General features: G+C 42.7%; 9 protein-coding genes across 28 annotated transcripts in view; 3 read left to right on the plus strand and 6 right to left on the minus strand.

Moving 5' to 3' along the window:
* The window catches only part of LOC149304051 (claudin-15-like), an 11,496-nt gene extending 11,193 nt beyond the window's left edge, over positions 1-303 (minus strand). The window contains exon 1 of the mRNA XM_089481192.1: positions 80-303. Within this exon, the coding sequence (XP_089337318.1) occupies positions 80-299 (220 nt within the window). The 5' untranslated portion in view covers positions 300-303. The remainder of the gene's footprint in view (positions 1-79) is intronic.
* A 31,695-nt stretch (positions 304-31,998) lies between these two features.
* Positions 31,999-52,021, minus strand: LOC149304052 (mitochondrial fission 1 protein-like). Its single transcript, XM_089479779.1, has 5 exons — positions 51,917-52,021; positions 41,178-41,310; positions 37,520-37,596; positions 34,781-34,886; positions 31,999-33,156 (listed from the first exon to the last, which is right to left on the minus strand). The coding sequence occupies exons 1-5, from the start codon at positions 51,959-51,961 to the stop codon at positions 33,059-33,061; spliced, it is 459 nt and encodes a 152-aa protein (XP_089335905.1). The 5' UTR covers positions 51,962-52,021; the 3' UTR covers positions 31,999-33,058.
* A 6,084-nt stretch (positions 52,022-58,105) lies between these two features.
* LOC149304053 (extracellular calcium-sensing receptor-like) lies at positions 58,106-68,283 on the plus strand. Its single transcript, XM_089480155.1, has 5 exons — positions 58,106-58,480; positions 60,107-60,916; positions 62,243-62,464; positions 63,660-63,783; positions 67,319-68,283. Exons 1-5 carry the CDS (start codon positions 58,223-58,225, stop codon positions 68,239-68,241), a joined length of 2,337 nt encoding a protein of 778 aa, XP_089336281.1. The 5' UTR covers positions 58,106-58,222; the 3' UTR covers positions 68,242-68,283.
* Positions 68,284-68,589: 306 nt separating this feature from the next.
* LOC149304054 (C-type lectin domain family 4 member D-like) lies at positions 68,590-92,975 on the minus strand. Of its 8 annotated transcripts, none has more exons than XM_089480150.1 (9): positions 92,956-92,975; positions 88,678-88,993; positions 78,369-78,427; positions 77,676-77,741; positions 76,540-76,602; positions 75,145-75,251; positions 73,723-73,842; positions 70,997-71,114; positions 68,590-68,853 (listed from the first exon to the last, which is right to left on the minus strand). In XM_089480150.1, exons 4-9 carry the CDS (start codon positions 77,737-77,739, stop codon positions 68,783-68,785), a joined length of 543 nt encoding a protein of 180 aa, XP_089336276.1. In that variant the 5' UTR covers positions 77,740-77,741; positions 78,369-78,427; positions 88,678-88,993; positions 92,956-92,975; the 3' UTR covers positions 68,590-68,782. The 8 variants fall into 8 exon arrangements, with proteins under 8 accessions (XP_089336276.1, XP_089336279.1, XP_089336280.1 ...); XM_089480153.1 differs by lacking the exon at positions 92,956-92,975 and adding an exon at positions 90,706-90,864 and having other exon boundaries at positions 88,678-88,791; XM_089480154.1 differs by lacking the exon at positions 92,956-92,975 and having other exon boundaries at positions 88,856-89,318.
* On the plus strand, positions 90,590-100,261 carry LOC149304055 (alpha-2,8-sialyltransferase 8F-like). Of its 6 annotated transcripts, none has more exons than XM_089480143.1 (7): positions 90,590-90,615; positions 93,186-93,387; positions 94,445-94,585; positions 95,663-95,804; positions 97,019-97,131; positions 98,132-98,218; positions 99,216-100,261. In XM_089480143.1, exons 2-7 carry the CDS (start codon positions 93,317-93,319, stop codon positions 99,676-99,678), a joined length of 1,017 nt encoding a protein of 338 aa, XP_089336269.1. In that variant the 5' UTR covers positions 90,590-90,615; positions 93,186-93,316; the 3' UTR covers positions 99,679-100,261. The 6 variants fall into 6 exon arrangements, with proteins under 6 accessions (XP_089336269.1, XP_089336268.1, XP_089336266.1 ...); XM_089480142.1 differs by lacking the exon at positions 90,590-90,615 and adding an exon at positions 90,658-90,750; XM_089480140.1 differs by lacking the exon at positions 90,590-90,615 and adding an exon at positions 91,630-91,976.
* A 6,171-nt stretch (positions 100,262-106,432) lies between these two features.
* LOC149304056 (alpha-2,8-sialyltransferase 8F-like) lies at positions 106,433-115,938 on the minus strand. The gene is made up of 7 exons (XM_089479669.1): positions 115,823-115,938; positions 113,450-113,527; positions 112,303-112,455; positions 111,395-111,539; positions 111,048-111,160; positions 109,206-109,292; positions 106,433-107,839 (listed from the first exon to the last, which is right to left on the minus strand). The coding sequence occupies exons 1-7, from the start codon at positions 115,936-115,938 to the stop codon at positions 107,380-107,382; spliced, it is 1,152 nt and encodes a 383-aa protein (XP_089335795.1). The 3' UTR covers positions 106,433-107,379.
* A 7,593-nt stretch (positions 115,939-123,531) lies between these two features.
* On the minus strand, positions 123,532-130,802 carry ZNHIT1 (zinc finger HIT-type containing 1). Of its 4 annotated transcripts, none has more exons than XM_089481296.1 (5): positions 130,665-130,802; positions 128,509-128,679; positions 126,354-126,433; positions 125,246-125,415; positions 123,532-123,775 (listed from the first exon to the last, which is right to left on the minus strand). In XM_089481296.1, the coding sequence occupies exons 1-5, from the start codon at positions 130,714-130,716 to the stop codon at positions 123,754-123,756; spliced, it is 495 nt and encodes a 164-aa protein (XP_089337422.1). In that variant the 5' UTR covers positions 130,717-130,802; the 3' UTR covers positions 123,532-123,753. The 4 variants fall into 4 exon arrangements, with proteins under 4 accessions (XP_089337422.1, XP_089337421.1, XP_089337424.1 ...); XM_089481295.1 differs by having other exon boundaries at positions 125,246-125,418; XM_089481298.1 differs by lacking the exon at positions 130,665-130,802 and adding an exon at positions 129,686-129,847.
* Positions 130,803-130,884: 82 nt separating this feature from the next.
* LOC149304058 (multifunctional procollagen lysine hydroxylase and glycosyltransferase LH3-like) lies at positions 130,885-159,649 on the plus strand. Of its 2 annotated transcripts, XM_089481292.1 has the most exons (19): positions 130,885-131,245; positions 143,798-143,889; positions 144,287-144,423; positions 144,799-144,962; positions 145,550-145,662; positions 146,052-146,115; positions 147,103-147,200; positions 147,957-148,058; positions 148,204-148,335; positions 149,421-149,542; positions 150,342-150,446; positions 150,576-150,701; positions 151,676-151,817; positions 152,173-152,286; positions 153,044-153,109; positions 153,196-153,300; positions 154,571-154,717; positions 155,753-155,878; positions 157,709-159,649. In XM_089481292.1, exons 1-19 carry the CDS (start codon positions 131,143-131,145, stop codon positions 157,862-157,864), a joined length of 2,214 nt encoding a protein of 737 aa, XP_089337418.1. In that variant the 5' UTR covers positions 130,885-131,142; the 3' UTR covers positions 157,865-159,649. The 2 variants fall into 2 exon arrangements, with proteins under 2 accessions (XP_089337418.1, XP_089337419.1); XM_089481293.1 differs by lacking the exons at positions 145,550-145,662; positions 146,052-146,115.
* A 1,314-nt stretch (positions 159,650-160,963) lies between these two features.
* LOC149304059 (rho guanine nucleotide exchange factor 19-like) lies at positions 160,964-218,155 on the minus strand. Of its 4 annotated transcripts, XM_089480263.1 has the most exons (17): positions 213,577-213,650; positions 205,575-205,918; positions 181,638-182,119; positions 177,823-178,701; positions 177,047-177,107; positions 176,537-176,592; positions 175,796-176,028; positions 174,400-174,560; positions 173,770-173,922; positions 171,569-171,698; positions 171,183-171,257; positions 169,902-169,994; positions 168,503-168,657; positions 167,088-167,252; positions 165,406-165,491; positions 164,273-164,377; positions 160,964-163,151 (listed from the first exon to the last, which is right to left on the minus strand). In XM_089480263.1, exons 3-17 carry the CDS (start codon positions 182,059-182,061, stop codon positions 162,964-162,966), a joined length of 2,964 nt encoding a protein of 987 aa, XP_089336389.1. In that variant the 5' UTR covers positions 182,062-182,119; positions 205,575-205,918; positions 213,577-213,650; the 3' UTR covers positions 160,964-162,963. The 4 variants fall into 4 exon arrangements, with proteins under 4 accessions (XP_089336389.1, XP_089336392.1, XP_089336391.1 ...); XM_089480266.1 differs by lacking the exons at positions 205,575-205,918; positions 213,577-213,650 and adding an exon at positions 218,125-218,155; XM_089480265.1 differs by lacking the exons at positions 205,575-205,918; positions 213,577-213,650 and adding an exon at positions 196,792-196,889.
* Positions 218,156-235,757: the final 17,602 nt, after the last annotated feature.

Raw genomic sequence — 235,757 nt, forward strand, 5'->3', positions numbered from 1 at the left:
TGGGGGCTGTGGGGCAACTGGGTCTCATCCATCATCATCATCATCATCATCATCCTCATCCCCTGGGTTGCCAACTTACCAGGCAGCTCGAGCAAGGACTGGAACTCCCAGCAGTTGTAGACCCCAGTGGAGTCGGTGGCGCAGCTCTGCCAGAGGTTCTCGAAGAGGGTGGAGGTGGTGATGACGTTCCCGGAGACTGTGGAGACCCTCCAGTAGCTGTTGAAGAGGGTGATGGCCAGCATCCCCCAGCCCAGGGTGGCCAGGAAGAAGCCCGACGCCTCCAGCAGCGAAGAAGACATGATGATCAGGAGCAGGAGGAGGATGCACCAGGACCAGGAGCAGAGAGGAGAGTGCCAGCCGGCCTTGGCCCTGGCACAGGTAAAGGGCCCGCCGGGCTGCCAACCCTCCCACCCCTCCGCCCCCCGAGTGACGTGAAGGAGGCAAAGTCCACCTCCTCTAAGGGCAGGCAGAGAGGCAGGAGGAGAGCCTTAGAGGTCATCTAGTCCGGAGGGATGAAGAGGGCAAGGGCTTTGCAGGTGGACAGGGAGGACAGGGGGCAAGATAAGGAAGGAGGGAGCTGGGGCTGTCCCCTTTCTCTCTCTCTCTCTCTCTCTCTCTCATTTTAAGAGGATGCATAGATACAGAAGGGGAGCCCTAAAGGTCATTTGGTCCAGAGGGATGGAGTGGGTAGGGGAAGGGGCATGGAGAGGACAGGGGGAAGGATGGGTTTATAGATGCCCCCTGTGTCTACTTTCTCTCCTTCTCCCTTTCTCTCCTCTTAAGAGGATGAATAGATATAAAAGGGACCCCTAAAGGTAATCTAGTCCAGAGGGATGAAGGGAGCAGGTGGATGGAGAGGACAAAGGATGCATAGATGTAAAAGGGATCCCTAAAGATCATCTAGTCTGGAGGGATGAGGGGGGAATGGGCATGAGGAGGACAGGGGAAAGACAGGGAGGGAGGGGTGTATGGATGCCTCCTGTGCCTACTTTTTCTTTCTCTCTCCTTTTAAGAGGGTGAATAGATGCAGAAGGGATACCCAAAGGTCATCTAGTCTGGAGGGATGAAGGGGGCAAGATAGCGAAGGAGGGGTGTATGAATACCTCTCTCTCTCCTTTTAAGAAGATGCATAGATGTAGAAGGGATCCCTAAAAGTCATCTAGTCTGGAGAGATGAAGGGGGCAGGGGCATGAGGAGAAGGGAAGGCTAGGGAAAGAGGGGTGTATGGATACCCTCTGTGCCTACTTTCTTTCTCTCTCTCCTTTTAAGAAGGCGAATAGAGGCAGAAGGGACCCCTAAAGACCATCTAGTCCGGAAGGATGGCCACAACAACCTATAGGTCCCAGGATTCCATAGGATGGAGCCATGACAGTTAAACCAGTGCTTTAATAGTGGTGTCAATGTGGCTTATTTCTGCAGTGCAGATTCAGCCTGTGATGTTCTGAGTTGAAACGCCTGGCTGGTTGTTGGGTCTAGCAGCTTCCCAGGCAGGATTGGTTACAGGCTTGTGGTTCCTAGGCAAGCGCAGGTTAAGATTTGCTTTTTAGTTACACACATACACAAATATAACTGGACATGTATATGCATATATGCACACACACACCCCCTGCATTATTCAGTGTCCTTGTGTTCTGTGTGCCTTCAAGTTATTTCTGACTTATGGCGATTCTAAGGTGAACCTATCATGGGGTTTTCTCAGCAAGATTTGTTCAGAGGAGGTTTGCCATGGCCTTCCCCTGAGGCTGAGAGCGTGTGACTTGCCCAAGGACAGCCAATGGGCTTCATGGCCAAGCTGGGAATTGAACCCTGGTCTCCAGAGTCGTAGTCCAACATTCAAACTATTATGCCATGTTAGCTCTTGTCTATGTCTTTAGCATCATAATACAATACAACCACTGCCTGGGTTTTACATTTTCTTGATTACACCGATTGAAAATGTTGGGATCTAAGGGGTATGTATCAATAAACGAATAAATAACTTTGCTCCCTGAGGCAGCACCTTACTTCATGCTAGAGCCAGTCCTGCTCTTTATCATCTTTCTCTTCAAAACTCTCTCTCTCTTCCTCTTCAATTCATGCTATCTTTCCTTCATGTTTTCCTCACTTTCCAGCAGCTGGTATGCCTTCCATATTCATGAGACACCAACTTGGCTCCAGGTTCTAGTCTGAACTTTAAAGGAATGCTCCAAGGTGCTGAGACCAATTCTCCCTCACTCTCTCTTTCACAAGCAAAAATGTATAAAACAACCTCAGCACCTTGGACAGCTCCTTTAAAATGCCAACTAAAACCCGGAGGAGGATTCACTGCCCTACTGACATGGAAGCCACCAATACTCCCCTTCTCTTTCTCCTCTGAGAAAAGGCACGTGCGATTAAAAAGTTCCTTCTCTTCCTTCATCTGAGGAATTTCTGGCAAGACTAGGCCAAATGTCTGGAGTGCATAACCCCACTTCAGAGGCTGTTAATATTCTACCGGATGCAGTTTCACATTTTGAAGTGCTATGCGGCTATATTTAGCAGCCCAGTGGTGGATAGTTTACAGTCCTTCTTGTGTGACGTGCAGGAGATGATGCAGAGAGTCTTCTTCTGCCATTTCGGTTGTGCAAGGTTTTCCGAAACTAGAGGCCATTGAAAAGGGCTCCACGGATTGTACCTTTCAACTTGAAGTCTTGCAACACGATCCTAAGAATGCTGACTTGGGCTGCATTGACACTGTAGAAAGAATGCAGTTGGACACCACTTTAACTGCCATGACACCATCCAACAGAATCCTGGGATTTGTGGTTTTGTGAGATGCTGGCCCTCTTTGGCAGAGAAGGCTAAAGACCTTGTCAAACTACAGATCTCAGAATTCAAAGATATAGGCATGTTAATCTGTAGAATGAGTATTCAGAGAGATCTTGTGGCACCTTTGAGACTAACTGAAAGAGAGAAGTTGGCAGCATGAGCTTTCATAGACTTCCTCAGAGGCATTTATTTGGTGGAGTGGAAAGCCAGGGACAGACCTATATATGCCATTACAAATCCCAGGATTCCAAATTATGGTGCTACAGCATTTAAAATGATGAAAAACTGCATTCTTTCTACAGTGCAGATGCCTCCTTGGAATCAGTGGTTGAGAAGAGGCAGCACTGTGATTTTTTATTAGCACGGATTCTATAAATCCAGAAATCCTCCCTTTTTTCCAAAACTCCTGAAGAAGATGGCTCCTCAATACCAAACAGTTCTGAGTTAAAGTGCATGGTTGCTGGTTGCTCTACTTTCCTAGTCAGGATTGCAAATCTGTGTTTCCAGTAGTGTGTACACAGGTCTGTGATTGTTTTGTCCACCTACTGCAGATGACATCCCAACATAAATAAGACTGCAGGTGATGCGTTGCTTAATGTAGTAGGTCCTACCAGTCACTGTGCTCCTAAAAATAACAGTTGTGCTCAAGGTTGTTGTGGGCTATATATATGGTCTTTTACCTCTTGCATTTTTCCTCCTGCATATTTGTGCATTTTGAGTAATCCCAAAATGCACAAAATGCTACCTCTTTCAGGAGTAGAAAACTGGCACTTAGATATGCTGAGGTTGCCCACCGTTGTTTTAGGCCAAAAACCACACATGCTCTTTGAATTTTAACATATCGATATTGTGACACTGTTGCCTTCCATCAGTCAGTGGTGATTTTACAAGATTGATGTTATATGGAGCAGTCCCTGGTGACAGCATTACTATATGAAAGCCACTGCGTGACTTCCTTGGGGAAGTCACACTCTCTCAGCCTCAGAGGATGGCAATGCCAACCCCCCTCTAAAGAAACTTTCCAAGAAAACCCCATGACGGGGTTGCCTTAGGTTTGCTGTAAGTTGGAACCAACTTGAAGACACACAACAACATTAAGCAGGATACATTCAACCACACTGAGTATGCCAATTCAAATAAAAAAAAAAAACCCAAGTCCAAGAAATGGGAACAAAGTATATACACATACTTTTCCAGGTAACCCCCCCACACACACACACACACTGAGATTCCTCCCCTTTGCTCTGAGGACTGGAGAAGTAGGCCAGGGTTTCTCAGCCAAGAAGCCTCCTAGTGAGAGGTCGCTAGAGCTTCTGTGAGAGAGACCATGACTGGGAAAAACCATATAAAGTTTTTTTAAAAGCTGGTTGTTGTTGTGGTGTGCCTTCAAGTTGTTTCCAACTTATAGTGACCCAGCATGGTTTAGTGGTTTGAGCATTGGACTAGGACACTCGGAGACCAGGGTTCAAATCCTGCCTTGGCCATGGAAACCTACTGGGTGACCTTGGGCAAGTCACTCTCTCTCAGCCTCATAGGATGGCAATGGCAAACCCCCTCTGAAGAATCGTGCCAAGAAAACCCCATGATAGGTGAATGCCTTAGAGTTGCCATAAGTCAGAAGCCATCTGAAGGCACACAGCAACAACAACAGTCACACCTATCATGAGGTTCTCTTGGCAAGTTGCTTCAGAGGAGGTTAGCCAATGACTGAGGCTGAGAGAATGTGACTTGACCAAGGTGGGCTTTGTGGCCAAGCAGGGTATCAAACCCTGGTCTCCAGAGTCATAATCCAACACTCAAACCACTACTCCACACTGGCTCTTATTTTTAAACTGTACATATAATTATTATTATACCCTGAGATCTGAACATTATTTCAAGGATTCATCCAGGCTGAGAAAGGCTGGTCTAGGCCCTGATTTCTGGAAACCTTAGGGAAGAGAGACAGCTGGTAAGCTTGATCTGCATAGGTAGCTCTCAACTGGAGGATGGGTTGGCATTCCTTTCAGGTTCTTTGCCAGACTGGCACAGACACTAAGCAAACACCTCCTTTCCTCTTCCTGCTTGAGTCAGGATGGCCAATTTTGTTTTTCCTGCTGGGAGGAGCAAAGGGGTCCCCCCCCCCCCAATGCCTGGCACTTCCCCAGATTTCTGCTTTCTGGAGTAGGGCACTGGAAGGTTGGAGGGTGCATTGCACAATGCCAAAGGCATTAGCAATGTTTATTTAAGGGAAGAGGAAGAAAGGCACACTGTTTGATGGAGGAGGACCTGGGAAGGAAGATGCCTTCAAACAATAAGAGAGCTGTTCAAGGATTGTGTGTGGGGTCAGAGAGTGTGTGTGTGTGCATGCGTGCCATCATTGTGTCAGTCCTTGGGATGCCAAGTGTGTTTCAGGGATTCGAAAATGTCCTCTCTGGAAGCAATTGGTTACCATGAGAGGTCCAAGATGCCCCAAAAGTAACAACAGCAGATAGTGAGAGGTGGGGTTTTCATCAGATCTTAAATGAAGTATCCATGGTGCTGGACCTATTTTGCAGATAGGGCCCAACATCATTGATACGTTGATAACTCATTTATTGTTGTTGTTGTGTGCTTTCAAATTGTTTCCAAGTTATGGCAACCCTAAGGCAACCCTATTTTAGGAGTTTATCACAATGGGAAAATCCCTTGCAAAAATGGGACTTAAAAGCTGGGGAAAACCTGAAAAAGCTGGTTGATTTTTATGCACATTGTTGTTAGTGGTGTTAACCCGAACAGAAAGTAAAAAGGAGCAGCTTTTGTCTACTTTCCATCTACTTTCTATTTAGGTTAACACCATTTTAACAACAACATTGTGTGAAAATCAACCTGCTTTTACAGCGTTTTTTCCAATTTAAATCCCCATTTGTGCATGAGATTTCCCCTGTGTGATAAACTCCACAGGGTTTTCTTGGCAAGTTTCTTCAGAGGGGTTTGCCATTGCCATCCTCTGAAGCTGAGAGAATGTGACTTGCCCAAAGTCACCCAGTAGATTTCTATGGCCGAGCCAGGATTTGAACCCTGGTCTCCCAGTGTCCTAGACCAATGCTCAAACCTTTACACCACACTGGCTGTTCCCACTAAAGCCCAGAAGGGATCCACTGATGCAGTGATATGGAAACTAGCCACTTGTTGTGTGTCTTCAAGTCGTTTCTGTCTTATGATGAGCCTATCATGGGGTTCTCTTGGTGAGATTTGTTCAGAGAGGGTTTGCCTTTGCTTTCCTCCAATGCTGAGAGAATATGACTTGCCCAAAGTGACCCAAAGGGTTTCCATTGCTGAGCATGGATTCAAACCCTGGTCCCTAGAGCTGTAGTCCAACACTTAAACCACTACACCACACTGGCTCTCAAGACATTCACTACCACTGGAAATTGTCTAGTTAACATTGTAGAGTAAGGTCAATATTCTATATCAGCGGCTTGACTTAACTATGGCTGCATCCACACTGCAGAAATAATCCACTTTGATAACATTTTAACTGCCACAGCTCAGTGCTATGGAATTCTGGGAACAGAGCACTTTGACAGAGAAGGTTAAATGTCTCCCAGAACTACAATTTCCAGGATTCCATAGTACTGAGCCATGGCAGTTAAAGTGCAGTCAACCTGCATTATTTGTGTAGTGAGGATGCAGCCTAAGTTATCTTGTAGCCACATGGCAACAACACATATATTATCAAATCAGCCATAAATAATCTCTCTCTCTCTCAATTCATCTGTAATATCTATTATTAGTTAGTTGTTCCCATTAAGTGGCTTTTACATTTAAATTCTCAACTTCAGTTCCCTCAGCAGCTTCATGCAAAAAATTAAAGATGGCATGTCCCTTGTGATGTGTGTCTTTGTGTGTCTGTTGACCTATGATGATGCCATTTATGTCACAGAGTTTTCTTAAGTAAGGAATGCTCAGGGGTGGTTTTGCCAGTTCCTTCCTCTGAAATCTAGCCTAAAGCACCTGGAAGCGTTGGTGGACTCCCATCCAAGTACCAAACAGGGCAGACCCTGCTTTGTTTCCAAGATCAGATGGGATCTGGTGCTTTTCGGATATTTGAGCCCTGTCAAAGCAGAAGCTTGAAACCACAAGGATGTGGTCTTCTTCTGTGGCATCCATTGCTCCCGGCATGATACAAATGGGTTGTATCATTTCCTGCTCAACATTGTTGGCTCCAGCCTGTGATCTGACCTAAGGAAAAGCCTTCAGCTCCCCTGCAGGATTAAATTTAAGATGAATAAAACCTTGAAAGGCATCATATTTCTAAAGCAGGGGAGGGGGGTGAAACAGGATGCTTTCTCCTCTGAGCATCAGTGCCAAATTTGCAGGAGGTGGCTTGGCTTTTGTTTTTCTTGTGAGAATAGTTGCTGCTGTTTATTTAAGTTATTTTTCTTCTGCACTTATGTAACTAGTAGCTAAGGGCCTGACTCTGGAGGATGTGAGCAGTGTGGAATTGTCCTCATCCTTTGAAACACAGAAAAAGAGAGAGAGAGCGGGAGATAAGAAATGAAGATTATTACAGTGGCCCTCCACATTTTCTGGGGTTAGAGGTGAAGGACCCCCGTCATTGTGGAAACACCACAAATAGAAAAACACTATTGTTTTTTACCTAATACAACACCTCCCTAGGAATCTCTAGGTTCTCCAGTACAAATCTGTGGTCAACATCTTCCAGAGGTTGATCACAGAATCATGCTGGAGGACCTACAAATGCCCAGAGAAGTGTTTTCCCTAGGGACTTCTAGGTTCTCCAGTGTAACTCAATGGTCAACATCTACCAGATGTTGACCAAAGAATCAACAGGTTTTGTCCTGGGCCCAGTGCTATTCAACATCTTTATCAGTTATTTGGATGATGGAACAGAGAGCATGCTATTCAAATTTGCAGATGACTTCAAATTAGGAATGGTATCCAATACCCCAGAGGACAGGATCAGAATTCAAAATGACCGTAACAGAGTAGGTAGCTTGGTCAAAACTAACAAAATGAATTTTGACAGGGAGAAATGCAAGGTACTACACTTAAACAGAAAAATGAAATGCACAGATATAGGATGGGGGACACCTCACTTGACAACAGTACATGAGAAAGGGATCTAGAAGTCCTAGTAGACCATAAGTTGAAAATGAATCAATAGTGTGATGCGGCAGCCAAAAAAAGCCAATGAGATTCTAGGCTGCATCAATAAAAGTATAGATCAAAGGAAGTAATAGTGCCACTCGATTCTGCTTTGGTCAGGCCCCACCTGGAATACTGTGTTGAGTTATGGACACCACAATTCAAGAAGGACATGGACAAGATGGAACATGTCCAGAGGGTGACCAAAATGATGAAAAGTCTGGAAACCATGCCCTATGAGGAGTAGCTTGGTATGTTTAGCCTGGGGAAGAGAAAGTTAAAGGGTGAGACTAGGAACCAGAGCAATGGATGCAAACTACAGGAAAAGAGATTCCACCTCAACATTATGAAGAACTTCCTGATGGTAAGAGCTGTTCGACAGTGGAAGACACTCCCTCAGAGATTGACGGAGTCTCCTTCTTTGGAGGTTTTTAAACAGAGGCTGAATGGCCATCTGTTGGGAGTGTTTTGATGGTGTATTCCTGCATGGCAGAATGAGATTGGACTTTATGGTCCTTGTGGACTCTTCCAACTTCTATAATTTCAATGTAATAGTTCCGTTATTCTATCCAAGAAAAAAAAGAGCAATAACAAAAGATCTAGTGACACCTTGAAGACTACTCAGTTTGATTTGGCATAAGCTTTTGTCAGCTTAGGCCAAATGTGCCAAATACGTTTTTACCATCTTATGCCAAATATGCCAAATATGCTTTTGTCAGCTCATGCCAAATAAACTGAGAATAAAGGCTCTTTACATGTGCGAATAGGGTTTTTAATCCTAAATTGCCCATTCCATCCCCCTCACTACTGTTAGTCAGGCGCAGCTGGTGGCTACCATGCCACTGGGGTGATGAATTCCTTCCGAGTTTAGTCTAAACTTTAAAGTCCCACTATTCGGACAATTGACATCTGTAGCTTTTCATTGCCCCCCTTCTACCAAAGCCTTTGTCTCAATGTCTGCCAACTGTCAACACTCGATGCATTTACTAAGTGTGCTGCAGTCCACAAAAGCTTATGCCAAAGAAAACATGTCAGTTTTTAATGCACCACTGGATGTGTTTGTTGTTTCTCCACCTCAAGAAGCTGGTCAGGGGCCTCCTGTCCAACACCAAATACCAAAAAAATAAAATAAAAATAAACCCCACCCTTGGCCACGCTGGGGTCATGCCAGCTCCCCTGGACCTTGTTATCCTGCCACTGTGATTGAACTGCAACACCTCCAAGGATACACACAGGGATGGGTTCCTTTGTTTATCTTTATCCTGCCATGGCAGCAGCACTATCGAGATCAGGTCCACACCCTGGTAAGGATTTTTTCCAGGTGTTCACCAGCAACAGATCTGCTTAACAAATGGGGACTGCCAATGAATGACCATAGAATGGCCGGCCAGCCAAGTAAGTACTTCTGGACCTGGATGGCGATTTTGGGCCGAGAGGGCAAGGACTGCACAGCTGCACCATACCACCCAACTGTCCTGATTTCACAAGGACAGTCCCAGTTAATTCTCTGGTGTCCCATTTTTCCAGCTGCTTTTAAAATGTCCCTGTTTCTCTCCCTTGCTCTCACCTTCCCTCATTATCTTCCGCTTACTTCAGGGAACTACAGGTAAAGAGGTCCCACCTAAACATTAGGAAGAGTTTCCTGACAGTAAGAATTGTTTGACAGTGGAATACACTGCTTTGGAGTTCAAAGATATAGCCATGTCATTCTGTAGAATCAGTATGTAGAGAGATCATCTAGCACCTTTGAGACTAACTGAAAGAAAGAAATTGGCAGCGTGAGCTTCAGTCTACTTCCTCAGATGCTTTTAAAAGGCTGAGTAGCTATCTAATGGGGGACATGGCAGTGTTGGACTAGAAGGTCCTTATGGTTTCTTTCAACTTTGTTGTTGTTGTTTTGAACTTTCAAGTCATTTCCAACTTATGGCAACCCTAAGATGAACCTATCATGGGGTTTTCTTGGCAAGGTTCTTCATAGGGGATTTGCCACTGCCATCATCTGAGGCTGAGAAAGTGTGGCTCACCCAAGGTCATGCAGTGGGTTTCCATGGCCAAGCTGGGATTTGAATCCTGCTGTCCAGTGTCATAGTCCAACACTCAAACCACTACCCCATACTGGCTCTCAGTTTTTATTATTTTCATAATCATTATTCATAATCATTTTCTTTGAAATTCCCCAGTTTTACCATGTAAATCAAAAACCATTGACAAATATTGATACTACTGAAAAAGACAAAAACGCATGCAACATTGGTCTAATCTGCACTGCATAAATAATGCAGACTGGCACTGCTTTGCCATCACTCTATGCTATTCTGGGATTTGTAGTTTTGTGGGATATTTAACATTCTCTGCCAGAGAGCTCTGTTGCTACAACAAACTACCAATCCAATAATCCCATAGCATTGAACCATGGCAGTTAAAATGGTGCAAACTGCATTATTTCTACAGTACAGATGCAGTTAGTTCAGTAAGCTAAGCAGCGTGTGTAGAATACTGACCTTAATCTATAATGGTAACTAAACAATTTCCAGGAATATTGGATGGTTTAAGTGTCGGACTACAACTCTGGAGACCAGCCTCTCCCAGGATGCCAGGCCTCTGTGATACATGCCATATTCTTGCCTTTCTTATTAGCCCTTGTTGTTGTTATTGCTGTTAACCTCCCTCGAGTGAGTCTTGACTCATGGTGACCCTGTGGATAAGATATTTCCAAGACTCCCTATTCTCCACTATTCTTCTAAGTTCTTGCAGATTCATACCCGTGACCTCCTTAACTGAGTCCATCATCTAGAATGTGTTCTTCCCTTCTTTCTACTTCCATCCACCTTCCCTAACATTATTGTTTTTTCCAATGCGTCGTGCCTTCTCATTATGTGGCCACAATGACAGCCTCAGTTTAATCATCTTTGCCTCCAGGGAAATTTCAGGCTTGATCCATTCTAGGATCCATTTATTTGTTCTTTTTGCTGTCCATAAATCCTCAACACTCTTCTCCAGCACCACATTTCAAATGAATTTATTCTCTTTTTGTCCATTTTCTTAACTGTTCAGCTCTTGCTTCCCTACATGGTAATGGGGAATACAATTGCTTGTACGATTCTAACTTTCTTGCTTAGTGGTATATCTTTGCTTTTTAGCAGCTTTTCTAGTTCTTTCATAGCTGCCCTCTTAATTTTTAGTCGTCTTCTGATTTCTTGACTGCAGTCCCCATTCTGATCAATGTTTGATCCAAGGTATAGGAACTAGTTTACTATTTCTATCAACCCTGCTTGGCAAAAATGTAGTGGAAACTCGATAGGCGAGAAGGAGTGTCTGCGTCACCCAAGGTCTATGTGAGTTAATATTTAGTTGCTTTCACCGAGGACGATTCAAAGATCTTAGCCAGTCGGTCATTTCAAGATGAATCTCGCACACTTGTCAAGCAATGGGCCATGGACACATAAGAGTGATAGAAAATTCATGATGACTCACCATGGAAAATTGCTGGGGGAGGTTCGGTCAACATGGACAGCTTGGGCGCTATTGGCATTGTTACATTCAATCTACAGTATAACTAAAGTGTATGAAAATTCAAAAGCCCAATGAATGGTTACTGGAATGTGAGTTAGGATTTTTTTCCCCCTCTTCTCATTCTCTTCTACAGTCAGCCCTCTGTATCCACAGATTCTTTATCCATGGATTCAACCATCCACAGCTTGAAAATATTCAAATGTATATATAGAAATTCCAAAAAGCAAACTTTGATTTTCCATTTTTATGTAACGGACACCATTTTATTATGCAATTGTATTTAATGGGATAAGCAGTCCAATAACATCTGGGAGGCTGTATGATTTCTATTCTGAGTTATGCAAAGGATGAAACTTGTTGCTTGACCACAACTCCCAGTTTCCTTCACCATTGCCTATACTGGGCTAGCACTGTTGGGACTTATAATCCAAAAGCATCTAGTCTTTGGTATCAGTGAGTTAATGAGTCTGTTCTGAGGTTTAATATGAAATTTAAAGGAGTTCTCCAAGGTGCTGAAGCCTCGTTGTTGTCTGCCTTTAAGTTGTTTCCAACTAAGGCCACCATATTTTTTCCTGGGGCTGAGATTGTGTGACTCGCCCAAGGTCACCCAGTAGTTTTCTGTGGCTGAGTGGGGAATAGGATCTTGGTCTCGAGGGCCATAGTCCAACATTTAAACTATGCCACACTGGCTCTGAAGCCTACTCCCTCCAAAAAAGTGGTTTTTGTGGGCAGTGCTTGAGGAATGTCAAGCTGCCCTCCTTTCTCTGTTTTGTTTGCTCTTTTGTCCCTATAGAAGAGTGATGGGATATTTCCACTTGGCAGCTTATTAATTAACTCTCGCACATAAACATGATACAATAAAGCCTCTATCTGAGGAGACAGGTTTCCCATCCACGGCAGGCCATTTACGAGCTTGTTTCCTTCCTTGTGTCTCGGCTACCGGCAAACACTGAAGTCAGGTTTTTTCCACTAGTGAAAATAGCAAATCTCATCCTCAGTTTCCTCCACAGCCATTCTCTCAGGGCCCATTTTACACGCGACCAGCCCCTCTGTCCCCTTTGTTCATATGGACACCAGCGCTCCTGCCCTGGACCTCTCCCTTCCTGTTTCTCTTCCAAGCCTAGCTTTGCATTACCTTTTAATATTCATCTGATTTTTCTGTTTTTGTTGGCCTTGGTTTCCTAGCTCTCATGTTTTATATGCTCTTCCTAATCTGGGAGGACCACCTTCCTTTTCTCTCTGCAGGTTGTATACCTTCAAGTCATTTCTGACTTACGGCGACCCATCCTGGGGCTTTCTTGTTCAGAGGAAGTTTGCCATTGCCTTCCCATGAGGCTGAGAGAATGTGACTTGCCCAAGGTCACCCAGTGAGTTTCATAGCCAAGCTGGAAATCAAACCCTGGTCTCCAGAGTCATAGTTCAAAATGGAAGCAGACACACTCTGGAGTGATATTAAGTGCCTCTTCCCTGTAGGTCTAGGGACTGAAATTGGGAACTTCTCCCATTATTTCAGAGAGCCAAACAAAAAAGAGGCCAGGAGTCATTAAGCACTCACCAGTTGTTGTTGTTGTTGTTGTTGTTGTTGTTGTTGTTGTGTGCCTTCAAGTCATTTCCACCTTATGGCAACCCTAAGGCAGCCCAATCATGGGAGTTTTCTGCAAGATTTGTTCAGAGGAGGTTTGGCATTGCCCTCCTTTGAGATTGAGAGCATGTGACTTGTCCAAGAAGATCAAGAGCTCTCTGATGCAATGCCAGAGGGCTATCTTTATTCACATCCCACTGTGCTGCCCACTGCTGTCACCATACATTGCCCACTCTGAGGTCAGAACAAGGTGGCATCACCAGGATTGGCATGACCCAGTTGCAGTAACTCATGGCGTCATCTTCCCCATTGACCTCTTCCCATCCCACACCATACAGAATCCTTAGCTGCTCTGACAGCCTTTGTGGCTGAAGAGTGGTGTATAAATACAATAAATAAATAAATAGTAATGGTTTTTTTGTATTAATGTTACTCATTAATCGTAATTCCTGTATATTACTGAATGTAACAGTAATTATTGTAAGATAAACAACTAGCAAAATTAAAATTATACCTTTAAATTACAATATTATATGCTCAGCCTAAATGCATTTATGTATATGAAGTAAAAAATTGGCCAATTGTGATGTTTCTAATATATATATATATATATATATATATATGGAGACCTCTTCTTTTCTACTAAGCCTCATCCCACTCACACCATCTCTTCAGCAGTTTAAAGGTACACAGCCGAATGACGAATGCCACAGCCCATTTCTGCCCCAAGGCAGATGTTTGAGGAGCAGTGGTGTTACCACTCAAGGCGTCACCCAGTGTAGTGTGAACTCCCCGCACTTCCTCAGTGACACCACTAACAAGATGCCAAGCCATGTTATTGCTGCTGTGCACTTCATTGTGACTTCAGAATGAGTGATGCACTGCCGCTGCAGCTGTGCCAGAAAATGCAGTGAACAGCTGTCTGGTGCCTTAACAGGGGCCTTGTTATGGGAGAACACCAGGGCAACTTCAGGTCCAAAATACTTTAGGCTGCCCCCGGGGTATTCTGACCCATGCAGATAGTTCTCAGCTGATTTTCAATCCTACAAACTGAGTTCAAAGTGCAAAAGTATTTACACTCAATTAATTTAGCAAGGAAGAGAAGAGAGGTTGGAATTTTGCCCTTCCCAGTAGATTCAGGCAAAAGCAAATGGCTGCAGCCTCTCTGAGCTCATTTGTTTTTTCTCATTAACAACCTTGGCCGTCTTGACCACACTCTGATGATACTTGGCCACACATGTCCCAATTTTCATCTGTGAAATGTTGGAAGGTATGACAAACAGTTTAAATTTTATTGGTAGTTCCAAACTAAAGTTGACGCATTGAAACATTTGTTGAATGATGAGCTGCGTAGTTATGTAAATCCCATTGATTTGATGGGTTATCTGCTGCTGGGACTACCAACCAAACTCAGGCTAAGCACTGGATCAATAATGGCGATGGGTTACTTAAGAAACACTGTAAGAAGTAACAAGAACAAATTACTTTCCAAGCTTTGCTACAACTTTGCTAGTTGCCTTAACTCTTTGAAGTAACTATGGCTGCTGTTGTTCCAACTGATGTAGTAACTGCCTCTGTCCTAGCTATTGTTGTTGTATCTCTGTTGTTGGAAGGCATGGCCCATCAGCCTGCCAGGAATTAAGTTCTCCACAGCAGCTGTTTGGGAAAGCCCATGACGGAAGGACAACAATACCAGCTATGTGGCTGACCGCCACTGACCCCCCTACCCTGGCATTACCTGACAAGGGGTCCATTGTTATCGGCTGAACCCGCTCAGCTAGAACTGTCAACGAGGACACACACAAGACACTGCATCCTGGGAGAAGCAAAAGGCCAGATGATATGGGTGAAGTGGAGAACTCTGTCACATCATACCATTGGGAAGGTGGGGGAGTCAAAAGCAACCTTTTGCTAGCAGGCAGGGTGGGGATCATGGGTAAAAACCGGTCCCCTCCCCACCACTGAGAGCCCAGATCCAGACCTGAACATGTCAGTTGCAAGTATTGTCTCAGGCTCCATCTGTACTGAAGAAATAATGCAGTCTGACACTGCTTTAACTGCCATGGCTCCATCCTACAGAATCCTGGGATTTGTAGTTTGTTATGGCACCAGAGCTCCCTGACAAAGAAGGCTTAATATCTCACCAAACTACAAATCCCAGAATTCCACAGCATTGAGTCATGGTAGTTAAAGCAGTGTCAAGCTGCATTATTTCTGTAGTGTAGATGCAGTCTCAGTAGAGTAGCCCTCTGACAGCATCCTTCAACCAGCTTGGAAGTAAAGTGTGACTGCTGGAGTGTCATTCCCATCAGCCTTTGTCACCGGCTGGACTGATGGAGGTTGCAGCCAAAAAATATCTGGAGAGCTACATCTTCCCCACTACTCCTCTTTGGCCAGACACATCTCTTGGATGCTGTTGGAGTGGCCCCATTCTTAAACTCGTCTAGAGTCAGGCTTAGAGTTGACTCACTGGAATTGATTTCATTGATGAAACTCCATTGATTGCAGTGGGGTCTACTCTACACAGGGCTAAGTCTGGATCCAATTTTTTATGCCATGGGCGCAAAGTGTTGCCTGGTATTTCTGGACTGCAATTCCCAGCATGTTTCACCATTGGTAATGCTAGCCAGGGATTTTGGTAGTTGTCATCCAACAAACATCTGGAGAGTTGCATGACTGCCACTTTACGAGGCTGTTGCATGGTGTTTGTAATATAAGATTGGAGGAGAAGCATGAGGTTATCTTGCCCTGACAACAAAGGTATTTTGTCAGGCGATAGATACAGGGGCTCCCTAAAATATGAGGTAATTGCTCTTCAAATTAAGAATTCTGTCCCCCATTATAAATTCCCTTCAGTCCCCAAATTTCTAGCATTGCAGACTGTGAAACACTGAAAGCTATTGACATCGAGAACTCTTACCTTTATTGTGTTAGTAAGTAACTTTGCTCAATTTAAGTTTCTAAGTGACTGCAATGCTAGAAATTTCAGGACTGAAGGAAAGTTTCATGGGGGTAAAATTGTTATTTGGGAATATAAAGTTGCTTTTGGGAGGACAAAACTCTCAAAAGGCCACCTCTCCATAGCTACCCCCCTGAATGTTATCATTAGCTTCTAGTCACCCACGTTCAGAATAAATCTTCACAGGGACTAGAAATTTGGGAGTATCTTTTAAAAATGTAGGAATTCAGAGGTAGCCATAATGGCCATACAGCAAAGTAAAATAACATCTAAAATCCACAAAACAGTAATACTTTTAATCAGTCAGCCAAAATGCACAAAATACATGGTATGTTTTACCAAAACAATACCTAAAATTTTCCTAATGCATTGAGGCTTCTTATCTTATAGCATGGAGGCCTCTCTTAAGAAATTCAATGTTCTCTACCTAACAAAAAGGGCTGTGACCTCACAAAGGATGGAGATACTGTATGTGGGATCACAGAAGAAGTACCTTTTTTGCATGGCTAATGGAATTAAATTTTTATCACCTGGACTTTGGAAGGCTTTGTTCCCAAGGCCACATGGCCAGGAAGAGGAAGGTGCAGCTTACATAGATATCCCTCCAATGAGCAACACACCAACATCTTGAGAAAATGCAAGCCTTTGACTAACATTGTCATTTTACATATATATATTCCTGTATGATTTTTTGACTGAGCTTTGAAAGCATGCATCGTGTATTTTGTGCATTTTGATTGGCCAATTAAAGGTATCTCTGTTTTGTGGATTTGGGCTGTTGCTGTACTTTTAAAGGGTGCATATGAAAATGCTGAGGATATCAAGTTCTGCTTCAAGTCCAAGGGTTAAGAAGTACGCCTGGGATGAGATCCACCCAGTAGGAGGTGACTGAGTTTGTGCCCACTGTGCTACTCTGTAAGACCATTTATGAGACACAGAGGATTCCTGAACTCCCACTCCTGGCAGCTGGGACAGATTGGCCAGCCGTATCAGGTGAAAAGATTGTACTCCTGGCAGGAGGCTGCTGCTCCCACGTAGCTTGGAATTGGGAGTTGCTGGTGCTGCCTATCTCCCAGCATGGGGCAGGTTGTGGGGCGTTCCAGCCATCAATCAAGCCTGAGGCAAGAGTGCATGGCACATTCCTGAACAGATGCTCTAAGCCAAAGGCCTGGATGCCCAGGCTTGGGGCATAGTCGAAAGTCAGGTGATGGAACAATCTTCGGGAAAGTTAATCAGGGTCAGTGCCCAGCTGGGAATATTACATGGCTGCCTTCCGATAAGCTCACATTGGATAGCATCTGTGTACTCGCCAACATTTCACAGATCAAAATGAGGAGACAAGGCCTAACAACCTCAGTGTGTGGTCAAGATGGCAAAAAGTTATTAATGGGGAAGAACGTATAAGTTAAGAGAGACTGCAGCAGCTTGCTTCTCCTTGAGTCTACTGGAAACAGTAAGATTCTGCCCTCTGCTCCCTGTCACTTGAACACAAATTATTTTTCAAATTTATTAGTGTTCAAATATCTTTAAATGTGAAAACTCAAGCTAGGAGAACCTACAGCAGTCTGCTTTTGCTTGAGCCTACTGAGAAGGGCAAGCTTCCTCTCCTCTCTTCTCCTCCCTGTTGACTTGAATCCAAATATTCTTCCCATTCATTTTTCTTGTTAACCACCCTCGAGGCAATCTCGACCCATGGTGACCCTGTAGATGAAACATACTCAAGACTCTCTGTCCTCCACTGCTCTGCATAGTTCCTGTAAACTCATACCTGTGGCCTCTTCAATAGAGTCCATCCCTCTAGCATGTGGCCTTCCTCTCTTTCTACTTCCCTCCACCTTTCCTAGCATTATTTAGTCCAATGAACCATGCCTTCTCATGATGTATCCAAAGTACGATAGTCTACGTTTTGTCATCTTGGCTTCCATGGAGAATTCTGGTTTGATCTGCTCCATTTGTTTGTCTTTTTGGCTGTCCACAGTGTCCTCACCAATCTCCTCCAGCACCACATCTCAAATAAATTGATTTTCTTCCTATCTTCTTTCTTAACTGTCCAGCTCTCACATCAGCACATGGAAGCAGGGAATACAATGGCTTGTATGATTCTAACTTTTGTGCTCAGTTGTATATCTGCATTTGCTGCCCTCCCCATTCTTAGTCTTCTTCCAATTTCCTGGCTGCAGTCCCTGTTCATATCCATGTTTGATCCCAACTATTAGCATTCAAATATTTCTAAATGTGAAGACTCAAGATCGGAAGGGCTGCATCAGTTTACTTTTGCCTGAGCCTCCTAGGAAGGACAAGATTTTAACACACACATGTGCACTTCTTGCTCAGTTAACTGGGTACAAATGACTTTTGCATATGAATTCCATTCGCAGCAACTGAAATAAACCAGGAACAAAAAGGAAGAGCAGGAGGAAATTACATTCCCCATTCTTTATCAGTCAAACATCCTTAAACATGAAGACTCTCAAAAGCACAATGTGTACTTGGAAGTATCCTGCTCATGTTCAGTGTAGCTTTACTCCCAAGCAGGTATGTAAAGGATAGATTGCTGGAAGCCAATTTTTATTCCTGGGAGGGCTCAAGGACAACGAGTGCCTTTTAGTGCTTGATTGTTTAGCTTTTAATGCTTGATTGTTCATTTGTATACTTCTGATTTATAATGTCTGAGGAGGCTTAACTGCAGAGGAGACTTGGTGGTCCAGATCACTTGTACGGTGGCAGATCAGCCCTTCTAGCTTAGTCCTGTGGGGTGGTTCTGAAGTCCCTTTCACCACCTGGGGTCCATTGCAATGGCCCATTGTTTGCTTCTGGCCTCACTTTGAAACCGATGATGCATCTACACTGTAGAAATAATAGTTTGACAATAATTCAAATGCTGTAGCTCCATCCTATGTACTCCCAATATTTGCAGTTTTACAAAGTTTTTAGCCTTCTTTACCAAAGCTAAAGCTGGTGCCTCTGTTGTTGTTGTTGTTGTTGTTAACTGCCCTCAAGTTGATCTTGACCCATGGTGACCCAGTGGATGAGGCATCTCCAAGACTCCCTGTCCTCCACTGCTCTGCTTAGGTCCTCTAAACTCATACCCATGTTCTCCTTAATACAGTCCATCCATCTAGCATGTGCCTCACAAAACTACAAATCCTAAGATTCTGTAGAATGGAGCCATGGCAGTTAAAGTGGTGTCAAAATGCCTTATTTCTACAGTATAGAATGCATACCTAAATTCCACTTTGGTTGGTCAAAGCAACTAGATTTCTATGTATGGTTCTGAAAGCTGGACAGTAAAGAAAGCCGATAGGAAGAAAATCAATTCATTTCAAATGTGGTGCTGAAGAAGAGTTCTCAGGAAACCATGGGCTGCAAAAAGAGATGAATAAATGGGTACTAGAACACATCGAGCCTGAACTCTCATTAGAAACAAAGCTGACTATATCGAGGCAGTTGTACTGGGATCATATCTTGACATGATTCCTTGGAAAAGATTATAATGTTGACCAGAGTGGAATATAATGGACACATTGGTACAGTGGTACCTCGGGATACGAATTACCCAGGTTACGAAATTTTCAGGATACGAAAAAAAATAATTTAAAAAAACTGTTTCGGGTTAAGAAAGTTTTTTCGGGTTACGAAAAAACTTTTGGTGCTTTTCGGCGCGATTTCGCACCAAAAAGCGGCTTTTCCCCATTAGCGCCTATGGGGATTCGGCTTGCGAAAGCCTTTCGGGTTACGAAATTGACAGCGGAACGAATTAATTTCGTAACCCGAGGCACCACTGTATAATATTCTTGACCTCATAAAGAGTATCACTTTCCAAAGACAAAAACTAAATAATAAATAATAATAAAAATTTTATTTGTATACCGCCCTTCCAAAGATCAGGGCGGTGAACAGCATAAAATCAAACAATACCACAAATTACATAACATCAAATACAATCAATATACAAATACACCAATAAAAACAGATTAAAAAACCCCGTTAGCCAACCTTCTTGCCAACAAGGAGGAAGGGAGGCCAGCTGGAACTTCAATCGGGGAATGCAGCATGGAATAAGAAGGTTTTTAAGTCCCTTCTGAATTGAGCCAGGGAGGTGGCCGAGCGGAGCTCTGTGGGCAGCGTGTTCCATAGGGCCGGGGCGGCGATGGAATATGTCTTCCTCGTTGTAGAGGTCAGCCTAGCCCCTGGGACCCTAAGTAGTTGCTGCCCAGAAGTTCTGAGGGTGCGGGGCGGAATGTATGGGGAGAGGCGGTCCTTCAGGTATCCTGGGCCCAAGCCATTTAGGGCTTTATAGGTAATCACCAACACCTTATACTGTGCCCGGAAGCGAATAGGCAGCCAATGCAGGTCTTTTAGCACCAGTGTAATATGGCTGGCCCTGGAAGTACCAGTGATCAGCCTGGCTGCCATATTCTGTACCATCTGTAGCTTCCGGGTTTGGTATAAGGGTTGCCCCATGTAGAGTGCATTGCAGAAATCCAGTCTCGAGGTTACCAGAGCATGTACCACAGTTTCAAGGTCCCTCTGGGCCAGGAATGGGCGCAGCTGGCGAATAAGCCGAAGCTGATAACAGGTGCTCTTGACCGTCGCATTCACCTGAGCTGTCAGGTGAAGCGACGAGTCAAGAAGCACCCCCAGACTGCGCACGGAGTCCTTCACAGGAAGCGTGATCCCGTTCAGGACAGGTGGAACCACCGCCATTCCTGGACCAGGGGAACCTATCACAAGTACCTCCGTTTTCTCTGGATTCAGTCTGAGTCGGTTTTCCCTCATCCAGCCCATTACTGACTCCAGACAGGCCACGAGAGGAGAGACGCCATCCTCAGTCACTGCATCAGTCGGAGACATAGAGAAGACTATTTGGGTGTCATCAGCGTACTGATAACCCCGCGCCCCATGTCTCCGGATGATCTCTCCCAGCGGTTTCATGTAAATGTTAAAAAGCATGGGAGACAGAATGGCTCCTTGAGGGACCCCAGTTATGAGGGCCCTCTTATCGGAGCACACGTCTCCCAGCTGCACCATCTGGAACCTCCCAGAGAGGTAGGACCGGAACCACTGGAGCGCAGTGTCCCCGATTCCCACCTCTGCCAGGCGCTCCAGAAGGATACCATGGTCTATGGTATCGAAAGCCGCTGAGATGTCCAAGAGCACCAACAGGGACACGCTTCCCCTGTCGATGCCCAGACGGAGATCATCGACCAAGGCGACCATGGCCGTCTCGACCCCGTAACCCGCCCGAAAGCCAGTTTGAAATGGGTCCAGATAATCCGTTTCATCCAAGATCGATCGAAGCTGGATTGCAACCGCCCTCTCGATCACCTTCCCCAAGAATGGTAGCAGCAAGACTGGCCGATAACTACTAAGTAACAGGGGGTCGAGGGAGGGCTTTTTTAGTAAAGGTTTTACAATGGCCAATTTTAAATCAGATGGAAATTGTCCCTCCCTCAAGGATGTATTAATAATCCGGCGTAACAACCCCGTTACTGCCGGTCCCCCCTGAGCCGCTAACCATGAGGGACAGGGATCGAGAGAGCAGGTTGTCTTCCGAACACTTCCAAGGATCTTGTCCACATCATCGGTACTTACCAACTCAAACTGATCCAGTTTAATGGAGTCCACGGAGGCTCTGGACGCCTCTACCCTAGGTTCTGCTCTAATGTCGGCGTTAAGACCTTCGCTTATCCGAGAAGTTTTATCCGCGAAGAAGTTATTAAATTGGTCACAGCAGGCCTTAGAAGGTTCAAGGATCTGGTTCAGGGCAGGAGGGAGCTGAGTTAGCTCCCTGACTACCCTGAACAACTCTGCCGGACGCGACTCCGCGGACGCGACACGAGCACCATAGAACGAGTTCTTAGCTGCTCGTATCGCCTCTCCATAGTCCTTTAACAGTTGGTCTAGGAGAGCCTTGTCGTCTAAGCGAAGGTGTTTCCGCCAACGGTACTCTAGCCGTCGCAGTTCCCGCTTCCTTGCCCGGAGATCTTCCGTATACCAGGGCTTACGCTTGGAAGCGGGTCTGAGAGGGCGCTTGGGAGCGATACTGTGTATAGCCCTAGAGAGACCGGTATTCCAAATACCAGTCAGGGCATCAACAGAGTCGCCGTCACTTCCAACCATGTGTCCCTCTAGAGCTTCCTGGAACCTCTTGGGTTCCATCAGCCTTCGAGGGTGGACCATCCTAATAGGTCCGCCACCCCCGGGGGGGATCTCGGTGGAGACCTTGATTTTTGCCTCCAACAGGAAATGATCCGTCCATGACAGGGGGGAAATGTTAGTTATTTCCGCCCACGGATCTTCCGCTTCCGAACAGAAGACCAAATCAAGAGTATTACCCGCAAAATGCGTAGGACCCGAAATCAGCTGGGACAGGCCCATGGCCGCCATGGTATCCATGAATTCCTGAGCCGCACCGGATGGAACATAGCTGGCTGTGAGGGAGATGTTGAAGTCACCCAGGACAAGTAGCCTGGGCGTCTCCAGCATCAACTCCGCGACCAGCTGTGTCAGCTCGTTAAGGGAGTCCGTTAGCGCACGGGGTGGCCGGTACACCAACAGAATCCCCAGACTGTCCCTAGCCTTCAGGGTCAGGTAAATACACTCGATATAGGAAGTCTGTCGGACGTGGTTCCTGGTGAGAGACAAGGTGTTCCTATGTATCAAGGCCACACACACCCCCGCCCACCTAACCTGGGCTGGTCCTTCACCGAGAACCCAGCAGGCAGGGCCTGAGCCCACACAGCATCTCCCTCAGGCCCAAGCCAGGTCTCAGTAATGCAAGCCAGATCGCACTTATAATCCTCCAACAGATCATGGAGGATGTGGGACTTGTTGTTAATCGATCTGGCATTGCACAGGAGCAGCGACAGGGTTTGTGGCACGGTTGGAGTGACCCTCAGGTCCCTTAGGTTGGGAGGGGGACAGGAAGGAGAGATAGATATGACGCATCGATCTCGCCTTCCCCTGGAACGCAAGTCCCTTCTCCCACCGACATACCTCCCCCTGCCCCACACTACCTCAATGGGAGCTCCGCTCGTATCGATGTTATCCCCCCCCTCCCCAGCCCATGCATCCCCCGCATCCATAACCTCCCCCCACCCTTCCCCAGCAATTGAAAGAGCAGAGGTTAGCCAAGAATGCATCCACACTACACAGTTATAGCACTGTGATACAACTTTAACAGCCCTAGCTTCATGCTATGGAATGCTGGAGTGTATAGTTCAATGAGAGAACTTGCAACTCTCTGCTGTGGATTACCGCATCAGAGAGCTACCTCTCCAAACTACAAATCCCAGGATCTTGTTGGATGGAGCCAGAAAAGTAAGTGGAATTAAAGTGCCGTAACAGCGTGCTGCTGCTAACACACCAGATGACACTATTTCTCAGCGTGAAGGGCAAATAAGAAGGGGAAAGCTTCTCTTATTGATATATTATTTTATATCATTATTTAAAGGCATAAGTGAAACGATCATACAAATTAACAAAGCTTGGTTTGTACTGGGAGAAAACAGATCCAAACCAAGAATATAAAGATTTTTATCTTTTTTTAAACCCGCTTTCTAGTTATTTATGTTTAAATAAGTAACTGCTTGGAAATTCCAAGATGTACTATTCAACAGACTCTGGGTGATCACTGTGGCAGGAAGCTCACATACTCAGAAAACAGCTCTTGAATAAGATTAGGGAGGGCATTCAAATAGATTTCATTGTTTCCTCCTTCCTCCATTTTTCAAAAGTACTTCCCTCTTTCACAGTTCCAGTGAATTTTCCAGCTATTTCATCAGCTTGCTCCCACATATGAATTCTTTTTTTTAATTAAGGAACCTTATTATTTCATAGAAAAGGCAGACAACAAGCACATCTTCTCCCTAGCAATGCACACCGTTACAATCCAGTTACAATATATAGACACATGGAAGCAGGGTAAAATCCCATTACAAAATTAAGAAACAGCATCATGAAGAAGCTTCATTTTTGGTGAAGAGTGCTTAGGATACCATGGACAGCCAAAAAAGACAAACAGATGGGTCCTTGAACAGATCAAACCAGAACTCTCCTTAGAAGCCAAGATGGTCAAATTGAGGATGTCATACTTTGGCTACAGGAGAAGGCATGGATACTAGAGAAAACAATAATGCTAGGAAAGGTAGGAGGTAGAAGAAAGAAGGGAAGACCACATGCCGGATGGGTAGATTAAATCAGGAGGGTTACAGGCATGGGTTTGCAGGAACTGAGCAGAGTAATGGAGGATAAGAAGTCTTGGAGATGTCTAATCCACAGGGTTGCCATGAGTTGGAGTCGACTCGAGGGCAGCAACGAAAACAACCTGTACAAAATGCCTTCTCCCAGGAAGAGGAAAACTGTCAGAGGTGGTTTGTTTCAGCAGATTAACACACTCCTAAATTTTGGGATTCTTTTTCTGTAGTCCTGCTATGAAGATTGCCATGATGAGCACTTGCACATCAAAGCCATCAAATCCTTCAACTGTGCCAGTTTGGAAGGGACAGTCTCTGTCATCCCAGTTATCGCAGTTTTCCAGCTACTTTAAATGTCCCAGTTTCTCTCTCCTCCTCCCACTTTTTTCCTCTGTCCTCAGCTTACATACTTCAATTGTTGCAAACTGAATGCATCTGAGGAAGTAGACTTAAGTCTAGGACTTCTCATCGGTAATAATAAAAGTACCATTTGAAAGACAAAGGGGGGAAAGGAAGAGAAAATTCAATTACACTAGATGGAACTGATGGTTCCATGTTAGCAGGGCAATGAATCCACTCCAAATTACAGCCCACACTTACAACCCAGAGCAGAACCACTAGCACAATAGCCATCAGTCCTTATTGTTTATCTACACCGAGGCTTATGTTTCACAGGGTTCAAGGGATGATGCCAAAATCTGTGGGAAAACTGGTTTTTGAAGAGGAAATTGAAAGAGGAGAAAGGAGAGGAGAAAGAGGAAAGTAGCTCCTCTTTATTAAGGACCAGTCATACCTAAAACAGCTCCAACAGGTCAACACATCCGCTATTCATAAGTGGGAAAGGGAGAGAGAAAAGTGAACCACCTTTGTAATCTTGCTCTACCACACAACTGTTCTTATCACTAGAACATTCTTCCCAACCCAGATCTTTTCTCCTTATATTTAATCCTATTACTTCCTGTGATATAACCACAGAGAGAATGATCCCTGGCCATTCTTCTTCAGCGGTGTTACAAAGAAGAAGGGATGTCTGCAAGATCATTTGATGCAGATTAGTCGCCCGTTAAATTCCTAGTTCAGTCCCCCTGCTTGCAAGGGACACTGGCTTATAGTTAGTAAGGTACAGTAAAACATTAACTCCATTGCTGTCCCTATTTATGGTTTTGCTGTCCCACTGATGGTTATGCTGCCTTGGGCATTCTGGAGGCAGGTGTCTTCCAAAAATAACTTTTCTAAGCTCTGAACAGTGTCAATGCTGAGATTATATGGACAGTCCAGCATTAAAAGGAATAGCAGAACAACAAAGAGGAAGGATGTCAAAATGCTTCCCTAAGAGCAAGGAATTTTGACGAAATGGTCTGAAGGAACATCATGTAACAGTCTTGCTCAGCCTAATGAGATCTTAGGTCCAGAGTCCATTCACACTGCACAATTATAGCACTTTCAAACAAAAATCCACCAAACAGGGATACCTTTATTGGCCAACCGAAATGCACAATATACTTGTTGCAAACTTTCGAAGCTCCACTGGCTTCTTCATCAGGAAAGATGTTACAAACCAAACAGGAGAAAAAAATGAGATGTTAGTAAGATGCCTGCAATTATAGCACTGTTATTGCACATTTACTGCCATGGTTACACCAATGGAATCCTGGGGTTTGTATTTTTGGGAGGTACGGGAGCTCTCTGGTTGAAAATGTTGATTTGTGTAAATATGTACGTGCCTTCAAGCGACCTGCCAACTTATGGCAACCCCATGAGTATCATAGGGTTTTCTTAGGCAAGGAAAACTCATTTTCCCTCTGACATATATCTACATCACCTGGTATTCCTTAGCTTCCAAGATCAGATAGAACCTGGAGTTTATAGGGTATTTAGGTATACCAAAAATTTTAATGTAGAGAGATCTTTTACTACCTTTGAGATTGAAAGAAAGAAGTTGGGAGCATGAGCTTTCATGGACTTCCTCAGATGCCGGATGTAGACTGAAGTAGACGAAATCTCATACTGCCAACTTCTTTCTTTCTGTTAGTCTCAAAGGTGCTACAAGATCTCTCTACATACTGATTCTTCAGACTAACACAGCTATATCTTTGAATTCTGAAACTTTTAATGACTTTCCAAAATTGCCAATTTCACGATTCCATAGGAGAGAACCAGAGAAGTTAAAATGGAATCACAGTACTATAACTGTACTGTGGACAGGCTCCAGGTAAGTGTGTGATAGGAACTGCCAATGAACCCTGGCTTGAGTTACAGAAAGAGGGGCAGAATTGTAATTTTTAGGAATTGCACAATTTGCCAGTGGTCAATATTCTCATCATAGCTATAATCTCAAGGACGGTCCAAAGAGAGTCCACTGTACTGATCTATTAGCAACAAGCCAGTTCTAGCAATTTTCTATCCACATTTATCTCCAATGGGTCTTTTGTCAATCTAGTGGGTCTTAACTGCCCATTGAAGACCAAGCTACCCTCCCAAAACATTTTGCATTAAAGCCAGTTTAAGTGATGGACTAAGACTCTAGAGACGAGGGTTCAATTCCCTGTTTGGCTACAAAATCCATTGGGTGGCCTTGAGCAAGTCACAGTCTCTCAGCCTCATGGCAAGGCAATGGCAAACCTCCTCTGAACAAATCTTGCCAAGAAAACCCCAGGATAGGTTCATCTTAGGGTCACCATAAGTTGCGAATGACTTGAAGGCACACAACATACAGCTCACACAACAATACACTGCAGTTCAGAAAATCCATCCCTGTTTCCTTCTTGATCCTCTGAGGTCTACAGTTATGTTTAGAGGGGAAGCACATATGAACCAGCCTGATGCTCCTGGATATCCAACATTAAAACTCTGAGAAGGCAGTTACAAAAAGGCTGCCAATCTGACCAACTGAGAGGTGTAACAGCACTTGATCTCACTCCTTTGCAAAAGTGATCCAAACAGCACTCTTATAAAGAGCCAAACAACACTCTTATAAACAAATTGCTATAGAAGTTTAAAACAACAGTGTTAACAATACGCAGCATGAAGCCCATCAGAGCTCAGAAAATATTTCAATATTGTGTCCTAACACCCAGGTCAAAATATGAAAAAAATATATACCGCTAACTTGAAACTCTTTCGTAGGTTTCAGGTATAAGGAAGGCATTTCCTCCTTGGCTGGCATTCTTTTCTCAACACACTTTGGTTGGTGAGAAATCCTGGGCAACATTAATGCAGTGGCTGAATCTGAACTTGGTGACAGATTTATGAAAGGAGGAAGAATGTATGAATTAGAACTGTTATTAAATGAATGTGAACAAAGTTTACTTTCATACCAGTAATCCACGGTAGGCACTTTGTTGGAGGAAAGATGATACAAGCCCATCGCTGCAAACTGAGACAGCTTTCACCGTCTTACCTTGTTGAACCTCTGTCAAAGAGGAAATACTGTTAGTGGGTTGACATCTTTAAACACTGAGTGTGAATAAGAACATGGGGAGAGGGAGAGGGATAAGAGCAGTTTGTTGTTGTTGTGTGCCTTCATGTCATTCCCAACCTATTGTGACCCCATCATAGGGTTTTCTTGACAAGATTTGTTCCGAGGAGTTTTCCTCTGAGGCTGAGAGAGTGTTACTTGCCCAAGGTACAACTAGTGGATTTGCATGGCTGAGTGGGAATTTGAACCCTGGGCTCCAGGGTCATAGTCCAACACCCAAACCACTATAACACACTTGTTTTCTTAAAGAGAACAATTAAGATTGTTATTATTATTATTATTATTATTATTATTATATAATAGCTATTATTATTTGCATGGCTCATAGGGTTGCTAGGTAAAATATGGGACAAGATCATAACATAATGCTTGATCAATACAAGATCAAGATAATACCTGTTGAAATTCCCTCTTCTACACAGCTATTAAACGGACAGGAGTACGGTCCCTGATTTTACCAGGTAACCTTATATGCTCACTGTATACAGAGTACAGTTTGAAATCCTAAGATCTCAATCAGCGATTCCAAAATTTTGGTCTTCCAAGTATTTTGGACTTCAATTGCCAGAAGCCCTAACCAGGTTGGCCAGCAGTCAGGAATTATGGGAGCTGAAATCCAAAAAATCTGGAGGACCTAAGTTTGAAAACCACTGAGCTAAAGGGTTCCTATCATTTCTGCAGTGGTGTCATTTGCCTGGCTCTTACTAGTTCACTGGGTTTTTATAATTTTTCTGGTTCACCAAGACACTTGTTATGGGGAGAGACAGTGAAGGTTCACTGCCCCTTCCCCCTTTGACTGGCATATGCTATGATCCATTTTCAGCCACCATCTGCAGCCACAACAGTAACTTGGAATGGCTAAAGAAAGCTGCATCCACACTGCAGAAATAATCCAAGTTGACACCACTTTAACTACCATGGTTCAATGCTATGGAATTATGGAAATCATAGTTTGGCAGGGCACCAAAGTTTACTGACAAGAGACTAAATGTCTCCCAAAACTACAATTCTCTATATTCCATAGAATTGAGCCATGATAGTTAAAGTGGTGTCAACCTGGATTATTTCTGCAGTTCAGATGCAGCCACAGGAGAAAAGGGAGTTGCTTGGTGCATGAAAGGTAGCCCCTGTCAGGGAAGGAAAGACGAAAGGAGAGTTAAGGTCAGCCAAAGAGTAGCCAGTCCTGATCCCTCCCCTCTCCTCTGCTGCAGAAAAGCGTGCATCCAGGCATATTTCTCCAATGATGAATCAGACAAGGGAACATTTTTAGTTAACATGTACCCTTGTTTACCACCTTCTTGAGAGCCAGCATTGTTTGAGCAATGGACTATGACTCTGGAGACCAGGGTTCAAATCCCCGCTGGAGCATAAAAGCCCACTGGGGGACCTTAGGCAAGCCACAATCGCTCATCCTTGGAGGATGGCAATGGCAAACCCGTTCTGAAGAAACTTGCCAAGAAAACCCTTTAGGATCACCGTAAATCATAAATAACTTGGAGGCATACAACAACCACTTTGTCACTTCCCTAGGCCCCTTTCACACTGCACAAATACAGTGGACTCTCTATATTCACTGGGGTTATGGGCACTATATTCATGGAAATTGAAAAACTGCAAACAGAAAAACTTTTTTTAACTGGAGAGAACAACTTTTTAGGAATCTCTAGGTCCTCCAGGCCAATTCTGTGCTCAAGATCTGCCAGATGCTGATCATGAAATTGCACTGGTGAACCTACAAATGCCCAGAGATGTGTTCTCACTAGGAATCTCTAGGTCCTTCAGTGTGACTTTTGGCAGAAGTTGACAACAGAGTTGTGCTGGAGGACCTAGAGATTCCTAGAGAAAAAGTATTAATCAAATCTGTGAATAATCAAATCTGCAAAAGTCAAAGCCACAAACGTGGAGGGCCGACTGTATAGCACTTTGTTACCACTCTGACTGCCATGGTTCCATCCTAAAATTTGTTGTTTCACAAGGTATTTAAAATTCTTTGCCAGAGAGCTCTTGTGCCTTGAAGCTGAGAACATTTGTATTTTGTCACATCCCAGGAAAAGAGGGAGGTGTGTATGTATGAAGAGGAGAGTGAAGGGAAAAGGACTTCCAATGTCCACATTGTGACTCCAACAAGGCAACCATATTACTACAGACCCATGGAGTAGGCTTCCCCACTGGGTTGTGCGATTGAATTGGACTGTTAGTTCAGAGGACATAGCTGTCTGGCATTTGATATCCTGGTGAACCAAAACTATTCTGAAGTTCACTTAGATGTTAAGGACTGGACTCATCAGTGTCTCATGCATGCAGAAATTTCCCTGCAAAAAGGATTGGACACCACCCACCCCATGTGGACCATTTGCATTTGGTTTGGGATTTCATAAGTGGAGTTTCATTCAGGTGTGACGGGGCTTTTTTGTGCAATATGGACCATTTGCATTCAGTTCAAGGTTTCAGAAATGGAGTTACTTGGTGTGCATTCAGTTGTATAGCTTCCAACTGTCTCAATTTGGCAGGGACAGCCCCCTTTCAGCTGCTTTTAAAATGTCTTTCTCCCCACTTCCCACTCCCTCCCCTTTGTCCTGTTTGCACCAGTTGCTGCAAATTGAGTTTGTACTCAATTAACTCAGTAAGGAGGATTAAACAGAATCTTGCCCTTCCCAGTAGGCTCAGGCAAAAGTAAGCTATTGCAGCCTCCTCTAACTTGTCTCTTCTTTCCCATTAATAGTTTTTGACACTTTGACCACACTCTGAAATTGCTTGGCCATGTGCGTCTGTTTTCATCTGTGAAATGTTGCAAGTTTTGAAGTTGCACAACTGTATCACTCAGTGCACGGATTGCTTAGCGCAATTATGCCACGCAGCCCACATGTAGGATCTCAGCCAAGGAACTGTATTTGGGTTACTGTGCTCAAGTAATGTTGCCGAGGTTAGGAAGAGGAGAAGCAAATCCACAAGTGCTTGGACCAGGCTGGCCTTTAATAATAATAATAATAATAATAATAATAATAATAATAATAATAATAATAATAATAATTTTAGCCATAATAAAATATGTGTGCATATGTATGTGGGCCTGGCTGTGTCTACTGCTGGTGCATATGAAACTTTACACAGGAGTGTCTGCATTTTTTTAAAAAGCCTACCATCTGTCAAGCACAGCTGTCCATGGGGGAAATTATCAGTAACCTAGTAGAGACCTTGCAAGGCTTGCTGCCACTTCTTTGGAAAAGGAGAGTGATGATTTGCAAAAAGTAAATATATAGTTACTATCTCAGTTTGACATGCTAGTTTCCAAGTTGTGTAATCTAGTGTGATGCTTGTGTGTGTGTGTGGGGGGGGGGGGGGGGTATTCAGATTATACATACTTCCTGACCAAAGGTTGGGCCAGTCTTAGTCATACTGAGATCACACTGAGTGAAGTGAGTGGAAATTAAATTAGTTGCATTCTTCAAGTTATACTCTGCAGTGTAGATTTCAGGAAGTGTGTCTCAGATGCATACGGTAACATATGTCACAATATTTGCAACATCCATCTACTACTTTCTTAAAATCAGAGTTAACGAATTAACTTTTTAGAAGCTCTACTCAAAGTAAAGGCTCTGAAATGTCTGCGTATACTGACATGGAAGAGAATTGCTTGGATATATCTTTACCCAGGTAGCTGTTGCCTGGCCTTCTCCACCTTGAAAATTCCAAGTGTCAGAAACTCTGGAAGAAAATATGTGCATCTGGGATAATAATAATAATAATCCAAACTTTTCAAAGCTCTCAACACACACGGCTACTGCTGCAATACAATTTCAAGTTTCATCCACTCACGTCAGCTCCAGGAATAGAGAAAGAACCCTCCTGAATCAGAAACTGCTTGGCTTACACTAGCTCAGCAACTCTGTGCAGGGAGCTGGGGGACAGAAAAAGTGAAAACAAGTGGCCTATTCCAGTCCAAAGTCTGCTCCAAAGACCTCAATGTTCACTGGGCCAAGAAGGGGCTATTAAGATGCCAGCAAGTGTTTTTGCCCATAGTAACTAACATATTCCAGTCTCGACAGTTACCAGCACCACCCCCGCCTTGCGAAACCAGCCATCTTTCCATTCTTGAAGATCAGTTTTGGTTATCTGCCACACTTGGCAGGAGCTATCTTATAGCAATTAAAGAGCAAATTGCTGCCAAGGATCCAGAGTTCAAGGAAAGCTATCAGGTGTTTATACCTGGAGGAAGATCCTGGCAAATACTCAGGGGTAAAATCATTACCTGGAGCTGACAACAAAAACAAGATGACTGACTGCAACCATTTAGAAGATTGGGGTTGTACCATCAAATCCTAAATAGTAGAAATCAAGATTATCAAAGCCATTCCCAGGTACATCTATAATATTTATTCACATTCCTGCCTCACACCAGCAAGAGGCTAGAAGAAAGATATTAAAGCACCTGTTAGAGGAGCAAAGAAATTAAATTAGCCGAGGAGGAGGAAAGTGATGCTTCCAATACTGTGAACGTCCGTCACAACACTGTGACATCAACTCAGAAGCAGATGAAATACAATATAAGGCATCTTCAGCTTCTGGTCCTCCCTCTGTCCTCCTTACACATCCATTGTTAAGACAAGGCAGATGCAACTCATCCTTGTGTCGGCATCCCTCTCGGTCTTCCAGCTCCACCAAATTTTTTTAAAAGTGGGTGGAACGGCTGAAGTAAAGTATGCATAGCAAGTTACAAGGAGGAAGACTCTAAGGGACCAAGGGACAATGTTAAGTTCCAAGTGGGTTGTGAAGGTATACAAACATTGGTGTAATACATGCTTTCCCCCCGGCATGTGGAGGTTAGCTGAGGCAGAGGGCATGAGAGAGGAGGCACATCTGTGCTTGTGAGAGAGAGTATTTGTCAGAAAAGGAAAGATCACAAATGAGGAAATGGAGGACAGGGACTTGGCTTTCTCAAGGCCCTTCAAGCCCCACTCTACAGACCAGGGCTTCTTTGAAAAGACCTGTCTTATTTTAGTCTTCTCCAAATGCATCCACTTCCCAACAGTTTGGCAGCCTTAGTCTCAAGTGAGAAAAACAAAAAAGGGCAAGTGAAGGTAATGGAGGAAAAGGAGAAACCATGTGCCTTTTTGTGCCCATGTCCAAGTGGCAAAGGATAGGTTGCGGGCCAAACATTTGGGTTACTAGGTAGGAGACTCAGGTTCTAAGACCTAAAGGCAACCCCAACTCCACCACCAACACCACACACATACAAACACCCATATTGCTACTGGTCAGTCTTCTACTGGGCTATAGAGCTGATCTGCCATCTTGACCACTTGAGTGTGGCAGCCAATCAGTCATGAGGAGAACAGGAGTCCAGGAATCAGTCAAGTTAGCATGTTTTGAGTGAGCATTTTTAATCACCCTTCAAGCTTCTCCAAAGCTTGTTACGGTTTCGCTTTCGAGATGGCCAAGCCAATTAGGCCGGCCAGGCCGGCTGCACCCAGGGCCACACCACCGACAATCGCCATGCCAACCAAGCCATCTGTGGAGAGAACAAGAAATCATCACCATTGATCGCTAGTTAGGGATTGATAGGCTCAAGGGATCTTTGGACTGTGGCCTGGGAGAAGGGGAATGGATGAAACCCTGGGACCCAGCTGCCATGCTGACCATCTCTCCTCCTCCACCACCCATGTGAGTGAAGGCGAAGCTGTGATGTTCTGGCCTTATGTAGAAAATGTTGCATTTATTAAATTAAGGTGAACAGTTATGTATGCCATGTATAAGATAAGGATAAGGTGCTTATCTTAAGATAAGGATTTGTTGGAAGGAGTGGGAGAATGGAAAGTTGGGAGTGACTGGTGATTGGCCGAAAGTCTAAGTTTTTGTTTTGCTTTTTGAAGGTGTTGTGTATCACAGTTAAGAAGAGGAGTTAGAGATATTAGGAGGGTTAGAGTAGTTGGGGTATGAGAGAGCAATGTGAGCTGGGGATAGAGTCAGTCAGTTTTCAGATGTATAAAATAAGTAGTCTTTGATGTTATGTTAAATTTCTGTTAAATAATTCAGGTTTTTTATACATTGTGTCTTTGAGAATGCAACATAAGGAATATTGGAAAGCTTGGTTTCAAACACTGCCGTGTCCATGGTGGCAGCAGTTATTCAAAGATATTGGTGTCCAGTGGGGAGATTAGGTGAATAAAGTCTCACACAAAAACCATGAGGACATCTAAAAGGTCCCTACTTTTGATGCCATAGCAGTGGGACAGGAGGAGAGCCTGACATTGGTGGCAGAGGTGGGGGATAAGTGGAAGCCCTCACAGAAGCAACTGCTACCTCCTGGGCACAGAATACACTAAACATTGTATCAAAATCTTGGACCAGCCTTTGCTCATTCAAAATGGCCCCTGCAATGCCTTTATCATCCTACAAAAAGGGAACAGGGGGCATGTGCACCTTGAGATGTTGGGCTGGGACAACTCCCAAGATTCTTCACTCTTGACAAAGGCTGATGGGAGTTGAAATTCAACATTATCTGGAGGGCTACCCATTCCATACCCTGCCCTACTGAGATTTTAGACCCCTTCCTAGCCTTGCTGGGAACACTGAGAGATATTGTGGAACCTAATTAACATTAGGCCTGGTTAATTAACATTAGGCTTGGATCAGGGACCAGGTGCTGGAGACTGTATTTCAGAGGAAGGCAATGGTAAACCACCCCTGCGTACTGCTTGCCTAAGAAAATCCTATGAAATGCATGAGATCAAAATGACAGGCAACCTGAAGGCACACAAATACCCACACAAGACTTGATACTACCAGCCACTGACAGATGGCTGTTTTATTACTGCCTACTGTCTGATCCTTTATGGTTAGGTGTAAAAATAACAATTCCAGCCCAAACCCTGGTTTGCTGGACCAAGAATGGGCAGAATTTCCTTTGAACCAAATGTAATTTAGCTCCCTCTGTTAAGCCATGATGTGCCATGAAATCTACCCTGGAAAGCTGTTTTGAGGACAAGCCCTATTAACCAGGATCAAACTGTAGCTTATAAGGAGTGCCATAACCATTGCTTGTTGGACTAAGATCATGATGTCTGAACTGGACCTTGAAGGTGGATGAAAAGGGGACTAAGCTCTCTCTCTCATCCCCACTTCTGCCTTCTAACCTTTCTGCATGGCCTTGTTGATAAGCTTCTCCAACTCCAAGGCCTGTGTGTTACCCGGCTCTGTCTTCAGCAGACCCCGGATGTACTTCAACGCTTTCTCATATTCCTGTTAAAAACAGAGGAAAGAAATGCACTCGTCTCTGCAGTTAGGTCAGGCACAGTTTTATTTGTCCATCTGAGATGGAAGCAACTCGTTCAGAGAGAAAGGTAGGAACAAGTGAGAGTTTCCCAGCTCCCAAAAGGAAAGTAAGTGGGGAGGCGATAGAGGTTTGTCTGGCAAGAGTGAGGTCGAAGGGAGTACAATGGAGCCTTGGGGTGTCCCCAGAACAATGGGGGAAAGAATTAGGAATTATTTTTTCAAGCACAACATTCATATACACTTTGGATCACTCAATGAAGCTGAATAACTGTAGAAGCAGACTGGACAATGTGCAACTTAGTCTACAATGTGATCACTGAAATCTTTCAAAACCACATCATGGGGTTATGTTAGATGTGATGGATTCATCCAAGAGTTTAACAAGGCAGAACAATGAGCTCAAAATTAGCTGTTAGGACACAGGTGGGGAGACTCTGACTCCGATGCTGACCTTCCTGGGGTGGGGTTCCCCAGAAGGCCACACTTTCTTCCCTGCACTGCCATCATTTTGGAATTCCCAGCTTTGCTACATAAGTTTTACACAATTCCAAAAGGTTGAAATATTTCCCTTAAGACTCAGTTAGTTGCAGGAAAGGTTGTAAGGTAAAATATGCTTCTGCTTTTTTAAACCTTACTCTTTTTCTTTTAGCACCACCCACCACCACTGGAATACTTCACAAAACATCTCTGAAACCTTTGGGCTGAATGATGTTTCCCACCCTCATGATACATGGACCTTTGGTATGAGGGATTCCATGAGCAGAGGTATCTTTCTAGGGAATTAGTGGCAGTCTTCTGATATGTAAGCCCAGGTCAAATGTGTCTCCCCCTGATATATGGTTATGAACACACAAAGCAGGCCCATTCCCTCTTCTTCCTTAAGACAGGAACCTGAGCTATGTAGAAGAATAAGAACACTCTCTAAGAATAGTTGGGAAATGGCTGGTTTTCTGTAAAGACAGTTGTTACGCATTGAAGGATAGTTATTTGTTTATGGTCACTCTTATTTAATTTATTTAAATATTTACATCCTGCCTTTTATATGGAGATCTCAGGGCACTGTACAATAAAAACAATCTAACCAATTTAAAACACTACAAAATGCTAAAATAATTCTAACAATTAACAAATCAAAAGACATATTAAAAGTGTTAAAATAGTTTTAAATGGATTAAAACCAAGTGCACAGGAGGGCTTTTGTAAAACCAATCAGCCCCCAAAGGCTTTCAAGAACATCTATGTTTTTGCTTGGCACCCACATAGCAGTAAAGTTGGTGCCCATCAGACCTCCAAGAACAGAATGTTCTGTAATTTGGGTGATACATCAGAGAAGACCATCTCTTATGTTCTACACAGCATACTGCTTTACTGATAGGACACAGAGGAAGACTCCTCCAGCAGATCTGAAATACATCCCATATGTTTTCAGCTAGGCAGGACTGAAAACTGGATTTCCCCCCTTCCTTCCCGTTTACTTGCTGCACCAAACAAAAACATATGCAGGCAGCACAGATTGCTAGCTTGTTGCCCTTCCTATGCACGATCACTCTTCAGGCTGTAAACCCCCAGAATTGCTCACTTGAAATCAAAGTGGGACTTTCGAGTAAACATGCCCAAGACTGCACCATTAGCACTGTCTTGGGCTGCTGCTCCTCCCTCCTCCCCAAGCTCCTTATCTAAATTGTTGCCTCCACACACCCCAGAATCCAAGAGTCCATCACTTGGCAGTCCATAAAGTGCACAGATAGGATTGATAGGCTAAAAGCACTACCCTGGTTTTGAAAAGGTTTATGAAGTTAGGATTAGCTGCCAAAGATAAAGGGTAATGAGAGGTGAAAGACTTTTACCTTGCTGGAGGAACAGACCTGGCTGGATGTGTACATAGGAAGTAAAATGGTTACAAATCACATATTGACTTAGGATCTCCCTCCACAAACCCCTACATACACACATCCGTTTCAGCATTCACAACAGAACACATCTGTTTCCTATCTTCAAAAACCTGCAAGTTGTTACAAGCCTCAGATTCAGTGGGAGAAAGCTGCTGAGAGCAAACCTGAACTCCCTTGGGTGATTATTAGTTTTAGGATTGGGGGGGGGGGGGGGGAGAGAGGAGCATTAACACAACACTACCTTGGCTGACCTGCTGAACTCTTTTGAGAACAAGAGTTCCCTTCTCAGATGGTAGTCACCAGAGCTATTGATGAGGAAAAGCCAACAAAAGCTACCTTCTGTAAGAGTTTGTTATCTAAATGTTTTAACTAGGAATCAGCGCCCAGCAATCTTGGGACAACATAAGTCACATCACAGATAAAGGGAGAAGAACTGGGAGAGGCAGCAAGGAAATGTGGATATAGCATTTAGAAGTGGTGCTTTGAAAAGGAGATAAAAGAAAGGGTGGGAGGATCTTCACCTTCTCCTCTCCAGAGAGAATGACACTTAAAATGCCAAAAAAGAGTGTATGGTTTTTGTAGGTTTTAACTGTAAAGTTCTTTAGAAGGCAATCTTGCAAGAATGTACATAAAGCTGGTTCAGTGCCCAATCCGAGATATTGGCAAGCCAGGGAAACTGGGCGGAGGACAGAATACCAGAAAGCTCACCTTCAGCCGGTAATTGGCCACTGCCAAATAGAAGACGTAGTCACGCTGCTCTTCTTTGGTCCCTTTGGGCAACAGATCTAAGATGGAAAGGGGGAAAGTGTTCAAATAATAATGTAGAGAATCGAAGAACATCATCTCATTCTGGACACAGTCTCAAAAGAAACTTAGAAAAGTTGCAGTGGGTCTGATCGGTATTTGGGTGGGATGCCAACTGGGAATACCAGAGATCTCCAGGTTGGGCTCAGAAAAGATTCTGCCTCAAACTCTGGCAAGCGTCTACTGCCACTTAAAGGTTGACAATACTGAACTAGATAGACCAATGGTCTGATTCAGTACAAGTCAGCTCTCTATGTTTGCATAAAGAAAAAGGAAGAGAAACACAGGCATTGAGTATTGTCCATTACTTCTGTCTCCTAATTCATGAAGCACACACATATATGAACTTGCAACTAGACCAACACTAACTGGATACTTGATAATCAAATTCCAAATGGCATCCTGGCACTTGGACTTTGGCAAGCCAAAGCTGAGAAAGAAAGTGAGCATCATTTATGGGAAGTCATCATCCATTAGGCACAGAGTTCTTTGTATCAAGAGATCAAGCCTGATTGAGGAGAGACTGTAATGAGATGGAGAGCAAGCAATAGGGTATACCCAGTAGTAGAGCACAGACACCTCAAGCAGACAACTCTGAATGGTTTTCTCCATTCAGAAGTATTCCCAATGAGTTTTGGTTGATTATGAACAGCAGGGCTGGGCAACTGTGGGAGGCCTCTCACCACAAAAAATAAAATAGAAAGTTTTTATCCCTAACTCTCTAGTGCCTTCTAGGGAACATGGGAGGCATTTATGGCATATTTGTAGTCTCCTCTGAGCCATTTCAGGCCCAGGAGTGGCCTTTTTTCAAAATAAGAAGTGACCAGAAGACACCTCCAGCTTACTTCAGGTTGTTTTTTTAAAAGGCCTTTCCTTGGCCTAAAATGGCCTGGATAGGGACAAAACGTGACCCCAAAAAAATATTATTTTTAACATCCCTGGTGTAAAGGAACAGTGAGAAGATGGGATAGGAAATATGTAGAGACTTATTAAAGTAGGCACAGCATGGATACTCAGCCACATGAGTATTACACAAGGTTACCCAATGAACAGATTTAGGACAAAGAGAAAAAAGTCCCCCTTTATGCAGTCCATAATTGCTATATGAAATTCATGACCAACAGATAGTAGTCCAGTATTAGGAAATGTGGGTCGGTGGGTTAGACTACAGTTCCCAGAATCCCTCAGCCAGAAAGACCATCTGGGAGCTGCAGTACAAAGAAAGTTATCTCTCTTAAGTTTCGATGAGTATGATGGCAAATGGCTGTGACTAGGAACAGAACAAATGTCATGGTGAATGATGGGCTTCTTGGTCTGATATTCCACATTCAGAGACATGGCAACAGTGAATTCCAGCAGCTAGGGAAGCACAGTGAGACAGTGCAGTGGCACCAGTGCCTGGATTTCTAGGCTTTCCTGAAACATCTGGCTGGTAACCTTCAGGAAACAGGATGCCAACTAAGATGAGCCTTTGGATTCAGCCCAACAGGGATCTGGCTTGCCAAATATGTGGTTTGGCAAATAAGCAAATAGCTGATTTTGTAATTAACTGGGGAATTTAATAAGGCAGGAATGGGGGGGGGGGGTGTTGTCCTCCAAAGATTGCTAGACTGAAACTTCCATCAGCCCCAGCCAAAATAATCAATTGGAGAGGGATGAGTTTGCAGTCTAACAACATCTAAAGTAGGGGGACAAACTGAAAAGTCCTTCAAATGCTTTTAAAGTGCAGTTTCTAGTAGCTCTAGCCAGCAAAGTCAGTGGTGAAGAAAGCTGGGAGTTACAGTCCAACAACACCTACAGAGCCACATGGCTCCCATCCCTGATCTAGAAGGCTGTTAAAGTTGCCCATCCCTGTCACAGTGCATGAGGTCTCAGGCTCTGTGAGTCTTATTTGCACCTTTGGGGAGAAAACAGTGGCTTGTTTTACTACTCATACCTTCCTTCATCTACTGTTTGGAGCTAGTCACTAACAAATGTCTGGTGTTTTTTATAAAGATGACAATCCAAACTGGTTGCATTGTGAAAAGGAAAATCCCTTGTGTAGGAAAATGGATGTTAGTTTTACCTCAGGGGAAGTCTTATTTGGTAGAAACAAGACAAAATAGTATGTGTGGCAGATTGGGTGCACAAGAAAGGTTATTTTCCTTAACCATATGGTTCTTTTTCTAAAACAGGTCCTTATGAGGTTTTTTTCAATGTCAAGGTAGCAACTCAATAACTACAAGGATAGATTTCCCTACTAGATGCCCTCTGCATGCATTGATAGGAGCTGAGTTGATGGGAGTTGTGGGAGACCAAGGGAAAGCCACAAGGTGACCTTGGGCAAGTCACACTCTCTCAGCCTCAGATAAAGGCAAAGGCAAACCTCCTCTGAACAAATCTTCAAGAATACCCATGATAGGTTCACCTTAGGGTTGCCGTAAGTTAGAATGACTTGAACAACAACAACAGGAGACCAATAACATCAAGGGATACCAAGTCTCTGGCAGATCAGGCCTAGAGAGTACTTGGATGGGAGGCCACCATGAAATCTCCAGGTTAGCCTAGGAAAAAATCCTGTGAAAAACCCAGGGAAGCCCCACTCCTTGTCACAGTTGACTATACTGGGATAGGTGGACCAGACGTCTGATTGAACAGAAGGCCGCATCCTACATAGTCTAAGACCTCTGGAGGGCAATAGGTTGGCAAGGGCTGCCAAAGGAATTAAGCCTCCAGACTCAAAGCTTCCTAAGAGACTAATAAGAAAAGCTATCTTGTACCTGGGTCACTCACTCCCCATCTTCAACAGTTGTTTCTCAGCCTCTCTTTTTCAGCTCGCTGCCATGTTCACAACATAGAGTTTATTATTGACTGAGAACCACCTTGATTTTTTAAAACAGATATTTATTCTTGAGGTGGCATTTAAACAGCTCTTTCCCTGTGACTTGGGGCCTATCTGGCAACTACTTCACAAAGGAAATCTAGACTTATTACAAGTATATTACACGGCATCTTGTCTCTCTTCAAAGACAATCTCAGGATGGCGTATATGGCTCTTCTCCAACCCACTGAGTCCACACAACAACCCTGTGAAGATGGTAGGCTGAGAGAGAGACAGCAACTAGCTCAAATGCCCACAGGGAGTTTCAAGGTTCAGTAATAACACATTTTTGTTGTTTCTTACCCGCCTCTTCTTAAGGTTCGAGGTGGAGTACAGCATAGATTAAAATACAATATATAACTAAAGACATGAAACCATTTAAACACAGGTTTAAACACATAAACACAGGATTAGATTGATCATTCCATATTAAAATAATCCAGACATAAAATTAAAAATAAACATTAGAGACCAGAACTCATTCTAATCTAATCTTTCTAATCTATTTTAATCTAATACTCTAATCCAGGATGGGCAAAGTGCTGCCCTCTTAATATTGTCGGACTGTTAACTCCCATGAGCCCTAGCCAGCACAGCCAATGGTGAGGAACGTTGGGAGTTGCAATCCAACAACATATGGAAAACCCTGTTGCCCACCACTGCGACAACCACAATGCTACACTGGCTGATCTGACAGCTCACCTTCCAGGAGTACAATGCCTTTCTTGATGTCTTCATTGTATTTACTACGGACCAGGCACCAGGCATACTCAAACTTGGTTCCTTTGGAGACACTGCCTGCTTTCAACTCAGCGCTATACTTCTTTTCAAATCTCTGCAGAATGAAAAAGAAAAAATGGGATGGATTGGAAAAAAAAGAGGTTACAACCACAGATTCTGGGTGGAGGAGGTCAAAACCCTTGAGATTAGTCTCACTCCCCAAAAATAATCAGACAAAATTACTACCAAAGCAGTTGAGCTTTCTTAAGAATTATCAACCAGTATTAATAGTCCTCTTTACCCAATATGTAAACTGATATATTTGGATAAATTCTTTTTATCTGAGGGACTCATCTGACTTCAGATAAATTCTCAGAGGCTACATTCCAGTGTTGGTAAAAATCAAAAGGATGGAACCAAATATATCAGTTTACTTTAGCTTTAAGCTCTTTCTACCAGTAAGCCAATCTTAAGAGACACATCTCAATCGTTTAGCAAAATAAGTGTATAAAAACCAGGAAAACAGAAGGTGGTCATTGAAGAAACTCCCTAAAAATTGATTTGGCCCAGGACCTGAAGTCCTCTGTCCTTGCATTCAGTGATTTCAAAGGACTTCAAAGTAATGTGTCCATAGGATCAGCCTGAGACATTCCTGATCTCAGATGATCAAAAAAGAAGAAGAAGAAGAGAAAACTAATCACAGAGGAGTGATAATGAAAGAAAAGATGGCACAAAGTGGCCATGAGAAACCTGTTGTGGTTGCCATAAATATCACTTCACCGCTTCCCCCTGGCACAAGACAGCTATGTTCCATGGCCTGTCTTCCACTTGTGACCCATGCAGGATCTAAACAGCATGTGGTCAAACTGCTAGTCATCCGAGACAGAGGGAAGATGCACGTGATCTTATTGCTATTATTTACTGTTCACAAAGCCTTTTCTCAGAAGTACGCTGCCACAACTGTACAGGTGGGGCCCTCTAGATCTTGTCAAACTGAGCTCCCACCAGTCCTAGATGGCACAGTAAGTGATCTTGGATTATGGGAGTTGCATTTTCTAGCTACCTTCCACAACAGCAACCTACTTAAGGCACAGGGATGGGCAACATTTGGTTCTCAAGATGGTGTTGGACTGTAGCCCCAACCATCCCTCATCCTTGGCTAAGTTGGTCAGAGATAAGAGCTGCACCCTATCATTTGGAGGGACACATTTTGTCCATCCCCACTATACAATGAGACCCTTAGTTGGCCCTTACAAGAGACTCAACTCAAGATTCAGGAAGCTCTATACCAGACCAGACTATTTGCTCACCTAACCCAGGAACCTTTGGTCTTTTTGAAGTTTTGGCCTACAGCTTCCTTCAGTTCCACCCAGCATGGTCAATGATAAGGGACTATAGAACCCTTTCAATGCATCCAGGATGTGTTGCATGCAAAGCATTCCCTCTCCCAATCAACTAGGGGAGAGCTTTGCTCCGGTTCTGAAGAAAGACACTTCATCACAGCTCAGAAGAACCAAAATTTTTGGACTACAATGCTCAGATTTCACCAGCAACATGGCCATTGGCATGCTCACAGGAGGAATCTGGGAGCTGTGATACAAAAAAAGGAACTTTTCCAGGATTCTGATGGCTTGTCAGTGCTTCCTTGCTTGGATGCTTACTTCATAAGGTTGTCCAGGGGACAAAGCCAGATCAGCCAAGCTGGAAAAACAATTCAAGAGTTCCTTGGCACTCTTACCCCACCTCCCATTTCCCCAATAACTGCCAGCTGGTAACAGAAGCCTGCTGGCTGTTTGCCAAACAAGAAGGGTGCCATCCCGGAACTTCGCCTTTTAACAGCCACGTGCAGCAGATGAGGGAACTGTTCTCTGCTTAGAGAGCCATAGTAGGCCAAGCTTTTGGTCTGCTGAATTTCTGTTGGGTAAAGATGCCAAAACTCTACCGGGGGGGGGGGGGGGGGGACTGGGATCATCATACAGAGTATATTAAAATTTCCTGGCTACACAGAGTAGGTCTTTTCAAAATGGTCTCTGTTTTACAAGCCATCCCCATCTAGACTAGCAACTGGAGATAATAGAAAGTGGAAGAAGATGATGGTGGGGCAGGTTTGTTTGTTTGTTTTTTAAAAAGTACAACAGGAAAATTCTTCAGTGCTCTAAATATTACCAGATTTAGCATGTTTGTTATAACTGTTATATTCAAACACACTGATGTACAAATTATTTTATTGGATAATGTGTAATAATGCAAAGAACCCATGATTCCCTTATATTTAACAAAAAAAATGACCACACCTGAAATAATACTATTTTTTTAAAGGTCACATATCTAGGGACAGTTCTACTTGATATATCTTATATCAACAGATTAGCTTTCTTTTGCTGAGGTATAACTATAATGCGGTCACCTTAACTCACTCTCTGCACTACTTATCTGTGCCATTTCAGCTTGATAAAAACTGATTTTGTACAACTAGTTGAACATTTTATTTCACTAACAGATGTATGGGAGTCTGTGGGCAGTTTAATATACCTAACAGAGTTCTTGTGAGAACAAAATGGTGAGAACAAGAAAATTATATAGGCTGAATCTACATGACAGAAATAAACCAGGTTGACACTTTAATTTCCATGGCTGAATTGCTATGAAATTCTGGGATTTGTAGTTTGGTGGGGCACCAGAGCTCCCTGATAGGGAAGACTAACTATCTGACAAAGCTATAAATCCCAGAATTCTACAGCACTGAGCCACAGCAATTGGTGGTATCAAACTGCTTTATTACTATAGTGTGACTAGCCACTTTCACTGCTTTACAGAAGGAATGGACATGATATCAAGTTCATGATATCTACTTTGGATGATTCCCCCATCCCTAGAATCTTATAATCCAGCATCTCAACTCACACATAAAAATAGCTGAAGAGAACCCACCCATCTAGAATTAAGGAACAGGGCACCTTCAGGCACATCTCAATCCAACAAAGCTCAAATATCCCTTCTGTGCATGGATGGTGCCCTCTGAATACATAAGAATCCCCACCACAGCTCAGAAAAGTTATGTTTTGACCAATGACTTTCAGCATCCGTTGCTCAGTGTGGCCAATGGCTGTTATTGGAGAGCCAGAGACCAAAAAAAGGAACTTTTCTGGCCCACCTTCACCCTTGAACACTGGAAATAGAGGAAACGATGCCTTAGTTAAAAATAAAAAGGTGGAGAGGAGAGAGATGACATGTACATATTTCATTAAAAAAAAAAAAGCTCAGCTGTTCAGTTCAGCCTCACCTCAAACTTTTGTTTTAAAGCACTGAGTGCTCTGTGAGAACACTTCATTCCCAGATGAGGAATTGATCCAACAGGAACAGGCTTACCGACCGGATCCTTTATGAAGGCTTATGCAAGAATTAGAGAAATAAATGCACAACAAGGACCTCTGTAGCCGGAATTGTATTGTCGGAAACCAAACACTGATCTTTTTGTCTCCTGTCAACTGAGCGAACCGGGCGGGTCATACCAATTGCTACCTGAGGCAGCTGGGCTTTTTATGACCACATCAGAGAAACACTTGTTATTTGGCATGTCCACAAACCTTTCGAAACCCAATGAGGGTGGTTGGGTGCAAGAAGGCTCACCAAGTGCATCCCGTTTAATCAAGAGCTCAGATGAGAACTCTTTAAAAACATAAGGCAGAGTTTCCAGGACCAGGATGAGAATTAGGTGACATTTAACAGTCAGGAGGAAAGGAGAGATAGATGGAATGCTTCTAAAGTTTACTGAGAAGACCCAGACAAGCCACCAATCTGTCCAGGTAGGTATGATGTCTCACAAGCTTCCTGGGGAAAAAACACAACATGCTTGTTTGAAAACAGTTGCTTGAGGAGGAGACATCACCTGTCGTTAGGTGCCCTTTTCATCTGGGTTTTAAGGAAACAGAGGTCTGCTTGAACAACACCCTGGTTGCAATATGGCTACTTGAAATCTGGGAAATACTGATGAGAAGCCAAGAAGAGCCCTTCAAGAGCATCTTGCTTTCTTCTGGGGTTAATGCACATGCAGCTGCGCCTCATCCATCCACTCAGTTGCCAACCTGGAGGCAACAGAGACATGTGGGAGTAAAGGCAGGCTACAGGACCTGCTTGGTAGTCACCTAAAGGTGCAAATAGAGGCTTTCAAATAAGGGGGATTGTGGTTGTCAGGTCTTACTGCTTGGCCCTACATCCCCAGTTCTTGTGGGTCATCTTCAAGCAGGAGAAAAAGGGCTGCATGCAACTCTCCATCTCAGCCAGAAGAGCAACAGCTTCCTACAGTTTGCAAGGTTTAATAGATTTCTTGCTGCAACTTGCAAGACTCTCCAGGAGATCTATGTATATACTTAGCTAACTTCTGCTAACTAAACAAGCTAAACTACCCAGCTTTCTAAGTCGCTTCTCATAGGGCATGGCTTCCAGATCTTTCACCATTTTGGTTGCCCTCCTCTGGACAGCTTGTCAATATCCCTCTTGAATTGTGGTGCTCAGAACACAGTATTAAGGTGAGGCCTGACCAACACAAAATAGAATGGTACCATTACTTCCCTCAGTCTAGACACTATACTCCTATTGATATAACCTAGGCATTTTTTTAGCTGCCGCATCATACTACTGATTCATGTTTAACTTGTGGTCTACTTGGACTCCTAGAACCCTTCTGCATGTACTGTTACCAAGCCAGGTGTCACCCATTCTATATCTGTGCATTTCATTTTTTTTTCTGCTCAAGTGTAATACCTTTCTTAGTACATAATATATAACACTTAATGGCATCAGCAGGGACTGTTTTAGGTTTGCCTGGCAGCCTCATAGCTTGGCATAATTCTGAACTGGCTATGCTAAGAGGGATTGATTTAGGTCAGGATGGTGTTTATCACTGAATTCAATGCTAAGCAAACTATTTCAAATCTCTGGTTTTAATTTAATTTTTTCTCCTGCACACTGAAATTCAGAACATGAGAAACAGGATCACTGAGCTCAAGTAACTGGAAATCATACAGGAAGAAGTACGGATCATTCACTGTATTCTCAATTAAGTATCTCAGTGGTAGGAAGGAGAGATGGGATATGTTCTTGGATCCATAAGAAAGCCTGTTCATGTATGAATTCTAGCATAATTTATAATGTTCTACCTCAGAAGTCCAACCAGAGTTTGAAAATTTTTTATTTTAGACTAACCCGCCCCCCCCCCAAAAAAAAAAAAATCTGGGGGCTTCTGGAGACTGTATTCCAAAAGAATATTTTCTCCAAGCTCTAGTTTTCTGCATTGTTCTATCTCACATATAATCAGTTTTCAAAGCTGTAATGACTTCAGACTGGTCTGTTCTGGAAACAAAATGGAGGAAATGGACATGAACCTGTAGCACATCACACTGCAAGCGAATAGCCATCCTTCAGAGTGGTGCCTTGCATTAAAACAAAGTTTGGTGTAAGCAGAGATCTAGCTTAACAAGAAATGGGCTGAATGAAAAGTTTTTTTTTTAATTGGAAGCTACCAATGAAGACCAGATGCTGCAGACTATATTTCAGAGGAAGGAACTGGCAAGACCACCTGAGTATTCCTTGCCTAAGAAAATAATTCACAGGGTCAACAGGCGACTTGAAGGCACATAAGCATACATCAGTATCAAATTCCAAAAGATCACATGTGCTAGTTTGTTGCAGCAAAACATTTTGCAGCACCTTAAAAGCTAACATTATTTTATGACTTAACCTTTGGCAGACTAGACTCCATTCTCAATACATGACTGCTCAGTTGGCATTTTATACATTATTGTTTTCTACTGCACACATACACAGAACAAATATAGAGCAAGCATTAAAATATGTAAATAGTGGGACCAAATGGTTCCATTGTCTCACTTACTTAGAGACTTTCTAGTACAATGCATGTCAAGGAACAGCACACACACATCCAGACAGTCTGTCATGTCCACTCTTCCAATTCAGAATTTAGCCACATCCTTTTGCCACATGCATAGGCCAAGATTTATTTTTAACAATGGTTTGAACAATGAACTATGACTCTGGAGACCAAGATTCAAATCCCTGCTCAACCACTGGGTGACCTTGGGCAAGTCATATACTCTCAGCCTCAGAAACCCTCATGATAGGATAGCCTTAGGATGACCATAAGTGAGAAACAGCTAGAAGCCACACAACAACAACACAAGTTAAACATGTTACGATTCCCATTAAAGCTGATCATTTTAAAAGGACAAATGAAATAGTTGAACTCCCATTATTAGTTTTATTGACTGTTTTATTTGTATTTCATCTTCTCCAAACTGGGATTCAAGGCAAGACTTCCCTCTCACCCTAGTTCCACTCCCTATTCCATGCCCGGTGCATTTTAACAGACCTCTGTTGGTACTGATTGCCAAGAACAATTTAGACATCAAAATAAAACACATTGGTAACTTGGGTCTTCTCATCAACATCTCAGTCATTTCAGAATGCATTATATCCATTTAATCTGGTGCAGCTGAGGATATCCTTTATTATTTATTAGGGTGCTCACTGGCAACACTAAAGCAAACTTATAGTCCAAAACACACTGCAGAAATAATCCAATAATCCCAGGGCATAATTTAGCTGCCCGTCTGTACAGCCTCAAAGTCCAGTGCAAATGCAATAGACATATCCAAACAAAACTATACTTTTACAACCAAGACCATGTTTAGTGATTTCAAAAAGGTGTTAAGTTGAAGAGAAAGTAGTAACTACCCAGACTTCAGTGCTACTCTAGAAAAATAATCTCTGGCAGCAATCTTAATCATACTTAATGGGATGTAACCCACTCTGCATTTCACAGAAGAAAGGTCTAAGATGAACGGACAGACTAAATGGAAGACAATGATGCTCTGATTGTAGCCTGTTCATTGCTAGATATCAGCAATAATTTGGTGCCCCCTAGCGGTGTATTAGTCTCAGCCGTGGACCATGACTAACCAGACCAGCGTTCAAATCCCTGCTCAGCCATGGAAATCCACTGGGTGACCTTGGGCAAGTCACACTTTCTCAGCCTTAGCAGAAGGCAATGGCAAACCTCTTCTGAACAAATCTTGCCAAGAAAACCCTGCGCTAGGTTGACCTTTTGATAACTGCCCTCAAGTTGATCTTGACCCATAGCGACCCTGCTGAGACATCTCCAAGACCCTCTGCCTCCACTGCTCTGTTCTGCTCCTGCAAACTCATACTCAAAGCGATCTCTTTAATAGAGTCCATCCATCATGCATGTGGCCTTCCTCTCTTTCTACTTCCCTCTACCTTTCCCAGCATTACAGGTTTTTTTCCAATGATTCATGTGTGTCCAAAGTATGACAACCTGAGTTTTGTCATCTTGGCTTCTAGGGAGATTTCTGGCTTGATCTGCTCCAGGACCGATTTGTTTGTCTTTTTGTTGCCATAAGGTGGAAATTACTTAAAGGCACACAACGAAAATGCATCCTCCTATGATAACATATACCCATCTCATCACAAGCTGCTCATGTGATTCTTTATGAGTCTACTTTCAACAACCAGCTTCAGGCCACATTAGAGGCATGAGTCATTGAATCAGTAAGCCTCCAAAGCAGCCGGAAGCCACTTCATTTGGCGCACATTTTACTCCTATGTCTACTTCACCAGAGGAATGGAGTTAGTCTCAAAGATGCTACAAGATCCCTTTACATAAATGAGGCATGTTGTTGTTGTGGTTGTTGTTGTTATTATTATGTTTATTTGTATCCCACTCTTTTCCCAGAACTGGGACTCAGAGCGATTTCACAATATTAAAAAAAAACAATACAATTAAAAACATAGAAAAGAGGAGCATTAAAGAGGAATTACATTATTACAATGTTAAAATAGATAGCTACTAAAAGAATAAAATAAATTAAAAAAATAAAAATGTATAAAACACTTTCAGATGACACAACACCCCAAGCCATTCCTTTACAAGCATTCCTTTTTAATAGCCTGTCTGAACAGGTAGATCTTAGCCTGCTTGCAGAAGGCACACAAGGAGGAAGCCATTTTGGTCTCCCTGGGAAGGGAGTTCCAGAGTCTAGGGGCAGCCACCGAGAAGGCCCTCTCTGGCGTCCCCACCAACTGTGTTTGTGATGGTGGTGGGACTGAGAAGGGCCGCTTTGGAGGATCTCAGGGTCTGGACTGGTTCATACAGGGAGATATGGTTTGCCAAATAGCATGTACCTGAGCTATATAAGGCTTTATAGGTCATAACCAGTGCTCTTAATTGTGCCCGGAAACAAACTGGCAGCCAATGGAGCTGTTTCAACAAGGGCATTGTGTGATCTCAGTAACCTGCCCCATTCAACAGGTTGGCTGCTGATCTTTGGACCAGCCGAAGTTTCCGAACACTCTTCAAAGGCAGCCCCACATAGAGCCCATTACAGTAGTCCCAAATGGGATGTAACCAAGGCATGTCCCACTGAGGCCAGATCTGTCGTGTCAATGAACGGGTGCAGCTGGTGCACAAGCTTTAAATGTGCAAGTCTTCAAGAAAAAGCTTATGCTACCAGTCTCTTTCTCTCAGGTCCAAAACACACTGCAGAAATAATCTAGTTTGTGACCACTTTAACTGCCCTGTCTCAGTGCTAGGGAATGCTGAGAACTGTACTTTATTGTGGCATCAGAGCTCTCTGACAGAGAAGGGCAAATGTCTCCCAAAACTACTGTTCCCAGAATTTCCTAGATTTGAGCCAGAGTAGTTAAAGCAGTCTCAAACTGGATTATTTCTGCAGTATGTTTTGGACCTCAGTGCTACTATACCGGTTTGCATAATGATCCAGACTAACACAGCCATATCTTTGAACTGCCTCATTTGGTCAAGTTTGGTAGGAGGCGGGAGATGCCCTTTTGTTCAGTTTGTTCTTCCAAGCCTTATTTGCAATGCTGAAATAAAGGGGATTTTTGAGTGCATGCCATGATGCAACACTTTCACAACCCTCTGGGATCCTACAGGTCTGAAAAGGTGGAAAGAGATTGGAAAAATCATTTCCAGTGTTGTGTGATGTGATGGAAAGTGGGACAATGTGCTAAAATAAAAGAATTACAGGGGCATCAGAGGTTCTGGAGAGACGAGAAATAAAGCCCAGGAATGTACCTCACTGCCTATATGTTGTCCAGCTCCACCTCCACTTTGCAATACACATACAAGACAAGACAGGGCAAACTGGCAAAAATCATATAGGTGGCATGCAAGCCCATCCATGCAGAAAGGACTTCTACGTTGATAAGAGATGAAATAAGTATGTTGTAATTCCAAATTCAGGCAAAAGCAAGCCTCTCCTCGCTTGTGTGAGCTCCCTCATTAAGAACTTCTGTCATTCTGATCACATTCTGACATTGCTTGGCCACAAATGTCCCTGCTTTCATCTGTGAAATGCTGGATGGTATGGGACACAGGAGGTGGGCAAAACCAGGCCAAACTATTTTGGAGCTATCCAAGAGCTTTTCGTTGGTGGGAAGAGTATACACATAAAGGTGCTACCCATAAAGATTCATAATGGTTACTAAATTAAACTAAGCTACCTAAATACATATTAAGATTGTAACCTACAGTCAGCCCTTCTTATACATGGATTTTTTATACACTGATTCAAGCATCCACGGTTTGAAAATGTTCAAAAAAGTATAAATTCCAAGTATCAGACCTTGATTTTCAATTTTATATAAGGGACACCATTTTGCTCTGCTATTATATTTAATGGGACTTGAGCATCCATGGATTTTGTTATCCACGGGGGATCGTGGAACCAAACCCCAGCGTATAACAAGGGTCCACTATACATTTATAACAAAGGTACGTAGTATTTATACAGCCCTCCACAATCTGTTGGACTGCAGCTCCCAATATTCCTCAGACCAAGGACTGCGCTGGCTAGAGCTGCTGAGAGCTGGAGTCCGAAGGCATCTTCAAAAGCCCCTTGCCCTCAGAGTACTGATGAACAACAACTCCCATTATCCCTCTCTATCAGCCAGGCTGGCAAAGGTGGATGGGAACTAGAGCCCATCATCCAGTGGGCCACAGCTTCTCCATTTCAAATTCATGTCCCAAAGACCAAGAAATATCTCCTGTTCTTCTCTGCCATGTTTCAGCAGAATGGACTCCATCACTATTTCCACACGATCTGGCTTTCCATCGCTTCCTTTAGAGCCAGCAGATTCTACATCATCCCATGTTCATCTTCTCTCCCATCCTGGAATAGATCCCATCATGCCAACTATGCTTCCTTTAGAGGCAGCAGATTCTCACATTCACACCAAGCAATTATTCTGCTGCAGCCCTCATTAAACCTTTAAGCGAGGCAGTTCAAAGGAGGCGCTTGTTTGCAAAGAGGGAGGAAGCAGCCAGAGGAAAGAAGGAGACCAACGTCTTCCATGAGTCCTCTCCCCAAAAGAACCCGAGGAACCAGGCCCAGCAAGGGCCCTGGTCGAGGCAGCAGAGCCCACTGTCGACTGTGGAGCTACGCTTGGTGTTACTTCTGAGTCATGCTCAAAATGGAGGACGTTTTGGAACTCAGAAGGCTGAAATGTAGGGCATGTCCTGGAAAAGGAGGACGACTGGCCAGCCCTGGCCCCGACTACTTTCTTTACCCACAGCAGCAGCTGGGAATCCAAGGTAGACTGCTCCTGAAGCGGGAGGCTTCATGGCTGCTGTGGGGTAAGACGCTCAAAGCCCCTTTACTCACCTGCAGGTCCTCCAGCGCCACAACTTCGCTCAGCACGGACTCCATCTCGCCCAATCCCGGAAGTAGAAGGGCCAGCTGTCCGGAAACGGAAGTCCTAGAACGGAAACTCTATGGTAACCTCCCCCTCATGATTCCTCCACACACCGATGCCCGCTTTCTACGTCACGCCTTCATTTCACACAAGTGCGCATGCGCCCGTCGTTTTTCCCTGTTAACCAGCGTTGCTATGGGGCGGGTTTCTTCCCTCCTCTTCTCTCTGATCATTGGAGGAGAGGGACAAAAAGGGCGTCCCACTCAGCCAATCGATCGCAAACCAACTGCTGACAAGGGATTGGTGTGCTCACCCACAGGCGCTTCGCCAGACAATGGTACGGCGGCTCAGCAAGCCCAAAAATAAGTTGTAGCTGAGCAACGCTTTTTTTCCCTAGTGGGCGGGGCTAATGTGGCTTCACCACAGAAAACACTATTATTATTATTATTATTATTATTAATCATCTACCTATATATAAATATTCTATAATATTATAATATTATAATATATTATAATAATATACTATACTGTTATATATATAATTAGTTTTATATATCTCATATATAATATTAATTGTATTATAATACAACATTAATATTGTGTTATATTAATATTGTAATAGTTTAATTCTGTTTTAATTATCACTTTTGTATGTTTTTAATTATACTGTGCTTTTAAATTGTAATTTGACGCTTGGAGTCCCAAATAATAATATTATAATATTATTATAATATATTATTATATCTAATTTATTATCATATATATATATATATATATATATAGCTATAAAATATTACTATATATATATATTATAATATTATTTGGGACTCAAAGCATCAATTTACAATTTAAAAGCACAGTACAATATATATACACATATTATTTTATCTAATTTGTTATTATATCATATATATATATATATATATATATATATTTTATTTGGGACTCAGAGTGTCAATTTACAATTTAAAAGCACAGTATAATTAAAAACGCATACAAAAAGTGACCTTTAAAATAGAATTAAACTAATACAGTATTAACCCAATATCAATACTGTATTCTATGACTGTATTATGTAATTAATATAATACAATATTATGTTAATATGATTGCATCATATAATTGTGTTATACGATTGTATTACGTAATTAACATAATACAATATTCATACTGTATTACTGTAACGCTGTAATACGTTATTAAACTTTTACACTATTTAAAGTGATGACTTATGGGCTCACCCTAAGTCAGAAATGAAGGCACAATAACAACAACAACAAAAGAGTCGGAATAAGGACTTACATTGCTTTTTAAAGATCCAGTTAGGCTAAAACAAACAATATACCATATTAACCTCTGCTATATATGAACAAGACAGCCTGGCATAGTGGTTTCAGTGTTGGATTAAGAATACTGGTTGCATCTGCACTGCACAATTAATACAGTTTGATACCACTTTAACTGCCATGGCTCCATGCGATGAAATACTAGGATTTGTAATCTCATGAGCTGTTTAGCCTTCTAGTCACAAAACTCTGGTGCCACAACAGACTACAAATCCCAGAATTCCATACAATGGAGCCATGGCAGTTAAAGCGGTGTCAAACTGTATTTATTCTGCAGTGAGGCAGCAGCCTCAGACACTGGAGACCAGGGTTTGAATCCATGCTTGGACATGGAAACCCACTGCCTGCACTTGGGCTAGTCACACTGTCTCAGCCGCAATGACAAATCCCCTTTGAGTGAATCGTGCCAAGATAACCCCACAACTTTAGGGCTGCCATAGTTCGGAAACAAAGGCACACAACGCCACACACCAACTCTCAAGGCAAGATCCTGTGAAATCCTGGGATTGGCAGTTTAGTGAGGATCATTTAGAATACACAGCCAGAGAGATATAGTGCATCACCAAACTGCAAATCCCAGGACTCCATAGGATATTGCCATGGTAGTTAAAGGAGAATCATAGTGCTATACAGTATTATTCAGTGGTGTGAAGGGGCTGTTTGTGAGAAGAGATGGGAACCAAAGCAGTTCAAAAACTGAGTTGAGTTTGATTCTCCCCCCCCCCCAAAAAAATAATATGATTGTTGTGTGCCTTCAAGTCATTTATGATTTATAGTGACCATAATGCAACCCTATCACAAGGTTTTCTTAGCAAGATTTATTCAGAGGAGGTTGCCTTCCTCTGAGGCTGAGATAGCGTGACTTTTCTAAGTTCAACTGGGGGGTCCATGGCCAAGCAGGGATTCGAACCCTGCTCTAGATTTATAGCCAATGTTCAAAGTGCTACACCATGTTGCCTTTACAGAGGTAGTATAATTATCTGTTCTTATTTCAGATAAGAAGCATTGAGTTTGCTATCGCCTCAAGTGACCTGATCGATGGGATTTGAGCCAGACAGCTCCCAGCCCTTCAAACCTCCTCAGGAACGTATCTCTCTGGTGGGCTGAAATCAGAGATCTGAGATGGCACCCATGTACTTTCTTAAATGGGGCAGCAAGTTCTAACTTGTCCTCAATTACGTGCACTTATGTGCTATTTTCTCGATGGTAATTGGAACAAAAATAATCTTAACAGCTCCCTTGCTGCGTCATTTACCAGTCCGTCCTGGGGATGAGTGTACACCTAACACCGGGAAGTGTGTTGCTTATTTGGTTAATGAGGCCAAATGGCACCGAGGGCAGGAATTGGTATAATAGCATGTACCAAATGGGAATAAGTCTATAAACAGGGACAGTCAGGGTGGAACTGGCAAAGTTTCATGACCTGAAGTTTATCTTCGAAGAAGAAGGGCATTAAGAATTGGTGCTCAGTTTTCTGGCTGTGATAACTGTGACTTAAAGTTATGAGCAAAGGGGGAAAACCAACAGGTGAAGCTTTCCATTTGCTCTGTTGACAGCAAAAAGTTGCAGCCATTTCATTTTGGATCAAAACTTTGCCCATGAAAATGTTAACAACTGAGCGGAAATGCATATCCCTCATAATGAAATCTGGCATGTCTGTGCATGTCCTTATTTATCTTAAGTGAGGACTTACATTAATCTGTTAACATTTTTTGCTAGGACTTTTCTACATGTGTTCTGTAGAAATGAAGGAACATTACACATGGGCTCCAAGAATTCATAGCATCATATATGTGTCCTAGTTTTCCTCCTCCACTCACATGAGATCTAGAGACATGTTGGAAATAAAGCAAAATATATTGAATTCTACACAAGAATCCAGAGTAAGTTTATGATTTTAAAGAGGTGCAAAATACTTATGTAGTTATACCACTGAGAAATTTACCTGGAGAATTTGGGTGCTTCCATGCATCCTACTGGGATGAGAAAATTATGGTGTCATGTAGCATCTCTTTAGTCTGCTGCATAATAACAATAATTGTTGAGTGCCCTAACTTTGTTAGATCATCTATAAGGTTTTCATTTTTGAAAAATTATCTACTCTTCCCACCCAACACACACATATATGCCTCAAGCACAACTCAGAAAATATATGTACAGGATGTGTCTCCTTTATCCAGAATGCTTGGAACATAAATGTTTTGGATTTTGTAGTTTTTCAGATGTTGGAGTACCTGTATTTCCAAGTCTAAACACAGAATTCATTTGTGCTTAATATACACCTTATACACATAATCTGAAGGTAATTTTATACAATAGCTTTAATAATTCTGTGCATGCAACAAGGTTTGTGTACATTGGACCATCTGAAAGCAAAGGTGTCACTATCTCAGCCATCCATGAAAAACCTTTTGGTTTTTGGAATATATTGCATTTTGGAATTCCAAACGAGGGAGACGCAACCAGTACTTCTTAGTGAGTAAGAAAGTTTGAGGGACTAGAGTAGGAGAAGTAATTTTGTACTCTTAGCTGCAAATGCAGAAACCAGAAACATCCTTGCAAATCGGACCATTTGTTGTCCTGTCCCTAGGGCCTCTTTGCAGTTTGGCACTTCCTTTTGTGGCACATTACTATCATTTCATCTATCTCTACTTCTCTCACCTCAATTTTCCACTTGGTGGAAATACTCCAGGGAACTAGAGAGCTCTCTCTGTGCAAGCCTGTTAAAAAGAGTGTCGGGGCATTCTGCATTGGTTTGTCCTCTAGATTTTTGCCAAGGGAGCTGTTCCTTCTGATTTCTCTCCTTTCCTTTATCTTTCTGGATCCACCAGTTGAGAGGCATTGCTTACTAAACCTTTGAGAGCCATTGCTTATAGCTTACATTTTGCATTTCCTTTGTCATCAACCAAGAAGTGGAAAGGTAGATCTTCCATTCTTTCTTTAAGCCTGAGTGTCTTTGTGGCATGATCTGAGTTTAGATCTCCTTCTCTGAAACTATAAAACAATATAATCCAGACCAAGGTTAACCCAGAAAGCTCTTGAAAAGAAACTTCCTGGGCTAGATCTTGATATTCAGAGCAAACTTCTTTGTGGATCTATGAAGCCTTTCTTCCTCGGAGTCTTGTTTTTCATCCCAGTGCACATCATCAGTGGGCATCAATGCCAGCTGCCCACCCTCCAGATGGAAGCTTTTGAGAGAGAAGGAGACATCCTCATTGGAGGGATCTTCCCACTACACTCGCATATGTTAAGTGATCCCACAAAAGTCACCTTCACTAAGTCCCCAAGTCCTGTTTACTGTCACCAGTTGCCTCACCAGAAGCAGCCCCTCCAGACCAGTCTGTCCTATTCTTCTAGGACTCACAATGGAAGTCTTCCCAGCTACCCATCAAGGTAAATATAGGTTATTTTTTAAAATAAATATATATTTATTGAACATTTATGTATACATTGCATACAAACATAAAGACATGAACAGAACAAAACATAATATACAACAACCTCAAACATACACCTAAGCATTTTTTAAAAAAAACATAGACATATTTACATAACTAAACTAATATTCTCTCTTGAATCCTCATTTCCCCTTTGTACCATTGTCTCTTCTCTATTTAAGTTAAATATAGGTCATGACTTATAAAGTCCTATATAGTTTGGATCTAAATTATCTGAAAGACCCTATCTTCTTATACAAGCCTGCTTGAGTTTTGTAATCTTCAGAGAAAGGTTTTCTCTTGGTTCAACACCATCATATTGGGTGAGAATGTATGAAGGCTTTCTTGCTGGCTACTTCAAGGTTTTGGAACTCACTCCCACAGAAGGCCAGGCTCTTCTCCTTTCTGTGCTTCTGTCAACAGGCAAAGACCTTTCCGTTTAGACAAAATTTTAGGTATTAACTGGTTTAAAATTAGGTATTAACTAGCTGAAGAAGGGTCTTTTAATGGGTGAGAGTGCTGTACTATTACATGTTTTAAAACACATCCTATTATCCCTTGTTATGTTGCAATTGTCATGTAACCTAGTTATGCTTTAGTTGTTGCAAAATGAATTAATTATAAGTAACTTATTTTGTAATGAATTGCTTGGAAGCTCACTCTCTAACCCACATAGGACTTATCACACTAGATGAATCCCTGGCAGAAATGGGATTTAAAAGTAGAAAAAAGCTGCAAATGCAGGATGTGCCAAAGAGCAATAACGCGAAAATAAAGCTAATGGAAAGACAACAAAAACAACACCTTTTTACTTTTGGAAACTTCCCAAAAGTAAAAAGGTGTTGTTTTTGTCGACTTTCCATTCGCTTTATTTTCATGTTATTGCTCTTTGGAAAAAACATCATCTGAAAAACATCCTACATTTGTGGGGTTTTTCTACTATTAAATCCTGTTTCTGCCCGGGATTCATCTAGTGTGATAAGGTCCGGTCCATCCAGACTTTTCACTGTAACCGGTAGCTGCTTCGGTAGTTATTAGCCACTAGCCATCAAAGCCATAGAAGAAACATCTTCTCAACATTCCTGTACTCTGTGTACACTGAGAAAATACAATTAGCTCTTGACTAAATGGAACAAGCGTACTATCATGGTTGGAGTGTTAAGACTAGGACTCCAGAAGACCAGGCTTCAGATCCCTGCTTAAACATGGAAACCCACTCACGGTTCTTTACCAAGTCAAGCTGTCAGGCTGAGAGGAAGCCAATGGTAAACTTCTTCTGAACAAACCTAGCATACAGTTCTCATAAGTTGAAATCAGCTTGAAAGCTTAATGACAAACTAAAGTCTTGAGATAAATCCATTCCATCTCATTTGATGGCCAGTATAATACCTATTAAATTCAGCCATTTATTTTACCATTCTGATCTTAATCCCTAAATTCTCTTCTGGTTTCCCCCAGTTTATCGTTTTGGTTTTACAAGTACATTCAAACAATGGTCTTTGCCACTGAAGAGATTAATCAGGCATCAAGCCTTTTGCCCAACATCACTCTTGGCTTCCGGATCTTTGATTCCTGCCAAATGGTTTCACGAGCCCTTTTGGCTACCATGCAGTTTCTTACAGGCCATGAAAAAGTCGTCCCCAACTTTCATTGCCATCATATTTCTCCAGAAGCCGGTCTTATTGCAGAGGCAGGAATAACCGAGTCCAGAGCAATTGCCGGTTTGCTGGGTCTCTACAGATACCCCCAGGTAGGAGCTGTGTTGTCTTGTATATAAATAATACCACTATACCACTATATTCTGTGCTGGTCAGACCTCATATGCAGGATTGTGTCTAGACCTGGGTGCCTCACTTTAAGAAGGATATAAAGAAGTTGGAACAGGTACAGAGAAGGGCAACAAGGATGGTAAGAGGTATGGAGAACAAAACATACAAGGAAAGGTTGAAGGAGCTGGGTTTGTTTTGCTTTGGTGAAGCAAAAACATGATTGAACTCTTTATATGCCTCCAGGACTGTCACACAGAGAAGGAGACAGGACTGTTCTCAGCTGCCCCAGAGGGTAGGACCAGGTCTAATGGTTTGAAGGTACAGGAGGATAGATTTCAATTGAACATTAAAAGGAACTTCTTGACAGTAAGAGCCATTCGACAATGGAAACAATTGTCTAGAGAGATAATGGGATCTCCTTCTTTAGATGTGTTCAAAAAGAGGCTGGATAGTTATCTGCTAGGGATGCTTAAAATTGAGGTTCTGCACTGAGGAACGGGTTGGACTCAATGGCCCATAAGACCCCCTTTCAACTCTTTTATTCATATTCCTTCATATTCATATTCATAATGCTATGACATTTGTAAAAACAGAATCATCACATCCCTACCATGAAACTGCATGTTTGACTCAGTGGTGGTGATGTATGTGTGTGAATGGAGACTATGCTATGATTGTTGTTTTGTCTTGGCATCCTTCAGGCAGCCTGAAACCTGTAAGGATCTTACAGAGGCTAATCCAATTAAACCTGCAAAACACCACTGGGACTTTAACAGATAGCTGCAGTTGCAGACTTTCTGGCTTTCTCAGCTTTTACTTACTCTCTCTTTCTCATTCTCTCTCCTGACATCCTTGATCAGGTTTGGGCTTGAAGAATAAAAGTCCTGAGGAACTCAAAGCTCGCTCACTATTTTGTGACGTTTGGTTCTGCCATAAGAGTATTGAACCACCCCATCTGTGTTTTTTGAAGATTTTAAAACCCTTTCAATGTTTGTCAGGCTGCTGCAATTGCAGCTAAGAAGCAATAGGAGGCAATGAAGTTCCATTAAATAGTGTGGTGTAGTTGTTGTATAGTACCCCACATGAAAACCAACCGATGTCCGTGGGCAAATCACAGCAATGCCAAACCTCCATAAGTTTTGCCCCCCCCCCCAAAAAAAAAACCCATGGGGTAGTGTCACCATAGGTCAAAGTCTCATATCTCCCAACTGTGCAAGTTTGGCCAGGACAGTACCAAATGATACTCTGTTGTCCCACATTGTCGGCTGCTTTTGAAATGTCCCAGTTTCTCTCTCCTTCTTCCATTTTCCTCTTCCGTCCTCAGCTTACTTCAGCTGCTGGAAACTGAGTTCATGGTGCAAATGTAGCTTGCACTTACTTAGCAGGGAGGAAATGAATGCAGGAGGCAGAATCTTGCTCTTTCCAGTAGCCTCAGGCAAAACCAAACTGCTGCAGCCTCTCCTAACTTGTGCACTCTTCTTCATTAATTACTTTTTGCCATCTTGACCATACTCTGATGTTGCTTGGCCATATGCATCCCTGTTTTCATCTGTGAAAAGTTAGAAGGTATGCAACTGAATGATTTTTTTCCCTCTTTTGGTGCTCAGATCAGTTACTTTGCCACTGGCCCAGTGACCAACGAGAAGTCCCAGTTCCCCTCTTTCTTCCGCACCATCCCCAGTAACAAATTCCAGGCTCTCGGTCTTGCTCGCTTGGTGATTCATTTTGGCTGGACGTGGGTCGGCCTGCTTGCGACAGACTCTGAATACGGGGAGCAAGGCATTCAGATTGTGCAAGAGGAAATCATCAAGAAGAAGGTGTGTGTCGCCTTCTTGAGCTTGCTGCCCCTTTTGCTTGACATGCTCCGTGTCAGGAACATTGCCAACACAATAACAGCATCCCAGGCCCGTGTCATTGTCACCTTCTGTGGGTTAGAGGTTCAGCCTTTGTTTATTCAGCTGTACCAGCAGAGAGTGGAAGGAAGAGTGTGGCTGTGTTCTGAGGCCATGAGCCAAATCAGTGTCTTTAGGAACCCAAAGAACATGTTGCTGCTCAATGGTTCACTCTCCATCTCTTCTCACAAAGAACCTGTTCCAGGCCTGAGGGACTTCATACTCCAGCTCCATCCCACCACTTCTTCAGAAGACATCTTCATCCAGGAGTTCTGGAGCAAGGTTTTCAACTGCAGGTGGAACCAGAGCTTTGTAGAGGAGGTACATGGTAGCCGCTACTGCACAGGGAAGGAGAATTTGAAGAATGACACAAACTCTTTTGTCAATATGCCTGGTTTTGGTTTGGCCTTCAACGTCCACAATGCAGTCTATGCCATTGCCCATGCCCTGCATGATATGATGGCTCAAGAGGACCCAAGAGGACCCAAGGCACAAATGGGACCTTGTGGCTTCAGCCCTTGGAAGGTACGAGCTTACTTAAGCATTATTATGCTGGTGAGGTGTGTGAGAACGTCCACAAGCATACCTACTCCACTAGTCTAGAAGGCAATGGCAACCCTTCCTTCCCTCTGGGTACAACAGCACCTGGGCTGTTCCTGGGAGCAACTCCATCCCATAGCCACTGATTAGGACTAGGAATCTTAGAGTGATGTCTGGGAGATAGCCATCTAAATTGTTTAAAGGCTTCCAATGAATGAGAGTCCACTATCTTCTAAAGCACTCCATTCTACTGTTGAACAGCTTTTACTGTCAGGAAGTTCTTGTTAATGTTTGGGTGGAATCTCTTTTCTTGTATAATATGAATTCCTTTGTTCATGTTCTAGTTACAGGAGCAGCAGAAAACAAGCTTGCTCCATTTTCTACATGACCTTCCCACATGTGCCTTCCAAGTTCTACTGTTCAGTGGGGAAGGACATACTGATGAAGCTTTCCAACTTAAGACTGCTCCCTATTCTCCAGCATGAAAGATTACCAGCTCAGGGCCCAGGCACACTCACCATCAGTGGCTTTGGGTGGGCTAGGCCAGAGAGCCACCTACCATTGTGCATCCAGGGCAAATGAACTGAACAAGGGAGTTTATCACACAAAGGAGATCAGGAGTTTATCCCAAGAATATCCCAGGAAAAATGTTCACATAATTACACAAAACGATTTCACACAAAGTTGCACAAAACCCACCATTAAAGTGGTCACAAAGAAGCACTAATGGACATCTTTTTTACTGTCAGGATTTCAGCGACAATGCATTTCCACTATCACTTTATTTGTGCAATCTCGTGTGATAATTATTCACACAATTACTTGTCATTTTTGATTTATTTGCGGGATGCTTTAAATGCGCTTTAATCTCTCTTTAATACCAGATTTAGCCCCAGTGTGATAAACTCCAAGGACATTTAAGGTTGCTCCTTTTATAATGCTTTGAAAAACACTTACACTGGCCGTATTTGCTTCACAGTTTCTAGAAGAGCTTTTTCCATCAGCCTGATTCCCTCCAAATGTGTTGAATGTCTAGCCAACATCACCCATCATATCATACCCACCTAAACATTGGGTGATGAGAGGCTGGAGGTCATCCAGTTGGAAGAGATCTTTTATTCTAAAAGATCCACATTGTTGCTGGTTCAGAGGACACCAAAACATTATTTTAGTGACAACAAAACTTTTGCCATTAGGTCATCCATGGGGAAAGTGCCATGCCAAGCAGAAAATCTAATTCTCTGCCCTCAGTTGTCCATGAACATTTAGTCACTGCACAGATCTGATACCCCCTTATTCTCCCAATCCCAGGTGTTTCAGTACCTGAGGAAGGTCCGTTTCAAGAACAAGGTGGGTGAGGAAGTCTCTTTTGATGAACACGGAGACCCTCCTGCCCTCTTTGACATCCACAACACTCACCTCAATTCTGCAAATGGCTTCAGGCTTGTGCAAGTAGCACAGCTCAGTCCCTCTCAAACCAAAAAGCTGGCTATTAATGACAGCATCATCGTGTGGACTGGAGGAAGGACGGAGGTAAGGAGGACAGACTTTTATTCTCAAAGGGTTTTTCTGCACTAGAGCTGTCAAACGAATTTAATCCTGATTCATCTAGTCTTCCATGAGAGTTCTTGTGGGAAGAAGCTTAAATGGAGCAAAAGGCATGTTGTGTATTATGGGTGCTATGTATGTTTTTGGACCTCATCCCTAAGGGATCATGACTGCCTGGATCTTTGGTATAATTATTCTGCAGAGTATAATATCTACTCCTTATTAAAACAGAGATCAGGAACTGCAGTAAGTACAGGGTGCTGTTGCCAATTCAGGATCATCACAGGCCTTGATATTTCTGGCCCCAAAACTGAAACCTAGCATGCATCTACATCTTAGAAATAATGCAGTTTGATACCACTTTAACTGCCATGGCTACATCCTACAGAATCCTGGGATTTGTAGTTTTGTGAGGTACCAGCACTCTTTGGCAAAGTAGGATCAAGACCTTTTAAAACAACAAATCCTATGATTTCATAGGAATCTTACAGCATTTCAATTGTTGTCAAACTGCATTATTTCTACAATGTAGATGCACCTCATGGGATAGTCCCTGGTGATACTGGTAAACATTACACATTAAATAACAATCACAGTTGTTCACAGCTTGTCATTCGAACACACACATAAACCCAGACAGAGCGAGAAAACATATTTTCTTGTTTGGAAATTAACACAGAACTCTTAGCTACAGGGGCTGTTCCAAAAGCAAGGTTAAATTGAGGGAGATATCCCCTCTCCCCTATTTAGATAGACATGATAAGGAACCTTTAATCTGGCCTATTTGTGTCTAGCCAGAAGGCACACATGGAATGGTGAGCCAGTGCAGAAACTGAGAGGGAAAGAGAAAACTATCTAATAGTAAATACAGATTCCCTCTCGAGAGTCCTTTGCAAGTTACAGCAAGAAATCAATTAATCCTTGCAAATTGTATCAAGCTCTTGTTTTAATAACTGAAGATCTGCAGCCATCCCTTTCCCCTTGCCCAGAAATAAGCCTCCAAAGCTGGAGAATTTGGACCCTCATCTCCCATCTGGAGATGACCTATGAAAACTAGAGATTCAGGGGCAGGCCCTGATATCTGGCCATCCTAGAACAGAAACACCATATATATTTACATTTATTAAAAACATCAAAATTGTAGCAAGAAATACCTCTGACTCTTCCGCTTCTGCCTTAGATCCCCATCTCTGTATGTACACCGAGTTGCCCCATGGGCTACCACAAGTCCCATTGCTCAGATAGACCTACTTGCTGTTTTGACTGTGTGCCATGTGCACGTTGGGAGATCTCAAACCAGATTGGTAAGTGGGCACTGCAGCATGTGGTGTTCTGGACTTCTGTAAATACATTATTGAATTATTAAATATGTTCAGCTATATCCTACATTGCCTGCTTAGTTATGATGAATATGCAACTAAGTAATGTCTCCTGGCCTGACCACCTTAACAGCAAGCAGCTGCATCAAACAATGGAGGTCTGTTCAGCTGGCAATCATGGTGCAGGAGAAGGATGTTTCCAGTCTCCTGGCACCAGCAAGCAAGGCTATAACAAGGAATTGTGATAGTGGTTCTGCTTCTGGTTGTTACTGCCTCACTTACTGAAAAGGGGCTGGAAATGTCATCCTCCCATGCCCTGCTTCCAGCTTCTAGGGATGCCATATCCCGCCTGTAGGCAGGGCAATCCCGCTTTGGGCGGTGCCGTCCTGGTCCCAGTCCGGTTTGGCGCCAAGACCGGGACGGCACCACCCGCGGCCACCTCCGCCCCTGCGTGCGCCGCGGGTCCTCCAAGGCCTCGCTGAGGCCTGGGAGTGCTCTCCACAGTCAGAGCTCCGGCCGCAGAGACGCTCCCTCCCAGGCCACAGCGAGGGCTTGGAGGCGGCTCCGCAATCGCGGGGCCCTCCAAGGCCTCCGCGAAGCCAGGGAGGAGGAGGAGGCTGCTTGGCACCGCGGCGATCGCCACGATGCCAAGCGGCCCCGCGCCCTTTCCCGGCCTGGGAGCAGGCCTAGACTTCCTCCCAAGCTGGGAGGAGGAGGAGGAGGACAAGGTTTAAAAATGTATGACCTTTTTTTTAAATTTCCTGGCCAGGAAATTAAAAAAAAAGTCCTACATTTTCAAACCTTGTTCTACATTTGTCCTGGTTTGGAGGTCCTCAGGTATGGCAACCCTAAGCTGGACAGACCGCCATTGCCCAGTGCAGCTTCTGACTTATACAGAAGGCTTGAGGAGGCTTTTATGATTGTAGCCATAGTGCCACCATTGGAACCATCACAAGCAAATATAGCGTATACAGGAGTAATTTTCTTTTGTCTATGCTTAGTCTCCTGCCAGTTCATTTTATGTGGTGAGCCCCCAAACTAAATACCCTCAAGACACCTGATCCCATCCGATCTTGAAAGCTAAGCATGGTCAGCCCTAGTTAGTACTTGGATGGGAGACTGCCCAGAAATACCAGGTGCTATGACTGTATTTGCACTGCAGAAATAATCTGATTTGACAGTTCCATGGTGCTATGGAATTCTGGGATTTGTAGTTTGTTGTGGCACCAGAGCTTTCTGATAGCGAGGGCTAAATGTCCCACAAAACCACAGTTCCCAGAAATCTATAGCATTGAGCCATGGCAGTTAAAGCAGTGTCAAAGTAAATTATTTCTGCAGTCTGGATGCAGCCATTATTTCAGTGGCAGCAACTGACATAATCACATCTGAGTTTTTTGTGGGTTTTTCGGGCTATGTGGCCATGTTCTAGAAGATTTTCTTCCTGACGTTTCGCCAGCATCTGTGGGTAGCATCTTCAGAGAATGCTTGCCTGGAAAAATTGGGTGTATATATACTGTGTGAGCCTGGGAATGCAGGAGTGATTTGCATGTGTATTACTCTGTGCTGATGGCAGGCCTCAGGCTGGGAGGCTAATGCAAAAGAGGATTAGTGTCTGCTAATTGGTGATCATTATTTGCTGGGAAAGCCCCTGACTCTGAATGGTTTTCCATTTGCATTTGCTGAGTCCTCATTTTGCTATTCCTCAGAAGTGGTAGCCAAATTTTGTTCAGTTGAAATTTTTCAGATGTTTGTGGATTTCAATGGCTTCCCTGTGCATCCTGATATGGTAGTGGTTGGCATGATCCAGAATTTCGGTGTTTTCAAATAGTATTTTATGCCCAGGATGGTTGGTGGCATGTTCTGCTACTGCTGATTTTTCTGGCTGGCCCAGTCTGCAGTGTCTCTCATGTTCCTTGATTCTTGTTTGCACACTGCGTTTGGTGGTCCCTATGTAGACTTGTCTGCAGCTGCATGGTATGCGGTAAACTCCTGCAGCTGTGAGAGGGTCTCTCTGGTCCTTGGCTGAGCGAAGCATTTGCTGGATTCTCTTTGTCGGTTTGCTGGCGAAACGTGAGGAAGAAAATCTTCTGGAACATGGTCACATAGCCCGAAAAACCCACAAAAAACCATGGATGTCAGCCAAGAATGCCTTCCACTTCACATCACATCTGAGTATTCCTTGTCAGGGATGATGGGAGTTGTAGCTCTTCACCTCTGGCTCTAACTCACCACCTTGTTATGCACCGGCGCTGACCAGTTTTGGCCAGTGGTTAAAGCTTTGCTCTAAAGCAGCAGAGTTTCAGAGAATAGGCTGAAGACCCTGACAAACTCTCCAAGCCTTCTCACTCTTCTTCCACAGAAGTCTTCACACTTCTCCAGGATCCTGCTGGCTCTTGTATCTTCACCCAAGACACCAGACAACTCAGTAGTCTTATATAAAAGATCTACTTTATTCTACTATATACAAATACTAATGCCCTCACAAATCACAATCTCTACAATCTCCAAACTACTCACAAAACTCCGCAACTATCCAACAACTACCCACAAAATACATTGGGAATCATAGCAATTATTATAGCCATTGTACACCACCCACTTAGTCAGTTTCCACCCAGTGGGCATGTACATTCATTTTGATTGGCTCTCATAGTTCAACCCATAATTAATGATTTCATCATTTCACCTTGTACACTTAATGATTCTCAGGTGTTTTCCATTATACACTCTTCATTTCTTGTCCTTGGCATTTAGGACTGCTAAATTACATTAGCTTTAACACCTGTGTGGCTTTTTAATTGCTTTTGCTTAGTCATAGTGACTCTCACATACATGTTTTATTTCTATCACTGTATAGCCCATGTTGCATTTTCCTTAACATTCCTTACCTAAGGAAACCCTATGAAAGTCATGGGGTCTCCATACGTTGACAGATGACTTGAAGGTACATGCATATATACACACACAGTGAGCCCCAGATTCCAATATTCTAGGAGAGGATGAAAAAAACCCAGTTATTCATTTACTCTGCAACATGATGGTAAGCTTGAGCTGGCTCTACTTAAACTTGGGAATCTTGATAAACATATTTGAATTATCATTTGGGTTGTGTACCAATTACATGACAGCCAACGTGGTGTGGCGGTTTGTGTGCTGGACTACAATTCTGGAGACCAGGGTTCGATTCTCTGCTCAGCCATGAAAGCACCTTGGACAAGTCACATACTCTCAGCCTCAGGGGAGGATAATAGCAAACCTCATCTGAACAAATCTTGCCAATAAAACCCCATGATAGGTTCACTTAAGGATTATTATAAATCAAAAATGACTTGGAGGCACACAACAACAAACATCTTACATGACATATTCCCATGGCATTTCAAACAGGTTGCATGACAGAATCCTGCAAGCACTAATTCCAGGTAGACCCCTGCGTTTGTTGAGGAGCAAAGAAGTGGTGGTGGTGGTGAGATAATAGGTTGGCAATGAGACAGCTCACTGAATCTGTCTCTCTTTCTAGATTCTGCCATCTGCTCAAGCTGCCCAGAAGATCAATGGCCGGATAAAGGGCAGACAAAGTGTCTGCCCAAAAAGGAATTATTTCTGCCTTTCCATGAGCCTCTGGGGGTCAGCTTGGCCAGTACTTCTGTCTGTGGCTCTCTTCTGCCCGTCGTGATCCTCACCCTCTTCATTGCACATCGAGAGACCCCACTGGTTCGGGCCAACAGCTGTGAGCTGAGCTACCTGCTTCTGTCAGGGTTGGCACTTAGTTCACTTTGCTGCCTGCTGTTCCTTGGACAACCCACCCACAGAGCCTGCTTGTTGCGCCAAGTGGCCTTTGGCATGACTTTTGCCCTCTGTCTCTCTTGCATCCTGGCCAAGACCCTACTGGTGGTGGCAGCGTTCAGGGCAATTCGGCCTGGTGGCCTCTCAAGGGTTTGGCTCAATTCCCGGATGTCCTATGCTGTTATTCTGCTGGGTTGCCTTATCCAGTTGCTGTTATGCACAACATGGTTTGTGGTCTCCCCTCCCTCCCTCAAGAGAGACCCACACACTCTATCCGATGCCATCACCCTGTCATGCGATGAAGGTTCACCCACTGCTTTCTGGGGCATGCTGGCTTACCTGGGCTTGCTGGCTGGGCTCAGCTTAACAGGAGCTTTCTTGGCACGAAATCTCCCTGAGGCCTTCAATGAAGCATCTCTAATCTGTTTCAGTTTATTGGGTTGCTTTGGGGTTTGGCTGGCATTTGTTCCTGCTTACCTTACATCCCAAGGACACTATGCAGCGGCTACAGAAGCTTTTGCTATCCTTGCCTCCAGTTTAGCCTTGCTTAGTGGGATGTTTCTCCCTAAGTGTTATATCTTATTGTTTTGCCCCCAGCTGAACAACAGAAGGTTCCTTATGAGATCAGAGAAACACTTGACATTTAAGTCGTTGTAAAGCAGAAATACATTGGGCCATTTGTATCTGCTGGGGTTTGGTTCCAGGACCCCCCTGGATGTTTCTTTTTAAAAGAGTGATATATATTTATTAAAACAATTTCAGAAAGCAAACAGGTACATTTTGAAACTTTCTTTCCAAGGAGGAACCCCTCTGTACCTACATCTCATGGCAGCTTTCCATGTAATTTTCAGGACAATCACTTACTCTATCCACAGAAACATTCCAAAAACATTCCAGTTACTCAGAAGAGGCACACAGTATAGTCTTCTCAAGATCATACCAGTTTAGACTACAAACAAGATTTACATTTTGAAGGTTGCTACATGTTAAAAATAATCTTCAATCTGAAAATGTTTTCTTTATTGTTCTGCCACTCAAAAGCTCACTACTCTATAGAGCTGACTATTAGCAGAAAGAAACCTGTTGGATAGTGATCTGCTCCGGAATATTTCCACTACTGGAATCATCATTGTCAAGCAAAGCCACAACACCGCTTTATAGATACAGAAGGATTATTCCATCAATTCTAGATATATTCTCAATCCAGTAGGTATTTACAGACATATTTACGTGGAGAGCTTTGTTTGGACACCGTCCAGGATGTTTTACCTGGGGAGGAAAAAAAGACTTTGAAAAATAAGAACAAGGAAACCTGGCAGGCAAAGTGTCTCTCTGTCTTTTTTATCAATTCACATTCTCTATTTCTTATTATTGCTTGTGGATATTTGGCCGACCATAATATTTGTCTGGCTTGGAGATTGTGGAAGCTATATCCCCCCCCCCCCCCAAAAAAAAGAAGAAGAATAATTGTTCTACATCTAGACAGATAAAATGTTGTGATCATGGCTTCTTTATTTTGATCAGACAAATTATGGAATTTGGTTTTTGTTGAAAAATTCTTCTCAACTAAACATTCTCTTTACATCCCCTACTGGCAAAAGGACTTAAGAGGGTTTTTATGCATGACTCTATGCATACTGTCTTTCTGGAACTTTCCCTATTTGCTCAATCTCCTTTTGTAATGGATGGTGATCAATGTATCTGTGTATCTAAGCAACCACACCAGATGACCAGACAAGCTTTCAGGTACATCTGCAACCATTTAAAACCCTTTTGCTTTTGTTGGAGGCAGAAAACCTCAAAGAGTTAAGCCTCCTACCCCCCCCCCCTCGCCTCTAAATTTCAAGATACAGTGGGCCCAACACCCCTCATTGTTACTCCAGTCTCATTAAACACAATTGTGTAGCAAAATGAACAACATTATGCTCAAAAATTTACAGCATAGACTCCAATCACATATGGAGAGAGAGTTGCCAGAAGTCCAACTAGGCACTAGGGACCACATTACAAACATATGATGGATAATGGAGCAAGCCAAAGAATTCCAGGGGGGAAATGAGCATTTGATTTATAGTTTATAGCAAGACCTTGACTGCATAGATCATGAAAAGCTATGGAATGCTCTTGAAGAAATGGGAGTCCCACTACAATTTTTTATAGTCCTGATGAGGTATCTGTACTTAGGACAAGAGGGTACTGTAAGAAAAGAATACAGTGGTACCCCGGGATACGAAAGCACCGCCTTACGAAATTCCCGGGATACGAAAAAATTCCAAAGGAAAAAACTGTTCCGGGTTACGTTTTTTTTTTCGGGTTACGAAAAAAAATTTTGGTGCTTTTCGGCGCGATTTCACACGAAATCGCGGCTTTCGCTATTAGCGCCTATGGGCTATTCGGCTAGCGAAAGTTTCCGGGTTACGAAAGCGGCAGCGGAACCAATTAATTTCGTAACCCGGGGTACCACTGTATGGAGAAACAGAATGGTTCCCAACTGGCAAAAGGGTCAGGCAAGCCTATATTTAATCGCCCTATCTGTTCAACTTGTATGCAGAAAATATACATAGCACAGGTTTAGACATGGAAGAGGAGGAATGAAGACAGGAGGAAGAAACATCAACAATCTAAGATATGCAGAATCACAGACTTGCAACAATCACTAAAGAAATTAAGAAGAAAATTAAGAACAAAAATAATGATCTCCAGGCCCAGTCCTCCATCCAATGTTTCCCTTTGCTATCCCATCTTCTGTAAATGCTTTCTTTTACATGAAACAAAAACAAACTAGTGACAGGAATACAACATCAGGTATTCTTTTTTACAGCTATACACAGAGGTTGTTTGAACAAGTGAGGCTTAAATTGTTCTGTATTTACTAAGTAGATTTGCAGTATAAATGAGGACACACATGAACCCGTTGAAAAGCCCATTCCATGCTCTCTTACTGTTCTGACTTGACAGGGACAGTCTCTTGTCATTCCACATTAAAATATCCTAGTTTCTCTCTCTTTCCCCCACTTTCCCCCTTCATCCTGGTTTACTTAAATTGCTGCAAACTGAGTTCAAAATGCAAAAACAGTTTGCAGTTAATTAACTTAGCAAGGGGAAAAGGAGAGGAGGGATGGAGTCTTGCCTTTTCCATTAGGCACAGACAAAAGCAAACTGCTGCAGCCTCTATCTTGCGTGTTCTTCCTCATTCATACATTTTGCCATTTTGCCCACACTGATGTTGCACAGCCTCATGTGTCCCAGTTTTCATCTATGAGGTGTTGAAGGATATGCCACCCTTTGAAGGTACACCTTTCTGTCTTTCCCCCGATTTTCCATTGTTTCCCAAAACTCAACTGCACTGGAAGCTGAATATGTTCAAATAAAAAGAGAGAAAAGAGTTTGTTCCCGCTCCCTCCAATCTGACCTCCATCACCCGCTCTGACTGTCAAACGGTCATATTGCTGGTCTGCCACCTGGTTCGGCAATTTATCAGGGTAATCCCAGGCAGAATTATCAATCCATTTCCAGGGTGATGCTGTGTCCTAAAAATTCAGAAATTAAAAATAAAATAACAAAAAAACAAGTTAGTTTTTGAAAACCAGAAGAGACCCTTGATTGAACAATTAAGGTAACAATCCTGTACCCTTGGGGTGGTTAATGTATGGCTCACCAAATGTTATTGCGCTGTAACTGCCATCATTCCCAATTTTTGGTTATGCCGCTGGGATATGCAACATGATGCCCACCTATCATTTTGGAAGTAAGCCCCATTGATTGCGCAGCCATATGGCTGAGTGGATACATAAAGGATAGCACTAGAGAGCTAACACAGGGCTTTCTGGACTATCCAGAGGGAGCAAACATGCTGGGAAAGGCTAGTCACATACAGAGCTTGGTAATGTTACTTTTTATGCACTACAGCTCCCAAAATCCCTCAGACAGCATGGCCAATGGCAAGTGAAAAGCCCCACAATGGCTGTGCCAGCTGGAAGATTCTAAGAATTCTAGTCCAATAGAAGTAAGATTTCCTGGTTGTGGGACAACAGGAGTTTCCTAGGTTGGAAACTCTAATGCAAATAATCACAGCTGCAGTGATGGTAGTACGAACCAGTTTAGGAAGCTTATTGTTGTTGTTATGTGCCTTTGTTTCCAACTTATGGCAACCCTAAGGTGAACCATGGAAGTGACCATGTTCTCCTGGAGTTTGTTATACAGTGGAAAGGAGAAGCCAGGCATAGTCAGACACGCATTCTAGACTTTAGGAAAGCTGATTTTAGTAAACTTAAAGAAATACTGAGTGTGATCCCATGGTCAACAATACTAAAAGAGAAGCAAGTTCAGGACGGATGGGAGTTTCTCAAAAGTGAGATACTGAAGGCACAATTTCAAACAGTTCCCGTGAGAAAGAAAAATGGGAGGTGTCTCAAGAACCCAGGATGGATGACTAAGGAACTTTCAACTGAGCTAAGTTTTAAACGGAATATGTACAATAAATGGGAAAAGGGGGAAATCACAAAAAAGGAATTCAAAGAAATAGCAGGCATGAGTAGGGGTAAAGTCAGAAAAGCTAAAGCGCAGAATGAACTCAGGCTTGCTAGAGAGGCTAAAAATAAAAAGGTCTTTTTTGGATATGTCCGCAGCAAAAGGAAGAAGAAGGAAACAATAGGGCCACTACATGGAGAAGATGGCAAAATGCTAACAGAAGACAGAGAAAAGGCAGAATTACTCAACACTTTCTTTGCCTCAGTCTTCTCAGAAAAGGAAAAGGGTGCTCAACCTGAGGATAATGGAGCAGAGGACAGATTAGGGGAATTTCAGTACAGAATAAGTAAAGAGATAGTAGAGGAATACCTTGTTAATCTAAATGAATTTAAGTCTCCAGGACCAGATGAACTACATCCAAAGGTATTAAAAGAACTGGCAAATGTAATATCAGAGCCATTGGCAATAATCTTTGAGAATTCCTGGAGAACAGGAGAAGTCCCAGCAGACTGGAGGAGGGCAAATGTTGTCCCCATCTTCATAAAGGGAAAAAAAGAGGATCCCAACAATTATCGTCCAGTTAGTCTGACATCAATACCAGGAAAGATTCTAGAGCAGATCATTAAATAGAGAGTCTGTGAACATCTAGAAGGCAATTCCATAATCACAAAAAGTCAACATGGGTTTCAGAGAAACAAGTCACGCCAGACAAATCTGATCGCTTTCTTTGATAAAATTACCAGCTTGGTAGATGAAGGGAATGCTGTGGATATAGTATATCTGGATTTCAGTAAGGCCTTTGACAAGGTTTCCCATGATATTCTTACAAATAAGCTAGTAAAATGTGAAACTGGAGCATGTCCAAAGGAGGGTGCCTAAAATGGTGAAGGGTCTGGAAACCATGCCCTATGAGGAACAACTTAGGGAGCTGGGGAAGTTTAGCCTGGAGAAAAGAAGGTTAAGAGGTGATATGATAGCCCTGTTTAAATATTTGAAGGGATGTCATAAAGAGGAGGGAGCAAGCTTGTTTTCTGCTGCTCCAGAGAACAGGACCAAGAACAATGGATGCAAGGTACAGGAAAAGAGATTCCACCTCAACATTAGGAAGAATTTCCTGACAGTAAGGGCTGTTCGACAGTGGAACACACTCCCTCAGAATGTGGTGGAGTCTCCTTCTTTGGAGATCTTTAAGCAGAGGCTGGATGGCCATCTGTCGGGGATGCTTTGACTGAGATTCCCTGCATGACAGGGGGTTGGACTGGATGGCCCTTGTGGTCTCTTCCAACTCTACAATTCTATGATTCTACGACTTATATATGGCAATTCCAAGGCAAACCCATTACAAGGTTTTCTTGGCAAGATCTGTTCAAGAAGAGGAGTTGCCTGTGCCATCCTCTGAGGCTGAGAGACTGTGACTTGCTTAAGGTCACCCAGTGGGCTTCCATGGATTTAAACCCCGGTCTCCAGAGTCATAGGCCAACACTCAAATCACTACACTATGCAGGCTTATACTTCTCAAAACCCTTTCTGAAAGAGCTGGTGATCTAAACAATCCAGGCTGTTCATTTGATCTGGGACACTGTTGAATACCAGAAGTGATGTGATACATGAACTCTTTCATTGTATAACGAAAAGAACCATAGCTCCACATCCTCACCCCATACTTACATCAGTTTTTTCTGCTCCAAGCCAGTAACCTGTTCTTTTCCACATCAGATAAAAGATAAAGCTGTCTTCATTTTCACTGTGAACAGAGGCTAGATGAGCATTGAGGTCTTCACAGTTCTGCTGCAGGTAGATAAGGAGAGGAAATGTGGGCCCCTTTGCAACACCGTACACAGCAATGAGCCAAGATTTTTACCAGAAATTGGAGGATTCAGAACAATGTAGAAAGATCCCCAAAAACAGATCTAATCTATCCTAGCAAGGTGTCAAAATGTTCACAGGCAAATCAATGGAAGTCTCAAGACTTTCCAGTTCTTTTGTTTTGGATTGTACCTGGATATTCATGAATGCACAGTGGTTTGAGTGTTGGACTGTGACTCTGGAGACTAGCGTTTGATTCCCTGTTTGGCCGTGAAACCCATGGGTAACCTTGGGCAAGTCACATGCTCTCAGCCTCAGGGGAAGGCTGAACAAATCTTGCCAAGAAAACTCCGTAATAGGGTCACCTTAGGGGCACCATAAATGAGAAGTGACTTGAATGCACACAACAACAACAAATTGACCTAGAAACCTCTGCATGTATTCTACAATTACATTTCATAGCTTCCCACAGAAAGATGGCTGAACCTGGGGAAACATCCTGGGGAAATAAGTATCTTGATCAAAACTGCTGAGATGAGGAGTAGCTTTAACCTTGCTCTCTACTCTATGATCCTGCTCACAATTGGTGGTACGGAGTTAATATTACTATGTCAGTGATTCTGCTCAGCATTACTGTTCAGTATCTTCATAAGGTGATATAGATATGTGCACCAAAAGTGTGTGCCAAAAGTCATGCCCCATAGGCAATTTATTAAGTAAATTATATACATTTGAATTGGAGGCCGCTTTCTTCTAAACACTTTTTTATCAGATGACACATAACCTCTGAACACTCCTAAATAAAGTTTTCTCTGATGTTCGCCTCCTTTGGGTCATGTAAATTGTCTAAGGGCTATGACTTTTGGTTTGTTGTTGTATGTCTTCAAGTCATTTCCAACTTATGGTCACCTTAAGGCAAACCTATTATGGGGTTTTCTTGGTCAGAGAATGTGTAACTCACCCAAGGTCAGCCAATGGGTTTCCATGGCTGCATGGGGAATCAAACCCTGATCTCCAGAGTCCAACACTCAAACCATTATATCAAAGATTCCCAAACTTTGGTCCTCCAGTTTTTTGGACTTCAACTCCCAGAAGCCCCAGCCAGCTTAACCAACTGTTGGGAATTCTGGGAGCTGAAGTCCAAAATATCTGGAGGACTAACGTTTGGGAATCATACACACTACACCAAGCTGGTACACTTTTGGTACATCCTGTATATTAGGCATTTGCTCATCCCCTAGAATATGAAGATTTGAACAAACAAAAGAACATGCCCCAATGTACCTTAGCCTGTTGCCAGGATTTTGATACATGCATAGGAAAGTAACAAGCATCTTTGTACTGGTACCAATTTTCATCGCAGCATCCTTGAGAGCAAGGGCATAAGAGTACTAGGAACAAAGGAAACAGATCTCCATGAGAGGAAAGCAGCAGCAACACAACTTTATGAAAAGCACCCTGACTTTAGTGGAATTACATGTGCTTTGCATGCATGTTCAGTCCCTGGCATTTCTGTTTAAAGTAGCTAAAGATGAAGAGTCTGCGAGATTCTGCAGAGATACTCATCATCTGCCTAGGCCAAGGGGGGGAACTTGTTTCCGTATGTCAACAATGGACAATGGACAAAAAGCAGGCCTAGCCAGAACAAATAATCTGCTCCCCTTTCTCTTTCCTTCTCGTGTCACTCTCATTCACTTACTCCAATTTCTCTCTGTGCATTGAGATAAAAAAGAAACCCTTTTTGATGGTGGCTGGTGGCTTCCATGGCAGTGGGATGGTGAATCTGCTCCAGATTTTAACTTGAAGGATTATCAAAGGTGCTGAACTCATTCTCGACCTCTGGTCCTGTGTGTTTGAGATAAGATGTGTCCATATCTGAAGAGAAATTTAAGCTATCCCCTGCCTGGTACCCTTGAAATGTACTCACCTGCAACCCCTGTCATCCCCAGCCATTGGGATGGAGGGAGATGTGGTTTCAGCACATCAAGGGGATATGACATTGAGGAAAACAGCTACAGAAATTCTAGAGAACCCAATTTAGCATACTTTACCAAAGGGAAATTCAGATGTCAGCAACTGGAAGTGGGAAAGTGCCACTTCTAGTTTGCCTGTAGAGTGTTTTTGTGCTAAACCAAGGCACTTGAGAAGGTATCCTGTTTTAAAGAAGTGTCTTTAAAACACAATTCTCCATTAAAGCAAGGAAGACTCTTCCAGGTTGCCTTGTTTTACCATGAAAGATTTGCTGCTCTCAATGTCACCGTCTTCCCAGCATGTTCCGTAAGAAAGCCTTCCTAGGAAGGCTAAACTGACTCCATCCTTGCAGTCCTTTTGCTGTTGGGTGACTTCTCCATTCTAGCTGGTTTTGGGGAACTGGTTCTACTTGTAAAGGGCTTTTTTTAAAAACAGATTCTTATTCTATGCTTTTAAGTTAATGCTAGTGTTCTATAGACAGTTTAATCCTATCTTAATCTTAGTTTTTGTATGTTTTTAGCTACATGTGATTATACTTGTATTCCTTTTTATCTCTTGTATCTTCAATTCCAGCCTTGGAGGAAATGCTGGATATTTTTATAACAAACCTCATGTGACAGCCACAAAAATAATCTTGAAGGCTACATGTGTTCATCTCTATTGTAAGACAAAGCAACACGCATATACTTAAGCACTGTGCAGGTTCACCTTCACTTCTGCTGCGGTCATCATCATCATCCCTCCGAACCCTTTGCATAGAGTTTTCAGTATCTAAAAAGAAAATATCTGTTTTACAAGTCTCTCTTTCCTACCAAAGTCTAGGAAACCTGTTTCAGTTCTAAATAAGGCTGCCAGGTCAGGGTTAACGCAGACTGTAAAATTTCAGCCCCCAAACACCAGACCCAGGGATTAGTTCTTGTGATGTCACAGGGGTCAGGCCCTAATGATTTTACAAGGGGTAGCACCTCCTGATGACATAAAGAAGGATATCTTAAGTGTCAACCAAAGTTGTGCATAGTATCCCATTCAAATGTGAAACAAATGAGGAAAATGCATAGACACATGCTTTTCAAGCCAGTGCTCTTGCCTTGAGATTCTTCCCCCTTGCCCTGATAACTGGCAAATATAATTAATTTTGAATGTGCATCTGCATGTATAACATTCATAAATGCACATATAGAAACATTACATAGATATGTGTCTTCTTTCATCCTCTTTTGGGAAGAAGCAGTTTCTCTTTTCTAGTAACACATATGTGGCCTCCAATGGCCCCTAACAGAGCTGGAGGCCCAACTAAAGAACTTCTGCCCATTGCCCCTATAAGATATTCAGCTAATACTTCTTGCCCATTCCCCACTTTCTTTCTTTTTCAATTATATGTATTATTTCATACACTAAGCCAAATACATACAACATATAAAGACAAGATTAACAAATCTAAAAACACAAATGAATTCTAATATATACACAAATGACTTCCTCTCCCCATCCTTCTGGTTTTATTCATATTCTTACACTTTCTTTCTTTCTTTCTTTCTTTCTTTCTTTCCTTCCTTTTATCTTATTTTTATATTCTCTATTTCTTTTTACATTGTTCCAATTTTCCAATAATTTCCTTTTGTATGCCATATACATTTTCACAAGTTTACATTATTTATCAAGAAATTAATTCCCCCCCAAAAAAACCTGCAGTTCTTCCCCAGTTATCTTTCCAAAATTGTATCATCTCTGTCCAGTCGTCCACTAGATTGGACATTTTGCCATTTTTAATCATAACTGTTTGTTTTTCCAAACTGAATATGTCAAAAAACCAACAACATTCCCCACTTTCTGACACGCCTTACCTACTGTGAAGCTGCTCGCAATCGCAATAGCAATGGTCACGAGTTCAGCAAGACAAATTGCCATCTCTGAAAAGAAAGATTTAAGGACAAGTGGTGAAAGGGAAAAAGTGTCCAAAGTTTACTTCCACATAGGATGTAATGAGGACTATTATACAGGTCTTTCAACTGACAGGTTCTGCAGTTAAGACAATTTCCGTATGTATGTATGTATGTATATTTCACCCCTGCCCTTAGTTTTGGCACTTTACATTTTTAGTACGGTGGCCCTCGATATCTACTGGGGTTTGATTCCAAAATCCGTGGATGCTCAAATCCCATTATATACAATGGCAGAGTAAATGGTGTCCCTTATATAAAATGGCAAAATCAAGGATTGCTTTTTGAAATTCATATATTCTTTGAATATTTTAAATCTGTGGATGTTTGAATCCATTGATAAAGAATCTGTGGATATGGAGGGCAGACTGTAGTGGCAGCAGAAGTACTACAACTTAACATTTATTATTTATTTGTTTTGTTTATTTTAACTTGTATTTTCTTAAAGGATTTCTAGTGAGTGAGCATGTTTACCTATCCATCCTTATTATCTGCACAACAACCTTGCCAGGGGCACAAGAAAGGCTGTAAGACCTCTCTGCAGCCTTTATAGCAGAGGAAGGATTTGAACCTCAATCTTTCTACCCCTATTCTTACCTTTTCTACTTGCTACATTGCACTAGTCTGGAAGACTCTTCTCATTCTGAATTTTGGCCCTGTAAGCAACGTAGTTTGAACATTACACAAACCTTGCCAGAATAAATAACAAACCTGAGCCATCTTGAGCTTAAGCTTTTCTGGGGATTGATTTCATCTGTTTGAATATCACATTACACTTTAAACACGCCCCCCAAAAAAACCAGGGACACCCACACACACACGCACACACACACACCATATGCATTTGGGCACATGTGTGTATTCTGTATCCATTACATTTCCAATTTGTACACTCGACTGATTGATTTCTTATTTATATCATGCATTTTTCCCAGTTTGGATCTCAGGGCAGCTATACAACAGTTTAAACAAACATACCATTAATTAAAAATTCACAGCTGCAAAAGTTAAAAAGGAATGAAAAAGTGATAAAGATCAATTAAAAGTTTTTTTGTGGGTTTTTCAGGCTCTGTGGCCATGTTCTGGAAGAGTTTATTCCTGACGTTTCACCAGCATCTGTGGCTGGCATCTTCAGAGATGTTGGCGAAACATCAGGAATAAACTGATCCAGAACATGGCCACACAGCCCCAAAAACCAACAAAAAAAAATATGGATGCCGGCCATGAAAGCCTTCATAATTTAAAAGTATTTCGTTGTGCATAGAATTTAAAGGATACTTAGAAAAACTTAGTTCTCCCTCACATTAGAGTGTTAATGGTTTTGAGAGGAACAAACACCTAAAGTCTAAAAGACAGTTGGGCAGTTTAATGATTATAGCACAACATGGCCAAGCAATCTGATAAAGAGGAACAAGAGGATTGTGAAGGATTAACCAGAACTGTGGAAACTTGCCAGGAAGACAGGAAGACAGGAATGAGTCAATAAACTGGTTTTGGGAGATGTTGAAAGTTAACCCAAAAGAAGATGCTGGTTAAGCTATGCTTGCATTTTAAAATGTATAAAAGGTTTGAAGAAAGACAATGAGGTGTGACAGTCTTGGAATTGCCATGTAGGCAGCTGTCACCCCGTACGGAGAATAAAGGTGTGCTTATTTTGAGCTAAAGTTGGACTCTGGATTCTCTTTGTTGCTGGGTGCTCCAAGGACCCTTCCGGCATAGGTTGGGAGGGCTTGCTACCCTCCCCCTTCATTTTCTGGTGCGGTTGGCCGGGAAGTGGAGCACCCTTGCCTGAGAGTTTCAGAGGAAGGTGTTAGCCTCACCCAGCTGGCACAACCCCGGAGGACGACGGTGACTGCTGTACGACGAGAGGGGCCCCACTTCTACTAGACCGTTGGCAGCTCTCCCGCCGTCCTACGAGGACGTCTCAGCCAGAGGTGCCGACCTTTCAAGTGGCCAAAATAACCACAAGAGGGAAGACCAGCGCGCTGGAGGAGGCAATTATTAGTGCACATTGGAAAGGGAAATATTGTTGGGAGGTTTTTGTGTGTTGAGTGAGTGATTTTATAAGCCTAATCACGATTCCTGTGAGCCTGCCGTCTGCGCAACCGGGGGCCCAGGCTGGTGGGTTGTGAGTCAAGCAGCTACTCCCCCATTTCCTTCAGTAGCTGTGAATCCCTGTTTTCCCTGTGTGTCTGTTGATTTTGTACCGCGGTTGGGTTATAGTAAAAGAAAAGTCTAGACTATAGATTTGGAGGGACATAAACCTCAGGAGCAATTGCATAGGAAGTCGGACTAGGTGAGGGTGCCCCAAGACCCTAGTTTCCGCAATGGGGGGGAGGACAGTCAAGAGGAAAGACTCCCCCAGAGAAAACAGTAGAAAACAGTTGTTAAGACAGGCTAGTGAGGGTGGGTGCCTCCACCCAAGACCTAGTCTGCAATAAGACAGACTAAATGTAGTCTGCAATGGGAAAAAAAAAAAAGAAAAGAAAAAAAAAAGGGGGGGTTCAAAAAGGCAAGACGTCTTTGGATTGTATGCTAGCAAACTTTGGAGAAAAACACTTTTCGGCAGGCACCGAAAAGTAGGGAAGTTGGGGAAAAAAAAAAAAAACCTTTTGTATGTTAGAGTGGCCACTTTTCCCTTTAGATTCCCCCTGGCCAGTTATTGTGTCCTTGGACCTAGAACTTGTAAGGAAAGTGTTAGCCTTTACAGCAAAGTACCAATCCAGATCAATGCTACTACAATGCTACTACAATGCTACTACAATGGTACAATGTTGTAAAAGAAAATCTGCCATGGATAATGTTACATGGTAGTTAAAACAGAGAAACCTAAAAGTAAAAAGACAGGAACCAACCCCTTTTTACTGGACTCTGGCAGACAAACCTACCCAACCTTACCCAAGGAGGAGGCTATAAAACAATTACCATCAACAGATGATAAACTACTAATCTGTTCCAATGAAGATGCTATGCCACCATTAGAAGGAAAGAGGATTATCCTGATAGAATAACTCCCAAACCAAACAAAAAGAAGGAGGAAAACAAGCAGGAGTTTTTTCCCCCCTTAGAGTAGTCACTCAAATGGTTCCAGTTGGAATAACAGAGAAAGGCATTCCAAGTTATACTATTCAAAGTACTTATCAACATGTACTGTTCACCAGTAGTGATTTATTAAACTGGAAAGTAACCAGATTCCCATGGTCGGAAGATCCTACTGGAATGACCACTTTAATTGAAGGCATCATGGGCACCCATATGCCCACCTGGCTTGATATCCAACAATTGTTAAATGTTTTATAAAGTCTGGGAAAGAAAACCATGGCATCAACTCAAGCCAGAGAAAAAGTAGGAAAAGACTATACCAGACCAGAAGAAAATAAGACCCCTTTTGTCAACCTATTGGAAGAGACTAAAGTTTATACAAACCATTGAATAGCCCATAAGTTCTAAAATGCTCCTAGATGCCCAGTACCTTTGAAATAGACTTTGCCTGAAATTAGAAATTGGCAATGAAATTTGAAAAAGCCTATGTCCGTTTGCTCTGAGGACTGTGTTTAAAATTTTTAAAGGAGCAAACAGAAGATAAACCCAGGAGCATGGGCAGAAAAAAAAGAAGATTAAAAGCCTGGAGTGTTTAAAATGAAAAATGAAAGATGGGTGTTAGAATAATTTAAAAACACCCAAATGGACTGTGTATCATATAAGAAGAAAAATCACATTAATGAAATACCAGTTTGTGTGAAAAACACTCCTGTTAAAGAAAAATATAATCCCAATCTGTGTGAGTTTAAAGGAAATATTATTTATTTATAAAGCACTGTAAAGTTACACAGTGCTATAAACTATAATACATACAATGTACAAACAACAAACTTCCACAGATTGAGTTAGAAAACACAGAACCTAAAGTAACAAAGACAAGCTTGAAATTTGGTTGTGAGAGCAGTAGAACAACCACATTTAAAGAGTAAAGACGGGTTTGCAAAGTTATGCAGAACACATGAAAGAACCAAGCATGTTTGTAAAAGGAAAGAGACTCACAAGAAGCCTTTGGATTGTGGAAATCCAGGCTGAGGAAGGGTGTATGCATGGAGGCCTGAGAGAGGAATCCTGAGAGAGAAATCCTGAAATATAATATAGAGCCCACAGCCAACCACCCAGAGAAAAGCAGGAGACAATGAGGAAATAAATGGGACAGGATTGCTAACAGCTTTTTAGGAAAACTTTCATTGAGCAATTTAAAAAGGAAAAGTTTCCTTCTAGAGAGCGAAGGCTTTCTTTTTTCTCCTGCCCCCCTTTATTCTTGCCATGGAGGATGAAAAAAAAATACTTTCAGTTCCTCAAGGCAAGGCCAGAGATAAGACACTGTGTGCACTACAGAGAGAACAAAGAGTTTGCTTTAAGAAAGCATGAGAGAGAAAAAGAGAGAGTTCTTGCAATACTCTGAAAGTGAACACTGGAGGCACTAGAGAGTCAACAAGGGTTCCAGAGCATAACAAGAGTGCTATCTTAATGAAAAAGGAGATGAAGTTACCATTGCAGAATAAGTTTTAGCTGTACTTGATAACAGCAGCAACAACAACAACAATAAAATTACAGAGAGACATCTTGCTAAGTTGAAAGAGTCTGAGAAGGATTTCTAACAAAGAAAAGCATTTCCAGACTTTAAAGAGTTTTTCAGTTCTTGTTTTTTTAAACTTTTGATGTTTATGAAATTCAACCACTTTTGAGAGTGTTTGGATTTTGAATTTTGAATTTTTGGGGAAAAGGACACTGTTTCATCATTTTAGCATTTTTGAGTTTTTGGAGGTTGTGATCCTGAATGAGTTTTAAATGTTTTGTAACCAGACCTGAGAAGATTTGGTAAAACCATTGAAATAAAGATTGTAAGAAAAGACAGAGAAGTGATCTAGAAGAAGTCGTAGAAGGAATAAGGAATGTCCCAGCCTTAGCAGACAGAAAGTTTACAAAGGAAAAGAGAGAAGCGAAGGAGCAGATGCAAGAAAAAAGCAAGTTTACTGGCCTAGCAGCACTGAACCAAGAGAAGAAAGGAGGACGATATGTCCCATTGGACTGAAGAGGCCAGATGAGAGTATGTGGAATGATGATATATGAGGAAGAGGAGGAAGACGTGGACTTAGACAAAGAAGGAAGGGAAGCCATGAACTTAATGTTAGTGCTCCCCCTTCTACCCCGCTTCCTAGGATGTTCCTGCTATGGCAATGAGAGGTGTGGAAGAAGAGGATTAGTGAGAAAAAGAAAAGTCAGAAGTTTGTTTTGAATTAACCACAAGGAAGGAGCTTCCATTTGAGGTTATTGGAAGAGTAAAAGGATACATCCTACCAGATTCACTAGTATGAATGCCATCCCAACTTGGCCCAGAAATTGTCAGAAGAGACACTGAGATAATTGAATGAATAAACTTTATACATTGACTGGCTCTTGAATATGTGCAAAAATGCCCCAGAGGTTGTGTGATTAGAGCTAAGTCAAACCCCTGCAAGAAGTCTGAAGTGGTACTTGAAGAAAATCTGTCAGGAAATAGGATTGGGGTGGACACGGGTGTTACCAATGTGTTTGTTAGAAATGAGATGTACACCAATTAGAATGTTAGGATTGTCATCCTATGAAATGGTTTATGGAAGACCCCCCCTCTTGAAAAATAAAACAGTTAAGAGGAGATGTAACTATTTTGGGAAAACAAGTTTTGATTAATGAGGTTCAAGCATTGGGAATTGTGTTACACAAACTGAACCAATATGTGGGGGAGGCAAAGTACCCTTTCCCTTTTACTGCGCTACATTTTTTCTCTCCAGGAGAATCTGTGTGGCTAAAAGATTGGGAGACCACACCTTTGGGACCCAGGTGAAAAGGACCATTTGTGATTTTGCTGATGACTCCAACCGCAGTCAAACTAGAGGGAGTCAAGCCTTGGGTCCATTATACGAGAATCAAAAGAGACTACACCACCAAAGATCCTGAGTGGCAAGTTACTTTGGACAAAGACAATCCATTTAAGGTAAAACTTAAAAGGTTTGCAGGTTCCAGATGGAGGAAGGGGCAGCATCGCAACGTGAGCCCCCCTTCCGAGGTCATGATTCTAAGATCAGCCTCGAAGTAAGAGGAAGGATTGCCAGCCGCGGGTGATCCTGAAAGAACCAAGGGACATTATAAACATTCAGGAACACAAACCACAAATTTATTTTGGCCAGACCTACCAATTTGTCCCCCATCATCACAATTCACTTGTTTCACGGTTCAACACATGATTATTTGGTGTATTGTTATGATGTTTGTATTTCTTGTAGGATGTGATGGAGGGTGGGGACAAAACAGATTTCACCAAATGGTGAATAATATTTCTAAGGAATTCAACAGGAGCAGCTGTTGGATATGTTCACATGGTCCCTCACATCATGGTCAAGGTTGGCCAATCACTGTTTCAGCAACTCTAAACTTGACAGGGTGGAATGTAACCAAGGTATATTTTGGAGTAGGAGATCCCTCAACATTTGATAAGGCACAATTTTCATTAGAGCAGAATGACAGGCCCCAGGCAGCTTTATGTGTTCGCCATTTTCAGCAGTCAGAAATGGTAGAGAAAACAATATGGATGGGAAATGTAAGCATGGGATATGGCACTAACGTGCTGGTAAAACGTGCAAACTTGGGAGATTATGATAAATGCAATCTCACCGTACATTTGAATAGTAGCGAGGTTTGCACAGGATTGCCCTATCCCTTAAGTTGCTCTATCCAAGGTAAACCCACTCTATTTGGACAAGTAGGAAGCCATACACTTTTGAGGGCCCTGAATAGACAAATGGGACTACTTGCTGGCCCAGGTAATTGGATAGGAGGGTTGCCCCCGGGTGTATATTGGGTTTGTGGACAATGGGCAGGAAAAATATTACCACCTGCATGGAACGGTACCTGCACTGTTGGAACCCTTATGGCTGGTGAGTTGAGGTTTCACCCACAAGATCAACCCCCAGTAGCCTGGGACTGACAGTTTGGTTGGCATAGACATATGTTGAGAAAAAGGGTGTATGATGAAAAATATGGATATGACCCTGATAACACATACCTGACCGAAGGGGAAAGATTTTCGGCTATAGGTATGTCTGTGTTAGGTGTGGCATGGAATATAAAACAGCTTAGGATCCTGTCATACCAAATGGAAAGCTTAGCCAATCGATCTGCAGAAGGATTGGAGACTCTGCAGAGAGAGGTAAACTCATTGGCAGAGGTTTTGGTCCAGCATAAAATCGCACTGGACTATCTGTTAAGTCGAGAAGGAGGATTATGTATGTGGCTAAATACTACTTGTTGTCATTTTATTAATGAGAGTGGAATAATTGAGACGGATGTAGAAAAACTGCACAAGATAGCAGAAAGTGTGAGAAAAACATACCAACCAACTAGTGACTGGTGGTCATGGATAATATCTTGGCTACCAAATCTAGGATGGGTAAAAGGCATAGTCATAACAGGAGTCCTAATTTTGGTAATAGGACTGGTTTTATGTATGAGTATTCCCTGTCTAATGCAATATATGCAAAATATGGTAAACAGAATGCTTAATGTGGCTGTGGCCAAAGAAATGGTGATGTTAAGTTCTTATCAGAGGACCCCCAGTAATTCAGGAAGAAATTCGCCAGAAGAGAAGGAGTTCTGGTAGAAGCAAGACTGATAGTGTTACTCGTTGACACAAGTCACAAGAAAAAAATGGGGGAATGAGAGGAACAAACACCTAAAGTCTAAAAGACAGTTGGGCAGTTTAATGATTATAGCACAACATGGCCAAGCAATCTGATAAAGAGGAACAAGAGGATTGTGAAGGATTAACCAGAACTGTGGAAACTTGCCAGGAAGACAGGAAGACAGGAATGAGTCAATAAACTGGTTTTGGGAGATGTTGAAAGTTAACCCAAAAGAAGATGCTGGTTAAGCTATGCTTGCATTTTAAAATGTATAAAAGGTTTGAAGAAAGACAATGAGGTGTGACAGTCTTGGAATTGCCATGTAGGCAGCTGTCACCCCGTACGGAGAATAAAGGTGTGCTTATTTTGAGCTAAAGTTGGACTCTGGATTCTCTTTGTTGCTGGGTGCTCCAAGGACCCTTCCGGCATAGGTTGGGAGGGCTTGCTACCCTCCCCCTTCAGTTTCAGATTTATCTCATGAGTTGCAATGTGTGAAATAGCCATAATGCTTAGTGTTAATGCACAAGAAAAGCCACTGCTAATCCCCTGATATTTACCTTTGGGACTGAACCTCTTTTTCTTTAAAATCCCTTCTCTAAAGCTACTTTTCCATAATCCTTTCATCTCCAACCCTTATTATAACTAAGCCTCATTACACATAACTAAAATAAACAGATATTCTATACAAACACCCACTCCTAGCTACTTCCATTTCCTCCATTTCTCCTGCTCCCTGTCTCTCTTGTGTTGAACCGTCAATTGTAAGCCTCTTGGGGCAAGGCTCTACACTCCTTTGTCCTGCCAATATTACTACCACCACTATCAATACTAAAAGCAAATTAATGCTTAGGCCAAGACTGTAGCATAAACAAGGCCAGTGAGAAGCAAGAGGGAAGTATCAGCATGCTTTAGGGAACTGCAAAGTTTGAAGAAATACCAAAAGAAAAATCTTTAGGGAGGGGATTAAAAGAGCAAAACACAAGGCAAACAAAATGACCCAAGATTATTCAGATGTGGGTTGTGTGTGTTTTTAGTGTGACTATGCAAATAATCTCACTCATGTTTTGTTGTTCACACTATTTTATAGTGAAACTGCATCTATGCACATCTCTGTGAACTCTGTTGCCCACACATGTCAGCACTGCAAATAAAGAGGGAGTCAATGATGCATAATCAACTCATGTTCAAGGGATCCAGAGTTTTATCCTGGTTTACCCCAAGTCTATTCGCATCCGTTATGCACACAGCGGACAATGAAAATCTTTTAGGGGGAGAACCAAGATCGATTACTGTATCCTGGGTTAAGTGGGGTGGGGTGGGGTTGGCAGACCCCCAAAAAACTTACTGAGGTGCATTCAAAATGCATGTGAACATCAAAGATTCGACCCACATTCTACCAGAATTATTTTCTTCTTTTTTTAATAAAATAAATTTATTATAGAAGTTCAATCAAGACAATATACATGAATTAAGTAAGAATGAACTTGGCAACAAACAGCAAAACAAACTCTAGAAGCTGTGTTTCAAAGGCCAAAATAAAAGTTAGGAGAAATTAAAGGTCTTCTATTACTGTCGCAGAGTAAGAAACCTTATGTATAATGTCCTTCCAAAACCCAAGTGATGAGCTGGTAGGTTTGGACATTTGGTGTCGTTGTTAACACAGGTGTTTATCACACAGGAGGGAAGTGCCTGAATCCCGTTGATTTAATCCGTGAATATCCAGCAAGACCAGGATTGTTTTCAGACATCGCGCGACTTTGGCATTAACATTAATATGCAAAAAGCAGCAAAACCGTGCTGCTTTTTAGCTTCTGGAAAATCCAGAAGTTAAAAAGTGGAACAATCTTGCCACTTTTTTCACAGGTTAATGCCAAAGTGCCTCAACATTTCTGAAAACAATCCCATTCTTGCAGGATATTCACGGGATTTTAACCCCGTTTATGTATGGAATTTGGGCACTCTGCCTCCCGTGTGATAAACTCCTATGTCCAGGAAAGAGAACCAGGTCTCTTCGAAAGATTTACAAAATGCTAGTTTTTTAGATCTTTTGATCTTGCAATCAGCTTTTCCATTAACAGTACATCCCATACATGATGCTATCAGTTTTCTATGGAGAAATTACCAGTTTTCCCATTTTTAGCAATTTCAATCCTGGTTGCTGCCATCAAAAAAACAAAACTGATTAATGTTTCATGTTTCAATTTTCTGTTTACATTCAAAAAGGATGAAAGCAATAAAAGACTTGTACAAGGTGAGATGTCCTGTTTTGTAATTTCTGAGATTACTAAAATAACCTCCAACCAGAATTGCCTGACTATATTCCATCCATATTCTACCGGGATTATTGTCACCATCTGAATTGGATTGTCTCTGGAAAAAAATGGTTGGAACGTATGTTTTTGATTTCTGCCTCTTGTGTGGTCCTGAGGAAGAGCTGAACAGCAGCAATATGTACAGTATGTGCCGTTTTAAATGGGACGCTACTGTTTCTTTCATATATCCAGACCGCCCTGTCGTTTTAATATAAATGTCAATTTTGTCCTGCTTTCAAGAATAAATGTCCTGCTATCTTGCAAAAATGGTTTGAAGACCCCTGTTTGAAACTGTGGTTGTCAAAAAAAGAAGAAGAAAAGTGTCCTGGGGTGTGAGATGTTTTAGGATAAAATGTTGAAAGAGCAAAATTTGTTGTGTAAAATCACTTCATCGGAGGAATATTCATGGTATGCTAATCATGAAATGCTGTCCCCCTCTAAAATTTTGCATGAGTTTTGTCACTGAAGAATAATTGTTAGCTCAATATGTTCATGTAATAAAACCTTTGTTAGAGTCTTATGTTTTCATGAATATGGAATATTACATAGCCCTGTTCCATTTTTGTCTTCCCAATGTCCCGTTTTTGTCTCAACAAAGTATAGTCTGCCTCCACTACCCCAATATTTTGCATTGATTTTTAAGGACAGGGCAAGGGTTCCCAGGTGACATACCGAACCTTAGAGGAGTCCATGCTACCACCCCAAGGAACAAATAAATGGTTTACCTTGCAGTGTTGCCAACAAGCCTCAAAGATATTCCCCAGAATGTTTTACCAAAATCCAAAAGAATTCTCCAATATTTACCAGAATATTCAGCCAAAATCCCCAGAAAGAAATTAATTAAATTCCCCGGATTCTGGGGAATACCTCGGAAATTGGCAAGGCTGTTACCTTGATTTACTCAGATGCTGCTTCCTTCCAACATTTAACTGGAAGTCTCTTCCAAAAACAGGCTCTGGCTGGGAGAGGTGTATTTATGCAATGGAGGACAAGCAGCTGTATTTGCTATAGATTAAAGACAGAGAGATCAACAATGCTGTATATTAAAATCTCAATAAAGGGGGGAAACCTTCTCAGATGGCTTTTGTTGTGTCTCCAACCAATGGCAGATGATAATGGCAGTCATCTATTGAATGATCTACATCAAACATGAAGCACTTTCTGTCAATAAATTCACATTCAATCTGTTCTCGGTTTCTGGTTTAGCCTGTGTGTGAAAGGTTTTATTTTTATTGATTTGATTATTTGTATGTACACTGCTGTGTACATTTACAGTGCTATAGAAATAAACAACAACAACAACAACAACAACAATAATAATAATAATAATTCATCCCAGTCAGAAAGTAGTGGAAGAAGGCACAACATGAAAACCAAAGTCTTCTTTCAGGTCCCTAGTTCATTTATTTATTTCTAAAATTAATACTTGATATAGTAGTATCCCAAACGCTTGCTATACTTCTTGATATATACTGTAATGCTTGATATAGTAGTATCTCAAACCACGCACAGTGTTAAACGTTTCAAATTATTATTATTAGTAGTAGTAGTAGTAGTAGTATTTCTTACCTGCCTCTCCCCATGGAACAACAACAATTAACAAATATACAGCATCAGTTAAAATACATCTGTTAAAATATACATCAATTTAAAAGGGCAAATAAGACATGCACATATTAAAAGAATCCACCTTGAAAGTTTATATTGATAATATTATCATATTATCAGAAACAGCGTAAAGCAACATTAAGCAAGTAGCAGTTTATTATGTATTAAATTTTAAATTTGTTTTTAAGACATTTAATATTGTTTGATTTCTTTTTATATATGCTGAGAGGGATTTTATTCTGTCAAGAGAATGAAAGAGAGAGAGTGAAAATTAGATCTAGGGCTCCAAAAAGAGAATTTTAATGCCCTAGTTGTTTTTATTGCATAAAAACATCCCCACACACTTATAAAATTTCTAGTTTATTTACTTTGACTTAAAACTGTTTTAAAACAACTGTAATAGAGAAAACACAGCAGACGTGATCAGGCTTATGTGAACAGGTATGTTTCCAGGAGATGTTTAAAATGGAATAACCTCCAGCTTTGCGGGCCATTGATGGGATATTTATGCATTAATAAATACACTTTTTGCGAGTGATTGATTTATTTCTGTTTTTTTTCTTTCTTCTTTTTTTCCGCTCACGTCTTTTACTTTTCATTTTTTTAAATTTTATTTTATATGTCTCTATTCTGCTATTGGATTGTATTACTGTACAACGTACTCTTTTTTACGTACATGTTCTATCTATGTATAAATCTTTGGATTCCCAGGAAATAAAAAAAAATCTTTCGTAACCCGGAACAGTTTTTTTAAATCTAACTTTTTCGTAACCCGGAAATTTCGTAACGCGGTCAATTCGTATCCCGGGGTACCACTGTATAATATCTGAAAAAAATAAAATCTGAAAAAAAAATAAAAAATAAATAAAATAAATAAAATAAAAAAATCTGAAAAATAATGAGATAATTCATGTAATCACGGTATATTATTTTTATCTTATGATTTATTTGATTGTACACTCTTGGAAGGTTATGTTTTGATTTTATGATGTCTGTAAAGCGCCATGTAGATTTATAGCACAATATAGATATAATAATAATATAAAAATAAATGAAATAAATAAATAAACAGACTTTTCTAAGAAGGAATATAGGGAGGCCACGTTAAATTGTTGTATTTGTCTGTCTAACTTTGGTCTAATCTGCATTACATCAAGCTAAGCAGGGGCCAGCCCTGGTTAGTACTTGTATGGGAGATGGCCAGTGGATACCAAGGGCTGTGTAAGCTATATTTCAGAGGATGGGACTAGAAAACTTTATGAAATGAATGGGGTTGCCATAAGTCGACATGAGGCTTGAAGGCACACACACCAGGCCTGTTTCTGGCTACACAATCCTGCTGGGACCCAAGTGTAGGTAGGGTTGCCATATCCCGCCGGGGGGCGGGACAATCCCGGTTTGGGTGGTGCCAACCCGGTCCCGGTCCGGTTTGGCGCCCAAACCGGGACGGCCCCGCCCACCGCGGCCACCTCAGGCCCTGCGGCGGCTCCAAGGCCTTGCTGAGGCCTGGGAAGGCTCTCCGCGGTTGGAGCTCCAGCCGCGGAGACGCTCCCTCCCGGGCCCCAGCGAGGCCTTCGAGGCGGCTCTGCGGTCGGAGCTCCAGCCGCGGGGTCCTCCAAGGCCTGCGCGAGGCCAGGGAGGAGGAGGAGGCCGCTTCCCCTCGTGGCGATTGCCGCGATGAGGGGCGGCCCCCGCCTCCTTCCCGGCCTGGGAGCCGGCCGAGGCTTCTTCCCAGGCCGGGAGGAGGAGGAGGCCGCTTCCCCTCGTGGCGATCGCCGCGATGAGGGACGGCCCCCGCCTCCTTCCCGGCCTGGGAGCCAGGCCCAGGCTTCCTCCTAAGCCGGGGAGGAAGCGGAGACTGCTCTCATCGCGGCGATCGCCGCGATGAGGAGCGGCCTCTGCCTCCTTCCCGGCCTGGGAGCAGGCCTAGGCTCCCTCCCAGGCCGGGAGGAGGAGGAGGAAGCCTGGCACCGCGGCGATCGCCGCGATGCCAAGCTTCCCCGCGCCCTTCCCGGCCTGGGAGCCGGCCTAGGCTCCCTCCCAGGCCGGGAGGAGGAGGAGGAAGCCTGGCACCGTGGCGATCGCCGCGATGCCAAGCTTCCCCGCGCCCTTCCCGGCCTGGGAGCCGGCCTAGGCTCCCTCCCAGGCCGGGAGGAGGAGGAGGAGGACAAGGTTTAAAAATCTAGGACTTTTTTTTTTAATTTCCTAGCCAGGAAATTTAAAAAAAAATGTCCTACATTTTCAAACCTTGTCCTACATTTGTCCCGGTTTGGAGGTCCTCCATTATTGCAACCCTAAGTGTAGGCCTCAGGCTCTTGTCACAATCACACAACAGCTCAGCCACTGAACAAAACGTTGCCGTGTGAAGGCATAAGATGGTGGTGAGAGAGCGACTGCTATCTCCTTCATGGCTTTTTTCTGCCTGGGTCTTTTTATCTCCCCCCCCCCCCTTTCTCTGCAACTGTCTATGCTCTTCTTGTTTTTGTTTTCTGAGTTCCCAGAATCTCCTCAGGATGCAGCCGCACCACAGAATTAAGCCACTTTGACGCCACTTTTAACGGCCCTGGGATTTATGGGTTTTGGTGAGGAGGCATGAGAGCTCTTGGATAGACCAGGCTGATTGCCTCAACAAACTACAAATCCTGACACTCTGTAGCAGTTAAAGTGGTGCCAAACTGGTTTAATTCCACAGTGTGGATGCTACACCCTCAGTCTCCTTTTTAAAAAATGCTTAATTTTCAGCCTAAGATGGAAGGAAAGCTGTGCTCTGTCAGGAATATGTCAGGCAGCCCCCCTGCATATGGTTTAGGTGTTGTGTGTGTGTGTGTGTATACACACACACACACTCATCCCGCCATATTTGCGGATTTGATTATTCATGGATTTGACTCGTATGCTCTCTCTAGGAATATCTAAGTCCTCCAGTGCAACTCTATGGTCAATGTTTGGCGGACATTGACCATAGAGTTGCAGTGGAGGACCTACAGATTCCTAGAGAGGTGTCCTCTCAGGTAAAAACATGGGTTTTTTTGTTATTTGCGGTTTCTCCATATTCCCAGGGGTCACAATTCAAAAGGGATGTTGAGAGGTTGGAGTGTGTCCAGACTGAGGAGGGCAACCAAAATGGTCAAAGGTCTGGAAACTATCCCTTATGTGGAAGGACTCAAGAGAGCTGGGGGTGTTTAACCTGGAGAACAGACGGTTAGGAGCTGGATATGACCCAGATCCAGAACAATGGATGGAAGCTCCAGGAAAAGAGATTCCACCTCAACATTAGGAGGAATTTCCTGACAGTAAGGGCTGTTCGACAGTGGAACACACTCCTTCCTCGAAGTGTAGCGGAGTCTCCTTCCTTGGAAGTCTTTAAACAGAGGCTGGATGGCCATCTGTCAGCTATGCTTTGATTGAGAGTTCCTGCATGGCAGAATGGGGTTGGTCTGGGTGGCCCTTGTGGTCTCTTCCACCTCTATGATTCTATGATACATCAGCCTAATGTTGCAGAGAGGATAAAAAAGCAAACCACCAACAAGTCCAAGTAACGAGGAAAATATATGCACTCACATGTTACAAGGCAGTGCTCTTTCCTTGAGATTTCTTGCCCTTGGCCTCAGAACTGCAGAAGGCCTTGAGATCTGAAAATCCTACCTGATGCTTGGGAGGTGATATTTGGTTAGACTGAGAGCTGTATGTTATGCTCATATGACATTTTCCTGCTGGATTGGGATATAAATTCATGGGTTCTGGAATGAAGAACAGTAAATGAAGTATGGCGACTTTGTTTTTTTAAACAGGTTTATTGAGTCAACGTAAGTGTGACTGATATTGTCTGGTACAAGGCTACGTAACTGAACACAGCTGAAGGAACTAAATACTGCCAAAGAAATAGGACGGTGACTTGAAGCTTCCCACATCCTTCGCCCTTATGGCAAGCTACCAGATACTTAAATGGTGCTTCTATCTGGCCTGCCTCGTCCACTTTGTCATTCTTTTCAGGTAATGGAAATATAATCTTTCAAAACCTCAGAAGCTAGAAAAGTAAAACAGATTAACTTTATCAAGTGTACATTGTAGGGATGTTACATAGTACATTGAAAAGAAATCCAATTTCCCCCCAAGAGAAGAACCCAAAAGAATAATTGGACTTTTAAGGCAATCTGTTAACTCCCTAGTAAGGGGAACAGTCACTGGAAATCAGCTGAGTGGAATTTCAGTATCTCAGTGACATTTCTGTCTTGAAACTATATGGAGTCTTACTGCATCTGAGGAAGTAGACCAACAAGTCTGCGAAAGCTTATGGTACAACTTCTTTTGCACAGTTAGTCTCAAAGGTGCTTCAAGGTCCCTTTGCTCTAAACATGGTCACAGCTACCCATTTATTCCCATATTTTACAGTAGGTTTGCTCCCTGTGCAAACACTGAAATAATCCAAAATCATTGAATTTGAACCTCTGAAGTATCAGGCTATTGAGAGAAGAAGGATTCCCTAAAGATACTTGGCTGTTGTCACGGTGGGCTTTTGTCTGAATATGGAAGGCCACTTGGAAAAAAAGCATTTACTGGTTGGAAGACTAATTTGAGAAGACAAATGAAGATGGTCCTGACTTTCAGGTTGGAGAAAGGAATGGATCCACAAGGCAGGAACTTTTTGTCTGCTCTGTTTTCTGAAGAAGAAATACCTGGTCTATTCCCACAGACAACTTGCTCTTAAGATGCTCCTTAAGAAACAGTTTAAGAGTGCATATTTATTGATGTCCAATACTTCTGCCCTAACTTTCAACAACATGTTTTATAACAGTTGTAAAAACATGAATATACAGTCAAATTATAGCAATAACATGTAAAACCAGAGAACAAGGGAAATAAGAGTAAGAACTCAAATTGCCAATGATTGTATTTCATAATAGAAGAAATTGCATGCAATTTCACAAGTTGTATCTGGGAAGCAACGTCCCCTTGGAGAAATGTTATTATGGCTTTTTGGTTGTGTATATGTCTGTGAGAGAGCATGTATATGCATGTGCACTGTGTTTCACTCTCTCCTTTTTCTTAGACATGTCCGCTTTCACTGGAAAACAGGCTATTGGCATTGGAAAAATGAATTATCAAGGCAGGACAAGATAAGACTAAAACATTTGCTGCTCACACGGAGATATCCTTGGGAACCCAATGCCATAGAAGTGGCTCGATACAGGTAATAGCACTATTCTCTTATCTGTTCAAAAGCATACATAGATGAACTGGAACCAAAAATATACTGTTTATACCCCATTACAAGACCTTAATGTGTCCATATAAGTACAGTCGCACAGCAAAAGCTGTTTTTTCTACTTTAATAAATAAGCTTAGAAACAATAATAGACAGCAGTATTAAAATTGAACAAAAATTCAACTCAAAGCCATACAAACCCTCCTACCAAAACAACAACAAAACAGGCAGCGAAAAACAGATGTTTCTTCCTCTCTTCAAGAAGAATGTTCAACAAAAATGAAACAATTATTATCATCGTCCGGCTTTTGGCTATCGTTATTCAAAGTGCAAATAATATTTCCTAATGGTTAGAGCTGAAATGTTGAATGGGCTGATGCAGCATGAACAGTCTCTCCTGGCTGTGCAAAGCTTTAAAGATTTGAAAAAGTGGAGAGAAGCAAAATTACAGTGGGATAGCAGTGTCTTTGCAGTGGCAAGGTTGTCTGCAAGATATTCGTATCATTCCTTGTGGTATTAACACTAATCTAGTGTAAGGGAAATATGAGCAAAGCTTTTCCCTTCCGGGAAGGTTCTTGGAGTGCCCAGCAACAAAGGAGACTCAGAGTTCGAGATGTGGTCCAGAGTAAGACACAGGTTTATTTCACCGATCGGGGCTGGCAGCTCACCAAGAAGGTGAATCCAAAACTGCCGCGCCTTGCTTAGTATCTTTCACATTCTTATACATTTTCCTACTTCTCTATATCCTAGCATAAGCCAATTACAAAAGCAAGAACAGCCCACTACCTAATAAGGGTGCAAGGTTCAAAAATTCATGAGTTAGGCTTGAAGTTACTAGCAAGGAGTTTCTTCAGCCGTTGCCTTGCGAAGGAAGCTAATTAACGAAATAGGATTGCGGTCAGGCTCTCTTACAGGAAAGAGCAAAGTGCAGCTTCAATTGCTTAAGCAGAGCTTGTCTGTGGCAAGCTTTGTCCCGGTTTCTTCATACAAATGAATAACATGAACATAGCTATTTCATATTTATAAACTTCAAACCTCTCACTAGGAACTATCCCCTTGCAGGGCAGAACTAGAGCAATGCTGCAATGCTTCCTTCCAGTTAGTCCTAACCAAGGAAAACACACCTCTAGGATCAAATATTAGCTATTTGGAGGAAAATATCAAAATAGCTGTGGAAGCTGAGCTCATAAAGCTGCTGCCAGAGGTGAGTGGAAAAAATATTATTATAAACTATAAATATATACAGGTATTTCCTTTTGGGGATTTGTTTTGCATTGTTTTTGGATGTGGTGGGGAACTAATTTGAAATGGCAAAGGAACAAGCATTAGGGGAAGGATTTCACCTAAGTGGTAGCACATACATATTGTAATGCAAAAGGTCTCAGGATCAATCCTTGGCACTGCAATTTAAGCAGAGGTGAGGAATCTCATGGCATGGGGCTGAACCCAGTCCTCGTGGCATCCCAATCCAGCCCTCTTGGATTTTCCACAGGGCCATACTGTCTTCCCAGATGGTCATACTGCCTTCCTGATCCCATGACATCATCATATGATGGTTTCCAACTTTTATATATGACTTTCCTCAGGCCAACTAGAATGTTTCTTCTATGGCTTAGATACTGGCTAAGCAACAGTATACGATACTTGGGGGCCTTGTAGCCTTTGATCTTGCTCATCACTAAAATTTGTCTCCTAAGAACTTCTTTAAAATTGAATTTGGCCCTTGAACGGGAATATATTTCCAATCTTGAAATAAATGATTTCAGTTAGCAGAGCTGGAAAAGCACTGTGCCTGAGATCCTAGAGGACTGCTATCAGCTGGAGTAACATACTGTCCTAAATAGACCAATGGTCTGAATAAGATAGTTTAATATGTACTTAAGAGAGCACATTCATTTGGCCAACTGAATCAATAATACACCAATAATGGCCATACTAGGTTTACATAACTTACCTTTCAGGTATCTGCCCTAACAACATCAGCATCAGATGATACTGAAACAGGGTTTGATTTTCTAACAGTAATCAAAATACTTAGTCTCTTTTACTAGAATAAATCTGTCACCCTACCTGTATGAAGCTGGTTTTATAGAATCTAGGACAGTGTGGCTTATAGAATCATAGAACCATAAAGTTTGAAGGGGACTCATAAGGCATCAAATCCAGTTCCTTGTTCAGTGCAGGAACTTGGTGCACTGAATTGAATCTAATGTACTACATCCAAATCCATAATAAAATAGCAACACAAAACAGATTCATACAAAGATAGGCTATCTTTGCAATGTTAGAATTATTAATTCTGGTATAATCATCACTGGATTAACTTTTTTTCTGTAAATCTTAAATATATCTTTTGTACATTTAATTTTTTTAAAACAAATATTTTCAATTCTGTTCCCATGCCTCAAAAAAATCTAGACATCACCCTTCTCACAGTCTCATTACAAGAACTGTGCGGTGGTGGGCAATGGTGGAACCTTGCGAAACAGCAATTGTGGACATGAGATTGACCAGGCAGATCTAGTAGTCAGGTAACTCTTTCTTTGAAGGTAACAGTCTACATTTCAAGTACACAAGGCAGGAGGATCTCAAGTGGAGGACCTGGGTATCACCACGTCCTTATTGTGTATATATCAGCAAGCCTTGTGCTTGAAAACTGAAGTTGTTTTTACTCTGTCAGACCATCATTCCATGTTGGCCAATATTGTCAATGTAGATTAACACACTCCAGGATTTAGAGTAGTTTTCCACCCCTCCCTGCAAGTCCAAAAGATTGAACCTGGGAACTCCTGTGTGAGAAGTACATGTTGTAGTACTGAGTAGTGAACAAATAATTTCCCAATTAGGCTCGAAATTTGCAGTTCCCAAATTTCCCAAATGGAGTTCTCTTCTGGTAGCTTGAGGACTTGAAAGGAGTTCAGCCTTCTCTTTTGCCTCTATTGCCATGCTGCTTCTGTCTAGCGATTCAAGTCCTGTAATATCAAGGATCTTTGGAGGCAGAGGGCTCCTTATCATACTTAGGTAAGGGTGCTTGAACTTGTCTTCACTGGATGAGTCCTCTAATAGGGATATGACACCACAGGGTCCAAATTGTATTAAGGGCTGACCTCAAAACTGTGCATTCTCTATTTGAGGCAGAAGAACCTTGACAGAATAGTATGATCCACCTTAAATTAAAGGGGCAAGGAAGAAGTTTTATTGATATTTTCTAATTTGGAAAACTGCAGCTTTGCAAAGGGTTGAGGCAAGCATTGTTTATGTGTGTTATGAAAAAAAGCAAAGAAGGAAGGAAGGAAGGAAGGAAGGAAGGAAGGAAGGAAGGAAGGGATCACAATTCAGTGCTGCAAAGTTGCCACCCTGGAAGGCAAAAAACATAGTCTCCATGTTACTGAAAACAGAAAGAGAAAATTGGAAAAGCTTTAAAACCTCAAGAGCAAATCTTGATTTTACTTACAGAGCCCAAAATACCACATACCTGACAGCTGACACTGACTTTGATGCATTTTTTCCACTCTTGTCTTCCCAATCCAGGTTCAACCTGCCTCCCATGAACTTCTCTGAAGATGTGGGAACCAAGACAAGTTTGATTACCATTAACCCCAGCATCCTTAAAAATAAGTAAGGGGATTTCTAACTCTACATCAGGTGTATTGGCTCATTCGGATGATAAGAGTGATGTATGATTAACATTATCAACTAAAAGCCCTGTCACATTGCACAATTATAACACCATGATTTCACTTTAACTGCTATGGTACCATCCTATGGAATCATGAGATTTGTAGTTCAGGGAGAGGTATTTAAAATTCTCAGCCAGAGAGTTGTAGTGCTTCACCAAACTTCAAACCCTAGGATTCCTTAAGATATGGTAGTTAAATTGGAATCTTAGTGCTATAAGGACCACAGAAATTTGAACCAGAGGTTCATGCACCACCATCCCAAAACAGGTATGCACAGATCGCCTCCACCATTTACCTCTCACTAAAACTCTCAGCCCCAGGGGAAGGCAATGGAAAACCTCCTCTGAACAAATCTTGCCAAGAAAACCCCATGATAGGCCCACCTTAGGATCACCATAAGTTGGAAACCACTTGAAGGCACACAACAACAAAAACACTCTGCATTCAGATCTGAGGCATCCCTATATACAGTATCAACCAGACCCAGCATTATCTGCTCTCACTAACACTAGCTCTTTAGGAGTTCAGGGCCATTCCCATTAGCTATTAACTGAGCCTTTGAAACTTGAGATAGCAAAGGATTGAACTTTTTGCACACAAAGCATCTGTTCAGTCACCAAGCTATTGTCTTTCTCTCAAAAAGCTGGCATACAGTTCAGCTTTAAACAGTTATTTCTTTGAACATGCATCCCTTGTCATTCATTTCCCTCTGCATACCAGAAACACAGGTTTTCTGTTAACAACTAGTTGGAAGAGGGGCAGAACCAATCTAGTAGAGTGAGTCTGCATGACAGAATAACTTTAGCTCAGTGAGCATCAAGCTTTCATCTCTCCAGCCCCAGTCTCAACAGCCATGGAGCCACTTTATTGATTTACATCATAAGCCTTTCCCCCTTCATTTACTGAATGCAAGCCTCTTTTCACTCTTCCTTCAGATTCCATCACTTGCTGGCTGAGCAGAAACCCTTTGCAGATGCTTTGGGCCTTTACAGAGATGCCCTCATCTTCCTTCCCATCTTCACACATTCTCATAGCAGTGATGTGGGCTACCGTGCTATGCATACAATAGAGAGATTTGGGCTGGCACAGAAGGCTTTCTTCCTGAACCCACAGTACCAGGCTAACCTAAAGAACTACTGGAGGAATAAAAACTTGCAGCCAAATCGTTTCTCTTCTGGCTTCATATTCCTTAGCATGGCTTTGGAGTTCTGTCAGCGCATCACCCTCTATGGCTTCTGGCCCTTCCTGCACGACCTGGACAATCAGCCCATCCCTCACCACTACTATGACAACAAGTTGCCCGATGATAATGTACATGACATGCCCATTGAATTCTCCCTTTATCTTCACATGTATGCACAGAATGTGTTGCTTTTACAATATGGAAAATGTCAATAAGGGTCAGGAAATGGAGGGGGTCACATGACCCAATGGCAAACTGAGCAATGGGTTTTCATTACAATGCCAGGCATGTGAGGGGTTTTTTTTCCCACCTGAAAAATGTGTAAATGTTTTTGGAGAGGTTTGGGGAAGGTTGGAATTTAGGGGTTCACACATGCTCTTTCCTTGAATTAGACTCACCAGCAAGTATCTTGTTCCTGAGACTGTTCATATAAATTGGGTGACTTTTTGCAAGACACATAAAGAGCATAAATGTCCTTCTAGTAGGAGACTATTTTGTCTGCATCTTGACTATGGCTGAAGCTAGCTAGCTCAGGACACTTGAGAGAATCTTCTCCAATTGCTCAACCAAAGCTGTTTTTTCCTGGGGAGGTCCAATAGGTCCTCTAGTTATATTGTTATTACCGAAACAAGCTTCCAAAAATGCTTGATAAGAGTTATCTGAATAGTACAATTGGTTTTTCTCTAGTGCTAATATCTCTTTGCTTTCTTCTTGCTTCTTATATTGTAAAATATTGTGATTATTCTCATTTCATTGTGGAAAAATAGAATACCGATTGACTCAAATAAATAGTGTGGTCCACTAAATGTTTGACTTCAGTGTCCATTTGCTCTAGGCAGAATAGCCATTGGTGGCTAGTCTTTTAGCAGCAGTGCCACTAAGAGCCCTCTCCTGTTTTCTAGCTGAATTGTAAATGGTAATGCCTAGACACCCCAAAAGGAAAGCTTCTGTAACACTCATTTCTCCTCTTTCACCTCCAAATCTTATTAGGACCCTTTCCTGCCATACTACTTGGAACTTTTTAAACTGCAGGAATGTAAGTAGTAATTCCCTAGGACAGGCCTCTCCTGTTTTTCCATTGCATTAGGAAACCTAGAGTCTTACAACAAAAGAAAATAAAGCAGAAACAGAGCCAGAGAGTAGTGGCTTTCTCTGTGCTGTTTCAGCCACCCACGTGGTCAGTTTTGGATTTTGGAATATTTCAGATTTTGGAATTGCATGACATCGTTCTTTTTACGCAGAAGATAGTTGTAAAAGTGTGTCCTTTCTCTAGCTGGACAACAAAAGACACATTTTTACAACTTCCTATAGGAGTGTGCAGTTCTAACTGCTAGTCCAAGGTTGACTAACTGTGGGTAGATTACTTTGAGAGCATCTTCACACAAAGACACCAACCTGTCACAAGTCACGATAACCTTTGCACACTGATTTCGCAGTCGGATGCAGTGAATGTAGCATGGATCCAGTCTAATATCATTATATAAAAAAAGACCCCACACCATTTATTCAGGGCTAAAGAAAGAACCTTATATGAAGTGGAACTCTTAAACCTCAAAACAAATCCCAAACCATTGAGAGCAATATGATGCATCTAATATCTGTTGCCTCAGCCCACCTCCTTCTAGAAGTCTGTTTCCAAAACCCCATGAAAAAGTGGCCAAGCCTTTTTCTGATCTGCTTGCAAAGATGCAGTGGTTATTTTGTTCCTTGGCTTGATGCACCAAAAATTCTTTTTGTTTCTCTTTTTAAAGAAATTGGGGCATTAAGATTTTTTTTTGAGGTTGTGTTATAGTAGTCACTTTGTTATAGAAAGCATACCGTACTTCAAATTGTAATCCTATTACACTTTTGAATACAGATTAAGTTTCCCTTATCTGAAATGCTCTCTTATTCTAAATCTGAAATGGGACCAGAAGTGTTTTGGATTTCAGAGTTTTTTTGGATATTGGAATATTTGCATATACATAATGAAATATCTTGGAGATGGGACCCAAGTCTAATTGTGAAAATCATTTATGGTCCAAAACACACTGCAGAAATAATCCAATTTGAGACTGCTTTAACTGTCCTGGCTCAGTACTAGGAAATCCTGGGACTTGTAGTTTATTGTGGCACCACAGCTCTCAGGCAGAGCAGGCTAAATGTCTCACAAAACTACAGTTCCCAGAATTCCCTAGCATTGAGCCAGGGCAGGTCTCAAACTGGATTATTATCTCAAACTGGATTATTTCTGCAGTGTGTTTTGGACCAATGTTTCATATACACCTTATACACGTAACCTGAAGGTAATTTTATACACAATATTTTAAATAATGTTGTGCATGAAACAAAGTTTGTGTACACTGAACCATCCAAAAGTGAAGATGTCACTATTTCAGCCACCCATGTGGACAGTTTTGGGTTTTGGAATATTTTCGATTTTGGAATTCTGGATAAGGAAGACTTATTTTCAGAAGAATCATTCTAGAAAAAAACAAGATTGTATTGTAATTTTTATGCTTTGATCACATTACCTTTGCACTTGTCTTGATTTTTATAATTGTCGCATCCTGAACTGAAACCAGATGTCTTCATTTTTCTTACTTTGCCACTTTCAGGAGAACATTTTTTTTCTAGTGCAGGCAAGAGATTCAAGACAAATATGGAAACAAAGCCAAATAGCTAACATCAGATCAAGTTACGTAGGAAAATGACCACTATGTTGAATCATTATTTGTTTAACATTTTTGGAAAATTTTTGTGACAATTCTCAAGTGTCGCAACCAGGAACTTCACCTTTGCCAAGATCTCTAATTCAAGGTCTCCTGCCTTACTTTCCCAGTTTGGTGCTCAAGACCATTTGCAGGGAGGAGTTAAACTGTGCATTCACACTAACATGCATACTTGAGCTGAAACACGCGTCATAACCAACACAAAAGGGAAGAGAGATTTTCCAGAAGTATTGTGGGTATATAGAAGATTCAAGCCCTGATTTTAATAAAGTATGTAGCAAGTGATTTTCAAATGGCTACAATCTGCTGCAGAAAAACAAAGGTTCATGTGGCATCTTTAGAGCTTATACTTTTTATAACTACAACACCCAGAATCCAGACACTTGGCTGGAGGATCTTTAAGACTCATAGGATATTCTTATGGGTTTTTTTAACAGCATGAACCTTTGTGGTTTTGTGGGCTATAATCTGTTCCATCCAAACCATTAACTATATATAATCTTAGGGCCCCCTTTCACAATTCACAATTATAGCACTATGATTCCACCAAGTACCATGATAATATCCTATGAAATCTTGGAATTTTCAGTTTTAGAGAAGGGCACTTAGAATTATCTGCCAAGGCACTCAAGTGCCTCACCAAACTACAAATCCCCAGATTCTATAGGATGCACCAATGGCAGTTAAAGTGGAATCATAATGCTATAACTGTGTTGTGTCAGCGACAGAGAGTGGTCAGAGGAGACCTCTACCTTTGCCCTGAAGTTCTGATGCCAATGTAGCAGAAAATTTCACAAAAACTAAGGGATAAATGGTCAGACCTGTTCTAATTACATCAATCTTTCATACCAGGAAAATAAACCTTTCATCCCATCTGTAATTTTGGCGTCTACCCCACGAATTCCTGTCTTGCATTTGTACCATCTAAGGATGGAGAAAGTATGGCCCACGGGACACATGCGACCTCTGAATCCCATTGTTGCTGCCCCTGAAACTCCAACCAGTGCCCTCAACACCCCAATTTTTAAAACATTGGCACAGTTTTTGAGCATTTTCACCCCAAAACAATCTCTCCAAACTTGCTAAAACACTCCTGGCCCCACCCAGTTATTTTCCCAGTACCTCCAAATATCTCAATCTTTTTAGAGCCCTTCTCGTAATGGCAACCCAAGTGATGCAAAAATATTTGCAATCTCAATTTTGGGAAGGCTCCGACAAAAATAGAGATTTGGGGGAGCACAGCTGGGAGGGAGTTAGTACATGGAGTCCATGAAGAGGGGGAAATTGGTCTCTGGCCCCTGTGCACTTGCCCAACCCTGATCTATAGATAGAGTGAGCAAATTTCAGCCATAGAGCTCCTGAAAGCCATTTTTGTGCTCTTCAATATCTCCAGAATGCCCACATTATTTTCTGCCTCTTCTTGTTGTGTACCTTCAAGTCATTTCTGACTTATGGTGACCCTAAGACAAATCTATCATGGGTTATTCTTGTGCGAAGTGGGTCTAGGATCTGCAAATAGGTTGCACACGTCCCTCCTTTATTTAATGCCCAAAATACCTATTTTTCAAAACCAAAAAGTGGACTTCCAAAAACTCCAAGAAGGCTGGATGTGAATTTGTTTTATGGATGTTTTGTATGCACTCCAGAGACAACTAATTTATCAGCCGTGTGATGGCATAGTGGGTAAAACTATAATAAAAAGCCGAGAAGAAGATTTATTTTCTTTTGAGATTATATTGCTAGCTGTTGTTTGTTCATAGCTGTATCAGAGCTATAGCCAACACAGCTGCCTCACTGTATAAATACACCCTTTGTCCCAGTTCAAGCTGAAGGGGCATCCGACTAAACAGTGGAAACAGCATCTACTTGAATATGGCTGTTCAAAGGATCCAAAATTGATCCAAAAAGAATGTTGATATTTCCCATACATTAAAAAAGCTCTCCTCCCCGAGTCCACAAAACAGTTCCATAATGACCTTTTCTTCTAAGGAAACCACAGCATGTAAATGTCCATCTTTCTCAGGACCAAGCAATTGTTAACTAAAGTGGCTTATACATTCGCTGCAGTTAGAGACGCAGGATTCCCATGAAAGTGGAAAAACTACAAATAACATTACTTTTTTTTTACCTGAGTGAGTGCTTCCTTAAGAATCTATTAATGATCAACATCTGCCAGAGACTGACCATAGAATTATGCAGGAGGACCTACAGTACCAGGAAAACTGTTTTCTCTAGGAATCTCTAGGTCCTCCAGTGCAACCTCTGTCAAAGTTGGCCATAGAGTCACTCTCATCCTCTCACTTTCCCTCTTTGTCCCCAGCTTACTTCAGTTATTGCACACTGATTTCAAAGTGCAAATCAAAGTGCAGGCTTAAGGTTGAACATAAAGAAAACAAAAATAATGACCATGGAGGATCTCCACAAGTTCAATTTAGATGACAAGGAAATAGAAATAGTAGAAGAGTTCCTATACCTGTAATCAAACATAGATCAGAGTGGTTACTGCAGTCAAGAAATTAGAAGACTGCTATGAAAGAACTAGAAAAGGTCCTAAAGAGCAAAGATATACAACTAAGCACGAAAGTCAGAATTGTACAAGAAATTCTATTCCCCATTACCATGTATGGATGTGAGAGCTGGACAGGAAGAAAACGGACAGGAAGAAAATAAACTCATTTATGATGTGGTGCTGGAGAAGATTGCTGAGAATACCATGGACAGCAAAAAGAACAAATAGGTGGATCCTAAAGCAGATCAAGCCTGAAATTTCCCTTTAGGCAAAAATGACTAAACTGAGGCTGTTGTACTTTGGTCCCATCATGAGAAGACATGACCCATTAGAAAAGACAATAATGGCTCAGTATAGACGGGTGTGATAGGACGCCCTCGTCATGTGCAAGGCGGTGCTTCTACACGCCCCCCGCAAGTGACAAGGGCGTCAAAATGGCAGCGCCCTGTACAGATGGGTTCCGCCATCATTATGTGCTGGACGCATAGCGTCCGCACGTTGCAGCGCCAGTATGATGTCGCGAGTGCGCATTGGCGCACTGTGACGTCATAATGGCACTGCAAGAAGAACCCGCTTTTTGCGGGTTCTTTTTGGTCCACGGGGAAGTCCCGCGGTCTGGAGGCTACTTCCCCACAGACCAAAGCTAGGTGCCGGGAGACTGTCCTTTTTGGATGTCTCTCCCAATGGCCTAAACTAGCCCAAGGAGCAAAAGTTGGGAAAAGTGGAAGGAATTAAGAAGAGAGGAAGACTACATGTTAGATGCATGGACTCAATTAAGGAGGTCACAGGTATGAATCCGCAGAAACTGGGAAGAGTAGTGGAGGATAGGGAGTCTTGGAGATGTCTCATCCACAGGTTCGCCATGAGTCAAGATCGACTTGAGTGTGGTTAACAACAACACTGTACCCCTTGCTAGATGAAGGGGGTGCAGATTTGGGTGAGTACGGTGGGTGCTGGGATTTGGTTCCAGGACACACACACACACACACACACACGGATACCAAAATCCGTGGATGCTCAAACCCCATCAAATACATTGGCAAAGTAAAATGATGTCACTTATATAAAATGTCAAAATCAATTTATATACCTTTTAAAATGTTTTTAAAACATGGATGCTGAATACATGGATACAGAATCCAAGGATACGGAGGGCTGACCGATTCTATGTTTTTAATTGTATTTTTATTTTAATATCATGAAGCTGCTCTGAATCTCAGTTCTGGGAAAAGAGCAAGATACAAACAGCAACTCCCACAACAACAACAATAACAGAAAACCAATTCCATTATAATGTTCATTATATTATACCAACAAAACTCTTCTTCTTTTGCATCTCATGGAACAGATCTTCTGTTCCTTAGGAATATTCTTATCGATTCTCTAGGCCACTTTCCATGCAAAGGGAGTCCCATTTCAGCAAGCAATGTGGGTCTGTGAAACATTTCTCAGTTTCATTTGTCCACCAGAAATCTCACACACCATTCCGCATTTTAAGAAGGCTTCAGTAAAGATTCCAGAATATGAGTTAGCAACTGTTCTACAGCAGGTATGTGAGCTCTATTTAATTCAAGGGCAATATAATTTGGTGGCTATGCATCTGGAAGCCACATTACTCTCCCATCCACACCCATGTATACATGGCACATAGTCAACTTGCAGCAGCAGCTAGCTTGTCCAAAGGGACAGAGAAGGTGGTGTGCCACTATTTCCCTCTTTACCTAATAATAATAATAATAATAATAATAATAATAATAATAATAGGATTTATTTATATGCCGCCCAATCACTGGGAATCTGGGCGGCTTACAAGAGAGGGGATAATAGACGGTTCCCTGCCCTCAGGCTTACAATCTAAAAAGACACAACACAAAAGGAGAAGGGAATGGTGAGGGAGGGAGGGGATCAGGCCCAGCATTCTTCTCTCCCTCTGAGTCCTGGACCAAGGCAGATGGACCGGAGGGAGGGCTCTTCTTCTTCAGGCTAGCTCTGATGGAGCTGGGCCTGCCTGGTCAACTCCCTCACAGGCCGGAGGATGACAGTTATGGAGGGAGGAGCCTCTTTCTTCAGGCTAGCCCTGATGGAGCTGGGCCAGCCTATTCTCTCCTTCACAGGCCGAGAATATATATATCCCACTATATCCCAAAAGGCATTTATTGACTGGCACACTGCACCACAGTTTTTCCCCATTGTCTGTGGGCACTGGAGAACCCAAGGAAAGCCCAACAGGCAAGATTCAGCTTCAAGGCCAGGAGTTCCTCTAGAAGCAAGGAATCACTTTATGCAAACCCATACTTCTAGAATGGCCTTCTTGCATTCCACAACTTTCTGGGCAACCACAAAACTCTGTACTGCCATCTTAAAGTTCTCACAGGTGCTGCAACTGGCCAGTTTTCCCATAGTTTAGAACAGAGGCAGGCAAAGTATAGACTGTGAGCCTCATACAACCCTCCATGGCCATTTTATGACCTCCAGGGAAATAAACAAGAAGTAACTTCTGGCCCACAGATCACTAAAAACAAAGCAAAAAGGTCACCCACACATCCTAAAGGGAGTTTAGGAGCAATTTTTTTCTGGGGTGGTTTGTGTACGGATGTTGATGTTCTCTTAAGAGGCTAATGTGGTCCCCTGGCATTCCATAGTTGTCCACACTTGGTTTAGAAGATCATTCCAACCCCACTCTAGCCATATATCTGTCACTGGCACTTGCCCAGTCGTAACCGCAGCACACCTTGGGAGTACATGCTGAGATAATGTGAGAACTCTGTGGGCATGGCATGTATCCCAGGTCTGGGCTTCATGTTATCATAGTAGTGGTGAGGGATGGGCTTGTTGTCCAGGTCATGCGAAAAGGGCCAGAAGCCATAGAGGGTGATGCGCTCGCAGAACTCCAAAGCCATGCTGACCAGCATGAAGCCGGAGGAGAGGCGGCGTGCTTGCAAGCCTGTTCTCCAGAAATTACTCAGATTACGCAGGTACTGTGGGTTCAAGAAGAGAGCCTGCTGGACCAGCCCAAAGTCCTCCATGGTGTAAAGTGCACGGTAGCCAAGGGTGCTGTGGCCCACAAAGGAGAAACTGGGGAGGAGGAAGAAGGCATCTCTATAAGGGTACAGAGCATCTGCAAAAGGCTTCCGCCGTGCCAGCAAGTACTGGAATCTGCAGGAAGAGAGAAAAGGTGCATTCAGAAAATGAAGAAACATGACTGGACTTACAATATCAATTACAATGGGCCCTCCCTGTCCATGGATTCTTTATCCATAGATTCAAGCATCCTCAGCTTGAAAATACTAAAATATATATGTAGATTCTAAAAAGCAAACCTTGATTTTGCTGTTGTGTATAAGGAACAGCATTTTATTATGCCACTGTATTCAATGAGACTTGAACATCCACGGATTTTGTTATCCACAGAGGTTCTGAAACCAAACCACAGTGGATACAAAGGGCCCACTGTACATTGTTATTGTTGTGGTCTGCCTATAAGTTATTTCCAATTTATGGTGACCCTAAGGCCATAATGGGGTCTTGGCAAGTTTCTTCAAAGGGGGGTTGCCATTGTCATCTACTGAGGCTGAGAGAGTGTGACTTGCCCAAGATCCCCCAGTGGGTTTGCATGGCCGAGCCAGGAATCCTGGTCTCCAGAGTCCTAGTCCAATGTTCAAACCACTACACCATGCTGGCTCTCTGTAAATTACATATTCTCCAACATTTCAGAGATAAAAACAGGCATATATGTGCCCAAGCAACATCAGAGTGTGATCAAGATGGCAAAAATTATTAATGAGGGAGAACACACAAGCTAGGAGAGGCTGCAGCAGTTTGCTTTTGCCTGAGTTTGCTGGGAAGGGGTTCTGCCCATTCATCTTCTCTTCCCCTACTGAGTTTATGGATTGCATATTATTTTTGCATTTTGAAGTCAGTTTGCACAACTGAAGTAAGCTGAGGCGAGTGGGAGTAGGAGAGAGAACAGGGACATAGCTAGGATTTTAGGAAGGGGGGGGGAAGACTAAGTGCCACCATTATAATGGGGCTTGGGTGCGGCGGCACAGCAGCACACACCATTCACTTTTCTAATGGAAGGGGGGGATCCGGACCCCAAGACCCCCCCCCCCTTGGCTACCTCCCTGAAGAGAAACCAGAACATTTTAATAACAGCTGAAAGAGAAGACAACAGAGGATTAATTAGGAATGTCTCTGCCCAATTGGGACTGTTGAAGGGTATGCAGAATGCCAGGACTGATTGTCTTTGCCAGGGCAAGTTATTGAAGTCTTTCCTCCCTGGGCTCTTTCTGAATCTCCCAGTGTTTCTAACATCTTCAACATTTTGTATGTTAAACTTCAATTTTGTTTTTATTTTTATAAATGGTGATAAGCTGTTAGTCTCACTCAAGGCCTGAAAATGGATTCATGTATTACTATTTATGATCTACTGTCTATAATGTTTTGCATTCCATACAAGTTCCTATTTTTGGAATACCTCAAAGGCCCCCTGGATGTGTCCACATTTCATCTATCCACTTACTTAGTCTCAATGATGCTGGGGTTGATGGTCAGCAAACTTGTCTTGGTTCCCACATCTTCAGAGAAGTTCATGGGAGCGAGGTTGAACCTGGATGGGGGATGTTGGTGGAGGGAGAATGGTAAAGAAGCATCAAAGCCCGTGTCAACAGTCAAATAAATGCTCTTTTCCAGCTCTATTTCTCCGAATTGGGCATGAATTGTGCATCTATTTTTCAGCACTGAATTATGATGCATGCATAGGGTTGCTATATCCCAGATTGTGGGTGTACCATCTGGTGCTCATTCAGACCATCATCTTGCTCTGTTTCTAAGCTTTCTTTCTTTTCTTTTTAAAAATACAATTGCCCTCCATATCCATGGATTTTTTATCAATGGATTCAAGCATGCACAGATTGAAAATATTATATATATATATATATATATATATATATATATATATTCCAAAAAGCAAACCTTGATTTTGCTGTTTTATTTAAGGGACACCATTACTGTGCCATTGTATTTAATGGGACTTGAGCAGCCATGTATTTTGGTATCCGTGGGGGGTCCTGGAACCAAACCCTAGCAGATACCAGGGGCCCACTGTAAAGTCTTTGATCCTTAAAGGAGCCAAGCTACGGAGCAAAATGTGGAGGCATCCATCTGTGAAACTGTTCTGCAACAAGCAATTACTTCCCAGATTAGGTGAATGGGAAGCAACAGAGTGAGCAGTGCAAGTGGCAGAGTACAAGAACCAATGCAGGAAGGCATGGCAAGAGTGTGAGGTGAGGTAAGGAAAGAGTCAGAGGAAAGGGAAATTAAGTGGAAAGGAGAGCGAGCATATAATGGCATTGTCTATCTGCTATGTACTCTCAAGGAAGTACTGACATTTTTCAGACCTTCAACCACTTTAATTCATAACTTCCTCCTTCCTCATTTCTTTTAATCAAAATTCTACTTCTCTGTTAAGGGTCATCTGGTGTGTGCGCATGAACACATAGTTCTGAAATCATCCCTTAATAAGACAGAGGCCCTTGCGACAGATACTCTTCAATCTTTCAGATGAAAACTGGGACCCTTGTGGACAAGCACCATCAGCGTGTAGTCAAGAAGGCTAAAGTTATTAATGAGGAAGAATGGCCAAACCAGGGAAATTATTGTACTGTCCTTTTCTGTCCTTCCCTCCCGACCAAGATGCAGGATGAAAACTTTTAAGCACGGATTATATTGCACATCTCAAAGGCATCCTGTACCCGATCATGGCATCCCATACCTGATCTGGAGTTCTCCCATACTTTGCAAAGAACAGGAAGGTCCCATTCTTTCAAAAAGTACTGGAGAAGTCCAAATTGGGTATGGGATGCCTCCGACATGGGCACAGAGGCGTGTGATAAAATCCATGCTTAAAAGTTTTCATCCTGAGCCTAGGTTGGGAGGGAAGGACAGAAAAGGGCAGTGCGATAAACTCCTAGGAAAGGCTGAAGCCATTTGCTTTTGCCCTGCTAATTGAATGCAAACTACCTTTGCACTTTAGACTCAGCTTTGTAGCAACTGCACTAAGCTACAGGCAAAGAGGAAACGTGGGAGGAGAAAGAAGAAACTGGCACATTTTACAAACCATTGAAAAAAGTGGAAAGAGAGAGGATTAATTGAAACTGTCCCTGCCAGATCAGGACATTTGGAGGGCATGCTATGATGTTTCTGGTGAAGAAAGACCATAATGAAATGCGATTCAGACCTAGAGAGAGGCAATAATAACTTGTGTATTAAAAATAAATAGTTGCTCTAACAATCTATATAAGGGTGCTTTCTGTGATCATCCTACCCATTAAGGTGCAGCAAACTGCATTCAAAGAAAAGTTACCTGATTACAAAATCCGCCCGGTCAATCTCATGTCCACAGGAGCTGTTTAGTAGGATTCCTCCATTGCCTACCACTGCACAGTCCCTATAAGAAGTGTCCATGAAGGGTGATCTCTAGATTTGGGGAGAGGAGGGGAAAAAATTAACTATAGTTACATGATTAATATTTCTCAGATAAGAAACCAGCTATTAAAATTACTCAAATCAAAAATGAAGCTGCATGTAACTGAATGTTATTCAAGGGTTAATTTAAGTGAGTCGCAGACATAACCAATCATTGTATTAATCAATGTTGTACCTCCCCAGTTCCACACATCACCCAAATCCCAAAGAAAGAAATTCCCCCACCTCTGGCAGCATGTCCAACAGCTCGGTTTCCACCCGCAGTTTTTTGTTTTTGGCCCCATCAAGGGTAATATATGATCCCAGTGGCGTGTTCTCCTTGGTCACCACTAACCAAAAGGAAGCATTGCAGCATTGCCCCAGTTGTGCCCTGCAAATGGATTAGCATCAAGTTAGAATTACAAGTATACTACAAGTAACAAAATCTCTGATAAAGCAGCTCCATCCTTTTTACAAAGTCTTTTTGCACCTGCTTGCTCCCTCCTTTTTTCCTTGTTCTTGTTCTGGCTGGAAGCTTTTTAGCAGCACCAGCATTGAGACAACAGTAAAGGAGAGCTGGAGAAAACAGGCCTTTGGAGCCAGGTTCATTGGACTGTAAGTTCAGGCACTAAAATGCACATCATAAGAAAGGTGGAGGCTGGAGAAAGAAAAAGTCATATCTGGATGCAGAAAACGTCTAAGTGGCTCAAAATGTTTATCATCCACGACTATGTTGCTTCTGTTCCCATGGGCATATTGTTAGTTTTGAAACATGTTTGCAGAAACATATTGAATTGCTTTTCTTTCCTGATTTATGAATGGTAAACAAACACATTGTTACTACAGAGACTGGAGCATGACCCAATAGATTCAAATTACAAGAAAAGAAACACCACCTAAATATTAGAAAGAACTTTTTTGTAAGCGGGTTTGACAGTGGAATAGCCTGCCTCAAAAAGAGGTGCATTTTCCTTCTTTGAAGGTTGGGTGGTCATCTTTCAAGAGTGCTTCAGTTGTGTATTCCTGCATCGCAGGGGATGGATTGGATGATCTTTACAGCCCCTTCCAACACAGACTCTAAGATTCTATAGATGTTCCTGCAGTTTCCATCCAGGCATCTTTTTAAACAAGTGAGCATCAAAGCATATAGTTACCTGTATTGTGCGACTGCTGCTGCATCAGGCTCCCAGGGGCATCCTTGGGTGAGCAGCAGATGCATTAGTATTGTCCTATCCAGAGCCCGGAGCTTCCAGTTATTTATCATAAGAAACTTTTCCTTCTCACTGTCTGTCTTATGGAAATTGATCCTACCAACCAGAAAAGCAGTCAGTTTAACATTCAGCCCCATGGCATTTGCAAATATAGCTTTGTGTCTGTTGTGCCTGAGATCTTAATAGTGGCAGCTGGTGGGATGGCAAATCCACCCTGTGTTTTTGTTCAGACTTGGAAGGAACTAGCCAAAGTGCTAAACCCCCTTGGAGGAATAAGGTTTGGCACCTGGGGTACCTCCTTTTAGGTTGAGATGAAAGCCCAGCGCACCTTCACCGTTCCAGAAACATGGCCACCATCATCTGCCATTCAATCTTAGATCAAGTGCATGTTCCTATACATGGGATCTAGAATCCCTGAAAAGAACATGCATGCCCTCCAACAGTCCTGATTTGGTAGGGGCAATCCTGATTAATCCTCTGTTGACTCATTTTTTCCAGCTACAGTAACTGTTTATCTGTCATGGCTCCATCCTACAGAATCCTGGGATTTATAGTTTTGTGAGGCATCAGCACTCTTTGGCAGAGAAGGCCAAAGGCCCTGTAAAACTACAAATCCCAGGATTCCATAGGATGGAGCTATAACACTTAAAGTGATGCCAAACTGCGTTATTTCAACAGTGTAAAAGCATCTTCAGTTACATGAGTGGGAGCAAAGAGAGAACTGAGACCTGGATTAAAATTCAGGGCCAGAATAGTGGGAAAGAGTCTGAATCTCCCAGCTTGATTCAAACAAGCCATCAAAGAAACAATCCCTTTTAAGTTGTTGTTGTTGTTGTTGTTGTTGCTGTATGCCTTCAAGACGTTTCCACTTACAACAACCCTAAGGGTTTTCTTGGCAAGGCTTTTCAGAGGAGGTTTGCCATTGCCATCCTCTGGGACTTAGAGAGTGTGACTTGCCCAAGGTCACCCAATGGGTTTCCATGACAGAGTTGGGATTTGAACCCTGGTCTCCTAGTGTCATAGTTGAACGCTCAAATCAGTATACCATCCTGGCTTTTAAACTGATATTTCATAAATCATCAGCACTCACATTCCTGAGACAATTTTCTTCTGAAGTAATAGATTCAGTTCCCAGCATCTGGCTTGTTCTTCTACTTTAGCTTCTTTTCTGGAAGGTAAAAATCACCAATAAGACTGTGGTCACTTTAAGAGCTCCAAATCATTACAAACTTCACTGAACCCCACTCCTTTTGTATATCCTCCTATTGATTTTGCAGAGTACAGCATACAGCTTTAATTCCAGAATCAACTGAGAGTATCTGACTGACAGGAGCAAGGATTTGAGCAAGGAAACTGCCAGTGTACGTCTCCAGATCCGCTTAGCTTTAGGCATATAAATCCACTGATGTCCCTCAACTCCATCCTCTGGACTGCAGGCCTCAGTGTCTGGGGCATAGCTGGAAATTACTAGTTACAAATAATGTGCCGCTTATAATTTGTTCCTTTTCCCATTAAAGAAGCAATAACTCAGGTCAAATTAGATGAAGCCGCTAATGCATTTCTCTTCTATTTCCTGGACCTGTTTCCCTTCTGACAATGGTACTTCCTCAGAGACATAGCTTTCTAATCAGAGTTGAAATCTGAGCCCATTTACCAACCAATGATTAATCACAAAACGAAGCATGCTATACGCAAGGTACATGGTTGAGGAAAATCACATGCTCTGATGATAATGATGATGATGATATGTAAGCCCTATTGCATAACACTGAAATGAAGTGGGAGAGTAGCAGCTTTTTCTGTGCCCCTCTGCATGATACTGTGGCACTTCCAACCTGAGGGAGATGGTCGTAAAAGTGTATCTTTTGTTGTGTAGGAAAAATCCATTCAACAAAAATATACTTTTACAATCATATTCCTCAGGAAGAGAACAGAAGTGCTATGACAGCATGTGGAGAGGCATGGAGAAAACTCTTACTCTCACACTCCGTTATGGGTTCTCTTCTCATCCATTAAGGCTCTATGTCTTTCACAGCCACAGGAAACACTTCTAAAAATGCAGGAATAGTTTGACCTTTCGTCACACTGCAAGTGCAACAGGCTTAGCACTAACTTTGCTCCCTTTGCAGTGTAGCTGGAATCATTTTTATCAAATCTTTCTGCTTACCAATGGGTGTCCACAGCAAACGGTGGTGAAAGAATGTCATGGGGTTCAAGAGCTAGCTTGTGCTACTTTGCCTTGGGTCTGTTGTAGGCCAGAATGATAAAATGCTTCTTTTCCAAAACATCTCTGCATTTTCTGGACTAAAATAGGCCCAAAGAGGACTACATGTAGACGATAAATTGACTACCCAGCCCTGTTAAATTGTTTTATAACAAGCTGGCCTCTTTTTTTTTTCCAGGTATGGTGAGGCAAAGGGGGGACTAGGCAAGACAAGTGAGCGGTGCAAGTGGTGGAGTTCAAGAAGCAACACTGTGAAGGTGTGAGGTGAGGAAGGGATTAGGAGAGAAGGCAGAGTAAATAGTGCATGCAAAATCTACATGCAAAAAATGAGAGAGTCTTTGCTAGAGTGTGAGGTGAGGCAAGCAGGGAGTAGAAGGAAATGAAAGTCAATCAAGGGAGTGAGCAGTAAGGACACAAGTAAGAGTAAAAGATGAAAGGAGCAAGAGATAAGTATGAGGAAAGGCAAGATGCAATGGAGGGATATGTAGTGTCACAACGTGAGTGAAGAAGAAAACAGATGGGAGATGTAGCAGTAGAGTGCAAAGAACAAGAGAGGAGTGTATGACAGAGGCATAAGGGACAGGGATGAACTTGGCTGGAGTCTTTTCCCAGTTGACACGAGAAAAGAGAAGGTGAGGCATGAGTCTGAAGCTTCACTAGGACTCCATCAAACTCATGCATAAAGTGGTGATTCCTCCCTTAGTATTACAGACATACCTCAGTTAACAAAGCCTCTCACAAAGAAGCTTTGAAGGGGCACTTAGGGGCTATACAGCTGACCCTTTTCTCCCGGATGGAGGCCGCAGCAAAGCGGATGGCGCTAGATAAAGAAATGATAATATCTACTTGATTAACTGAGGTATACATGTACATACGAACCAGACTAGCATGTCACTACATATTAGCAGCTTGGAGGCAATAGTGGAAGAGGGAAGACTGTTTTTGGAAACTGTTCTGGGTTTAGAAGCACCTGATGCCAAGTTAAAGTGGTATCAGACTGCTATAACTATGCAATGTGAAAGGGGCCTGTATTATTATATATGGCTTTATTTATTTATTTATTTATTTATTTATTTATTTATTTATATTATGCTTTTTCCTCAAAACTGGGACTCAAAGCTGCTTACAATTGAAAACAACAACGCTTAAAAACATACAAAAGTGGAAAAGTGTAGTTCTTTTTGCTTGGCTTGCTGTCATCGTCAATTGACCCCTCCCTCCGCAAAGTCCACCACTCACCTCTTTGCCGTCTGTAACAGTGAAAGTGTGAAGCTGACAAGGAAAATCGCACAGATGCCCACCATGAAGTTCTGCTTCCTAAGTCGCACATCAAAAGCCATGGCACGGATGACCATCTTCTTCAACTTGCTTTTTCAGGGATTCCTGGCTCCTTCAAGTGTGCCCTGTGCAGTTCCCAGTGAGGCTGGCGTCCAAAGTATCAATCACACCTGAGCTGGCGCAAGAAATGTGTCCTGAAAGGTAGCCACACCTCAAGTCATCATTACTCTTTCCTGTAACCATGAATTTGCCCTCAGGCAATGTCATAAATTTTCGAAATGCACAGAAGCATCCAATGGATGTTATAAACGGCTGTTGGCACAAGAAGAGGTTTTCTGAATTCGCCACCCAAGAAACCTGCTCAGCCTTTTTATGTTATGATTTAATTCTGAATTGCTAGATCTGACCCTACCATCATCCAACCCAGAATTCTGTATCCCACATTGGACAGCAAATTCCTCCATTGTACAGGGATGGGCAGCGATATCAGGCATGCGGGGACATTTTCATAGCGAAACCACATCATTCAGTACACCAGAATGACATTGCTCCACCTCCAGTTGCCATTTTCAACAAATTTCTGAAAACAGGACGTGACCTGGCTGGGACCCTTTCATACAGTGGGTCCTCCATATCCACAGGTTCTTTATCCACAGATTCAATCACCACCAGCTTGAAAGTATTTTAAAAATATAAAAATTCAAAAGAGCAAACCTTGACTTGTATATTCTGAATAAGGAACACCATTTTGGCATAGTGGTTTGAGTGCTGGACAACGACTCTGGAGACCAGGGTTCAATTCCCAGCTCAGCCATGAAACCTTGGACAAGTCACATGCTCTCAGCCTCAAGGAAGGCAGTAGCAAACCTCCTCTGAACAAATCATGCCAAGAAAACCCATGATAAGTTTGCCTTAGGGTCACCATAAGTTGAGAGCGACTTCAAGGCACACAACAACAACACACCATTTTACTATTCCATTATATTTAATGGGACTTGAGTATCCATGGATGTTGGTATCCACAGGGATCCTGGAACCAAAGCCCAGCAGATACCAAGGGCTCACTTTATTAGGCGATAACCATTTTGATTCTCTTTAACTTCTATGGCTACATCCTGTAGAACCTTGAGATATTTATTGATTTACTGTATTTATACCTTACCTTTCAACCAAAAAAGTTCCCAGAGTGGCTTACAAATTGTTCCTTGCCCTCAGGTAACAAGAGCCCTCAAGTAACCTAGTAATAAGAGCCAGTGTGGTGTAGTGGTTTAAGGGTTGGACTATGGATCAGGGTTCGATTTCCTGCTCAGCAGTGGAAACCTACTGGGTGACCTTGGACAAGTCACAGACTCTCAGCCTCAGAAACCCCCATGATAAGTTCTCCTTAAGGTCACCATAAATCAGAAAAGACTTGAAGGCACACAAGAAGCAGAAACAGAAGAAGACACAAAATACACAAGCAAAAGAATGACAGTAGGGGAAGGAATTAGGTCCAGGAGATGCTGGCTGGTGTTCTTACCTTTTCCTTTATGGTTTCTCCAGCATGAGCAGTTCAAATGGGAAAACCTATTTGTGGAAATTGTTTCCATTTTTCATTGAAAACAAAAGCTTATGCTGAGCTAGCTGGAAAATCTTTTAATAAAAGAACCATGTGTTTTATAAGCAGAGCCAATACACTCAAAAGTTGACATTGTAGAGTTCATTGGACCTTACTCCCAGGAAATTGGACAACCCACCCACGCACCCCTTAATTGTGAAATGTTTAAATTAGGGCTTGGCTAGTTGTTTTTGATTTTTCAAAAACTACATTTGGCATGTTTTACCAAAACAACACCTAAAATGTTCCTAATGCAAAAGCATGGAGGCTTCTCTTATGAAATTCAGTGTTCTCTGCCTAACAAAAGAGGCTGTGACTTCACAGAAGATGGGGATATCTGGGATCTCAGAAGAAGTACTTTTTGCATTGCTAATGGTATTCAAATTTTATCTCCTGGACTTTGGAAGGCTTTCTTCCCAGTGTCATATGGCCAGAACGAGGAAGGTCCCACTAGCATAGATATACTTCCAAAGAAAAAGCACCAATAAATCTTGATAAAATGCATGTCTGTGATTAACATTATCATTGTATTATTATTATTTTCCCTTGTATTTTTTGGCGCTGGATCGCTTGCAGTAAGCTACAGTCACTACTCTGCCTTCTGAAGCCAAAGACAGCTGTTACAACAGTTCTGCCTTCTAGATGGGCTGCAAACAGAATCAAGGTGAACATTCTTTCTGAGCAGGAGGGCCATGCAAACATGGAGCACTGCAAAAGAGAGTTAAGGTGCACCTTTGGGTTGTTGGATTGAGAAGTTGAGGAGAGAGAGGAAGGTATGGTAGGGGGCTTGAGGAGCCAGAAACCTTTGCTCGTGGCTCTCCAGAGCTTGAAAACATTCCTGATTTAAACAGCGCCCCTGTTGCCATGCTGGCTAGTGGATTCTGGGAGTCGTTATCCCCCCTAAAAGGATAACATCTCCAAGCTTCAAGTTTATCCTTCTGCCCTCGATATTAAAATGCTCTCCCACGGTTTGTTGTTCAGAGTTACTAAGGGAAATAAAGGGCAGGACCCCTATCCCTTTAATCATTGTATTCATTGTTGTGTGCCTTCAAGTCGTTTCCAACTCATGGCGACCCAAGCCAAGGCACAAGATTTTCTTGGCACAATTTGTTCAGAGGAGGTTTGCCATTGCCTTCCCCTGAGGCTGAGAGCATGTGAGTTGGCCAAGGTCACCCAGTGGGCTTCATGGCCAAGATGGGAATCAAACCCTGGTCTACAGAGTCATAGTCCAACAGTCAAACCACTGTGCCACTCAGTTTATCAACAGACAACTTGGAGGCCTATGCACACAGACACAAACACATGCAGTCTTTCTGGCACATATCTTTCAAATTTCAACTGCAGGGTCAACCAGCATCTGAAACAAACTCTTCTATTACATGGTCACATAGCCTGAAAAACCCACAAAAATTGTATTGATATTGTAGTATATTAATATTATATTGATATGTGAAGAAAACAAAAATGAGTAGATGATGATGATACAGAGCTGACCATCTTATGGGCAAGCTCAGCCTTTCAGCTGGGAATTGAACCCTGGTCTCCAGAGTTGTAGTCCAACAAACAAACCATTACACCGAGAGAGTTTCAGTATGTGTTGTATAACACTAACACTATCATTTCCTCTTCTATACGGCCTTTAAAGACATAGGAGCCCAGCCCCTTATTTCACCTGGCAACTGACTTGCAGTTGGGGCTGTTTGCTTACTCTCCTCAAGGGCACTGAAGACAATTTACTTTCCGTATTAAAATGTAACATAGGGGTTGAACCTCCCTTACCTGGAAATCTGAAATCCAAAATACTCCAAATACCAAAGCTTTTTTTCATGGGTGGCTGAGCAACTGACACCTTTGCTTTCTGATGGTTCAGTGTACACAGGCTTTCATTTCACACACAAAGTTATTAACACTATTACGTATAAAATTACCTTTAGGCTATGTATATAAGGTGTATGTGAAGCAGAAATTAATTTTGTAGAGTTCGTCCTGTCTCCAGGATCACTCCATTATGTACCTGCAAATATTTCAAAATCCAAAAAATAATAAAAAATCCAGTTCCAAAACACTTTTGGTCCCAAGCATTTGAGATGAGGGTGACTCTGTCAGGGATGATGGGAGTTGTTGCTCTTCACCTCTGGCTCGAACTCACCACCTTGTTACGAACCGGCGCTAACCAGTTTTGGCCAGTGGTTAAAGCTTTGCTCTAAAGCAGCAGAGTTACAGAGAATAGGCTGAAGACCCTGACAAACTCTCCAAGCCTTCTCACTCTTGCTTCCACAGAAGTCTTCACACTTCTTCAGGATCCAGCTGGCTCTTGTATCTTCACTCAAGACACCAGACAACTCAGTAGTCTTATATAAAAGATCTACTTTATTCTACTATATACAGCTCCAAAACTATCCAACACAACTCCAATACAACAATCCACTACTACCCACAAAATACATTAGGATTCATAGCCATTATTATAGTCCTTGGATCATACCACCCACTCTTGTCAGTTTCCACCCAGTGGGCGTGTACATCCACTCTCATTGGTTCTCTTGTTTCTACCCAGAATTGATGATTTCATCATCTCAGCCTTGACCACTTAACAATTCTCAGGTGTGTTCAATTATCCACTTTGCATTTCTGTCCTTGGCATTCAGGACTTTTTAATTCCATTACCTTCTACACCTGTGTGGCTCTTAATTGCTTCTGCTGAGTCACCCTGACTCTCACATACAAGTTTTATTTCTTTCACTGTATATCCCATGTTGCTTTTTCCTTAACAGACTCAACCTGTATTATTGTTCCCCATCTCCACCCCTTGTGGTTTCCTATTAACAGCTTTTGGCATCCTAGCAGATGCAGTTCATCATTGACTCTCTATCTCCTTTTTCAATCTTTGGATTCCATCCTGTTACAAATGGTGGGAAGAAGGAAACAGAGAGTGCCAACCTTCTAGACTTGGGAGTAATAAGTCACTGGACCACAGACTGAGTCATGAACTCTGCTAAAGCTAGATTGTGCAGAAAAGGCTTTGGCCAAGATCTTGGATTAGGGAGACATAGCATCAAGAACTATGCTGTGTCAGTGACCTCATCCTATCAAACCCCACTTTTTTCCATCCTCCCAACAGCCATTTACTGGCCGATGGAGCCCTGAGGAGTGGTGCTGAAGTGTCCACCTATGTTTCTAGAGCTAGACACACAGCAATGAGGCATCCTTATTTCATCTTATCATCCTGTCTGAGATCTGTGGTCCAGGAACTCAGGCCGTCTTACCCAGCCAAGGGTTTTCTCTTCCTGGATTCATCCTTTTTCACTTGCTGCACCATCTCTTCTCTTGCTAGCTTTCAATCTGAATTAAAAACTCTCTCTGAAGCATTTGGAACTTAATTTCAACATTGCTGTATAACTTAGATTTGATTATATGTATTATCTATTTTTACAATGTTGTATTTTAATTGTATAATTTGCTTGATTATTGCATAGTTTTATACTTTATGGTTTTTAGATTGCACACCATTGGCAGGTTTTAATGTTGACTTGATGTTTGTAAAGTGCCATTTAAATTTATGGTGCTATATAATTAAACACTAATCATCATTATAATAATAATAATAATAATAATAATAATAATAATTTATTTATATACCGCCTTTCCAGAGATCAAGGCGGTTAACAGCATATTAAAGCACAACAATATAACATCAAACAACTATAAATACCATCATAAAATTAACTCATATCATACATCTACATTGCTACAGTCTAAAAAATCTCAAGCTAGCGACAAATGCTGCTGAGAGGGGAGGGGGGAGTACTTCAGGGGTTAGGGGTAAGCCTGCTGGAACAGGTATGTCTTTAACCCCTTTTTGAATTGGTCCAGCGAGGTGGCCGAGGGGAGCTCGCCAGGAAGGGAGTTCCAGAGCTTGGGGGCTGAGATAGAAAAGGCCCTCTGAGTGGTGGTAGTATATCTAGCTTCTGGAACCCTTAACAATTGCTTCCCGGCTGACCTGAGTGTGCGAGGCAGATTGTATGGAGAGGCAGTCCTCCAAGTACCCTGGGCCCAAGCCATTTAGGGCTTTATAGGTGATAACCAACACCTTGTATTGCGCCCGGAAGCGAATAGGCAGCCAATGAAGGTCTTTAAGGACCGGTGTTATGTGACTGGCCCTGGAAGTACCAGTGACCAATCTTGCCGCCATATTCTGCACCAATTGCAGCTTCCGGGTATGGTACAAGGGTTGCCCCATGTAGAGCGCATTGCAGAAATCCAAACGAGATTACCAGAGCATGTACTACCGTTTCAAGGTCCCCCCGGCCCAGGTAGGGACGCAGCTGGCGTATCAGCCTAAGCTGATAACAGGTGCTCCTGACCGTCGCATCCACCTGAGATGTAAGGTGAAGCGACGAGTCAAGGAGCACCCCCAGACTGCGAACAGAGTCCTTCATGGGAAGTGTGATCCTGTTCAGGACAGGTGGAAACACCGCCATCCCAGAGCCCGGAGAACCTATCATCATCATCATCATCATCGCCCTCTACAACTCCCAGAGGTCCTTCTAAGGTCCTGGAGGATGAAATCGGCGCTATAGAAGAAGGTATAGCAGATAGGCAAAGTGTGGTCAACTGGCAATGTTTAAACCCCCCCATAGCACCACAAGGGTCAAAATGCCCTCTGGGGGACAAGTCTGCCATGTTTTGCCCCCACTAGGGCCATATTAGGAGGAAAGGTCTTTAAGTAAACAAGATGTGACTTCTTATTTTGCAAAAAAAAAAAAAAACCCTCTTCTGGGTCCAAAAACATGGCATTGAAAGCACTTGGGGGTAAAGAAATATATTTTATTTTGAGGTAAGAGTGTGCACTGGGGAATTTTTAACAAAAGGACTTTTATGGTTCTGCACTGTTTTTAATCTTTCTTTTAAAAGCACAGTTTTAAATGGTTTAAATTTCATTGTTTTTAAAAATGGTTTTAAGCTTAATTTCATGTGTTTAATTATTTTTGGTTTTACTGTATTTTATGTCTTTTTGTAAACCACCTTAAGTCTCAATCTGGCAGAAAGAAGAGATATAAAGGGATGGATAAATGGGTACCTTTTAGCCCCCTCTGTCCTTTAGGTAACACTATAGTCATTACATGAGAGCCAGCATGATGATGTGGTTTGAGCACTGGACTATGACTCTGGAGACCAGGGTTCAAATCCTGGCTCAGCCATGGAAACCCACTGGGTGATTTTAGGCAAGTCATACTCTCTCAGCCTCAGGGGAAGGCAATGGCAAGCCCCCACTGAACAAACCTTGCCATGAAAACCCCATGATAGGTTCGTCTTAGGTTTACCTAAGTTGGAAATGACTCGACGGCACACAACAGCAAAAATGGTCACTACAAGATGACTAAGAACTTCATTCTGATTATTGTGCCTTATTGTGCTTCTGCATTGGAAAGACAGCCTGATGACAGGGAAGATGCCATCCAGTGTTCCTCCAAGGAACTGACATTGGAGAGAGAGCATTGGTTTTAATTTTCCAGGTGGTAAAGCCTTTTAAGCAAACGTTTTCCAGGGATTTTATTGTTGTTGGGGCTTTTTAAAAATTAAGCTATTGGCCTTCTTGTGAACTGCTAAAGGAAAAAGTGGTTTAGAAATCTTCTGAAATGAAATGCTCACACCACTTAGGGTGTTTCTCACCATGTGTCACTTAGGGATAAATTGAACAGTACCCTGAAGCTAGCATGGTATAGTGATTTGAGTGCTGGACTATCACTCTGGAGACTAGGGTTCAATTCCCAGTTCAACCATGAAACTTAGGCAAGTCACATGCTCTTAGCCTCAGTGGAAGGCAATAGGGAACCTCTGAACAAATCTTGCCAAGAAAACGCCATGATAGGTTTGTGTTAGAGTTGCCATAAATCAATGAAATGAAACACACACAATAACGACAACAGCAACAAACCCTGGGTCTGTAACTGGAAGCTTTTGCAGTCTGGATCTAATCCACCAACTCCCACTGAAAGCTGACAAAGCTGCACTACAGTTGGAAAACAAATAACTCCAGGAGACTCACAAAAATTACTCCAGCCACAGATGATCATATAAAAATCATTTTTATTACTCAAAGGATAGTGACTGTCAGGGTCCATAGCCTCCTTTCAGTTTTGTGTTATCTCTGTTCCCAGTTCTGAGAACCTAGTATTTCAGTCTTGTGAGAGCCCAATCTAAGCCCAAGACATCCACCAGTGACTAGAAAGTCTTGTGTTCCCTTTTCATATAATCTGCTGCACTGCAGTTCTTCAGAATAAATTCTCAGTTCTCAAACTGTCCACTTCAGGCACCTGTGTGCAAGAGAGAGCATGAAGTTCAGAACATAACCAAAGGATGGAGTAGGCATAATTAGTAACCCTGGTCATCATGAACAAAAGGGAAGCCCAAGTTGAGTCTGCTTTACCTAGAATTTTGAAATCTGAAATACTCCAGAATCCAAAATTGTCCACATGGGTGGCTGAGATAGTGACAGTTTTGCCCTCTGATGGTTCAGTGTACACAAACTTTGTTTCATGCACAAAATTATTAAAAATATTATGTATAAAATTACCTCAAGGCTATGTGTATAAGGTGTATATGAAACATAAATGAATTTCAAGTTTCGACTGACGTCCCATCTCTAAGATATTTCATTATGTATTTCATATATTCCAAACTCTGAAAAAAATCAAAATCTAAAACACTTCTGGTCTCAAGCATTTTGGATAAGGGAGACTCAACCTATATTATAGATGCAGCCAGTCAACAACACCTATAGGGACATAAACTGCCACCTCTACCTAAAAAAAACAAGGTAAGGTCTGAACCCCATTTGTTAGTCCTAACTAAACTGGACTCTGTGCATCAGTTGTTGAATGGTGAATCATCACTTATGTAAATACCAGTGATACAACAGGTCTCATCTAGTTGAGACTACCAACAGGATTCATGGTCTGTGAGTAAGACAAACATTTCTAGACCACTGACTAAAGAAATCACAAGACCTGTTAGCACAAATTCCTTTGTTGCCTTTCTCCTGTACTACAATTCCCATCATCCTCAGTCATTGTCCCCCTCCCAGTCCGATTCTTGATGCTGCACTGTGGTTTGTAATGCCTTTCATCGCTCAATTTGATTTTTCACCTGCAGGAGGAAATGACTGGCTGTACAATGAGTCTGTCTCTTGATATTTCATTAAAAAATCCTATCCAGACCACACTTTTTTTAATTTATAACATTTGCAAGGTTCTTGTGAGGATCCTTTTGCCTCTGCTTTGAGGGAGGGGATTCTACAAATGCTACAAACACTTCTCAAGCTAAGTTAGGGCCATAACAGACCAGCATAAAAAGCTGGCTTCCAGCTGGCTTAGGGGCATGGTGTGCAGATGGAACATGCCCCCAAGCTGCCTGGAAGCCGCTTCAAGCTGCTCAGCCATTTACATGGAGGCCACCTTCCAGGAGCTCCAGCGGCACAGCATTTATATGCCACATGCCGCCGGAGCTCCTTAAAGCCAGCTTCCTGCTGCAGCAAGGTGGAAAAGCCAGCTTTTTGTCGGCACAAAAAGGAGTGGCTGTTTGCTGCTCCTTTTCCAGCCATAAAGGCAGACTGGGGCTGCGGTATGCAGTTGCCGCAGCCCCAATCCGGTTTTGTCAGGAGTGGCTTGAAGCCGCCTCTTTGGAGTAGTCTGTTTCGCCCCTTAGTTGTCCATACCTTGAAAGCAAGAAAGTGTCAACAATCTGTTTCCCTGGAGTTGATTCCTGCTATCTGCAATCTGTCTTACCGAGTTTCCTGGTGTGTCCCCAAGCACTTGACACAGCAATAGCGGGCTCCACAGGATACACATGTGTAGTTCGATGGGAAGCCACAGACTGTGCAGAAATGGCGCTGGGGCAGGTTGGAAGGGGGTGCACACGCTGTCAGATAGTTCGGTCCTTCACTCACATTCAGGTTCTGCTGAAAGTTAGAAACAGCAAGGAGATACACTCATCTATGAGCTCAAACCATACTCAATAGCACACAGTTGGTGAATGTGTGGCTCAGGGGCTCAATGTGACCCAAATGTGTTTCTCTGTCCTCTGAAACAATCCAGGACATCCCTTCAACTCCAGACCACTCCAATGGGGGAAAAAAAGTTTTTTGCCCTCAAATCCCAACCCCCCTCAAAAGGTATAAACCAAATGCAAAATGGAATTGTCTTCCTCCCATCATCACCCTGACACCTCCAGAAACTCCCAACTAAACAGAAGGTCCCCCATAACAAAAAAAAAAAATGGCTAAAAAACAACTGAAAATAAAACTAGAAGCAATGTCACATCACTTCTTGTTTTGGCAGACCAGCATGGTGTAGCCTGCCTGGGCTGCAGCGTGTGTGTAAAAAATGAACCCTTGCCTCCAGTGTAGTTGCCCAATCTTGCCATACTGTGCTATGCTGAAATAAGAGTGAGAACTGGGTTGCCCTGCAGATGTGGTTGGACTGCAATTCCCAGCACTCCTCACTGTTGGCTATGCTGGTAACGGCTGCTGGGACTTGCAACAGCTACTGTGACTTGCAACAACTTTGACAGGAGCCATGATTCCCACTCCTTACTCACAGGAAAATGAGGTGGTCATATAAAAAGTTACTCTTCTTGATGGAAACTTGTGTTTCCAAAAGCACAACCTCTGTGCTGTCAATATGATTTTGTGCAGGCAAGAACCAACCATATTCTCTCTCTCTCTCTCTCTCTGCAGCACGCTTTTAAGGCTCAGGTAAAATGCTTCTTAAAAACAAATCAATTATCTCATCTGTACTCTTTTGCCTCTCAATGCAGAGCATAGTGGAAAAAGAAAACTGAGCAGAGGGAAGAGCAGCATGGCCTACTTCATGAAAAGGGAAACCCGAGGAGCACCTGTTCTTCCAGCAAAGCTTGAAAGTTCTTCCGGAAACGCAGCTTGAAATGGTCCCCTCGGGTTTTCTTCTTCTTTTTACCTGGAACAATAGCATGGGGAGAAGAGGAAGGAAGGAAGGAGGGAAGGAAGGAAGGTAACTGTTTAGTTTAAAACTTCCTTGATCTGATTTTAGCACACATGACAGTTGACTCATCAAATTCCAACAAGAATGGTACTCTCATACCCTCCAACTGTTTTTGATTTCTCAGGGACAACCCCAGTTAATTCTCTGCCTTCCCATTTTCTCAGCTGCTTTATAACTGTCCCAGTTTCTCTCTCCTTTTCCCACTTTCCTCCTTTGTCCTCATCTTACATCAGTTGCTGCAAGCTGAGTTCAAAGTGCAAAAGTAGTTTGCACTCGGTTAACTCAGCAGCATGGAGAGAAGAGAAGGGCATGGGATCTTTTCTCTGATTTTATATTTTATTTATATTCAAAGGGGGTCTCAGTTACATACAATAATGTTTGAGTATAAGAAAAGCAAGAAAATAAAAACACAAAAGGAGAAAAGATAACCACATTAGTTATACAGTGCGCCCGCGCCATACGCGGGTGCGCCATATGCGGCCTTGAGCATACGCGCTCAAGCCGCGGGGTGCGCGCGGGGCAGAAGGGGCGGCGCGTCCCATTCAATTGAATGGGCACGCACGCCCGTTGTGCCCCCCGCACGCCCGCGTCGCCGCGCACGAGCCCCATTGTTTCCAATGGGGCTCGAGCATAGGCGGAATTCGCCTTACGCGGAGGGATCCGGAATGGATCCCCCCGCGTAAGGGGAGGACGGACTGTATGTTTCTATAAAAGTTGACCAAATGTCCAAATGTAAGTCAATTTGTAAATCAATCTTTTAAACCTTGAAAGAGTTGTTAACATATCTATTTACTGAATCACAGATGGAAAAAACATATCTTTCCAGTAATGAAGTATCAAACTTTTAGTAGTCAAAAGGGCACGAAATACTTCTTCCTTTGGCAATTCCAAGATTTCCAAGAAACAGGTACATCCTTCAAAAGAACATGCACACTCCTTGAATATCGAGAAACTTTGCAAATCAGTTTTACTCGTATGATTATTTTCTCTCAAAATGTAATTACTAACAAAACTCCAAAACATATGTGTTAAGGAAGCATTAGCAGTATTACATCTCCAACAATTTTCTGTTTTAGAAAGCTCTTTCTTGAATAGACACTGTGGCAACCAATATACCTGAAAGAGCAATTTCTGTTATATGGGCTGTAGTTGGAGAGCTATAGCCATACTAGTTATATATGTTAAAATTGATGACCATTGATTAATCAAAACTAGATATTCCTGTTCTCTATTCCATTTTTGTTGTAAACCTCTAATGTCATATTTATTTGTAGATAACAGAAATTTGCATATATATAAATTGTTAATTTGGATCCTTGCTTTAAAAGCTTTTAAAAAGTTAAACCTCAAGCCTTTCCAACATTAATTTTATTTTTAAAAAATGCTACATTTTTACTTTACATTTTCCCTTTCATATCTGCTTGGCTACTGTCCATTCCCTCCATCCTCCAAATATTGTCAGATAAGAAAATAGTCAGGGTAAGTATTTGACCAAAAAACATATGATTATACAGTGGTCCAACACCTAAATTTCTATTTATAAACAGAAAAATCAGGAATCGGTGTTTCACTTAAGTAGTACCACTTCTTGCTACAGTATGTAACAAACCAAACCTACCAGCGGCAGATTTCCAGTATTTGCACTGCATTTATCAAACCTTTTGGATGACAACTGCAAGAATCCCTCAACCAGCATTCACATACACATTCACATAAAGCCTTTCCTGAATAGTTAAACCGGCCACCCATTGAAAGGATCATCTCACGAATACCCTGCAGTCCCATCTGTTTGTTTATTCCTTGATTATTTTAATTGATTATTTAATTATTGCAATATTAACTTGGTTAATTGATGTTTTAAGGGGAGGGCGGGTATAACTGGGATGTGGGGCACTGCTGTATTCTCTTAATTGTAAGCCGCCTCGGTTGTCTTTTGACAGAGCGGAGGGTAAAAATAAAGCTTTTGTTTATTTGTTTGTTTGTTTGTTTATTATGACAGCCCCACTAAAGGGGGGGACAACCCGCCTCACCTGTTTCAGCATCATCGTCGAATTGAGGCAGGCGCTTCACAAGTTGGGGCATATTGGCGTGAGGGTCATCTTGGAAATTGTCATTTTCCAAAGCCTCCAACTGGCGGTTGAGGCGGCGCTGGCGGGTCGCCCGGTCCAAGATCCGCTTCTGGCCGGGGTCCTGGGACCGCACTGAAAAGGAAAAACAGATGAAGAAAGATAAATAATAAACAAATAAATAAACAAACTTTATTCTTATACCCTGCCTTTCTGCTGCAGCAATCAATGCAGCTTACATGACTAGAATATATTGGGGTAACACATACTCTGATGATGCCAAGTGGTCTACAGTCGGCCATCCTGGCACATGGGAGATACTGCTTGGGCCTTCAGCCATAGTGACTCCCCAGGTGGAAAAGATGTACACATAAAAGGGACGCGCATCATGGGATATCCATGGGATGGATGTTCATCACAGTTGGCAATGGAGGCCGTTGCAGAGTGTTCTGCAAACTGCGATGGGCCTGAAAGGTTGACCTTGCCCAGAAAATAGTCAGCGCTATATAAATAAAGCTTAATAATAATAATAATAATAATAAAGACTCTGGTGAATTTTTATTCACCCTGCAGTTGAAATTTCAAAGATGTGAGCTGGAAAGACTGCATGCGCATATGCGTCTGTGTGTGCATAGGCCTTCCATTTGCCTGTTTATCAGTCATAAGTTCATATAGCATAAAATTCATATATATATATATATATATATATGTGTGTGTGTGTGTGTGTGTGTGTGTGACTTTTATGGTATAGGGATTTTAGTATCTGTGTACTAAAATTCTGGATTGCACTTGCCCATAGGGGAACCCTACTTGCTCATAGGGAATCGTTGCAGAATATTTGCCCATAGGGAATAATAAAATACCTGACCATAGGGAATCATTTATGGATTCCTTTTTGGTGTTGCAAAACCCAGCCTCTATATTCTCTATTATCAGCAATGATCCTCTATGGGCAAGTATGGTTTCCCTCCCAAAAACAAAAAGCCAAAGCCACTCATTGCAATAGAAAGGCATGCTTCCTAGCCCTGCTCCAAAAATGGAGGACATTTTGCAATTCCTGCTGGACAAAAGGCTGAAATGGAGGACCTGTCCTGGAGAGGAGGAGGAGGAGGAGGCTGGCCATGCTGACCCCTCCAAGTACCTGAGCATTTCTTCTCCACCATTTTCCCAATTAGGAAGAAAGAGGCACAGCTGTTCTTCCCAGGCAGCCTTCGCCCATTGGGTGCCGGAAGTGTGTGTTGCGCGTGCAGACTCCGCTTTGCCCCTATCTCTTGGGAGTGAGAGGCTACTCGCCACCCGCCGCCATTTTACGCAAGCGAAAGCACTTCCGCCTTGAAGACGTCATGAAGACGTCAGAGCGGAGGATGAGAGATTGCTCTCCCGGGTCCTAAACGCCGCCTGTTAAGAACACCCCTTCATCTGCTTCCAGGGCGAAAAGACAGAATTAAAGGATTGGTTTCCCCCAACTGGGCCCTTTAAGAGATTTTGGACTTCAGCTCCCAGGATCCCAAGCTATTGGCCAACGTGGCTGAGGCTTCTGGGAGTTGAAGTCCAAAATCTCTTATTAAAGGGCCCAGTTTTCACAAGTCTCCTGAGCTGAGAGCCTTTGCAACTGTCTGCAGTTCTAGAATCCTGGGAACTGTAGTTTATTGTGGCACCAGAGCTCTCTCTGACAGAGAAGGCTAAATATCTCACAGAACTACACATCCCAGAATCCCCTAGCATTGAACCAGGGCAGTTCAAAGTGGTCTCAAACTGGATTATTCCTGCAGTGTGTCTTCAACTTCCTCAGATGCATTTGGTGGAGCAGAAAGCCAGGGACATCCGTATATGTGTGTGTATATATATCTGCCCTAAGTGTGTGTGAGGATGTCAATTTGAATTCAACATCCTCTTTTTTAATTTTCAAATCATATATTTGAAACATGAATTTTACATTTAATTATCGCCCTAGAAATACTGCGCAGAGATTGCAGATTAATAGGTCTAATAATTGTGTTTTGCTGCAATTTAATATTAATGGTGTAGCTTAATATTGTGTTTTGTTGTAACCCGCCTCGAGCCGCGAGGAGAGGCGGGTAAGGAATAATAATAATAATAATAATAATAACAATACAGACTGTGCAAACTGCGTTCTTCCTGCAGTGCAGATTCAACCTCAAAAGAAACCATCCAGCTCTTCTACAACTTTCCCGAACTTTCCAGACTCCTGATTGGCCCGCAGAGGGAAGAAGCCCTTTCTGATTGGACGCCCGCTTCCTGGCGCTGCGATTTGATTGGACGAGGGCGAGAGAGCCCTTTCCCACGGCCTTCCATTGAGAAAAAGGCAAAGAGAAGAACAAAGGGCAGCGGACTGTCATTCTTGCAACACTTGTATCTGTTTCTCTCTTCCGCAGCGCTGGATGTTCGGCTGAAGAAGGGAGGAAAGCTGGAGGGATGCAGGGCTCTCTTCCCAAAGGCAGCAGAGGGACTGGCTCTGTCTCTCCTCCCCCAAATTCCAAGGGAGGAGCTTGAGGGCCCTCCAGCCCCGAGGATCGCGAGAGCTTCAAAAGAGTAGGACCCTCCTTGCCTTGCCTTTCCCTCCGCAGCCAAACCATCATGGATCGCAGGAGGACTGTCTCCCCTTTCATGGCCATCCTCGCCCTCTGGATGATGGGAGATGCAGTGGCTGCAGAAAAGGAGCCCGGCTCTGTGGATCCAGGTACGGTCGCGCCTCAAGGAAAAGAAGGGTGCATCCACACTGGAGAGACAACCCGGTTTGGCACCGCTGTAGCTCTTTTTCTGGCTCAAGGCTATGGAATTCTGGGAGATGGAGTTTGTTCTGGGGATTCGGACCCTGGGCTCCAGAATTGGTAGCCTAAGGCTCAAACCACTGCGCCATTCTGACTCTGACAGATAGAGATATTATGTTATATATGATATATTATATTATATGATACATTATATGTATTATATTGTATATTATATTATATATTATATATAATACTATATGATGTATTATTTATGTTATATTATATATAATATATGATATATTATATATATTATATTGTATTGTATATTATACTGTATTATATATATTATATATTTTATATTATATATATACACATGTAGATAGTATATATGTATGTTATATGTATTATATATATTATATATTTTATGTTATATATTATATATTATATACATATATAGATATTATATATATGTACATTATATATATTTTATATTACATATATTATATATGGCATATCTATTTTCATATATATATATATATATATATATATATATATATACATACATACACACACACACAGTGTTATGTTGTTGTGTGCCTTCAAGTTGTTTCCAGTTTATGGAAACACTAAGGCGAATCTATCATAGGGTTTCCTTGGTAAGTTTCTTCAGAGGGTTTTTACCCTGGCCGACCTCTGAGGCTGAGAGAGTGTGACTTGCCCAAGGGCACCCAATGGGTTTCCATGGATTCAATCTCTGGTTTCCAGAGTCATAGTCAAATGCTCAAACCCTGACACAACACTGGTTCTCTCTACTGGGATAGCATCCCTCAAAAAATCCACACTTACAGGGTTGTGGGGGTCAGGAATGGCAAGAATTGGGGTGTATCCACACTGTAGAATTAATGAAGTTTGACACCGCTTTAGCTGCCATGCCTCCATCCTACAGCATCCTGGGATGTGTAGTTTGGTGGGGCACCATCCCTCTTTAGTAGAGAAGACTCAAGCTACAGATAAGGTAAAGTGGTATCAAACTGCATTATTTCTACAGTGTAGATTCACCCTGAGAGGGTCCTTCTTATGGCGTTTGCCCTGTAAAATGACACATCCCAGGATTCCATAGGATGAAGCTGCAACACTTAAAGTGGTGTCAAACTACATTATTTCTATAGTATGGATGCATTCTGGAACTGCCTCCTGAGAGATGTTAGACTGACCCCTGCCTTGCTATCTTTATGCAAGCAGGTTAAGATATTATTATTATTATTATTATTATTATTATTATTATATCAGGCCTTTGAAACCTGCTTAAGAGAACTGGGCCCTGCACAGTTATGCTGCATTGTCTATTTGGATTTTATTGCTTATTTTTCATAGTTGTGTGTGTCTGCGTTTCAGCTGGTTTAAATTTTATGGATAGCTTAATTATATTTTTAACTTTTGTATTTGGTATATTGTTTTGCTGTGTCTCTTTTAACATCTGTAAGCTGCCATGAGTCCCAAACTGGAGAAAAGTGACATATCGAGGATGAGGATTGCTGCACAAATGTTGCATTGCATTGGTATTAGGAGTTGTTGTTGTTGTGTGCCTTCAAATTGTTTCTGACTTATGTCATACCTAAGGTGAATCTCTCATAGAATCTCTTGGCAGGATTTGTTCAGAGGGGTTTTGCCTAGAGTTGGAAGAGACCCCAAAGGCCATCCAGTCGAACCCCCTGCCATGCAGGAATACACAATTAAAGCACTCCTGACAGTTGGCCATCCAGCCACTATTCAAAACCTTCCAAAGATAGAGACTCCATCACACTCCAAAGGAGTGTGTTCCACTGTCAAACAGCTCTTACTATCACGAAGTTCCTCCTAATGTTGAGGTGGAATCTCTTTTCCTGTAGCTTGCATCCATTGTTCCAGGTTCTGTTCTCTGGAGCAGCAGAAAACAAGCTTGCTCCATCCTCAATATGACATCCCTTCAATAATTCAACATGGCTATCATGTCACTTCTTCACCTTCTCTTCTCCAAGCTAAGAGAGAGGCTGAGAAAGTGTGACTTGTTTGTTATGGCACCAGAGCTCTCTGACAAGAGAAGCCTAAATGTCTCACCAAATTACAATTTCCCAGAATTCCATAGCACTGAACCATGGCAGTTAAAGTGGTGTCAATGTGGATTATTTCTGCAGTGCAGATGCAGCCGTAGTCTAGTGCTAAAACCACCATTGATCAAGGCAGGTTGGCTTAGCACTTTAAGGCTCTCCAGTATATAAAAATAAAGCAAGGGTATCCATGGTAGCCAGAGGAGGAAGGAAAAAATCCCAACCCCTTGTTGTTGTACTGTTAGTTAGGCTGACCCAAAAAGCACAAAATGCGCTTTGTTCCTCCATGAACGTTCCCAGGAGGTGAATCTCTCCCTCTCCCCATGGCTGTAATTGTCTTTGCAGAAGTTGCTGGATAATATTTCAGGGGGTTGTTGCTTCCAGCTTTGTGAAATGTTAGCCTTCTGCAAGAGGAAGTTATTTTGTCTCTGGAGACAGCTGTCTGGTTCTGGAAAGAAGTTTATAGCCCTCTGAATAAAGCATTGAGTGATAGGGATGCTGTTTGGGGGGTCATCTTGGGTCGCTTTGGGATCTGTAGTATTAGATCCTGTTAATGGGATTGAAAGTGGGCGTTGGATGAATATTGCTTGTAGCAGACACCCATTTTTCTGAACTTTTTTATTCAGGATGTCCCCAGGGATTCCCAGAGTGAAAACTGGAATGGCGCCTGTTCTTTTAATGATTGTGCAGAAAGAGGGGTTTCAAGCAGGATTTGCTTGTAATCCGGAGCCTGTTCACACTAGACAATTATAGCACTAAGATTCCAATTATAGCACTATGGCTCCATCCTATGAAATCCTGAGATTTGGACTTTAGAGAAGGGCATTTAGAATCCACAGCCAAAGCACTCCGGTGCCTCACCAAACTACAAACCCCAGGATTTTTCGGTTTAAAAATGTTTGGGGATGGGATTACCAGCACAGGATCCTCTCTTTTCACTCTGGCAACCCTGCCCCATACTTTCTTTTTCTTGGCTAGGATATGGCTGCATAAAGAGGTATTTTCATGCACCATCAAGGCAGAGTGTAGCCTGTGGAAGGAATTTAGTGCAAAATTGGCCACTGTCTGTGAAGTTGAAGGCTTTCATGGCCGGCATCCATAATTTTTCTGAAGATGCCAGCCACAGATGTTGGCGAAATGTCAGGAATAAACTTTTCTAGAACATGGCCACACAGTCTGAAAAACCCACACAAAGCTATGGCCACTGTCTCTCAGGCAATATTCGCATCTGCTTTAAAGCAAGAGCTCACACTGCATTGCAATTCCCATTTGGTTTTCAGCATGTCCCTAGACTCCAAGGAGTCCCACAACCCACAAGGTGTGCCATTTTGTCTTGAATGAGTGAATTCACATTGCACAATTATATACCATTTATTTATATATAATTATATACCAATAGACAGTTAAGGCTCCGCTCCTATCAGATGGTTAAGGCTCCTATCTATTGAATCCAGGGATTTGTAGTTAAGTGAGGTCCAGCAGGCCCTTGGTATCCGCTGAGGTTTGGTTCCAGGACCTCTCATGGATACCAAAATCTGTGGATGCTCAAATCCCATTAAATACAAGGGCCTTGCAAAATGGTCTCTCTTAAATAAATGACAAAATCAAGGTTTGCTTTTTGGAATTTATTATATATTTTTTAACATTTTCATGTTGTGAAAGGTTGAATCCGTGGATAAGGAATCCAAGGATATGATGGGCTGGTTGTACTTCCCATGCGCTAATGTGCTCCTCTGAACTACAGCACTAGAACTTCCTAGCAGAGAATTCTAAGTACCCCCTACGAAATTATAAATCCCGGCATTTCATAGGATGGAGCCACGACATTTAAAGTGGCATCAAAGTGCTACAACTGTGTAGTGTGGATACTTACTACAAGTAAGAAAGAGGCAAAGTTTTCCCCCTTTCTTTCAAATCACATTAGTTTGTTTCAGTATAAAAAAAGAAGAGAGGGAGAGGAGGGTTGTGGTATCTATTTCAGTGTGAATTTTTGCGGATTTAAACCCATTTTCTCAGATGTGTGGGTGAAGTCCAGTATCCAGGCCTTGGGTTACCATAGTTGTTACTCCATCCACTGTGAATACAGCAAGCCAAGATCCTGAACCTCCGCTGCTGCTGAGGGGATATTGGGAGATGTAGTCCAAAAATGTAATCTTTCCCAACTCTCCCTTTGTAAAAAGTATTTTAGACTTCTAGACTTCTTCATAATCCCTTCTTTTTTCCCTGCTTTGTTAGATAGTTTCATCATCTGTGGCTTAAATAACCTGACTCCTTCTCTTTCCCTGGCTGAATGACCGGTTTTTCTTTCCCGTGTTCATCTCCCTCCTTCCCTCCCTCAGCCCACACTGGACAATTTGAGAAGTTTCTGGCAGCTTCTAGAATTTGCTGGTGACGGTTTGGGACGCTTCAGGAGACCTGAAGCCAGATTTTCCAATATTTGCAGAGCAAAAAATAGTAGTGTGGAAATTTTAGCTCAGAGGGATTTAGTCATGGGTTTGGGCACAGACGACACCCAAGAAGGGAATCCTTTCTCCGGAAAAATCTGCTTTGATGTGTTACGTATTTTGTCCAGATTGGACTGCAAATGGTGCAATACATTTTTCAGTTTCCAGTACAGTAATGGCATCAGTAGTTGGTTCTGACGATGGGAATAGTCCTATATCTCTGGTCCAAAACACACTGCAGTAATAATCCAGTTTGAAACCGCTTTAACTGACCTGGCTCAATGCTCATGTTCAGAGGCATATCTGCATACATATTTCTGGGCTGTTCATCAAGCCCTGTTCCCCATCCAAGTGCTTTGTGTCCCTCACTTGAACCCAAAGTATCAGACAAAGCAAACATGACCCAGATATGACAGTAATCAAAATTTCCTTCCAGTTGGGAGACTGTAAAACATTGTGATCTGATGGAAGAGAGAGACAGTGATCATCTGGTGTCAGGCTCAGTTGCCTATGATGCTGTCCTTCAGGTTGTAGGTTTGATCTTATAGCCCAATTCAGTTACTATCCAGTCCATTTACCAGGGGGTGCATCCATACATTCTGTATGGATGTGACACAAAACGTTGGTTGGTTTTAATGTTTGAAAGCCAATGTCTAGTCCTGATGGCCTGAAAAAAGGAAGCAGGGGACAACCAGCTATCTTGAATTTCAGCCCGTTTTGCTTTTATTATTATTTATTTATTTAAATAATGGCATCAATTTACAAGGCGCTTCATAGCTACTACAACCAAAAACTTTGGGTCCTGTCAGAGACGTACGATCCAAAGTTTGTGCATACATGAACACACAGAGGGAAGGAATTAATAGTAAAATAAAACTATATAATACAGTGATAAAACAAATTATCAAGGTAGAATACAAAAAATACAGTATAATATAAAACAAACTAGCCAATACGTGTAATCAAATGTACAGGATTATAAAACAATATTAAACTGAAGCCCCAGATGCTTTAGAAAACAAGCAAGTTTTAAATTCAGATTTCAAAATAGCAAGGGAAGGAAGTAGTGACTACTTTTGTGGAAGTAGTCGTGCTGATACACTATTTACTGGACTGTTGCAATATGGGAAAGAGCCTCAAAATCAATCTCTTCTTCCAGAGCTCTCTAGCTGGATGTCCAAAATCACTCTTTGCACTCCTTGCAGCACCAGCCTGTCTGCCTTTACCATAAACCAAGAGGAGCTTTCTAGTGCCAGAGCAGAAGCCTTGGCAATCCCCCAAGACTACATTCCTGATCTGTTGAAAGGTTCTTTGAGGAACCAGAGGCTTGGCCACTATTTGGCGGCTGTCTGAGCCCATCAGAGCCAAAAGAGGATGGATGAAACTTGAAGAAGGAAGGGGGAACCTCGCAGCCCACAATGTATTTCCCATTTCTGCTGAGAGATTTCTTTTCCCTTGACACATGCACCTAAGGTCCTTTGTTGTATGAGGTCTAGGAATAGTGGCATCACTAGGGTTGGTGGCACCCCAGTGCAGTAACTCATGCTATCATTCCCAAGTTTGGATGTGCCAGGCCAGTAGTCCCTCAGGATTAGATTGGGCTGCTATGGAAGAGAAAGGCTTCGGTCTATTTGCCGTCAGTATGGATCAGGGCACCAGAAGAGACTGCCTGTGTGCTGGTTGTTCCAGCCTACCTGCCTTGTTTTTAAGTGCTGAAGGAATCCAGGCACCATTTGGCAATGGGAGAGGCCTCTAGGAGTTTGCCATGGCTTACTGACAGTATCCCATTTGCCCTCCTTGTCACCTCTGGGCAGGTGGACTGGGTTCTTCTCAGGACCTTCAGTCTCCGGGAGTCTTGGTCTACCTACAGGGAGGCATGGTGATACATTCCACGCTGGAAGGCAGGTAGCCCCCTCTGAGGTGTCATCCATGTGGTCCGCACCCCCCTAGGAACAGGTATCATTGAGGCGTTCCCATCACAACTTGTAAAACTTGCCCTCACTCATGTGATGTTGTCCATTGCAGTGCCATTTCCCATACATCTAAGATGTGTAGACCTCTTTTGTAGACTTCTGTAGACTTCAGGATTTCTAGAATCTGTTGGATTTTCTCACACTGGTCCCTTAGACATCCATGATGCACTCTTCAAACTGTGTATGTACTTGGAGGCCTATAGTGCTAGCATGTTGTGGCAATGCCATAGATAGATAGATGTATGTCAGCACATAAGGTTCTTGTATGATTCAAGGAAGCATTTGGATCCCACCCTTCCTGGACTTTAATAGACTCTGCTAGAACTTGGGCTATTGGAAAGAAATGTTGGTTCTGGGATAGTAGGCAGACACTCTCCAAAAATTAGTGCCAATATTCTGCTCTCTGGGCCACAAAGACTGGGGTGGAGGAAGCCAAAAAATGAAAACTGACAGTAAACTGAAAATGGCCGAACCTTCACTTCTTGGTTTGAAAAACTGGTATTTTGTTTTATGTAAAAGCTGGTTTTAGTGAGCTAGCAATCTATCTAAAAGGTGCATAATTGTTCCTGGAGACTTCTAGGAGTGGCCGTTTATTATATCTTTGTCTGGAAAATAACAGTTGCGGAAACAGAGTCCACCAAAAAGCACTTTGGGTCAGATGCAACACTTCACGTGTCCTTGTCATAGCAGAACATGATAGATCTGTTCCCACACAAGCATATGTAACACTGCTTGCTTTAACTGTGTTGTTTTAGGCTCAGTTAAGATGCTAAAAGTGGGGATCTCCCCTGTTTCTTGCCACCGTGGTTTCAATCTGTAGGAGCAAACTCTGAAAGTCAGTCCCCATAAACATACAGTACAAACTGAGAACAATGTGTTTACTACTTTGCACTAACAAACTAAGAGCAAAAAGGAGTGAGCTAAAGACGTGGGGTGACTCATTGCTGGCCCCACATCCCTGAAACCTGGTGATCGGCTTGTAGGTCATGGCTTCCTTGCATCCAGTTTCATCCGAAAAATGCCATGGGAACAAGGAAGAATCTGTGGTTCTAGTAAGATTGCTAGTGTTCCAGCCAACACTGCAGCTGCATGGATTCCCTCCATAAAAACTGCAGGATTCTTCCTTTCTGTCCCTCCCTCCCTCAGTCTCACTCTATGTGAAAGTATGAGTGTTCATGGAGGGATATGTAAAGAAAAGCCCCCTCATCTCCAGAAATATTACATCTGCTTGTCGAAAAATGGAAAGTCAGAAGTGGAAGTGAGTTGGCACACCAGCCGGTTACCCAGACCAATACTATTATTTTGTCTGTGATCAAATATTGTCAAATATTCCATGAATGTAAGAAAGCCACTGCTTTCTTATTTTGGAAAAGTAATAATTTATGCAGTCATGCTTGCTGGCAAGGGCAGGAGTAAAGGTTGCTTTGCTGGCTAGCCAGTTATTAGTGAGAGACAAAGCAAAGTCTGTCCTATAACTCACTTGCCAAAGAGTAGGCTCCACTGAGCTCGACGTGGCTTGCTTCTGAGCAGACATTTCTAGAATCCCACTGCTTTGACCAGAGATGGGAATCGTGGCCCTCCAGATTGTTGAACTATAAATTCCAGCAGCCCCAGCCAATATATCCGGTGCTACTGGATGCTGGGTGTTGCAATCTAGCAAATATCTGAAAGGATGCATGGTTCCCACCTCTGGATTAGACAGAAGGGGTTTTTTTTGGGGGGGGGGGAATCCAAGCAGATAAGCCTTGAATTTTGTGTTTAAAAATTCACATTCTACCCTATATTTTGAGAAGCAGCATAGCATAGTGGTTTGAGTGTTGAACTGTGACTGTGGAGACCAGGGTTCGATTCCCAGCTTGGCTGTGAAACCCACTGGTTGACCTTGGGCAAGTCATACTCTCTCAGCCTCAGTGGAAGGGAATGGCAAACCTCCTCTGAACTAATCTTGCCAAGAAAACTCCACGATAAGGTTGCCATGTCAGAAATGACTTGAAGGCGCACAACCACAACAACACTCTATGTTTTATCCAATCAATAGGTAGCCTAAATAACTCTTTTCTTTGATTTATCCTCAGAACAACCACCCTGTGAGGAAGGTCAGTTTATGAGTGGTTGTGATTAAAGGCCACCCAGTGAAGTTTCATAACTTCTTGGTGCTAGAACTTGGACCTATACATTCCAGTCAGATTTGTTTTTACTGCTACAACACACTGTCTCTTTTAGATTTTTAAATTGTTGTTATGGCTTCCCTCCCCTGACTACGCAGATTTTTTAAAAACTGGAAATGTGATATTCCAGATGAAATACCAAAAAACCACCCCACGCCTCAGTGGATCATTCATGATTTAAAGAAACTGCTGACTAGCTATTACTACAATGTCCCATTGCTACAGTGCCTTAACCTTATTTGCAATTAGTATCAAACTAATTGATTACCCCCCCCCTTTTTTTTTTCCTCATGAATAATAAACACAAAATAAAACTGGTGTGCCTTCAAATCGTTTTGCAGCTGCTCTTCCCATAAAGATGATGCTTTGCAAAAGTTTGAGGATATATTTGAGGAGAACAAATCGAACGCTCAGCTGTAAACTGAATGTTGGATTTATTTGTGTGTGTGTGTGTGTGTGTGTGTGTGTGTCTGAGTGAAAGAAAGAACATCACATCCAACTTCTACTCCCCTTGATGTGGGTAGTGTTGTTTTTGGACCTATCTGTGCCAATCTACATGCGATGGGTGCCTCCGGTACGTGCGGTTTGTGCCTCCGGTACCAACTGAACATTCCTGCCTGAGTGTGCAAAAGGTTCACACATCTTAACAAGGCTCTGGCTGGTTTATCTTCCTCCATCTGCCCCCTGCTCTCCTGTGCTGTTGACTTACCCCTATGCTGTTCCCCATCTCACACATTCTAGGATACCTGCCTCTCCTTTTTGGTTCGTAGCACCTGGATGCCCTGAGGAGGAAGGTGCATCTGTCAGGCCTTTTAAGCTGTAGGAATGTGATATCTTGGAGGATGGGGATTTGACAAGATTGGGATAAAGCTCTCAGTTACAGAGAAAGATGCTTCTGTGTGTGATCATTGTTAGCATCACCCCCAAAAGGCAGTTAGAGCAAAACGCAGACCTGGATCTGGAAGGATGGAAGGGAATCAGTTAGAGGCAAAACCATTTGCATAAGGGTAGGAGGAGACTCTAAAGTTTATATGTGTGTCTATGTGTATACACACGTCCCTCCACATTTGCTGGGGTTAGGGGCACAGGACCCCCATGAATGTAGAAAACCTGCAAGTAATAAAAACACTATGTTTTTATTGGAGAGAACACCTCTGTAAGAATCCCTAGGTCTCCTGTGCAACTCTGCAGTCAACATCCGCCAGGCATTGATCATAGAATTGCGCTGGAGGAGCTGCAAATGCCTAGTGGGCTGTTCACTCTAGGACTCTCTAGGCCCTTCAGTGTGACTTTTGGTTAAAGTTGACTGTAGAATTGCGCTGGAGGACCCTAGATATTCCTAGATATAACATATTAATAAAATCTGTCAATAACCAAAGCTGCAATAGTCAAAACTGCAAATGTGAAGGGACAAGCGTGCGTGTGTGTGTGTGTGTGTGTGATTTTATTAACATTAATAAAAAATAGACACTTAACATTTTATACATTAAGAACAAGAAAACAGTAATCATATAACATAGACACCAACAAAGAGACAAACTAATAGTTAAAAACAAATTAAAATGTGCTTTCTTTTCTGTGTTAGTGCTTGTTTTGTGTTTTGCCTGCTATCGTATCCTTCAGAATCAAAATGAATGCATTCCTTTACCTCTTAAAGCTTTTTTAAGAGGGAATAGGGGTGGACTGGGTGACCTTGGGCAAGTCATGCTCTCTCAGCCTCAAAGGATGACAATGGCAACCCCCTCTGAAGTAACTTGCTAAGAAAACCCTATGATAGGTTTGCCTTAGAGTCCGCATAAGTTAAAAAAATGACTTGGAAGCACACCACAACAACAAGAACAACAAAGGGATGCATCTACACTGTAGAAATAACGCAGTTTGACAACACTTTAAGTGCTGTAGCTCCATCCTATGGAATCCTAGGATTTTTACTTTACAAGGTCTTTCGCCATCTCTGTCAAAGAGTACTGGTGCCTCACAATACTACAAATCCCATGATGCTGTAGGATGGAGTCATGGAAGTTAAAGTGGTGCTGAACTGCATTATTTCTGCAATGTAGATGCACCCTATAACTCCCCAAAGTACCTCTGTTAGCATGGGCACTGACCATACTGACTGAAGGTTTCTGGGAGTTTTTGTTGTCCAAGCTTCCTAAGGGATTCTGGGAGTTTTAAAATTCTATGCTGCCTTTGGGATTCTGGGAGTTTTCATCCCCCATGATGTCTAAAGGATTCTGGGACTTTTTATCTGCTATGTCGCCTGAAGGATTTTGGGACTTTTTGTCCATCATACTGCTTGAGGAATAAAGCTCTTCTCCAAAAATCTCAGAGAGAAACATAGAGGAAAGAGGCTTGCTGAGGAGGCTATCCAACAATCGTGATGGGAGTCCTGGAAATGCAGAATTTGATTGAAATCAATAACTAGATAGATAGATAGATAGATAGATAGATAGATAGATAGATAGATAATCAGAATTTGTGGGCTCCTCCATAATAGCTGGCCAGCAACCTAATATGATTTCACAAAAGTTAGCCTTCACATTTCAGTCCAAAGAAATAAACTATCCCAAACTCTGGTATGTCTGTACGTTTTTTAAAAAATAATGCTAAAACTGCATAATACTTTTGAAGAAACGGGGCCCTGATCCAAAATATGCTCCTACCCTGGTTCAGGATCCCAATTTTCTATCATAGATCCCTCTTCTTCCTCTGCTCACGCCACTTCCCAACTGATTTGGGGCATCTTGTACATCCTCATGACCATTGCTTCTTCTTTTCTTCAGAATGAAAATGATGAGTTTAAACATACTTTTTTTCCCTTCAAGGTGTTTTTTTCATAACATAGTTTTGACTATTGGACCAAAAATCACAGATCAAAATCAAGGATGGGAATTGTGCAGCCCTTCAGATGTTGTTGGGCTGCAACTTCCAGCATTCCTCACCATGGACTGTGATGTCAAAAGCTGCTAGGACCTGCAATCTAACAATATCTGGAAGGCTGGAGGATACATAATTGTCAACCTACAGATTGTTCCTATGCGTTTGGAGGGATGCCCATGCACTACAGCAGCTAGCCCAGCCTTCCCTGAACCTAGAGCCCTACAATTCCCATCATCCCCATCCTGAGAGTGCTGGAAGTTGCAGTCCAACAGATAGTGAAGGTGCTAGGTAGGAATCATTAGAGCACTGGGTGAAGACTGTTGGTGCATACTGACCATAGATCAGCCACCAGTTTGCAGCCTGGCTTCCTGAAAATTTGTAAATTCTAAATATTTTTGGACTTCAGCTCCTAGCCGATGGGAGCTGCAATCCAAACATCTGCCAAGCACCAGGTTGAGGTTTTACCAACCTACCTCACAAGGTTGGCATGAGGAGGATCAAAGCGGAGAGTAGAGTCCTGAGCTTGTTGTGTGAGAGAAAGATGGGATAAATTAGATATAATAATTTCCAGCTCTGTGTATTTACCTCTCTGTGAAAGAATTCCTGCTAGTTGTCTGTGTCTAGACTTGTGGAAGCTGAACTAAATGTGTCACTCTTCCTGCATCTGTCCTCTCAAAATCTTTAAATCCTTAAATCTCTTCTAGGGCTGGAGGGAGAAAAAACCTGGAATGAATTGGCACCACGTTCTGCTTTCTAGGCACCAGTTTCCTACATCTGGAAAGGGGAAAGTCCCTGCTTTAAATTCCTAAGCGGCAGCCAAAATACTTTAGGAACCTGGATGTCCAGGTTCCTGCTGCTGTTTTGCTCTTAATAGCAGGCAGAGAAATGCAGGCCTGTTCTTTCTATAAAATAGTCCTTTCCACATTTAACTTTCTCTATTTTTGCCCATATGTGTCTTCATATCTGCAGGCAAACTCCTGGTATTGACGGCTGCCACTGAGGAGACAGAGGGCTACCAGCGCTTCCTGCGGACTGCCAAATATTTCAACTACACTGTCAAGGTAGCTGCCAACCTGCCCTCCCAACATTTCCCCAAGGAACCCACGAAAATGGGAAATACCTGTAATGTTCTTTCTGAAAATAAGATCATTTCACAGCCTAGGAGCAGCCACCAAGAAGGCCCTCTCAGGTGCTTTCACTCAATGGAGAACAGGAGGTTTGGAGGAACTGAGGAACCCAAAAACCTCAAGGGCGTTGCATGCAGCCCAGGGCCACATTTTGTGAATGCTTTGTTCTTTAAGTGTGGGGCAAGGAGATGCCAGGAAAGGATCGGTGTGACTTGAAAGACAATTGCATGATCACTTGTTTCCAGCTTGGAAGTAGCTGAGATTGAGTTTGCAAGATCCTGCTTGCTTTGCTTCTGTTTTATCTATTACACTTGTTTATCCTCTTCCCCAGACTCTTGGCCTAGGTGAAGACTGGAAAGGAGGGGATGTAGCCCGGACAGTTGGTGGAGGACAGAAGGTCCGTTGGTTGAAGGCTGAAATGAAAAAATATGCCAATGAGGAGGACCTGATCGTCATGTTTGTGGACAGGTGAGCTTGCAAAGGATGGCCTGGGTTTTGTAGTTGTGATTTCTTATTTGTCAGGATATTCTGAGCTTGCATGTATGGCTGGGTACCACCATGGAGGGTTCTCAAAACATCATTATTAGTCTCCCTTTGGGTGATAGTGATATGTTTGACCCGTCTGTGCAGGGTTCCCAGCCAGAACTGGGTAGGAGCCTAGAACACAGAGAACCCAAACCATCTGATCTGCTTTCCTTCAGCCAATCTCTAATGTGGGTTCACTGTAGGTTATATCTGATAGAAATCTACCTCACAGAGCTGTAGTGATCATTTAGATTTACATGATTTATGTTTCCTGCCTGACCCCCAAAATTCAGGCTCTGAATCTGTCTTCTTTTTCAGCTATGATGTGATTCTAGCAGGGACACCGCTTGAACTTCTCTGGAAATTCCAGCAATTCAAGAGCAATCTGGTCTTCTCTGCAGAAAGTTTTTGCTGGCCAGAGTGGTCACTGGCTGAAAAGTACCCACCGGTAGCTGTGGGCAAGCGATTCCTCAATTCAGGAGGTAAAAGACCAAATGTACCAAAGGAGGTGGGAGATGGCTTATAGCGTCCATATCAGTGGGGGGCAGTGAATCCACTCTGGGGTTTAGTTTGAGCTTTTCAGAAGTACCCAATGTGTTGAATCCTATCCCTGAAATGTTTTTGATACCTTTTATAGCCCCTTTAACATTCAGACTCAAAACCACAACAGATTTGCTATCTCTCCCCTCCCCCCCCCATCTGACATGGAAGTGGTTGAGTGGAACTTGAATGGGGGGGGGGCTAAAAAGAAAAAGAAAAACCCACAGCAAAATGCTGTTTTCTCGTCTTGTTGCTTCCTTTAACAAGAAAGAGGGGGAGATGCTCTGCCCTATGGTTTCACAGACCTCTGTAATTCAGGAGGAGGTATCAGTGTTCACCATAAACACATCACACATAATTTTGACAGCAGCTGTAGGGGAGGCTGCAATTGTGATGCCTCCAAAAAATTGTATGTAGGCTAGAACACTTACAAAACCACAGAGCTTGACATCCTTCCCTTAAGAATGCAAGGCTAGACTTGAATAATGCACAACCCTCAAAGGAGCAAGCTTGTATCTCTTTCTCCCAGGATTCATTGGCTATGCCCCCACCATCAATCGCATCGTCCAGCTATGGAAATACAAGGATGATGATGATGACCAGCTCTTCTATACACGCATTTACTTGGACCCAGCCTTGAGGGTGAGTGAATGTCATAGGAGGGCTGTGGGGTGAATTTGTAGTGGTCCTTTAATCGAAAGACAGAGTGATGCTGCCTCACAAAACTACAAATCCTAGGATTCTATAGGATAGATCCATGGCAGTTAAAGTGATGTCAAAGTACATTATTTCTACAATGTATAGATACACGCTAGGAGAATGTGGAGGTTGAGATTATCAATAGTTTTTAGTCTAGAATAGAATAGACCTGGGTTGGTCTATGACTGTAATAAACATTCTATTCTAATCTAATTACTAGTCAGGATGATTGTATGTTCCTTCCAGTCCCAGAGTTGTATAACTGGAGGAATGATGGGCAGGATGTTGTGGAAGGCTTTTATTCTTACCACCTTCTCCTTGCTGTCTCCTAGGAGAAACATGGGATCACCCTTGATCACAAGTCAAACATTTTCCAGAACCTGAATGGGGCCATTGGTGAGTGGTTGGCTCTTTCAGTAAATAGCATTCCATAGGTAAGCAAAGGCCTAATTGTTGCAGAGAGGAAATTTGAAAAGGGAGGAGAAGACTCTGGGAATAGCCTTTTCTTCTGCAACACAGAAACAACAGTATGGAGAAGGTTCTCTTGGAGTCAGTAGGTTCCCTTCATCTATGTAGTGAAGATTCCACATTTCAAAGAAAGTATAAATGCAGATGCACACTTATTGGATGTGTCTGGACTACGGTGTGGGCACCTCTGAAAGGTCTGTAATCCCATTTTCACCTTCCTCCCCTTCGACTTCCATAAGTCACACACTACCTTTTTCAACAAGCAAAGATGAGATTATTCTGTTTTCAGAGAGCAGAGAGAGAGAGCTGTTTCAGGCACAACAGGGTGTGGAGCTCCCAGAAATATCTTAAAACCAAGATTCACATCCCTCAGAGGCATTTGGGGTTACAGTTTTCAATTTGGGGTTCTAAATTTGGGGAGGGGACAAAATAGGGAGTTCTAAAAGCATTGGCAGGTGGTATTGTGGCTTGTGGGCAATACAGTTGTCACTCCTGCTCTAGTAAAGCTCAGAAATGTTACTTGTTTGGACTACAGCCCCCAGAATCTCTCCATCATCATCACTAGTGTTTATGTTGGTCAATGCGATTCTGGTAGTTCTGCTCCAAACCACAATAGTAGCTGTTGGTTCTCATGTCAGCAAGGCAATGTGTCTGTTCTGATTTTTGGTGTGAACTTTTAAGGAGCCTCTTTCATATCCATTTTAAACTTTGGACTAAACCTCAGAACAGATTCACCACCCGATTGTCATGGAAGTGACTATCTGATGCTGCCCCCAAAGTAACTTTTCTAAGCTCTGGTAGGCCAGTTGGGAGTGGGTAAGAAAGAAAACCTCTATTTGTTTCATGTTTCTCAGTCAGAATGAATAAATGTGTTGCATATTTTTCCCAATGTTCTTATTTCTCTTTGATTAATAGAGGAAGTGGTTCTGAAATTTGAGCCAACCCGAGTGCGAGCCCGAAACGTGGCCTATGACACTCTTCCTGTTGTCATCCATGGCAATGGGCCCACCAAGGTAATCCCTTTCCTCAAATAGCAGGGAGACATTTGTCTTTGAAGAACTACTCCCCAATGGTGGTTGGTGGCTTCTGTGGCAGTGTATCCACTCTGGAATTTGCTCCACACTTTTAAAGAGTTATCAAAAGTGTTAGGGACCTAATAGCCCAATGATGCTACTGTCAATGGTGCAAACACAGCTTGGAAAGTTGACTTTTTCTTTAAACTATGAGAGCCAGTATTGTATAATGGTTTGAGTATTGGACTAGGACACTAGGAGACAAGGGTTCAAATCTCTTGTCAAATTCAAATTTGGCTATGGAGATCTGTTGTGTGGCTTTGGGAAATCACACTCTCTCAGCCTCAGAGGAAGGCAAAGCTTCTCTAAATAAACTCTGCCAAGCAAACCCAGTCATAGGGTCGCTATGTCAGAAATTCACACAACAAAAGACTCATTTGCTCATTTGAATTGCATTCTGGAAAAGTAGTATTTCTGAATTCTGATTCTGCAAACACAGGCCTAGAGAGCAAACCCACTAAATCACTTGCTGAGTGGTGTGTCAACACATAGGTCAATCTCAGTGATTCAGTGGGCAGGTAGCAATAGGATCTAGGTAATGTCTTAGGAGGTCATGTCTCATCCTATCTTGACCTCAGTCTTGGCAATCTTGGCAAGAATTACAGGGAAGAATCCAATTTGGTGCAGCTGTAGAGCAGCCAATCCCATCTTCCTTGTGATGACCTGTGTTATTTTCTTCTCCTTCTGTGTTCACAGCTACAGTTAAACTATCTGGGCAACTATGTCCCTAATGCCTGGACGTATGAAGGGGGCTGTGGGGCGTGTGATCAAGATCTCCTGGATCTGTCAGATTTGCCAGTGAGTTGGATAAACAAATGAGGTGAAATGGTTGTCATGAGGTGGCAGATGTTGGAAGATTTTGACAGAGAAGTGAGTTTTGTGTGACGTTGGAGATTTTTTAGGAGAATATGCTTACTTTTCTTCATGTCCTTTCTTTTTATAGGAAGAGTCATACCCACGCGTGTTGATCGGCATTTTCATTGAGCAACCCACACCATTTTTTCCTCAGTTTCTCCAGCGGCTTTTGACCTTCGATTACCCTTACTCACATCTCAGCCTCTTTATCCACAATCGTGTAAGTTGTGTTCCCCACTAAAGGGAGGTGTGGGAACTGTGCAAGCAAAAGGGGCTTCCTTGTGGCCTTCATGCCCCCAATCCCTCACCCTCCCTGCCCTGTGGGGTGCTGTTTCACCATGAATCACTGCCACCCTAAGGCTGCATCTATGCTATAGAATTAATGCAGTTTGGCACTGTTTTAACTGCCATAGCTCAATGCTGTGGATTTCTGGAATCTGTAGTTTTGTGAAATATTTAGCCTTCTCCGTCAGAGCGCTCTGGTGCCATTCCAGGATCCCATGGGATGCAGCCATGACAGTTAAATCGGTGCCAAACTGCATTAATTCTGCAATGTGGCAGTAGCGAAAAACATCCCAGAAACATTTTCAAAAAGGAACAGGATGTCACCAGAATGCCAATTTCTGTTTCAGAAGATGCCAGCTTCCTGGCCAGTATTGGCTCTAAGGTAGAAATATGAACCCTTGGTTATTTTGTCCTTGCATGTCAAAATGAATAATTATGGAGTTTTCTCCCTACTCTGGGAGGAAACGAATAAGCTTCTGGGATATTCCATCTATATTTGAATGTCTGAAAAGGCTGTGGTGAAATTATTGTGTGGATAAAAACATATAGGGGGGGAGGGGTTCTCAACAAAAATCCTGCTTTTTTTTTTCTTTTACTCCACAGAATAATTCCTCTGCATCACTTTGGGGCACTGACTAGTGGAGTAAAATTGTGTACAGTTCTTGCAGGTCTATTACGGGATGATCTAATGATACCTCTGTATTACCCAGTGTAGAAATGTTCTGAACTTTATCAAAGTCTCTCTTACTGTTCCCTTGCTTCCTGACTCCATACACATTTGTGCGCTCTTGCTTATGAACCCATGCACCACCTGATTATCCCAAATAATCAGCCCCATCTGATGATATAAGTGCCCAAGTTTGCTGGAGCTCTGCATCCACCATATATTTTTCTCCTGTGCAATGCTGCATTAAAGGCACAGGAGTCCTCTTTTATGTTGCAATAATGCAGTCCAAAAGAGAAAGATTACGCCCTTCCTTACTAGATGACATTAATATGTCCCAACTTTTTTTTTGCCAGGTGGTGTATCATGAGCCACACATCCAAGCTGAGTGGGAACGGCTCCGTGAGGCCTTTGACAGCATCAAGCTTGTAGGACCAGAGGAGGAACTAAGTGAGGGTGAAGCAAGAGATATGGCCATGTAAGTAAAAATGTTGGGAGGTATTCTGGGCAGGGAGGTAACTGGGGTTTAGAGTGGTGTCATGCTTAATTTTGAAGTTTAGGCACTTGACATGACAGTCCTCCATAACCATGACCCCAAAGAGATTTCACAGCAAATCAGACATGGTCTTAATTGCTCATTCAAGACTAAACCATCTCAGAATACTTTGTTGCACAACAGAAGTAGTTCACAACAACATATTCATGTTGTAAAAAAAAACCCTTTCAGCTTCTCATAGAATAATAGAATCCTAGAATTGGAAGAGACTACAAGGGCCATCCAGTCCAACTCCTGCCAAGCAGGAATACATCCAGGAATTCTGTAAGGATTACAGCTAAGGCCCAAGGAAAGAAGTCAGCCAGTACTGGGTGGCATATGAGCATAGATTGGTAGAATAAGAAAGCACCCTAAAAGCCATCTCCTGCTGGTGCAGGAGATATACAGCTGAAGTATCACTGACAGATGGCCATCTTTAAAAACCTCTTGCAAAGAAAGGAATGACCATCACCCTCTGAAATAATCTTAGATTGTACGCCATGGGCAGATTTACTTTATCTATTTTATTGTTTGTATGTACAGCGCTGTGTAAATCTATAGCGCTATATAAATAAAGCATGATGATGATGATGATGATGATGATGATGATGATGATGATGATGATGATGTTCCATTATTCCAGTTGATTATAAAGCCCTGCTGAGCCTTTCTCTATTATACCACTGGACAAGTGTGTTTCAACATAAGATCTAACCACTTTCCTTCTGTGTTTGGGCAACAGGGATCTTTGCCGACAGGACAACACCTGTCACTATTACTTCAGCCTAGATGCTGACGTGGTGGTGACGAACCCCGAAATCCTACAGACCCTTATCCAGGAGAACAAGTGAGAAATTATTCTTTGCTCTTCCTTTTGTTCTCAGAGCCTGAAAGACCAGGTCACAGGAATTCCTCGTTCTCACCTACCTTCTTTTTCTTTCCTGCCTTCCCCATCTCCCAAAACTCCACCATCCAGGAAAGTGATTGCTCCCATGATGTCCCGGTATGGCAAACTTTGGTCTAACTTCTGGGGTGCTCTGAGCCCTGATGAATACTACGCCCGTTCAGAAGACTATGTAGAGTTGGTCCAAGGCAAGAGAATGTGAGTTTTGGTAGTGAGAAAAAGGACTTAAGCTTTAGATGCCAGTTCATATGTGTATGGAAAAGTAGTCTCACAGCTACAGGCAGAGCTTAGAAAAGTTCCATTTATTGGAGGGATGGGAAAAATGTGCCCCAACCCCAAGACTGTTTTTGCAGCCCTCTGGACTCCCTGGACCTTTGTCTTGTCAAAAAGTATCCTTAATTGCCTCTCTAAGTAGCTTTATGATGTCCAATGTTATGGACTTTTTATGGACTTTTAGAGGGAAATGTTGGGTGTATCTACACTGTAGAAATAATGCAGTTTGACGCCACTTCGAGTGCTGTAGCTCCATCCTATGGAATTCTGGGATTTGTAATTTTACCTGGCCTTTAGCATTCTCTGCTTGAGACTGTTGGTGCCTCATGAATCTACAAATTCTGTAGGATAGAGCCATGGCAGTGGTGTCAAATTGCCTTATGTCTACAGTGTTGCTGAACCCATTGTTGCATTTGTTTGATAAACCAAGGTAAGGCTCAGTTGGGAGAGGATGAGACAGTGGAATTTTAGGACCCTCTCAACTATTTAACCTCAAAAATTACCCTTTTCAGACTGGCAATGTCTGATATTTTTATTTTTGCTTTTTTGGCAGTTCATAAGGTCTGCAGCAAGTCTTAGGGACAGAAACTATGTCCTTGGCCTGGCTCAGTTGACTACTTCAGTTTAGTACCTTTCCAGGTTTCATCATGGTAGCTTTCTCCATTCTAAAAATTCCAAACACCCTTCTAGATTAATTACTAAGAGCTTTCAACTTACTGCTATACTTTAGTTGACCATTTTTTTGCCTTTGGCTCTGCCCACTCCCAAAAGGTGGCCTCTGGAGAACACCTCCAAAACTAAATCCAATTCTTGGGCTGAGAGAAGTTTCTCACCCCTTTTCTAGTGGACTGCCCTGCTTTTGGCACTAATGATTCTCCTGTCCCTTTTCTCCATTGAAGTGGGATGTGGAACGTCCCCTACATCTCCCAGGCATATTTGCTACGAGGAGAGACCTTACGCCGTGAGCTGCCCCAGCGCAATATCTTCACGTTGGATGACACAGATCCAGATATGGCCTTTTGCAAAAGTGTGAGGGAGAAGGTGAGACCTTTGGCATCTCTAGGAGACCCCATTAATCCATATCCCTGTGTGCTTTGAAAGGTGTATTCTGCATATCTCATGGGGTATGTGAATTGTTCCTATTTGCCTATATTTACAAAACTTTCTGCTTTTCATAGCTGAGAAAGTTTGGTTCAGGCCCTGTCCCATTTGGGGTTTCACTGGATATGAAATAAAACCAGTCCCAACATACAGTCAGATTGGTCATCTTGAGGACAAGAAACATGTTTTAAACCTGAGTGCTATTCAAAGTGGTGATCTGTGAGATCAGGCAGAATCTGTGTGAAGTTTTTGTTCCTTTCCCAACCCAAATTTAGATCTCTCTTTCCTTTTTCAGGGCATTTTTCTTCACATCAGTAACCGGGATGAGTTTGGACGCCTTCTTTCGACCTCTAGATACAACACTTCCCGGCTACATCCTGACCTCTGGCAGATCTCAGAGAATCCTTTGGTGAGTGGCTGCTCAGTTTTATAAAATTGGGCATCTCAAGATATAACGAAAGTGGGATACACAATTTCCCCTCAGATTTAGGGAAACTTTTGCCATTTGCTGCTTGCACTGCAGGCTTTTCTGGCATCAGAGGCAATACGACTCACACTCTCATGGACCCACTGTGAAGGATTTTTATCTTGTCTCAACTGTGTTGTGCCAGGGCATAATGGGAAATTTAAAAGATGGCTCTTATTAAGTGCCACCATTTAAAATTTCCTACAGTGCCATAGAACTGGGAAAAGAAATCTCTTGTAGACATAATCTGGCCTGCTGAGAGTGCCCATCTAGCCTGTTGGAGTTTTCTGTCCTCATTGACCCCCTCTGATCATTGGTCAGCAATAGTATTAATTTCACACTGAAATTAACACAGTTTTGCAAACTGCAAAGATTTTACATAAAACAGAAGCTCTGGGTTGCAGTACAAGAAAGCTTTTCAGGCCAGAAAATAAACAATGGTAAATATACCATAATCCTCACCCAGTTTTTAATACAGCCCTCACAGTGGTCTGCCACTTTCCACATCCACACATGCTTTGCTTCAGTTGTGCTGCAGCCTCAGATGCTCTCAGATTGTTCGCTCCACACCATTTTGGAAAAGCCACTTCTCTGAAGGCATGAGAGCTAGAAACCTTGGTTAGCATTAAAACCAAAATGGCTCCCTTGTGTGCTCCTCATCATCCTTAATGTCTCTCCACGTTTGTTTTTCCTTCTTCAGGACTGGCAGGACAAATACATCCATGAAAACTACTCCCAGGTGTTAGAAGGGGAACATTATGAGCAAGTAAGAGATCCCCATGAGATCCCAGTGCTCTCTCCTCCACTGTGATCTTTCTTCCAGCCCTTACCATCCCATCTCTCATTTTTCAGCCGTGTCCTGATGTTTACTGGTTCCCAGTGTTCACCGATCAGATGTGTGATGAGCTCGTGGAAGAGGCGGAAAATTTCGGTCAATGGTCTGGGGGCAAGCATGAGGTAGGCACACAGCTTCTCGGGTTAATGGGGAAAGGATGCCACCTTGTCTGGGGAACTGGGGTGTAATTTTTCAGTTTTTTTTTTCTTCAAAGGATCAACAAGTAATTTTTAGCAGTTTTCTTCCTGCTGAGAGAAAGTCTTTGAAAAATATTTTGTTTTTGTTTTGGGTTTTTTGGAGGCCAGTTGCATTTTGGGACTTTCTTTGTACAAAAGTCCTTTGTGGTAGTTTTGTACAGGAAACATGCACAAGAAGCATCACAGAAAATAATGTCCCTTGCAGAGAAAATGCTGTGTTTCCAAAAAAACACATGTAAATTTTGTGCAGAATAAGCCTTGAACTACAGGAATAGCCTGCCAGCAGAGATGCACATAGTCTCATACAGTTTGTTTTTGTGGCCCTTGATGTCTCCAGTTCCCTGGACTGGTTTTCTGGCTTCTCCTGGATGCTTCTGCAATCAGTCATTCTTATTATTATTATTATTATTATTATTATTATATTATATTCTTATATCCAGCCTTTTTCCCAACATAGGGATTCAAGGCAGCAGACTGTCACCACCACCCCAATAAAAATACCTGATTTTCAAAACCAGCCACTGATTCCCACACACACACACACACACACACACACACCTTTTTCATATTTTTGGCAGTCCATGCAGTTCTCTGAGAGTTGTGAGGCAAGACCTGATTCCTGGACCCTTTGCCATTGCCCATCCCTGCTGTGATTTTACTGGTTTCAAATTACTAATCCTCTTGACGTTTCAAAAGTTCTGTTCAGAGGTGTTCATGGATTATTCTTCTTTCAAGTGCTGGGGCTTCATCTCAGCTGGAGAAATGCCATCCACACATGATGCAGCATTTTTAGAGTGGAAAGGAGAGATGTCACAGAGCTATTGTTCTGTTTTTGCTTACGGTTGAGGCATTCTGTGGCTGGGACTATACAGCTCAGGCGTTGGCAACTGCATAGGAACCAACAGCCAGTTCTTCCACACACACTCGGAGTCCATAAAGGCTTCCCACACAGCAAGCCCAAATATCTCTGTTTTCCTCTACAGTCCCTCTAAAAATAGTGACATGAGATGCCATTATGTTTCTGTTGCCATTTTGAGAGGGAATGCAGAGGAAAACAGAGGTAATTTGGGCTGGAGTGGGGTTCTGGAATGCTTGTGAGCTGGTGATATTTTCATGTATAGGTTGATGGGGGCTAGACTGCATGATCTCAGGGCAGCCCACTTCACCTGATTGTAAATGAGCATGTCTCCTCTAGGATACCCGGCTAGCTGGTGGCTATGAGAATGTCCCTACTGTGGACATCCATATGAACCAAATTGGTTTTGAGAAGGAATGGCTGCAGTTCCTGCGAGACTACATCGCCCCTGTCACAGAGAAGCTCTACCCAGGATACTACACCAAGGTATAGTATTGCTCTCAATAAGTGGGCAACCAGCAGACACCATGGTGAAGTATCACAGCTGGGGCAGGAGGTTTAGTCACAAAGGGAGCACATGGGAAAATTAATAGTGGGATCAGATTTAAAATACCAAGTTATAGAGAGACATGGGGCCTTTCAAACTATGTTGTAATAGCACGTTTCCACTTTAACTTCGATAGCTGCATCCTGTGGAATCCTGAGGATCATAGTTTGGGGAGACCCAAAGTGTATCTGGCAGCAGAAATTGTTGTAACTGTCAAGAAGGGGTTATGCCAATGTCAAACAGGGTTTGGACCTTTTGGACTTCATTGAACTTTGGATTTCCTGTTTGGATCACAGCTCCCAGCCCTTCCCAAAAGATCTTAAAACTCAAATAGGCTCATACAAGGAGTTACAGTATTTCAGATAGCGTTGATAATGTTGTGGGACATTATCACATTAACCCTGTTCAATTGTGTCAATTGAAAAAAATAAAGGAAATATACCAATTTCAGAGCAGCCGTTATCACACGTCTTCACAATTGTGTGACTGGACCTGCTGCTAACATTATGTTCTCTTCCTGACTCCCCTTAACTTCACCTCCCTACTCTATGCTCTACACATACCTTTCAGTCTTTATTTTATTTTTATTTTTGAATAAATAAAGTAAAAGGGAGGAAGGACAGGAGGAGAGGAAGAGACACTGAAACTAATACCAGTATCACAACTGCCCCAGCAGCGATGTTTCACATCTGGGCACTAGCATGATTGCGAACTCACTGACAGGTTTTCCCCATCAAGGAAAAGGGATGTCCTAACCATGCTTTGGCAACACAGCAGCTACTGATCAGAGGTGTCGCTGTGTGATAAATATTGCCAAGGCCACTTTCTTCTGCCTGTAATTGCAGTTTAAAAGCTGTGTGTATTAATCTCTGTAGTCCAAGAGAAGACAAAATAATTTCCCAGTATTGGCTGCACGCATACAGTGCAATTTGCTGCTCCCCTCCTTATCACAAAGTCTCGCTTCCATTTCTCAGGCTCGAGCGATCATGAACTTCATGGTCCGGTACCGTCCAGATGAGCAGCCCTCACTCCGGCCCCACCACGATTCCTCCACTTTCACCATCAATGTCGCGCTCAACCACAAAGGAATCGACTATGAGGTGAGCAACCCCTACAGACCAAGTGGGGGCATGCTCTAGGCTAAACAGTTATTAGTGAGTGGGATGTAGCCAGACCTGGAGCAGAGATGATACTAGAATGGAAACATCAAATGGGAAAAACATTCTTGGACACCAGTGTTTTGAGCAGATTGGGTTGTAAATTGTGGAGCCCTGTAGATGTTGTTGAACTGCATCTCCCAGCAGCCCTAGGTGGTAGAGCAGATGGTAATTAATTCCCACCCCTTGAGTAGCTTGATTAGTTGTTGTTGTTGTTTTTCATTTAAGTAACAGTTAAGATGCTGACTCTGACAATTACCATATCGGCAGTTCAAGACCCAAGTACTGCCTGATGGAGTGAACTCCCATCACTAGTCCCAGCTTCTGCCAACCTAGCAGTTCGAAAGCATGTAAAAGCATGCAAGTAGACATATAGGTACTACTTTGGTGGGAAGGTAACAGTGTTCTGTGCAGTCATGCTGGCCACATGACCATGGAGTTGTCTTTGATAATGCTAGTCCCCTCAGCTTAGTAATAAAGATGAGCACCACCCCTTACAATCAGACACAACTTAACAGTCTTGTCAAAGGGGAAAAACCTTTACCTTTAACCACCTAAAACCATTCTTCCCAACCTTTGGTCCTCCATGTGTTTTGAACTTCAGCTCCCATAATTTCTGACTGTTGGCCAAGTTGGCTGGGGCTTCTGGGAGCTCAAGTTCAATTAGAGAAACAAAGGTGGGGAACCACTGAACTAAAACAATGTCCCAATTTAATTGAGCAAGTGGCATTTGAAGTTCTACATGCACTTTTTAGTATCAGTATTTTAGTATCAGAAGTGAATGTACAAATATTTAAAGGGTTATCACATATTTTGGGAGAGGACAAACTCTGGAGGTCCTTAGGCCAAATTTTCAATTCCTATGATCTCCCAAGGATGGCTCAAGCCCCCAAAGCACAACCAAATTTGTCCCATGTTCATTTTCCATTTTGTATACCCTCTTTTGGGAAAATTTGGGATCAATGGAAAAGCCCCCAGTGCTGTTGTGTGCCCTGCAGTTGTTCAGAGCAGGGTGCCTAGCACTGAATGCGCTGTGCTGAATGCCTTTCCTCAGACACTCAACACGCTCCAACAATTCTTAATTTTAGACCATGTTCAACACCTAGCTATTTACACATGGCTTCCCTGTATAGTCCAAGTTAAGTCCTGTTTTATGGGCCATATAAATATTGTTTCTACTTTCTAAAAAATTGTGTCTACTTTATGTTTCATTATTGTCATATGCCACATTGAATTTTTTAGATTAAGCTATCAGCTCCAATTTAAGGCAACCCACTCATAGGATTGCTTGACAAGATGTATTTAGAGGTTTGCCATTGCATTCCTCTTACCTTCTTGAGTTATAAATATTCGTAACTAAATTTAAAAGAGGCATTGGTGTGTGTCCCTGCCCTGATTATTTGTGGGAGGGTGGCCAACATTTCCATTCCTAGAGGGTTTCAGAATCAGAACTGGTCATCCTGCTCCAGATTTCTTTTTGGTGAGTGAGAATCCAATAACGTCACATTTTGGAGGCCAAGTGCAGCCTGGAGGCTATAGCATTCCCACTCCCAACATAAAGGATAAATCAAGTTTGTTTCCTGTTACTCAGAAGGTTACAACTCAAAACAGGTTCAACTGATTTCATCAAAACTGAAGGACAAGAATGGGATTTGGATAATCCTTCAGCTGTGTTTTCCCCAGTCACTTGACCCTATCTGAGGTTGATACTTGTAGATCCTCTCTCTCTCTCTCTCTTTCTAAATGTAGTTTTCTCTTCTGTCTCCCTGATAGGGTGGTGGCTGCCGCTTTATCCGCTACAACTGCAAAGTGGAATCTCCTCGCAAAGGCTGGAGCTTGATGCATCCTGGGCGCCTCACTCACTACCACGAAGGCTTGCCTACCACCCGCGGCACCCGCTACATCATGGTTTCTTTTGTGGACCCCTAACACCAGCTCCCATGCTCCGCTCGGCCCCAGGGGAACTGAGTGGGCTACAGTGGTCAACACACTGAAAGCCAGAGACTTACAGAAAGCAGGTTGGAGGATTAAGAAGAGTGGTCGGTCTCCTATTTTCCTCCCACTGCCATCTGCCTTGGTGCCTTCAAAACAAAGGACTGAAATGGATGACTACATGCCAGGGTGTGGAAAGACATGTTCTTTGCCTAGCACTGAACTTTGGGTCACTACTAGTGCCAGGAGTGACCACTGCTGCCTTGTGGTGTTCCACTAACCTTCCCTCCACATTCTATAGGTGTTGAGGAGCAAGTCAACACTGCCATTACGCAGGAGAAAGACTATAAACTCTGCATCCTTCTCCCCAAATATCACCTAAGATGTCTGCCAGAGAACCTTCCCCTTCGTCCTCAATATGGCTTAGTCACAATGGACTTTATTATAGGACTCTTAAGGGTACTTCTTATTTACTGGCCACTGTTCTAACGTATTGTGCAGGTATTCTTTTTCCCCCCTCCTTTTTTCCCTTAACAGATTTTTCTCTGGTAAGGAAAAGAAGACGACAGAGGGAAACAGGAGAGGGCTGCCAAAGGAAGATGGTATTGTCTGCTCCTCGTATAAATGTATACAAATGAGGGTGTTCAATTTCATCTGGAAATAGTTGATATTAGCCGTAGCACAACAATTCTTCATCAAATCAAACCATACTGAATTTCCAAAGAATTATGATGTATACCTCCCATTTTCCCTCAGGTCTTTCTGGCCCTTCTCTTTGTATTCTTACTTGAATCCCAAAACATTTTTGTTTTGTCTTGTTATGCCAGGACTCACAAGCTGTGACATTTGTGGCAAAAACAGGAATGTTTCTGAGTAACTGCAGAGTACTTTTCACCCATCAGTATCCATCTTACATGTTACAGGATTTAGGGGAAAGGGGGATTGTGGGTTCTTTTAGTGCAGGAATTTTGATACTGCTCTTTTAAAAAATGAGAAGACAGAGGGTGGCCTGTAAACCCTGAGTCTGCCTTGACTCCTTATCACCACCTTGAGTCCCTATATTGGGAGAAAGGCGGGATATAAGAAATTAAAATAATAACAAAAATAAACAAATGATTGGCATAGGAAAATTTGAGGTATCCCAGTTAATTCCCAGTGTCATTTGGGATACTCCAATTAATTTCCAGGGCTTTATCAGCCATAGGGAGGAATAGGGCAGAAGGGGACTTGTCTATATACTTCTTGTCAACTAAATTGGGGCAGGAGATGGAAGCAGAACAGATGTTGGGTCATTTTCTCTTGTAGTTAACCCCCAACAAATGTTCAGCTGCTCTACCGTCTACCTAAGTCATAACAGGAGTGCCAGCTGTATGTTCACATTGTTAAGAATTGTTCAACTCAGTGACCAAGACAACACATGCCACACACACCAAATACTCCTTGACCCACTTGAGTGGCATCAAGATTATCCCAAAGAGCTACTTAAAGTGTGATTAATTCCCCCCCCCCTCAGTCTTATGTGGAGATTATCCTTTGTGGGGGTGTTTCTTTGAGTTCATTGATGTTGTTGAGCCAAGAACTCCCACAAGGCAGTAGGAGAGCTCCGGCAGGCACTTAATGGCAAGGAGCCTTGTGTAACCTCCTGTAATCCTGTGGGCTTTTGGTCCCCAGCCTGGTCTGGCTGATGGGGTGGATGTCTGTCAGCTGCTTCCTTTACAAAACAGTGCATTTAACTTATTGCTTGTTCTGAAGTACACCAAATAAACTGTATATTTTAAATTAGATGTATGCTGGTCAATGTGAGATAGCAGTAGGGAGAAGAGAGGGAGGCATGCTAGAGACCAAGTAGTGGTACCACTCTGATCTACCTATCAGCAGAAAAGGGAAACCGTGTCTCTTTTCCAGTTGTTAAGGCTGTCTCTCCAACATCAGTATGTAGAGAGATCTTGTAGCACCTTTGAGACTAACTGAAAGAAAGACGTTGGCAGCATGAGCTTCAGTCTACTTCTTTCACCACTACTTATGCTGGCTAGGTCTAATGGAAATTACAGTCCAGCAACATCTGGAGAGAGCCAATATGGTGTAATGGTTTGAATGTTGGGCTAGAACTCTAGGAGACTAAGATGGAGACGTGATAATTAAGGCATTGTCAAACTGCATTAATTTTGCAGTGTGGCAGCAGCCCTCGTGCCAGCTTGTCAGGTGATTTCAACTCAGATTTCAAGGCAGACCTTTCCACCCAAAATGGCTTACTTTTGAGAGTGCCTATAAATCACCTCTGCTCAGAGGAACTCTGCCTGTTTCCATATCCCTCTTCTGGGCAAGAGACCAGCACAGGAAATCAGTATACATGGAACTGCCAAAATCTCTTTGAGAACAACCAAGCCTGATGTTGATCCTGCAATTGGAACAATGGAACAGTCCATTCAGATGTCACACAATGAAATAAATGGACAAATTACTCACTTCTCAGAGCAATGAAGCGGTGCTTACAATTAGTGTATGGAAGGCAGGGTTGCAAAGTCAAAGTCGGAGCTAGGAAATCATGCATAACAGTGCTAAAGTAACAGTACCATCATTATTTTTTAAATAAGCAATGTATACCTGTTACTCCAAAATGCTGCTTTTGCTAGTTCTAAAAGCATAACTAGTGACCCTTTTGGTAATGAGTAAAGCCAGTAAGCATAGTGTAGCGGTTTGAATGTTAGACTGTGACTTTGGAGACCAGGATTCGGATCCCCGCTCAGCCATGAAACCCACTAGGTGACCTTAGGCAAGTCACATGCTCTCAACCTCAGGGGAAGGCAATGGCAAACCTCCTCTGAACAAATCTTGCCTTAGTGTCGCCATAAGTCGTAACTACTTGAAAGCACACAGCAACAAAGCCATCAAGACATACAGCAGAACAAGAATGATTCTTAAAAATATTCTGAACTCAAGTCATGCTTGAACAGCTAAGATTTTTTGCCTAACAGGATCTATGGCTATAATTTCCTACTGCGATCTATGTTGCATAACTTTACATATATTTAACTGTACCAGAGGCACTAAAGAATTCTATTAGTGAATTGTGAAGATGCATACCAGAATACTTGTTTGGGCTCTACTGGTGTGCATCAGCACTCCCTAGCTGGTGTGCCAAAGTGTACTGGGTCCTATTATGCATCAGTCCTGATGCTCAATGGTCATTTTGTTGGCCCCTTGCTGAATATCACAAGAGATACCAAAGACTCACTGTACTACTAGGATGGTCTTAGTTTTCCCATATCTTAATACAAGTGCAGCTTTGGACCTTGCAGAAAGTGGTAGTCTGTAATCACCATTTTATGAGTATCATTAGCTAAACCCAGAGTGGAAACCTTGAAGCAGAAGACCAACAGTCTCACACAGAGTTTTCCATCATCATCATCCTCATTTAAAAAAAACACAAGCATTTGTGATAGAAAAAAAAGACAAAATAAAGACAACAATGCAGGCAAATATGGTACAGAATAAATTAAACAATCTTTTCCCCCCTCCACACTACCTGGGCTGTGAGCAATATTCAGCAAGTGAATGTGGAAATTTCCTCTGAAATGGAAGTTAAGAGGTTATTCAAATTAATAAATACAAATTGGCTTGGGGCCATGGTGCAGGGTTGGAAGCACAGGGGTGGGCTCCATAATTATGGGTGATGGGTTGGCCCACCCTTCTAAACAGGTTGGCATTAGGGAGAAAATACTTGAGGAAGGGCAGCAGACAGATGCCAGCACCAGAAGGGAGAAAGTCTAGGCTCGGAGCAGTAGCCCTAGATATCCCCGGAAGGGGGCTGAAGAAACAGGGAAGGTTGCTCGTTGAAAAGGAACATCCTTGCTGAGGTAGAGAAGGCCCCAAGCCGATGCCAGGGAAAGGAAGACTGGCAAGTCCTGTGGAATACTGGCAGAAATGGCACCAAGACAGCAAGTGGTACAGCACCTGGGGCAGTTACTCATCTGTAAAATGCCTGGGGCAGTAGAGACTTTCAGTTGCATTGTATACCAAGTTTCTAACATAGCTGGCAGGGAAATAAGCAAGGCACACACAGAAGTTACAAGCACCTTGAGCCCAGGGTTGGAAAGGTGCCCAGATGGTTGTGGCCCAAACCATTTTACTGTCATTGTGCCAGGCTACAGGTGGGTTCACACATGTAATCAGCACTCCATCTGGTTGAGAAGAACAAGGAAATAAGCATGTGTGTTCTCCAGTTCCAGCTTTTACCTCCTGCACAGTTTGGGTTCAGGGGTTCTGGAAGATGCTGTCCAAAAAAATAAAGTCTCCCAAGCCTAACCTCAGATAATATAGAGAAACTTTGTTCAAACCCCTGGACCAGGGAATTCACGGTAGGAAAAAGGGTGTGTGCCCCTTTCATGCTCCTTGAGGTCCAAGAGAAGACCCATCTGCCTCTTCTCAGTTTGAAAAGAAGTTTTGGGTGGATAATTACAGCAAAAAGTTGTTTGTGCATACTGAATCTGACTGGAAGAGGGGGCCACAACACCATAGCCCCTATATCATCCAACTGCCTGTGCTTCCTCTGACAAATCATCACCACTGAGAATGAGCTGCTCTTCAACACACGCACTCCAAGTAGTGTGGTTGGAGATAGCACACTCCAACTCTTTTTGCAGGGTAACTGGTTGTCTTTCCTCTTGGATACCATAAGGCCAGTCAAAAGAGGCACCCTGTGAGTAGGGTGACAGGACCAAAAGCCACTTGCTGTGTGTGCAGTGCAGTAAAAAACAAACTCTGACACTCGCTTCTGACAGCAAGTGGTAGGGGAGGCAGATTGAGAAGTGTGCCTTTGGCACCTCCAGAGGCCTGTTTATGACATTACAGCAGCTGTCAGCTCAGGACAACAAGGAAACCTTGCTCTCCTTTGCCTTCCTTCCACCACTGGTTTTCCCTCATGCTGCAAACCATACTCCAGTGTCATCACCCATCCTGGGCACCCCTCAGTGGCAGTGCTTCTTCTGTGCCCAACAGAATAGAAGTCAATCTGGTTCTGAGCCCAGTATTTAGAGAACGCATGCATGCAGGCCGGCCTCTTTAGTGTCCCCATCTGTGGTTCTGCACCTGCCGTCTCAAGCTGAACCATATTTGCCCTTGCTGTGGCTGGTGCGTATCAGCTGGAGCTGGCGAGCTGCTTGTAGGACACGGTAGCGCTCACGAAGGTTGCGCCGCCGCACATGCTCATTAGTGATTTCTTGCACGTAGCGTGAGGGAAACCAGCCTTTCTTGCCATCTGCCAGGCGAACCCCCTCATACCAACCTGCAGTGGAGTTTGGAAAGGGAAGAGAGATCTGTTAGCTTCTAACTTTGTGCTCCTCCATCCTGTGTGTACATGTGTGTGCTTCCTGTTAAAGCGAAAGAGCTTCCCAGCAGCCTATAATCAGAGGTATACTTCCTCTCAACATGGAAGTTCCATCTGAAGCTACTATGCTTAATAGCAGCTGATGGTCTTGTAAGGTCTTGTTAGTCTTTTTTGGAACTAACACATAATCCCCCAGTTTCTGGGAAATGCAACCTCCAAAGACTCTTAACACTTCTGAATGTTGGGTCATCATGCCCCTGGTTAATATTTTAAAATCTCTTTGTAAGTGTATAAGCTATTTAAAAAAGCTATAAAAATTAGGCTGGCATCCTGTTCAGTGTTTATAATGTTTTAAGCTAGACTTTTGAAGTTAGCAATTCACCTTTAACATTGTGGCACTGTTGCCACAAGAACAAATCCCCCCCCCCCCAAAAAAAAACCCAAATACTTTGAAAGCTTTCATTTACCCATGTCTGAAAAAATATGTTCTCTCTAGGCATTTTTCTAGGTCCTCCAGCGTGATTCTATGATATGCTTCTACCAGAAGTTGACCATAGAGTCACACTGGGAGACCTGGAAATCCCTAGAGAGGTATTTTTTTTCTAAGCATTTCTAGATTCTCCAGCATGATTCTATGGTATGCTTTTGCTAGAAGTTGACCACAGACATGCACTGGAAGGCTTTGAAATCCTAGAGAGGTGTCCTCTCTAGGCATTTCTAGGTCTTCCAGGGCAATTCTGTGGTTCTGCCAGTAGCCATTCGTTTCAATAGAATTTACTATTATTCATGGCTTTGTGTTTCCACAGTAAATCCAGGAATGTATCCCCCACATATATGGGATCGTACTGTATTTTCATTTTTCTTATCTTGTTGTGTTAGCAAAACAATGAATCTGCCACAGGCTTTAGTTTGAATTTTATACAAGCTTAGCACCTGGGGCAGCTCCATAAAAGCATGATATTATAACTATGAGATGATTCACGGACGAAATTAAATGGGAACCATCAGTTCTTAGTGTCTCTTTTCAGTGATTATCAAGTGTATCTGCCAACACCGCATTTCATCACAAACATACTTACCCTCATTGGTTTTGCGTAGCACATTCACGATGTCTGTTGGCTCAAGGCTCAATTCGTCAGCTTGGGTGGCATTATAGGTTTCTGTGCACTGCACTTGGGGGCAATCTGGTGGCAGGAAGAGTAGACAGGGAGAGAGAGGAAAAAGTAAGAAGGACATCCTTATAGCGCATCCTTCCTCAAGTTGTTGCCCTCCTGAAGCCTTGGATTACAATTCCCAGAACACATTTTAAACTATCTCAGTTGGATTCTACTGTCAGGGATGATGGGAGTTGTAGCTCTTCACCTCTGGCTCTAACTCACCACCTTGTTATGCAGCGGTGCTGACCAGCTTTGATCAGTGGTTAATGCTTTTCTCCAAAGCAGCAGAGTTTCAGAGAATAGGCTGAAGACCCTGACAAACTCTCCAAGCCTTCTCACTCTTCTTCCACAGAAGTCTCCAAACTTTTCCAGGATTCTGCTGGCTCTTGTATCTTCACCCAAGACACCAGACAACTCAGTAGTCTTATATAAAAGATCTACTTTATTCTACTATATACAAATACTATATGCCCTAAATCACAATCTCTACAATCTCCAATACTCCACACTACTCAACTACCCACAAAATACATTGGCAAACATTGCAATTATTATAGCCATTGTTAATCACCACCCACTAGTCAGTTTCCACCCAGTGGGCGTGTACATTCATTTTGATTGGTTCACATAGTTCAACCCATACTTAAGAGTTTCATCATTTTACCTTGTACACTTAATGAATCTTAGGTGTTTCCAATTGTACATTCTATAATTCTGTCCTTGACATTCAAGACTTCTAAATTACATTAGCTTTTTCACCTGTGTGGCTTCTTAATTGCTCTTGCTTAGTCATTGTGACTTTCACATACATGTTTTATTTCTATTACTGTATGTCCCATGTTGCATTTTCCTTAACATCTACTGCCAGGACCTGCTGTTCTAAATAGTTGGGAAGCAGTGTGTTGACTACAGCTACAAAAATAACCCACAGTCAATGGCCATGCTGACTGGGAGCTTCAATCCCCCCCAAAAAAAGAAAAGAATGTATTCAAGCTCAGATATGGAGGTGGTAGTGGTAACAGAGTTCATAGATAAAAAAATAAATAGGCTCTTACCCCAGTCCTCATAGATAGTTTCCTGCTTGCCATTAGACTGGGATTCGTGAGAAGGGAATGCACCTATCCAGCGGTGCATATCTGACCTGAAACAGGAGACAAAATCCATGATCCATGATCAGCTATTTTCCATCAGTAGATTTGTGGGGAAAGGACTTTAGTTCAGTGCTACAGAAGGAACATGCAAAGTAGCCTCACCAAAAGCTCAAGTGAGTTCAAAATTCCAGTGTTCAGAATGGGAGAAAGCAATGCCTTGAGGATCTTAAAATTTAGGCAGGCTTGCATAGTCAGATACCAGCTCCAATCCTGTGTGGTTCATTGTAACACAACAGTTCTGCACACAGACTTACACTAGGCTCAGCCATATACCACCACCACACTAAACTTTACATACAGCCTCTGAACATCCATGCCTCATGGGGAGTGGACGGAATCAGGGAAGCTCTGGCTATGTCTGTGTAGCTAGATGCAAAATGACTGCATCATTTACTGGATCTGTTGGATACTTCCAAAGGTCTTGGTGCTAATGTAATCATTTCACCTCTGGCTATGTGGACATTGCCAGATGCTTCTCCAATCCTGACCACTCCCCAGGAAGCACTGAAGGATCACGGGGGTATTCAGAAACTGTACAGTAAGTTGAAGTGGGCTTTGGATGCTGCAGAAGGAGGGAGGTAATACAGTGTACCCTTAGTATCTCTTGGGGTTTGGTTCCAGGGCCATCCATGGAACCCAAAATCCATGGATGCTCAAGTCCTATTACTATATATACTCGACTATAAGTCGACCTCATGTATAAGACAAGGGCAGGTTTGGGAACGAAAATTACAGATTTTGATATGACTCATGGATAAGTCAAGAGTAAAACCTAGGGGCATGTAACAAAGGATCTAAAGGATGAAGCAAAACAATGCTAAAGAACTTTAAAAATTCCAGCAGTCATAGCTGCGTTCACACTAAAGGCTGGATGGATGAGAGAGTCAAGGGGAGGGTCAGTGCTCTCAGGACCAATTATGATCTTGCCTTTCACTAGGGGATGGCTCCTTTTTAAGTAAGACTTAAATTACAATACTTACATTGACCTATGGAAAAATCGACTCAGGTTTTTGGGGTCAATATTTGGACTAAATTTTGTATATACTACTTGAGTATATACAGTATATTAAATGGCATATTAAAATAGTATATAAAATGACAAAATCAAGGTTTGCATTTCAGAAATTATTTTAGGGGGAGGTATTTTCAAGATGTGGATGGCTGAATCCGTGGATGTAGAATCCATGGATATATAGGGCCAACTGACCAATTTCTGCAACGTCCCAAAAAAGGATATGCGCAGGCATAAGGAAAACTTATATGAGTTTATGTCATTCTTTCAGATAACCTATCTATCTCTTATAGTCATTATTACATTTCTGCCTTGCCTTTCCTCCACTATGTTGACAATTATACATGAATTATACATGGTTCTCCTCCTTCTCATTTCTCATACTAACAACTCTGTCAACTCCTTTCCAATCTGTGATTCTATAATGTTCCAAGTTCTCTAACAGGTTATTTCACCTTGAAAGAGAATGGTGCACCTTACTCCATCTCTCTTCACCATTTCTAAATCTTAATAAATCTGTTTTCTACCCAACCCTATCCTATCCCACTCGCCCACAAACATCAAAACAACTCACTGTGTTGGGGCACGGCAGAGGCGGTCACTACTCCGTCCTTGGTGGTTCTCCATCAGTGTCAGGTAGAAGCTGTTTTCTGCACCTTGGCCTGTGTAGGCTTCCCCGCAACCCTGGGCCTGGACCAAGGAACGGTGGGCATAATCCAGCACCACAAAGCGTTCAGAACTGCAGAACAGACAAAAGATGAGTAACACACAGGAGAAAAGTGACATAGTTGCTAGCCCTGGCTGACTAGGCAGCACAAGGGGGCTGCCACCACAGCTTCTGAAAGTTGGCACCTAAGATATGGTACTGTATTAGCAAATAAACCCCATTTCCTCCCAAAAGCCACAAGTGTGAAAAACTGGCTTCCTCTGAGCTAAACAAATTAGATTAACGAGATGATTCCACAGTTCCACAGTTGCTCTGTCTTAAGACAGAAACCAGTGTTTGGATTTTTCTTGCTTTTGTTGTTCTTTCCATTTAAAATGTCAAGTTCTATCCCTTTAAAGGTAAAATAACAAGCTCTGAAAAAGCATGAAGCTGGTTTAAGCTGGGAATGGGCAGAAAACCATCAAAACTTGTAATGATTGCACTTCATGGTACTCCAGAATAATGGTGGTCTAGCTCTGATTTCAGGGGCTGGTGAATCTGCTCTGGGCTTTAGTCATGAAATCAGTTAATTGGAAACAACTGGGCCTTTAAGGTAAGATGGGTGCCACAGCAAAGAAGGTCCCATATCCTTCCACAGTGCATTGTTCCCACTAGTAGGCCACAGAGGTGGGCTGTCCAATAGACCTCAGTCCTCAAGAAGGCATATATAGAGACCAGCTCTCCTTTAAACATCAAGGTTCATTCAGTCTCTGTATCCGGTTCTGGGCACCACAACTGAAAAAGGATGTTGATAAGCTGGAATGTGTACAGAGAAGATTGACCAAAATCGTGAAGGGTCTGGAAACAGTGATGTTTATCACACTATGCTCTTAAAGAGCTACTATTCCAGTGTGACTCCTCTAGCAGCCTCCTGTTGCATGCTGGGATTGGCAGTTTTAAGGAGCTGAACTTCTCTGCCTGAGAATTCTAAATACCCCTCCTTAAAACTGCCAATCCCAGCATGCAACAGGAGGCAGCTAGAGGAGTCACACTGGAATAGTACCTCTTTAAGAGCATAGTGTGATAAACATCCATGTTTTATGAGAGACTTAGGGAGCTTGTTATGTTTAGCCTGGAAAAGAGATTATTAAGAGGTGATATGATAACCCTGTTTAAATATTTGAGGACACATCATATTGAGGATGGAGCAAATCTGTTTTCTGCAGCTCCAGAGAATAGGACATGGGGTTGAATTGGATGGCCCTTGTGGTCTCTTCCAACTCTATGAGTCTATGATTCTTCGCTGCTTGATCTGCATTAAGCCAAAGAAATCCCCAGCTCACCTCTTGCGCTGAGTGATGAGCAGTAGGTCATTGAAGAGGAACAAATAGATAGGCACTAGCTTGGGCTTGGTGCCAAAGATAGACCCTCGATGAACCACCTCCAACAGCTCCCCTTGCTTCAGTAGTTGCCGGCTCTGAGAGATGATGGGGACAGCCTGAATCAAAGAGGGATCAAAAGAGGCATTGAGAAAAGGGTCCCTCATGGCCATTCTGCAAACCAGAGACCCAGAGGTCCACAAAATACCAGCCTATGAAACCCAGAATGCCATGTGTTTGTAAGAAAGCACAAAGTGCATGACTAATATCTGCCCAGAAAATAAAACTAATAAATAATTAGTTTTACATTTTGACTTCACTAAAACAACAATGAAAGTACAGTGATAATCAATAGGCATAACATAAGGTTTTTGTAAATGGAAAGGACTCATTTTAATGGTTCATTTTGGCTTTTATCCTGGAAAAAGAGAGACCAGCCTTTCAGTTTATATAAAGTAATGTTTGGAGCAACCGCTGAACAACTCAAAATGACTCTTTTCAGAAGTAGTTTTTATAGGCAGCTGTTGTAACTAGGTAATAAGCTAATTCTTCAAGTTTCATCTACATTAGAACTTACAGAAATACTTGACTGTGATTCAATAATAAATAGTTGATAAATGTTCTGACAAATCTACTGTCCAGCTGGCTAAAAGTATAGACTCTGTGTGATTTTTGGAGGAGGCCCACATATTGAGAACTGTGTCTCCAGAGGATGTGACTAAGAACCTTCCCCTTTCTAGCAATGGCCCAATGTGTGAAACATTGCTTTTTGGGACCTAATCTCCCAGAATGCCTCAACCTAATGGATTCTACAAGGTATATGGAGCCCTGGTGGCGCAGTGGGTAAATGCCTGTACTGCAGCCATTCACTCAAAACCACAAGGTTGCGAGTTCAAGACCAGCAAAAGGGCCCAAGCTCGACTCAGGCTTGCATCCTTCCGAGGTCGCTAAAATGAGTACCCAGACTGTTGGGGGCAAATTAGCTTACTTGCTAATTAGCTTACTTGCTAATTAGCTTACTTGCTGTTTACCGCTATGATCTTTGGAATAGCGGTATATAAATAAAACAAATTATTATTAAATTATTATTATATTCCAAAAAAGGGTGACTTTTCTAAACTCTGATGCTACTTCTGCCTTCCCCAATCTTCTGGGGAATAATGGGAACCACAGTCCCAAACAAATGGAGAGCTTCAAGCTGGGGAAAGCAGTATAATGTATTCCGTCTACCAAAAGACACAAGGCACGAGAAGGATAATATTTTTGTGTCACTTTGTAGTGCCGTAACAGAAAGGCAAAGATGCAGGGCCCTGGTGTGTTGGCACAATCCCAAATAATAGTGCAAGGCTGAAAACCTACTGACCTTAAGCTTGTCAAACTCAATCTTGCTGGCAATGTGGATCAGCTCTTCCATGTGACGCATGCGCCCCACTTCAGAATTACAGTCTTCTATTATCTTAGTCAGAGAGAATTGGGGGAAACAAGAAAGGAAAAACTCAGTTACTGACCTATTGTGAAGGGAAGAGAACCCTTAGGGAATGGGCTGCACCTATGTAAAGATGAGTGAGGATCTGCAACAAAATGTTGTTTCATGGAATGTGCTCTTGTTCCCAGTCCCAGCCCACTGTGCCATTTAGAAAGATTTGTTCTTGTTGTTCGCCTTCAAATTGTTTCTGACTTATAGTGACCCTAAGACAAACCAATCACAGGGTTTTATTGGCAAGTTTATTCAGGAGGGATTTGCCATTGCTTTCCTCTGAGGCCAAGAAAATATGACTTACCTAAGGTCACCAAGTGAGTTTCCATGGCCAAGCCAGGATTCAAACCTTGGTCTCCAAAGTCATAGTCCAACACTCATACCACCCCACCATGCTGGCTCATATTTAACAAGATACTCCATTCTATTCCACCCTGATTTTTCATTCCCTTTGTCTCAAAATAGTGAAAAAGCTTAAGCCTCATTGGAGGGGGTTTGGGAGGAGTGGGTGCTTCCAAAAACCTGAGTTTCCCCACAGCATTTCATTTCAGAGGAACCCTATTTTGCCTAAATAATAATCAGAGCTTGGATCTGAATTAAGCATGAGAGGGAGCGATATTAACTATTTACTATATTATGGAAAAAGAGTCACTATGGTGTAGTGGACTGAGTGTTGGACTAGGAGACCAGGCTTTCAATCCTTTTTTAGCCATGCAAACTCTTGGGTTTAGCCATGCAAACTCTTAAGCAAGTTATACTCTCTCAGCCTGAGAGGAAGGCAATGACAAACCTCCTTAAACAAATCTTTGCAAAGAAAATCCTACAATAGGCTCAACATAAGTCAGAGTCAATTTGAAGGAAAAGGCAATTATTTGATTAACAGAATGCATGATTTTGATGCGGAAGGTCTCAGGTTTAATCCTGGCAACACTGGATAAAGGTGATCAAAGAGCACAACTATTATGTGCCCAGGATAACAGCTGTCAGTCAGATCACACAACATTGCACTATCTGGACAACAGTCTAAGGGAACTTTAGAAGTTCAGAACTTGGAAATGCTCCCTTCTGGGATGTCAGAATCTGGCCATGCTTGCTGGTGGATTCTGGGAGTTATATGAACTTTTCCAGACTCTGCACAGATTCATATACTGAATTAGTTAGCCTCACCTTGGAAACAGATGTCAAAGCTTTCATGGCATTCTGCTCTCGTAGGGACCCTTCTTCTGTTCGACGCAGGATGTTCTAAGGGACAGAAACAAAATTTGAACAAGGAAAGGGATTTCAGAAATTCTCATTCTCACACAACAAAATGAGTGACCGTTACAATTTTCTAGCTCCCTGGAAATAAAAAAATATTCCTCTTCAAAGTGACTTATCTGTCATGGAACTAGACTCTAATTTTCATTGAATCATGTATCAGACTGTGTCTTTGGGCCAATCTCTTTCTCTGCCTGTCCCACCTCAAAGGGTGGTTGTAAAGTGAAAGAGGGGAGTATAAAGGTAACCGATAAATAATAACTTTGTCCTGCCAAGGACTGCATCCAAAGTCTCACCTCTATGAGCATCTTGATGCGGGTGATTCTCTGGAAAGGAAGCAACAGGAAAGACATAAAAGGAAGCCGCTGGCATTGGGGCAGCTCTTGGAGGCGGGTGACAACAGTAGCAAACTGGGGGTTCTTCTCCCTGAGAGGGAAGAGAAGTGGCAGGTAGAATCAAGAAACAGGATTTGGAGCTTTACCAAGCAGGACCTGTAATAAAATACTACTGTGTGGAATGCTCCTTAAGATCTTCCATTCCGCTCTCCTTCCTTCTGCCAGCCAGCCAGCCAACAGTCTCAGCATGCTCTGTCTCCTCCTTCAAGTTTTTTTCCCCTTCTACAAAGATTTTGAGGTTTTTTGGACTCCTGCAAACCCTGGCATTTCCCTAAGATTTTCACTACCACCAAAAACTGGTACAGAGTATATATTCTATATTGTCATGTAAAGTGGGCCCCTGGTATCCACGGAGGTTTTGTTCTAGGGTCCTCTGTGGATACCAAAATCCGTGGATGCTCAAGTGCCATTAAATACAACGGCATAGTGAAATGGTGTTCCCTATATAAAATAGCAAAATCAAATTTGCTTTCTGGATTTTTTAAAAAATATTTTCAATCCATGGATGGTTAAATCTGTGGATAAAGATATCAATGGATATTGACAGCTGACTGTAATAACAAACATAATTCTCCAAGTGCCAGTCCTTAGGTGGTCGTAATTGCACCGTCACAGTATCTTTGTCTTGACCTTCTTATTTTTATGACTTGACTATTTTCATGCTGTTTTTAATCAAATGTATGGCTTTATGCAGGTCAGGAACCAACAGTGTGGCTCCACCGAGAGAACTACTTTTTCCAGCAGAACTGCGGGAGGGAGACTTTTCCCCAACTATAGCCTTCCATGTGCCCTCAGAATCTCCAGAAAGCTTGGAAACCCTCTGAAACAGGTTTTGGGGAAGCTTGGGAACTACTGTACTTGAGCAGAGGAGGGCAGAGGAGAAAAGTCCCATCATATAACAGATGGTCATTCTTGACTGCATTTTGGTTGTTAGACTATTATCAGTATTAATACTAGTACTATTAGTACTAGTAGTATTAACGCTAATACTATTATTAATATTCAAAGATATAGCTGTGTTAGTCTGCAGAATCAGTTGTGGAGAGATCTTGTAGCACCTTTGAGACTAACTGAGAGAAAGAAATTGGCAGCACGAGCTTTCGTAGACTAAAGTCTACTTCCTCAGATGCATTCACAGCTGAGGAAGTAGACTTTAGTCTACGAAAGCTCATGCTGCCAATTTCTTTCTTTCAGTTAGTCTCAAAGGTGCTACAAGTTCTCTCTACGACTATTATTAGTATTAACATTATTGATACCCTGCTTCTCCCCCTCCCCCCAAATCCGGAGCGCGAGCCAGTCAGTAGTGCAGGGGCCTGGGAGAAATAAATATGTTACAATAACTTACACAACAGAAATATTTAAATCTTAAAGTAAAATGTTTCAGCGTCTTCCTCTTTGAGCTGTTCTGATCTAAATCAAAGAAGGCTGTAGTAACCAAGAGATAAGCATAGAGAGAATGGAATATTCCAAAATGTATTTAAGACCTCAGTTATTTCTGGTGTGCTACTCATTGTAACTGATACATAGTTTAAGCAATGAACTGCATTCCTCTGAGATCCAGAACAAACTTGCCTGGAATGCCATTTGATGATTTAAATATCTCTCTTACTCTCTTCCAGTCGCCCTTTCTGACTATGGGCTTCCCAGAGGTATCTTTTTGTTCACTGTGCAAAGCAAGATGTTGGATCTAGCAAGGCAGATCTTACACACTTAGGAGAGAGAAAGGGAAAAGAGGAAACACTGACACTATGGAGATTATAACATGAAGGACTTCTCATCCCTCGCTTGTCATTGTTCCGTCCTATTCACTCAATCACGGGTAGGATTTTCACATGTCCAGGAAGCATGAATGACAGCAATTTCCCCATCAATGAAAAGGGATGCTCTAACAACAATTCAAAGGCACAGCAGTGGTGACACAGAGACGATGACACTATTCTCTCATTTTAATTGCACTTTAAAAGCCTTGTGTGATAATGCCTCAAATCAAAAGGTCTTTGCTGACAGATCAGTAGCTGTGTTGGCTGGAGGCTTCTGGAAGTGGTAACCACAAAAAAGAAAGTTAATTGTGTCCCAGGCTCTGGTCTTTCCCTCTCACTCACATGAGGGTGCTGTAGGTCTTCTCTTGGTACAGCTGATTGCGCACGTAGTCAATGTAAACAGAAAAGCTTTGCTGGGCATGTTCCTCCACGATGTCACAGACATCCGAGATTTGCAGGCTCTCAGCCAAGCGCCCTTCCAGATCCTGCAAGAATCTGCCAAGAGGATGGATAGGGACCATGAAGGAGCTATGGATAGGTAACTCATGGAAAACACAGACAAGAGGAAACTCGTTTCTGATATGCTTGCTTGCTTGCTTTATTTTCATAAACTGGCAAAACCAAAGAGGTTCTTTACAATTCAGCACCTTGTAGCTCCATTTATAACACAATCACGTTTTAAACTATATATTCAATTTGCAGTTATTTTGTAAATAAACTGGACATTTTATATACCAAACACGATGATTTTATGCCAAATACTGAATGCATTTTATCTTCATAACCATAACAATGTGACTTTCAACAAGTAAGGGTTATTATACTGCATTTAGGGGGGAAACTCCAATAGTTTGTTTTTTCTCTCTGAAAACAAAATCTAGAAAAAAATATACCGCCTGCCTCCATGGCTCCAAAATTTCCAGAAATTTTATATCTCTAGCCTGGAGGCAAGAGGGAAAAGGCAGTGCTGACCTTTCACTGATCTCCTTGACTTTACGGATGTTGGAGAAGAGGATCCGATGTTCACGCAAGAGGATTGTGGCTGCCATGTCTCGCGACTCCATAAAGTGCTCAATCAGAAGGGTCAGTGAGCGAAGGTACGAGGCCTCCGAAGTCACCACCTCAAAAAGGCTCTGGACACGGGGAGCAAGAATCACAGAATAGGATATTAATGGTAGGAGACGACAGAACCCATCATGGAGGTGGGGAAGAGAATTTTATTTGTTTGTTTATTTCATTTCAACTCATTTCATTTCATTTTATGCCTCCTTTCTCCCAGAAAGAGACCCAAGGGAGCTCACAAATAAAAACTTTTTAAAAATGTTACAATAACAGTTTTAAAAACAATTAAAACATCAAATAAAAACAGTATAAAATTACATACATTTGAAAACAAAAAATGAGCCGTAACTACAGCACACAGAGTCATATAACACAATTCCATATAAAAGCCACCCCACGATTATGTATTAAAAGCCTGCCTGAAGACTGCTAACAGTACAGGGATCTTAGCAACTTTTATTATATGCCTTCAACTTGTTTCTGACTCAAGACAAATTTATTATTATATTATATTATGTTTATTTATTTATTTATTTATTTATCCATCCATCCATCCATCCATCCATCCATCCCCAAACTGGGATTCAAAGCAGTTTAAAATTTTTAAAAAAGAGTGCAGCTAAAACATACAAAAAGTGAATGTTACAATGGAATTCACACAACTGAAACAACTGAAGCCTACACTTTAAAAGATAAAATGCAATTTAAAAGATTCTTTTTTTAAAAAAAAACTATTTTAAAAAAACCCTACTTGTTTTCCTCCCATTAACCTATTGCTGCATAAATTATTCTCCTCTTCCTCACTTTGTCCTCATGACAACCCAGTGAGGTAGGTCAGTCTGACAGGTGTGTGTCACTGTCTGAGATCATCCAGAGAGTTTTAGGACTATGTGGGGACTCAACCCTGGATCTCCCCAAGTCTCAATCTAATGCTCTAACCTCTATACCACAATGCTCTCAAGCTGCACAGTATTGAGACAGTCACTTTCTGACTCAAACATGATCAGGTAATCCAGGGGCCAGCATGGTTTAATGGTTTGAGTGCTAGACCAGGACACTGAGAGACCAGGGTTCAAGTCCCAACTCGGCCATGGAAACTAACTGAGTGAGCTTGGGCAAGTCACACACTTTCAGCCTCAAAGGATGGCAATGGCAACCCTCTTCTGAGCAAATCTTGCCAAAAAAATCCTATGATAGGGTTACCTTCAGATCTCCATAAGTTGAAAACAACTTGAAGGCACACAACAACAACAACAACAACAACAACAAAGTCCAGGGTGAGGTGAGGAAAACTTGGTTAAGTCACCTCTTGCATCTTCCGCTCCTCGGGGCTTATGTTTCCCAGAAGGCCACTCTCTCGCACAGCGGGCAACTCCTGCCAAAGCGTGCTATGAGGGATGGGACCTCGAGGTCCAGATGGTCCTTCACCGGGGGAAGGAACCCCATAATCCGAGCTGCTGAAACTGCTGTTTCGGGGAACTGTTTGTCGTTTGATCTCCTTAGAGATAACAGCCTGGCGATATGTTTGGTAAAGGGGTTCTGCAGAGGAGAGAGATGAGAATGCAATAAGTGTTTCAAATAGAAAGACAGATCCAGAGACCAGGGCTTACTTTATGCAAGGTCAATGTGCAGACCCAAATGGACACTAGGGCCAATCAAACACCACAGGTCTCTTTGGAAGCCCAATTCAGATACAGAATCAGAGAGTTGTAAGAGACCACAAGGACCATCCAGTTGAACCCACTGCCATTCAGGAAATCACAATCAAAGCACCCCAACAAATGGATATCCTACCCAAATCAATGCCTCATGCATTGGAGAGAAATTCTGAAGAGCTTGCAAAGCCATAGCCCTTGAGCATTTTGAGAAAAACAGCTCCAAGAATCCCACAGTCAACATGACTGTTCTTGGAGCGTCAGTCCTTAAAAAAAGAATGTTGCAAGTTCTGATGACACTTTTTCTTCAAAAAACCATCCTGAAGCTTTATTCAACTTTCCCAACCTCTGCCATTGCTTTATACATTTATCTCAAGCCATTTCTCACTTACCATCCTGGAGGTAAAGCCCCCAGTCAGGGCCCTTTGAGGAGAACACTGAACAGCAGCTGAAATAAAAGGGAAGCAAAATGAAATAAAATATAATATGGTAAGCAACCCTAAAAACAACCCTCCTGGGACCCTTTGCAGTGGGTTTGGGGAGGTGCTAGAGCTCTCTAGCTGAGCATTCTGAATACAGCTACTGAATAAACAGCAAGCACAACAGCTGAAGTCAAACCATAGTGCCATAAGTGTATATTGTGAAAAGGATGCTGGTCAGACCAAAGTCTCCCATTTGGAGCGTCACAATGAAATAAACCAGAGCCCAGAAAAGTAATTTTTGGGATGATAGCTCCCAGAATCCTCAATGGACATGCAGGCTGGGAGGTTCTGGAACCTGCTGTCCAAAAAAATTAACTTTCCCAAACTCTGTCTCCAGTATACCAAGCTAAAAGTTCTTTGCCTATACCTGCAAACCTATCCTATAAGTTTCTATGACCCCGCAGAGGGATACAAACATACCTGTCATTTGAGGTCCCCATGTCAGAGTCACCCAGAATAGGGGACTCATTTTCACATCCACCTGGAAAAAGAGAGATTTTGCAGAGTTGGTGAATGAGAGAGGAAGGGATGGTATGTAGTGTGAAGAAAAGTTAATCCAGTTACTACCATATCTGTACAAAAGAAAGGTATGTTTGATGAACCCACAAGAAAGTGAGAAACTCCACATGCAACAATCAAGTCTCCCGCTTTACCAAACTCTCATAGGAATGACATAAAAGAATTAGAGAATTCAAAACAAGCAAGTCAAATGACATTTTTGGCTGCAGAATTAATGCAGCTTGACACTGCTTTACCTTTCACAGCTACATCCTATGGAATCCTGTAAGTTGTAGCTTGTTGCGGCACCAGAGTGCTAAATACAGTTGGCCCTCTATATCCACAAAGTCTTTATCCACAGATTCAAGAATCCATGCCTTGAAAATATTCAAAAAATATATACAAATTCCAAATAGCAAACCTTGATTTTGCCATTTTGTAGAAGGAATACTATTTTGCTATGCCGCTGTATTTAATGGGACTTGAGCATCCACGAATTTCAGTATCCACTGGGGGTCCTGGAAGCAAACCCCAGTGGATAACAAGGGCCCACTGTATCTCACAAAAGTACAAATCCCAGAACTGCATAGCACTGAGCCATGGCAGCTAAAGTGGTGTCAAAATGCATTAATTCCAGTGCTTCCCACCTGTGTATGCCCACCCTAAAAGTTCTTTCCCATATAGAGTACAGACAATACCTTGGCAAGGGTCTTTGGCTATGGGTGAGCTCTCCAAGGGAGGTGGTGGCTGAGTCGGTGGAGGAGGCAGACCCTGAGGAAGCGGTGGAGGAGGCTGGGAAGGAGGAGGGGGAGTTGGGGCTACAGGCAACTGGAAGGAATTCAGTGTGGGGTGCTGAGAAATGAGGAAAGGTGGAGGTGTTTGTGAAGTGGGTGGGGGTGGTGGAGGCTGGGAAGGCGGTGGTAATGGGAGCCCTTCCCGCACATTAATAGGGGAGACATCGCCTGGAACATGGTTTGCCTCAAGTGGGTACTGGAGGGAACTCCTGCGGGAGAAGGAAGAAAGGCCCAAGGCATTGCGAGGCGGCTTCACGGGGGCTTTCGGGGGGATGGCAGGGGGCAAGGCCTCCCCATCCAATGAGGCAGGGGAACCTCCTTTGCTGCGCCGTGGCGGTTTGGGCATCAGAGGGGGGCACCGAGGTGGAAGAGGCTCGGCAGTCGAACGGTACCCCGTCAATATGACTCCCCCTTCAGTATGTCCATTGGTGGAAGGGGGTGGATCAAGGGGTTTCTTGCTCCGGGGAGAACGACGTGTTTTGGGGGGCCTGCCCCCCATAGATGAGGAAGAAGAGGAAGAGTTGGCAGGTGGGGTGTTGAGCACCAATATATGTTGGAAGAAGGAGCCTCCCTCATCAGCAGAAGAGGAGAGATCTGAGGCTGGTCCATCCTCGCCGTCTTCCTGCTCTGTCTTCTGAGAATGTGCTGGAACCCAGGCCAAAACCATGCCTGGCCGCTGTTGGTGGCAAATGCAGGGGCAGCCCAAGGGGCAGGAAGGAGGTAATTCTATGCCGTTCTGCTCCACTGTGCAGGAAACAGGAGGCTGGACATCCTCGGAAGGATCTAAGGAGACAAACAGAGACAGAAAGCTGTGAACACTGTGGGACATGTAGAAGACAGATGGAGGTGCCTTTATGTTAGGAGTGAGCAGGTGGAGTGGACATTTTAGATACAGTTGTCACCTGCTTTTAGGGAGTGTGTTCCACTATCAAACAGCTCATACTAACAGGAAGTTCTTCCAAATGTTGAGGTGGATTCTCTTTTCCTGTAGCTTGAATCCATTGGTCTCGGTCCTGATCTCTGGAGCAGCAGAAAACAAGCTTGCTCCATCCTCAATGTGATGCCCCTTCAAATATTTAAACAGGGCTATCATATCACCTCTTAACCTTCTTTTCTCCAAGCTAAACATCCCCAGATCCCTGTCTCTCCTCATAAGGCATGGTTTCCAGACCATTCACCATTTTAATTGCCCTCATCTGGACATGCTCCAGCTTGTCAACATCTTTTTTTGTTCATGCAGGATTCTTTCCTAGACCAGCCTGGAGATTTCTGGTGCTTCCTGGTGTTTTTTGATCTGATTACATCTGATATTGTGCAGACACATAGCTGTGTTAGCATGAGGAAGTAGACCTATTGTATGAAACTTTATGCTACAACCTGTTCCACACAGTCTCAAAGGTGCCACAAGAACCCTTAAGTCTGATATGCTTAGCTTCTGAAATCAGACTTAAGACTGTGTTCAGGGTGAATGGGGGCGGTTTTGAGAACAGGGTAGAAAAGAAAAGGGTTTACCTTTCCAAGCTCTGATTTTAAGACAAGGATGGACAATTTTTGCAACCTCATGCCCAGCAGCTAACTTCAGCATTCTCACCACCCATTCTACCAAGTTTGCCCTGCAGGTGGCACTAAAATCAGCACTTTTGTGGCCTGTAAACAAGATGCATGCGCAGGGCAGACACCATGTCTTTAAGTACAGTATGTAAAAATCACAACTCTCAGAAGCATAGTTCTATTCCAACAGCAATGTGAGTGTTCCCAGAACTCTTGGTTTACACTAGTGTAGTGGAGTCTCCCTCCTTGGAGATCTTCAAACGGAGGCTGGATGGCCATCTGTCGGGGATGCTTTGATTTGGATTTCCTGCATGGCAGGGGGTTGGACTGGATGGCCCTTGTGGTCTCTTCCAACTCTATGATTCTATGAGTGGTGGGCTGCTGCTGCTACAGTAGTGTGTCATGGTGGTGGAGGAACCCTGGTGAGTTCTAGAAATTCTCTCCAGCCACTGGGTTTTGCCCACTCCTGCTTTAGCATGATATCAAACTTCAAACAGACATAGTCAGTGATTAAGTTAACTTCATAACCAGATACCTAGGTACTCAGTCAAGGAGTCAGCATCCCTAGGAACTGTAGCTTTTGGATCACCAGCCAAAAAGAGGCACACTTCTGACCCTCATGCTGCAATGACAAGATCCAAGAATACATGCCCAAAGTTTCTAGCAGAATGATGGAAACAAGAAGTGACAGCGTGGGGTGGACAAGAGAAGTGAAAGTCAATATGCTGCACAATATGCAATGTTATGCATAGGTTTGCCAGGTGACACACATGACAGGCCTCTTGTCCCCTTAATGAGTGTGTACACTATGTTTCAGAGGAAGGAACTGACAAAACCACCTAGGAGTATTCCTTGCCTAAGAAAACCCTATGAAATTTGTGGAGTTACCATAGCCAAAAAGCATGTGAAGGCACACAGAAGGGGAAATTTCAACACCTGCTGAAATTCCCTCTTCTGCACAACCGTTAAAGGGTCAGGGGTCCTGTCCATATTTTGCCTGGCAATGAGTTGTTGTTGTGTGCCTTTAAGTCATTTTTCTTGGGAAGTTTCTTCATAGAGGATTTGCCATTGTCATCATCTGGGGCTGAGAGAGTCTAATGTGCCCAAGATCACTCAGTGGGTTTCATAGCTGAGTCAGGACTGAAACCCTGGCCTCCAGAGTCATACTCCAATGCTCAAACCACTACACCACACTTACTAGATATTAAAATAGACACACTTATGAACTCACATCTACTGGAAGTTTGCTTCATTTATGTAAGCAACATAAACAATCCAAGTTCCTTTGGCACAGAAGTACCAGAACAACTGGGAAGAAGAACCTCTGCCTCTCAGGCCAAATCCATATAAAGCTGGGGTGGACATTTAGGAGCTGTTGGACACTTTATTGAAGGCCACATGCAACCCATGGGACACATTTTCTCCTCCCCTTCAACCAAGAGTCCCCATATGGCAGACTGTGGGTACTGGGGAATCCCCTCAGACTCAAGCTCCTTCCCCAAACTGCATACATAACCGATGCATAGAGATTTCCCTTGAAGGCACACAAATGACTTGAAGGCACATAACTGTTTCTTGTAACAAGAAGAATGGCAAAAATGGTTGTTGTTGTTGTTATGTGCCTTCAAGCCATTTCTGACTTATGGTGATCCTAAGGCAACCCTATCGTGGGGTTTTCTTGGCAAGATTTGTTCTGACAGTTTGCCATGGCCTTCCTCTGAGGCTAAGAGAGCATGACTTGCCCAAGGTCACCTAGTGGGTTAATATAGATGAGCTGCATTTCCCTGCACACTGACGGGAACAAGGAGATGGGATTCATCTGTCTCACAATCTCCCTGATAGAATGAAGCTATCTTGAAGTTAGCATTTGGGCCACATGGCTGGACTCATCCCATACCTTCTCCTTTGGGTGAAGATATGGAGTGGGCAAAGCCAGCTCTCTGCAGATAAATATCATGGGTATGGAAGCAGCCACATCTCCTGTTTGAGGTTAGATGGGATTCATCCAGCATCCTCCAAAACCATGCATCACCCCTGTAGTCCAGGTTATAACTGTCATTGCAAGCAGTTCCAATACATAGCCTATAAATCATTTTCTCACCAAACACATGGACAGAGAGGAGATAAAAACCAAACAGCCACTAAATCTAAAAATCCTGATCACTTACTGGATTGCCCCTGCCCCTCCTTTTCCTCTGTGGTCGTCTCTGCTCCATTTTCGGTGACAGAGATGGGTGCTTCGCTGCAGTTCGGAGTGCTCTGGTTTAGCTTGCCAGGCTCCCCTTTCTCTGGAGCAGCTTGGTCAAAACGCACCACAATCTTCCGCACGGCACCCGAATTCTGCAGCTTGTGGAGGTGCCGCTCTTGATTATATGGGGGCTCAGCAACCCTAGAGCATCCCTCACTTGACGTCTCAGCTGTGGAGATCTCCGGGGGCAAAGTTGGAGTGGGACCCCGGCTCAGCCTGGCAGAGTCCGGCCGGGGGGGAAGATAGGGTCGTGGCCGGGTGGGCGGGCGAGGCTTGATGATTCGGGTGGGCTTCTGGGCCGGAGGGGTGGCCGGAGGCAGGGGGTCCATGGAGGACATCTTCATGGAGAGTGGGTCATTGGCAGTAGCTGCACCACCACCACCACCAATGTGACTTCATTTCCTGTGGGGCAAAAGAGCAAGACATAGTTAGCATGCGGGACTGGTGAAATCAGGAGTGGGCAACTTTAGAAAGCTAGGGGGTCTGCTTTAGCCCCACAAGAGAGCTTGGAGGGCTACAAATGCCCCCCACTGCAAAAAGAAACAAACAAACAAATTCACAATAAAACAGTGGGTCCTTGGTATCTGCTGGGGTTTGGTTCCAGGATGCCCTTTGGAGACCAAAATCTGTGAATGCTGAAGTCTCATTAAATATAATGGTGTCATAAAATAGTGTACCTTATACAGAATGGCAAAATCAAGGTTTGCTTTTTGCTAATTTATATTTTGTTTGAATAATTACAAGCCGTGGTTGGTTAGATCGGTGGATAAAGAATCCGTGGCTATGAAGGCAAGCTGTAACCAAAAACAGTGTTGTCCCTTAAACACCATCTAGGAGGGGTGAAAGCATTTCCACCATGATTTGGGGGGCCCTATGGGCCATTTGAGGCCCAGGAAAGTCCTTTTTTAACAATAAAGAAGTGAGCGGACATCACTTTATGTTCCCTTCCTCTTTGAAAAATTAAGCCTCTCTTTGGCTTAAATTGACCTGCAAGGAGGCAAAGGATATGGCAAAAATGTCCCCCACACAACCCAGAGAACATGTGGGGGCAAAAACCAAACAAGCCAACTCTGAAATAAAATTCAGTCCGGCCAGAGAGAGGAGAAGGAGAGGAGCTGCTTGGCAGCCATTTTGAGACCGTGTGCTTGAGACCGTGTGCTCGTTGCTGAAGGGGAGGAGCTTCTGTGAGTCACATCTGTGAGTCACAAGGGGGCGGAGCTAGCAGACTAGCTTTATATACCAACTTCCAGAGCCGCGCGCCTAATGGCGCGCGAATTTTAGTTTTCTTTAACTGAACAACTCTGCTCAAGTGGCATCACGTTAGAATCGGATATTAAAACAGAACCTTCCCTTTAAGTGTAAGATAGCAGCCAGTACATTCCTTTAAAGAAGTATTCCCAGTAGATTGACTGTTATACTCATTACTAAAGACTTTGCAGTATGGACAACAAGGGATCTGCTGCAGTCACCTGCAACTCTTGTGGGATGTTTCTTTTCTTGCCTACAGAAGTGGAGAACTTCACATGCACCAAGTGCAAGTTGGTAGCACTCTTGGAGGAGGAAGTGCAGCAGCTGGAGTCCAGAGTAGCTACACTTCAGCAGATTAGGGAACAAGAGGATTTCCTGGACACAATAGAACTGACCATCTTGGATGAGTACCACGCAGAGGAAGATGCTAGGGTGGAAGAGGTCACTTGCCAAACAGAGGAGGCAGACAGCTGGAGGAATGTCACAAAGAGAAGTAAGCCAAGAAGGAATTGTTCGGGGAGCTTGCAGCTAGAGAATCGATTCGAAGCTCTTTCCCTTATCAAGGAGGATGAAGAAGAGCAGCATGGACAGACTTCAGGGACGGAGCAGGGGAGCCTGAGAGTCCCACCCGAGGGAACAGTCGCTGCTAAGCCTCGGAGGAGGCGTGTGGTCGTAGTGGGGGACTCCTTGCTGAGGGGTACAGAAGCAGTGATTTGTAGGCCTGACAAGATGTCTCGAGAGGTGTGTTGTCTTCCAGGTGCAAAGATCCGTGATGTGACAGAGAGGCTGACAAGACTGGTCAAGCCTACTGACCAATACCCCTTCCTTTTGGTCCACGTGGGAACTAATGATACTGCAAGACACAGCATTCAGAACATCAAAAGGGATTACGAGGCGCTTGGTAGGAAGCTGAAAGGAATGGATGTACAGGTTGTCATCTCGTCTCTTCTGCCAGTTGAAGGGCATGGTCCAGGAAGGGAGAGGAAAATAGCAGATGTGAACAACTGGCTTCGCAGATGGTGCCGCCGAGAAGGATTTGGATTCTTCGATCATGGGCTGCGGTTCCATGAGGAGGGACTTCTTGCAACAGACGGGTTGCATCTCACGCCAGTTGGAAGAAATGTTTTTGCCAACAGTCTCAAGAACTTGATCAGGAGAGCTTTAAACTGAGTTCCGAGGGGAAGGGAGACAATATTAAGGAAGGCGAAAGGGATGGCAAAAATAGTCAAACTGACACAGAGGAAACAAGGCAAACAGTGCAAGGACCCAACAGTGGGAGGCAAAAAAACTTGCACAGGCAGCAAGTAAAAGGGAACCATGGTCTGCGATGTCTCTACACTAATGCACAGAGCATGGGAAATAAGCAGGATGAACTCGAACTCCTAGTACAACAAAGCAAATATGATATAATAGGCATCACTGAAACCTGGTGGGATGAGTCTCATGATTGGAATGTGGAAATAGAGGGGTATAACCTTTTTAAGAGAAATAGGCCAAACAAGAAAGGAGGAGGAATAGCACTATATGTCAGAGATATTTACACCAGTGAAGAGATCCTGGACATCAATCATGGAAGCCAGGTGGAGAGCATCTGGATAAGAATCAAAGGGGAGGGAAACAACAAGGATGTTACAGTGGGAGTCTACTACAGACCCCCAAGTCAGACTGAGGAATTGGATGATGCCTTTCTAGAACAGATGACCACACACTCAGAAAGGAGAGATGTAGTAGTGATGGGCGACTTCAACTACCCTGATATTTGCTGGAAGTCAAACTCAGCAAAATCCTCAAGGTCTAGCAAATTCCTCACTTGCCTGGAAGACAATTTCATGGTCCAAAAGGTGGAAGAGGCAACAAGGGGGTCAGCTATTTTAGATCTGAACCTAACCAACAAGGATGACTTGGTTAATGGGGTGCAAGTGGTGGGATCATTAGGTGGAAGTGACCACGTTCTCCTGGAGTTTGTAATACAGTGGAAAGGAGAAGCCAGGCATAGTCAGACACGCATCCTAGACTTTAGGAGAGCGAATTTCAGTAAACTTAGAGAAGTATTGAGGGCGATTCCATGGTCAGAAATACTAAAAGATAAAGGAGTTCAGGATGGATGGGAGTTTCTCAAAAGAGAGATACTGAAGGCACAATTTCAAACAGTTCCAGTGAGAAAGAAAAACGGGAGGTGTCTCAAGAAACCAGGATGGATGACTAAGGAACTTTCAACTGAGCTAAGTTTGAAACGGAACATGTATAAGAAATGGAAAAAGGGGGAAATCACAAAAAAGGAATTCAAAGAAATAGCAGGCATGTGTAGGGGTAAAGTCAGAAAAGCTAAAGCGCAGAATGAACTCAGGCTTGCTAGAGAGGTTAAGAACAATAAAAAGGGCTTTTTTGGATATGTCCGCAGCAAAAGGAAGAAGAAGGAAACGGTAGGGTCACTGCGTGGAGAAGATGGCAAAATGCTAACAGAAGACAGAGAAAAGGCAGTATTACTCAACACCTTCTTTGCCTCAGTCTTCTCAGAAAAGGCAAAGGGTGCTCAACCTGAGGATAATGGAGCAGAGGACAGAATAGGGGAATTTCAGCACAGAATAAGTAAAGAGATAGTAGAGGAACACCTTATTAATCTAAATGAATTTAAGTCTCCGGGACCAGATGAACTCCATCCAAGGGTATTAAAAGAACTGGCAAATGTAATATCGGAGCCATTGGCAATCATATTTGAAAATTCCTGGAGAACAGGAGAGATCCCAGCAGACTGGAGGAGGGCAAACGTTGTCCCCATCTTCAAAAAGGGGAAAAAAGAGGATCCCAACAATTATCGTCCAGTTAGTCTGACATCAATACCAGGAAAGATTCTGGAGCAGATAATTAAACAGAGAGTCTGTGAACATCTAGAAGGCAATGCCATAATCACAAAAAGTCAACATGGGTTTCAGAGAAACAAGTCATGCCAGACAAACCTAATCTCTTTCTTTGATAAAATTACCAGCTTGGTAGATGAAGGGAATGCTGTGGATATAGTATATCTTGATTTCAGTAAGGCCTTTGACAAGGTTTCCCATGACATTCTTGCAAACAAGCTTGTAAAATGTGGGCTAGACAAAGGAACTGTTAAATGGATCTGTAATTGGTTGACCGGCTGAACCCAAAGGGTGCTCAACAATGCTCCTTTTCATCCTGGAGGAAAGTGACCAGTGGGGTCCCACAGGGCTCTGTCCTGGGCCCAGTGTTATTCAACATCTTTATCAATGACCTGGATGACAGAATTGGGAGCATACTTATCAAATTTGCAGATGACACCAAATTAGGGGGAATAGCTAATACCCCAGAGGACAGGATCAAGATTCAAAATGACCTGAATAGACTAGAAAGCTGGGCCAAAGCTAACAAAATGAAATTCAACACAGAGAAATGTAAGGTATTGCACTTAGGGCGGAAAAATAAAATGCACAGATATAGGATGGGTGACACCTGGCTGAATGAAACTACGTGTGAAAGGGATCTAGGAGTCCAAGTAGACCACAAGTTGAACATGAGTGAACAGTGTGATGCGGCAGCTAAAAAGGCCAATGCTATTTTAGGCTGCATCAATAGAAGTATAGTGTCTAGATCAAGAGAAGTAATAGTGCCACTGTATTCTGCTTTGGTCAGGCCCCACCTAGAATATTGTGTCCAGTTCTGGGCACCACAATTCAGAAAGGACATTGAGAAACTGGAGCATGTCCAAAGGAGGGCGACAAAAATGGTGAAGGGTCTGGAAACCATGCCCTATGAGGAACGACTTAGGGAGCTGGGGATGTTTAGCCTGGAGAAAAGAAGGTTAAGAGGTGATATGATAGCCCTGTTTAAATATTTGAAAGGATGTCATATTGAAGAGGGAGCAAGCTTGTTCTCTGCTGCTCCAGAGAACAGGACCCGGAACAATGGATGCAAGCTACAGGAAAAGAGATTCCACCTGAACATTAGGAGGAACTTCCTGACAGTAAGGGCTGTTCGACAGTGGAATGCACTCCCTCGGAGGGTGATAGAGTCTCCTTCCTTGGAGGTCTTTAAACAGAGGCTGGATGGCCATCTGTCAGGGATGCTTTGAATTGGATTTCCTGCATGGCAGGGGGTTGGACTGGATGGCCCTAGTGGTCTCTTCCAACTCTATGATTCTATGATTCTATGATTCTATGATTCAGGGCGCTCCGGCCAACGGAAACATCCCCCAGGCTCAGGACTGGACTTTGCCCACTCTTGCTGTAGGTCTAGGGTGGGCAAACTGTGGTCCTAGGGTTACAAGTGCCCCCCAAAGCTCTTTTTGTGGCCCCTGGACAATCCCTTTGTTGACCTTTTTTTTCCCAGGGGCTCTTAACTTAAGAGCTCAGACTCTTGTGTTATGTCCTCTTCCAGTACTGGTTCATATTTTTTAAAATGCACACCTTTTTCAAAGGCCAGTTCTGATTTTCGTATTTGTTCCATTTTGCCATTCTGGGCAGCCCATGGAAGGTATGGGGGGGCCGTCCTCCCCACTCCACACCCCCCAACATGCCACAGTTGCCCACCTCTGCTATCAGTCAAGGATGGGGAACATTCAGTTTTAGAAAAGTTTTTTTTTCCAGGGGAGGCACATTCCTATAGTGAGCAGAGCCCAAGGCAAAAGAGCAGAACCAAAGATATCAGCATATTTTAGCTTAAAGCTCTCCCTGCCAGTAATTTAGGCTTAAAGGGAGCATTTTGACCTTTTAGAGGGGAGAAAAATACAGAGGAAAGTTGGGAAATTGCCACATGTTGTGGAAAAGGGAATATGAACATATGGAGTACCTTGCACAGCTGTATTGGAATCCTGGAAGGACTGGATTTGGCCCCAGGGCCTGAGTTTCTCCACCCTTGCTATATATGCTATACAATGTGGCCTGTCCACACGGGTGAAGGAATTGGTCGGGTGGCTCAGACTGTAAACTTTAAATTGTGGAGAGGGTGTTTGTGTGTGGACGTATGTATGCACATTTTTACATGCTTCCCCATATTAAACATATATACACACGCTCACGTCATGGTAGGGAGAGGAAAACTATTTTATTTATATCCCGCCTTTCTTTCAAACAGGGTTGCCAGATTTCAGGGCTTAGCCCTGAGTCATCGGGTTTTCATGGGTCATCTCTGAGCAGATGAAGCTGCAAACTTTCCAGTTCTGGTAGGATCGGTTCCAGGCAATAGGAAAGGCCTCTACCCAAACCTCCAGTTTAGCTAACAGAGTAGCAGATTGCTGCAATTTGCAAGGATTAATCAAGTTCTTAATAAAATTTGCAAGGAGTTGGGGAGAGGGATTCCTTTCCTCCTAGTTGTTTTCACTCCTGTGCTCACCCACCACTCTGCTTTGCATCCACTTTCTTTTTAAGGAGAACTGCACTTTGTGGAAGCTTCCAAGAGCATGGTTTTCTTTTAAAAAATACTGAGAAGGTGTGGCAGGGGATGATGATAGTGATAGTGGGTCTCAGTGTCACAAAAGTTGTGCATAGCAGGTGTGTTGCATGCAGCCTCCCATTCCTAGAGTCTTTTCACACCACACAATGACAGCATTGTAATTCCACTTTAACGGCCATAGATCCATCCTGTGGGATCCTGAGATTTGCAGTTTAGGGACAAATACACAAGATTCTCATCCAGAACTCTATTGCTTCCCAAACTAGAACGCCCAGGATTCTACAGGATGAAGCCGTGTCAGGGGAATCACAGTGCTATACAGTGGTCCCTCCACATTCACTTGAGTTAGGAGTGAAGGACACAAAAACAACAACAACACTATTCTTTTAACCCAAAAGAACACCTCTCTGGGAATCTCCAGGTCCTCCAGTGCAACTCTATGGTCAACATCTGTCAGAAACCAATCATAGAATCATGCTGGAGAACCTACAAAATGCCTAGAGAAGTGTTTTCTCTAGGAACTTCTAGGTTCTCCAGATCAACTCTATGGTCAACTTCTGGCAGAGTTGCGTGGAGTACCAATAGATTCCTAGAGAAAACATATTAATCAAAACCACAAATAATCAGATTTGCAAAAGTCAAAACTGCAAATGAGGAGGAACAGAAAAAAACAAAACAAAACAAAACTGGAAAACACGTATTCACAGTGGAAGAGGTAAAGGAAACTAAGCCCCACATGCTGTTGATGGTCGACAAATTTTATTATCTTAAAAAGCCCAACACATTTCGGCCTTGTCACAAATTGGCCTTCTTCAGGGGCTATTGTAAAATAAATAAAAGTACATTTATTATAGTTGGGCCAACTATGGTGGGAAAAGGCCTCTGATCTACACTGTCTGGCAACATCTCTAGCGTTTCAGTTCAGGGCCTCTTTTTCCCAATCGTTTCTGGAGTTAGTGGTTGAACCGCTGAACTATGCTCAGTACAGGCCAAATTGGGGAACCCTCGTCTATAATCAGAACAGCACTTAATAGAAGGGGCTGTGTGCATCTCTTTTCTTTTCCCCCAACTCCAGTAAGGCAAAAAACTCTCCCTGGCCAGTTGACTCAGCCTTCCTTCCGGAAGGATTCCAAAGTCATGCACACAGCTTTGGCACAGCATTCCCTCTGGCTCTGGCGTCATCCATCCTCCGGGGCTATGGCTCTACAACTTCATTCATTGTAGGCTCTGCACGCAAGACGGCACATCCTGCCCTCTAGGGAATTTGCACACGCGGCAACCCAGCCGGCTCCTAATGGCACCCTGGGCCAGCTGCCAGAGAGAAGCTCTCGGGCTTGACAACATTTGCCAGGGTGCGGTTCTCCTGATTGCCAGTTGGGCAAAATACCACAACAGGATTGCTTTGCCCAGTCACTTGGAAACTTGGAAATGAAATAAATGGGTTGTAGGAAATTGAAGAGAAGGGCTAGCCTTACCCCAGTACAGGTAAATGCTGGCTCCAACTACTTTGCACATAACAAGAGCATGGGCAGAGTTAACATTATGACCACCATGTTGCAGCCAAGGGTGCAGCTCAGCATTGCATTAATAGCAACACTTGGGGAAGTTCCTTGACCAGTGGTCACTGGCTGAGCAATTCTGAGAATTGTAGTCCACAATGGTATTTCCCCACCACCACCACCTTAGGTTAATAACATGTTTAGGATCAGCCATCAATGTCTCTCAGCAGCCCCCTGTGGGCACTGATCTACATAAGGATTTTGGAGGAATTTAATTTCTCTTCTGCATCCTTCTCCTACCAAAACCATTCTTTCCTTGAAAACTTCCATTAAAATGCTGTTTGCCCTTTAAGCATGGACCCAAGATGGGGGTCAGGGGGGCTAGCCCTACAAGACTCAGCTGGGGTGGCTGAGCTCCTTGTCAAAATTCATCAAAATTGGACCTCCAAGACTTCTATGTAGCTGAGCCTCTGCAGGAATAATAAATCAAAAGTGTGCTCAATGATCAAGCAGTAAGAAATATTACAATTGTTGCTATGTTGTTCTGATTTCCAAATCGGGTCCCAAAGTACCAGATTTTTACATTAGACTGGAGGCAGTAATTGCCATAAAGAATTCCCTCCACCCCATAGTTTGGAAGGAGCAACATCACTCTGTCAAAGAAACAAGCAACTCTTTGTGAAATTAACTAAATTTGCACAGTTGGTTTTGCAGCTAAAGATGCCACCATTTCTCAATGAAGAGTATTGAGAGCGGGGGGGGGGGGGGGGAGAGAGATAAGAGATTCATTTTCCAGTATGCACAACCCTGTTTAGCTGCCTTTCCTCTGAAATCCAACGGCTCCATTTCCTATTAGTCATGAGACAGGGAAACTGACTTTTATCAGCTCCATATAAAGTCTCCTGGATCTACAACTGGGCAGGGCTGTAAAAAACATATCAGCCTTCCCTCTCCCCTAACTATATCCCAACCTTCCTTCTCCTCCACCCCAGAAGATTAATTCCCAGCACTGACCATCCTTTTAAAAAATACGGGCTACATTTCAGCTCCAGAAAACACACGTTCCAAATCCTGCCATACCAACACACCCTTGAAAACACACACACACACATGCACCATTTTTCCTTGGAACATTTCTTGGAACAGTTTTCTGAGTGTGTATGGTCCTTGGAACATTTCTAAAGTCTAGATTTTCATCTTGATTTCTTTCCCTTACCTGTTCCTCCAGAGGCACCTAGCTCTTCCTAAACCACTGCCAGAAAGAAACAGGGGTGCTGAAAACATGCAAACATGCACTCGCATACATGAAGGCAAGGGGGACTGGGAGGAAGAGTGAGTGAATGAAGTCATTGACAGCTGCCTTGCAGGAGACAGTTGGAGGAGGTCAGCTGCTGGCTAGATATTTTGGGCCCACCAAGTGGGTGGAGAAAATCAGGCTTTGTGCCCAGAGAGAGGGTCAGGGAACAGACTGAGGCAAGGAAGGGGGGAAAGCAAGAGGTGTCCCCCAAAGTGATCAGCAACTGACAAACACTTGAACCAAACCTGTATGTACAATCCTTACTCAGCAGACCATTAACATCTGCAGGTGATTAACAGAAGTCTTGCATGCCACAACCCGTTGTGCAGTAATACATTTAGAAATGATGGCAAAAGGGGTGTGTGTTAAAAAATGATCCACACTGGATGTCAATTGTACATCACTGATTCATTGTTGTTGTGTGCCTTCAAATCCTTATTGTGTATCTTCAAGGTTTGTTCACAGAAGGTTTGTCATTACCTTCCCCTGAGGCTGAGAGAGTGTGGCTTGCCCAAGATCACTCAGTGGGTTTTATGGCCAAGTGGGGAATTGACCCTTGATCTTCAAAGTCGTAGTCCAACACAGAAAGCACTATGCCATGCTGGCTCTCCAAATTGCACCTCACCAAACTTCAAATTCCACATGATGGAGTCACGACAGTTAAAGTGGCATCAAACAGCTGTAACTGTCTAGTGCAGATAGTCTTCAAAGTGTGGACAGGAAGGCGAAAACTGTGACTCGCTTAGGATCCCCTTCCCAAAACCATCTTTCCCCACCTATCTGTGTCATTTTTCAAGAGGCCTTTAAAATCTGGCTTGCGTCTAGGGCCGAATTTGTGTATCAGTGTCATGAGGAAGGAGAAGTCTATATTTTTACTGATTCCACTGAGAGGTCGTCTCTTTGATTTATCTCATTATCACCTTACAAGAGCATCATGGATGGAGCAGGCCTCTTCTTTTAGTAGCATAAAAACTGATAAACTGTGATGGTTGCTATGGTGACATCACAGTGTTGGTACCTTAGTTCCCAAACTGAGGCTTCATGCAGAGGCGACTGATGCACCCAATGTCACTGAAGTGTTGAATCCACTCCAATTTTTTAGTACAGACATTAAAATAACTATCAAAGTGCTAAATGCTATGCCCAGAATAGGTTCAGTGACTTAGATGGCTCCTTAAAGCTTGGATGAAAATTCCTTTAAAAATGGATTTATCAGTTACCACTGGCTTCATGAAAAGCAGACATTTAAACAGACCCATCTTCTTACCAGAGAGCATGAAGGTGGTGCAACATGAAAAGGCCTTCATTGTTATGCATCTTAAAGTCATTTCTGTCATATGTCAACCCTAAGGTGAAACTATCACAGTGTTTTATTGGCAAGATTTGTTCAGAGGAGGTTTGCCCATGTCTTCCTCTGAAGCTGAGAGAGTGTGCCATTGGGTTTCCTTTTTTTTTTAATAATTTTTTTTATTAATAAAATTAAAATAATTACAAACATACAACATTACATATCATACATTTTCCAATACACTTTTAATACATTTTACAATGTATAATCCACACACTATTTGATTTTCCAACCATAACTATATCTATCTTCTTAACATTTTTATTCCCTATGTATACCTTGCTCTTTCTTTCTTTATCTTCTCCGTTTCGCTACACACTAATCTCCAATTTCTTCCTGTCTAATTCCCTTCTACATTTCTTTCTCTCTTTCTTTCATTCTCTCTTTCATACAATTAGCTTCCTGCTTACCCTCTTTATCCAGTTACATATATTGTTTTCCCTATAAATCTGAGTCCAGTGTTATTAGAATCCATCTCTCTTATTCTAATCCAACTTAATAAATGCATATTCACCCAGTTTTTCTTTTAAGAATTCCATTACTCCTTCCCAATCTTCCATTAATTTACTTTTTGTATCGTTCCTTAATGCCTGCGTTAATTTATCCATTTCCATTCCATCATATAATTTCCACATCCAATCCTCCTTTGATGGTATATCCTCACATTTCCACTTTTGTGCAAAACACATCCTAGCCAAAGTAATCATGTAATAAACAATCTTTTCATGTTTTGAACAGATCTCCTCTCCAAATATCCCTAAAAGGTAAAGTTCTTGTTTTAATTGTAATTTTATACCTAAGATTTCACTAATCATTTCATTTATCATTACCCAATATTTCTTTGCCCATTTGCAGGTCCACCAGCAGTGATAAAAATGTACCAATTTCATTTTTGCATTTCCAACATCTATTTTCTTTTATTTTGTATATTTTTGCAATTTTATCGGGTGAAAGGTACCATTGATAAAACATTTTATAGAAATTTTCCCTCAAGTTTTGGGAGGCCGAATATTTAAATCCGTTTTTCCATACTTTTTCCCATTGTGCTAATAGTATAGGATGTCCAATATTTTCAGACGCCATTGGTTTTCCATGGCCAAGCAGGGATTCAGACCCTAGTCTCCCACTGTCCCAGGCTGCATCGACACTGCAGAATGAATGCAGTTTAACATTGCTTTATCTGCCTATGGAACTGTAGGATTTTGTACTTTTGTGAGACATTTCACCTTCTCTTTTTGAGAGCTCTAGTGCCACAATAAACTACAAAGCCCAGGATTCCACAAGATGGAGGTATAAAGCTACATTAATTGTGCAATGTGGCAGCAGCCCTAGTCTAATATTCAAAGCACTACACCACGCTGGCACTCTGAAAAGGCCTGTTGAATTTCTTCTCATTGTCTCTGTGGCTATTAACAGCTGAAGGAAATTAGTAGCTACTTGCTTTGTTCAGAAAATCAGAACAATTTGTTGCAAACTGAGAAAAGTGATTTGGGATTCATTCCTTTTTTCAATAACAAAGGCCACATTTTAATTCATTTTTAGTTGCAGGGCTGTAGCCACACTAAATGTTGGAGGAGGAATAAGTCTGTGCTCACTTGTGGGTGCTGAGGCCATAATAGGGCAGACTGGAAAAGAGTTATGTTACAGCAGACTGATTCATAGCAGTCAGATTTTAAAAAGTAATTTAACTATTTCAATTAATTTTGAGAAATAGGGGAAGAGGCGAGTTAAATTATTAAAAGCCAGCATGGTGTAGTGGTTTGAATGTTGGACTATGACTCTGGTGACCAAGGTCTGAAGGCCCACTTAGTCATGGAAACTCACTGGGTGACCTTGAGTGAGTCACACACTCTCAGCCTCAGAAGAAGGCAAAGGCACTCTCCCTCCCCCACAAATCGTGACAAGAAAACCCTACAATAGGTACATCTTAGGCTTACCATAAATTGGAAACGACTTAAAGCCACACAAGAAGTACCTATTTGGGGGAACAATTCAGAAACACAACCATGTTAGTCTGAAATATCAATACGCAAAGGGATCTTGTAGCACCTTTGAAACGAACTGTGCAAAAGATATTGTAGCATCCAAGGAAGGAGACAAAGGTCCAAACACACTGCAGAATAATCCAGTTCGAGACCACTTTAGCTGCCCTGGCTCAGTGCTAGAGAATCCAAAGGAGGCTATATGTCTCACAAAACTACAATTCCCAGAATTCCTCAGCATTGAGTGAGGGCAGTTAAAGCAGTCTCAAACGGGATTATTTCTGCAGTGTGTTTTGGAGCCAAGTCTACAAAAGCCTCTGCTACAACTTCTTTTGCAGTTAGTCTCAAAGGTGCTACAAGATCCCTTTGCAAAATTTTAGGAAGGCTGCAATTTAATTTTTTTTTAAAAAAAGTAACTTTCCAAACTCTGCTTTGGCCACAGTCTTTTCACTGAAGCTGTGCTGCCGCATGGTCTCCTTCCCCTTCCCTCCACCGTCTCCCACTTGACCAGAAAATCCTCTAGAAGACCCCCATCACAACTGTCCAGGCTTTTCCCTCTCTGCATGGTTCCTTGCACTCATCATATCATTCTTTATATCAATTACAGAGACAGCAGAGCGTGCAAAACCCGTTGAGGGAGAACACCCACCCATCGCCAACCATTTGTCCTAGGAGGATTAAAACAACCACCTCCTCCTACTTATAGTTCCCTCCATTTGACAGGTTGCAAATCAGCCTACTCAGCAGCTGACACTCCAGATCTTTCAGGGAGGGGGGGGGCAGGGGGGAGAGAAAAAGAGAGACTCAACTGGGGAAAAGAAGAGAGAATTGCAAAAGGGGGGAATTTTTTCACTGATCCAATTGGAGAGAAAAAGAGAGAGAGAGAGAGAGAGAGAGAGAGAGAGAGAGAGAATACAATTGGGAGGGGTTGTTCTAGCTGCTGTTTTTGTCAGAGCTTGGAAAAGTTTCATTCAATGAACTACAATTCCCAGTGTAGGGATGGGCAAAGCACAGCCTTCCAAATGTTGTTTGGACTGCAACTCCCACTAGCTTTAGCCAGCACAGGCAATGGTGAAAAATGCTTTGAGTTATAGTGGAGCAGCATCTCAGGAACTACAGTTTGCCATAGATGGTGGCTGGACCAATGAGTTCAACTGGTAGAATCAGCATTTTAATGAAATCTGGATATGCTCAGAGATACCTTGGACACACAGAGTTAGCTAAAGAAGTCTTTTCGACAAGTAGAACCCAAGAGAATTATTTGTTTTTATGGCACTCCCAAACCCAACTGCCTGATCCAAAAGAGACAATTCTCAGAGGACAAATGTGTCCTGACCTCATTCTGGGATGGATGAAAACAAGCCTTCTGCTTTACTGAAATCTGGGCCATGCCCTAGAAATTTGAAGTGATCCAACCACCTCTGCAGTGATCTAGCACCAGAAATAGACACTTCATGTTGGTGAGATGACAGCTCCCAAAATGCACTTATCCTTCTTGGAGGCAGTGTCCCATAAAATATGAGGAAAGTTTAAGAACAACCGGATCCTCAAGATATCAAAACTGAGCTGTGCTATATGAAATTAAAAGGCTTCTCATATTTATGGGAAGTAGTATTACCCCCCTGACAAGCCATTTATTCCTGAGGACCATTGGTCACAGACGTCTTGCACCAGCAGTAATGATTTATATATGAGGACATCCTGTGCTTTACCTGCTGGATTTCTGCCCGCATGCATCTTCAGACTGGGTACATTCTGGTTCATATTCTTACTCATCCAGGCAGCCTGTTGTATGCATTAAAAAAGAGGGATCACTCTTGAATTCAGACTTGCAGCTGCAGAAAATGCATCATTTTCTTGTCCACAGCTGGCAAGAGAAGGGTAGACTTGCCATATATGGTTAATATCTTTGCCTGATGAAGTCAGTGAAACTTCGAAAGCTTGCACAATACCTTTTTTGCATTTTGGTTGGCCAATGAAGGTATCACGCTTTTGTGGATTTTGGATTTTGTTGCATTATGCTGTAAGGCCAAACACAGCTCTCCCTGATTACGTTTCCTATGTCATAAGCAGTGCTTGTGTGAAAAATGCTCAAATCCAGGATGTCATGTTGTTTTGCCAAGAAACAAGCTTCTAGTCCTTAGTGGTCATGCAAATGAAACAGAAGTTGCACATGGCAGCCTGCCCTTCTACTGCCAGCTGTGGATAAGATGTAAGACAGGATCCCAGCCTAGCCTTCAGTAGTCAGTAGAAGCTTATAAAAGGGAGAGTAAAGCTGAGAGGTACAGTCATACCTGGAGTAAATTCTGCTGAATTCTCTCTCAATCTTTTTCTCTGTAGTGGAGAAACTGATTTCTCAGATCATGGAAGAAAGCCTGTGGTGCAGACTAGTTTCTTCCATGCTTCAGTCATCTCATGGATCCTTACCCCTCCATGAAGAAGGGAAATGCGTCTTTCCGGAGGCAGGAAAAGGGTAGGTTTAACTTAGAATCTTCTCAGTACACAGAGAGGAAACGTAGCAAAAGTAACAGGAAGGGAAGTGGCAAGAATTGTTCACCCAGTATTGTTTTCCTATTATTTTTCCTATTATTTATATGGTGCTTGTTCCTATTATTTATATGGTACCATCTACGTGCGTGACAGGTCCCTGCCCCAAGAGGCTTACATTCAACAAAGGAGAGGGAAACAGAGGCCATCATAAGCCAGAAGAATGCGCCTGACTCTCATATCTTTCAGTTTAGGAACAGAGAGGATTTTCACTGCCAATATGGCATGAGCATAGGCATGGGCAGGACATGAGAAAGTTAATTTTTTGCACTACAACCCCCAGACTTTCCGCTACTAGCATGGCTAATGGTCATGCTGGGTAGGGGATTCTGGATTTTAACAGTCCAAATAAGTAACTGTGAAGAAGGGTAACCTTTCCCAGAATCCTGGTTTTAATCCAGATGTCTCTGCCTGTCTGCTGCGATTTGCCATCACTGATAGAGCAAATCCTATCATAATTCTCTATCATTCTAACTGATTTTGCTACAATCAGTGAGAGGAGAAAATGAAAAGAGATAGGCACTTCATAATTCACGGGGCAGACCCTTATAATGTATATTTTGTGGCTAACATTAACCAAGTAATTGTCACTTATGAAATTGCCCTTGGACCTCACACTCTACAATCCACGCTCCCATGAACGTGACTGTAACCAATAAAAGCCTACACCACGATACTTGTGCTAGTCTTAAAGCTGCCCTAGAACCTTTGGTTGTTCTTGTTGCAACAAAATGTTTAACACAAGGCGGTTCTTAAGACTATAATTCAATGAATTGAGGGAAAGAAAGCAGGTCTTAAGTACAATATTGGTGCCATACCAGTATGGTGTAGTGGCTTGAGCACTGGATTACAATTTTGGAGATTAGGGTTCAATTCCTCGCTCAGCCATTGAAATCCACTGGTTGACCTTGGGCAAGTCACATACTCTCAGCCCCACAAAACCCCACGACAGAGTCATCTTAGGGTTGCCATGAGTCAGAAACAACTTGAAGGCACACAATAATAACACACTTAAGAATAAGCTATTACAACAGGAGTGGAAAACCTTTGACACTCCAGACATTTTGGACCACAACACCTGCAAGACATTAGGGAGGGGGCAAAGATTCTGTGCCCAGACCATAAAGACAGACCTAGAAAAGAAAATTGTGAAACACCACTTGACACCTATGACCATGGGAAAATTATTTTTGGATTAAAACTTCCACAGTTCTTCAGCACCCAAGGGGATTCCAGGAACGGTAGCCCAACAAAAGGAAATTTCTCAAGCTGGGCATAGCTTCCACTTTAATACAACATCAATGCTCTACGCAGACCCTATTGGACAATGACTATTCTGTCTCACAGGTCAACGATGGGTTTTTTTTCCCTTCCGTTTAGGGAAGTGCAAGTGAGAACAGACCTACCCAGTAATGTCACTAGGCCTGGTGTCACCCCAGGAGCACAACCAACAGGACGATGGTTCCTCCAGAGTAGATCAAGCCACTATGGAAGATAAAGGCTCTGGACTACTTGCTAATGATGGCTGGTGAATTGGGGCACCCAAAGGGACTGTGCATGTCCCAGGTTGTTTGCAAGTCCCAAAGGGGTCCAGGTGCCATTTGGCAATGAGAAAGGACTCCAGAAGTTCCTTGCTGCTTTCAGACAAGTGGATCAGATTCTTACCAGGACTTTCAATCTCTGGTAGTCCTGATCTACTCATGGAGAGGCACAGCAGTACACTCCACACCAGAAGTCAGAAACCTCCCTCTGAGATGTCACCTGGTATGGTCCACACCTCCAACTTCATAATGGACCTATAATCTTTGGTAGATCCATTTTCATTTATCAGGAACTTCCTAACCTGAAGCAGCTGCTTATCAGCAACAATAGGTGATGTAACAGAGACATACATTAATTTTGCCAACCAACACAGATGCAAATCTGTCCTCATGTCTACCCAGAGAACAGTTTTACAGGACCAAATAACTTAAAGGATTCATTCACTATCTTATCTTCCAATGTGACATAAACTATTCTTTGCCAGCAAAGCCTTCATACGAAGATCTGTCTCTCTACAAAAGAATAAACGGATCCACATTTGACATAAAAAATGGCAATTTTCAGAAACTAGCAGGATATAATTTCTGTCTCTCTGCATACTCCATCCCTGACCCTGACTTGCCCCCTCCTCCTTGTTGAACTATAGCACTTACAAGAAAACAGCAAGGCAAAATTGTTGAATTAATGCTTACTAAAGAAGCTGAATGTTATCACCTATGGCCTGGATTGAGAAAATGGGTTTTTATCTCGGTGCTTGTGGTTTGTCAATATCAGGATGTCTGTGTTATTAGCAATGCGGCTTTTTGAATAGTCACTGTCCTGATTTTATATACAAGTAAGCTTTAGCACAGTTATCTAAGCCTGTCTTTCTTGTGTTTCAACTCCTCCTGACCTGATTGCTGAGTTTCTTTCCCAATTTATCTGCCTGCCAACTGAGACAGCATTCTTGGCATCTGATGAAGTAGAAAACATAAGCCACAATAACTTTGTTTCATTTTAAGGTGCTACAGAACTCTTCGTTGTTTTAGTACTTAACTTTGGCTTTGCTTAATATACAAACTATAGTTTGGCTTCTAACCTACAAAAAGCACAAAGCCACAATATGGTTCTGTGTCTGATTAAAGGCAATGAGTTCAAAGGTGGGAACATTTTCCTTAGAACTTCAAAAAGTTACCTCCTTAGATTACAGCTCCCACAATCCTCTAGTCTAGTGGCTTGACTAGTAGACATTGCTGGCTGGAGGGTTTGGGGAGTTGTTAAAATTTTCAAGCTCTGGTATATCTGTGTGTGCAATGCCAGTTGCTTGAGAATCAGCACCGAAATCCATTTGGAGCATGGCCGTCTGGCCACTTCCCAAAGGTGGTCAACAGCAAAGTGCTTCCAAGCCTTTTAAGTCTACACGTCACACTTAAATGGACTTAAATGTTTTCCCAACATGCTTCACAGCCTCTATGGATAAAGCTATTATGCTGGGGCAGAGTTAGAAATTATGGGAGCATCATGTTCTCTTTCTCCCAGTAAGCCACCCAGGTGTTACAGAGGGAAGTCCAGAAGCAAGGCATGATGGAAATATCTGTTCCATGTGAGCACTTAGCATCTTATAGGTGCTATAATAGCACTGCTCAGCCAAGGTATTATTCTGCCAAAGCAATAAAGAAGAGTATGCTTGAGGATCTGCAGAGAGTATGCTTCCTTTCTGAATGCCAGTTTTCAAGATTTGTTAGGCTGGTATAGCTGTGGAATGTGACCGCAGCAGTGGCTCCAACACCACAAAGCTCTTTGTCTACTGATGTGCAGCACTTCACTGCTTCTGTCTGAGTGTTTAGGCAAGAAGGAGATGCTTCCAAGTGTCTGCTGCATATTTCCTACCATAGCTGTAATTGTCTCACATCCAAACGGCCCCTGCTCTGCATGTCACCTTGGTTGTATCCGCACTGTAGAAATAATCCAGTTTGACATCACTTTAATTGCCATGGCTCAAAGCTATGGAATTCTGGAAATTTTAGTTTTGTGAGTCATTTTAGCTTTCTCTGTCAGAGGCGTCTACTGTCACAACAAACTACAAATCCCAAGATTCCATAGCATTGAGCCATACTAGTTAAAGGAGTGTCAAACTGGATTACTTCTGTAGTGTGTATGCAGCCTTTATGAGGGTCAGATCCTGGAAAATGACTTTTAAAAAATGCTTAAAATAAATAAGTAATACTTAATAAACAATACATAATGGTTAAGGAATGAATAAGTTTTAAATCAAAGTAATTAATACTTTTGTTTGCCTCCAAGTCATTTTTTTTTTTACTTATAAGACGAATCTATCACAGGGTTTTCTTGGCAAGTTTATTCGGGGGGGGGGCGGGATTGCCATTACTGAGGCTGAGAGAGTGTGACTTGCACAAGGTTACTCAGTGGGTTGCCATGTTTGAGTGGACATTTGAACATTAGCCTCTTGGGTTGTAGTCCAACACTCAAGCAATTACATCGCACTGGCTCTCAATTAACAATTGTTAATTGTTGTTGTTAATATTGTTGTTGTTTCTTACCTGCCTCTCCCCATGGATCAAGGTGGGGAACAACAACAATTGACAAATGCACACAACATCAATTAATACGCATCAGTTAAAACACACACATCATTTTAAAAGGACAAATAAGACATACACATATTAAAACAATCCACATTTAAAATTCATCCGGATAAGCCTGCCAGAAGAGATGGGTCTTTACTGCTGTTTTAAGTTCAGACAGCACTTTCCACTGTCCAAACATAAGTGGCCCTTAAAAAATAATATGTAAATAATATGTAGTGTTCTGGTGCTGTTGCTTGAAGAAGATTAAGATTTACCTATTTTAGTTACTTGGGAATAACGTGGAAGCAAAGAGTTACTTTTAAAATATGTGTAACTATAATGTTAACTCACTAGTTCTGAAAGGACCTGGAACTGAAGTGGTAACTAGTTACATTTTCAAAGCAACATTCCATATTCCTGACCCTTCTACTTTATTTCTCAGTCCATGCTTTCACTTTTCTCCTGCATCCCTGTGCTCAAAAAGTGAAAGTTCCCCCCTCTTTCTCTTTTCATTTCCTGTTCTATCGCTCCAGACCACTTCCCTCTGGTGCACAAACTACTTTGTTGAAGAGGAAGAAAGTATCCAGTCTCTTTACTTTTGCGCGGTTAGATATCAGCTTAACCAGGTAAATGGAGGAAATTGTTCCCAGTCGACAGAAAGCACTTTTCTTATTAACCTAAACCTACCTCAAATAAAGGAGAAACAGTAGAACCTGTCCCACTCTTTAATGAAAACCACTCCTAGTTTACAAAGGAGGGATTAATAAGAAAGGATGGCGCCACCAACACCAAAGCAGATACTCTTGGATTACACCTTGGTGAAAAGGAAAGGGCATGGCAGCTAAACATTCAAATAAATTGATCCCTGAGGCAGAATACCAGATCAATTATGGTTGTTGTGTGTCTTCAAGTCATTTCCGACTTACAGTGACTCTATGGTGAACCTATCATGGGGTTCTGTTGGCAAGATTTTTCAGAGGAGTCGAAGGCTTTCATGGCTGGCACCATAGTTTTTTGTGGGTTTTTCGGGCTATTTGGCCATGTTCTAGAAGAGTTTGTTTCTGATGTTTCACCAGCATCTGTGGCTGGCATCTTCAGAGAATGCTGGCATAGAAGTGAGTGGGACACACACACACACAGAGTGTGACCCTGGGTTGGGAGGAGTGATTTCCATGTTAATCTTTGTTGGCACAAATTATATATACCCCACTCACTTCCATGCCAGCCAGCATTCTCTGAAGATGGCAGCCACAGATAAATAATAATAATAAAATCTTTATTTATAGCCCGCCTTTCCAAAGATCAAGGCGGGTTACAATCTAAAAACAGTGTTACGTAAAGTCACCAAAAAACACATCAATTAGTACATATTAAATAGTACATATTAAAAGATGCTGGCAAAACGTCAGAAACAAATTCTTCTAGAACATGGGCGCACAGCCTGAAAAACCCACAGAAAACTTTTTTCAGAGGTTAGTTGGAGGAGAGGAGAGTGCGATCTGCCCAAGATTAAGGATGTCAACTAGTGGTGCAAGGGATGCATATGCAACCACTTGACTCCTCAGAGACTGCCCTCTTCCATCAGCCAGGGCACCTTTGCCATCCATCAGCTGTGGTTCTGGTGGGGTGGCGTGCTGCTGCCAATTGGGTCTGGCAGGACTGCTGGCCGAGTGCAAAAAAGGATGTCTACCTCCACCAGTAACCGATGGTGGGAAGCAGTTGCCTTCTGGGTCTGGCAGATCTTCTGGCCAGATGGAAAATTACTTGCCTCCCTCTCCGCTCACTGGCAGCTCTGCCAGAATCAGAAAAGGGTGCCAGGTAGCAGTACCAACCAACCCATGCACATGGAAGAGGCTGTGGTGTGTCAGGCAGCCTGGAAGCAACAGCATGAGTTACCACACTAGGGTGACACTAACCCTTGTGACGCCACTGCCCAAGGTCACCCAGTGGGTTTCCATGGCCAAGTAGGGATTTGAACCCTGGTCTCCCAAAGTCTTAGTCCAATGTTGTTATGGTGGTGACCCTAAGGCGAACCTATCATGGGGTTTTCTTGGAAAGTTTCTTCAGAGGGGGTTTGCCATTGCCATCCTCTGAGGCTGAGACAGTGTGACTTGCCCAAGGTCATCAGTAGGTTTACATGGCTGAGCCGGGATTCAAACCCTGGTCTCCAAAGCCATCTTCCAATGCTCATACCAGTACACCACGCTGGGTCTCTTAGTCCAATACCCAAACCAATACACCATGCTGGTTCTTATCAGATCAATTGACTTCAGTTTAATTAAAGAGGTGAGAAAGAACAGAAGAGTAAAATCGTCCTTCAGGTTTTTACACACACATACACACACACACACACATACACACATAACCATGTAGTCAAATTTCTTGACGATTCATTCCAGAGCAAAACTGGTGGGAGAAACATGCCTTTAGGATTCTCACTGAGAGTACAAGGGGGACTTCAATAATCCACCACACATCCGTTTAGTTACTACTAGTAACTAAGCAAAAAGATACTGAAAGTAAAGACAATCAATTACTCTGATAGCAATAGTGTCACTCCTGGTTTGTACCAGAGACAATAAGTCAAGTGACTGCAAGAGAATTACACCTGTTTTCCACCAGGAATGGGTGGGGAGAAAGAGCAAATCCTTCTGGTTTACACCAGATGAAAAATAAGCTCCAATAGAGATGTTTCTTTTTTTTTATGCCAAGAATGAGAAGGATCTGGTATAAAATACCAATGCAGCACAATTTCTTGTGGCTTAACAGCTGCGATTTCAAAGGTGTTCCCTTTGGCAGAGTTTATCCAGGGATGAGGATGTGATGTTGTAACCTGGAGTGCTTTTAAAGCATGTGTAGAGTTGCCACATTGTTTCCCCTTGGTAAAAAAAAAACCCAAAAGTATCTGGTTTATTGTTCTGGGTGAAACCAGGACAATAAGCCAGACACTTTTCCCCCTTGACGGAAAACCATGTTGCAACTCTAGACATGCTCAAAAGCACTCCTGTGGTTGCAACATCACATCCAGCCTGTCCTCATCCCAGGAACTGTTCCCATCCCTCTCTCTCTCTCTCTCAAGCTCAGAGGCTGCTGTTGAAGTCTCTGCATACTCATTCCCCATGCTTTAATGGGTTTCTTCTCCAGTTTGGAAAAAATGAAACCACTCAGATGAATCATTCAAAAATTGGGACCACATGAAGCGCGAAACTGTAAAGCCACAATAAGAAATTGAAATCCAGATGAAAAAAGAAAACTCATCCTTCTAATCCAGGATTTATTTGATGCCCTCAACCTTAGTGACTATTTCATAGTAAAGACAGATTTTTTTTTTATTTTTTGCAAGGGGGGGCTGCCATGTGGTCCTTTTTATGTGGGACAAAATGTAAGCCTTGCACCTTTTTCTCTGCTCCAGAGAAGGGAGGGGAGGGCGAGTGTTTCTGTTACACCCACTCACTTCCAAAACTAAGAACTAGACTGCCTTGAAAGAGGGAGAGAGTTTAACAAAATACACAAAATATACTTCATGGAACAAGGAATCAATTTTTCCTCTCTAATCCCAAATATTACTGAAATTTAAGATGCGGAGAGGAGAACAAAGGATCCTAAGAAAGGTGGCATGTGATTTATGGTGTAGATCTTTACAGGAATGAAAGAGGAAGGAGATGGATATTCTTAAATCTAAATACTTTCAAAGCCTCATTTTCCGCTGAGTAGTAGGGAGACCATATCTAGAGCCCTTGAAAATCATCTTGATCATCTGACCCTGAAGAAACCTTGAATCAGATTTATTCTTCAAAGGAGATTCCCCAGTTCACTGAGAGGAGAAGAAATCCAGCTTGATCAATGAGTCTGTGGCGGAAAATGCAGAATTTTAAAAACCGATCACCTCTTTTGGGGTGGGGGAAATCTAACCAAATGACATGCTCTGATGACTCTTTGAGAAACCTCACCTTTTGGGTCAAAATTTCTCGTAGGTTCCCTCTCCTGGCTCAGATTATTTTTAACTGGCTTGAAAGATTTTACTGAAACAGACATAACCAACAAACAATGCTTCTCCAATCAAATACAATGAGATATACCAAGTTGATATTTCCAGGTTGTCCAAATAAGAAATATCCAGATGACATGACAACAATTATAATAGAGCATCTTTCCAAAAAATGCGAGGAAGGATGAGTGGCATTTTGGTTTGCCTAATTGAGAAAAGTGCCCCAAATCTCATAGAATATAGAGTGGCCTTGGTTATCTCTAATAGCCCTTACTTTTTCATTCAATTTCTCCATCAGCATAATGTTCCAGACTCCTGGCTCGGATATGAGCTTCCCTCCCCGCATAAGATTGCCTTTGTTACACCTCTGTGAAAATCCCCCTTTGTTAAGCCCACCCTCTCATCAACTCCTATGTCAAGAAAGATCCATTACCCCTTAATTCCGGACTCTCCTTTGGAGCGTTTCTCCAGGTCGACCTTCTGCGGAAGAAATATTTTGCTTGGAGTGGAGACTTCACATTCTCAACTCAAACTGACTGCAGAGGGGGGTCCCAGATATCCAGACAGGAGCAGACAAAAGGAAGCCAGTTTGCAAGAAGGAGAAGCTTCTCTTTGCTTGCTTGCTTTCCTCCCTCTCGCTCCTGGATGGTGAGAAGGGCTAGATTCTGCAAGCTGCCACAACAGAGCTTCTTCCCCCAGCCAGCTCTGCCTGTGGTCTTCTCTGAGGTGCCGGGAACCGATCAAACCACTCCTTGTTTCAGAGAGATGGAGAGTTGGCTGCAGAAAAGGGAGAAGGCGGGTGGTGGTGGTTAAGGGAGATCTTTCCTCTTTTTGGCCAAGGCATTGGTAAAGATGGCACAAAAGCAGAAAGGGATGGGATGGGCAGATGCCTTTGCACACAGGAATGCAAGAGAGAGCAAAAGAAAAGGGACTTTCTCATTCATTCAAAAGGAAGGGAGTGGCAGTCAGGAAGGTGGGAGATGTACCCATGTGCAGGCACACACAGGGACACACGCACACAGACACACACACACAGAGTTTATTCAGGAGCTGAATACCCGGAAACAGAAAAGACCCACCAACGAACTGGCCAAAAGCAGACAGAATGATGCAAACACATTCACTGGGCTGGAGATTTGACTAGGCATGCAAATTCCATCCAACATGTGCCCAGGAGTTTATTTAAGAGAGGGTTGCCAGCATCAGGTTAAGACTTGCTTTCTTCCAATGTCAAAATATTGCCTGCTGAATAATGTCTCTAAAAAGTACTCATTGTTATTATGACAAATACCCCAGAGACAAACACACTTCCAAAACCCTAAACTAAAACCGAACAGGTCAAACTATTTTCTGCTTCCTGGCTACCACATCTTTTATGATCCACAACTTGGGAACATTCCTCTTTGGGCACCATCTCCCAAAACCTTCCAGGCATCATGGGTATATTGCCTTGGAAGCCAGACATCCTGAGGTTTAGTGGCAGCCATTCCTAAGTAAGTATCACACAGGGCTGCAGTCTTGAGCAATGCACTTAAATCTCTCAGAGGACTGAATGTTTACATGCAGCTGGAGGGTGCAACCACTGGAAGGCTCTTATGGAGAAAGGAAAGAGATTGGGCAATCTGTTCACTCCTTATACCTTCACAAGAACCCTCAAAACATCATGACGCAGCCCAACCTAAGATTGCCCACCCAGATTCATGCCTGAGCAGGAATGTGCGTCTGGATCTCCTTCTCTCCAAAACAAATATCCTGCCTGTTTGCACCAAATGGAAGAGAGGAAAAGGTGGAAGAAGTAGGTGTACCACCAAATGAATTTAGCCACACTGACTCATGTGTTTCATAGCTGGACATGAGTCAAGCTGCAGGTAGGAGACACCACTTTCAAAAGTGTGTATAAAATTCCCTGTGTATACAATTCCTTGGAAGAAAACAAACAAATTAATAGATAGGGTCGGGAGAATGACACAGATCAATTGTTGCTAGCTTTCTACAGGAAAGAAGGGTATGGGAGGGTTTATTTACTTTAATGACAAAGCTGTTATTATACTAGCATCATTCATCAATATAAGAGGGTAGGTGCCTATCAAAGCATTTGGAAAAATTAATTACTAGGATCAGAGTTCCCAGAATCCACCAGCCAGTGTGGCCAATGGCCATGGGGGATTCTGGGCATTCTAGTTCAACAAAGTAAAATTCTAAGCTCTGTGGTTAGCCAAGCACCTAACCTGAGCTCCACTTTTTGTAAAAACAAAACAAACAAACACACACATACATATTAAAAAGAGGATTGATTGCCCATGGTGCATCACTCCAGGGCATTGTGGGAAATTTAACTGATCGCTAGAGTCAATCATTTGGTGCTGTGGCCTGCCTCCATCCCATAAGCCCATGGTTAGCAATATGCTTTTTTCAGAATACTCCCAATTGATAGAAAAACCACCACTCACTCAGTTCTGCCACACAAAGCTGCAAAACCACACTTATGTCCTGGGAGTAAGTTCCATTGAACACAATAAGGCTTACTTCTGAGTTGACCAGTACTGTATAAGGTTTTAGCACATATTACACAGTAAACGGGATCAGATTTATAGGAAATTGAGGGAAGGAACATCAACCATTCAAGATAAGTAGACATCATATTGCAATGGACCCTTGGCATCCGCTGGGGTTTGGTTCCAGGACCCCTCATAGATACCAAAATTTGTGGGTGTTCAGGTCCCATTAAATACAATGGGATAGTAATATATAAAATGGCAAAATAAAGGTTTGCTTTTTGGAATTTATATATATTTTAAAATATTTTCAAGCTAAGGATGCTTGAATCCATGGATAAAGAATCCAGGGATACAGAGGGCCGACTGTACTAGCAGAAAATAGCAAAACCCTGTGGAATGATTTTGAGTTAAGGAAGAAAATGTCAGAGCAGATCTACGATTGAATATTTCTGGAACTCTCTTCCCTGAGACATTAGACTGGCACCTCACCACTTTCTTTTCACAGACAAGCAAAGACTTTTCTATTCTGACAGGCATTTGTTGAGTGATGATATAAAGCCTATCTTACGCAACATGCTAGTTATTTCTAATTGCTGTGCTTGCTTGTGTGTGTGTGTGTGTTCTATTATATGTTTTAACCTGGTTTTATATTTTTTTTCCTGATTGTGTTTTAACAATGTTTTTAATTGCTGTAAGCCAACCTGAGAAATCCCAACCTGAGAAAAAGGCAGGATGGAAATCATCATCATCATCGAAAATAATGTCCACAGATGATTTGCACAGGTGGGCAATGAAGACATAGGTCCAAAACGCACTGCAGAAATAATCCAGTTTGAGAAAACTTTAACTGCCCTGGCTCAGTGCTAGGGAATTGGGGAACTGTAGTTTTGTGAGACATGTAGCCTTCTCTGTCAGAGAGCTTTGGTGCCACAATAAACTACAATTCCCCGGATTCCCTAGCACTGAGCCAGGGCAGTTAAAGCAGTTTCAAACTGCATTATTTCTGCAGTGTGGCTTGGACCATAGAAATAGTTACTATACCTTGATTTCATCATTATCAAGATTGGGACACTAGTGAAGAAACCAGACTTGGAAAAGGAGCTATGAAGGAACTAGATAAGTTCCCAGTCTCTATGTACAATTGTGAAAGCTGGAAAATGAAGACGGATAACAAGAAGATAACTATCTCATTTGAAATGTAAGAGGAGAGTTTTATGGACACCGTGGACTGCCAAGAAAACCAATAAACTGGTCCTATAGCAAATCAACCCTGAACTCTCCCTAGAAGCCAAAATGAGCAAAATGAGATTGACATACTTTGGACATATCATGCAACAACATGACTCACTGGAAAGCATGATAACGGTCAGCAAAGTGGAAAGCTATAGGAAATGAGGAAGATCACATTACAGGTGGTCCAGGGCAAGTCACATGCTTTCAGGGGAAGGCAATGGCAAACCTCCTCTGAACAAATCTTGCCAAGAAAACTCCAGGTTGGAAACTACTTGAAGGCGCACAACAACATAAACAACAAGAGTTTGCAAGCTCTTAGCAGAGCGGTTGATGACTGGGACTCATGGAGGTTTCTCATTGATAGGGTCATTGTAAGTCAAAGCTGACTTGATGACGAGCAACAACAATTATAACTTCCATGAAACCAGGAATGACCTCTCGGTTCTTCCAAGGCTAACATAAGACGTAAATCACATTTCTCAGACTAGGGCTACTGCCACACTGCAGAAATAAAGCAGATTGACACCACTTTAACTTCCTGTGCTATGGAATTCTGAGATTTGTAGTTTAGAGAGGCACTAGAGCTGTCTGACAGGAAAAGCTACAAAGAAAACCCCCTACAAATCCTAGAACTCCACAGCATTGAGCCATGGCAGTTAAAGTGGTGTCAAACTGCTTTATTTTTGCAATGTGGCAAAAACCTAGGATCAGGGATATTCGATAGCTTAACACTTCCCTGCTTTCATTTGTTCAGCCCAATATCTTGAAAACCATTTTTAACATGAAAAAATAAAACCTGTTCCCTCTATGTGTGTGTGTGTGCGCGCCCGCACACACAGCAACAGGCTCCTGCATGTAGGAAAACCCTTCTTGCACAAGCCGTTTTTGCAAGAATCTTACATAAGAGCGGAGGAATCGAACACACCCAGACAATCCATTCTGCATGTCCAAGCTATTTGGTACAAGTGTTTTCCTTCAGTACCCACCCAGGTCTGTATCTGCTAATGTGCGCTCAGTATAAAATATATTACAACATCAAAATTATGCCCCTTGGAAAATTTAATTTTGAAATCAGCATGAATTATACAAACTACTCATGTTTGCATGTTATCATCTTATTTCATGCAATTTACTTCTAGAGTAGTGGCAACCCATCTCCCATCTTTCTGAGCTCTGGAAAGTTTAGAAATGCAAAGGGTGTCTCAATAAGTCACCATATCTACATTTGCAACAATAAAAGCAGAGAGTCTTCAAAAACTCAGTTATGGAACCAGAACTGTTTTCTCCACCTATTTTGCAGCATTCATATGGTCCTCCCTGGACAACCCCAGGCTGCAAAGAGCTTGTGCATTCCTGAATATAGAATGGCATAACATCTATTTTCAAAATATTTTTGTCCTACCTTACAGTCTATGAAAAGGAACAGACTAACAAATAAATGCATTGCTAAGCTTTTTTTCTGTAATCCCAGTCAGTCACAAGCACTCAAGACAAAATGTGCAAACTTGCCTGAAAAATAAAATATTCAACTAATTGTACTGACCCTGTTTTTAATCTGTGTGAGTGAAGCTGAAGTTTAAACCTCAGCAAGAGAAAGTTAAACTGTTGGTATAACATCTCTCAGGTAGAGTTCTTGTTAGGTATATGGCCTTAACTCTTTTTGAGATATAACCATTTTTGTAATAATCTTTATATTACTATACATACAGTGGGATCTTGGTATCCACTGAAGTTTGGTTCCAGGACCCCCGTGAATACTAAAATCTGTGGATGCTCAAGTCCCATTATATACAATGATGTAGGAAAATTCAAAAGCTTGCTTTATAATGGAAGTTAATGAAAAGGAGCACAAACACTGTATGACTTAATGTTAAAACCTTGCATTATGCCAGATTGATAACACTGTCAGCATAAATCAAATATGGAAATCAAATGCAAAACATTCCAGCAACAGTAACACTGCAAACATATACTGTGCACATCAAAACATAAGCAAGTCTGTCATCAAAGGAGCTTTCTCCCATGGAAGTATAGGATGTGGTGTGGGGCTGGGATGTGGACTGTGAGATGTTCACACATTATGCATCTGGCATAGCCAATGAGGCAGAATTCTGGGAGTTAGAGTCCAGCAACATCTGGCGCAGTATGATGTAGTGGTTTGAGTGCTGGACTAGGATTCCAGGAAACCAGAGTTCGAATCCCCACTCACTCATAGAAAACCACTGCGGGGCGGGGGCAAGTCACACTCTCTCAGCCTTAAAGGAAGGCACTGGCAAATCTCCACTGAATACCAAGAAACCCTTAGGATAGGGCCACCATAAGTTAGAATGGATGTGAAGGCACACAGCTACAACAACAACATCTTGAAGGCTACACAAACCCTACCCTTAGCCTTAAAAGCAGCTGTGGGCAGGGAAGCCTTTTATCTCACAATGAATTCACCAGAGGGAAGGTGGGGCTGTAAATGCAATTAATAAATAAATCAAAACAGCAACAGGCTATATGACTCCTCCCAGGCTTTCAGCTTATGCCAAATTCAGCTGTCATGCTAAGCAACAACAACAAAAAGACCTTTTGAAATTCAGCACTTTAATAGTTGAAACAGTGAAGAGTCTTGTGACTACTTAAAAGACTAACAAGTTTAATTTACCATGGATCTTTGTGCATTGCAGCCCACTCACATCTGATGAAGTGGGTTATAATCCACAGATCCTTATGCCAAATAGTCAGTCTTTGAGAGGCCACAAGACTTTTTATTATTGAGTCCTCCAGTTGTGTTGGATTACAATTAGGTTCTTTATAGTGATCCTGGCCACTGTGGGAGTTATCATTCAAAACATCTGGACGACCTTAGATTAGACATGGATGAATAAATGCAATATAGCCGTACACCTTCCAGCTTTAAACAGCAGCAGTTGGGGAATCGGTGGGCCACTGGATATGTGAGACTAAGACTACCACAATCCCTTACCATACTAATTGAGGATGATGGGAGCTGAAGTCCAAAACAGTTAAAGGCCCAAAGGTTCCCCACCCTTGTAATTAAAAAAATAGTCTGTCCAGTAAGTACCAGCTTTTGCTTCTAGAAAGCTGTGTGTCTATCCCAATAGCCCAATGTGACTATGTTTACTCAGAGATGTCCCACCAAACCCAAACAGAACATACTTTCTGGTAAATCTGCATGGGAATACAGTCTTAGCTTTCCACCCTTGCTTTGTATTTTTATGTGTGTAAGGAGAATGCCAACCAGAAATCTGTGTCTTTATCTCTTAACATAATTCTGCAATAGGTGTGGGGTTTATGGCCAAAGGTTTTCGATTATGGTCCAAGGCCGTCATGAGATTTTTTATTGAAGCTGCAAGCTGATATGCCCCAATTGTTGTTAGCAACCAACCTGGATGCTCACGTATGTTCAAGATAGAGATTATTACTATTTTTAAAAAAGTAAAATGGAAGAAAGCCAATGTTTACTGTTTACAGTAAACCAAAGACTTGGAACAATTACTAAAGAAAGTCACAGAAGAAAGTCTTAAGGCAGGCTTACTGCTGAATGTTAAGAAAGCAAAAATAATGACCACAGAGGATTTACATAAATTAAGTGTAAACAATAAGGAAATCGAATTAGTTAAAGATTTCCCATACCTTAGATTAATCATTGATCAGAATAGAGGTTGCAGTCAAGAAATAGATGATTAGGACAGAGAAGGGAAGGAATGAAGGAACTAGACAAGGTCGTGAAGTGCAAAGATATACAACTGAACACTAAAATTAGGATTGCCCACATGCCATTTTATTTTCCATCACTATGTATGGAAGTGAGAGCTGGACAGTGAAGAAAGCCAATAGAAAGAAAATCAACTCATTTGAAATGTGGTGCTTGAAAAGTATTCTGCAGATACCATTTGTTGTTGTTGTGTACCTTCAAGTTGTTTCCGACAGATATCGTGGATGGCTAGAAAGATCAAGAAATGTAGAGCGAATCGTGGCATAGTGGCTTGAGTGTTGGATTATGACTCTAGAGACCAGGGTTCAATTCCCAGCTCAGCCATGAAACCCACTGGGAGATCTTGGGCAAGTCACAAGCTCTCAGCCTCAGAGGATGGCAATGGCAAACTCCCTCTGAAGAAAGTTGCCCAGAAAACCCTATGATAGGGTTGTCATAAGTTGAAAATGACTTGTAGGCCCAGAACAACATCCTAGTCCCAAAAGTTCCTTTTTCCAACCCGATTATAAGGTTGCCATAACTCAGAAACAACTTAAAGGCACACAAAGATAATATATCAGAGAGATGGGGCATCACTACTTTAACTGCTAAAACAAACTCCCCTCTTTGAGAATGGGATGCTAAATTTGGAAGTCTCATAGGACATGAGTAGAGTTTATCACCTTCTAGAATTTCTCTAGGGAAGAAAACTGGCCTAGGGCTCCGGGAGACCAGGGTTTGAATCCCCACTTGGCCACAGAAACCCACTGGGAGACCTTGAGTAGGCCACACTTACTCAGCCTGAACAAATCTTGTCAAGGAAACTCTATTATAGGTTCGGTGTTAGGGTCCCCCTAAATCAGAAACGACTGGAAGGCACACAACGAGAAGGATTCCTTTGAAACCAGAGAATCAAATACCCCAAACTCTACATTTCTGTGGCATGTACAAGAGCATTCACACAAATACACACACACACAAAACATGTATAATAATCCCACCTGTCTCCAGTGCACATGTGTTCTGCCAGCACTTGCTCAGCTGTTTCCATTTTCTCTTCCCCATAGGAAAGCTATCTGGAACGCACAGCAGGACTGACAACCTCTAACCCAGCAAATACATGGTTGCCTCTCACTCGTTGCAGAAATTTCCTTGCTTCACTACCTGTTCAGGACCGGAGTTGCAGCCACCAGCCCTTTCTCCTGCGCAAAGCTGAGTGTCTCTGCTTCTTCCCCTTCCCTGTCACTGGAGAAAGTGACTCATGTCTTGCCTCTGGGTTTCCTGACACTACATCTTAACCCTAAAATATGAACTCTCACCTTCAAACTGTAGAGATTTCCTGATCTCGCCTTCCTTTCCTACTTTCATAAAACCAGAGGTTGGAAATATTAACATTTTGGGAATTTTAGGGTGGGTGGGGTGAGGTGCACAAAGCTTGCAGGCAATTGAGTACTAAATACACATCTGTCTCAGGATTAGATACTTCTCCCAAACCCTCTAAATGTTGTTGGACTGTAGCTCCCAGCATCCCCCAGCCATCATAGCCCAGGGCAAGGAATGCTGGGGGTTGCAGTCCAGAAACATCCAGAGGGCCTCCTGATCCCCAGCCCCAATTCGGGGCCTCTAGTGACATCATGACAGAAACCCGCCCTCAAGACAGATTTGTGACATGACCGTGGCACAGATCACTAGAGTCATCTGGATTTTGCCAGGTCTCTTGACCGACCAGAAACAGGGTCCTGCAAGTGACGCAGTAGGCCAGCCAAGCATTACAGAAGTTTGCTGTTGCTGCTGTATGTCTTCATTTCCAACTCATGGCAAAACTATCATGGGGATTTCTTGGCAAGATTTTGTTCAGATGAGGTTTGCCATTGCCTTCCCCTGAGGCTGAGAGCATGTGACTTGCCCAAAGTCACCCAGTGGGACTTTGGGAATCGAACCCTGGTCTCCAGAGTCGTTGTCCATTAGGGAAGTGAAAAATCTGAACCAAAAGTTGATAGGAAAATTTGTTCCTGGTGGACTATCCATTGTACTGAATGGATACCTTGGCAAATTTAATTGTTTGGCATTATGTTTCACTCCCACACCAGCCATCTTGGTCCCTGACTCTGCTAGCTACAGGATTCTGGGAGACACAGGCCAAAAAGCCAGGCCAGATTAAGGTGAACTGGAATCCTGGAATAGTGTCCAAAACTAGGTCCCTTTGTCCATATGCACCAGCTATTCTAGGTGCAGTGTTACAGAAATTAAATACTGTGATAATTTCATTGCGGTTGTGTGCCTTCAAGTTGTTTCCAACTTACAGCAGCCCTAAAGTGACCCTATCACTGGGTTTTTTTTGGCAAGATTTGTTTAGAGAGGGTTTTGCTTTTGCCTTCCTCTGAGGCTGAGACTGTGTGACTTGTCCAAAGTCACCTCATCAGTTTCCATGGCCCAATAGGGATTCAAACCCTGGTCTCCAGAGTTGTAGTCCAACACTGAAACCATTACACCATGCTGGCTCTCTAGGATTCAGGCAGCCCTCCAGATATTCTTGGACTTCAGCTCCCAACAGCGTTAGCCAGAATATCAAACACTGAAGACTGCTGGATCTGGAGCTCAGGTTGTGATCAGATTCTGGGACAGGATCTCTCTCCATCCCATTGACCTTTCCAGGTACATGTGGTGAAGACATGGGACATAGCCTTCTCAGTGGTTGTTCCTACCTAGACCATGGAACTTCCCACCGAAGAAGTTTTGACAGGCTCTTTTCTCTGTTCTGTTGTTCTGGCAGGCAAAACCTATTTATTTAAACAAATCTTCATAGTTTAGCTGTTCAAGGAAGTATAGTGGGTATGCTATTTTTAATATGTAATGCAGGCTGAGTCTCCCTTATCTGGAAATTTGAAATGCAAAATACTTGAAAATCCAAAATTGTCCAAATGAGTGGCTGAGATAGTGACACCTTTGTTTTCTGATGGTTCAAAGGACACAAACTTTGGTTTTATGTGGGTTTTTTCAGGCTATGTGGCCCTGTTCTAGAAGAGTTGGCCACATAACCTGAAAAGCCCACAAAAACTATGGATGCCAGCCATGAAAGCCTTCGACTTGACACAAACTTTGTTTCATGCACAAAATTAGTTTCATGCACAAAATTATTAAAAATAGTGTGTATAAAATTACCTTCAGGCTTTGTATATAAGGTGTATACAAAATATAACTATATAGGGCATTAATTTCCACGCAAGCAAAATTATGCTCAAAATTCTACAGCACAGACTCCATCCATACATGGAGAGAGAAATCACAGGAGTGCAAGTGGGATTCGGGAAAGAAAGAGGCACTAGGGAGTGCATTGCAAACATACTATGGATAATAGGACGCACCAAGGAATTTCAGAAGAAAATCAGCATTTGTTTATAGCAAAGCATTTGACTGCAAACATCACAAAAAACTATGGATGGAACTTAAAGACATGGGAATGCCAACATATCCGATAGTTCTGAAGATCTGTACTTGGGACAAGACTCTACTGTTAGAACAGAATATGGAGAAACATGTACTTCCATGTAAACACACCTAGGATCAAAGGTTGAACAAGTTCCTTGCAGCAGGGGATAAAACTCCATGAATCTCTCAATAAGCATAGCCAGCGGCCCCCATGGCTAGGGAATGGTGGGACCTGTAGTAAATTTTCCAAGCTCCTTCCATTCCTTTTAAACCCGTTGATATGTTCATACAGCTCTGGGGTGGTGTACACATGATTTCTATGCAAAAATGTCCTCTGCCCTTTGCCCATTGAAATATATCAGTGAAGATGGGGGAGATTTCCCTCCCAACCACCCCAAAAATTGCCCCTCAGGGCAGAAGCCAGAAGAAGGAGGAAACACTGGCCAAGTGATGTGACTGAATATAATACCATTTAATATAAGTCTACTATCTCATATTAATATACTCCAGTATACTGTCTCATTGGTTCAGCTTCTCAGGCTGCATCCACACTGCAAAAATAATCTGGTTTGGCACCACTTTAACTGCCAAGGCTCAATGCGATGGGATTCTGGGAATTGTAGTTTGTCACGACATTGAGCCGTGGCAGTTAAAGTGATGCCAAAACAGATTATTTCTGCCATGTGGATGCAGCCTACAATAAAAGGTCATGGGCTCAGACCTGCTTGGAAAAGCCTTAACTGGAACCCATCTCCTTCAGATCCCAAAGAGTCTCCATGGCATAGAGCGCAAGTGGGCAACATGTAGCCCTCTCTCAGACCCCTTCCAGGGAACGCATTTGACTTTTAAAACAGATGACTTAGGGGTATAGCATTTTAAAAAATGCAAATATGTATGTCAAAAATAGAGAAATCACTTCCTCTAGCATACGAGAGCCAGCATGAGGTAGTGGTTTGAGCGTTGGACTAAAACTCTACAGATCAGGGTTTGAGTCTCTGCTGCACCATGAAAACGTATTGCGGGACTTTTAGGCAAGTCACACACTCTCAGCCCTAGAAAATGTTGTGATCGGTTCACCTTAGAGTTGCCACAAGTCAGAAATGACTTGAAGGCACAACAGAACAACAACATAGGAGTTTATCATGGGGAGGGGAGATTGGGACTTTAAACAGTGATTAACCCAAGAAAATTGCACAACTGACGTTAAAACGTGATTAAAATGAGATTAACACAAGAGCCATTATCCTGTGAATAACCAGGGAATAACCAGGCAATAAATAGCAAAAAGTCATTCATGGCATTTGCTGCTGTTTCTTGCCTGGTTATTCACTGGTTAATGGCACTTTATCTCAACGTTGTGTGAAAACCAATAGTACAATTGCAGGATTATTATGGGTTAATCACAGTTTATACTTCCAAGTGTCCTCCGTGTGATAAGGTCCACAACACACACACACACACACACACAACCCTCAATACAAACAAAAATCCATCAGTGATACCTTTACTGGCCAACTGAAATGCACAATATACTTATTGCAAGCTTTCGAAGCTCCATGGGCTTCTTCTTCATCAGGCAAGAGATTACAAACCAGACAGGGGGGGAAAAACACAACTGGAAATATTAATCAGATCCTCCCCATCATACCATCTTTACTAAGGACTGAAACAACGTGGAGGCATCTGACTAACCTCTCCAATTGGTTTTCTTCTTCTTGTCCTGTTTGGTTTGTAACCTCTTGCCTGAAGAAGGAGAAACCCATGGAACTTCGAAAGCTTGCAACCAGTATAGTGTGCATTTCGGTTGGCCAGTAAAAAGGTATCACTGATGGATTTTTGTTTGTGTTTGTTAAATGCCCAACACAGCTACCCCTGAATATAACCCCCAACAGTTCACCTCTGGCGCAGAGAGGCAGGGCCAGCAGCCCAAGGCACTCTGCACATGCTTGAGGGCACTCTCATCACACCCATCCATCCATTCAAAGAGAGATCTTGGGGGTGAGTGCTGGGAAATCAGAACTCGGGTGTATGTGTGAAAGTCAACTAGATCAAGTCACATGAAAGTCAGGTTTAGGGAGATCAACCCAGGGTTAGAGTCAGGAATCCTCTTCCCAGCTTACCTGGCACAGCTTGCAAGGGCTCAGGAGGAAGCCAGTGCGACCTAGGGAGAGATCCAGAGGAAGGATCGAGGGACTGGGACCAGGAGGTGGAGGCAGCCCTGGAGATCCGACCTCCCTAGTAGGAGATCCCTCCGATCCTCTCCTGCTATTGAAAGCCTTGCCTTTCCTTTGTCCACACGCTGCAAGCCGGCTGCGCCTCCTCCTCCTGGGCTCCAGGATCCGCCTTCCTTTTCCTCCGCCCCACTCTGACCATAGGGCAGGAGGGGGGAGGAGGAGGAGGAGGGAGACCCTGCAAAACTACAAATCCCAGCTTTCCATAGGGTGGAGCTGCAGCCCTTAAGGTGGTGTCCAGCTGCATGATTTCTACTTTGGAGATGCACCTGGGTACCACTTTCAGGGCTGGAGCTCCATCCTAGGGGACTTTGGGATTTGCAGTTCGACAAGGTCCTCTTGAGTTTTCTCTACCCAAGAAGGCTGGTAGAGGCACCATGGTGCATAATGCAGTTGGGCATCGCTTTCAGGAATGTAGGTTTTGGGATTTGTAGTTTTTGACCAGTTGTTCCTGGCTCCTGCCTCACAAACTACAGATCCCAGCTTTCCCGAGGATGGAGCTTCAGCCCTTAAGGCGGTATACAGCTGCATGATTTCTCTACTGTAGCTGCACCAAGGTGCATCCTGCAGTTGGGCACCATTTTTAAGGGCTGTAGGTCCAGCCTAGCGGGAAAGCTGGGGATTTGTAGTTTACCAAGGTCTTCTTGAGCCTTGTGAAGAGGGCCTGGGAGAGGCACCTCTTGGTGCATCATGCAGTTGAACCCTAAGGGCTGTAGCCACATCCTATGGAATCCTGGGATTTGCAGTTTGACAAGGTCTTGAGATTTCTCTGCCCAAGAGGGCTGGTAGAGGCAGTTGGACACCGCTTTTAGGGCTGTAGGTCCAGCCTATGAGACCCTGAGATTTGTAGTTTTTGACCAGTTGTTCTTGGCTGGTGCCTCACAAAACTACAGCATAGGACCCAGAACAATGGATGCAAGCTCCAGGAAAAGAGATTCCACCTCAACATTAGGAGGAACTTTCCTGAGAGTAAGGGCCCTTCCTTAAGCTACAAATCCCAGGATCCCACAAGATGGAGCAATGGATGTTAAAATGGAATCATAGTGCTATAATTCTGAAATGTGAAAGGGAGCCTAGTCTATTGGATTCCACCTTTCGACTTGCCATCTGGATATTTATCCCCCTCTGATGAGCCTGACCCCAAAATCTTCTGACAGATCTGTTTTCCTGAGATAACCATTTTATGGCTAGCTCTTGATGCCAATTCAAATTGGCACTGTTCATGGCTTGGCATCTCCAGTGTACCTCCCTCCTGGAAGCTGGCCATCCAACTCTCTTATGATAGCTTTCAGCAGCCATCATCAGCCCTTTCCTTAGTAACAATTGGGCTCCTTTGCTTCCTGTCATCTTAAGCAGAATTTGGCAAAGTTACTTTTGGGGCTGCCTGGAGGATTCTGGAAGTTATAGCCCAAAAAGATATTTTTCCAAGGGCTTCACCATTCTGCTTCTCCTCCCTTCACAGAAATATTTAGGGGACTTCACTGATATAAAACTTACGCTGCAGAAATAATCCGGTTTGACACCACTTTAACTGCCATGGCTCAATGCTATGGGAAGTATAGTTTGTTGCAGCACCAGAGCTGAGCAAATCACACTCTCTCAGCCTCAGAAGATGGCAATGGCAAACCCACTCTGAAAAAAACATGCCAACCAAACCCTATCCAGTCAGCATTCAATAGCCACAGAATGCCAGCAAATACCAAGGGCCCACTGTAATAGATTCGCCTTAGGGTCACCATAACTCAGAAACAACTTGAAGGCACACAATAACAACAGTGCAGTGTAGTAGTTTGAGTGTTGGACTATGACTCATTACTGAGATCAGGGTTCAAATCCCAACTTGGCCATAGATACCCAGTGGGTGCCCTAAACAAGTTGTACTCTTTCAGCCTCAGAGGATGGCAATGTTGAGAAACTGGAATGTGTCCAAAGGAGGGTGACTAAATGGTGAAGGGTCTGGAAACCATGTTCTATGAGGAACGACTTAGAGAGCTGGGGATGTTTAACCTAGAGAAAAGAAGGTTAAGAGGTGATATGATAGCCTTGTTTAAATACTTAAAGGGATGCCATATTGAGGAGGGAGCAAGCTTGTTTTCTGCTGCTCCAGAGAACAGGACCCGGAACAATGGATGCATGCTGCAGGAAAAGAGATTTCAGCTCAACATTAGAAGGACCTTCGTGACAGTAAGGGCTGTTCGACAGTGGAACACACTTCCTCAGAGAGCAGTGGAGTCTCCCTCCTTGGAGGTCTTTAAGCAGAGGCTGGATGGCCATCTGTTGATGCTTTGATTGAGAATTCCTGCATGGCAGAATGGGGTTGGACTGGATGGCCCTTGGGGTCTCTTCCAACTCTACAATTCTATGAAGAGCGGAAGTTTCTATTTATCCCACTAGGCGTCAGGATTGAGCATTTTGCCTCTTGCAAAAATAAACAAGAAAAAGGTCCAGCTCACATCCCCAGCCAATTCTGGGGGGATGCTAATGAGCCTCATTACTTTTCTTGCCTTAATTAAATTGGCGACTCACAGAAGGCGAGGGGATGCTCTGCAGGGCTGCCATCTGGAGAGGGAGGGTGCCAGCTGGCCTCTTCCCCACCTCCGATGCTAATGCGCCTGCTTCTGTTGACCCTCTGCCAAAAGGGCCTGACTCAGCCACTGTTAGGAGCAGCCGTCCTTTACACATGGTGTGGCTACCTGCTGGGCCTACAAGCAGCCAAAATCTGTCACATTTGTTGTTGTTGTTGTTGTCGTGTGCCTTCAAGTCATTTCTGACTTACAGCAACCCAAAGGCACACACCTGTCATGGGGTTTTCTTGGCACGTTTCTTCAGAGGGGGTTTGCCATCGCCACCCTCTGAGGCTGAGAGAGTGCTTGGACGAGCCGGGTTTCAAACCCCGGTCTCCCAGACTGCACACTCTGCTGTATAATTTTCTCCAAGTGGTGTGGTGGTGGTATCTTTTGATGTTGTAAAGTGGACTTTAAAAATCAAAGCTTGCACCCAGTAGTATTCTTTTATTTTATAGGAATATTAATTTTTGATAATACCAAAGTAGCATTTGGGAAACTGGCACCCCAAAATACCAACAGAATGAGAATTGAGCAGTTTCTAGGTGTGGACCGTTTTCCGTGTCTCATTCACAGCTAGAAATTTGGAGAATGACAAAAAATGGCATGGTGGGGCAGAATCTTTATTTGAGGAGGCAATGCCCTCATTTTGCCACCCCTGTAAGTACACCATTGCATTTGCTGCTATGCCTGGGGCAACAAAGTGCCTTGGGTCAATACTGATTCCTCCAATTCACCAGACAGTATCCAGATCTCTCTCCATTCACCTGCCCCCCAGCAGCTCTAGAGGTGAAGCCACCTGAGAGTTAAAGCGCTTTAAATGGAGATAAAGACCTTTATTTTTTTAAGACAACATGCCAGTGCGTGTTAATACTTGATTGCTCTTGAAAGATGCTTTTAAATCTTTTTAAACCTCTTTGCTATCAAGCAACTTCCTGCTTTAATGTTTTAATGGAAAGCACTTTACATGTAATGTGCTTAAAAGAGGGAGATGGTCTGAGAGCCACCTTTCCTAATCTGTCTTGAGGTTGAAACTGTTTCTCAATTCCTCCTTTTTTGTTCCTTGTCTTAATAAGGTAGGGGAATTTACATGTCCCTGCAATACAACATATTTTGGAGACTATTGGATGTGGTTTGTTGTTGTTCGCCTTCAAGGCGAACCTGTCACAGGGGCTTTTTTGGCAAGATTTGTTCAGAGGGGGATTAGAGAAAATGCTGCAACATCTTGAGAAGTATCATGGATGGCATAATAGTTGGAGCATTGGACTACAACCCTGGAGACCACGGTTCAAATTCATGGAAACCCACTGGGCAACTTGGGCAAGTCAGACTCTCTCAGCCTCAGAGGATGGCAATGGCAACCCCCTCTGATGGATCTTGCATTGAAAACTCCTTGGCCTTAGGGTCACCATAAGTTGAAAGTGACTGAAGACACAGAACAACAAACAAACAAACAAACAAACAAAACTAGTACTACTAGTACTACTACTGCTACTACTACTACTACTAATAATAATAGGCAATGTGGTGTAGTGGTCTGAATACTGGACTATGACAATGGAGGTGATGGTTCAAATCCTGGCTCAGCCATGGAAACCCACTGGATGACCTCAGGCAAGTCACACTCTCTCAACTTCAGAGGAAGTCAAAGGCAAACTGCCCTCTGAACAAAACCTGCTCCAAATGGGTCCCCAAACAAATTCTATCCAGATTATCCTTTGGCCGTTTCTAAGAATCCCTGTATCTGCAAACCTCCGATTCTCAAATTTCATTGACTTCAATCCCCCTGTTGGTTACGGCTTCTGGGAGTTGGGGGTCCAAGACATCTGGGGAACCAAAGATTGCAAAGTGCTGCTGGAGACGGCTCCCATCATTTCTTATAGTGCCCATGCTGGTTGTGGCCTCTGGGAATTATAGTCCAAAACTTCTGGGCCATCAGAGGTTCCCCACCCCTCTGGTGTAGTGACTCTTGGCTGCAACACTTTCAAAATAATTGGGAAGTCACAACTGGTTGAACAAGTTTAGGCAGAAATGTCTCTTCCGTCTCTTACCACAGAACTGAAACATCATTTATATCTGTTTGGAGGAAGAGGAAAGAGGCTGCAAACAGTGGAGGAAACTGTCCAAAGAGAACCCTGAGACAGACAGGAGGTGAACTGAGTGCGCTACCAAGATTGCACAATGTAAGACATGCAGCTCCAAGAAATTTGCTGTCCAAGGCAGTTGTCTGAACTGTCCGTTGCAGAGCTGGAAAACATCTGGCCTTCCAGATGTTGTTGGACTGCAGCTCCCATTTTCCCTCTTCATCTGCTATTTTGCCTAAAACTGATGGCCATTGCAGACAGTCCAATAATATTGGGAGGGAAACAGATTCCTTCCCTGCTGGCCTTTTGGGCTAGGATAGCTCTAATGGTGGTTTTAGGCATCTTGCTGCTGAGCCTGAAAAACTTCCAAATCCTCAACACTGCTTCTGCTTTTTAAATTCTTTCTTCTTGACAGTGTTGGTGCTTCTGCTGGTTTTATATTTTTGGTTTTCTGAAAGGGGGGTATTTCTATCTTGTTATGTATCAGAAGCTGCCTACCATTTTGTTTGAGAAGCTGCCTTGTTGGTTTTTAATTACAATTTAATTTGAAAGGAGGGAAACCAAAAATAAATAAACCTGAGATTAGAGGGGATTGCTCTTTTGATATTGCTAAAGCCACAGGTTTCTTTTAAGTATGTAGTCAGTCTTGTAAATTCTGCTGCATGCATCGGATGCCTGACTAGTTTTTACGAACAGTTCCAAAAAAAACAACATCTTTTTTCAAACTCTGACTCTAAATATAATTTAGATTGTGATCCTGCACCTCAAAATAAAAGCCGTTGAATTTAGTGGGGCTTACCTTTGAGCAAAGATGTATATGGTTGCCCTTTTCCGCCATGCTATATGTGTTTGCTATTGTTGCTAGTGTGTGCCTTCAAGTAGCTTCTGACTTATTAAGATCCTAAGGCCCATCATGGGGTTTTATTGGCAAGATTTGTTCAGAGGAGGCTTGCCACTGCCTTGCCCTGAAGTTGAGAGAGTGTGACTTTCCCAAGGTCACCCAGTCGGTTTCATGGCTGAGCTGGGAACTGAATCCTGGTCTCCAGAGCAGTTCAATACCCAAACCACTATGTCGCCCATTGCCCAAAATATTGAACCTCAAACCATCCCACAGCCGCAGGGGGTAGTAAACCTCACCAGACACACAGCATGTGAGTCACACCCAAAATGCCCATTATCAAATGATGTGACACATCATGTTGAGGCCTGGAGAGGCATGTGCTATCTTATCTACGACAGACCAGAGGTGACCAATACTTTGGAGGCATCTTCAAAGCAAGGCCATTCTCATGACTCATACTAAGGCTGAGCATTTGTGACTAGCCATTTTGACTATGAAGGATGGGGGCAGAAGCTTTTCCAGCAGAATTTATAGCATTTTCCATGGGGATGCAAAAAGCCCAAATTCCTCCAAATAGTCTATTTGATTTGAATGAGGAATATTTTAATCATGTAGACAAACCCTATGATTAAGGGATCCTGAGGTTTGCAGTTTGGGGAAGTTAACTTTTAACTTTTTAATAATAATAATAATAATAATAATAATAATAATAATAATAATAATTTATTTCTATCCCGCCTCTTCAATAAAGAGTTTGGGGAAGTTAACTTTTAACTTTTTAACTTTTTGTTAACTTTTAAAAATTGTTTAATTGGTTTTTTTAACTTTGTATTTTTAGTGTTTTGTATTGTTTTTACCTTGTGCTGCTTTTAATTTTGTTGGCCGCCTTGAGTCCCTATACCAGGAGAAACGTGGGGTAATAATAATAATAATAATAATAATAATAGGTATTTAGAATTCTCTTCTAGAGATCTCCATGGCCTTTGGGTGCCTAAACTATATTTCAAAATGCTCAGCTGAAGTTTTAAGGGGCTGCAAGGTTGGGAATTTGGAAACTGAAGGAAAGTTTCATTGTGGGTGGGCAGAATTGTTATTGGGGGGAAATTCCTTCATTTTGTCCCCCTTATAGCTATCCCCCTGCCACTCCTGTTCAGAAGCAAAGGGGTAAAGGCATGTTTCTTGGTCCCCATTTCTCTCATTATCATAGGAAGCAAACTGAGCAGTCTCCTTCCTCCATCTTCTTGCCCTGAATAGGTATCAGGGCTGTGTCCCTGACATTGGTCCAATTCCTCAGGGCAGGAGGCCATCTTGAAAGCATGCGCCACACAGCACATCCGGCAGACTCAAGTCAGCGTCACTTATCATGCTTGCCCTTTGTGGCTCCAGGCGAAATCTTTTCATGCCACAGCCATGGCCTAAGCCAGGACTATTTTCACATTCCCGTGCATGGAGTCCCTTGGGGCTGTATTTCTCAAGCCTGTTGAAGTCAGGCAGTGTATCTAAACTTACTCTTAACAACTTCTTTCCTCCAGTTTTGGCAACAACTGCTTTGGGTTGTACTCCAAGAGAGATCTCAGGGCATGGTGCTGAGTCTCCAGTTTTTGTGGGTTATCTCCAGGTGAGAGATAAAGGTGCAAATTCTCCAGTTTTGCAGGGCTCAGTTCCAGGCAAGAGGAAAGAGCTGGATTCAAGGCTCCCATTCAGCAGCGAGAAAAGCAGCTTGCTACATTTTGCAAGGTTTAACTAACTTGTTGCTGTGACTTGTGATTACTAGGGCTATGTCTTTAATTAGCTTCCACCTTCCCTCATCCCTGTGGCACCAGGGCTCACCTTCCGCTCTGCTCTGCATCCACCTTCAGGCTAGAAGCAAGTAGTCAGGATAAGATATTATTTATCCCTGTCTCCCTAAGTAGATGAGAAGGATTAATCATCTCATTTCATTTTTATCTGGGAACAGTCCCTTTAGCTAAGATTTCTGTCTTAATTTCCGGACAGGATATTATGTTTTCATTTGTGTCTATGACAAGCTGTGAGCATTTGTGGTTGGTACATAATGCATAATGCTTAATAACATCCTTAAGACTTGGGTTTTGGCCCAGAAACTACAGGGCCTAGGACAGTTCTGAACTGGCAACCCTAGTTCCCCCCATACCTCTCCAAGGTTGACCAGCCACACACCTGTTTATACTAGGCACCTTGACTATGTACACTGGTAGGACGTAGGAGAGGCCTTCCCCACAAATGGTAACCAAGAGATCTTTCCCTCACTGCATCCAAACCCAAAGTCCAAGAGTGAATCTACACTATAGAAATAATGCAGTTTGACACCACTTTGAACGCTGTTGCTCCATCCTATGGAATCCAGGGATTTGTAGTTTTACAACATCTTGAGCCTTCTCTGCCAAAGAGGGCTGGTGCCTCACAAAACTAGAAAGCCCAGGATTCTTTAGAATGGAACCATGGCAGCTCAAGTGGTGCATTATTTCTACATTGTACATGCCCCCCAATTTTAAATAAAAATTGTTTCATAAGATAAACTGCGGCCCCATACAGACAGGCCAAAATAAAGCTGCTTCAGGTCACTTTTGAGGTATGCTGTTTAAATGATGCATGTGTCCTAAGAGTCCAGAAGCCGCTCCAAAGCCACAATCCAGTCCTAAGGATAGGGGCGCAACTTTGGCGGAGCTTCCGGACTCTTAAGACACATGCATCATTTAAACAGCATACCTCCAAAGTGACCTGAAGCAGCTTCATTTTGGTCTGTCTGTATGGGGCCTTACTTAGCTATTTATGAGCATTTGGCAATTTCCCCCCAAAGATGTGTGGTGGTGGTGCAGTCCTGAACAATTCTAGATGATGCATAGCAGGCTGCAAAATCGGGAGATGGGATGAGTGTTTTCCTTCTGTAGATGTCCTGAATTTATCTGAAGCTTTGAGACTAATTTTGGCAAATGCCTTGCTTCCAGTTTGCTTCCACACTCATTTCAAGGTGCTGGTTTTGATCTATAAAGCCATAAACATCTCCGGGCCATGATCTCGGAAAGACTGCCACCTCCCATACGAGCGCTTCTGAAATTTGAGATCCTCAGCAGAGGCCCTGTTGGGCATTCCAACACATTGTGAAACTAGAATCGTTTGTATTCATGACAGGCCTTTTTCTACAAGAGTACCCTGTACCCCAGATGTGGAAATGCCTACCAACTTAGGAAGTTAGGCTGTCTGTGGCCTCATTCCCACTACCTTTTAAATCAGATCGCAAATCGGTCTGAACCGATTCAAACAACCCTGGTTCCCACTCAATCCGAATCGCTGAAGAGATTCTGAGAGAGAGGGCCATGCTCTAGACCCCATTTAACCCGCATCTTTTTGATCCTGATTTTTCTGCTTCTTTCTTGATAAATTGATTCTGTGCAACTGTGAACCACATGTGGATCAAAATCGATTTAAATTTGCCCTTTGGCTAACTGGAGCAGGCCCATTTTGAAGCAATTCAGGCATGAATGTGAGCCACAAGTGGATTATTTTGGAGGGGAAAATGTGATTGGGGCAAATGTAGTGGGAACCACGTTCTGCTGTCGAATCGATCCATCAATTCGGATCACACACCAATTTATCTGTAAGTGGGAATGGGGCCTCTGTCTCCTCTAAGTTTCTGGTGCACAGATAAAATAATGTTACATATGACCTGTAACAACTCTGTTTTAGCTGTCTGGATTGAAATTATTTTCAAGGAGTATGTTTAGTTTGTGTTGTAATGTTTTATCTGTATATTGTTTTAAGCTGTTCTATCTATTATGCATTACCTTAAGAGCCCAGATGGGCTGAGAGTTGATATATAAAGGCTACAAATAAATAAATAAATGCCCTTCTGAGGTTCCCTTCTCACACCAACTCCACAATTGCAAACACTCCTCCAGAGCAGCTTTGAGGCAGTGGCAATGGGTAAGAAATGGGTATTTTCCTTCTGTCTACATCAATAAGTGTGCTCATTTATCGATGTTAGTCCGACTGTTCAGTGAATCTTACTCCCTAGAAAACGTATCAACAATTGCCGTTTAAAGCTGAAATCTGGTTGATGAGTCTCAACTAGAGATGGCTTTCTCTGCTAATTTTATTCTTGGAGATAGCAAAGAATAATTTTTAACCATTTTCTTCCCATTATGAGAAAATAATTGAAACCTGCTTGCAGTTCAGGAGGCATTTAGCACAAGATCTGCATGTGCATTTTCTGCACATAAAATAATATTATTGTTCTATGGAAAAATGCTATTTTGTTTGCAAAAAAAAATGTATAAATTTTGTGCAGAATAAATCCTAAACTGTGGAGATTATTATCAGTCCAGGAATCATGTTATCTTGGTTTCCTGACTCTAGAAAACATGTTTTTCAATTACACACACACATACACATTTTGTTTCGATCCCAAGATCCAACCACTGAATCAGTGGAATTTATGTAAGTGTTGACTTCCCACCTTCTCATTGATTTTGTGGGTCTAACTGTTCTGTTGGTTTGGATTAAGTCTTAAAATGGGATAACCTTCAGATCCCAATTCCAATTCATTCAAAATAATTAATTAAAACCAAACAATATTAGCAGAATATAGTCAAACTTTATTATTCATAATAAATAAATAAAAACATAAATAAAATGTGTAGTGAGCCACATAGGACAAACACATTCATATAATTTAGCAATGTCAGTTTAGCATACGAAATTTAACAACATACAAAAATAGCAATCCAGTCCTACAATTGGCAATATGTAATAGTAGGACTCTGATAGGGAGGTAGATTTAAACACATAGCTTGTGGCCATCATTTTTGTTAAGAATTATGGGAGTTGTAGTTAATAAAAAGTAACTTTCCAAAGCTTTGGATGTACAAAACCTGTCTCCCCGACATGGTACCCTCTCACTGTGTTGGATTACAACACTCTTCATCTGCAAGAACCCTGGCCATTGACTAGTCTGTGAACTTCAGCCCCATTTTGCGTACTACATACTGGTAACTTTTCTGAAGGGGTTGAGATTCACAAAGCAGTTACCGTAATCTTCATTCAAGAGCATGATATCCAATTTGTGAATAAATTTATGTCACACTGATAACCGCAGGTATCAACCAAGTGAGGACAGTGGTTCAATTCAAGATGGCAGAAAAAGAGGACGTCAGGTTGGAGGATCCTTTAGCAGTCCTTTCAATGTCTCAGTTAGAACCTCAATCACTCTCTGACTCAGACGTATGTTTTGAATGACTCCTTCCTAGGGCAGTTGTCTCTCTTGTGGTTTGTACTCTGGGTACGGCGCACCTTCCTCTGTTTAGGCTTGCTTTTGCAGACCTTGAACTGAGTTTGATTCTCAACAACATACAACCCTTGCTCCTTGGCATAATGGACCTCCTCATTTTCCTCAGCTAAACGGCAAATCTGGAGCGCACCCTCCAGGGTCAGCCCTTCCTCTTGAAGAAGCCGCTGCCTGACATAGCCATCTCGGCAGCCCAAAACCACTTGGTCCCTCACCAAGGACTCCCTCTGGTCTCCAAAGTTGCAGAAACGGCTCTTGCGTTGCAGGTCAGCAACAAAATCCTCCAGCGATTCATGGAACTCCTGGAAGCGTGTGCGGAAGAGGAAGCGTTCGTACGTCTCGTTGCGCTGAGGCATGCAATGACCTTCAAAATGAGCCAACACCACCTCAAAGTCTTCTTCTTCCTTTGGATCCAGATGGAAGGAGTTGTAGACCTGAAGAGCCTCTGGTCCAGCTATGGTCAAGAAGAGTGCCACTTTTTGGTCATCTGGCCAATGGGCTGCTCCTGTTGCTTTTAGGTAGAGCAGGAAACGTTGTTTGAAGAGAGGCCAGGCTTCTTCCAGGTTCCCATTCATCTGGAGATCTTCAGGAGGCACTAACAAAGCCATGTTTCTAAATGTGATGGAGAGATCTTTCCAGACTCTTCTCTAGACGTTGTAGCTTCACGTCCAACCAAACGATGCTCGTGTGCCCAGAGGGAAAAGGCTCCTGGTGTAATGTCTCTCACAGTAGCTCCAGCCTCCTATTTGTACTTCCGATTGGTTGTGATGAATCATGGGGAACACATGGGGCAGGCAGGCAGGCAGTTGCTTGTTCCCAGGCTTTCAGCCTCCAGGGCATGAGGTGCTAAGATTTAATGTGTCCAATTTGGGAAGAGAAGCAGGACTCACCGACCAAGGTTGTATGCAGATTTGTTCATAAGCAGCTTCTGAAGCACCATCCCATGACTGGCTCTTCACCACCACAGTCTTGGATTGTACCCTGGGGCTATGGCAAGATTCCCACGGATGAGCTATTGTGTCAGCAATATTGGCTGGTTATGTAAAGGTGGAGATTTAGGGATCGGTGACCAAGGTGATCCCCCCCAAGATATCAGTTTTTAGAGCTGGAGAGAAAACAGAGCTATCTACTCGATATACTGAATAACTGGAGCACAACATAAATGGAAAGAGAAAGACATATTCATTTCCAAAGTTGGAAACTCTGACCTGCATGACTTGGATGGCTTAACCATGCCTCTTCTCTTTTCTGTTTAAGTAATGAATATGTCCTACTTGCAAAATATACCATAAATTACCTTTAAAAAAAACCATTAAAAAGTTAAACAAAAGGAAAAGCCCAGGGGATGGGGAAGGGGCAAAGATGTTGAAGATGCTCCAACCATTTGGTGTTGGGCTATGGTTGGTTAATGACATATTGTTTACAATACTAAACAGGCCATATTTTCTGCTGCATTCAGTTGCAGAAACATATATAAACATTGTCCTTTCTTTCTAGGAAGTACTGTAGAGTGCAACCCAAAGAGAAAGGTAGGTAATTTCATTGTGTAGCTTTAGCTACAGTAGCAAAAAGGAGGATCCTCCATTAAGAACATCTTGCATCTAAAGACACTCCAAAACCTAGATGTGTGTTAGAGGAAAGAATAATGGGAATGGTAGGAGGTAAGGAGGAAGACACAACCCTATAAGCATCTGGGGAGGGTTGATTCTCCTCCAAAGTAAGGCACCCCTTCATTTCTAATTGTTTTAAAAAAAGCAAACTGCAGGGAGGATTTACCATTACAAATTTCTAGGGAGAGAATGAACCCAGAAGAGGCATAATTATGCCATCAATTTCCTTAAATGAAAATGTTGAGACATCCCCCTAAGGCAGGAGTAGAGTACTTTCCGAATGTTACTCGATTACAATTCCCATTATTTTTGAGAAAGGGCTATGCTGTCTGGGAAGGATGGGACACCACTAAGATCTGGAGGGCACAGGTTTCCTCAAACTTGCTGTATGACAAAAAAGAATGAACTCTGGAACTCTGTATCCAGAGTTAGTTATAATGTATTTGTAATACTTGCTTTGAAACTAACGTCCCACTGATTTCAATAGGCCTATTCTAATGAGTGGTTTTGGCAAGGAATGGGATTGGAAAATATCTCTTATACCGGGGCAACTGGTAGCTCTCCAGAATATGTTGGATTGCAACTCCCACCATATCTCACATTGGGTAACCTGGATAGAAATGAGATGAGTAGCAGTCTGGTAACATCTGGGAGACTACAAGTTGCCCACCATTGCCTTGTGTGTCAGGATGCAAAGTTTTCACCCAGATCCTAAACCATCTGACTTATCTTTAGGTGGATACATATGGGTTGAACCTGTAATTTTGTTCTGTCATCTTAAGCACTTAGGAAAGTTGGCACTTATGCACACAGATAACAATAAACACTGATAATTGTTGAAAGGGTGAGTTTGAAAGATAACATCAGTATGCAAAGGGATCTTGTAGCACCTTTGAAAGAGGTTGTAGCATAAGTGTGCACAAAATAGTGCTGCATCTGCACTGCAGAATTAATGCAGTTTGACACGGCTTTAACTGCCATGGCTCAATCCTATGGGATCCTGGGATTTGTAGTTTATTGTGGCACCAGAGCTCTGTGACAGAGAAGGCTAAATATCTCACAAAACTACAAATCCTAGTCCCATGAGCCATGGCAATTAAAGCAGTGTTAAATTACATTAATCTGCAGTGCAGATGCCATCACAGTCTCCTTCCTTAGATGCTCCATGTTCACCCATGCATCTGAAGAGGCAACCTGGGTCTATGAAAGCTCATGCTACAGCTTAATTTTGCAGTTAGTCTCAAAGGTGCTACAAGATCCCTTTGCATACAGTTAACAACATGGTGGAATTCAAAGATATAGCCATGTTATTCTGTAGAATCAGTATGTTGAGAGATCTTGTAGCACTTTTGAGACTAACTGAAAGGAAAAAGTTGGCAGCATGAGCTTTCGTAGACGTGAGTCTACTTCCTCCTGAATTACGTCTACGAAAGTTCATGCTGCCAACATCTTTCTTGCAGTTAGTCTCAAAGATGCTACACGATCTTTCTACATACAGTTAACAACATGGTGCGAATGTGGAGTGTGTGTCCCTACTGAGCATTTCTATTTGGAAAGTCATGCGGCTGTCCCAAGCCTACATTGAAGGCACCTAGTCAGAGTTATTATCTCAATTTTGGCTTTGTTTCTCAGGCCCTATTAGATTACGTCATGTTTCCCAGGCCCTGATGGGTTACATAACAGGCTGCTATCAGGCAGGTTTCATCTCTGAATTGGCTGAAGTTTAATGACAAGCCCTGTTAGGTGACCAAGCCAGGCGTGAGATTGATGAGGGAGAACAAATCTGGATTCCATCTTGACTCTGTCAAGCCTCAGATTCAGTTCTTCCATGATGGAGGGCAGGTGGGACTGAGTCAAAGCCCGCTACCTGGTTGTTTCACATACAGTAAATCACATAAAATAAAGAACTCCTGTTTCCAAAGCTGACAGAAATGGCAAATTAAAGCCACTACGCCGGCTCTCAGTGCCAGGAAAATATAGCAACCTGTATATATTTATAGGGTGATTTGTGTGTGTGTCCAGGTCATGCATATTTGAATCCTGAATTTCTCAGAGCAAATACCCAAATCTGAATGGGGAAAGGTTGAGCTGATGTCTATTGATAGTCCCAGTCAAAGTAGAATCAATGGGATTTTTCCTAAGCACCAACTCAACTCACACTTAGGTTCACAGTAGGATTCAGGCGACAGACTACAAAATATATAATTTGAGTATTTAAGTGTGCGTTGTGGGTTGGGTGTGTTTGCGGGAGGAGGAAGAACAAACATCTCAGACACGGCCGATTTAAATCCCGGAACTTGCTTGTTAATACTTTTATTGGACAGATGGTAAGTTGCCTGAAACAGAGGATAAACACAGAAAATAAAGAAATCTAATTACATCCCTCAGAAAAATGGGCATACATGCTAATTTCATGCTCTCAGTGAGAATAGCCACATATAATATAAATGACATAAAGATAAAAGGAAAAAATAGTAATTGTATGAATTATTTATGTAGGATTGCTTAAGAGGTTTCTTATATTAACAAAGACAATCATGTGATAGAGGAGGGGAAGTCATTTTAGTTTAATTTTTAAAATATTTGCCATTTGTAATGTCTGTTAGTTTTATTGTACGTAAGGTATGCGAGGAGCGTGTAACATTTTATGTAAGATAATATATGTTAGGGGAAAAAATAAGTTGGAATGGACTTGAAAAGGTACACAACAACAAATACTTTAGTTGCACAATGGTTGCATATCAAGTATTGTACTGACTATATCTCGTGCCTATTCCTCTATGTAAAGACATTTTACTGTGTCTCTATGGCCTTTTTTTAAACCTTGCATGCTTAGCCTGACTCCTCTAGTTCTGATTTTGCTTTTTTCTTGCTGCATTGCAGAAACACAGCCTCTAGATGTCACTGTACTCCCTAAAAAGAGATTAATAAATAGTTTGCAATGAGGAAAAATGTATTTGGGAGCATGTCAGAGATGTGGCAAACTTGAGAGGGAAAGGACTACTTTTTCAGTCTGCATGCATCACTCTCTTTCATGCCTGGGTGATACTTTCTTGATCACAGGTTGAGCCTTGTTGTTAAACTCAAGCTTTTTGAAATGCACTGCCACATGATTGAGGAAAGTGCAAATGCAGGGTTGCAGGTGAATATTAAGAAAACAAAAATGAAGAAGGAGGATTCTTTGTGTAATTTTAATGTGGGTGATGAAAATAATGAGATGATTTTTAAAAAATCACTATACCTTGTCTCAGTTCATTCATCAAAATGCAGTCAAGAAATGGAAAGGAAGTTCCATAGGAATTAGATAACATCCTCAAGTGTAAAAACATATAGTTTAATGCTAAAGTCGTGATCATCCATGCCATAGTATTTTTTTATTTCTGTGCATGGTTGCGAAAGCTGGGCAGTGAAGAAAGCTGGCAGGAAGAGAATCAACTCATTTGAAATGACTAAACTGACAGTGCATCTGCACTGTAGAAATAATATAGTTTGACATAACTTTAAGTGCTATGGGTCCATCCTATAGAATCCTGGGATTTATAGTTTTATGAGATCTTTAGCCTTCTCTGACAAAGAGGGCTGGCGCCTTTCCAAAGTACATATCCCAGGATTCAAAAGGATGGAGCCGTGGCAGTTAAAGTGGTGTCAGACTGCATTATTTCTGCAGTGCAGATGCACCCTGAAGCCTTCATACTTTGGGAATTTCTTGCTGAGATGACATAAAGTGAAAGGTACAGGTGAACTGATTCATTGAAGGAAGCCATGGCCCTGAGTTTGCAAGATCTGAACAAGGCAGTGGGTGGCTGGGTCTCTTTGAGGTCTCTCATTCATATGACGATATCACACAACATTGTTAAAAGGCTATTATTCCACATTAACTTCAATGGCTGCCTCCTGTGGAATCCTGGGATTTGTAGTTTAAAGAGGGGCATTTAGAATTCTTAGCCAGGGAGCTCTTAGGATTCAATAAACTACAAACCCCAGAATTCCACAGGAGGCAGCCATGGCAGTTAAAGTGGAATAATAGCACTAAAAAAGTGTAGTGTCATATTGTCCATAGAGTCAACAGCAAATGAAAACAAGAAGATAACATAAAAGGGGGGAAAATAAGGACAGAAAAACCACTCACCCTGATGAGTTACGTTTACTAAAGGCAAACCCATGATTGGGTTGCACTGGGTTTATTTTACTGAAAATAACGTTCTTGTTCCATCCGACTCACTCATGGCGACTCTGTGGATGAGACATCTCCAAGGATCCCCATCCTCCACTGCATTCTTGCCCAGATCCTGCAATAAACCCTTGACCATAACAACCTCCTGATTGATTTCCCATTGCCCAAAAATAGCTTGACATTGCCTGAAATTGTGTGTGATCATCTCCCACGCAATAACGTAAAACCCCATGATTGCGTTCGGATTGCCATTGGATTATACTTCCAGTTTCCCTTGTCTGATAACGTCCTTTGTCTTCTTGGCTGTCCATGGGATCCTAAGTACTCTTCTCCAGCCCCACATTTCAAATGAGTTGGTTTTCTTTCTGTCTGCTTCCTTCACTGTCCAGTTCTCACATCCATAAATGATAACTGGGATACATGATATCATGGCCTGGACGCTTCTGACTTTAGTGCTCAGTTGCATGTCTTTGCTCTTCAGTATCTTTTTAGTATGTGCCCTTCCCATCCTTAGTCTTCTTATTTCTTGACTGCAGTCTCCATTCTGGTCAATGTTTGATGCTAGAGATGGGAAACCTTTCACTATTTCAATTCCCTCGTTGTCTAGGACCTGGCTTTGTGCTTTTGTCTTTGGCCTTCCTTATTAACAGTTAACCTTATTATTAACTGTTCCAATTCCTGAAAGCCTTTTGCTAATATTATAGTGTCATTATTATTATATTAATATTAATATTATGGTGGATGTAATCCCACCTCAATCTGCAGCGAGAAGCGGGAAATATAAATAAAATTATTATTATTATTATTATTAATAATAATACTATTAATGCTGCTTCCTCCTGTCTTCACTCCTCCTTTTTCTGATTCTAATTCTGCTTTTTTAAAGGATGTTTTTCAGCATTTCTCATGACTGTACCCCAATCAAAATATCTTTTGTGATCCTTATC

The sequence above is a fragment of the Sceloporus occidentalis genome, unplaced genomic scaffold (genome assembly GCF_023333645.1).
Source record: "Sceloporus occidentalis isolate IW3139 unplaced genomic scaffold, rSceOcc1.0.p SCAF_14, whole genome shotgun sequence".
NCBI classification, from domain to species: Eukaryota; Metazoa; Chordata; class Lepidosauria; order Squamata; family Phrynosomatidae; genus Sceloporus; species Sceloporus occidentalis.

Coding starts and splice junctions, on each gene's coding strand:
- ZNHIT1 (XM_089481295.1), bottom strand. CDS start 130,716: ATGGTTTCTTTTGAGGTTGAATCTGCACTGCAGGAAGAACGCAGTTTG. Junction 128,680..130,664: donor GGAAGAACGCAGTTTGCACA/GTCTGTATTGTT, acceptor TTTCCTTTTCAG/TGCGGTCCCAGGACCCCGGC. Junction 123,776..125,245: donor GGGACACACCAGGAAACTCG/GTAAGACAGATT, acceptor TCTTGCACACAG/GTGCCTGAAGTGGACAGTTT.
- LOC149304058 (XM_089481292.1), top strand. CDS start 131,143: ATGGATCGCAGGAGGACTGTCTCCCCTTTCATGGCCATCCTCGCCCTC. Junction 148,059..148,203: donor TGGATCTGTCAGATTTGCCA/GTGAGTTGGATA, acceptor TTCTTTTTATAG/GAAGAGTCATACCCACGCGT. Junction 149,543..150,341: donor GAAGCAAGAGATATGGCCAT/GTAAGTAAAAAT, acceptor TTTGGGCAACAG/GGATCTTTGCCGACAGGACA.
- LOC149304054 (XM_089480146.1), bottom strand. CDS start 86,098: ATGAAAGGATTATGGAAAAGTAGCTTTAGAGAAGGGATTTTAAAGAAA. Junction 76,603..77,675: donor TGCGAGCAGCTTCACAGTAG/GTAAGGCGTGTC, acceptor TTTTCTTTTTAG/ATACTGAAAACTCTATGCAA. Junction 68,854..70,996: donor AGTCAGAGCGGGTGATGGAG/GTCAGATTGGAG, acceptor TTTCCTCCCCAG/GTAAAACATCCTGGACGGTG.
- LOC149304056 (XM_089479669.1), bottom strand. CDS start 115,938: ATGGTCATCCGTGCCATGGCTTTTGATGTGCGACTTAGGAAGCAGAAC. Junction 113,528..115,822: donor CTGTTACAGACGGCAAAGAG/GTGAGTGGTGGA, acceptor TTTACCTTCCAG/AAAAGAAGCTAAAGTAGAAG. Junction 111,161..111,394: donor TGTTGGACATGCTGCCAGAG/GTGGGGGAATTT, acceptor CCCCAAATCTAG/AGATCACCCTTCATGGACAC.
- LOC149304053 (XM_089480155.1), top strand. CDS start 58,223: ATGGTCTTTGCCACTGAAGAGATTAATCAGGCATCAAGCCTTTTGCCC. Junction 58,481..60,106: donor GTCTCTACAGATACCCCCAG/GTAGGAGCTGTG, acceptor TTTGGTGCTCAG/ATCAGTTACTTTGCCACTGG. Junction 60,917..62,242: donor GTGGCTTCAGCCCTTGGAAG/GTACGAGCTTAC, acceptor TCCCAATCCCAG/GTGTTTCAGTACCTGAGGAA.
- LOC149304059 (XM_089480266.1), bottom strand. CDS start 182,061: ATGAAGATGTCCTCCATGGACCCCCTGCCTCCGGCCACCCCTCCGGCC. Junction 169,995..171,182: donor CTTTGACATCTGTTTCCAAG/GTGAGGCTAACT, acceptor TCTCTGACTAAG/ATAATAGAAGACTGTAATTC. Junction 165,492..167,087: donor CTCTGCCGTGCCCCAACACA/GTGAGTTGTTTT, acceptor CTCCTGTTTCAG/GTCAGATATGCACCGCTGGA.
- LOC149304052 (XM_089479779.1), bottom strand. CDS start 51,961: ATGGAGTCCGTGCTGAGCGAAGTTGTGGCGCTGGAGGACCTGCAG. Junction 34,887..37,519: donor TGGCCAATTACCGGCTGAAG/GTGAGCTTTCTG, acceptor TGTTTTTAACAG/GAATATGAGAAAGCGTTGAA. Junction 33,157..34,780: donor CAACAAGGCCATGCAGAAAG/GTTAGAAGGCAG, acceptor TTCTCTCCACAG/ATGGCTTGGTTGGCATGGCG.
- LOC149304055 (XM_089480143.1), top strand. CDS start 93,317: ATGGCAAGCTACCAGATACTTAAATGGTGCTTCTATCTGGCCTGCCTC. Junction 93,388..94,444: donor CACTTTGTCATTCTTTTCAG/GTAATGGAAATA, acceptor CCTTTTTCTTAG/ACATGTCCGCTTTCACTGGA. Junction 95,805..97,018: donor TCATAAAGCTGCTGCCAGAG/GTGAGTGGAAAA, acceptor AAAAAAATCTAG/ACATCACCCTTCTCACAGTC.